Genomic DNA, 288358 nt, shown 5'->3' with positions numbered 1-288358 from the left:
CCCGACTAGGGCAAGCCTCGCCTAAGGCAAACCCCCTTCCCCCCAACTCTTGTCTACCGGAAGTCTCTAGGAAAAATTGTTTTAGTCTCTGCTCCCCACCTAAGAGTTGATTTGAAAGACCCGAGGTCGCTAGAGCACAACGGAGCCAGACAGGGACGCCCTGACTGCTGGGTGAATGTTGGTTCTACACCTCTTCCCAATCACCCAGACTCTATCCCTACCCAAAAAGTCCTAGCTGAAAGGCTCTCTGTTCTCCAACCCAGGAACAGGGCGAGGAGCGCCCAGGCCACTGGGAACGCGAGGGAGCCAAGCAGAGCAGACAAACTGCGGAGATCTTGGGTTCCCGCCACCCCTCCTGGGTCACTCGACACGGGCCTATCCAGAGGTCCCTAGGAAATAGGGTTTGGGTCCTGTCCCACTCGTTTCCACTCCCAGCGGCAGCGGCTTGGGCTGGAGGGCCCTGACGGCAGGCGTGGGAGGAGGTGGGCAGAGGCACAGGGCACAAAGAGTGGGGCACAGGGAGCGGGTAGTGGGGTGCTGGGCGCAGGAGAACCCAGCGGCGGCGCCTACCTTCGGCTGCCTGCAAGACGCTGACCTCCAGCCCCTTAAAGGTCTTGCTGGCGAGCTCCTCCAGCGCGCACAGCGGCGAGGTCTGCGAGAGGAGCGCGCGGCCCGCCAGGGGCAAGCCGCCCGGCGCGTGCTTGTCCGCGGCCGCCAGCAGGTGCGCCGCCCCGCACAGCGAGTAACTTCTCCGCACAGACGGCTTGTTGAGGATGTCCTCGATGCTGAACGGAGTCAGCGGCTTGTTGGAGTTGGCGGGAGGCGGCAGGTGATCCAGAGGGCTGCGCCGCCGCTCTTCCCCCGGCGCCGCCTTGCCATCCTCCTTGGAAGTCATCTCGGCCTCGTTTGGGGGCCCGGCCGGGGCGGCTCGGGCCGCGGGGACCCAGCCCGCGGGCAGCTCGGGCGCCGGGCGGCGCGAGTGGGCGGCAGCGGTGGGCGGGAAGGAGGCCGCGCCGGGCCCGGCTGGGCGCAGGGCCGATTAGCGCAGCGGCAGAGGCGAGCGGAGCCGCACGGGGCCCAGGGAGGAGGGCGCTGACGCGGGCGCCGCCGCCGCCGCCGGGGCTTCCAGCAATCCGGGGCCCAAGCCGGGGAGCGCCGCGCGGGGCTCCAGTTTCGCCAGCCCCGGTGCTATTTAAAGGTGTCAGGTGGCTCCGCGGCGGCTCCTGGCCCCGGGTCCTGGCGGCGGCAGTTGGAAAAGCCGAGGCGAGGGCGCTGATCCCGTACTGCGAGGGGAGGCGGAGAGATGGGGCAATTGACTATTGCTAACAAGTTAGCCTTGATCAAGGAGTAATCAATTATCTGCAACGGCACTTCTCTATTTCTCTCTCCTTTCTCCCTTTCTCCTCTCTCTTCTTTCTCTCTGTTCTCTCTCCTCCTGTTCTCTCTCTCCCTCCCTCTCTCTCTTCTCTCTTCTTTGCTCCCCCCGTCTCTCTCCTTCTCTCCCTCTCCCTCGCCCTCTCTTTCACTCTCTGTCTGTCCAATGCAGGCGGCTCTAAGTTGGGAAGCTCATTAATTAGCGGGCCGGGGGTAGGAGGAGCCGGCTGGAATTAGCCTGCCTAATGCGCCTGTCAGTCCGGGCGCTGCGCCGCACTCGGCCCGAGCTGTTTGTAAATTACATTAGCGGCGCCTTTATTGCACCCGAACCTCGGGCGACTCAAAAGCCGCCGCCCCCACCCCAAACTGCGAGCCTCGCTCCCGGCGCACCCGCCTCCCGCCGGCCTGGCTGCGATGGTAGCGCCGGCCCGGAGGTCTCAGGCTCTCCGACCCGGGATTTGGCGCCCGAGAAGGGCGGCGCGAGCCCAGCCGGAGAGGGACGCGGCCGCTGCGCGGGCCAGGTAAGACCAGGAGCCTGGGTGGTCCCCGCCGCCGCCCTGTGCGGACTTTGCCAAGCTGAGATCAAGGACCCAGCGTCCCTACCCCTCGACCCTCCTGTCGGTCACCCCGGGCCTTGGTCCATGCTCCTGAGGAGAGGGAATCTGCAGTTTCTAGGCTGGCCCGCGGGAGGTCCGTGCGGGTACTGCAGCCCTGGGTGAGGCGACACGGGACAGGGCTGGAGGACCCGAGGGGTTCCGGGAGGGGGTCAGCCGGAGGACTCAGTCTTCCCCAGCCGAGAGGCGGAGGGGGGTGTTATTGGTGGCTCCAGGCACCTCTCTCTCCCCCCGCCTGAGCCTGAAACGACCACCTTACCTCTTCTGGCAGTCTTGCACACTCCTTGGGTCACGGCTCTCCTGGTTGACTGGGGCCACGGGTCCGCCTGGTGACCAGTGCCCGACCCGGCAGCCGGGCCGGTTGCCTGGGCTAACGGGGCCGGCTCGGGGCCTCCCCGCTGAGCTCTGCCCAGGCCCCGGCCGGGGCCCCGCTGCCGGCCCCGCCCAGCCCAGCGCCGGGCTCCAGTACACCGCCCGACTCCAGCTGTTCCGGATGCGGGGCGGGGGCCGGGAGGGGGCCGGGCCACTGCTGGGGCTGCGCTCCCAGGAACCCGCAGGGAAGCCGGGTTCGAGTCCGACTGGGGGCTGGGAACCCTACGGGCCGATTCTGTGTACATCAGGCAAGCGTTTGTGCGCATCGGTATTTTAATGTGTTTACGTTTTTGAATATGTACATTTGTGTGGGGTTCGCAATGTGTATATTTGTGTAAACATATGTAACCTGTGGGTATTTAGGCGTGTTTGAACCCTACCTATGTCTTTCATTCCCCAGAGGCACCCAAAGGGGCTGTACCCCCAGGCTCTTTTTACTCTTGTTTCCCTCTCTTGGTTTGTATGGGGGCATTGGCCCCATCACCTAATTTTCCACAACTGCCCCTGAAAGAAGGAGGGGAGCAAGAGGGGGCTGGTGCCAAGGGAGCTGTTTCTCTCCCCACATACAGCCTCAGCCCTTTTCCTGGCTTTGTTTGTAAACTCCTGGGCAGGCAGTGTGGTCTGGCAGCCCTGCTTAGTCAAGACAAGGGCCCAGAGAAGCCAGTGCAGAGCACTGTGGCCCAGCCTAGAGGTTAGGATGGGGAGAATAGGACCTTTTGGGCTTCTTGGACCCCCTCATACTGCCCCAGAGAGGGAGGAAGCCAAGCTGGGCTGCGGGGCAGGGGATGGGTTCTCGCTCGGGATGCCTCCAGCTCCAGCGTAGGGGCCTCTGCACAGCAGAGATTGGTTTCTTTATCTCCTGTTTAGTGGTTTGTTGGGAACATGGCTTGCAGCTCCCCAGAGAAAAAGGGACAGTGTAGGGAGAATAGATTCCCGTTTGGGACCCCAGAGCCTGCCCTTGCCCTGCTTGGGAGTATTGAGAAGAGTTATTTACCCTCTTTCCTGTCTTTTCCTGCATTTGCAAGGAGGACAGGTGCTCAGAGACAGGAATGGTGAGAATGGGATTCTCAGTTCCCCCAGAGAGGCAGAATTGTCCTCAAAGCAGGCCTGTCTCTAGTGCATCAGCGCTGCTCTGAAGCCATGAGGTGGTGCTGGGCCCAGCAAGAGTGAAGTCAGAGTTGAGAGAGGTGGAGAGGGACCTGAGGGAGAAAGTGCCTGGGAGCCTGATGACCTCTGCTGGCTTGGAAACTTGGGGACCCGGAGGGGTCTGCTCTCTTCTCTCACTTCCTGCTCTCAGGATCCTGCCTCAGCCTCTGGCCCCCAGCCCTTTCCTGCCATAACCCCAAAAGCCCTGACCCAGAGCCTCAGGCAAGCCACATCCCCCATGCTAGAGAGGAGGTCTCTCCAGATCAGGGAACAGGAACTCTTGAGTCCCTATCCTGGAAGGAGCTCCATCCCATAACCCCCTGCCATTCTTCCTGTCTGCACCCATACTGGTCTGCAGGACAGGATCTTAAGGACAACCTTGCTGTTGTCCCTTTCCCAGTCCCTCAGGAACAGTGGAGTTCAGTGTTACTGTGAAGCTGCCAGGAAGGTGAGGAATGTGAATTGGGGAGCAGAGGGGCAGGAGCATAAAATTCCTTCAATGGGGCCCTGTTTCTGGGGATCTTTAGTCTTCGGCCACATCATGTCAAAGTGGACAGGACATTCCACAATCATCTGCTATATTACCTCTTATACCTACCATGGCCAAACCTCTTTTTCCTGCAGCCCAATTGGAAGGCTTTGTTTTTAGCCTAATTGGTTGGACTCCCAGCAAAACAGCTCCAACAGGCACAGCTGGGGGGTTCAGGGGGCATATGGTGCCACCCACCCATTTTGTTGTTTAGGGTCCCTTACTTCTATTGCCTCATCCAGGCTATGTTCAAAAACCAGGCTGACTGTCCCACAGACCTTTTCCCAACCCTGCAGTTTTCCCCCACTCCAGTCCCCAGTGTGTGGGCCGCTAGGATCTTCTGAACTCCTAGAAACCCAAATCTACTGGCTTCCCCTCCGGCAGGGCAGGGGGCTGTATCTTGGGTGTGCAGTCCGACTCACTCCCTCTCCTCCTAGAGAGGGAGATCCTTGAGGGCAGGGACCTTGATCTGGGGATTCCATCCACCCCAGATCTGTGCAGACAGGTGGATACCTGGTGCCCTCCCTGTACAGGTTGAATGAGTACATTTTGTTGATCGAATGGAATATAAATGATTATGTATTATGGAAGGGGTAGGCTTGGGCCTTGACTGTCCCCCCTCAGAGGAGTTCTGGAGATGATGAAAATTAGGGGAGTAATTCAGGGGCAGTGTTAGGAGGGAGGTGGGATGCCATTGCTCTCTAGGCACGATCCTGCCCAAGCCCCTTCCTGGGATCCAGTGCTGGGCTGGGAAGACACTCTGGGGTCTCCCACCCCCAGCCAGCTGAGCCAGTGTCATCTCCCATGAAGCTGGAAGCAGTTGGTCCCTGGAGCCGTCCGCACAGGGAATACTTGTCTTCAGAGCCTAGTCTATACTGTATCCTGACTCCCGAATTCCTGCTCACTGCCTCTGCTGCCAGGGTCCAGCCTTCTTCTGTCTTCAGCAGAAGGGGGAGGGCTTAGTCTCACAAAAATCTCTTTTCCCCCTAGTTTAGTGAATATTTCAGACAAAGAGGAGGGAAAGAGCATTGCATGAATTGCCAGGATAAGGGGACCCTGCAGACCTAAACAAAATGAGTTATTCCTTAGCATAAGAGCCTAATTCAAGTAAACCCCCAAATGCTCCATCAGCTTTAATCTAGATTGTGTTGGTAGCCCATTTGTTTCCAGATTATTTGTGTAAGCACCAGCAATGGCCCTCAGGCCAGAGCTCCCCTTAGAAAGAAAGGTTCTGACACTGCTTGAAAGGAATTAACTTGACCACCAATTGGGATCACTTTTGTCCCCCAGGGACCTGCTACTCTGACACTCCTTGTGGAATTCAGCGTGTTTCTTCTGCTATAGAAGTAGACTCCGATAGATGGCCTCCTGCCTCCCTGGCTGAACCAGGACTGCCCACTTGGTTTTTATATTCTGCCCTGGGCCACCGTCAGCAGTAACAACAACAATAACCAGGACAATAACCACCATAAGCCCTTACTGTGTACCTGGCTTTAGGCTAAGAGTTTTATTCATTTCATTTATTGCTCACAACCCTGTGAGGTAGGAGCTACTGCTATTACCCCAATTTTATATATAAGGGAAATGAGTCCCAGAGAAGTTAAGCAACCCATCCAAAGTCACACAGCCTGTTTTGGAGTAATTAGGATTTGAAGACTGGTTTTTCTGACTCTCAGTGTAATCCCAGAACCATGGGGGTTTTAACCAAAGCCCCCCCCCCCCAGGGCCCTCTGAATGGGCTTCCGGGGCTCTGCAGATCCCAGATATTATGTGTAAAATTGTGTGTGAGCCCAAGTGGACACATTTTTCCAGGGGCGATATTACATAACACATTGGATTCTTTAAAGGGGTTGGAGATCCAGAAAAGGTTAAGACCAGAAGCAGGCCAATAGGGGGAGGGGGAGGGAAGCTGCCTCCCTGTAGGCCTGGGGAGCAGGGAGCCAGCTGCTCCAAAATTCTGGCCAGGCTCCAAGCCTGCTTCTGGACCTGCCCTGCTGTCTGTGGCCACTGGCGCTCAGGACCTCGCCTGGCAGAGAGAGGTGGGGGCAGGGACTGTGGCTAGAGGACTGCTTTGGAGAGCACCCCCTCCTGCTTCTCCCCCACCCACTTCTTTGGTGAACTGAACTCCAGAGCCTGGTGAGACAGTGGCCCCACCACTTCTTCCAAGCACGTCAGCCCTGCATGGGGGGTGCCCTTTGGAAAGGGGCGGGGCAGAGACAGACCACTTAGTGATAAAGACAGGTAGAGACAGGAAGAGACATTTCCCGGGTAGTGCTCAGGACCCATGTGACCGTACTGTGCAGCCTCCAGAAGAACATCCCTCTTGTTTGGTCCCAAGCCTTTGCTCCCCTCAACCGGGGTCAGAAAGGTCTCTATCACGTCCCTTCTTCGTACCTTCTGCTCTGTTTCTAGTGCTCAGCTGTTTGGGGGAAACTTCCCTGGCCTGTTCAGTTCCTCTGTGCTCCTTAGCACACCCCCCTTGGAATCTGTCAGATTGTCAGGAATTTGCTGGTTTGTCTGTCTGTCCTTCTGCCCCTCTCTCCACCTGGCTGTGGATCTCCTATCCATGCCCGATGCCAGCCTGGCATATACCAAGGGCTCTTCATGCATTTGTCGAATAAATAAATGAATAATAAGAGACAAAAGAGAGAGCCAGGAAGGGACTTCATTCAGCCGAGGCTCCAGAGAGAGAACTAGGGGTGTGAGGGAAGGGTAGGTGCATTGTTTTGCCAGCTGTGTGCAGATGTGTGAGGCGCCCCTGCTGTTCATACCTCCAACACGCATAGAGGGGCACAGAGACCTCATTCTTTAATGCTTTTTGGCTATGGAGGGAGGAAGGAGGTCCTGGGTTCTGGACCCAGCTGTGGTGTGGCCTGATTCAGGAATGGACTTTCTTCTCTCTCTCTGTCTCTCTTTCTACAGGATTGAGCCCCCATCATGTTTTGGGCCCAGAAGCAGAGAGGAAGAACAGACAGAAGAAAGAGGGTGATGGGCAGGCAGGAGTGGCAGCAGACAGACACCCTCACCCCAGTAGATGAGGGACTGTGAAGAGGGTCAAGGATAAATGGGAGGAGTCTGTTTCTGTCCAAGTGGAGGTGGCATTTGAATTGAGCCTTAAAAAACCAGGAGCGTTTGGGCAGGTGCAGAAGCCAGGACCACTTTCCAGGCAGGAGTGACAGCCAAGAGGGAGGTCAGAAGCAGCAGCCCAGTGGGGGAGCCAGAGTGCCCCCTCTATTTCCTCCCTCTGTGGCCTGAGCAGCAAGCTGCTAGGGTGGGGGTGAAAGTCTTGCTCCCTTGTGCACCCCCAGTAGGTCTGCAGCCTGGGGCAGGGGCTGGTGGGCTGCTGGGATGGCTGCTGGGGGCTGCAGGGAGTTGGGAGGAGTTGGAGAGAGGCTGCACACACACACACACACACACACACACACACACACACACACACACATATCTCTTGCTACTCCTGGACCTACTGTGGGGGTTCCATTCTCCTTGCTACCCACAGAAGCTCCAAGAGTTGATACTCTCTTACTGACCTCGTTGGCCCAGGAACTCCTGGGTCTGAGCAAAGCCGCTAATGCTGGTCAGTGCCACGCTTTCCACACCAGTCTCACTGCCTGTGGCGTACCAGGCTGGCAGTGGGGCCTGGGCCAGGGCGAGGGGGCTACGAGAAGAAACGGAAGCCAGAAGCCAGGAAAGGCAGGGAGGCCCAGGAGCGGCCCAGGAAAGGCCTGAGTCAGGCTTCTCGGAATAAACTGCACGTGAATAATTCAGCAGCCGTGGGGGGGCTCATTGCATTAGGGCCGCCGCCAGCTCGGCCCCTTGCCTTCCCACTGAGGGGAGGGGGTCGCTAACGCGCTGGACGCGGGGAACCAGGTAAAGACCCCCTGCCTGCTCCTATCCTGGATTGGCCGGGGCCAAGTCCCAGAAGACTCCCGGGCCCCCGACCTCCTCTGCCACCCAAAGGTCAGAGGACCGCCTGAGGGGCCTCGCCGTTCCAGCTAAGCCGCTCTCAAACCCTGGGCAAGAGAACTCGGGCGGCTTCAAAGCAAGGCCAGAATAGGGGGCGCGGGGGGCAGGCCTGTGGAGAACCTAGCTGCCCCACCACACGGAAGAAAGTGGGCGACTAGGCTCTGAGCAAAGTGAAGAAGGCTGGCTCAGGCCTGTGCTCCGAACCTGGATGCCCGAGGCTCTCCAGCGGCCCAGGACTTTCCTTTCGATCCGAGCGAAGCTCCAGGAAAGCCCCAGGACCCTCCATTTGCTGTGGAACCTATGTTCCCTGGCCTTTGTCCCCGCCTTTCTCGGACCCCGGGATCCAGGTCCTGCCACGTCAGCTGCGGTGTGGCCAGGGCCCAGAGCTCTCGGAAATGGTGGGGGCGGAGCGGGGGGAGCCCCAAGCTACCGGGCCTGAGAGAGACCCTAAGTGCACAGCGCCAGCAGCCTTATTTCGTTTGAGCGAAACCGGCTCCCCTTGGTTATTCCACTTCCCAAATGTCCCTGGGCTCCTGATCTTGAGGGATCACATCCCATCAAACGTCCACCGACGCTTAATTCCTCCAGCTCTTTGCCACGCCCCTTCACTTCCATTAGGTCCACCCCACCCTCTCCGCAGCAGGCTCCCTACCCTTCCGTGCCGAACCTCGGGCCCAGACCCTCACCCTGGCTCCGCTGGCCCGCGTGGAGCCCGGGGCAGCGCGGGCAGGGCCCCCAGGCTGGTCTTCATTGCTGCTCCAGGCAGCCCGAACTGCAGCCCCGGTATGGGTGGCGGAAGGCAGCTCCCTTCCCTCCTGGCCCACTCTGCATCCCCACCAATCTTCTGCCCAGGCTTCCTCCTCCTCTTCCTCTTTCCTCTGCCCCTAGGTATTTCTTTCTCATTTTTTTTTTTTCATTAGGTAAGGTGTGTTCAGCCCCAGCCCCTGGGGGAGGCCTGGGCTTACTATGCCTCTCCCCAGTCCTCAGCTGAAACGCTGGGTTAACGGCCAAATTCCCATGCCTTCTGCAGCAGGGCCACCTGAGTGTCTTTGCAGAAGCAGGTGAGAGGGCTGATGGCACCATGACCTCAGACAACTCCACTCCAGGCCCGCTGTGTGATCTTGGGTAAGTCTCTTAACCTCTCTGAACTTTGATGGGGCAGAAGCCAGGAGATTTAGGGAGAGAGATGGGAAACTAAGCCTTTTAATTTGTTCGGGGAAAGGGGTTGCCTGCTTTGGGGTCTAGGGAGGAAGTGAGGTTTGGGAGAATTCTAGGTCTGGAATGGCCATTTATTTGAACAAGAATTTAGGAGCAGCTGGTAGCTGCTTTTACAGCTGATAAGGTGCCAGGTGTTAGAAACCTTCTCTCCAGTCCTCACCAGGTTTTGGTTTTACCAAAGAGGAAACTGAGGTTAAGATCACCACGAGCCTATCAGTGCCACAGGTGGGATTCCAACCCATATATCCAGTTCTAGGCACTCTTGAGTTTAAGCCACAGAGTCTGCGTTGTACTGGTGATTTGAGCCCTCCCAGGGCTGGCTGCAACCTAAGTGTGGAGGGGTTGGGCTGAATCTCCAAGTGTTCCTTTTGTTCTGTGCTGGGGAAGCTTTGAAATTCTTGTTTTTAGGTAAACGAATTTGGCGGCTCCCAGAGAAGGATGGAAATAAGACCCAGTGAGGGACTTTTGGCAGGTTATGGGACAGGCTCTGGAACAGGACAGGGAGGACAGCGGTTCTCCAAAACCGAGCCTGGGGAGGTGGGGTGGCAGGGCCAAGGTAGAAGCCATCGCTCCCCGAGTTTTCCTCCCGCGAGTCTATCCATCTGCTCATGAGTCTGTCTGTCCCAGGCACTACGTCCGCGGAAGTCCTGGACCGAGGGAGAGAAGGAGCGCCAGGGAGAAGGCACACGGCTAAGGGCAGAGGAATGGCCAGACGATCCCCCCCCCACTCTTTCACCCTCTCCAGGGGAGCCTCTCTGAGGTAGGGTCCTCCTAGCTGCAGAAGTGGGACTGGCTGTGGGGGAGCAGGGGAGGGCAGGCTGGAAGCTGGCGGCTGGGGATCCCTGGCTGGGCAAGAAAGGGCTGGAATCCGGCTCCCCCGCGACCCGTCCCGAGCTCCCGCTGCAGGGTCGCCCCGTGGCAGCCCCGACAGGCCGTGCGTCCCTCAGCACAAGTCCCATTATATTGTATTTATGTTTCACTTTATTGTTTTTTTTCCCTCTCTTATTGTCTCACTCTGGGGGAGGCAAAGGATATAATATATTCATCTTTATTATACCAAATCTGTGTGAAGCATTTAATAAAACGCTGTTTCCACACAGCCAGGGATATTAGTGTGAGCTTTTCTTAAGTTAATGCTCTGGTACTAAGGGCGCCTCCGCCACAGCGCCTGCTGCTGGCAGCCCGGGGGAAGCGCAGGCCCGGGCCGGGGGCACCCCGCGCCCACCCTGAGCGCCGGTGCCCTTCCCGCTCGAGCGCTCATCCTAGCGGTGGCTCGGTGACCTCTGGGGCCCCAGCCTGGGAGGAGGGCCTCGGAAGAGCCGAGTCCGAGCCCGCCCCACCCCCCCTCCGCCTCTCTAACCAGTGGGCCTTGGTTTGTGCGGGGGTGGGGGTGGCGGAAGGTACAAAAACACCGAGAGAGAAATCACTTTCCTCTCAGGGCTCTTTGTTGGGAGGCTCAAGAGGCCGTGGGGGTGGACAGGACTTTATGAATAGGAAGGAAAACAAGGATTTGTCGAGATGGGGTCTATGAGGGCCATAGAGAAACAGAGGCCTCAACAAAAGTGGTCCTAGGCAACAGAGACCCTCAAGCTGAATCCAGCCCAGGCTGGGGAGCAGAGTGCAGCTCCAGCTTGAGCAGAGCCCAGAAGGTTTCCGTGTTTCTGGGCTTCACCCGCTGGTGAAGGCAACTCAATGAAGTAGAGATCTCGGACTGTGGCAGTGGGCTGTCCTGTGGTTGTCCCTGTAGGTAGGCAAGCAGTCTTTGTAGTCCAATTTACAGCTAGCGCATTGAGACTCAGAGAGGTCAAGTGGCTTGTTTGAGGTGACCCAGCTGGCATGGAGCATCGTGGATCATACTGTCTTCAGACTCTGCTTCCTTCCCTTCCTCCTCCAGCCCTCCCACTCCCTACCTTCCCCCTCTCTCCCTTCCCCATCCTCCAGGGCTTTCCATGGCCTTACAAAGCTTTATATTTCTGCTTTCGACGTATGCACATACCTACCTGGGGATGCACATGAGAAGGAGAAACAGTCACATGAATTTCCATATCCAGGCTCACTGCCCAATGTCCTTTAGAGCCCACTGCCTAGGTTCTTTTAGGGCCCAGATTTGGGAACACCAGCCTTATTTAGGCCCTTGTACCAGTGCTGTGGGGGAAGGGTTGGGGACAAGGCCAGGCCAGAAGGGGGTGTTGTGCTGGAAAGGACTGGAGTGGGCAGGTGAGTCCCCCTGATAGGACTAATATTCTCCCATATTCTCAGTCCTCCTTTGCCCCCATCACCTCATCTTTGGGGCTGTGCCAGGTCACCCCACGTACTGTAGGTTGCTGGTGGAAGCTTGTGTGGAGGCTAAGTGTACTTGAGAAGTCTGACCGTTGCCACCTGGGACTGGCTGGGGGAGGAGGGTGCAGACTCACTGTGTGGCTGGGCTGGGACTAGAGGGAGACAAGCGAGGTGTCTGGGGCGCAGGATTGAAGGGGTGCTGGCTCTCAGTGTTGTGCGCTTCAGTTCTGTGCTTAGGCGGCTCATTTGCCTCACCCTAGTCCCAGCTCTGCTGTGTGGTCCCAGGGGTGGGGTCACTGCCGCAAATTGCTGAGCAGAGATGGGGTGACTTCAGCTTATCCTTGTGAATGGCTTTTCTGAAGGGTAGAAGCGGAAACAATGGAATAAGCTGCCTTGTGTGGGAGTGAGCTTCCCCCAACAGGTGAAGTATACAAGTAGTGCTTAGCACCTGCCCAGAAGGCTAATAGTCACCATTTTATTGTCATCATCATCATCATGTTTTACTGTCACTCCCTTCGTGCCGCGTAAGCGTAAGAGCTTTACCTCATTATCTCCTGTAACGCATTAACATGTGTTTTGGCCAAAGATGGGATATCAGAGTCTCTGACCTACTGGGTCCTTATCAGCTCTGAGAGTCTATTGTTGAGACAAAGGGCACTTCTGTTGATTCCGGTTGGTTCATTGCATTATAGTGATTATTTAAACTGGTCTCATGGCCTTTACTTATGGGTAAACTCTTGAAGGGCAAGGACTGTGTCTAACCTCATTTTGTTTTCCCAACCCTCTCCTCTGTCATGTCCCGCACAGAATGAGGCACATAGCACATGTGTAATAAATCCGTATTGAACAAACAAGAGTAAACGACCATCAAAAGCTGTCCGTATACCTGACCACATGTTCCCTGGGCTCTGACCAGCAAGGGCACGAGAGTGGCCGTTGGGAGAGCCGGTACCACTCTGCTGTCATTGTCCCCCTTTCCCCCCAGCTGAGCAGAATTCAGGCAAGCACTTACAGACCTTCCTGCCACGTCGTGTGCCCAGCCCTATTCTAGTCTGTGGGTGAGACAAGGGCCAGCCCAGCTCTGCCTGTGTAGGAAAAGCTCAAGTCTCACCCTGGACAAGCCTCAGGAGAAACCATTCAGGTGAGGGAGGAGGCCTCCAGGGGTTCAAACTCGGGAGAAGTCTGTGTGGCAGAACTGGGACTAGCGCTAGGCCTTGAAGGGTAGGAAGGATGGAGGAGAGTTTGGCAGGAAAAAATAGAGCATTCCAGGTCAGAGTGAGAAGGCAGACAGAGCAAAAGGGCAGAGAAGGACTGCTCACAATGGTTTCAGGGTGGGGAAGGCTGGCCTAGCCAGATAGAGCACCAGAGGAAGATAAGTGGGAAAAGACATTTGTGGAGTGCCTTGAATGTCCAGGCCCAAAGCCAGAGACCAGAAACTGGGATTCAGAAATCAGGGTGTAGAGCTCACAACCGAAGACCGAAGTCCAGAACCCAGCCTCATCCAAAGCCGTCCTCTCCGTGAGTATAAGATGCCGCCATGGGGTTCTAAACTCCAGGTACGTGAGCTTACTGGGTAACAAGATAGACTCTTCTGATCGGGTTGGTCCAGGAAACCCAAGACCTGGCATGAGCGCAGAGCTAGCCTGGGCCCACCTGAAGCCTGCCCCTCAGGACTGGCGTGAGCAGCTGTCCTGGGTCCTCCCAAATCAGAACCTGAAGTCTGGCATCATCTGCAACCCAGGTACCCTGAACTGGGGCAGAAGTCACCCACCACTATGCACCCTGCCCCCACTTCCTGTCCTTCCCTCCGCCCGCCAATACAGGTGGGATCTCGGCTTCTAGGCTGAACCCAGCTGGGCCAGGCCGCCGGAGGGTGGAGCCGCGGTGCCTGCGGTGGTGCCAGCCCAGCCAGCGTGTAGGCGTTGCTGTGCCGGCCTGTCACGGAGTGCAAGCCTGCCAAGGAGCCGGAGCGCTGTGCCGCGTGGAGGGTGTCAGGGGTGGTATTGTCGGCGCACAAATGCTCAACTTTATGTACTTTTAACTAGAGGTGTAACAGATGGCCCCGTTTCTGTCCAAGCCAGGGAGACTGGTGCCCATTCCGGCTGCAGCCAATCAATCCCGCCACTCTGGGGGGAGCTACAAGCTGGGCTGGGAGGCCTGGAGCCAGCAATCGCGCAAGGCTGTCTGCTCGGGCTGGCCCAGTGCTGCCTCTGCCAGCCGCTCAGCCATGGGCCCGGGGAGATAGGAGGGCAGGCAAGTGGCAGCCATGCCCGGCAGCCCAGTCAGAGGCCTGCCTGGGAGGGAGAGCCTGGACCCACCCGCCAGGACCCAAATGGCAATGAAGACATTCAAGTCCCCAACCTGCCCCACTTTGTCCTCATTCTCCCCTGGTCCCTGCTCAGTACCTAAACCCCAAATTTCTGGCTTTGAAATGCTCGAGATCCATAACCCTGTAGTGTCCTGTGTGGTGGACACCAGATGTTGCTCAGGACTGGGGATGAGTAGTGGTGCCTTGGGGAGAAATCATCACGAGACTGCTGAAGTCTTCAAGAAATACCCAAGACAGTGAGAGAAGGGGAGAAAACAGCAGGATCCAGGGCTCCCAGAGCAGGGAGAAAGTGAACTCATTGATTCGTATGTTCATACAGTCAGTCAACAAACAGTGAAAGCCTACTGTGTGCCACGTCCTTTACTGCATTTGTGCACTGGGGGCACAATGATGAATAGGACATAATTCCTGTCATTGAGACCTCTCAGGGGAAGACAGACAAATACATGGGTAATTGGTAACAGGGCTCATAAGCATCTCCACAAGGACCAGAAGCACAGAGCAGGAGCGTTTAACCCTGCCTGGGAGATCCTGGGAAGATTCCACAGGCGCTGGCTCTGAGCTGGGTGTTAAAAGACCAGTAAGAGTTTTCACTGGAGGTGAAGGCAGGGAAGCACGTTTGAGAGGGGAGGAATAGCACGTACAAAGACATAATAAGAAAGCGCATGGTGAAGGCAAGGATGTGGAAAGATGTGAGTATGACTGGGGTTTGTGACATGGGTGGAGAAGTAGAGTGGATGAGACTGGACAGGGGAGGGGGCCAGGCTGGTACGCGATCCCTGGCTCTGTTTCAGCAGACTGGCAACCTGACCTGCCAGATCTCTTCCCTCACTTTCTCCTCCTGTGGCCCTACTTCCCCTTACCCTGCACTTGGCGGGAATGAGGAAAGGAGGCAAGACCTGGCAGCGTGGGGGTAAGGCCCGAACTCAGGGAGGGGACCCTTGTCCTGGCTTCCCTCCTTTCCTGCTTTGAGCGCGGAAGCCATGAAGTAGGGGGCTGGCTCACCCCCACCACGTACCCCATGGATTTCTGAGTCTTCTAAAAATAGCCTTTCTGTAGGTTCCCTAGAGAAGACTTAGAATCTTATGCACTCGCTCATTCATTCATTCATGAAGAATAAGCATCAGCTGTGTTCAAGGCCCAGGCAGGATACTGAGGTAGACAGAGCATTCATTACACTGAACTGTGAGAAGCTCAAGTCCAGATGCAAGAGGAAGACAGGAATCTGGGCAGAGGTCCTTCCATTTGCAAGAAACAGAAATACACTTGAGTAATCCCAAGAAAAAGAAGGACCTTAGTATCGAAGTACATAGCTTGGCATTGCAACTGGGCCCAGAAGGCACGCAGACCCAAGGCAGCTCTGGGACCAACTTCCCTTTCAAGGTAAGGTCATAAGGCACTCCATAGGGTCTCTCTTTTCTTTGTGTGTGTCTCTACTCATTAATATTAATGCTTATTATTTTAGGGGGAGGAGGACTGATAGCTAACAAGTTCTAAACACATACCAAATGCCCACCACATTGGTTTCCACACTTATCTCAGTAAATTCTCTTAAGAACACTACGAGTTAGTGAATTTCATTACCCCATTTTACATGTGAGAACACCCAGGCTCAAGGAGTTTAGGTATCCTGCCCCAGGGTCAAGCCAGGAAGTGGAGGAGTCAGGACACTCACTCAGGGCAGCCTCCAGCGCCCCAGCTCATAACTGCTTCTGACCTCTGTGCGGCATCGAGAGCTTCCTGGATTCCCTCATAATTTCTCATAACCGTGACTTGCACTTGACCAGCCGGCCTCTCCGCATCTCTCTCTGCATCACCTCGGCTAACTGCTCTAGTCTCTCCATATTTCATAGTTTGAATTCCCAGGAGCAGAAATCGGATTGGCCCAGCTCATCTTTTAATGCCAGGCCACATCGTAAGCAGCTGCCCAGCCAAAGAGCTGGTGGGCTGCACGCAGTCACAGATCAGGGTCGTTGATACATTCAAGAGTAGAGATAAGATCTTCCTAGTTCTTATGTTCCATAGATGAGAGAAGCCATATGATAATTGTCTTTCTCTGCTTGACTTATTTCACTTAGCATTATCTCAGAAGGGGGAATGAAGCACGAGAGACTGTGGACTCTGAGAAACAAACTGAGGGCTTCAGAGGGGAGGGGTGTGGGGGAATGGGATAGGCTGGCGATGGGTAGTAAGGAGGGCACGTATTGCATGGTGCACTGGGTGTTATACGCAACTAATGAATCATCGAACTTTACATCAAAAACCAGGGATGTACTGTATGGTGACTAACATAATATAATAAAAAATATTTTTAAAAAAGTAGAGATAAGATCATACGAAGGGGAAAGTGCAAAGTGCTAGAAGAGAGGTGCAAGAAAAGGATGAGGGGAGGCTTCATGGAGGGAAGTTTGCAGTTTGGGTCTTGAAATAAGATGGAATTTGGGGAGCAGAGTTGGTAACAAGGATTTCCTGAAGAAAGGAAGAGCGTGAACACAGGTGTAGGATTGGGATAGCACGAGTCATGTTCAAGGACCACTGAGGAGTTCTGCTTATTAGGAGAGCGGGATGCCTGGGGTAGAGGCTGAAAGGCAGGACTTGAATGCCAACATGAATGTCAACTTAATTCAATAGGAGTCATGGAAGGTCTTTGAGCAGGAAAGGGATGTGAACTTTTGGTAGGATGACCCTACGCCCAGGGCAGTTCCAGTTTATGCCTTTGCTCCACTGTAATTATTCCTTTTTTTTAAAAAGATTTTATTCATTTATTTAGGAAGAGAGAGAGAGAGCATAGGCGCACACAAGTGGGGGAGGGGCAGAGGGAGAGAGAGTGGGAGAGAAAGAGCAGAGCCTGATGTCAGGCTCAGTCTCAGGATCCCGAGATCATGATCTGAGCCAAAATCAAGAGTCAGATGCCTAACCGACAGAGCCACCCAGGCACCCCTATTATTTTTATTCTTAAAGTTTATTATTATTATTATTACTTTACAGAGCCCCTTTTTACTGTCAAAAGCATCCAGATTTGAATTGTAAAGTACATGGTCACTCCAGCTTTAGAGGCTGTGGGCTATTACTCCGCTAGGATTGATGAGGGCGGGGCAGGCTGAGAGGTGGGCTGATGGAGGATAAGGATATTGCCCTAGTCTAGGCAAGGAAGGCCAGAACCAGGTGGGGCACAGAAGGTAGAACGCAAAGGAGTATGGGCAAGAGGCAAGGCTAATGCAGAAGTGGTTGGACCTGGCAGGTGAATGGATCTGGGGGGATGAGGGAGAGAGGGGGACGTCCAAGTGACTCCTAGGTGTTCAGCTTGATTTTTGGGAAGAATGGTGCAAGTCTAAAGGCAGGGCTTGTTGGGGCAAGGGGGTAGAGATGATTGTGGTTATGATGAGTTTGAGGTGTCCTGGGACATCTGCTCAGAGATGCTCAGCAGGAAGTTGGACATTCCAGACAGGAACTCAGAAGCTCTCAGTTAAGAATTCTTCCAAGGAGATGGCTCGTGGAAGCCAGGGGAGTGGTGAGCTTGCCAGAGACAGACAAAGGGCAGAGTAAGAGAAGACCGGAAGCTGAATCCTGGAAGATCTCTGTATTTGGGAAGTTGGAGGAGAGAGAGGAGTCAGAGGAGACTAAGAAAGAGTAGTTGGAAAGTTAGGAGGAAAACAAGGGAAGCCAGTGACCTAGAGATGATGAAAGTTTTTAGGGAGGGAATTAGCATTAAATCCTGCAGACTGATCAGTGAGGAGGACAGAGTCAATGGCCAGCAGGTTTGGCAATGCCGAGATTACAGGCAACTATAAGAGATGACAGGGTGGTCGGGGTGTTGCCTGAAGAGTGAATGGCAAAGAACTGGAGGCAATTAGAGTGATTCCTCATTCAAAAAGTTTGGGAGAGGAATGTCTGGCTGGCTCAGTTGGTTACACATCTGCCTTTGGCGCAGGTCATGATCTCAGGGTTCTGGGATCGAGTCCTGCATCAGGCAGGGAGCCTGCTTCTCCCTCTGCCTGCTGCTACCCCTGCTTGTGCGTGTGTTTCTCTCTCTCTCTCTCTCTCTGACAAATAAAAAAAAAATCTTTTTAAAAAAAAGTTTGGGAGAAAAAGGGAGAGAAAATAAGACGGACAAGATATAGGAGAAGATGCTCAATGGAGGAAGTTCTGGAAAATGCTGGAGAGATTGGGTCCTTGGTAAGGAGGAAAAACTCTTCTTCCTTGGGGATAGGCGGGAAGAAAATGGATAGGTAATAGGGAAATTCTGGGATGGACTGATGAGTTTGGGGACAGATGGAAAGAGGAACATTATTTGAGGATTGGACTCCATATTCTTGGTCAATTTAGAGTTGAAGTCTTCTAGAGGAAGTGTGAAGTGGTTGTGGAATTGTAACGACTCAGCTGTAGATGAGGAAAAGAGGGTTTTTATTTTTTAATGCATACTGGTGAAGCATGAGTTGAGGCAGCATAAATGGGCCAGTTTTTTCACCCGCTCCAGCATGCCCAGGAGTAGGAGCCAGAAAGTGGATGACAGTGTTGCTTAAGGCTGGAGATTGCTAGGCAGGATGGCAGGAAGCACATTGTTGAGATGGCTGATATGGAGCCAGGGTAGGAAGAGAAGAAGGAAAGCCAGAATGGGGGTGATGACTGGGAGAATGTGGAGGGCTTAAGGGACCAGAGAATGAGTCCATAGAAAGGAGGAAAAGAGTGAGACGAAGGATAGGAGGTAAGGATCAAAGAAGAGAATTGCAGATTCTGAACTTCTGGAGTTCCTAGGGGCGAGAGGTGGTCGTGCCAGTTAGTGGCTAGAGAGGTAAAAAAAACTGTCCAGCATGGCCTGGCTCAATACCTCCGAGGGACTGATGAGGCTGGGTGGGGTGCCTTGGAATTAAGCTGCTTCAGCATCCCCACTGGATTTCCTCAGGTTTGATTTTTTTTTTTAATTACACAAGTAGTTCATGTTCCTTTATTAAAAAAAAAAATCTGGGGATCCGATGCATGGCATTGTGGTTATAGTTACCAGTAGCATATTGTACACCTGAAAATTGCAAAGAGAGTAGATCTTAAATGTTCTCACCACAAAAAAGATACAGTAATTATGCCATATGACGGAGGGGTTAGCTAATGCTACAGTGGTAATCATATTGCAATATGTGTGTCCAATCAACACGTTGTACACCTTAAGCTTACACAATGTTATGTTTCAATTATATATCACTAGATCTGAAAAAAAGAACATGATCAAATGACTAAATGTATTTATCAAAATGATCAAATGATCGAAATTAAACTAAATAAAAATTGCCTATAATCCCACCCTTCAGATATTACTAAAGTTAACATATTGGTGAGTAGTCTTTCAGAACTTGATGAATATGTACTTAAAAAAAAACAAAATGGGGGATCACATAATGGTTTCTTAAATAACTTTTAAATTTGGAATAATCTTAAGATTTCTAGAAAACTTAACAAAGACAGTACAGCGCGTTTCCGTACGCCCCTTAGCAGGCTTCCCCCAATGGTAACATCCTACGTTCGCGGGGGACGTTTGTCAGAGCGAAGAAGCTGGCGCTGGCACATTATGATTCACTGAGCTCCAGACTTTATGTGGCTTTCACTGGTTTTCCCACGAATGTCCTTTTCTGACTTCAGGATCCCACCCAGGCCCCACATCACATTTACTGCACATACTGTTTTGCAGCCTGCTTGTTTTACTCAACATTATGTGTAAACACCTTCTGATGATGCTAAGCATTCTTCCACGCTGTTGTTTTAATGGCTGCGTGGTATTCTGCTGATGGCCGTGCCACTGCCAATCCCTACCATGGGGTGTGGATGTTTCCAACGTTTCACTCTTATAAACCGGGATGAGCCCCTTGAAGCTAAGCCGTCTGGACTCTCCTTGCTTATTTCCTACCGTACCTTCTGAATATGGCATTGCCAGGGCAAAGGGGGTTCCCCCTGTGGCTACGTCTTACCGGCTGGCCTCCTGCAAGGTCGTACCAGTTTACTCTCACACCAGCATCACTCAGGCTTTTTTTGTTTCTTAAAGTTTACAAGGAGGAGGGTTGTGGGTGCATAAGACCTTAAGAGGAGCTGTCTCTCATTTCCAGATCCGTCTCTCTACACTCAACTCTTCTAGGCAATGGGTCTGGTCCCGTGGGCCCTGAATGCAGCTAGCAGCTGGGGCAGGGGTGGGGTGTGGTCAGGCGATGGCCCCTGGGCTCTGGGGAGACCTCCTGTGCTGGGAGCTGGGGAGGGGGCCTGAGAGGCTGCCTAGGCTTTGTTCTTTTGCCAGGAGCTGAGCTGTCGGGGAGGGAAAGGATGAGGAGAGGCTGTAAGGGGAGAGGGAGCCCTCCTCTCCCCCCATGAAAGCTGAGAGGCAGGAGGGCAGCTCCCTGAGCCAGTCGGGGGGCAGCAGACCGATTGGGAAAAACGTAACCTCCTCGAGACGCATGCTCCAGTTCAAGCAGGAGGCATTAAGGATGAAATATCTCCCGAGCAACAATTCATCTCTAACTGGGAGGAGAGGGACTCGCTGACATTTAGCTGTGATCAGGGGCTGCACACGCCTGTCTCCGGAAGCCTAACAGGAGCGTAGCCGCCTGTGTGTGCGAGAGACTTTGTGTGTGTGTGTGTGTGTGTGTGTGTGTGTGTGTGTGTGTAACAGGGTGTGAGAGACCGTGTGCAACTCCAGTGAAGCAGTGGGCATATGGGTGACATGGTGTGAGAGCAATCGTGTGTGTAACAGGATATGAAGGATTATGTGGGACGGTGGCGGAGCTGTGTCTGCACACGTGACAGTTCACATGTGAGAATCTGCGTGTGATTGGGAGGACCCTTTAAGGGCACGTCAAAGGCATGTCTGTAATGGGGTTGGAGCCCATGTGAGCCAGGGGGTGAGTCTGAGGAGGTGCGGGGGACTGGGCAAGAGCATGCTAGGGCCTTGCACACCGCGGTACGTGTCACAGTGACAATCACCCTGAAACTGGCCTTGAGACATCATGAGATTGGGTATGAAGTATTAGATGTGACGCTGACCCCCCGACTAGGCTGGATCTCGGGCCTCTGCCAGCCCAAGAGGTGCCTTTGTGAGGATTAGAAAAAGGTACCCCTTCCTCCACAAAGACAGCCCCCCACTTGTGCAGAGTGCGATCTGCCTAGCTAGGTGAAGGTGCTGGGTGGGTTCCTTACTCTCCTTTCTTAAAAGTCCAGAGGAATTTTCTCTACCAGGGCACTTATTATTTCAATGTCTTTAACAATTTTGTGTCAGTATTGTGGACTCTCTCCCCTGCTAGGCGGTAAGCCCCATGGACGCTAGGACCACTTGTCTACGTCTGTCTTATTCCTGGCTGTAACACTAGCTCTGAGCCTAGTGTGCAGGTCACGATAGTTGCTCCACACACATTTGCTGGGTGACTAAATGAACGAGTAGGACAGATGCGGGTGCTCATCTGCGAGCGCGCGTGCGTGCAGGCGTGTGGACCTGAGCCAGGAGTTTGTGTATATCTGCTGGATGTGTGCATGCAAGTGAGGGTTGTTGGCATTCTCCAGAAGTTTCTTCTCTCCTGCTTCCTAAGCCCTCACCCCTAAATAGGCCGAATATTGTGGTGACCCAGAGACAGGAAGACCTTTGAGGAGAAGGCCAGCTCCAGGTCTGCACCATGTTTAGGCAGGGGTGGAGGGAAGGGCGGATTGGGCTTGTTGGGATGTAGACATGGTCTTCCTTTGCCTCCCTGAAGACAACAGAGTTCCGGAAATGGAAAGCCCTGGCCCAGTATTTTGAGGGATCCATGCAGGGGGTTAGAGAGATGAGGAGGGTCAAGGAGGCGGTCGATTTGGCAGGGAGGTTGGCAGAAGAGCAGAGAGAAAATGAGCTCTGAAGGCAAGAGGGGACAGAAAAGTGAAACTGCCAGAGGGCTGAACACGTTGGGGTACAGCAGGAGGCGAATGGCTCAGGACAAGGGCCTGGCCCTGCCCTTGCAGGGGTTAGGGCATGGAGGGTGGAAGGAGTCTAGAGTTGGCCAGAGTCCCAGGTGGCTATCAGCACAGCTAGCTTCACCGCTGCCCCTAACATCTGAAACTGTCCCCTTAGCTCCACTCACATTGGTATTTGGGGACCAAGGTGGGGACTTTCTCATCTGGGGAAGTGTGTTCAGAGAGTCCCTGAGGGAGACATGCCATATGTCAGAGTAGCCAGGGAGACCAAAGGCCAGTCCAACAGAAGAGGCCAAAGCTGTAGTTGTCCTTGTGTGACCTAAGCCTCAGTTTCCCTTCCAGATGAGGGGGAGGACCATACGCTCTGCCCGGTTTCCTCCAGCTCAGACTGTGCTAATGGGACTCTGACTACATAGCAAAATCTGAGGGCTGCTCTCACTTAGTGGCTGCCTCTGGCCTCCCTTTCGCAGCAGAGACTCAGACACGTCCTGAGGGTGCTCCGTCAGACCCTGGAGGCCCTCCCCTAGCCTACGGGGACCCTAACATTTCCCCTCCTTTCCTGCCCCCGCGCCCATCCTTCCAGAGTCAGGGAAGGCCGACAGCTTGCTGTTTGCTCTGGAATCTGACCTCGTGAGCTGGCAATCCCCTGCCTCCGGCCTCTGCCCTCTCTCCTAGGGCCCGCAGTGCTTCCTCCCTGGGCTGGTTTCCGGCCTGTGCAGAGACCGGCCTAGCAGGGAGAAGAGGCCAAAGATATTTTCTCTGCTTCTGGCCATAGGAGACCATCCCCTGCTTCTTTCAGGAGAGAGATCAGGATAGATTAGGGCTGAAGGGGTGGGGCCTGCTCTCCTCTGTCACCATCCTCCCGCAATTTTCAAAGCTGCCTGGCTCCATAGATGACTGGAACCAATCGCAGGCAATGTCCCTGTCAGGGCATAGCGGCACTCATCCATTACCTGCTGGAATGTTGCCCGCCGCCCTCTCCAGGGGACAGGCTCAGGCATTTGGTTGACCCTTGACAAGCTGGAGAGGCCAGTGGCACCTTTTCCTTATTCTCTTCTTGGTGACAACTGGGGACTCCTCAAGGATAAGAATCAAGTCTTATACATCTCTGTGTGTCCAAAGTACAGCTCAGTGCTCAGCACATGGCAGTTGCTCGATGAACAGGCAGAACAAATGAAAGCATGAGAGAGGGGAGAAGGGGGACTTTACCTCTTTTCTTAGGTGATGAAAACGGGGAGGAGGTTGTGTTTATTTTTTATTTTATTTAATAAATTTATTTCATACGTGAGGTGGGGGGAGGCGCGGAGGGAGAGGGAAAGCATCCCCTCTGATGAGTGCAGAGCTAAAGCAGGGCTCCATCTCATGACCCTGAGATCATGACCTGAGCTGAAACCAAGTCGCTCGTCCCACTGAGCCACCCAGGCGCCCCAGATGTTGTGTTTATTAACTGATATGTCTATGACCAGAGGATCCTCTTGTAGTGACAAGAGGAGGCTGCCTTTTTCCCTTGCACCTGGCCACTTCCCTGAGTCACTTTGCAATCCTTTGGCCCGGCGTTTGGGAGGAGGGTCACTATTAATGAGCATGTGGCTGTCCCCAATGTATAGGTAGACTTGCTCACATGTCGTGGAACCACCAACCCTGTCCTCTATGCAGATAGGCAGTAAATCAATCCCTTTTGCCTGGGGCAGAGCCTCCCACCAAGCATTGAGAAGGGGTCTGGCCTTGGAAAACAAGGATTCAGTCCCCCCCTTCCTACCTCACTCCCAGCCCTCTGGTAAATGTTATTCAGATCTAGGGATTGGAGGTCCATTGCTTCAGGGTAACATGATCAGATCGAGATGAACCCTGAGATCTAAACTCAATGCAGACACACATCCTTTCCTTCCTTGTGAACCATGTGTGACTGGATGGGTTAACTACTTACAGAAAACCTGGGTACCTGTGGATCCCTGGGAGGGTAAGAGGGTGACTGACGACCACAGCTGGAGCACTGGGGTAGGGAGAGATGAGAGCTCTTGCTGCCCCTGACCTGGCCACTGCCATCACTACCACCAGAGGGGCCTCCTCTCCCAAAATCTCACTGTCCAGGGAAGAGATATTAGATGGCCAGTGTCTCTCTCTCTACCACAAGATTTCCATAAAAGAGCAGTGTTCCCATTCTTTCTGGGGTCAACAGGGAAATATAGGAGGGCCATCATCTTATTGTAATCTCCACTGGACAAACCAAGGAGAGTCAAGAGCTTGTCCCCTCCCCTCAACCTTTTCTCCTTCCTCTTACACTTCAACGCACTAGATTTGTCTGTGGTAAGTCCTGCCAAAACATACCCTTTCCCAGCTTCCTCTGGGCTTGGGAGTCACCAAATCAGCCTTTAGGAACCAGCTATACAAAAGCAGCTTGTTTTCACTCAGCAAAAAATCCAAGAAAAGGTGTTGGCAGGGTGTTAGTCCCCTGAGAGAACACGGCAATGTCAAGCTCCCCAGGCCAAGCCAGGCAGATCTCTGTAACTAACGGCAGAATGCTCAATGCTAAGTGGCTATGAGCTAAAGATAAACCAAGGGTCCCAAACCCAGAGCATCCAAGCGGCAGAAAGGGATGGTAGATTTCAATGGACAGGTCAGGGTAGGCAGGAGTCCAGAATCCAAAAGGTCAAAGAAGGCAATTAAAACTTGATTCTGAGGCAAGAATGGTTGAGTGAGGGGGATGCAGACGTGCAAGGAGATACATGGGGTTATTTTGATCAGGCAAGAAATTGGGGGGACACTCAACGGTCTTCTAATCAGGACAGGGACAAGCTAGGGGTGATCTTAGAATGAAGTGAAGGAGATGTTGGAGATCCTAATACTTATAATGGTGATGGTAGAAGTGGTTGTGGCCGTGAGGCTGATAATGATAGTGATGGGACAGTCCTGGGAATAGCAGGATGGGGTGCTGAGTGGTCATGATGGTGGTAGTGATGACTGCTACTCTGGCGATAAAGGGAGTAAGCGGTAATGGTTGCTGTCATAGTGAAACGTGGTGATATTGAAACTAGCTGTGACAGAAGCAATAATTTTGGGGGTGATGATGGTATCACTGGGTGGTGGTAATAATAATTATGGTCACAAGTGAAGGTGGCTGTGACGATGGTAGAGATGTCCAACTGTCCAGATGCAGGACTTGGTGACAAGGATTACATTGGTTAATATGGACTCCTTTGTTTAGTATTGTTGTTCTTTTCTTAATCCCAACAAGTATATGAGATGAACCCCATCCTTCAGGAACATCTCATGGCCCTTGGCTTCTCTGAGCTAGGAGGGAGGACCCCTTCTCCTAATGTCTTGGTGATTATACCTGATTACAGGCCAAGTAGAGATAGGAGGGTAACCCACACTCCACTTTCCCTTCCCTTTCTCCATCTCCCTAGGGGTCTTCTTGTTTCCTAAAATAGCCCTTCTCCAGGGTCCAATATAGGAAACTAAGGTAGAGAGGGTTTTCCTTGTGGGTTGGAGCCAGAGCATAATGGGTATGCCAGACATCTGGCCACAAATGGGCTAACTGCCAAAAGGCCCTCTTTGTAGCAGTAGGAGCTCTGGTTACCGTAGCTGCCGTCCTTAGCTCAGGACTGGTCCTCAGTCCCTCACTGGCTCAACATCTGGCAGTTCCCTTGGACCTGGGCTGGCCAATCCTATCCCTACTAGCCAAACGTGGCTCCTGAGCACCTGAAATGCAGCTAGTCCAACTGAGATGGGAGTGTAAGATATACACTGGATTCGGAAACTTAGGATGATGAAAAGAACAGAAACTATCTCTTCAATAATTGTTTTATACTGATCGCATGCTGAAAAAATATTTTGGACATATTGGATGAGATAAAAGAGGTTATTAAAATTCACATCGCCTGTTTATTTTAATTTTTCTAAATGTGTCTATTAGAAAATTTTAAATAACACATGTAGTCCACATTATACTGTACGGTGCTTCCTGAGATCACTTGCTTTTCCTTTGTTCAGGGAAGCAAAAGGAAGGAGCCAAGGAAATTACAAAGTGACAGTGGGCTGAGCACATAACCAGTTTGTTTCTCTCTCCCATTAAGCCCAAGCAGAAGCGCTCCAGAGCAGGGATGGCAGCTGCACTCCACAGTGTCGGGCCCCCGCCTCCTCCTTTGTTCTTCCTCCAATCTTCAACACATGGCTTCTATCTTAAGCTCTCAGATGGTTGCTCCAGTTCCCATGTCCACTTTACACCCAATGAAAGGGGGAGTAGAGGATGTGGAGGGTCAGTTCCTTCTTTTTAAGGGCTGAGCCCAGAAGGTATAACGTGACTTCTGCTTGCATCTCATTGGCCAGAGTCTAGATACCTGGACACACCTAGCTGCAAGGGAGTCTGGGGAATGTAGTCCTAAACTGGGTGGCCAGGTTCCACTTAAGACTTTGGGGGTATGTTATTTTAAAAAGAGGGGGAGAATGGATATTGGGGGAGAACGAGCAGTCTCTGCTACACTCAGAGTGAGGTTATCCCCCCGGGGCTGACACATCCTATAGATCTGAGCATAGAGCCTTGGGCAGCGGGAGAGTAGACCAGATAACCTCCAAGAAAAGTCTGTTCCTTTTAAAGAAATGTCTTTAATAAAGGCAGCCCAAATCTCAGCATATTCCCGGATGTTCCTTGGTCAGAAAGGTTTTAGGAGGGGTGAAAGAGGACAGTTCAGGCAGGGAAAGGAGAGTGAATACCTATGTGTGGCCAAGGATGGTTATTTGAATTCTAAGCTCTCTTGCTTGGGACAGCGACTATGATTCCAATATTTTAGACATTTAAACTTAAGGTCCTCCCTGGTCATCTGAGGTAGGAACAATGGCTACAAACACTAACTAAAAAAATGGCTCTGTTTATTAAAAGCCTGCTTGCCTGCCTTCTTTCTTGCCACTGATGACCATTTCCACTTCAATCAGGTGCAAGGGCTGGCAGGGAGGTGGACCCAGTATGAGACCCGTACTTAAGGGAATGTTCTGACTGGGGAGTCAGAAAACGACCAAGGACGACTGTCTAAACAACCAAGGAGTGAGCACAGGCTGGATGGGACACTGGGCATGGCTTTGACTTTCTCTTTGATCCAGATCTTCTAAAAAAAAAAAAAAAAGAAAAGGAAGAAAGAAAGAAAGAAGAAAGAAAAAGAAGCTTAAGAAAAGTAAACTAGGTGTCCATGAAGGTGGGGTCTAGGTCTCTCACGGTCACACATGTATTCCCTACAGCAGGGCACGAAGTAGGCGTCTGATAAGCATTTGCTAAATGCATGAATGCTGGGATTGGGTTTACTATGGAGTTGGCTTTAGAGTTGCATATGAGGAGAGCCTGTGGGAGATTACTTGGGTTTTGAGGTTGGGGACCCCATAGCAGTCCCCTCACCCTGGACACATACCCCTCCTTCTCAGGGTGTCTCTGGACCTGCAATGCCATCTTTCACAAGATCTTCCTTCCATGACTGCTAAGCTGACCATTATGGGGAGCTGGGTGTGTTGAGCAGAGAGACTGGGCAAGTGGGGGCAGTTCCTAGGAGATGCCCTGTCTCAGAACCCACCCCCCTGGCAGACCCACCTTTGTTCTCGAACTGAGACGGGGCTTCTTTGCCTCCTCCACGCTGCCCCTTTCTCACTCAGCAAGGGTCAGATAAGGAAACCACAATCAGCTCTAGGAGAAGGCCTGGCCGGATGGAGGGGCCCAGACCCTGGACTTCCCCCTCCTCCCATACATCTTGGTGTCAAACACATTTTATTTCCTCACGTTTGGGGGCTCGGGGGCTTCCCCTCCAGGATTACTTCCTCCTCCGGCTTGTTTTCCAGCTGGAGACTCTAGGAGCCCCACGGCAGGGGGGCGGCTCCTCTGCTCTGGCCCTTGAGGCTTCAAAGGGCCCAGAGTGGAATGCCAGCTGGGGAGAATGCCTCCCCTCGGAGGAGGGGCCCAAGGTGTGGGGCTCTGGATGGGGTCCCCCACTCACTTTCAAATCCCCCTCACCGTTGGCTGAGGGGTTGTGTCTATGGGCAGAAAGTGACTTCAGAGGTCAGGAATGGGGGACTCCCTGCCACCCCCCCCCACCCGGGGCTCAGAGAAGGGCAGGAAATGCACCCCCCATGATGGATTAGGTGCCTAAGAGCCATGGAGAGCTCATGGCTGGGGAGACCTTCTCCCTTTTCATGGGGCTCGGATTTCACGATTTTGGGAGGGAGGAGGGGTGAAATAATTAGTAATTTGTGATTAAGTCTTTTCATGGATATTTTGTTTCTTTGTTCTGTGATGTCGCCCGGAGCCATTTAAAAAATGACTTAATGACAAAAAAAATAATTGCTCTTTGTAACTAATGACTGTGTCAGAACTTGGAAATCACCAAAGCCTCAGAAAGTAGAAACCGAGACACAGACCGGTTGGGGGTGCGGCTCTCTGAGGAATAGGATCAGCTGTCTAAAGTGGCCAGGGATCTAGTTGTACCTGGGCGGTCCTCTACCCTTCCCTGGAGCCAGCCGGCACCCCATGCCTACCCTCCGCCTGTAGGCTTCAGGCCTAGGTCCCCCTAGGAGCCTCTGCTCCTGGGTCAAGAAGACCAGTCAGAATGCCCGAGGCCAGCCTAGACTGTCCCTGCTGGCCTAACCTTGGAGAAGCTCCCTTCTGCATTGAATCCTCCCTGAGGGAGACTGCCCCTGAGGGGTGGGGGATGAAGGGGGAGGTGATGAAGGGGTAGCTGTGCCCTCTCCCCTTCACTCTCGCAGCCTGGATGGAGCCCCACAGTTGCCCTGGGATTCTGAACTCTCTGGGGTCTTGTCTATTGCTCTGTCTCCCCAGCTAGACTGGGCACTGCCTGGGGCAGAGAAAAAGCCTTTCCCTGCTGGTACTCCTGCCCTCCTCCGTGGCGTGAGTGTGTACTGCCCTATAGCTCCCCCTTGGGCTTGGGCCCTGCAGAGCTCCAGGCCCCCGGAGCAGGCATCTGCCAGGGCCTAGGCCTCAGGGTCTCAGCTCTGCCCTGGCTTGCTTCTGCCCCCCCCCCACCTCCCGCAGCCTCTGGGGAGTGGGTCGGGAGATGGGGAACTGCTTACACAGCAGATTTCGCTCCTGTTCCCTTCCCGGCCTCGCTCGGATCTCTCCCAGGGGGAAATGCTGGGGGGGAAAAACCCGTTCACTTGTGCCTTCTATTTGGTTTTCCTCTGGTTATTGTTTAAAATGCAGAGATTATGAGGTCAAACTCTCCCAGCCAATATTTTTCTAATGAAAAATGTAGTAAGGCACGACTGAGTAATCTAATCTATAAGTTAAGCGTTCCACACAGCAGCGATTTTCACCGACAGAACTTCAATAAATCTTGTTTTGAGAAAAATGATATGAGGCTGATGTTCTATTTTTGTCAATTTGAATGGACTCCCCTGCCCCCCAGTCCCCAGAAACACTGCATTGCACCCAGCCAATCTCCTTCCCTCCCCCAGAGCTGGCTGGATGAAAGGGGGGACAAGACGGATAGGGTGGGAGGCTGGAGTTCTGGTCCCGCCGGGCGTTGGAGTTCTGGGGTCAGAGGCGTTGGTTTTGGCCCACCTGGCTTCTGCGGCTCTCCTCCGGGGAAGGGGGCCGGTGGAGGGGACAGGGGTCCTGAAGGAGCGAGTAGTCAGTGGCCTAGGAGAATATGTCTTCCCTAGCCAGAGGGTCAGGGTTACCCAGGCGAGCCTGTCTCCCCCAGCTGTCCCAAGGCTGAGCGAAGAATGAGCAGCAGGCCGCACACCTTCCCTTAGCCCCCCCATAAGCCACTGATAGATTTGGCAGGAAAGCCCTCACCTCGGGCAGAATTCTTTAGCTTCGTCTTGAAGCGGCGGCTCTCCCTCAGTCTGACTTGTACGGAGTGGACAGAGCAGAATGTGGTGAACAGCTCCCACCGCCACCCAAGGGTGTGTGTGTGTGTGTGTGTGTGTGTACCTGTGTGCACCTGCATGGAGGGCTCTGGGAGGCAGTGCTCTCCTGACGGACATGTGGGTCATAAGCCTGTCATGGATGATGGCTTCCAGGGAAAAAATCAAGAAAGATATTTCGAGCCCAGGGAATATGTGGGAGGCCGGGAGAAAGGGTATGGAGGGGCTGTCTGGAGAAACTGGAGAAGCTGTAAGGGCAGCCAGAAAGGATTACGGCCCCTCATCAGACAGAAATCAATTAGGACAGATTTCAAAATGAGGAGCTCCTCCCCACCCCTCCCAACAATCCACGAGGGCGGATGTTCGCAGGCGGGAAGAACGCCAGCACAGACAAGGGTTTTTCTGGGTGGGCACCCAGCACCATTTAGGTTCAGAAGAGCCAGGAGCTCCCTCCATCTGAGATCTGCGGGCACGGGAAGCCAAGACAGAGGGAACTTGACTTCTCAGTGTCCAGGGGAGCCGGGAGAGAGGAAGAACGGCTGGCTCGGGGTTTGCCGACCAGGGGACTGAAGTTCTGACATCAGCAATGGCCGCGGCAGGCCTCAATTTTTTCACCTGTAAATGGGGAAAATAAGTCCAGTCCTACTTGCCAAATAGCAACGTTAGCAGATCAGATGAGAAGGTACGTGTGAACATGCTCTGCTTAGAGCACCGCGCGAAGTGAGCTACGTTTTTGTTTGTTTTCTTACGTAATCTCTACACCCAACGTGGGGCTTGAACTCACAACCCTGACGTCAAAAGTTGCATGTTCTTCTGACTGAGCCAGTCAAGTGCCTCAAAATGAGCTATTGATAGAATTGTTACTGCACGGGGCTTGGGGAGAAGCGCTGGGAACAACTCTGAAAGCCTTGTTGTTCGCTAGGTCAGGTTAAACTGAGTGTTGACGTGTGGCACCTGTCATGGCCTGTCTCTAGAGTCTGGGCTTCGAGATTTCCTCATGGAGCAGAGAGTTTTCATGCTGCCATCAGCTGCCTGTGTGTGCCAAGGATCACCCGTGTGGAGATGGTCCTGGGCAAGGCGTTAGGCTGGTGGGGAGGCACAGTCAGGACAGGGACCTGGGGGGCTGGGAAGAAGGCCCAGGACAAAAGGAATTGCTGGGGGGTGGGCGGTAGCCCCTTGTCTCTGTTGAATCAAGTCCAGGCACCGAGGGCCTGCCCCTTTGTCCCCAGGAGCTCACCATTGCAGGATCGTTCTGTGGCTCCCAGAAGCTTTCCAGGTGAGGAGGGAGTGGAGTTTTTTAAAGGCCGAATGTCAAACATTGACTCCAGGTCCTTTTTTGCCTTCTGACTCTTCATCCACCATTCCCTCCCATTCAGCTTCTCGCTGACTGTTCCTGAGAAGAGGCCGCTCAGGCCCAGGGCTGCCTGAACCAAGGAGAAGAGGCGAGGTGGTGCGGGACGGCTGAGGCTGGCCACAGTGGCAAGGAGCTGCCTGAACAACCACAGAACCCTGGAAACCCGCTTTCCAAGGAGAATGGCGGGTGAGGGAAGACAGGGCACAGACTTCTGCGTGACTAGGGTGGGGGATGAATGGAGAGCAAAGACTCCCCCTCAGTCTCTCTGTGCCTGGGGATGGGGGGAGGGCGGGGTACAGCAGCTGCCAAAAGGAAAGGGATCTGCCCCCAGGATGAGTTTGAGAGTTCCTGTGGCCTGACCCAGCCCTCCTCTTGCCCCTAGGAAGGCCCCAAGCCTCTGGCTGGAAGAGTCACCGATAGTTATAGCTGCATAGACCGTGTACTAGAAACCCTGGAAAACCAGGGGGTGGAAGGGAGAGAGGGGAGCTTGTGGACTTTATGGTAACTTACATCCCCTAAAAATCAGATTTTTCAAAGAATTTTCATCACACAAAGAACATTTTGGGGACGTAATGATAAGAAAAAAGTAGGATACAAAGCATTAGGTATAAAGTGATCCCATTTATGAAACAAAAATAAATCTATAAATTAAACAAAAAGACCAGAATAAAGCCAGCAGTATAGAGACAGTGGTGACTTCTGGTGTAAGAATATGTATGATTTAATTTTCTTTATACTTTCCTATAGTTTCCAAATTTCTCCCATCAACGTACATAATTCAGAAATGATGAAAAAGATTAAGAAGATAATTCTGGAGTCAAGCTGACACTCCAAAGGCAGACCCAGACCTTTTGCAGACCCCAAGCCCACTGTCTACTTCCCAGGTCTGTTTTGGTGATCCTGGGTGGGCCCCCTTTATGGCGGCCCATGGGGGAGGGGCGGAGGCTCAGCAGCTGGGAGTCAGCTGTGGCTGAAGGCAGTCCCGTGTCCAATGGGAGGCAGGGGGCTCATTTCCGAGCTGGACGGGGGCCAGGTTTTAAGGACCCAGGCTGCCAAGCAGCTACCTGAGTCACCAATGTCAACAGCTCCTCCTCAACCCCAGTCCCTCAAAAAGAGGGTAGAGGCCCCAGAGTCAGCCTCTATCCGAGGGTCTCCAGTCCCTACCCCAGTAACTGCTTCTGGCTTTCAGATACAGGACAGGCGGTGAAAGCAGCCTCATCCCTAGTTCTGAGATTCAGTGAGAACCTGGATTTATGGAGATACGTTCAGGCTTATATTCATCCCCTTCCCTCCTTCTATCCATTCCTGCTCCGGAACTCCCAAGGCCGGGGACTCTGTCAGGACAAGAGTGTGGCTGGTTAGAGCTGGGAGGGGGCCCCACAGGGTCAAGGAGTTTTGGACCAAGGAGTCTCAGTTAATCCCAGACTGAGGATTAGTAAAAATATAGCTAAGAAATTCTAGCCCACCTTCAAGTATTCAATTGTGTTAAAGACACACACACACACACACACACACACACACACACACACACACACACGGCTTTTTAGAACATTTATTCATGAGCACGTGTCAAAATTTTATTTCAAACTCACTAGAAGTGAAGAGACAGATAAGAGACCAGTTAAAAGATTACCTCTTGGTAGATGCATTTGGAGGAAAGAATGGGGTTAGAAGTATTGTTGAAATGGACATACAAAGATAGAGTCTGGATAAAACGAATCACGCCCTCACTGACAGTTGGCGAGGTAGATGGGAAACCGGTTTCTGAGAAGAAAAGGCTCTGTCCCCGGCATGTTTGGGATCCTTTTGTCTGACAGTTGGAAACACTGGCTTGGCTCCTGCTTTGGGGCTGGAGGCTCAAGCATGAAGCAATTGATACGGAAATTCTGGGTGCCTGTGCGCTCTCGCCTGTGCCAGGCGCCAAGGTGAGAGCAAGACAGTGGGCAGAAGTTGCAGGGAGGCTGAACTGTCTCCGTGCAAGGGAAAATGTCCTAACAAAAGGATCTGTCAAGGAAGTGCCTCCAGAAGTCCCGAGTTCCCTCGTGCTGGAGGGAAGCAAGGCGGCGGAGGAAGCAGGCAGCCTCTCGGCAGAGATACTTAGAGCTGTTTCCCAAGTGCGGAATCTGCACCTCTGGCGGGACGCCAGCTGATTTTCGATGGTGCATTGACCAGACGTTAGATCACACGGAATCCATAGTGTGAAAGTTATTTTCTTGTCCATTTCTTTCCTCCCCCCCCCATTGAATGTTAGGTTCACAGAACTGGATTAATCATATTTCTCAGTTCATGACCTAATGTCATTTTTGTCCTTGCGTGACCACTTTATTATATAGTTAGTATTTTTATTAGTTGTTTTAAAATCATATTATAAGCACCCCATGAATTTATCATCCAAAATAAAATCTAAGACCTTGACAATAACTAACAACTAAGCGAATGTTCCCCCATCCCATTCTCAGCCTCTGACCTGAAGCAACTGATGTCCCAAATCCCATATTCATCAACTCTTTGCTTTCCTATTAATATGGTTAATCAGGGGCGCCTGGGTTGGCACAGCGGTTAAGCGTCTGCCTTCGGCTCAGGGCGTGATCCCGGCGTTATGGGATCGAGCCCCACGTCAGGCTCTTCCGCTATGAGCCTGCTTCTTCCTCTCCCACTCCCCCTGCTTGTGTTCCCTCTCTCGCTGGCTGTCTCTATCTCTGTCGAATAAATAAATAAATTCTTAAAAAAATAGTTAATATAGTTTAATATAGTTGTACCTTTTTGTACACCTAAAAAGGTATTTTTTAAACTTTAACTTTTTAATTTTATTAAAAAATGGTATCAGGCTGTATGTAAATTTTTGGATGCACTATTTCACATAATATTCTATTGCTGAGTCATCTGTACTGTTGCAGGCCACTTAAATTCCTTTGTTTTGACTGCGGTGTAATAATCCACGGTGTGAGGATATCACAGTCTATTGTAAAGACATCACTTTCCTTACGCCTTGTCTTCACCAGTGTTATTCTCAAGAAGCAAATGTGGAAGCAACCCACGTGTCCATTGGCAGATAAACATAATGTAGTATATACAGTCAGTGGGAATATTATTCAGCCTTTAAAAGGAAGGAAATTCTGGGAGCACCTGGCTGCCTCAGTTGGAAAAGCGTGTGACTCTTGATCTTGGGGTTGGAGGTTCCAGCCCCACATTAAAAAAATAAAAAACTTAAAAAAAAATAAATAAGGGGCACCTGGGTAGCTTGGTCGGTTAGGCATCTGACTCTTGGGTTCGGCTCAGCTCTCAGAGGTGGGGTCTGCTTGAAGATTCTCACCCTCTGCCCGCCACCCCCTCTCCCCTGCTCCACGTGCACTCTCCTCACTCTCTCTAAAATAAATAAATAAATTAATTAATTAATTAATGGAAATTCTGACATATGCTATGACACGGATGAACCTTGAAGGAACTATGCTGAGTAAAAGAAGCCAGGCACAAAAAGACAAACACTGTGTGGTTCCACTTACATGAGGCACCGAGAGTAGCTCACTTCGTAGAGATGGAAAGCGGAAGGGTACTTGAATGGCTGGGGGGGGAGGGGAATGGGGAGTTAGTGTTTAATAGGGACAGAGTTTCAGTTCGGGAAGACGACAAGCATTTTGGAGATGGATGACTGTGATGGTTGTGAAACAATGTGAATAGAATTAATGCCACCGAACCGTGCACTTAAAAATGGTTAAAATGGTGACGTTTTATGTTATGAATATTTGACCGCAGTGAAAAGCTATATGCACTTTCATTGATGGGCATTTTGGATTGTTTGATTCTTCCAGTTTTATCAAAGAGAAAGTCTCAGTTTGGGGCTAGCGTATCTTTAACACCTCTTTAACGTGTATTTCTCTCCCTTCCCTTCTTGACAAAGAAAGAGGGGGCCACAGCCCAAGAGCTCTCTCAGCAGGCAGGGCTATCCTGCCAGGGCTGACTATCATCGTTTTAAATTTTACTTTTTTTTTTTTATAATTACTTCCCTTTTTTGGCAAGTGATGGTTGGTTTTATAGTTACTGTAGTGCTATAAAGTTTTTTTAATTAATTTATTTATTTATTTTTAAAGATTTTATTTATTTATTTGACAGAGATAGAGACAGCCAGCGAGAGAGGGAACACAAGCAGGGGGAGTGGGAGAGGAAGAAGCAGGCTCATAGCGGAGGAGCCTGATGTGGGGCTCGATCCCAGAACGCCGGGATCACGCCCTGAGCCGAAGGCAGACGCTCAATGACTGCACCACCCAGGCGCCCCAAGTTTTTTTTTTTAATAATAAGTAAAAATAGGAAGTTCTTCTAAAGAAAAATATGAAGTAAACAACATTATAGGTGATGTGTGGATACGGCGCGAGTGGCGAAGCTGGCACGGGTATGCCCCGCTTTTCAAACGTTCGCCTTCTGCCACTTCGTTTAGAAAAGACCTACATGAGTACCTGTTTTCACGAGCTGAAAGAAACCCAGAGGACTTTCACTATCACGAAGAAAGGAGAAATGCAAACATGGCGTTCAGAATTTGTTCTGCCGCAAGAGCCACTATAGAGGCGGGGGCACCTCGTGCGCCACAGCGGCCCCACCGCGCTCCTTCTCGGGGAACTGCACTCAGCACCTCCTGGCATCAAGCCTCCATAGCACGAATTGGGTCTGGGAACATCTGTGCTTTATCCTGATTTATCTTGTGCCCCGTTAGCAAGGTGTGTCCTAAGGTATCAGAAAAGTCGAAGAGAGGTTTTCTTAGGGTCTGGGAATACTCAAAACTTTTCCTGTGTAAATTAATGGCAATGGCTTCTTCTTTTTACACCATTTTGGCTTATGAAAGGTTTCATAGCAACGCTCTCTTTTGGGTAGAAGGGGAAACCCGTGCCTGCGTGCTGAAGCTTGGAAAACATGACTTTGGAGGTTGAACAGACTCTGGTTGAACACGTGACCTCTGCGGCCCTTTCAAGGTTAATGGTACCCGATATTCTGGATGTTTAGAAAGTACAGGGCATGGGAGATCAATAAGGGCTAGAATGGTCAGAGAAGGCTTTGTGTAAGAACTGGGACATGATCTTGGCCTTAAAGGATGAGTAAGATTCAAGTGAAAAAGAGGAAATGAGTTCTCCCAGGCAGAGAGAAGGGCATGAACAAAGACATGAAGGTGAGACTAATCGAGGTGTGTTTATGGGCTGCTGTGTTTGCTTGGTGGAAGCAAATATAGTGATAAAAAGTAAAGAAAATAGATTTGGATGGTAGTGGAGGCTAGATTGTCAAAGCCTGAAGAATGCAGGGAGAGGACTTTAGACTGTGAGGTAATAGGGAGCCATAGAAAATTCTTGAGCAGGTGTGTGACATGATGAAGAGAGCCGGAGCTTAAGCGGGTACCACCTGGGTTTTGGTGAAAGTTTTCTCTTTTTGTTCAGCCTGCCGAGACTGCTGATTAATCCAGTCATTCCTCAAATATTTATCCAAGCCCCCCCGTGTACCAGACACTGCCCTGTAGATTCGGTGATGCGCAAAAATGTATTCCTCGTTGTCCAGAGCTCTAATGGGCGAGCCAAACATTAATGAAATAATCACATAAATGCATGTAAAATTATAAGTGTAATAAGTAGTCAAGCAGGTGTTCCTGATGCTATGAGCGCATCTAGCAGCAGGGAAGGCTTAGCTGGTTTAGGAGTCGAGGCAAGGCTGTTCTCAGGCGGTGATGTCTGAGCAGCTATCGGGAGGATGAGAGGATGAGGAGTTAAACAGGTAAAGAGAAAAGCATTTCAGACAGAGCAGGAACACGCCCAAAGTCGCACGGCCTGCAGGAGGAGGTGTGGAGAGCCCCAGGAGCAGAAGGACCGTGAAGAAGGTCATCGTGGCTGAGTCTCAGGGAGGGCAGGGGAATGTGTGAGGAATGAGTTTCGGAGACCAGCTGAGGCCAGACTCTGCCAGAGCCCAGCAGGCTTGAGGAGAGGTTGGGGCCTTTATCCTTGAAGAAGAGGGCGCCATTGACATGATCACATCAGGGTCCTAAAAAAACAGACCAACAAAGAGAAACACCTCCAAACATGCTGGTACTTGTGAGGCCAGGCTGATTGTGAGTGGCTGTCTCTGAGGCTGCCCCAGAACCCTCCAGGCCCCTGGTGATTTCCGGGAAGCTTGTCTCAGGAACGCTGCAGGAGGCTGAGGCAGGCCTGGGGTGGTGGCGGAAGTAGCAAGGAGAGGGGGGATGACTAAGGATCAGACAGAAGAGAAGTCCAGGAGGAGGACCAAAGGGGGCTGGCATGATTGGGAGAGGGGGACATGGCCAGGACCCGTGAGTGGGTCCTGCAGGCTGTGGAGGAGAGAGGGTGGACTTTGGAGAAGGCTGGGCAAGGCAGGGAGCTGCGGCAGTGACCAAGTTTTCCCAGAAGAGGGCTCCACCCTGGGAAAATGGCTAAGTCTCAAGACTCCGATGGTTTCTGAGGTCCCCTAGGGAAAAGATAACCAAGGGTCAGGCTTTTGGGGAGCCATGCCATGCATGGTTGGAGGAAAGAGAGCCAGAGACAGTGGTTGGGGACAGGCCAGACGGTGATGGTTGAGCAAAGACACCAGGTGAGAAGCGAGAAGGGGACCCGGAAGAACACAGAGCCACAGTGACCAGGATTTATGCGTGGGGCCCGAGAGGCGGCCATAGAAAGTCTGGGTCATCAGCAAGCCTGGGAGGCTGTGGAGGCTTGGGCTTGCCAGTCCTCAGGGGGGCAGACAGAATCTGCGTATTTTGGTTTTGCTTTCTCCTAGATGTGAAAGGGCGTTGGAAGTGGTGGTAGAAGGTAGGTGAAAGCAGGGAGAATGTTGGCCAGAATGATGGAGTAGAAGTCTTCAGCTCCCCCCCCATAAACCCCCCTTTTCTTTCTAAACCTCCCTTGGCTGCAGAAAAATAAGGAAACTGAGGAGAAAATTCTCTCTAAAAGGAGCCGGACGGTGGGGGGGAGGAGAAGAGGAAATCTGAATGAGAACCCTATGATTCTCGTCAATATTTCTAAGAAGATGGGGAGCAAGGTAAGTTTGGAGACCTCAAGGTTCGTGCGCACACACATGCTTGCACACACAGACACACACACACACTCAGCCACCCACACTCACTCATGCACACTCACGCACATTCATACTCACACATACCCAACTCACACTCAAGTATAATCCCCTCCTCCCTCAACCCACGCACCCCACACATGGGAGAACCGCAAGCAGCTGTCACAACCATCTCTGATCACTGAGGGGGGTGTCATGAGCACGCACTAGCAGAAGTGAATGGCTCCATGGTGTGCGGTGTAAGTAAAGGATGTGAGTCAGAGAAGTGGCGTGCAGGTGGGCAGGGGTGGGGGATACCCCAAGATGGGATCTGTGATTCTGAGGGGATGAATGTAGTGGTGTGTGCACTCATTCATTTCTTTATTCATTCAGGCATTCACTCAACAAGGTTGCGGGGACCACCATGTTCCCCAAGCACTGTGTGTGATTAACAGTGAACCACACAGACACTATTCCTGCTCACAATCTAATGGGCTCCAGACAAGACAGGCCTTCGGGACACAGCTGGTAAATTCCAGCTGGTGGGGAGTGCCGTGTGCTATGGGAGCCAGGAAGAAGGGAGGTACCCAGAGAATTTCCAGCGAGTGGGGTCTGTACCTTAGTGAGTGAGTAGAGACGCCGGTCTTAGGTTCATCTCTAGCACGTGAGCTGCATGTCGGCAGATCGGGCTGTGTTTGGGCGGGCATGTGGATTGGGGGTGCTGGGGGTGCTCTATGCGTGTGGATGGGGCTATGTGTGTGCATGGGAAGGAGTGAGGTGTGTATTGTCAGAATTATCAGAGCAAACCAGCTCTTTATTACATGTATAATTTCCCTGCGTCCCATTGGGTCCCTCTGTGCAGGGGGAGCTGGAGTGAAACTAAACCAAACAGGGGATTTATTTTAGCAACTCTGAGGAGCTGTAGCAGAGCTTCGAGTGCTGCTGATGGATGGAGCTGGTAGGCAGGGCAGGGAAGGGGAGGGGTGTCCGTCCCCCCCCCCAATGAAGAGAGAATGCGGGAGTGGGGGGGATGATGAGGAAGGGGACGAGGGGGTCAGCCATCTGGGAGGGTGGGAGACGGGGGTTAGGGGGAGGCAGTATTGACTGGGCTGGGAATGGGGACCCATGCCCGGTGCCCGTCCTCAAGGATGGGGTCTGGGGGCAAACCCAAGCACGGGCAGCTCCCTGAAATAACCTGGTGCAAGAGAAGACAGGAGCACAGGGAGCCCAATCCACCCCAGTCCTGCTTGGAGGAGCGGTTCAGGCCTGAGAGCCTGGCTGCACAGCCTCCCCTCGTTTAGGGGTATTTTCTGCATCTTCTAGGTGGAAATCGACACGGAGAATTCATGGATAGAAGTCATCTCGACACTGAGTTCCAGTCTCAGCTTTGCAGGAGGACCGGGGGCAAGTTACTTCTCAGAGCGGTGTAGTAATTGGGGTAATATTTACCTTGTAGGGCTGTGACGATGACCACAGTAATACATAAAAACTCTGGCACCTCGTAAGTGCTCGACAAAGGCCGGCTTTTTATTAAAGGTGTTGGATGTGTCCAGAGAGCAGCAGCATCTACAGGCCAATCAGTGCACACCTCTCCCGCTCTTCGGGTTCAGTCCAGCCCCCTTCCTCCCCGGGCTCTGAGCCTGTGGGGCAGCCCCTTCTCCCTGCTTGGGGCTGGAGATATGTTTCTAAATAAGACTGTCCATTTCTCTGGCTGCCCCTTCAAGCATGTTTCTATCACTAGTTTCTTTTTTCTTCCCTCTTTGACTTAATTTTTCCCTGCTCAGCCAAGTAATCCATGTTCACTGCAAAAAGTAAGCGTAAAGAAGCAGGAAAAAGAAACCTTTAATCCCACCACCAGAAGCAATTATACGAACTGCTAATGTTTCTCAAAAGCTACTATATTATCAGGCATTACTTTAATTGCTTTGGATGCTTTATTTTATTTCATCCTCCAGATAACTCCGGGAAACTGTCCCCACCATTGTCCCCACTTAACCGGAAGGATCCACGGCACCGAAAGTAACTTGCCCCAGATCATACGGCTAGTAAGTGGTACAGGAAGGATGCAAACTCAGGCCAACTACACCTGCCTTCCAGTCTTTTCACTGTTCTGCTTTCTGAGGACTTTCCAGAGGCTTCCTGTAGCCACTGCTGTCTTAGTTGAGCTAGACCTCAAGCCTTCGCTTTACAAATGTTTACTACTCAGCTTCCCGATCCCTAGCAAAGTGCTGGGCTTTGCTGGAAGGCAGGAGGCGTGTCGAGACAAGCACTGCCAGGCCCAGCTTCCAGCAGCCCCTCAGGAGGAGGACCAGAGCCTAGTGCTCGGGGCCCAGTGATGCCGGAACGCAGGGAAAGCAGCAACAGATGCCTCCAGCAGGGCCTGGAGAGGAACCTCTCCTCGAGGACTCCCCCTCCGCTGAGCCGCCTCTAAGGCCCACTTCCCATCACAACACTCTGGCTCCCTCTGGGACATGGCCCGGAGGCCCAGGATCTCACGGCCCTGTGGGTTGCAGAAAACAGCCTCTCTCCCCTCCATCCAGCCAGTCCACTTGCCACCAGATGCATCATTCCAGCACACTCCACTATGTCCCCGGCCCGCTCCGAACCCAAGGTGCCCAGTTAAGTCCAAACTCCTCGGCGGGCATTCAGGGACGGTCTCTCTGATCTAATCCACTGCCTTTGTGGGCTCCTTCTCCTGCGCACCCATCACAGGAACACCCCAACTGGAAAAGGCCGCCTTTTCAACACCCTCTCCTTTACCTATCAGGGCCCCAGCTTTTTCTCAAATCCTGGAATAGATGCCTCTTCCTACAAAAATGCCTCTTCCAGGTTGCCCTCCCAGCTGCAGTGACGGCCAAGTGTACCTCTTCCTTCACATTGTGAGTTCTCATTACTCTCAAGGCCTGGTCTCGGGCTGCCTGCCGGCATCGTGACTCAGCGGAAGTATAACATGGTACACAGCCACATGCAGTCATCTTAAGTAAATTTGAGATTTCTTTCTCTCTCTCTCTCTCATTCTCACATGCACACACACACACACACACACACACACCCTCTATCAAGATAGAGCACATTTCTAGCACCCCAGAGTGATCTTTGTGCCCTTTTCCCCAGCACCCCCTAGTCTAACTTCTATCGTCTTCAGCCTAGATTGATTTTTGCTTGTTTTTGAACCTTAATAAGTAACCATATATACGTTCTTGCATACTTCAGTGTTCGTCTCTCTTCTTGCTTTGTAGTATTCCATCGCGCGGCTGTACCAACGTTTGCTTAGCCGTCTGATTGTGAATGGACATGTGGCTTGTCCCAGTTTGGGACTATTACAGACTCAGCTGCTGAGCTCTCTTGTACGTGACTTTTGCTGGGCGTAATCTTTCATTTTTCACGGGCATTCACCCAGGAGGAGATTTGCTAAGTTGTAGGAGAACCTTGGCTTTAGTGGCACTTCCAAGCAGTCGTCTAAAGTGACTGCCAGCTCACACTCCCGGAAATACACGTGAGCTCTGGTCACTCCAGTCCTGCCGGTCCCTTTAGTCTAGCCATTCCGACAGGTGTTACAGTTGTTTCTTTTAAATTCAAAATAATCATGTTTATCTATTGATCAGATGCGGCACTAGGGACAATTCTAGAAAGTAAGTATTCTATCTCCATTTTACAAGTGAGGCTCTGAGCAGCTTATAAGTTGAACAAGTTGCCATGGACGAGAAGTGGTACACGCGGATTACAAACGCACAGCTGTGACACCAAAGGCCCCGTTCGTCCAAATGCATCAGGCTGCCTCTCTCCTGCGACGGAGCGGAGATCAGGACCCTTATCTTAATCCTCTGGAGTGTTATGTAGTACCAAAGTAAGAGCTTAGTAAAGGGTTATTAAATCAAAGGAAGTGATGTCCACGAAGCAGACATCACAAAGGAGGGAGCTTCTGCATCAGAGAAGCCCCCTCTAGATGCTCTAAATTATAATAACTGAAGAGAGTTAGTTGGAATCTGGCAGGCTGCCCTTGGAATGAGGGAATCTGGTTCCTTGAGAAAGAATGGACGGATGGAGTGAAGGAAGGAAGGAAGGAGGGGAGGAGGGAAGGAGGGAAGGAAGGAAGGAAAGAAGGAAGAAAGGAAACAGAAGGTAGGTTATCCTACTACTTTTAATCAACTTGGGCCTCAGTTTCCTTATCTGTAAAATGGAGGTAATAATACTGTCTTGGCTAGTGAGAGACAAGAGGCAGTGCTTTGTCATTTGTTAATTGTCATTTTTTTTAAAGATTTTATTTTATTTTTTTTTAAGATTATTTATTTATTTATTTATTTATGTGACAGAGAGAGAGAGACAGCCAGCGAGAGAGGGAACACAAGCAGGGGGAGTGGGAGAGGAAGAAGCAGGCTCCCAGCGGGGGAGCCCGATGTGGGGCTCGATCCCATAACGCCGGGATCACGCCCTGAGCCGAAGGCAGACGCTTAACCGCTGTGCCACCCAGGCGCCCCATGTTAATTGTCATTTTTTAAACAGATAGAACCATAGCCATCATCTATGGAACTTTATAAAATATATGGATCCCAGAGGCTCAACCCTGAAGATAGAGATTAGCTTTTTTCAGGGTGGGACCTCGGCATGTACAATTTTCTTTCAAAGATTTTATGTTTATTTATTTATTTTTAAAGATTTTATTAATTTTTTTGACAGAGAGAGAGAGCACAAGCAGGGGGAGCGGCAGGCAGAGGGAGAGGGAGAACCAGACTCCCCACGAAGCAGGGATCCCGAAGTGGGTCTGGATCCCAGGACTCTGGGATCATGACCCGAGCCAAAGGCAGTCGCTTAACCAACTGAGCCACCCAGGCGCCCCAAGATTTTATTTTTAAGTAATCTCTACACCCAGCATGGGGCTCAAACTCAACCCTGATATCAAGAGTCACAGGCTCCGCCAACTGAGCCCCCAGGCGCCCCCTGGGCAGGTGTATTTTTTAAAGAGTTTCTAAAGGTGACTGCAAGGCTGAGCTGAGGGTGAGAACTGCTAGGGTAAAGACAGGTATGAGTATCATCACCATTAAAGTATTATCATCATCGTTGTTATCTTTCAGGATGGGGTGGAATGGGGAGACACCTTCCAGAGACGTCTTCTGCAAAGCATGGAGACCCACTGCGAATGCTTAGCTAAGGGCCACTGCCAGTATCTTTATGCCCTGTCCATCCTTGGCCTGGAGCCTCAGAGGCAGGTTGGTGAGTGGGCAAGTGCTTGTGCTCTGTGTGTGTGTGTGTGTGTGTGTGAGAGAGAGAGAGAGAGAGAGAGAGAGAGAGAGAGAGAGACTATGTGCCTGGAAAGGTGGTGAGAAGAAAAGAAATCGTGCATATTAAGAGGAAGGCACTGGGGCAGGAAGAACGAGCAGTCTAATTCCTGGGCTTAGACCTCTGGATGTTTATCCTCAAGAAACAAACAAAAGTGAACCCAGACTTGGCTCCTGGAGGAGCAGAGCTGTCTGTTACCCTGGTTTGGCCACAGCTAGGATCTGAGTCCATAGCAGCAGCCCTGCCTGCCCTGACCGCTGAGCTGGGGAGACCCTATGATCCAGCCTGAGAATCCAGCAGTCTACCCTCTTCTTTCTGTTAGCCCCCCTCATATCCGGGGCGACCCAGGATACTATCCATCCCTGAGTGGTCCGAGAGGGGACAGAGCAGGGCAAAGACCACCTCATGTCCCTCCTGCCCCACTGGCTTGCTCTCCGCCCAAGGCCAGGACGCCAAGTTCTGGGTCTCTTCCACTACCTAGACTCAAGAGGGAGGCCCTGGGGACCCTCTGGGTTAAGCTAGTGCCCCTTCATGTCCTGGGCTGGGAGGGAGGAGAGGTCCTGCTAGGGCTCAGGAAAGGATGTGGGAGAGAAAGAGGAAATAAAATAGAGGGCGGGATTAATGGAGTGGCTTCGGGAGCTAATAGCGCATTTACCAACATCTCCTCCTCCGACTCCCATCCAGGGGGAACCTGGCCACAGCCCCGACGCAGACTGGCCAGCTCCCAGTCCACCTCTTTGGGATCCCGGGGCTGCCAAGAGGCAGGAAGCCTCTCAGGGGAGGGAGAAAACCCCTCTTTTCTTACACCCCAACCTCTGGAGATGAAACCCCAGATCTCAGCCCCTCCTGTGAAGAGCAGAACCTTCCCCAGAGCTACCCAGCTTTGAAGTGGCTGGTGGGAGGTGCATCATTGGATGGCGTTTGGGGGGACTCCCCCCCAGCCATGGGGCCACAGCCCTGGCCATCTTCAACAGTTTCTTTCAGCCTGTCTGCATCCGTTGCCCTCCTTTCTCCCAGGCCTCCTTCCTAGAAGCTGACCTGGAGCTGGATTTCCAAATAAACAGTAACTAATTGGATTAGAAGCTGATAATATTGTTGACCTTTCTTAATGTCTGCTGGCTGTCTTTCCACCACACTGAGGCTTAATTGTATGGGGTGGGGGGGAGGGTGGGGGACTTCCAGGGGTGAAGTGTGACCCCTGTTAACCTCAGATAAAATGGGCTCAGCGTCTTCCCAACTGCCTGTCATCCCCCATGGAGCAGGAACACACACATGCTCCCACTGTCATCAAATAATTACACAGATGACACACACATGCATAGGCATGCATGCCGAGATGCACATACACCCAGAGGCACATGCGCGTCCTCACCCAAGCCACATATGGCACACACGTGACTTTGAGCACAGATCATGTATGTACACAAGTGACACTAGATGCTACGCACGCAGCATGACATAGAGGATGGACAAGTGTATGCACATACACAGAGCTACACACTTGCAAAATGCAAGCGCCAAAATACACATAGACAAACGTAATTACATACAGGACTCAAATGCTTAACAGGTGTACTCATGAATGCACACAGGTACATACGTGCACATGAAGACATGCACATACACACACGTATGATGCCCACGTAACCGAGCATGCGCGATACATTGCACATCCATACACATGCATACCATGCGCATACCTTTGCACACCGGGGGACATGAGAGCCCCTGCCCCCCCAATATCGGCAGTCCGGCCCACCCCACACCCCGTCTCTTTTATGATCTCTGCTGCTTCCACTTTCTATTTGTTCCCAGGTTCTCTGGCTGTATTTCTGTGATCCAGAGTTTTGGGTGTCTCGGAACTCTGGCTTGGGCTCTCTGAGTGTCTCCATCCCTCAGTATCTCTGGGGCCCTGTCTGCGTGGATCTCTCTCATCCCGGGATGCTGAAGTTGAAAAGGCTTGGCAGGTAGGGTGGTAGGGAGGGCATGAAAAGAGAGGAGATACGAAGGGGAGGGTGGAGGGGCAGAGAGGATGGAGAGGAGGGTCGGGGGAGAGGACCCGGAAAGAGGGGGCGGCGAGGGAAGGGGAGCGAGGGGCGGGGGAGGGGCGCCTGCCTGCGCACAGCAGATGTTGCCGCTCCTCGGATGGAGCTGTTAATGTAAGTGGAGTTTCTGCAATGGTAATTAGGAGGGCCCTCATTACCCTGGCGGAGCCGGCTGAGAGCCGATAAAGCCGAGGGGGAGAGGGGCCGACATCAGGGTAATGGGGGAGCAGGGCCATTGAGGAGCTGGAGCCGAGCCGGGACCGCTCCGCGCGCAGCTGGAGCCCGGCGAGAGGGCCGGGGGAGGGGGGCGCGGCCCGGGCCTGCAGCCCACGGAGGAGCCGGGTGAGAGCGGCGAGGGGTGCGGAGCCGCTGGGGCGGCGCGGGGGCTTCGTCCGTTCGCGCGGGAGAGGCTGCCTCTGACCATCTGCAAGAGGACAGCGTTGAGGCGGCTTCTGGTCGGCGTGCCCCTCCGTGCGGCCCAGGAGGGGACATCCACAGAGGCCTCTGCACCTCCATTCAGAGAGCCCCGGTGGCTGGACAGAGGTGGGGATGGAGGGTGGGGATATGGAAAGAGCACCCTTCTCCTCTAGTGTCCCCCCTCTCCTGCCCCTGTACCTGGGGATCTAGGACACTCATCCAGAGTGACCAAGACATGGACTCTAGAATAGAACAACAGCTAGCAGGAAAGTTAATGTCCAGATAGAAGGCTCCAGAATGTCAGGTCACAGACTCTGGAGGAGACCAACATTCAGGGAATAGAAGTAAAACAACATTCAGGGAAAAGCCCCAGCGCCCCCTCCTCCCCTCACAGGTTGTCTTTCCCTGCATCCCTCCCTCCCTTCCCTCCTCCCCTGCACCACCACCCTGAACCCTAGGGGAGGGCCCCAAAGCAATGAAGAAGCTGGAAGCCGAGTCCTCGGGACTCTGAGCACCTCGCTTCCCTTCAGTGTCTGCAGGAAGGGAAAAGGAGGCAGAGAGGACCGCGATGGCCAAAGACACCTGCAGCTCTGCTCCCCAGGCAGGAAACCAGAAGCCATCTCCAGAATGGGGGTCCAGGGTGGGGAGCCCACTTTGCTATTTACCCTCCTCACCCCCCTGGATATTCCAGGATGAGCCCCCAGTGCTTTACAGAGTAAAGAGCCAGCAAGCCCAGCCTTCTCAGCTGACTGAGAGCCATCTCTATAGGACATAGCAAGTCTCCTTCTCCTCCTGCTGCCCCTGCCCCTGGCCGGATGACCCTGGGAAGACTTCCGGGAAGCAAGGAAATCTGCTGCCAGGGCAGGGAGAGGGGAATTGTGAGGACTTCTGCAACCTGTCTCTCCATGGGAGGGCCCATCATACCCTCTTTGAATAGGGTCTATACACAGCCCCCGCCCCCCACCTGCAGCTGCTTTCAGAAGCCCAAGGTCATTGACTCCTGAAAGTCCGGTTTGCCAACTTCCAAGAACCACAGAAGCCCCTCCCTTATGGAAAGGATGGAACCGAGAGAGGGGCTTCTTTTCCTTCAGGCTTTGAGGAGGGTAAGGGAAGTCCTGCCGATGCTGACCCCAGAGGTAACCACATCTCCCAGATGACCGCAGACCTGTGTCTGGGAACAGCTCGGGCTGGGGGGGCGGGGATCCCAGATGCCCCTCCCCTCTTTAGCTGCGGTGGCAGAGCAGGGGTTAACGGGGAGAGGCTGCGAGGCTGGAGCAGGCGGTGGCTCCCGCCTCCTCCTCCCGCCCCCCCTCCCCCGAGTTGCTGACTCTTCCTTTTTGTTCGGGCTGACAGCGAGCACCTGGTGTGCTCGCGCTACAATATTGTTCCTGCCTCCCTCCCCCCAGGCCCCAGGCTCCCCTCTCTCCCCTCCCCATCCGCCGGCAGCCTTCCCCTCTGCCTCCTCTTCCCCTAGCCCCCTCCTGCCTGTGGCCTCCTAAGTGCCCCCCCACCCCCACCCCACAAGCACCGACCCTGCGGTGTCAATAAACACAACATATGCTGCCGTTAATGCGAGAGTCCTGCCCTCTCCTCCGTTCATCCCCTCAGCCCGCCCGCCCGCTGCGGTGGGTAGGGGGCCACGGAAAGAAAGGTCAAGTGGGAAACATTAACGACCCCTTTTTTTTTTTTAAATCAGCTCAGCCCCCACCCCCACCTCCAGCCTTGAGAGAGGGAAGGGAATTGGAAGGGCATGGATGGGATAAGGGTAGGTGTGTCGGAGACCCACGTTCTCCGCTTGTCCACGGAGCCTTCCCAATGGAAACAGGTGAGCTCCGTCATCCAACCCATACACGTCTTCAGCTCCAGAGGGGACAAGAGCGAGGGCCTATTGGCCCTCCTATGACAGCCGCTTGGCTGACATGTTTCTCCCCCACACCCCCCAGCCCTGGGGTAGAGGTGGTCATGTGGGTCCCATTCTTTTGCAAGGCCAGCAATCATCTCAGCTCCTGGGGACTTTGTGTCTAACCACCTGGACTATAAAAGACAAACCAGAGGCTTCTCCAAGTGGGGCTGGGCTTCAGAAAGCCCTTCTGAAAGGAGCCAAATACCTCAGATGGCTAAGGGAGTGGCCTGGCCTCAGTCTGCTCAACTAAATCACCAGTTCCAAGACAGCAGGGAATAATAAAGATAAAAATAATATAATAACAACAGCTAACATGTATTGAAGGCTTATTTATGTACCAGGCATTGTGCTAAGCACTTTACAGGCTTTATCTAATTTGTTCCCCGTAAGACCCCTATGGGGAAGTTACAACTGATATCCCCATTTTACAGCTGAGGAAAACAGGCTTAATAAGAATAGCTGGCATGCATTGAGTGCTCACTGCCTCCCAGGCCCTATGCTGAGTTCTCTACATACAATGGCAATGACCCTGTAAGATTAGCACCACCATTAGCGCTATTTTACAGAAGAGGAAACTGAGGCTCAGAGAGGTTCAGTAGCTTGCTCAAAGTCACACAGCCAGTGAGCAGAACTTGGCCAGGAATTCAGGTCTGTCTGACAGCAAAGCTTTTGATTTTAATCCCTATGCTTTCCTGACTCCTTTCTCTGTTATTCTCCTTCTCCAGTAGCCCCACGGCACACCCCTCCCCCCAAAACCTAGCCCCATGTTGTTGGACAGGTAGTAGGGCAAGGGGGAAAGGAAAGCCAGAGAGAGTGGCCAGAGCATGAGACAGAGTTGGACTCACATTCTCTGCCCCACTCTTTGCTTTTTCCTCTGTCACTCCTTGCTGTTGCTGGGCCAGTGTGCTCCCCGCCCCCCCAACCCCCACGCCCAGCCCCATTCTGAGGGTTCATTGTGGGCAGGCAAAACGCCCCTTTAGGCTCCCAGAGCACAAAGACATTGTGCTTGGCTCTGCAGCTCCTCACTTCTGAGACTCCAGTTGCTTTATTGATATTAACTTAACAGCCCCCCTCCACATCCCCACCCGCCCTGGCCCAGGCTGACGGGCAGAAATCTGCTGCCTGGGCACCACCCTGACCTCTCTTTTCCTCTTTCATTATCTGCTCTGGGCGCCAGGGAGCCAACACCAAAATTAAAACAATAACTAAGCCCGAAGTGGACCCAGCAGCCCCCACTCCCACCCCAAGGGAGGGAAAAAAGCCACAAAAACACCTGGAGAGGAGAATAATCAATGGGAGGGGAGGGGGTGACCCACTCCCATGCCAGGGCCCCCTTAACCCTTTATCCCCTGCACAATACCAGGACTCCCCCATTCCATCCCTCGCACCCCAAATCCTATAATGAGCAGCAGCTTTTGGCAGCTGCTCAGCCATTTGGTGCTCTGGGATTTGAACAAACAAACCTGGGACAGTGAAGTCCCCCACAGCCCATAGTCAGGGGTGAAGACCCACGGAGGACGCCAGTGCCGTCGCAGCGGGAAGTTCCTTCTCGGCAAATTCCTGGAGAACCGACTGATCACTTGATGATCTGTGCTGAGCGCTTTACGAAATGCCTTATTCGATCCTCACGAGCCCACGAAGTAGGTATTCTTGGTGTTTGCATTTTTCAGAGGAGGAAACTGAGGCGAAACAAGCTAAAGGACTTCATGTCAGCTAGTAAGCGGCAGAATTGTGCTTCAGCTCCCCCCGCACTGTTTTCACGGCCTACAGCTAACCATCTTGCTGAACTGTCAGCACCCATCTCTCCTGGTGTTACTGGTGTCTGATGAAACGAGGAGGCCCGGTTCAAGGATCTTCTGGCCCTCAGTCTCCCAAGCTATAGAATGGGCCTGCTGTGCCCTCTCCTCTCAGCTCAGAACAGTCTGAAAGGAAGAGATGGGCAGAAGCAGGGCCCAGTTCTAGCCCTGCTGAGGCCAGCAGAGGGGGCTGCTGTCGCTGAGGTCAAGCGGTGGGAGAGGGAAGGAAGCTGGGTGGTGGGCCTAGCCTGGAAAAGCAATGGTGTTGATTATCCTGTGGCAGTCAGCAGGTCTCCCCGCGCGGCCCCTCTGAACAGCTATGGGCAAGCAGCTCCAGAAGGGGGTGCCCTTCTAGGGGAAAGGGCAGAGTTAGTACCACCGAACTGCCCTAAGCCTGCTGGACTCTGCACAGAGGACCTCTCTCCCCAGCCTCCCCTTCTACCCTATGCCTCCTCAGCCCCACCTCAGAAGAGTGGATCTCAGCTACTCCATTGGCCTCACAGCCGGATTCCCGTGTTCTGAGCAGGCCCTGTCCCTGTTCCTACCCCAACCCACTCTCCAGCCTCTCAGAGTCTTCTAATCACCGCATTAGCTTGTCCCTTTTTACGCTAATTCTGCTGACACAAGAGTGGGACTTTTCCAAAGGCACTGTACTAGAAAACGGGAGGAAAGACTAGAAAAGCCAACACTTAGATTCCTGAGTTCAGGCCTTGTTCTAAGGGCTTTGCCTAGGATTTGCACAACAATCCTAAGAGGCAAGCACCCCTATTCTACAGACGGAGGAGAGAACCTGAGAACTCAGAAGCTGAAGCTGGTAAATGGCACAGCTCGGATCTGAATCTAGGCAGTCTGCCCTTATACAACACTGCTCTTTCCAGAATGAAAGGAAGGAAGGAAGGAACGAAGGAAGGGAGGGAGGGAGAAAGGGAGGAAGGAAGGAAGCAAGGAAGCAGGGAAATTAAAGTTTTCAAATTCTTTCAAATTCTTTATTCTCCGTTGGACTATAGGCTCCCTAAGGGTATTCTTACCCGTTATTTCATTCCTATAGGGTAAGGCAGAGTGGGACAGCCATAAATGTGCACCAAAGGAATTCTAAGATACCTAAAAGCCACAGAGGACTGTCTGTCACACCCCACGGGGACAGACAACATGACACTAGCCCTTGCCTCCACCTTGTCTGGCTAGAGTGCTAGTTCCAGCCTTGCTGACCCCTGGCCCAAGGTAGGTTCAGCTGACATGAAAGCCAGACTTGATGAGGTCCTCAGGCTTTTCCACAACTCTTCCCATCTTCTCATTGGTCTCCCTGGACCCTGTAGTTACTGACTGGGCCTTGGATTCTCAGCTGGCCCAAATAGCCCCCCCAAAGTCCTGCCACCACCTCCCTCCAAAGACCAGTCAACCTTCAAGTGGGCCCCTCACGACCCTGCCCTTTTAGGTGCCGGCTTCCCCAGCTCAGTTCTCTGCTCTGTTTTTTTTTTTTTAATGTTTTTTTATTATATTATGTTAGTCACCATACAGTACATCCCCGGTTTCCGATGTAAGGCTCGATGATGCATTAGTTGCGTATAACACCCAGTGCACCATGCAATATGTGCCCTCCTTACTACCCACCACCAGTCCATCCCATTCCCCCACCCCCCTCCCCTCTGAGGCCCTCAGTTTGTTTCTCAGAGTCCATAGTCTCTCATGCTTCATTCCCCCTTCTGATTACCCCCCCTTTCTTTATCCCTTTCTTCTCCTACTGATCTTCCTAGTTCTCATGTTCCATAAATGAGAGAAACCATATGATAATTGTCTTTCTCTGCTTGACTTATTTCACTTATCTGCTCTGCCTGTTAACTGGAAGCTTATCTGCGGTTAGGGCTGGCCCTGCCTTTCAGAAGCTCCACTCCCTCACCTCGCAGCCTGAGGACAGATGCTCCAGACCCAGGAGACCCTTGGCTGCACACCTGCCCTCTGCCCACAGCTGACCAAAGACGTTCCTTGGCCACCCTTCCCACATAAGCCCTCTATTGCTCTGTTCCTGACATGAGAGTTTCCTCCAAATCCCCACACTGCCTCCCGTGACCCACTTAGAATCCTAACTCTCCAGACTTAAAATAGAAAACACTCAACACAAGCTTTTACACTTCCCGCTACCAGCTCCCCGCTGAATAAAGGTTGCAGTCTTTAGCAAAAACAAAATAACCACCTACTACTACTAAAAGTTGCCCACCAATTCAGAGTGGGTGGCTGGCTCTTCATTTGCTCAGCTTTTCCCCACCCACTTCCCCACCCGTCCCCAGGCTCCCCCAGGCTGTATAAGAGCGTGTGGGTCTCCTGGTGTTGGCCATGGATGTGGCAGTTGGCTGTGAACAGTGTGGACTGTGTGTTTTCCCTTCCTTGGGAAAAACTCCAAAGTGACTGTTTTTGCCCTGGGCTCATCTGGAATCTGGGGCATCGATCCGGGCCCATTGATAGCTGATTGTTTTCACATGTGACTCTGTGGCATTCCTCTAATCTCCATCCTTCTGCTCAGTTTGCATGACAAGAAGCAGCCTCAGTGGGGAGAGGTCGCTCACCTCTGACCAGGATATAATTGGAAAAAGAAGGTCATTGCTGCCTTTGCTTCTGGGGCAGATCAGCTTCGTTCCATTTGTGTCATGAGCTCTCGCCGGCACACACTTTCAGTGACATGGAGACAATGGCCGTGCCCAACAATGGAGCCCACAGAGATGTGCTCAACACGGCACAAACACACCATGGGGACCCACACTCGCTCTCACCAGGACAGGCGTGTACGACAACATGCACACAATAGGTGCTCTCAATAAACACTGAGAACACCAAAGACACACAGGACAACGCGTGTGACATCTATATTCCGAGGACACACAAAGAGATGCACCAAACAACGCTTACCCGAAGGCGCAGGTCCCCAGTGACATATGCTTAGCGAGACACGCACAGACGTCTCCACGAGGGCAAACAGCCCAGGCTAGGCTACCACACCCAACAGAAAAAATGTTCAGTAGTAATACCTTTCTCCAGCCTGCGCCCATGTAGCAATATGCCAGAATTGCCTGGGGTGCTTTACAAAATGCATATTTCCAGGAACCCCTGCCAGCCCCTACACACTTCTTACAATATGAGTACACGTGGGCAGTCAGTTTATGTTGAAAATCTCCCTCAAGTAATTCTGATATGCTCCCGGGTTGAGAACCATTGAACTGACACCACCAATCTCCCCTTTACTTGGTGGCAGAATTTGCTGGCAGGGGTGATGGACTGTATTTTATTTTCTCATTCAGTTTGGGAAAGGTCAGGCAGGAGCTGAGAAAAGGATCTGTGTGCAAGAGATTAGGGGGTCAGACAATGGCCAGGAACCGAAAGAGTTAAAACCGGGCATTGATCCCCCTGGCGACCTTGGCTGGCCTCCTTAGGCCGTTAGCGCCCCGCAGCACACGGAGAAGGACCCCTCGCGCTGGGACTGTCCCGGAGACTCGCCTGCGCCCCGCCGCCAGGATGCGATGACCCAAATCTCACACCGTCTCCGAAGCCGCGTCTGACGCAGCCCCAGGCCCGGTGATCCAGTCCCTGGGGGCACTTTCCCGTCCAGGGTCCCAGGGTGCCATGCTCAACACTATGAAAGCCTGAAGGTTGCCTCTATTGGGGGCGGGAGCAGGGGGCGAGATGCCCTACCCCCACCCCTATCACGCGAGGAGGTCTCGGGAGAGGGCAGAGGACACCGCGCAGGGACCCGGCATCAGAGACGATAGGTCACTTGAGTCCCTGCTTGGAGGCGCATAGATCCGCCGGGACAGCACGGGGTCGCGCCGCCCCCTGGCGGCTCAATAGCAGAGTTGAGGCCACAGGGGCGGGCGGCTGCGGGGTCTGGTTGCTCTGGGACAGGTTCCTCCTTCCCAGCGTTGGGGAGTGGAGGGGAAGGGAAGGGTGTTGAAGAGAGGCCCCCCGAAGACTGTCCCGTCTTTTCCTTTCCGCTCTCCCTCTGTCCCTTTCTCCTTTTTGTCTCTATTTCTCCTCCCCGCATCTCTCCCACTTTTTCTGCCCGCCCCTCTCCCCTGTCCTCACTCCCTCTCCTACCTCCCCTTCCCTTCTCTCGTCCTCAGCCCACCCCCTCCGGCCCCCGCGGGGCAGCGCCTCGGTGCGCCCGCTTGGCAGTTAGCCCATTAGATCTCGTACTATTGATCCGCTTCTGAGCCGAAGCTGACAGCCCCCCCCTTCCCGGTCTCCCCATGTCCCCATTCCCGGCGGTCCCCCTCCCCACCATCTCCAGGCAGTCCTGGCCTGCGCCTCCCCCCACCCCCCACGCGGGCCGCGCCGAAGTCTCGCCCTCACGAAGGACAAGAACAAATGTAATTAAAGCGACTGGCGAGGGGGGTGCGCCCCTACCAGCACCGGCGCGAGCCTGGGTCCCAGCGGCCCGCCCTCTGCCGCCACCTCCCTCCCCCCCCGCCCCCACGCTCCCCCCGCCCCCGCCCCGGAGCGGGAGCATTTGGGTTGAGCTGCGCCTGTCCTATAAATCCACATATAATTCTCGCCTTTCCTGTTCAGCTAAGGAAAATAAACGTGTAAGGCTGTTTCTGGGAGCCCAGCTCAGGGACCGCTCTAAATTCTGCTCTTATTGAGTCCGGGCTGGAAATCATTCAGCTCGGCGGCGCGCCACCCTCCCCCCAGCCGCCCGCGCCCGCGCCCGCCGCGCACACGCACGCGCGCACACGCGAGGCAGGAGCCGGGTATATAAATATCTCCAGCTCTCCCCATAGCCGGGCAGATTTATTCCGCTGCCAAGCCTGCAGAAAATTGACTTGTTCATGGAGGCGGCTATTGACACATCACCGGGGGGAGGGTTAGGGGAGAAAGCAGTGGAGCCGGCGCCCCTCCATTATACGTTAATGTAATCAGCAGTGTGCGAAATGACTGCGCGGAAAATAGCATCACTGACATTTATATTAGAGGATATTGATGGCAGGAGCTGTGACCGCATCACTCTGCCTCCCGTTTCCACGGATTGACACAGGAGCCTCTTGTTGGCTCCATCCACGCTCGCCTCCCCTCCCCCTCTCCCCTCCCGCCCTCTCTCCCTCTCTCCACCCACTCTGTGTTTCCAGCTCTCCCCCTCTGCTCGCCTCACCCCCACCCTCCCTATTTACTCTTCCAGTCACTCGTTTTCTAAAAAATTCCTGAGCACCTGCTGGGTGCCAGGACAAGGGTCTCTCCTGCCTGCTTCTGTCTAGGTTTCTCCCACCTTGCCCTTGCCCTCTGGCTCCCTCCTCCCTAGCTCTGGCTCCCCCCTCCCCTTTCCTTGGCTGGGTGGCTGGACCGCTGCTGTCACAGCAGATAGATAATTGAAAAATGGGCCTCACCTTTGCAGCCAGCAGGAGTGGTTCAGGCGGTTACTGCCAGGGTTACCTACTCCATCTCAGGCCCAGGCTCCAAAAGAGATTCTGAGGAAATTGGATTTTACATGGATGTTTTATTCGGGCAGAGGCTTTAGTGTATATAAATACAGGCGAGGAGGCCTTGGCAGCAAGGATGAGTGAGGCGAGACCATCCTGCCTGGGGCCCGTTGGCTCAGGGGAGGCAGGCGGGCCATGTGCTCAGCTCTGGGTCCCAGATCTGGACATCAGTGCATTTCCCCCTCATCATCTGGGACTAAAAGAGGTTAATGCCTCTGAACAGCTCCTCAAAAGCTGTCTTGGGAATAAAAAAGTGCGTGATAGTTGTGGATTGTTGGCAGGACTGTACGCTGAGAAAAGAAGGAAATACGCCAGAGAAGTTCGAGGACTGATGCAATAAATATTTATTGAACCTTAACTTGTGAGGGTTTGTATTTGGGGCACAGGTGTAAGTTAGACATGACTGCTGCTTTCAAGGACTGTTGGGAGAATGACAACCTGGGCTTTCAGGTTAGGGGCAAGGAAAGGGAAGGTGAGAAAGTGGGGGCTGAGATCATTTCTCTAGGACCTGATCGTCCAGGGAGGTTGGAGGAAGAAGCAGAAGGGAAGTTGATCAGGTTGGGGGAGATGAGGGTCCTACCAAACCTTCAGTCTCTCCCTCCTGGGCCTGGTAAGGAGAGAGCCTCCAGGGAACAGTTAGATCATCATGGCCACCAAGTCTATAGGCAAGTTCACATCCAAGGTGTTGCAGTGAATCCTGGTGAAACTCTCTGAAGCCTAGGATGATGGGTTATACAAGGATCAAGGTAAGGCCTTCCAGAGAGGCCAGGTACAAGGTGTGAAGAGGGTCTGAATAAGGAACACTTTGGGGGAGGTCTCAATGAAAGGCACATGGACAAGTGAAGAGTACCAGAAGACCAGGGAGGTGGGATTTGGGTATCAGAAGGAGGGAGTAGGTGCTTGGGAGCCTAGGATAAGGAATCCCATGTTTGGATGCCCCCGTCCTCATAGAAAGGACTTCATTTTAGTCATGGGCAGGGGCTTTTCTGTGCCTTGTCTGATATCTAGTTAGAGTCTATGTAGCTGACAGCTTTATTTCTTGGAAGGAGAGCTTCTCATGAGCCATCCCATGACCGCGGGACTGGTGTTAAGGTGGGTAACCACACTTAGGGTGCTTACTGAAGGGGCTCCTTCTGAGCTCAGAGCAGAGACAACAGCCGCCTTATTCTAGCCACATCCTTGAAAGCTGGACCAGTACTCTCCCGGATTCCAAAGCCCCCTTGTCCTCTGCCGCATTGTTATACCGTTACATCATCAGCCTGCAGGAGCAGGACAGGTGCTGGGTAGGTCATGGCCATCCCTCCAGCTGCCCCATACACACATCTCAGGCAATCCCAGATGGCATTTGGGTGCTCCAATCCAGCTGGAGGATGGGAGTCTTCTGGGGTAACTGGATCCCTGCCTGACCTCCATCAGCATCTTCCCTCTCTCTTAAAGACAGCCCAGTGGGGAGGGAGACCATTCCCAGCTATCAGGGCATCGGGCCACTCCCACTTGCCCTAATTACCTTTGCCTCCTCCTCACTTCTGCTCTCAGAGATCCACAGGAATTTATATCCTCATTCTTTGCCCCCCCCCACCTGTTCCTGGAATTATCTTCCCTTCCTTGTGACTCATTTTACATATGGACTCTGAGATTCCGATCTCACTCCCAGTCTAGGACTCCTGGAATAGGTTGTCAATGAGAACATGAGTGTGTGTGTGCACGCATGTGTGTGCCTGTGTTCACGTGGGCATTGCATGCCTGGAGCACAGGGGACACCATTCATGAAACAGAACTTGGTGCCACCCTGCCTTTTAAATTGGAAAATTGACATCAGAAAAAGGAGGAAGGAAGGAAGGAAGGAAGGAAGGAAGGAAGGAAGGAAGGAAGGAAGGAAGGAAGGACAGCCAGGGAAGTGACTTCCCACAGTAGGAAGGATGCCTCTCACTCTTCCAGCCCTCCCTTCAAGGTGGAATTCTGGAAAGTCATTCTTCCAGGATCACCTGCCCAGTAAGCCAGCAGAGAGGACCGAGGGAAATGGAGGGGTTGAAGGCACTAGAAACAGAGCCATGTAAGGCTCAATCATTTGTTGTGATTCAGAGCCTGTTCACTCCCTCTCCCTACAGGAGAAGCCACCTAGAGGTAGGGCTCCTAAAGGAATGGACCTTTTAAAGATAGAAAGCCTGGGGCGCCTGGCCGACTCCATCCGGTGAGCATGTGACTCTTGATCTCAGGGCCGTGAGTTCAAGCCCCACACTGGCGTAGAGCTTACCTTAAAAAGAAAGAAAACGAAGATAGAAAGCCTGTTTTCTGCGGGGCAAAGGAAGCCATTAGGAGCTGGGAGTTGGAAGCCTGACTGGGGAAGCCAGGCCTCAGAGAAGAGCATTTCCAGCCTTAGCAACAAAGCCGATGGTCGCTGTGTGACTGTGGTAAGTCACCTACCTAACCTCTCCGAGATTCAGATCCCTCCTCTGTAAAACGAAAACATTAAGTTATTTTTCAGCTCTAATTTCTGTGATTCTTTTTTTAATTAAGTTTTATTTTAATTGCAGTATAGTTAACATACAGTGTTATATTAGTTTCAGGTGTACAATATAGTGACTCCACAACTCCATCCATCACCCGGTGCTCTCAGGACAAGTGCCCGCCTTAATCCCCATCAGCTGTTTCACCCATCCCCCACACCTCCCCCTGGTAACCATCCCTGTGTTCTCTATTAAACGTCTGTTTCTTGATTTGTCTCTCTCTCTCTCTTTTGTGTGTCCCTTTGCTCATTTGTTTTGTTTTCTTAAGTTCCACATAGGAGTGAAGTCCTATGGTATTTGTCTTGCTCTGACTGACTGATCTCCCTTAGTGTTATACTCGCCAGCTCTATCCATGTTGTTGCAAATGACAAGATTTCATTCTTTTCTACGGCCAATTTCTGTGATTCTAAAGTGGTGAACGAATATGTTCAGAGAGCCCAACTTGGGATGAAAGAAGGAATTTCAGGGTTGAAGATCTGGAGTCTTCCAAAAAGGATGAAGAAAGGTAATCATGGGGCCAGCGGGGCCTGCCATTGCTCTGAGGACTCTTGGAGGTGGGGAATGTGCTGGGCCCAGGGCGAGCACAGAGTAGGGGAGCTGCCGAGCCTTGGGGCAGAGAGAAGGCAGTGCCCCTGAAATTGTCTCACGCTCGGAGTCTCTGCTCAGAATCTAGCTCACATGGCCCAGAGATCCTAGGGAGAAAATCCCAGTGGCCGGGAAGCTGTTGGTCAATCCAAAAGACAGGAAATCTGTGCACATTTATGTTCCGGAAGGGGTGTTTGAAGAGGGCCATTGCTTGGTGTCTCCAGAGTTTTTTAGCAAAGTTTTCTAGTTCAGAAATGTTAGCATCCCGTTGGCTATTAGGACGCAGAGGGGATCAGGACACCGCTCGTGGCACAGTACGGTGATTGCAGCAGCAGGACCTCCTCAACACTTGACTCAGGAGCGGGGGACACAGTGTGAAGCAGCTGGGGGGAAGGCAGCGTGGGGGGGATACCGTCGGTAATGGAGACAGCACCCCCCTCCCATCCTGACTCTGAAGAAACAAGGCAGGTGACCAGGGAAGCCTTGCAGCAGAAAGCTGCCTTGGAGGATAAACCTCAGAGGGAAAAGACTAGAAGCTCAGGGCACAGGCAGCTAGAAGCCAACGGGCAAGGGAGGAGAGGGGAGGAGAAGGGAGGGAAGATATCCCTTTCCACGGATGTGCCTTGGCCCCCGCCCAGGCAAAGAGGGGCAGATTTTCTGTCTTGTCCCCAAGCCCCTGCATCTGCCACCTTGTTTACCTCGTGCCTATTTATAGTTGCGGGCTCCGAGCCTGGCATGGGACTCTGCGATTTATATGACTATAAACCTCCAAAGGGCACCGAGAGCTGGCAGGGCGTGGATAGAGACAGGGGCAGGCCTCCCAAGGTCAAAATGGCCACCCTCCCACCCCTGCTGACCTTGTACCCCATAAGGCCAAGCTCAGGCAAAGAAGAGATGAACAGGAAACCACAATTACCTCTTTGTCCCCTCCTACCCTGAGCTTGCCCAGGGTAAGATTTGGGACAAATTAGACAGGACCTGATTCATTTTGTTTTGATTTCCCTTTGGGATAGGGTAGGGAGGCTCAGTGCGGGAGGGTGGATCTCTTCAGGGAGTATTTGAATTTGGAGAGAGTGGGTAAACCCAGAAAGGGGGTCTGCAGCGCAGCTCCCACCGGCTCATCCACTTAGCAGGAGGGAAACACAGTCATACCTGGAGCGCTCCTGGCCCCTGCTTGTCTTCTGGGATGCCTTTGGAAGCCTGAGCTGGCACACCTCTCAGTTAGGACAGAGTATGCTGGTGGCCCAGTCCCTGGGCCACCAACCACCATGGGATTCTGCTAGAGCCTAGCTCATCGCCCAAATCCTTCCCTTTGGAGGCACCCTCCTCTGGCAGGCCCTCTACTTCGTGGTCCTCTCTGTGGCCTCTTGCCTTCCAGTCCCCCACGTGTTCTCACCCCACTTCTCCCTCAAAAGTACCCCACACTGTGCCTGCTGTCCCTGTTCCTTCTGCTGACTCTCCCAGCCTCCTGTTGTGAACTTCTCCCCAACCCCTCTGCTCTGGTTCCCACCCCATGATTTCTCACATGAGCATTAAGGCTGGACATAGCTCAGTTGTGTGTGTGTGTGTGTGTGTGTGTGTGTGTGTGTGTGTATGTGTGTGTGTGTGGTTAAGAATGTGCTGGGTAGGTGGACCGAGTCACAAGTCACAGGCCAAATGGGTGTGAACATGAAGGAGAAGAGAAACCCAGAATGACCTTCTCCTTGACTGTTTTGTTATTTCTCCTTAGTCTCTAGTTTGCTGGACTAAACTTAAGGGCTAGCAGAGAGGAAGTGTCTCTCTTAGAGCCAGGGTGACCCAGTGGCCATTTCTGACCCTCCTTTGGCCCTCCCCTCCCCATCACCATCATGGGCCTTAGCCCCCTCAGGAGTGGACTAAATGTGGTGGGGAACAGGCAGAGCCTGGTTCAGAGGTTGCCCAGCTGGGGCCAGTCCTCTAGTGGGGAGAGCAGCACTGGAGGTCATTGAATTATCAGTCCACATAGACTTCTGCCTGGGCTTGGTTTTGGCCCCAGAGAGGGATTAGGCTCTGGGTAAAGTAATACTCCAGGGGAAAGAGGAGGTCCCAGGGAGATGGGCCCATTCTCAGGCTCATTCCCCCCTATCCTAGCCCAGCCCACAGGGGTGGAGAGGCAACTGAGGGAGCCAAATCAAAATCTTTTCCTTCTCTGGGGAGGGGAGACAGGAAACGGAGAAGATTCCAGAGTCCAGAGAGTCCCTTTCAGTCACTTACTTGTCTGCTTTTTACCTAGTGCCTTCTACAGAATGAGGGTGGGGGTCTGGCAGACATAGGTCAGGTGTGAGGATGGGGTCCGAGGGGAGGGTGGAGTGCAGGGGAGAGGAGCCAGGAGGACCTGCGCAGGGCTGGGAGGACAGAGCTTGCCCTCTTGCCCTCCCCCAGAGGGAGGCAGCAGAGGACCATGGGAATTGCCCCATCTGGCAACTGGCAGCTCAGTTCCCTTTGTGCCCACTGGCCACCGTGGAGCCCATATCGAGGGACTCACCCGGTTTGGTTTCTCCGCATCCAGCCCCTCTCCCTCTGCTGGAGAGAGAAGGGGCAAGTCGGCCTGTTCTTGACTTGGCCCCCACAAGCCCCTCTCTTCATTCCTAAGCAGAGGTTCCTCTCCTTCGTGTCTGGAGCTTAGAAAACATACTTTAGTTCATTCCTCCATCTCCTTATATTCCTCACCCTCAACCTCCCCAGTTCCCTATCTCCCATGTCCCCTTGGCGCCATGACCAGCCCCGAGTCACCACCTCGAAGAGGCCCATTCTGTCTGGGGAGCTGCTCTGTACCTGCTGGGCCATGACCATGACAAGTAGACATTATCTGCATCTGATTCCCAATCTTCCCTGGGAAGTTTTGAATGAGAGTCGAGCCCCATACTCCTGATGTCTCTTTTCTCCTGCCCACTTACCTGGGTATGAGGACCAGATCTGGACCTGGGGATGCTCAGGAAGACAGTCCTCATGCTGTAGGTCAGGCTGGCATGGGGGCAGCAGCTACGTGGAGGAAATCTGAGATGTGGCCTTGAGCAAGAGGAAAAACCAAGGCCTCCAAGCCTAGACATCCCCTCCCTGCTAGCATGGCACCTCCATGGTCCCTCAGCCTGGCCGGAAATCAAGCAGTGGTGGGGTGGCGGGGAGCAGAGGCAGGAGGGGAAAGTGGAGGGGAGGGGAGGGCACTGGTCAAGGAACTAACACCTCAGTTGCTGGCAGCTCAAAGTTAGGAAACTAGAAGGAAACCAGAAGCTTCAAAGTTAAACCCTGGGCAGAGAGGACGTCACCTGCAGGGCCACCTGGGCACGGGGTGGAGGGAGCTAGGGACAGAATGGCCTTAATTTAAGGATGATCTTATCCAAAAGGAAGGTAAGGGGAAATAGGTCTTTCGAGAAGAAGAGGGCCAAGGAGTTACTGTGAATCCGTGTTGGGGTGTGAGTGGCTGAGAGAACTGAAGACCTGAACCCTGGGAAACAGAGCTGGGATCCTGACAGAAGGGAGCCCACAGGTTAGCGACCTGTACAGCTAGAGAGAGGCAGCACTGGGGAGTGGCGGGATGGCGTTTGTCTCTCTTATCCCATCTCCTGCTATTGGTGTCAAGAAGCCTGGCATTCAGAGCATCTAATAAGATATAAGGCAGCAGGCACCTTACCGGTCATCTAGCCTGGAACCCATTTCACAGATAGGAAAGAGAGGCTCACTGGGAGAAGGGCGGCCCTGGGTCCCAGGCTGTACGACCGACCACTTGGCCATCCACCAGCCTAGTTCTCAGATCCCACATTAGCCTCATCATAGGGAACTCCAGGCTGACCTGTCCGCCCCGTAGATTTATTCCCTCATTAAGTTCCCCCTCCTCCATCTGCCCTGTTGCTGCCCTATGTTTAGATCCTTCCAGATCTTCCTGCCTGAGGAGCCCTGGTTGGAAAACCTTCCCTTCGTTTCCTATTCCAGACTGGGGTTTCTTAGGGGCTCCCTTTGCAACTTGAGATGTCACTGTCTTTCTATTAAAGTGTCTCTCCCATTCTGCCTCTCCCTCTTTTTCTCTTCTCCAAGTGCCCCCCCCCGCCCCTCCTCTAGATAGAGCCCCTGAACTGCCAAGATGAATCTCTCAAGCTTCTGGTTCTGGCCTGTTCCTGGTAATTGAGCTGTGCTCCCAAGTAGTGGTGGGGAGGGAGGCAGTGTGGCCTGGGGTCTGGTCCCCCTCCCCCTGGCTTACCCACCCCACTGTGATCCAGCCAAGGGCTGAGGAGGGGGAGGTGGTGGTGCTTCCTCCTCTCAGCCTGCCTTCTCCAACTCTCTGTCTCCCCGGCCTCCCCTCCCTGCTTCATCTCCGGCACAAATCACATGGTGACAGCCCCATCCAACCTTTGGGGAAGGGTTTGTAAATGTGTCTTCCTTAGCTCTGATCTCCAAATTGTTCCTTTTATTGCATTTGTCACGGTGAAGATTAAAGTCCCTGGGTGGCCTGCACCACAAATCACAGTGTGCGCTCGGAAGCCGCTGCAGGTTGGGAACTGATGGAGGGTCTGGGCCCTGCACACACTGCCGTCCGTGGTGTGGACTTGTACCTGGGAACAGGAGATGGGCCCCTGCTGTTGTTCTTCTGAGTTGTGAGCCCTCCTGAGAGCACAGTTTGGCATCTCTTCCTCCAGGCTGTCTTCCAGGCTCGCTCCGCCCATTCCCATAGAGACATCACTACCTACATCAGCCTCGCCTGTTTCTTCCACTAGACGAGAGGGAAAGCTGTGTTCACATCACAGATTTTCAAGGTACGCCTCTGTATCTCTGGCCATATCAATGTCGAGATCTCATCCTGGAAATACTCTGAGTGGGTCAAGGGCAACTCAGGCCCAAAGCCCCCAAGGACCCCACAGCCAGGACCCAGGAAAACAGCTGATGATACCTTGCCCAGCACCTCCAGACCCTGACATTCATTCTCATCCTGCCACACAACTGGGTGCAGAAGGGGCACAGCTGAGACAGAGGAGACACAGCTGAGGGACCAAGAGGACAAAAGCTGCCTTGTGCACATGCACAGAAAAACAGTTCCTTTCCTACCCCCTTATGAGGTAGGCTTCCTGCCTGTCCCTCATGCACATTCATAACATTCAAATTTATGCCGTAATCTCCGCCGCTCCATATGTATGAGCCTTTGATGGGTGTTTGGGTTTATGGGATGCGCCCAGCCCTCCGTTCCCTCACCCGCCCACCGCCTCCAACCACTGCAAAGACGCTCGTACATAATTGACATCGGCAGATTCTTTCATTATACAAGATTTAGCATCTGCTCGGGGATTGCTCGCTCCTCACTCACTATAGATGACTTTTCCCCGAGTTTCCTATTATCAATTCAAATTAGCCCCATTTCCCCGCCCGACCAGTGCAGCGTTTACACTTGACAGTGAGGAAACAGCCAGGCTGTAATGGGCTCCTCAATTATTTAGACCCAGTTAGGCCAGGACCCAGAAGGCCTCAACAAGGGGGTATGCTGACGTGGGGTCATCACAGAGGGGAGCATAGGGTCTCCACCATTTGGTCTGTTTGGCTTCCTCACGGCTCTGCACCCTCATTTTCCACCCTGGGGAGCCCTCCCTCTCCATCTGGGTCTCTAAGGGGTGGGACAGTCACTTGCTGCCCCCACCCTCAGCAGCAGCTCCTCTCCCTTGTGCCCCCTATCCCCCCATCTTGTCTTTGCTCCATATGAATATCAGGGGGCCAGCAGCAGAAACCAAAGAAGAGGTCATTGGCACCAGCCCAGCTGGCCCCCTCCCTTTAAGATGTCTCTCTATCTTGAAGTGCACCTCTGTGAAGATTCAAGGTAGAAGGCTAGGATTTTAGAGATAAGGGCAGAGGAAGAGACAGACATCAGTGAAAGAGCTGAGAATCATGCTATGTAGCCCTAGGAAGAGAGAGAAACCCAGACCCAGAAACAAGACACACGAGAGCTTGAGGGAGCTGGGAGAGATGCTGTTGGGGTGCGGGAGAAGTCCCAGGGAAGAGAAAGGCTTGGGTGAGGCCCTTTCTCAGACCAAACTGGCTGTACAGAACTGTAATTAGGTCAGTGCTGCCCACCCGCTGGTCTGACTAGTCCAGGCCCAGCCTCTTGTAGTAACTCTTGGGCCCAATGGCTATTCAGGAGTCATGGGCTCCCCAGAGCCCCCTAAACGGCCCACATACAGGGCAGAACCTCCAAGTCAGCATGGCGGGCCTGGACCCTCATTCCAGTCAACCCACAGCCATCTCAAGCAGGGCTCCTCCTGCTCCCCTCCTGTGCCTCCCTTCCCCCTCCCTTTCCTCGCTTGCGCCCAGCCCCTCCCCTTCCCCAGCCCAGATCAGTTTGCAAGGGCAGTGATGGGGGAGGCAGCAGGCCGGGATCTGAGAGGCTTTGGGATTAGAGGTGTCTTTCCCATGCTCGCCTTCTCCAGAATCAAAGAATTCCTCCGTCTGATTGGATTTACCCTAAGTCACAGGCGTGTGGGACCTTCTTTCCCTCAGCAACAGCTGGAAACAGCCCTAAATATGATTAATTAACGTTGTAAAAAGCCCCGGACACAATTAAGATTTATGTGTGCTTGTGCGTTCGTGTGTGTGTGTGTGTGTGTGTGTGTGTGTGTGTGTGTGTGTGTGTTGGTAGGGGACAGGAGTCCGGGGAGACGGGTGGATTACCAACTACCTACAGGGCCCTCCAGGGGAGTGGAGTGATATTTCCTCAGAGACATTCTTTGGATATCCTTCCCAGGCAGGGGTCATTTTCTCCTGCCTCCAGCTTTGGAGCCCTTTAGCCCCTTCCTCTGTCCCAGGGGCGCTGGGCGATGTTCTGCTCTCTCTTCCCGGATGAGGCAAGGGGCTGCTGTTCTGGGGCGGGGGCCACATCTCTTTTCCCTTCAACATAAGAAGAGTGTTCTCTCCCAAGCCTCAGTTCCTTTCGCTGGGTCATTCTAGGGATCAGGGACATATGCACGATCCCCCAACGTAACTGCACAGACACAAGCCCAAAGGGACATAAAATAGGAACCTCAGAGGAATCCGAATAAACAAGCCACCAGCCAAGCTTCCTGCCCTTGGAGATGTCTCACTTTCACCCTCAAAGACTCATGTCTCCAAGACAGGACAGAGGTCATCTCTTTGGACTCCCCCCTGCATCTCTAAGATGACAAAACCTCACTCGAGGGGCCCTCTCCTGACGCCTGTGTGATCTGGGTGGTCATTCCCTACGGTGTGGACATCCCAGCTTTGATAAAACGCTTGTGGTGATCGATGTTATTTATAATTCTGAAAGGAAAGGGACGGGAACACAGTTCCAAACAGCAAATTATCTGAAAATCGGTGTTTAGGAATCTTTGAAAGAGCACTGGATTTTAATTTATTTATTGCAACCGATCCATCTACTTCTGTTTTGCTGAAAGGACCAAACCCAAGAAGAGGTTACCTAGGTTCTAGCACTGATGACCAAGGACAGAATGGACCCGAAGGAGCAGGGAAGAGCTCCAGATTCTACATCCCCTGTCAGGATCATCCTAGTGTCAGTAGCCTGAGTGGCTAAGGCCTCTTCTGCTTTACGGCTCAGTCCCCAGGAAGGCTGAGGACTGCCTGGGTGATCCTTGGGAGAGGGTCATCATACATCCTGATGGAGTCCGTAACAAACATGACCTTAAACCACTAGGATTGGAGTTCAACTTCCTAATATCAAGGCCAAGGAGTGTGTGGAACTCCTTGTCAGTTTCCTGCCCAGGAGAGGCTTATTGTGGGGATCAAAAGTAGGAGGGGCATTCCAGAGGCCCCAGGTGCATGTGTGTTGACTCTACCATATGGGTCAACCGTGCAGAGCACCCCCCACCCCATTTCCAATGACATCCTTTGGACGTTACAGAGTACCACTACCAGGGAGAGGGAATGAGACAGCGTAAGCAGCAGACCTGGGTCCCCGTGAGTGAACAAGGAGGCGGCGGCAGAGGGGAGGGAGACTGGTGAGAGGTGGACAGGGAAGCAAGCTGGGGCTGGGCAGCTCCTCTGTGAGCGTCCTCACGCTTTCTCACAGACGCTCTGCTTTTTGGTGGCTGATACAGGTGTATGCACAGTGACCCTGTGCGTCTTTATAGGTCAGTGTGTCTCTGTACATGTTGTATCTCTGCTCTCTGTCCATACTTGGTGACCCCAGGGATAGGTGTGTCACCGGAAAGATCGAGAAACTAGGGGATTACCCAAGAGAACAAATCAGGGCAACCCAAGTCCTTGCTGAGCACAGTGTTTAAAACAAGCAAACAAACAGGAAATGGGATGCCTTTAGGAGGGACAAGTGCTTTCGAGGCGCAGTCACAGACCCCACCACTCCCTATTGCATTTCGGTGGGTGCTTCCCATTTACAGGATCTGCCTGGCGCTGACGTTTTGAGCCTGTCACCTGTTGCAGGAGAAGGCGATATGCTACTATTTGCCCATGAATTGGCTCCTGAATAATTAGTTTCCTTCAGAGACAAAGGCTAGGGACTGGCCACCAGATTCTCTGGAACGGCAAGGGTACTGGGGACTTTTTTGTTTCCTTCAGAGTCAGTAACACCTGAACTGAGGGAAAGAAAACAACCCCGTCCTTCTATGAGGCAGAGGAACAGGATCATACAGATGATACTGGAATCCAGCCTGCCTCTGTGGGACTTAGAACTTTGCCCACTGCCTCTTCCCTTTACCAAGTCAGCTCTGAGATGAGGCTGCGATATGTGAGGTAGGGGGTGAATCAACACAGAGACCCCGAGGGACTCACTCATTTACTGATTGGTGTGTCCTGGACATGGGCCTCTGCCAGAGGACGGAGGGGGCTTGGTCTGATGGGAGGGCCCATTCTGTGGCCTCACAGACAGACCACCCCCTTCCTGTTCAGCATCTTACAGCCACCCTACCCCACCGTCCGTCTTCCTGGGAGAAAGGGAGACTTCGGGGTCCCAAGGAAGGTAGACTCTAACGTGTTCGTGAAGCTTAGGAGAGTTAGCTGGGCACGTGTGGGGCTTGGTGTGGGCTTGGAGATAGGGCTTGCTTAGTCCCTGCTTTACCCTTGCAGTCAGCTTTCCAGAACTCTCAGTGGACCTAGTAGGGTCGGGCTGCTGAGGGCAACCATTTTGTGATTAGGTCTGTCCCTGGGATTCCCCCTTTCAGGCAGCAGCTAATGGAGTAGAGATCCTGACTACAGCCTTTTGACTTCCAAAGAAGCCTAGAATAGAGATGCGAAGGGAATAAAGGGTGCCTCCGAGGGAATGTAAGAGTGCTGATATTTTATAGTCATCATTTAATGAATGTTTATTTTATGCCAGGAGGTGCGCTGGGTATTTTACATACTGTATCTCATTAACAGTTACAACCATCCTGTGAGGTAGATGGGACTACCTCCCACTGCTCAAAGGAGATTGAGGGTCCAGGTTAAAAACTAGTCCAAAGCCACAGAGCTATTAAGTGGTCAGTCTGGCTCTTTCTATTCAGGGGCACTGCCTCCTTCAGTAAATCAATATAAAACCCGAGGTCAGTGGGGGCGCCTGAGTGGCTCAGTCCGTTGAGTGTCAGACTCTTGATTTCAGTTCAGGTCACAGTCTCAGGGTCGTGAGATGGAGCCCAGCATTCCGCTCCAGGCTCAGCTGGGAGTCTGCTTGAGATCTTTCTCCCTCTCCCTCTGCGCCTCCCTGCCCCCTTACACTCTCTCCCTCTTGCTCAAATAAATAAATAAATCTTAAAAAAAAAAAAAAAACCCAAACCAAAACCAAAACAGAACCTGAGGTCAGTAGGCAAGGTGGGGGTAGGGCAGGTTACCAGATTCAGCAAATAAAAATGCAGGATGCCCAGTTACATTTGAATTTCAGATAAACAACAAATTTCGTTTAAGCTTATCCTATGCAACATTTGGGACATACTTACACTAAGAAGCTCTGTGTTGTCTACCTGAAATTCAAATTTAATCGGGCATCCTGCATTTTATCTGGCAACTCTAGGGTGGGGCCCAGCCCTGCCCCATTTCCCCCAGAAAGCCCTGAGGGCAACAGGCCTCCAGTAAAAGGTGGTGTGAGCTCAACAGACTGCTCAGACAGCCCTGACAGCCGTCATCTCTCCCCCTGACTCGCTGATGCCTCCAAGAGTGGGGCAAGGCGTGGGGCATGGGGATCTGCCTGCGCCCCCCCCCACTCTGGATCACACCCATTCAGCTCTCCGTAGGGATGGGTCCTTCTTCATCCGGGCACTGGGCTGCTCAACAGGCAGTGGCAGCAGAGACCGCTTGCGGGGGGCGGGGGGCGCCCAGCACAGCAGAGGTCCCTAAAAAAAAAAAAAAAAAAAAGGAAAAACGTCAAAAATTTGAGATGTCAAAAAGCATCAAAGCAGTTATCAGGGGAAGAGTCAAAACTTCTGACATTTCCTGTAGGGTGTAGCTGAATTGTAGAGCGGGGTGGGGGCGGGGGCCAACGCCAGAACCCGCTCAAGGGCTCCGACCTCTGCGCGGCGGGCCTAACGCTGGGCCGGCTGGGAGCCGCTCCGCCTCGCCCGCCCGGGTCCCGAGCCCCGCCGTCGCCCCGCGTCGCCCCGCGTCGCCCCGCGTCGCGTCAGGCCGGGGCCGGGGCCGGCCGAGCGCCCGCGCGCCTCCGCGCTCCCGCCGCTCGCAGGCTGAGCCCCGCGCGGCTCGGGCCCAGGCTCCGGCGCCGGCTCCAGCGCGCGCTCAGGCGTCCGCGTCCGGGCTCGCGTCGCCACTGCCGGCGCGGCCGGCTCGCTCGGGGCGTCTCCCTACCGAAGAATTATGTCGCAGAAAGCCGCCGCCACCATCTTGAACTGGCAGTGAACTTTGCTTTCTACATATAAATACAGATAGCAATCACACCCCAATCAGCGCCGAGGCTTCAGGGCATCATCTCAGCAACTCTAACTTTCCCATTACGATAATGTGATTTTCAGTCTATAATATCACCAGCCATGAATAAAGCAACTGGCTCTTTCCGTCTCTCTCCTCCCTCCCCCCCCTTCCTGCCTCTCTGCCACCCTCCTCAGCCTCCTCTCTTTTCCTCCCTCACTCCCTCCTCTTCTGTCTCCGCAACCTCTCCCGGTATCCATCTCCATCCCCATCTCTGCATCTCAGAGCATCTCGGCCTTCTTCTCCCGACCTCCCTCCTCCTCCCCCTCCCCCGGGACTCACATTCCCTAAATACTAATGACAGGGATTTGCAGTGCCCCGGGCTCAGTTCAGGTCTGCTCCCCAGTCCGCCATCATCTGCCTTTGCCTGAAGGTGAGGAACTCTGTGGGCTTGGAGGTGGTGGGAGCCGCCTGCAAGGCTTTGGGTGGGGGGGGGCGGTAAGAAGATGGGGGGGGAGCTAGGAATTGGCTCCTTCCCTCCTTTCTCCCTCTTCTCTTAGGTACCTGGATGGCTCTGTAAGGATTCCTCCCAGGAGCCAATGCCGGAGACTCTGGAACTAAGGGATCCAGCCTGGATTGCTGAAAACCGCCTACTTAGGGGAGGGTCCTGGAGGCTCTGGTTTTCTGGATATTGGGGTCCCAAACCCCACCAGATTCCAAGTGCCAGACTATTGTGAGTGGATAGAGCTGTTGAGAGGGTGCTCCGGAGAGGCCTGGCAGAAAGGAGGAACTGGCCCAGCCTTCTAGGGTCACTTCTGAGCACACTAGGCCCTAAACTTGGTAAAACTATCCAGACTGGAGGTGTCTTTGCCAGGACATGGTTTTAGATAAAAGCTCACAGGGGCACTTGGGTGGTTCTGTTGGTTAAGCATCTGCCTTTGGCTCGGGTCATGGTCCTGGGATCCTGGGATCCTGGGATCGAGTTCCGGTCCACCTCCCTGCTCAGTGGGAAGTCTTCTTCTCCGTAGGCCTACCACTCTGCGTGCTTGTGCACGCTCTCTCTGTCAAATAAATAACATCTTTTTTTTTTTTTTTTTAAGATAAAAGCTCACAGACAGCCTTTATCAAGGTGTCAGCCACCTTGTCAGAGCTCCTGAAAAGACCCCTTGCTTTCATGGACACTCTCTGGGGTGCTAGTGGTGCTGGTGGGGGGGATTGTCTGTGCCTCTAGTCATTCATTTATCTAATCCTCTGGGTTTGTATTCCAGTTCTTTCACCTGCTAGTTTTGGGACCATGGACAATGCTCTTAACTTCTCTAAACCTCAGTGTTCTCATTTATAAAATGGGAATACTAAAAGTACCTGTCTAGTGAATAAAATAATGCATATAAAGTGCTTAACACAGTGCTTGGCACATTGTTAAATGTTCAGTAAATGTTAGCTATTATTACAGTTAGCAAATATTGAATAATCACCTGTTATATGTGTTAAGCAGTATGCCATGGAGGTTAAGAGCGTGTGGTTTTCGAGTCAGACTGTCTGAATTTGAATCCTAGCTTAGCCACTTACCAGCATTGTGACCTTGGAAAAGTCACTTAGCCTCACTCGCAAGTCAGTTTCCTCATCTGTAACAGGAATAATAATGTCCCTATTTCATAGGGTTGTTGTGAGAGTTACTCAGTCTGATCTGGTGTTTGGCCAGTGCCGACATATGGTGAGGACTCTAGGAATATCAGCAAGCAGGGGTCTGGCAGGGCAAATCCAGCCATACACGAGGCAAACACTGCTCTGAGTGTCCCAGAGACCACATTTTGTCTGCGGGCTATTCTCTGGGCCCCTGACTTTTTCTGTTGCTCTAGACGGCTGATGGCCTTGACCTTCCACTTCTGTGAGGATGAGGGCTTGCTTCAATTTTCGCTGGCTGTAAGAATTGCAACTTTTTAGCTGCTGTGCTGCCTGGGATGGGACTAGGATTCCTGCCTAGTCCCTAACTTGGGCAATGGTGGGAGGAGAAGGTGGCTTTTGTTGTTTTGTTTTGTTTTAAAGATTTTATTTATTTATTTGACAGAGCACAAGCAGGGGGAGCAGCAGACAGAGGGAGAAGCAGGCTCCCTGCCGAGCAGGGAGGCCGATGGAAGACTCAATCCCAGGACCTTGAGATCATGACCTGAGCTGAAGGCAGACACTTAACCGAGCCACCCAGGCGCCACGAGAAGGTGACTCTTGAATGCACTCTCTTAGGCAAGGGTTCCAAGGTCCAGAAGGCAACTCTTTTTTTTTTTTTTAAGATTTATTTGGGGGGGGAGGGGCGGAGGGAGAGGGAGATAAGCAGACTCCCCACAGAGCAGGGGCCCTGGCAGGGCTTAATCCCAGGACACTGAGATCGTGACCTGAGCTGAAATCAAGTCACACATTTAGTTGACTGAGCCACCCAGGTGCCCCCAGAAGGCAACTCTGGACTGTTCTCCCTTAGGCACGGGTGACAAATTAGAATCAGACATTTGCATTCTGTCCATTTCTGCATTTCTAAGTATTTATAGGTCTGTTTGCTTGCTTGCTTTTAGTTTTTCTTCATTTCTCTCTGAAGGATCCTTTGGCAGCGTTCCGGCCTGATCTCAGATGAAAGAGAGGAAAGATGACTCCACTCACTTTGGTTGGGCAATGAAGGGGTACCAGGGGTTATGGTGGTCAGAGCTCCCAGTTCTGGAGCCTGGAGGGGCAGACCCAAGGGAGGAACCTCCGGGCACAGTGTCAGGAGAGTGGCTTTTTTGGGTCTCTGCTCCTACCTGGCCTCTCTGCTTGACTGCAGGAGGAAGGAAGCTACCCTTAAAATCCAGAGCAGAGGGGGGCCGGCTGGCTCAGTTGGGAGAGCATGCAGCTCTTAATCTCAGGGTTGTGAGCTCAAGCCCCATATTGGGCATGGAGCCTACTTAAAAAAAAACCAAGCAATTAAATAAACAAAATCCAGAGTATGACCTAAAGCGTGCTTCATGAAGTGCCTTAGCCAAGGGAACCAAACAGTCTGTAAAAACCCCACGTACACCTTGGAGTCTGGTCTCTTGCCTACTCACTGTACTCCTCAAAGACAACTAAGACAGGGCCGTGCCTTACGGATGATCACAGTCGGTGTGGGAGACAGGCATGGAAACGAGGGAACAGAAGGCACGACGACGAGAGCCAACACAGTAGACATTAGCTACAGGGTGCAGCGGGGGCAAGAAGAGAGCGGTAGTCAGGTGGTACTTCCTAAAGGGGCTGGTGCTTCAGCTAAATTGTAAATGTGGGCAGAATGGGAGGGGAAGAGAAGAGTCTTTAAGGCAGGGGGAATGGCATGTGCAAAAGCCTTGAGGTGTCCAGCAGCCTGGCACGCCTGGAGAACTGAAGCACGGAGGGGGGGTCACTTCGAGGGACGCCAGCGGAAGGGGACAGATAGTAAAGGGCTGTGCAAAGTTGACTTCTCTCCTGAAGGGCTTTAGCAGTGGAGTGATTCGCATTTCCAAAAAATAGCTCTGAGGATGAAGAAGTGGGGGAAGGGTGCAGCCTAAAACACTGGAGGTGGGAGGGGTGGGGATCTGGCGCGGTGTGGGGATCCCAAGGAGCCAGGCAGGAGTGCACCTGAGGGGAAACGACAGGAGTTTGTAGCTGACTGGGTGCGGGAATAAGGGAGAGACCTCGTGGCTGCCAGTTCAATGGCTGGCTGCCAGTTCTTGCCTGCGTGGGTGGTTGGAAGTGACCGAGACAGGGAATGCGGGGGGTGGGGTGGGGTGGGGAGGAATAGGTTTGGGTGGAAAGTACAAAATGTTGAGTACGTGATCGGGACGCGTACTTGGGAGGCGCTGTCTAGAGCACATCTCAGTGCAGATATGCAGGCGGCTGAGAGACCGTTAAGAACTTTATCGTCACACATTTGGAAATTAAGGTGTCTGGCAGGAAGCTGAAAATAGCTTGTGGAGTTCAAGAAAGAAGTCTTGTCAGGGTACATGGATTGGAGAGTCACCAGCTTCTGGATGATAATTAAGGCCATGGGAAGGAGGTCAGTTACTTGGGAAGGACGAGTGAGGGGAGAAGGGGGTAAGAGCAGAGACTCAGGGAGCAACAGCACTCGGGTGGTTTTCAACCTTGGCAACACATTTGGATCAGGAAAGGAGCTTGAAAATACCCGTGTCGGGGCCCCACCCCAGACAAACAGTCTGAATCTCTGTCAGTAAGCTCTAAAAGGTCCTCAGGCTGAGACCCCATGACTCAGAGGGAAGGCAGAGGAACAGGGCTAGCAAAGGAGACGGAGAAGGAACGTTCAGGAAGATAGGAAGAGTTTCAAGGAGGGAGAGTTCCAAAGCATCAAATAGAGCAGGGTCCTCACAGTTAACCCCTACCCAGTACTCCTGCTGCGTCGGGGGCTCGACAGGGACTCCCTGAATCCTGGAGACCCTGTGATGCGGGTCCTATAATCGGTATTTTAATGATAAGGAAACTGAGGCACAGGGATGTTAAGGAGTTGCCCAAAATCACGCAGCTGGTAAGCAGAAACCAGGATTCAAGCGCAGGCAGGCCACTGCTGGGTCTGCTCCTAACTGCTATGCGAGGCCAGCTCTCCTGCAGTGGCCGAGGGAGGTGTTTTTAGCACAGAGCTGGTTGGTATCATCTCCCAAGGAGCCTGCTCTCCTTCTCCTCTTCTCCTTTCTCTGTTTTCCATCTCTTTCCCTTTTTCCTCTCAGCCTAGGTCACTAAGAGTTGCGCCTCACCCCCATGGCCTTTTCCGGCTGACGGTCCCAGGTGGGGCTGGTTCTCCTCCTTCCCTTTTGCTGAGACAACACGGTCTGCCCCTTATCAGGTGGTCCCAACTGCGGGGCACGTGGCCAATAGCCTCTTCACGCACCAGGCCGAGCTGAGCAACTTTCTAAGCGGGTAGTCAGGCTAAGGCAGAAGGATCCGATCCTCCTGGAAATTCAGTCTTCTGGGAAGTACGTGCAGAGATAGACCTTGAGAAGGAAGGAGACTGGAATCCACATTCACGTGGAGGGGATGTGAGCATAATCAGACCTTGGGGATATCCCCTCCCTGTTAGCATTACCAGGGGTCTTCAAAAACATCCTGTAAGGGCCACCTCTGGAACAACTGGACCGGAATCTCTGGGGGCCCAGTGGGATTAAAAGCTCTGCAGGTGATTCTAAAGTGTAGCCCGGGTTGAGAACCACAACCTCAAGAAAAGATTTCTGGGTAAGTATAAAAAGGCCCTGCTTCTAACCTTAGTTTGGTTACTTCTGGGTGGTCTTGGGAAGTCCGTTGGACCTCTTTGAGCCTCAGTATTCTTTTATCTGTAAAATAGGGGTAGTAATCTCGGCCCTGCCTCTTTATGTAAGTGGTTAGGGTGCTCAGGCAGACTATGAGATGGGCTGTATTTTGTTAATCGTGGAGGACACTGTATGAAAGTGAGGTGGGATTAACCTGTGCAGACCCTAAAATACAAATAAGCATACGTGTTCATTTGGGACAGGGGGGTACACTTGAGTAAACAGACACACGCACACGCGCACACACACGCCAGACAGCTGCAGGTTGGATTCTGAAAGCAGAGCTGTGGTTTTCTAGACATGGCCTTTTATGTTTTTAGCCTTCAGAATATGCCATTAAAATATGGAGAGAGGATCTGGTGTGTGCGTGTGTGCGCGCGCGTGTGTTTAAATGATTGCTAAAGTGCAGCATCATTTGAGTCTGCCTGTCAGCCTATCAGAAACGTCATCTATAACCTTCACTGTTTGCAGTTTAATCTCCCCTGCCTCCCCACGGGCCCTGTTCTGACATTTTAAACCCCATAAATGACAGTAGTGCTCTAAGCCATTTTGAAAAAAGCCAAGCATTTGGAAAAAACACACATAGAGACATACCCCTAAATTCCCTTTCCCCTGAACACATGCTCACTCACGCTCATAAGTGGAATCACACACATGCTCACATCCCCGTACTGGCTGATTTGGGAGAAGGCACAGATACAGCCACCGTTAGTGCGCATGCGTGATGGCAGGACACGGGCGGAGGAGGGCACGGGTGTGTGTCTGATGGCCGTGCACCCATTCCAGTGGACACACAGCAGACCTACCTTTCTGCTGCCGTCCTCAAGTCCCATCCATTCTTCAGCTCCGTGGCCTTGAAAGCCAGGGAAGAATCCAGGGTCCTTAAAAGGCTGGTTCGGAGAGCAATGGGATGACATGGAAGGCTGAGGGGCCCCAAATCTTGGAGTCTAGTGTCAGGCAAAGATGTATATTAATAGGCTGAAGATCTCCAGTCTTGGAAAGCCCAGGGGAAGGGGATTACTAAGCAAACTGCACCCCACCTTATCAGCAAGCAGAAGGCTTACCACACTGGGGGACTAGAATGGAAAAGAAAACCCAGAGATACTTACGAAAAGGATGCGCACGAGTGTGGAAGATGCTGACGGTGCGCTCCATAGAGGCAGGTCCCTGTCAGCCCCTGGCTGGATCCCTCAGGCCTGGCACGGGGGCTACAACATACCAGAGGCTCATAAATGCCTGTTTAATGAATGACTGAAAGAATGTGTAAGGAGCACCTTGGTGGCTCGGTTGGTTAAGCAACCGACTCTTGATTTCGGCTCAGGTCATAATCTCAGGGTCCTGGGATGGAGCCCCGTGTTGGGCTCCATGCTCAGCAGGAGTCTGCTTCAGGATTCTCTCCCTCTCTCTAAAATAAATAAGTAAATCTTAAAAAAAAAAAAACGTGTAAGCTCTAGAATGAGTAAGTGGTGAGGGGAGAGAGAGAGAGAGGGTGTGTGTGTGTGTGTGTGTGTGTGTGTGTGTGTGATGGGGATGGGAGATTGGCTAGTTAAGGATAGTTTCTTAGAAAAGATGACTTCTAATCTAGAACTGGGAGAGAGAGGCGCACATCACATCTGATATCCTTTTGTTCCAGGGTAAGTGGCTGACTTTTCTTGCTTTGGACTCTGACTTTGCAGCAAGATCTCTCTACTCAAAGATAAGACAGACTTCCAAATGAAGTGGGAAATGGTAGGAGTGGTGAAGTAGGATTACCTTTGTGCAGTCCTGGGGCATTTTCCTGAGCTGGTGGACTTTTCTCCTTATGTGCAAAGCGTATGTACCAGCAGAGGATAGGGACTCCGGGCAGCCCTGCTTGCTGCTGAGGGGCTCTGTGGATTCTTTGTGGCAGGCCTGGTTCCTGTGGCTCGCCCTCCCTCCACCTCAAGTTGTCATGTACTTTAAGGAACTGGTTTCTATGGCAACCAATTAGTGTCAGAAAGTGAGGCCTGTGATGTCAGAATGGGGGGTAGGGTGAGAAACTTCCATCTCCCACATCCCTGGCTCCTCGCTCTGTGCCTGCAGCTTTACAGGGAAAGCTCTAGAAGAGATGCAGGACATGCACTCCTGAGAAGCACGCATTCTGGGTTAGGGCCCAGGAGTAGGGACAGGGTAGAAGATCTGATTCACCTGGCAGTGTCCCTACCTGCCACACAACCCCAAAATGCTGACAAGGCTGGGGGCCCAGTAGTGAGACAGGGTGGGCGTACTTAGAAGGGTAACAATTATCTGAGACCATTGCTTGTGCTCCCCCCTATTCCCTAGAAGAGGGATCCTAGGCTTTCTTTATTTGGGGGGAGGGGCTGTAAACAAGGCCCAGAAAGAAGGAAGTCTTGGTGCAAAGAAGACGAGACCCTGTTCTCAGGCCTCATTTGAGACCTGTTGTTATTCCCCAAGGATGGATGTTTTTGTCTATGGGAGGAAAGTACATGCTTTAAATAAAAGGGTAGGGAGCCCAGCTAGAAATACATCCAGAGAATGTAGGAGAGATATCCAGTGGGCACTTAGCTCCTGCTTCTAGGGGCAAAGAATGAGATATGGGTAACAGAACCCTGGCAGTTTGAACCCCTAGATAGATCCTTGGGACCATGGCTGGTCTTCCTGAGGAACAGTCTGGACAATCTGGGAAGGTCATTCCAATCAGAAGACAAAAAGGCAGAGTGCAAAGAACCTTGTCCTTAAGAGAAAAAAGAAGGCTGGGTGTTTGTTCACTGGATTTCCTGGCCAAAGTATGCTGACCCCATCATGCCAGCTAGGCAAGCTTGCTGTAACAGTGGTGATGATGGTGGTGATGGTGATGATGGTGATGATGGTGGTGATGGTGGTGGTGATGATGGTGATGGCGGTGATGATGGTGTTGATGATGGCGGTGATGATGGTGGCGATGATGATGATGGTGATGATGGTGATGATGGTGATGATGGTGGTAGTGATGATGATGATAATGGTGATGATGGTAGTGATGATGATGGTGATGGCGGTGATGATGGTGTTGATGATGGCGGTGATGATGGTGGCGGTGATGATGGTGGCGATGATGATGATGGTGATGATGGTGGTGGTGATGATGATGATAATGGTGATGATGGTGGTGATGATGATGGTGATGGCGGTGCTGATGGTGTTGATGATGGCGGTGATGATGGTGGTGATGATGATGATGGTGGTGATGGTGATGATGATGATAGGCAGCAACAGCTACATAGCCCTTTACTAAACCCCTTTGTCCTACCAGCCCCACGGGTAGGTAGGCAGGACTTGTCTGCAGGTTGGGTCTGGAAGCTGACTTCGGGATGGTGTCCATGGTGCTAGAACTTTACTGGGGAGTGCTCTTGGGATTACCACTAGTGCAAGAGAAGGAACTGGAAAGAAGCAGGACTGGACAGAGGGAGAAATTGGGTGGTGCTGTAGTCTCCAAAAAGGCTTTTGCCCATGTCAAGGGGGGCTCGGAGGCAGGGATGGCCCTTCTGAAGTGTCCCGAGGTACAGAGAGGTGGCTGGGCCTTCATGTGCCCATGGTGACAAGGCAGTGGATGCAGGCTGCCCAGGGAAAGGCATGGCCTTCAGTGAGACAGCTCTCTTCAGCAGAGAAAAATCCAAGGAAGTCTGACAGGGCAAGGTGTTGGTGGGAGACCCTCCCTCAGCACTGAGGGAAGCACGGGACTGCACCACAGCCCCCCCACAGCAGCTATTACGACTCTCCTTTTGAAGCTGAAGTTCAGAGAGGTGTGATAACGTCATGCAGCTAGCATATAGGCGGGGTCAGACTGTAGTTTCAGCATCGTAGACTTAGTCTTCGCTTCACAGAGAAGGGCTTTCGGCGTAAAACTTGCCCAGAGCGACTTCACGAGTCAATCATCGGAGAACCCTCTCCTTGGGCTCCATGGAGGATAGGCAGTTGGAGCTGGGGTGCCGTATGGGGGGGCTGGAAGCGGAGCTCAGTGCACCCAACCCCGGGGCAGACAGAGTCAGGGTGCAGAAACCCTGTGCCAGGCCTCCGAGGACCGCTCAGCTCTGCCGCGAGGTCCGGAGAGCCTCCTCCTCCCCCTCTGGAAAGTGGCAACTGTGGCCTTAATCCCCCTCAGCTCAGGCCACAGAGCCGGCTGGTCTGGGCTGCGAGAGAAACTTTCCTGACAGATGTATCGGATTGACCAAAAGATGATGGGCTTTGAGGAGATTATTCTGCTCGCTTGATGCCTGGCCCTTGAGCCTGCAAGAAATGGAATCTCTGAGGGTCTCCCTGGGGGCTTCTGAAAGGGGGCAGAGTAGTCAGCAGGGTCCAGCAATGGTCAGCCTCCCTGGCCAGCCCCAGGGCAACCAGCTGCCTCCGCCTCCAGAAAGCTTAGCTGACGATGTTTGCTGAGGGATTGCCAGAGGGGAAGGAGAGAGTGGGCAAGGTGACAGAGGTGAGAGATACTGAGGTAGCGACCCAGAGAACAGGGAGGGGGCTGACTCTTCAGAACTAGCCATTCCCACAGAGAGAAACAGCAGGAAGGAAGTCCCCAGCCTGGGCTTGTTTGCAGGCTGCTGGGCTGGGCCATCCAGGGCCTATTAAGGATTTCGGAGGTCATTGAAGAGTGTTGTGTAGAGTTGTGGTGGGGTTGGGGTGGGAGCCATGATGGTGAGCGTGGGAAGCAGAGTGAAGGGAATCCACGCCCCTCCCTCACCTTTCACATTGGAATTGCTGAGTCCACGGGCTGGGAGTGACAATGGTCTTGCTCTTGCTTCTCCCAACTCTCCCTGCCTGGGAGGTGGAGAAAGAGCCTGAACCACCATGGCGGGAGGACCCAAAGGTGCAAGAGACAAAGGGACAGGAACCCGATGGCAGCTCCGGAGTGTCTGCTAGAGAGACTCACGAGGATTTGCCAGGCCCTACCCAGTCCCTCCTTTGCCCTGAGGGTAGTGGACACGTGGCCCAAGCTCCTTCCTGCCCTTTTCTGGGAGGCAAGAGTGAGCGGCGCCAGCTTCTGTCCAGAAGACTCTGACCCGAGATTGATTGCTGGGTATTTTTTAACTTGGCCAACTTGCCCCTCCCCACGCACAAATTTCCCTTCATGACCTCGTGACTCCTCCATTAGGTCTCCTTTCTTCTTGCTTTAAGAAAAAGCCAGGCGGGGAGGGCTGGGGACCAGGGAGGGAGGCGAGGCGGCGGGCGAGGCTGAGCCAATCGCGGGTCTGCAAGGTGCAAAGCAATCAGCGGAGCGGCTGGTGAGCGGGGTCACTCAGTAGTGTGCACATCAGGGTGAAATCCTTTCAGCTCTTCTCCAAACCCCTAGTGAAAGACAATCAGGCTCGCTGTCACCGAGCTAATTCTGTCTATATAAAAGCAGTAATGAAATTCACGGCAGGATTACCCTCTCCATCCAATGGGCCAGCGTCGTGGTGACATATCTCTCTTATTGCCCGAATGTAACACACCATCTAATTTACGTCGTGTAGCGAGCAGGAATGAAATGTTCATAAAGAATTGCTGCATCTCGTCACCTTAACTGCGGCCCGGGGCTCTGAGGCATCTGTCAGGGAGAGGAGCAGGAGGAGGGCGGGAGGGCGGGGCTCAGGGAGCAGCAGCCGGGGGCAGGCGTTCTGGGGGGTTGTTGTTTCTTAATAGGGTGAAGTGGAGGCAGAGGGAGGTAGGGGCTGGGGGTGGGGGAGGCTAGGGAGAAGAGCGGGGGAGGGGGCATGGAGGGCTTTGGGAGGCAAGGATAAATAAGGGTAGGATGAAGTGGTCTGTAGGGAGTGTTTGGAGGTCTGTGGAAGTGTGGGGAGCCGGAGAATCTGAGAGTATGTTTGGGTTTGGGTGAGTTTGGGAGGATGAATGAGTGCCTCAGTGGCAAGGGGCTTGCTTGGGAAAATGACCTTCTAGGTGCCTCCCAGATACTGTGGGGTGTCTCGTCATAGTCTCTCTCATTTTCTGGAAGTAGAAATCTGTCTACCTCCGAAGGCTATCAGAACTAAACTCTTGGGTGGAAAAGCGAGGAGAGCTTTTCTAGAAGTGAGCAAGGAGCAGACAGATGCGAGGAGCAAGTTTTACAGACCTAGGGGTTACCCATGGTTCCTCTGTCCCCTCATCTGCTGCTGTAGGACCCACGTCAGGGAGCCCCGTCACCTCCACCTCAAGCAAGCAGTGTTTTCCTCCCCTGCCCTTCCTCTCTCCATCACCTCAGTCCAAGGCCACTGCCATCTGTTGCCTGGCTGACTCAACCCACCCCCCACCCCTATCCGCCCGACTGCAGTCGCGACACATGTCGCCTTGCCCCCTCAGCTGGGCCCAGTGGTGGTCCTGTCACTACTGCCGTCCCTCAGCTTGAAACCCTGTTATGGTGTCCCCTTGCTCTTAAGATGAAGCCTGGAACCCATGACTCCAAGTTCTTTGCTCCACACTCTGAGTTGCAAGGCACGCTCCAGCCATATTGGCCTTTTCCTGTTGTCCGAATGTGCCGCGTTCTAACCAGCCACTTGGAAGATTCCTGCCGGGGGCAGCCTCCCCACCCCAGCGTGGCCTTAACCCCCCCTCGCTCTTCAGGGGTCAGCCGGAATGTTGCATCCCGGAGGAAGCCCTCTGTGCCTGTCCAGACTTAGTTAGCTCTTTCCTCCTTGACACGCTTTCTCAGACTCATTTACTTCCTCTTGCAGCACAGGTCGGGCGCTGTTGTAAGATCCTGGTTTTTGTACGACTATTTGATTACAATCTGTATTCTCCCCCTGGACTCTGAGCTCCATGCGGGCAGGGACCGTGTCTATTCTGCCCACCATTATATCTCAAACACCTGGAACAGTACTGGGGACATGGTAGCTGCTCAATAAATATTTGTTGAATGAGGAAACAAGGGGCTTTCACAACCATTACAGGGATAGAAACCCTGCTCCTGGGGCGCCTGGGTGGCTCAATCCGTTAAGCGTCTGCCTTCAGCTCAGGTTGTGATCTCGGGGTCCAGGGATTGATCCCCGCGTCAGGCTCTCTTCTCAGCAGTGAGTCTGCTTCTCTATCTCCCTCTGTGATCTCTCTCGCTTTTGCTCTCTCTCAAATAAATAAATAAATAAATAAAATCTTAGAAAGAAAGAAAGCGAAAGAAAGAAAGAAAGAAACCCTGCTCCATCCTTCTTTCACTGAGTCAGCAAACATCTACTGAATGCCTCCTGTGGGCCAGACATTGTCACAGGCCCTGTGCCACATGCTGAACAAGTGAAGACACAGCCCCTTCCCCTGAGGAGCTCACAGTCAGGGGAGGGAGGCAGACAAACCAGTCAGATCACCCTGGTGCTAAAACTCTCCTGTGAAAGTCGCCTATGAGAAGTGGCTCATCTGGGGCGGTATAAAATTCTCCCAAACTTCCCCCAGACACAGCTCGGCCACCAGTGGGGTGGAAGAACAGCAGAAGAGACTTTATTAAAGGGGCATGATTGGAATTCTTTTACCAGTGCTAATAAGAAGCATTTACTGGGAATCAACTGTGTGCCAAGCACCTCTTCTCATGTAATCCTCACAATACCTGTGACACCTAGGTGTTATTATCCCTGTTTTATAGATGAGGAAACTGAAGCCAATTGAGTTAATTTTTTTAAAGATTTTATTTATTTATTTATTTGAGAGAGAGCACGCATGATAGAGACAGCACAAGCAGGGTGGAGGGGGAGAGGGAGAGGGAGAAGCAGACTCCCCACTGAGCAAGGAGCCCAATGTGGGACTCGATCCCAGGGCCCTGGGATCATGACCTGACCTGAAGGCAGACACATTTAACTGCTTACCTGACTGAGCCACCCACGTGCCCTGAAGCCAACTGAGTTTAAATAGCTCGTCCCAAAAAGGTCACACACTTGGCACATATGGATGCTCAGTCAATATTTATTGAGTGAATTAATGAATGAACAGATACTAATCAGTAAAAGAGGAATCAAACCTAGGCTTTCTGGCTCCAAAGCCCCTGGTCTTTCTACTATTTATTTCAGGCAACTATTTTTGGACTCTCAGGGTCTGGTATGTGCTGGAGAAATAAACTGAAGTTGGACTCTAGACCCCTGCTTCCCCCTGACCCAGACCTTAGCCTGTCCGCCCATAGCCTGCCCACAGACATGTGACACCTCACTCAGGTTCCAGGTCTGGCCAGCAGGGAGACTCGGTTTGGAAAAGACCAGACGTGAATCTCTCTGGGGAGATGCCCATAAAGCGACCCCTTCCCAGTCCTGCCCTGTCCTTCCTCTAACACCCCAGGCTTGTGTTAGCTTATTAAGAAGTCTGGGAAGGTCTTTGTGGGAGCTGCGGCATTATTCCTGTGTGTATAGAATCAACCGTGGCTTGTAATATGTCCCTTTTGACTAAGCTATGTGATCCTTTCTCATGAATTCAGAGATATTGACTCACTAGGTGATATGTATCTTTGTGTACGTGTGATGCGTGGGTGTGCGCTCATGGAGGTATACAAGTGGGTCAGTGACCCTGTTCTTTCACTAGCTCTCATATGTCCCGTGATGTCTCCTTTCCAAGTATGTAGACCCCTGAGCCTGCACCCTGAAGTTCCCTCCCCATAGACGACTTTGGCTGTATGTCTCTGTAGCTGACTTTTCCTCTTGCTTCTGTCCTCCACCGTAGAAAGTACGTAACCGTCCAGCTAATGCTGGCGAGCCGCGGAGTGGGATTGTGTGCCGTGGGCTTCCTCTTATTTTGAGGAAGTTCTGCTCCCTGGCAGTGGGTAATGTTTTCTTTCTCGAAGAGCTAATGCTTAGATGTATCATCAAGGAGAAAATATATGCCTGGCACACAGTAATCTCTCAATTCATGTCAGATATTAACATTATTATAGCTCATTTGTCCTCCCTGACCAGAGGTCGTCCCTCCTTCTTTCCACAGCCCTCCTAGGGCTGGAAGTTCAAATATCCCTATCCGCTCCTGCCAGGGAGCTGTGTGAGGCTTGGTGCACTTACAAGGATCTCCTGGGTTTAGAGGGCTCCAGGCCATTGTCATCTATATCTCTCAGTAGGACAAAAATCTCACACACCCCTGGCAAGTTGGAGTCACTCATATTTTTTAAAGTCTCCATAAAAGAAGTCTCCAGAGTCTCTTTAGACATTGTATCCAAAACCTTAAACTTCTAAGACACAAATTGTTTCCTGAACCCATTCTTCTGCAGCTGACACCTTTTCTCCTGGGCAGCACCTGAGGCCAGACCCCCTGGCCAGTGCCCTCCAGAGAAGAGCAGTTTCAGCCATGACGCCTGATACTCCTAACCCCTTCCCTTCGGCCCAGGTGGCTTAGCCTCCTAGCTAGTGATCAGTTTCGTGGCTCTGCCGGAGCTGACATTCTAAACCAGATGAACTTCTTCAGGTGACTCAAGATATCATTGAAGTTGGATGGACAGAAAGTAGGGCCAGGGCAGGGGAAGAATGAGAAGGGGAGAACACAGCAACCATCACACAGAATCCGGATGCTCCAGACATTATCTGTCCTTAAACTGGCATCGGGCTTTCCTTTCATGGTCTGTGAAAATCCAGGGCTCTGTGCCTAGGGGTGTGTAAAGTTTTGTTTGACTGTTTTTGGACAGGCAAGAAGGGGGAGGAAGATTCTGTGAAACAGATAAACTAGATGAGGTTGGTGATGGATTAAAAAGTGGAATCCACCCCTGCCAATGTGTTCATTTGATTTCCACGTTTTCCTACCCCCTTTATTCCCACTCCTCTTTCCCCTTCCCCAGACTGACATAAACGATACCCTGCGGTCTATTTCAGCTGCAACCCTATATGCCCAGGGAAGCCTGAGCTCCCCAGCTGCTGGCCAACTCTGATCCCCGAATCCCAGGGGGACCAGCTGGTCAGAGTTCTCGGGGATGGCAGACCCCAAGTACAAATCTGGCTTCTGCTACCAACAGACTAATCATGGCCAGGTTACCAGACTTCTCCGTGCACTGGCCCTGATATTAGCCACCTGCTTCCCTTGCACACGCACACCTCCCCCCCCCCACCAGATGGTAGTAGGAAACACCCTGAATTTCTTGAAACACTATTCTAGAAATTCACCTTTTCATTTCGCATTATAATTACCCAATCAGAATATAGTCCTCACGAGGATTAGCTTGATCTTGGGTGGGCCGGTCCCCTTCACTGTTGGCCTGGACAGCTGTGTAGTCATCGGCCGGCAGGAGAGAGAGGGTGAGTCAGTGCAGCTCGGCCCTGCTGCTGAGTACATGGCCCATCATGATAACGGCAAAGGTAATTTTCCAGCCTCCTGGCTTGTCTGAGGGCTTTGTGAGTACCCCAGATACCACATGGTTTAAAACTGTATGAGTGGAAAGCAACAGAGAGGATCCAACCTGCTTGGTGTTCAGTGTGATAGCGAGGGGATATCTAACATGTAGATAACACGGAGAGACCCTCAAAATGGAGACTAATTGTTGACTTGAAGAAACAGGTATAAATTCTGTTGAGTATGGCTCAGCTCCCTTGCTCTCCTGGCCCCCCTCAAACCAGAGACTCGGTTTGGTGGTCATTACCTGCTCAGTGTCATTAAACTCTCTGGTAATCTGCAGGGATAAGTAATTATACTGCAGTTAGTGGTTGTTCACTAAGTAAACCCTTGGTGTACTTACCATGTAAGTCAACAGTATTTACAGGATATTTTTTCTGCCTGTAACTCAAAGCCTTACCGAAACAAATTGGAATTGCCTTCTGGAGGCCGTTGTTATAAATTACAGACCCAACATCTGTCCACATCTGCAGTGTCTAGACAGCCTGTCTCAGCTACAAGAGAGGAGAGAGATGAACAGGAGAAGGCGAGGGAGACGTGAGGAGTGGCAGGGGGAAATCTCAGATTTGCACAATTTTTCTCTTCTGAGGTTTCCCGAGATGAATCTCGTGCTGACTTCTGGAATGGACCTGACTCTTCAGCAGCCTAACGCCAAGCTCTGGAGAGTTCGGGACCCGGTCATCACCCTTGGATGTGTTGGCGACGCAGCTACTTCCGTTGGGCCACCTCTCTGCCCTGACAAGCTCTCAGAGGTCACAGCGGGGCCTGGTAGATGGAGTTACAAATACAGAGACTGACGACGGCCAGGCCAGATAGGGAGAGTTGGCTGCGTCCCCCCGTTCCTTACATCCCCTCTCCTGCTCCCTGACTCTTACCCCCACCTGGCTTTTTAGGGCAAGGCATTCATTTGCCTGCCTTTCCTGTGGTCCCTCTCCTGCACCCACGATAAGGAGCCTGCCCGTCAGCTGAGTGATTGTATTTTTTTACAGTTCCTAGCACAAACCTTCTCATTTATATGTAAAGCAGCCATTAGTCATAGCTCCGTTCCCACACACTGCCTGATGTACAATCACATTTTGCAGCGGATGAATCTTTCCACACAGCTGCTCTGCTATGAATAATCCGTCTCCAGGCCCATAAATCAGAAAAAAATCATGCACCTCGTTCGCCTGATCCTTACACAAAGTCATATATTTTACATGAGGACGAGCTAAATATTCATGAGTCTTAAAGGCTGTTTTCATAGGCACTTGTTGGGGTTGTTTTCTACTGTTGGGGGATACCAAGGTTGTATTTAGGAGAACCAGGGTTTTTGGAGAGGAGAGAGGAAGAGGAGGTGGGACAGTGTGTGTCTGTGTGTGTGTGTGTGTGTGTGTGTGAGAGAGAGAGAGATTGATTGAGATTCCAAGCTTCTCTCTTAGTCTAGGCGTCATGTGGGACAAAGGAAGCTCATGTGAGGTCTTAAAAACATGATAAATACTTGTCTACTGAGCTTCCATCCTGCTCAGAGCCATGGTTATTGCCTCCCTGACCTTCAAGGTCATTTCATGAACCTTTGCCTTCTGACCCAAGCCGCGGTGTTTTGGGCCCTTCTCTGTGTAGGCAAGTGGCCGGGAGCCCCACCTGGATCTGATAAAAGCAGAGTTTGGGGTGAAGGAGGGGAGACGGCGGGAAGGAACAGATGTAAAGGAAACCACTCGGTGCTAACAAAGCCTCTGTCCTACACACACTTCGGGCCTCTAGCGGCTTCCTGCTAATTTGTTTAAACCCCATTTTCATTCCAGAGAGCCCTTAAGGTAGCTTTCCTCACCCTCCGGTGTATCCCCCCTCCCCCCCATCTATCTCCTTCCACTCACGCCCTTCACCTCTCAGGCCCTGATCACTGCGCTCTGCTCTGTGTGAGGCTTCTGCTCAGATGCCCACGTGCTGTGCGAGGAATACCCCCCGCACAGCTCCTCCAACTCTCTCTGTCCCCCAAATGCAAAATGTGACCCCTCCAAGAACCACCTTCCCTTAAAAAAGGAGTTCCGTGATTTGCCCCTCCCCCATCCCATCTTCCCTAGCCAACCCACTCATCATACCAACCCCTCTGCTGGCAGGTGCTTTTTCATTTTTTTCTGGCATTCGCTCGGCATATGTGGGTTCAGTGGCGCTGTCTGACTCATTAATGCCGCGGTCTGCGGTGGGGACGGCAAATGTGTCCTCCCTCCCCTTGGAAGGGCAAAAGATTCTTCTTCCTGGGTTTCCCTGAAAAGATTAAGAACATATTTCTTGATAGAGATTTCTAGTTATGGAAACACAAGGAAGCCCTCAGACCCTTTTAGCCTTCGGTAGATAGTGATAATGACTGGGTCCCAGGAGCTGTTCTCAGGTGAAGAACTGTCTCAAAACTACAGCAGTAACTCCGTGGGGGAAGATCACTTCTTTATTTAACAGATGGGCAAATTGAGGCCCAACTCTGGCAAATTACTTTCTCAAAGTCAAATCAAGAGGAGAGGACAGGAAGCTACAATTACATCCCAGGTAACTTTTGTGATTTTGATGCAAGGCGCGCCAAGCTTTTCCCACCACCCACCAACAGCCAGAGGCCAAGGATCAAAGACTTTCCCCATTTCTCTAAGTTCTTTGAGAACTAAGTTCTCTCTGCTGCCTCTTGTTCCACCTGCCCTCAACCAACTCTTGCTAACGTTCGGAAAGAATTGAGTAAAACACCCGCCAGAGAGGGGGAAAAAGTCCAAACAATCACAGATGGCAGTCTCGCAAATTTAATTTAAAATCATTCTTTATTATCCAAAATATTAAAATTAAAGCTATAATGCCCAAAGGAAAACACAGATTAAAACCCCCTATGTTTCACTGCCTCTTCCTCAGGGGGTCCCAAAAACACTGAGTAAGAATGCTTTGAAAAGAAAGCAGGAGTGCAGGAGCAAAGAGCCAGCTGCAGATCACGGAGCCAAACACTCGGTGACTGACCCAATCAGCTTCCCTTAAAGCCAAACACCAACTGTTTCATATGCAATTAACGATTGCCCTGGCAAATGCAAGCGCACCGAGTCATCACAGGCGTCCTCGAATGAGAAGACACACAGCAGTCACAGGTAGCTCGGCCCTGGTATCTACATAATGATATTACCAGGCTAATCTAGGCTCAAAGATTTAATTCTGCAAAACACCATGCACTAAATATTTATATTCATAAAAGGGCCAAGGGGAAAAATGCCCATGTGCTGCCTCTAGGCTCCCCATTTGTCTAGAATCTAGGATCATTTACTGTATGGTTGGGGGTCAAGAGCATCAGTCAAGTGTCAGTAGAATCCCTGTGTTTCTGGCCCCCAACTTCACCTTTTGGAAGGGGATCATTGCTAGACTGGGTATTTAGAGGTACCTAAGAGAATGCAAAGCTCCTTCCTTCTCCGGAGATGCCAAAGCTGAAAAGGAGAGCTCCTCAAATGTCAGAGCTGAGAAGGGGCCGTAATGGATGAGACTGTCTGTTCCCCATTCTCTGGCACAGAAAATCAAAGTCCAGAGAGGGACCAGGGACTGGTAGCCTCATTGTTTACACATTTCAAATTCTCAGTTGTAGATACCATTCCAATTCTTTTTTTTTTTTTTTTAAGATTCTATTTTTTTATTTGAGAGACAGAGAGATCACGAGCAGGGGGAAGGGGCCGAGGGAGAGAGAGAAGCAGATTCCGTGCTGAGCAAGGAGCCCGATGTGGGGACTTGATGCGGAACTCAATCCCAGGACCCTGGGATCGTGACCTGAGCTGAAGGCAGATACTTAACCAACTGAGCCACCCAGGCGCCCAATACCATTCCAATTCTTGATGCCGCCATACTTGAACTATAACGTTGAAGAAGGACTCTTCGAATAATCATAAATAAACCCTGCTGATGGCCTTTTGGATTTGTCTCTGTTTCCTCCTAATTCTGAGCCATAGCCCTTACTCAAATGTTCTCATTGCAGCGCCTCCAGCAGATACGGCAGAGGACCTAACCCCGCTTAGCCTGGCCCCACCCCTCATGGGATTGCCAGGATCATTTCTGCGTCTCTCCTGGAGACGGTTCTCCTCTCCCCGCTGACACCTCAAACCCAGTTCTTTCAATCCAGCCCCCTCTGCCCTTTCTCTCTCGTTGGCAGAAAATGCAAATGACGGAGACTGCCTATTCCCTGTGCACACCATGACTTGGAGCCTTCAGCAACTTTTCCAGGGCTCTGCGTATTATAATCAAGATGGGATCAGCTAATAAAAATTACATTGGTTACAATCCAAAAAGATTAACCAGCCTTAAGGGTTTCATGGCTATGCATTACACTTTTCAATTTTCCTACAATTAAGCTAACAACAAATAATATTGACAAATAAACTGCCAGATCTGCTAGCTGAAGCCCTGCCATGGGAAGCAAGGTTGTTCTCAAGTCCAGCCATTGCCTGCTTGCAAAGTCCAGCCTGTGAGTTCCAGCCTGCTGGGACATCGGCACTCAAGTAGCGTGGGTGGAGGGGTGATGGGGAATGGGCGCTGGCTGGGCTCCTGAAAGACAGTAAAAAAGATGATAATCTTGACTTTTGCTCAGCTGCCACCTATGGAGAATTTTCCTGGTTTCACTGATTTCTTGACCTCCTGCTCGAGAAAATCCAGGAGGTCTACATTCTCATGAGGCAGAACGATATCAACACATTAACTAATTTGGAATCACAAATCCAGGGCCTAAAATAAATTAGACCTAGCACTAATAAAATTGGGGGCGGGGGTAGTTTAGACCAAGACTGTCAGTGGGAAAGCTCTCCCACACACATGCTGATGGAGGTCTGTGGAGCCCAGACTTCTCCCTGCCTGGCTGCCCTGGCACTCGTGAGGGCAGGAGGCTTGCAAGATATTTGGGGACCTGTCTGTTCCAGTTCTATTACTCAATGTCAGAGAAGAAGACCGTAGGAGGAAAAGCTGGCACAGAAGGACTGCATTGAAGGAGAATTTACCATGTGCCAGGCTCTGGGTTAAGTGCTTCCACTTGGTAATTTACTTAATCCTCACCACCTGTGAAGTAGACCCCATTATCTATCCCCATTTTACAGTTGAAGAAACTTCAAGAAGTTAAATAATAGCTCCAGGGATTGGACCCAGGTTTTGGTTCTAGAGCCTGTGCAGTTAACCACAAAACCAATGAAAACTACCAAATGGTTATGAGTACCAAAAAAGTGTCCTTCTCCAGCGGGATCTAAATTCTGATCTAAGCTAGAGACAGGACATCTAGCCTCAGAGTTAGGCTCATTTTGATACTATGTTTGATCTTCATCAGAATCAACAAACATCAGACAAGAACCCAGGATTCTGGGCCCATGGGAGAGTGAGGGACAGTCCTGTGATGACCGGAGAACAAGCTTTAGCTAAATCTTCTGGGAAGCTTGCTAAAATGCAGGTTCGTGATCCCCACCCAACCTTCTTGATCAGAGTCTCTGAATATGGCTCTCGTGAATAGCTCTCCAGGCGATTATGCATCCAAACCAGGGAAACTGTCGGTATAAACTGTGAACACTGGCCTCCAGCAGTTTCTAATCAGACCCAAACCCCTTGCCGTGGCATCCAGGCCACCAGGCTGGCCCGAGGCGGCCCTTACCTCCCCTCTCCCTGGTCTCTCCATGTATGTCTTTCATACTTGCCAGCTGTGTTCTCCTGTCTTCCTTCTAATTCACCCCGGTCCTCGCCCTCATCTATGCCTTCCCCTCCACACCTCACCTGGAGTTTTACCCACCTGGGCCTAGTATGGCCTCTTTCTCTCCTCTCTCTCTCCCTTTTTAATGTAATTTTTATTTAAGTGTAATATACATACAGAAAAGTGCACAAAATAATAAGGTTACAGCTCAATGAATTTTTTCAAAGTGAATATACCCGTGTAGCCAGCATGAAGTCTCTCTTTTTTTTAAACACAAATTTGACTCTAAATAGCACTGAAGAGTAATTTAAGTCTTAATCTCTTAAAGGGACAGCAAAAAAAAAAAAAGGGAAATTCCACTATATAGCACTGCTTAAAGACCTCTCCTTGTAGAAGCTTCTCTCCACCAAAATCTTTCTCCCTTCTTCCCTTCTGTTCTTTCCTTTTACAGATACTCATTGGCACCTACCACATCAGGTGCCAGGCAGGTAATGCTGAACAAGATACACAGAGTCCTGCTTTTGGGGCGCTGGCTTACAGTCTCACGGGGGAGACAAATGAAACACAAGTAAGCAAACTAATTCTCAATTATGATGACTTCTCTGAAGGGACTAACTGTCCATGAGGAGGACAGGTCAGCAGAGAACAGCTTAAGGGAACTTTTGTCTGCAGGCTTCTGTGAACTTACCCTTTTCTTTTCCAAATCGTTAAGTATTTGGGGAGGGAACACTGTGAAATGATATATCCTTTTGACATATCTCCACTATTCTTTGAGCACTTCCTTGTGTTCTGGCATGAAATGTTCTGGGCTTATCTTGTATTTTCCTTGTCCCACCCCTGGAAGCAGTCATTTCTCCAAGGAGTATTGATTTCTTTTAGTGGAGGATGGCATTTGGAAGCTGAGATCTGGATGCTACATGTACTCATTGTTATTGGGTATTGCTGCTCCAAGGCCCTCTGAGTAGACAGAGCTAGAGAATGAATGTATGTATATATGTAGCCATTCTTCCGTCACTGATGCTAGCTTCGTCTTCCACATAGATGCCCTTAGTGCACCACTTGGGCTCCAGCACCCCATGTCAGACTATCTCTCATCATAAACATCAACCTTGTTCTGCCCTATGTAATGGTCTTAAGACTAAATTGCTCAGGAAGGAGAAGGTGCCAGGAAATCGAGCCCATCTTGATTGTACTGTATATGCAAATTATGTGAAATTTAGACTTACTAGTTGCTAACATTTATTGAGTACATATTATTGCCAGGTAACGTTCTAAGGACTTTCTATGAATGCTCAGAACAGCCCAACGAGATAGGAACTATTGTGGTCCCCATTTTACTGACTGAGGCATGGAGAGGTCAAGTAAGTTGCCCAAAGTCACACAGTTACCAATGAGATACAGCAGGACTGTTTTATTGGACCTCAGAATGTCCTTAAAAACAGTCAGATATCCTGTGTCCTCTGAAGCATTCTCCTGCCTTGGAGCACAAATATTGCTAAATGTCCTCTAGGGAACAAAATTGCCCCCAGTTGAGAACCACTGGTCTAGAACAGCATTCATCGAATCTAAGAAAAGCTACTTTTTGATTGTGCTACTGAATGAAAGAAAGGGGATAGCAAAAACCAGGAAAGCAGGAAATGCAAAAATCTCATTTATGTGGCAAAGATTGCTAGTCACCTATTTCAACATCCATCAGAAGGAGACTTCCTTAATCTCTCTCCTCCAGCTCTATACCAAACCTGATTCTGTGCCCATAGTCTCCTTTCTTTCTGTCACAGGAAGCTAATCCCTCCATCCCAATGTTATTCTGTCTTATTTGCTCAGGAGCTGGCTCCATCATTATCCCTTCTCTTTGTCTTTTACCTTCAACCTTTCTCTCTAACCTTTCTACTTTCTTTTTTTTTTTTAAAGATTTTATTTATTTATTTGACAGAGATAGGGACAGCCAGCGAGAGAGGGAACACAAGCAGGGGGAGTGGGAGAGGAAGAAGCAGGCTCCCAGCAGAGAAGTCTGATGCGGGGCTCGATCCCAGAACGCCGGGACCATGCCCTGAGCCGAAGGCAGACGGTTAACGACTGCGCCACCCAGGCGCCCCACTAATGGATACTTTCCATCAGCATTTAAATATGCTCAAGTCTCACTTCTTTTTTATTCCCTAAGTTTTTATTTTATTTTATTTATTTTAGAGAGAGAGGGTGGGTGTGCACATGAGCAAGTGGGTGGGGGCAGCGGGAGAGAGAGAGAGAATCTTAAGCAAGTTCCATGTTCTATGTGCCAAAATCAAGGATCAAATGCCTAACTGACTGAGCCACCCAGGTGCCCCTTTTAGTCCCTAAGTTTTTATTTTGGGAAATTTTAAACCTTCAGGAAAGTTGCAAGAAGAGTACAGCGAAAATCCATAACCCTTCACCTAGGTCCACAAATTACTTTTTGCCACATTTGCTTTAGTTCTCTCCCTCCCTCCCTTCTTCTCTCTCTCTCTCTCTCTCTACACACACACACACTTCTTTTTTCCCTAAACCATTTGAGATTTAGTTGCAGACATCATAACATTTCATCCTGAATACTTTAGCATATAGCCTACGGACCGGGACATGTTCCGATTTTCTGATTCTCACAATAAAATTCTCACACCCAGGAAATTTAACACCGATATAATACTATTATCTAATATACAGCCTATATTCCGTTTTCCCTGATCGTCCCACTGGTGTCTTGCCCAGCTGCTTTCTCTCTTGTGTGTCAGTGTCTGCGTGTGTGTTGTTCGAAGGTCCAATCAGGGACCAATCACTGCGTTTAGTTGTCATACCTCTTTGGTTTCCTTTGAACTAAAGTCTCCCTTCCTTTAAATAAAACAATGAACGCTTTCTCTAGACCCTCAACTTCTACCTCTAACCATTGTGCTGTCTCTTCGCTCCTTCCTTTGAGAGCCGCTCGGCTCACTGCAGCCTGGTATCGGCCTCCCACCAAGATCCACACTCGCTGGTTTTTCCTCCTGCCTCTCTAGTCACTTCTTGGGCTCTTTGGCCAGCTCCTCTTCTGCTCATCTGCAAATCTCAAGGTTCTTCAGGAATCTGTCCTCGACCTGCTGCTCTACAGGCTTACAGTTGCCCTGGGTGATATCATCCTTTCGGGGCTGGGGGATGGGAGGGGTATATGCTTCACCGGTGTTAGCTGAAGATCCCTACCGGCAGCCCAGGCCTCTCTCTCCAGGTTCAGTCCCAAATACTCAGCTGCCTCCTCAACATCCGAATCCATGTGTCAGTCTTCCAGGGACCTTAAAGCAATATGTACAAAAAAGAACTGATTATCCTCCTACCCCCTGTTCCTTCTATTGTGTTCCTTGTCTCAAATAATGGCACTTCTCATTCATCCTGTTTCCTGGGCCAGATACCTAGAAGTCATCTTTGACACATCCCTTTGACATCATCCGTGACATATCCGATCAATCACCAAGTCCTACAGATTCTGTCTCCGCAATATCTCTGGAATCTATTTACTTCTTTCTGTTCTCATCATCTCCCTCATCAGACCTCCATCATCTCTCCCAGGAAGATTTGAGAAACTTCATAATCCTTTTCCCAGCCTCCAGCCATAAATGATTTTCTAAACATACAAATCTGACCATGCTGCAGCCCTGCTTAAAATTTTGTCAGTAGTTTCTTACAGCCCTCAGGATAAAGTCCAGATTCCTTAATGTGACCTATAAACTGGGGTGAAAGTCAAGATATTTTATAGCTGGTAGGGCATAGGTAACGACCTCAGTTTGAAAGGATGTCAGCTGGTTCACCTGAGTAGAATATGCTGGCTGAACAATGGCTTGCCTAGAGAGCCTGGTGCTATTGTCCTTGGCAGTCTCATCTAGTGCCACTCTTCCCCCAAAGTCACCTGGCCTTGCTTTGGTTCTCAGAATGCACTGTCAAAAATGCAGTTACCTTTGCCTGGAACATTTTCTCGTGGCCCCACCACAATCCCACCCCATCCCCACTCCTCAGAACTGCTGTGAAGGGGACTGATTGCTCTGTCTAGATAAGAATGACCTAGGACTGTGACAGTGCTAACAGTTGTGGAGGGAACCACCACTGGATCACTCTTAATAGTGACTCCTTTCACTTAAGTGCGAGAATATAGAACCCCAATGGGGTCAACAAACTCAGAAGTCACTGACTATTGGCCTTTTATGAGAACAAGGAAATGAGGGGAAGGGGGAAGTTCTTTAGCCCACAACTAAAACAGTGTCTCTCCTGCCAACTGAAATACAAAATAATCTTTCCCACCTCCACTGGAGGTCTTGACCCTAGGGTTAAGCCTATCAGATATCAAATAGTTGGTGGGGTTTTAATCAGTTAATCATTTTGCTTCCAGTCAACCTTGAGCTTTGATTGGCTGTCCTTGGAAAACAGAGGGTTTGGGGGTGGGAGGAGAAGTAATTCTAGAGTTTTGAAGACAAGTTAGGCCTGCAGGGGAACTCTCCGTAGCCAGAGGTCACCAAGAAGGCACTAGGTATCTACATTCCAAGACAGTGCTCTCAAATCTGGCTACAGATTAGAACCACCTGGGGACCTTTACAATTACCATTGCCAAGGTACTTGGGGAGTAGAGCTTCGACATTAATATTTGTTATAAAGTCCCTCAGCAGGTGGGGTGCCTGGGTGGCTCACTTGGTTAAAGGGCTGACTCTTGATTTCAGCTCAGGTCTTTTTTTTTTTTTTTAAAGATTTAATTAATTAATTAATTAATTACTTTGAGAGAAAGAGCATGCATGAACGAGTGAGGGGAGAAGAAGTCGGGGAGAGAGAGGGAGAGAATCTCCAGCAGACTCTGCGCTGAGCTTGGTGCATGACATGGGGCTCTATCTCACGACCCTAAGATCATGACCTGAGCCGAAACCAAGAGTCAGAGGCTTAATCAACTGAGCCACCCAGGCACCCCTCAGCATAGGTCTTAACTCAGGGTTATGAGTTCAAGCCCTGCATTGGGCTCCACACTGGGTGTGCAGCCTACTTATAAGTAAGTAAGTAAGTAAATAAATAAATAAATAAAGCCCCTCAGCTGAGATCAAGAGTCAAACACTCAACTTAGCCACTCAGGCATCCCACCTGTCAAATGACTCTTAAGTTCAATCAGGGCTCAGACCCCCATTGGGTATAGTAGAAGGGAACGCCATGGAATGAGAAAAAAAGTGAAGGCACATATGGACTATTTCTGGCTCCAGTCTGCTATGTGTTACAATCACACATTATGGGGATTAAGATTAGAAGAGCAAAGCAGTGTGCTTAAAGAAGGGCATAACCCTTGTGGGCTTGCTTGCTTGCTTGCTTTCTCTCTCTCTCTTTTTTTTCTTTCTTTCTTTTTTTTTTTTTAAGAGAAGGAGCATGAGGGGGTAGGAGGGGCAGAGGGAGAGGGAGAGAAAGAATCTTAAGTAGGCTCCACACCCAGCACGGAGACAACACAGGGCTCAATCTCATGACCTTGAGATCATGACCTGAGCCAAAATCAAGAGGCAATCCCCCTTGTGGGCTTTCTTAAAGAAGGTAAAATGTATAGACTGGCAAAAAAAAAAAAAAAAAAAAGTGGAAAGCTGGATAATGCCAAGTGTGGTGGAATAGTGTGGTGGAACTATAGACTGTTCTGGTCTTTCTGTACTTCAGTTTGGCACTACATGTCCAATTAAGTGTCCTTAATAGCTTATGAACCAGCAAGTATGACCTTAGATATGTATTACCAAAGATACTCTTACCCAGGGATATGTAGGAGGCTGATTGCTGCAGTATTATCAGGGTGATTGGGAATTGTGGACTTTGCTGGGAGAGTGGGTAGGTAAAACATGGGGCATACACATCATCAAGCTATTATGCAGCATTTAGAAGCAACGGGTTAGATGCACACATAACAACACGAATGGGTCTTAAAACCTTAGGCACTGGGTGAAAAAGTATGAAACAGAATGGGATATACAAAAACAATATTACACATATAATATATAATGAGATATATAAATAATATTTAATGAATTAAAATTGTAGCACATGAATAACCATTTTGCAAGAACCATACAAACAAAAAGGTAAAAATTGTCTATGGGGGAAGGGAAAAGGGAACATGCCATGTATGGAAAGAGAGTGATTAACTAGAAAACTATATATATATTTTTAAGTAGGCTCCAAACCCGTTGTGAGCTTGAACTCACAACCCTGAGATCAAGACCTGAGCCGGTACCAAGAGTTTGGTGTTTAACCGACTGAGCCACCCAGGAGACCCTAGATAACTTTTTTTTTCTTTTTTTTAAGATTTAAGTCAGACCTTGAACGATGAACAGGAGAGAAGGAGAAGGGGAAGACTTCTAGAAGTCAGAAATCAATATTACAGGCTAAGGCCGGGAGACAGGAGTATGCTGAGCAGGTGTGTAGGAGAAACCTCTGATTGGAGCAGAGGGCCCTATCAATGCAAAGTGGGAAGTAAGGTTGGAAAGCAGACTGGATAAGATTGTGAAGCTCTAGAGAGCCAGATAAAAGAATTCAACCAAAGATAACGGAGATAAGAGAGCCAAGCAAGGATTGAGCAGGGAAAAATTGTGATGCAAGTGAAGTCTAAAAGACAGTATCAGCTGTGCCTTGGTGGCTCAGTTGGTTCAATATCTGCCTTCTGCTCAGGTCATGATCCCAGGGTCCTGGGATGGAGCCTCGCATCTGGCTCTCTACTCAGCAGGGAGCCTGCTTCTCCCTCTCCCTCTGTCTACCACTCTGCCTACTTGTGCTCTCTCTCTGTCAAATAAATAAACTCTTTAAAAAAGAAATAAAAGACAGTATCAGAGGAGGTGGAATGAGAGCCTGGAGTCAGAGAACTGGATTGGAGGTAAATATAGGGAAATAGGCAAAAAAGATGGTGATAGTCCGGAACAGACTTGCATTGGAGGTAGAGGCTGGAAGAGACATTTTGATAGATTACTGGCTGAATACAGACACTAATAGACAAGGATGAGTCAAAGAGTACTCTGAGGTCTTAAACCAGAAGGCTGGGGAAGAAATTAAGTCTAGTAGAAGTTGTGATTTCTCATATTGGAAATCCAATTTTTTGGTAAAATGAAGTTTTGAAAGGTTCTGATGATTCAGTGTTCTCCTTGAGCAATTGCACCATAAACAGGCTCATAAGTGCATCCATTTTAGAGTTGGCAGAGGTCTTTGTTTTCCAGATGAGGTCCAGAGGACCAGAGAGGTTCAGTTAATTTCCCAGTCAACCAATTCATCGGAGAAAGGATGGGCTAGAACCAGACTTCTTAATCCAGTCCAATGAACTTTCCTAAACTATGTTGGATATAAGAAGTTTCAAAATCAAGGCAGTTTATACTTGGATTTCTCAGTTTGACCGACCATAAGTGGTCAGTTTTCAAAAAAGAGGATTTACCCTTTCTGTACCCAGTTCCTGCCAGCTCACTTTCAATCCATATGCATATGAACTGTCTAGCTGGTTGTGCTTTCAAACAAGAATTCCTTGGGTTTGTTTTACTAATCCTTATCTCTACATGGCTGGACAAAGTGAGGACTGTCACTGACTGCCGGCCTCATCCAGCAGTGTTTTCATACTCCTTTATGGATAACAAAGTCAAATGAATGACTTCTCAACAGAATAGAATCTTAGGGTTTAAAAGATCCTACTCTCCCACTCAAACTGAAACCCTCTAGACATTACTGACAGATAGTCATCTTGCCTCTATATCTTTTCAGGAATGGGGTGGTCCATTCCTTTGTCAGTATAGCTCTGATCACTAGCTCTGAATCTGAGTCCTATGCCACTGAACTGTGGTTCAGTGAAAATAGCACAGTCCTTGGAGTCAAGCAGACCTGGGTTAGAATTCTGCCAATGTTCCTACTTCTTATGTTCCATAGATGAGCGAAACCATATGATAATTGTCTTTCTCTGCTTGACTTATCTCGCTTAGCATTATCTCTTCCAGTCCCGTCCATGTTGCTGCAAATGTGAAATTGTTCTTTTTGATGGCTGAGTAATATTCCATTGTATATATGAACCACATCTTAATCCAGTCATCTGTTGGAGGGCATCTTGGCTCCTTCCACAATTTGGCTATTGTGGACAATGCTGCTATGAACATTGGGGTGCATATGGCCCTTCTCTTCACTACGTCTGTATCTTTGGGGTAAATACCCAGTAGTGCAATTGCTGGATCATAGGGTACCTCAATTTTTACCTTTTTAAGGGAGGGCTTTAGAGGGGAGGGGTTGGGGGATCGGGATAGGCTGGTGATGGGTATTAAGGAGGGCACGTATTGCATGGTGCACTGAGTGTTATACGCAACTAATGAATCATGGAACTTTACATCAAAAACTTGGGATGTACTGTATGGTGACTAACATAATAAAAATTATTATTAAAAAATAAAAAAGAATTCTGCCAATGTAATTTGCTCTATGACTTGCACAAATTATTTATTTTCTATCAGTCTCTTCTGTAAATTAGGGATAATGCCTATTTTACAGAGTTATGATGAATATTAGAGATTATTATGCATATTAGGGATTATGTAAAATTTTTAAAAAGATCTTATTCATTTATTTGAGAAAGAGGGAGAGAGAGAGAGCACAAGCAGGATGGAAGGCAGAGGGAGAAGCAGGTTCTCTGCTGAGCAGGGGCTTGATCCCAGGACCCCAGGATGATGACCTGAGCTGAAGGCAGATGCTTAAGTGACTGAGCCACCCAGGCACCCCATATTAGAGATTATGAATATAAAATTCCTAGTACATGCCTGGCACAACGAGCTAATAAAGCAATAGCTGTTATTGTCATATACTATCTACATATGCTTTTCAATATTTTCAAACACTTTAATTTAGTTGTCATGTTGTTCCTAAGTGCTCTTTTTTTTAGAGTAAGCATCTACCAATATTTTCTCCTGTGGTCATCCTGGCCTTGGCTATGCTCCAACATACCATGTTTGTAGGACATGGTGACCATAACTGAACAAAGTATTCCAGGTGTGGTCTAACTGCTTCAAAACAAAGACCATAAGCCTCTATTCCCCAGACACTACTCTTCAAGCTGCCTAGAACTCCTTTAGCATATTTGGCAACGTGTCACATACTGCCTTAGTCCTATGAAAACTTCCAGGTAGTTTTCATGTGTATGAATTTGAAATCTTCTCCATTTTGCACTTGTGTAGAACTTTTTTTTAATTCAAGAATAAAACCTTTTTATTAAGTGAAAGCCTATTATGCATTAGGTATGCTGAGTTCTGTGGACATAGAGATGACTAGAACAAAGTATCAACACACTAGAAATATGAGCTCCACGAGATTGGGTCTATCATGTTCACCAATGAATCCCCATTTCTCAGGATGATGTCTGGACACAGTTATGTGCTTACTGTTCGTTGAACAGATGAATAAAATAGTTTACAATGGAAATTTTTCCTGTAAGTGAAAAAGCATTTCCCTAATTCACTTATTTTATCAATTTGGATATTCTGTACTAGCCATCACTTTTAGCCCAACCCTGGTGTTGAGAGAGTAAGGGAGACCCAATCTCCAAAATAAAATCCTGCTGTCCCTTTCAAGGCCAAACTAAATACTTACGAGCTTTATTTGCTGGATGGCCATTATATCCAACCATTGAAGGCCTTTTGGAAGCACTTTTTGCCCCTTAATGCAACGCTTCCGTCCCACGGTTAACAGGCCATGCCTTCTGAGCCCTAAACACCCAAGAATTTCCGGAGGTGAGTTCTCTCTGGCCCTGACTTCTTGTGGGGGTAGAGTAAGATCCTCAGGAGCAGTGTGGCGTGATAGGTTAGAAGGACCTTGAAATTCTGCATTGGTCAGATGCTGCCGGGACGTCTGAGTCCTCTCACAGTTTTTTCCAGTATTTGGGCTACAGGTGAGGCAATGGTCGCCATCTTGATATTAAATGCCAGGCAGGCAGCCACTAGCGTCGCTCGGTAACCACGGAGACACCCGTGCCCCCTCCCGTTTCCCATCCGTAGAGGCTATAAACTACGATTCCCATCAGCCGATTTCCTCTACTCGATGGCGAGTTGTCTGTATTTAGCTTTCGGCCACCGCGACCATGCCGCAGCGAACCGCGGGAATTGCGGTTCGCGTCGAGACCTCACTTTTTGCCGCGGGAAACTCCAGCACTACAAATCCCGTGAGCCAGCGGGCTCACGCATGTGCACGGAACAGCGGGTCCTCCCTGGCCCCCTGCTGGTGCCTGAGGTAAGAGAGGGCGGGGGGAAGGAAGAGGAGGCGGATCCGGGCGCTGCGTTGGCTGCGGCCTGGCACCAAGGGGGCGGCCCCGGTGGAGTGCAGACCCAGTGGCCCCCGGTGATTATGGACCCAGCCGAGGCGGTGCTGCAGGAAAAAGCGCTCAAGTTTATGGTGAGGAAAAGGCGCAGGCCGGGAGCGGTGGAGGCGGTGGCGTTGGCGACGTCGCTGAGGCTCGGGCCTGGGCCGCCTGCCCGCCGGAGGAGGGGGCAGCGGGATCCTGGGCCGAGGCCGGCGGCGGGGGCAGCTGAAGGGACGGGACGGGAGCTCTAGGGAGGAGGGGAGGGGTGGCTTGCGGAGAGGACCCGGGGGTGGGGGCAACAGCTCCGCCATCTTGTGGATGAGAGGCCAAGTGACAGCGGGAGCTTAATCGGGGAGGGGGCTCTGGGCGGCGCGCGGGGCCCTGGAGGGAAAGGGGCGTGGGGACAGTTACTGAAGAGCGGAGGAAGCCCAGAGGAGAGACGCCGTGAGGTTGCTGGCAGGGCCTTCTCGGTGTCAGGGTTACGGGTAAGGCCCAGCAGAGGAGGTGCGTTCAGGAGTGGGGAAGGGGAACGCGGGAGAGTGGAAGGAGAGATCTAGGGTGGGGGGCAAGGAGGGAACGGGCAAGGCGGGATGCAGATGGATCTAAGGGGTGAAGGAGAGAAAGCCAGGGCAGGTGGGAGACTTGTAGTTCTGTAGAATGTGGGGGTGGGGTGGGAGGAGGGGAGATAGCCTTTGCCTTCAGGGTACAATCCCAGTTTGGCTAAACTAATGTTGGACAAGACAAACTCTGAAAAGGAAGAGGTCTTACTTAGGAGGATCAGGGTTAGGGATGGAGACCTAGGACTATGGTGATAGTCTCTAGGGAAGGAACGGGGTGTTGATGGTGAGCCAGAATTACAGATGTCAGAAAAAGGGCTACATACTCTGCTTTGAAAGGAGAGGCTAAATATTGTAGCGAGGACGAAGTGGTAAAAAGCAAGAGGATCCATCAGGGAAACATGGGTACAGGAGATTGGGGAAAAAATATCTAATAGGGTAAAACAAAACAGTGCTAAATTGTAAAGAAAGTAAAATATGGGTCCTGGTGCTATATCACTTTCTGAGAAAGGAAAGGCCATGGAGATTGCAATCATAAGACTCCTAAGAAGTGATGAGATCAGTGGAGAAATTCAGGCGATAAAGGGGAGATCTAACTAGTGGGGAATAGGAGATGTCAGAATTGGTGGTTACTTACCAGTTTTAGGTTGAAGCACAGTATGAACTTGGATTGGAATTTGTTGGGTATATTTAAATCCTTTGGAGCCTGGTTCTTTAACTTTGTATCTGCTTTTCTTTTGCTATGCTTGTTTGGCAAATTTGTATAGGCTGATATTTGATGCTTTTAATCTGATGTTTCTTGTATATCTTAGGTGTAAAACCAGGCTTTGTGGTTACAGCTAAAGAATGGTGGAATGCATAGACTGCTATTTTAACAGGTGGCCTTGGGGATATTGATATTATTTGCAGTGGAGTCTTGCTTTTTCAGAAGTAATTGTAACTAGTCACTGCAAATCTCATTTCTTTGATGGTTGTTATTTTGTTTTTGTCTGAAATACCAAAACAAGTCTAAATAAACATGGACACTATCCTGGTTGAAATTTGGCTTTAAACTGCCCCATTTATAAGAATACATCTTCAGAGACTGGTCAAATTTACTAAAACTTTATTTTGTATTAGTGCTTTCAAAAACACCTAACTAAACTTTGAATATATCACTAATAAAATCCCATTAGGCCTGAAGAAGTTTCTTGAGTTTCTGCCAATGTTGAAATTTTTTTGGACTCTAGAAGTAAGTGGAAGTTGCTTGATATTTTACATTATTTTACATTGAATAATCTCTATGCTAAATAACCTGTATGCCAGCTTCTAGATTTAAGTCAGAAAATTGGCAGCTGCTTATTTTTGTTTTTCTACTTAGAGGTTGACTGAGTCCTAATCTTGACACTTATGTCAGATTTATGGAATAATGTGATTTATAGATCATAAAGAGACATTATGAGATCATCTTCTTTACTCTCTATTAGACCTCAGCCTAGGAGCATTCTCAACTACTTGATCTCCACTTTGTACTAGTGAGTTAATGTTTCGATAATGGTCTCCTGATTGAGTTAAAGTGGACCTGGAGAGGCCATGTAGTAGTTTGCAGCTTTTAGGGCACCACACATTATTAAATGTTGAGTCACCTTCCATAGGGAGAAGCCAATTTTTTCTTTAATTTTAGTAACTTTCATTTTTGACCTTGCCTGCTATTTTGGCTACTGCTCGAGAAAAAGGCCAACTGGAAGAGGGTCACCAAGAAGGACACCTTAATAACTGAAGCAGAGAACGGAGAGTTAGAGATTTCATATTTTTCAGCTCAGTCACAGTCTTATTATGAATCTGAGTAAGTTACAAACTTGCCTTTGGTCCCATGTACCCTGCTAACATATGTCTTTACTCAGTTTTGAGATGGGAAGATATTTGTGCTTGCACCAAGTAATTAGTGCACAGTACACATGGAGGAATGATCCTTTTAATCCAACTGAGATTTTTGTATAGTGTTTGGCTTTGTTTTGGCCTTACTCCTTTCCTCAATTGTGAATTGTGAATGGCAGTTTTTTTATGGATGCCCTGATATCCATGGTTTAAGAAAATGCAAAATTTATTTAAAATGCCAGTATGAAATAGATACTGTCTTTCATGAATTTTGCTTATTACAACATTAATGTAGTGCTTTGATTAGGAATTTTATAATAAAATCTTATTAACAAGACTGCTAATTCATAGTTGACCATAGTTCACACACAGTCTAGAGTTAAAATTTACCCTTGGATACTTAGTGAAAAATAGTTTAAGCAGAATGTCTAACTTCTAGAAACAAATGATTTTAAAGCAGTAGTTCACATTAAGTAACCTGTATGCTAATATCTCATTTAGCTCTAGCAGGTCCTCACGCACCTTCCTAACTAATATTTCCTTGGTCAACAAAATTGCAATGCGGAAAAGATAAATGGGACCTGGAAAAGGATCTGAGACGAGACATGAAAGTGATTGAGGGAATGTAGGCACCATTTTATAAGCAGATATTAAAAAAATATAAATGGGGGATAGAAAGATGAGTTGAGGGATGAATTTGAAGTTTATTTTTAAAAATGAACAGGGTAAACCAGTCCCAGAATAATAGATCTGGGGAAACATTTGAAACTTGGATGAAATAATTTAGGGCATATAAAATACTTTTTTATAGAATTGATAAGTGAAATAGTATAAAAGGTAACTTGCAGTGTAACAGACCACCCCACAATTTAGTGGCTTAAACAATTTATTATTTCTCTTAAATTTGTGGTTGATTGATGGTGTTGGCAAGGTGCGGCATAGCTGGAATGTTCAAAATGGCCACATCACATAGCTGACCACTGGCTGAGAGTTCAGTTAGCTCTAAAGGCCTTCAGTCCTCCTTTATGTGGGCGCGCTGTTCTCCACATGGCCTTTGGATTTACTTAAGCTGGGTGCCTGGATTCTAAGAAGGAGCATTCTAAGAGCTAGGAAATAGAAGGCATTCAGCCAGTTCTCTTATGTCCTTGGATTGGAAGTCTGAGAATGTCACTCTTGGTCAAAGAGAGTAAGGCCAGGCCAGAGTCAGAGGGAGGGGAAATAATCTCTACCTGTAGAGAAGAAGAATGACATGCACAAACAGAGAGGGAAATTGCTGGAGACCATGCCTTTTGAGACTGGCTACCAGGGATGCTATTGTAGTTGGATGTTCATGCTAAAAATACAAATGGGATTACTAAATTTGTGAATAACAACACTGGGCTTACTTTGGAAGCATCTCTTTTTTGAGGTTAACTTCTTAAGAAACTAACATGATCTCCTGCATGACTTGCCTTAATAATGTCACTGCAGAGATAATACTGGGTGAATTAATATGATTCAGTAACTTTTCTTATTTGCTTGAGAAGTGTATGTATCTAAAAGCAAGAATTTGCATTTTAAAGTAAATACTCAGATTTTTCACTGAGATGGACTTTTCTTTGAGTCAGTGAGATTGATTACCAGCTGGTTGGGTGAACATTTGAAACTAGTTCTTAGTTTAAGTTGTCAGAGTTTCTATGTATCTTTTACATGTTCTCAATTTAAATTAGTCTTCAGTTTCTTTTCTGGATATTCTTATATTGGTATTAAGGTATGAAATTATGAATTAGTGATAATTCTTTGTGCTAATTTTTAATTTATGTTTGTAATAGGTGTACATATTATTAGAAGTGAATTATTAGATGTAGAGAAAATTCTACTTTGAATGATTGTCAAATTTTTTATTGCTAAATTAGAAAATGAACTTTTAAAAAAAGATCACTTATTAGTGTATATTATTTGTATAGTGTTTAAATCCTGAAAGAAAGGAAGCAGATGAGGATTTTTTTTTCGCTTGCTAAAGGGAGGTAGGACATGTAAGGTCTTGATCATGTATAGAAAAAATTATTTTATGGTAAATGGCATTACAATAAAAAAGAGAATGAAGAAAGAAAAAAAATCTTTGTGCTATTGAAGTATTTAAAAATCCCATCTACTTTTTTTTTTTTTAAAGATTTTAGTTTATTTATTTGAGAGAGAGAGAGCGTGCACACAAACGCATGAGACCACAAATGGGGCGAGGGGCAAAAGGAAAGGGGGAAGCAAGCTCCCCTATGAGCAAGGAGTCTGACTGAGCAAGGAGCCTGGTGGGGGGGCTCTATCCCAGAACCCTGGGATCATGACCTGAGCTGAAGGCAGACACTTAACTGACTGAGCCACCCAGGTGCCCCAAATCCCATCTACTTTCTAGCAATATTTTAATATAGCATGGGAAGTGCTTTCTAAGTGTGTATAATAATTCATTGAGGATGAAGTAGAAAATATTTGCCAATGTTTAACAAGTCCGTCACTATAAAGAAACTACTGCTTTCCCTAGTAGTCAATCCAGCATCTGTAAATTGGAAGTAGAGGAGGGAAAAGGTATGGGAAAGTTGCACTGGATCTTACCGTTTTGACTAGTATTCCACAAGATTCACCTTGTACTTTAGGAATCTCTGGATTATTCCCTTTACTTTCCCAAAGCCTAACTGAGACAGAGCTAGAACATTTTACAGAAGGCTCAGAGATAACAAGCGGAATAAATACTGAGAGTAACGTTGACTTAAGACTGTGATTTGTTCTCTGGGACACTACCATCATAGTTCTTGGATTGCCTTCATATGTGGCCAGGGTGGGAGTGGGAAGCAAGGGAGCAAAAGCCACAGAGCCTGGAGAGGATTCCTTCCTCCCTAAGATGAACCTTCTGAATTGGAATTTCCTTCTAAGGTCTTACTCCTTCCTGATTTGGCTCTCCCTTCAGGATATACTTCGCTTCTTACTCCCAAGCTTGTGATCTTACCTGACCTGACTCTGTCAATAATGGGATAATCACAGGAGTGGGAGAGTTGTGTTTTTTTAATTTTTGTTTTTTAAAATATAGTTAGCCATAAGTAGCTAACAGCTATCAATTATTTAGTGTTTACTATGTGCTACTAAATTCTTTTTGTTTGTCTCTCTCTCTCTCTTTTTTTAATCTCTATACCCAGTGTGGGCATGACCCCGATCTCATGACCCCGAGATCAAGCGTTGCATGTTTTATGACTGAGCCAGGCTGGTGCCCCTAAATCCTTTACATATATTATTTCATTTAATCCTTCCGAGAGTAGATTCAGTACTGTTGTTATTCCCATTTTCAGGTGAGGAGACTGATTCCAGAGAGAATAAGTAACTTGTACAAAGTCACTCTGTTAGCAAGGAGCCTGACATCAAACCCATGCAGTCTGACCCAGTACCCTGACTTACATTATATTTAATCCTTGAAGAGCAGAGAAACAATGGAATATGATGGCATATTTCTTTGCTAGTCACATGATGGCTAGAGTGGAAGAGTTACTGTCCAGATTTACATGTAGATTTTCTAATCTTTTGAATTATTGAGGAAATGGAATAAGACTTTATAGTTGTCACAGTATCATTGTATCAGTCAGCTATTGCTGACTAATAAAACCCACAAAATATCATGGCATACAATGATAGACATTTATTCTCAGGAGTGTGTGGATTTGCTAAGTATTGGATGGTATAGACTGGGCTTAGGTGGGTGACTCTGGACTTGGCTGCTCACTGAGAACTGTTACATATGATATTCTGGGACTCAGACTAAAGAAATAGTGACTTATCAGGCTAAGCTCTTACAGCTACAGCAAAGGCACAAGAGAGCAAGTCCAGTCATTCAGATACCTTTCAGTCATTGGGTCCTGTCACACCTGCCAGTATTCCATTAACCAAAGCAAGTCACATGGGTGTGCCCAGAGTCAAAGGGCAGGGAAGTATACTCTGCCCATAGAAGGCGTGGGGGAGGGAGTAACTTGTATGATAATGTACTATAGTAACAATTGTCTATAATGTAATTTAGTATACTTGATTTATAGAAGAATGATGAAGGGCTTACTGTGACGGCTATTATGCTTTCATTCCGCTTATTGTTGTGCTGTCCTGACTAGCACTTTCTCACTTTGGTTACTGAAAAACACCCTTGGGTTGGATACTTTTAGAATCACTATTTAATATAGCAGGTATCTTTGCATCATGTTATTAAAAAAAAAAAAGGCATAAAGAAGCAGTTAGATCCTTGACATTAATCCACAGTGATGCCTTGGAAAGTTCATCAGTATTACAAGCTATTCTTCTGTCCTTGGGAAGGATAAAGTTGATGTCATTCCAATGGCATTTGTAACAGAATTTGAACTATAACAGAATTTGAATCAAGGTCATACGTAATGCTCTAACAACTCCCTTGGTAGCAGGTTTAGAGCTCTTAAATCCCTTCTCTGCACCTAAATTTGAGGCTGCAAAAATATGGTACTGATATTTTCAGATGTCTGGGGGACGTTCAGGCTTTCACTGGAAAGTCATGGAAACAGACATCCAGGAATTACAGCACGTGGATAATACTTTTGGAACACAGATGCGCAAATCCTTGTACTCGGGAACTAACACATTAACACTAAGCTATTAGTGGTTATTTGTGAATTGTTGGGTTATGGGTAATATTTCAAAATATTTAACGGCATCTGAAAATGTGCTAGTAAACACACACAAAAGCATTACTTAGGTGATTTTTCTTTTCTTTGGCTTCTTTAATGTTTTCTAGATTTTCTACAGTGAATATTGTTTTTCGTCAGAAAAACTTAAATTTAGTATATTGAGTGTATATATTTAAAAAATTAGTACCCCAAATGAAGACCCACATTTAATCATGGACTGCAGTATACCCAAACTAATTTTCTTAACTGGAACATGGGCCATTGTTAGTCTAACCTGCTTGAAAAGGTTCTCTTTTTTTCCCCTTCTCAGTTCATTTTAAATTGTGAATTGCCATGTGTAATGTGTTAATTGATCAATTACACCATTAAACTCCTATATGTATCCAAGATTTTCATTGGGAATTTAGAACTGTATGTTCCTAAATTGCTGGAGCACTGCATTTTCCTTTTAAATAGTACTTGGCAAAATCAGTGGGTTGACGACTGAAAATGAGGCCATGATAGTTGGCATGAATGTGATTTGATAAAAATGTGAACATAAACTGAGTTGCAAAACATCGTGTTACATGTGGAGGGAGATGGTTATGGGGGCAGGAGGGGATGAAGATACAAAATTAAATAAAACTCTGTCTCCTCTAGAACTTCATGATCTATCGAGAAGATAGGAATTTATAGTATTTCTTAAGGCACAGTAAGTGCCAAAATAGAGGCACAAAGTGCTATAGAAGTTAACAGAAGGGAAATCAGTTCTAAGTGGAGAGATCTTTGGATGCTTTGTGGGAGAAGAAAGCTTCATATTGGAATTTGTAGAATAGATAGGTTTTGATAGACTTGTTTTTGAGGTGGGCAGTTCCAAGAAGAGGGAGTTGTTTGGGTAAAGGCCAGAAAATCAAGAGATGGGCAGGCACGGGTTGAGTAGATAGATATGACTTGAACATAAGGTGCATAGCAGACAAGAAAGAAAAGGACTGAGGACTGGGGAGTTTGGACTGAACCCAGTTTGTATTGAAAAATAATATTCTAGTGTACTTTGTGAATGTACCTGTCTTTGTAAGCTTTTTAGAGAAGTAATTATACAAAAAGTGTACAAATCATGAGTATATAGCTCATTAAAATTTTACCTAATGATCACTTCTGTGTAAGTATTATCTAATACCTATAGGTTAGTTTTACTTTTATTTGTATTTAACCTCATATATATGGAATCATTCCAGTATATATACTTCAGTTTCTGGCTGCTTTTGTCCCACATTGTTTGTAAGATGATATATTCACATTGTTTTTTTGGGTGTAATATGTTCATTCTCTTTGCTGTGTGGTGTTCCACAAGTGTGAATATACTTCATATTTTTAGCCATTCTATTGTTGATGGACATTTGGGTTATTTCCAGTTTTCGGCTACTGTGAATTGTGCTGTTATGAATAATCTTGTATGTGTCTCTGCTTGAACGTATGTACATATCTGTTGGGTGTATATCTAGGAGTAGGATTACTAGGTCATCGAGTATGAGGATGTTTAGCTTTAATAGGTACGATGAAACTGTTTTCCATCTTGCGCTTCCTACAGCAGCGTATGAGAGTTCCAGTTGCTGTTGCTGCATGTTCTTGTAATGTTCACTTGATGTTGTCTGTCTTTTTTAGTTTAGCCAGACTAGTAGATGAATGGTACTCTCTCACTGCTTTAATTTGCGTTTCCTTAGTGACCATTGTAATCAAGCACCTTTTTAGGTTTATTGGCCATTTATTTATTTGTTTGTTTGAGAGAGAGAGGGGTGGGGTGGAGGGAGGGAGAGGGAGAGAGAATCCTAAGCATGCTCTGCACCCGGACATGGGGCTCCATCTTAAAACCCTGAGATCATGACCTGTATTAGCTCTTTAAATATATTCTATTGTGAAGTGTCAATTTAAGCCTTGGTCATCTTTTTTAAATTGGATTGTCTGCTTTTTTTTTTAAATTGATTTGTTCCTTATATTCTGAAAAATACAAATCTTTCATCGAGGATATGGTGTCTTTTTAGGAACAGAATGTTTTGTTTCAGACTTTTTCATTTGAGGGATCAGGAAAAATTTCACAAGGTTTTGTACTACTTAAATAGTATTCACAGGATTAGCAGGGCTTTTTTTTTTTTTTTTACATATCAATAGCTTAAAAAGAATGATTGCAATTAGCACCATCACTTTATAAAAGAAAGAAAGAGCTCCTAATGCCACAAAAGTAGCAAGGATATAATCTCAGAATAAAGGAAACTCTTTGGGGTAGGCAGAGTAATCATCCCCTGCCCCACCAATCCCAAGTGTCTGTGAATATGTTAAATTACATGAGGAATTAAGATAACAGATGGAATTAAGGTTGCTAATCAGCTGACTTTAAAATAGGGAGGTTATCTGGATTATTTGTGTTGGACCCAGTGTTAATCACAAGGGACCCTAAATGTGTAAGAGGAAGGCAGAAGAAACTAACAGTCTTTCTCCAGAGAAAATAGTTACACGTAATTGGAGTGTGTATGCTGTTATGCGTGCGCGCACACACACGCACACACACACACACACAGACATTTAATATCAGTATCTTTATGTTTAGTGTTTGGTAACCACCAGTGCAGCAATCCTTTCTCTTTCTCTTAACATTTTATTTTGAATTAATCTCAGAATTACAGAAGAGTTTCAGGTAAAACACAAATGATATTTTTTCCTGAATTGTTTGAGTGTAAGTTGTCATGTCACTAAATGCTCCAATGTGTATTTTCTATAAATCGAGGTCATTCTACATAATAGTAATACAACCGTCAAAATTCAGAAATTAACATACAGTACAATTACATATATAACCCCAGACCCCATTCAAACTTTTCCAGTTGTTCAGTAATGTTCTTTATAGCAAAAGGATCCAATCCAGAATCGCATATCAAATTTAGTTGTCATGTCTCTTTAGTCTCCGTCAGTGTAGAACAATAGTTCATTAGTTTTTCTTCGACTCTCATGACTGTCCTCAATTTGGGTTTATCTGAGTTTTCCTCATGATTGGATCCAGGTTATCTATTTTTGGCAGAAATACCACAGAAGCGATGCTGTAGTTTTACTCCTTGCTTCCTATCAGGTGACACATGATTTTTGTCTTACAATTTTGTTCACTTGATTAAGGTGGCATCTGGCAGTTTCTTCTTTAAAATATGTTTTTCTTGGGGCTCCTGGGTGGCTCAGTTGTTAAGCGTCTGCCTTTGGCTCAGGGCGTGATCCCAGGGTCCTGGGATTGAGCCCCGCATCGGGCTCCCCGCTCCACTGGGAGCCTGCTTCTTCCTCTCCCACTCCCCCTGCTTGTGTTCCCTCTCTCGCTGGCTGTCTCTATCTCTGTTGAATAAATAAATAAAATCTTTAAAAATAAATAACTAAAATACGTTTTTCTCTTTGTAATAAATATTTTATGGAAAGGTACTTTGAAACCAGGTGACTATCCTATTCTTCATCAGATTTTCAGTCTATTATAATGGAATAGGCTTATGAATTCCTGTTTTATTTGATGGGTTATAATCCAATACTGTCATTTATTTTGATGCTTAAATTGTTCCATATTTGGGCAGTGCTCTCAAGCTGCTTTGTCTTTTTGATGTCATTCTTTGAGCATTTTCTTATTTTCTGGTATAAGAAGATACTCTTGTATTTAAAAGGGCTCATTTTGTATCCCCCCCCACTGCCGCCCCCAGCACTGGAATCACTGATTTCTCTTGTGTGTTTTTTGTTTGTTTGTTTGTTTTTTAAGTAGAGAATGATATTTAGAAGTCAAGATCTGGGTGTTAGGTGTGCTTATTGCTGTTGGGGTGTCACTGTTCCCAGGTCCTCTTACGGGACAGAGGTAGGGAATATATGTATGTGTAAAAATGCACACATGCATTTATATCACCATTTTAATTTTATCTACATATTTATTTAAAGCCATGAGTTCACACTGATATCTCCAGTTCTAGTCTAACACCACAGGGTTCATTCATTAATTTCCTTTCCATAATTATTACTCCCTTTTCTGACAGTCACTTGATTCTCATTATCCTCAATGTATTTTATTACTCACCTTCCTTGTATGTGACCAGTCTCTCCTGTTGCTGCTGTTCCTGACCTCTACCACATGGATGCCATCCTCACCTTAATCAGGCTCCAAAATCCCATATCAGGCTGCTGCCCCTGCTCCCTGTTTGAACATCTTTCTCACTTCAGGATCTGATACCTTGCACTAGTTGTTCTTCTCAGTCCATTTGGACTCCAGCACCCTGTGCAGGACTGCCAAGGCTGCCATATTCCTGTATGGACATCCTTTTTATCCTGCTAGGGCTCTGACCTCCTGCAGTAGATCACTGCTGATTCTACCACCCCATCTTGTGTAGACACCTATTTTCCTTGGCTCTAACTGAACTGAATACACATTTTTTCTCTTGCAAAACTCAAACCCTGTACCTGTTAAACAACAACTCTCCATTTCCCTCTCCCCCCAGCCTCTGACAACCACCATTCTGCTTTGTTTCAGTGAATTTGACTACTCTAGATACCTCATAAGTGGAATCATATAGTATTTGTCTTTTTGTGAGTGGCTTATTTTTCTTAGCACAATGTCCTCAAGCTTCATCCATGTTGTAGAATGTGTCAGAATTTCCTTCCTTTTTGAGGCTGAATAATAGTCCATCATATTTAAACATCACATTTTATCCATTAATCTCTTGCCACACTTGGGATCCTTCCACCTTTTGGCAGTTGTGAATAATGCTATAAACACGAGTCTACAGATATCTCTTTAAGACCCTGACAAGCTTTATTGTTTTACCTTTTACAATTAGATCTACACTCCATCTGGAATTAATTAATTAATGTTTGGTGTGAGGTGGAGGACAGAATTCAGTTTTTGTTTTTTAAATCCAGTTGATCCAGTGACATTTGTTGAAAAGATGATTCTTTCTCTGTTGCATTGCAGGGGCACTTTTGCCATATACCACCTGTTTATATATATGTGTGGGCCTATTTTTAGGACTCTGTTCTGTTCCATTGTTCTGTTTATTCTTGTGCCAATATCATACTTTCTTAATTAATGTATTTTTATACCAGTTCTTGATGTCATATAGTATATGTCCTTCAGCTGCCCACCCCCCTCAAGATTGCATTGGCTGTTCTTGGCCCTTTGCATTTCCATATATTTTGGAATCTGCTTGTTAATGTCCACAAAACATGCTGCTATGGTTTTTATTGGCATTGTGTTAAATTTCTATATAAGTTTGGGTAGAATTGAGATCGTAACACTATTGAGTTCTACAATCCATGAAAATGGTGTGTCTTTCCATTTATTTGTGTCTTTAATTTCTCTGTGTAGAGGTCTTTGTACATTTTTTGTTAGATTTATTCCTAGTTATTTGTTGCTTTTAGATGCTGGGTTTTTTTAGATGGTATTTTTAAAATTTAATTCTCTATTTGTTGCTGATAGTGCAAAGGTTTTTAATCTGAGGTCCATAGTCCCCATTCAACATATAAACTCGTGCAAGTACTTTTTTCTGAAGGGTTGTAATTCACATCTGAATCTGATTCCCACTGAGGGCACTAACAACAAAGATTAAAGACCATTGTAGTGGTTTCACTTAGAGTGGATTGGACTAGGGAGGAGGGAATAGATAGAGGCAGAGGCCACTTAAAGGTTGTATAATAGTCCAGGCAAGAAGCCATGTAGGCTTGAGCCAGAGTGGTAAGTATGGAAAGAAGGAAAGACATTTAAGGAATATTCTTGAGATAGAATGAGTAAGGTTTGCCTAGAGTAGAATAGGAGAAGTAAAGAAAAAGAGAGAAGAATAAAAAAGTTGTTAGGCATGATCCGGGGCAATTAGATAAAGGGAACGTTGTCATAGTATAGGGAAATGAGCATTTGGTGGGTAAAGATGTTGGAAGAGTCCCTAATTTTAACAAGGAGACTAAATTTAAGATATGTTCGTATAGATAAAAATGGGCATAATGATATAATATTTGGGATTTGCCTTGGAATTTGGAAGGTGGAAAGCTGAGTGATAGGAATTAATTATATACTATTCCATACTTTTCTGTGTATGTAAAAGTATCCATAATAACAGGTTAAAAGAGAAAGCTTTATCCACATAGAGAGTGAGCCAAATTGAAGTTCTTTGGCCCACTCAGCTCTGCTTCCTATGTGATGGAAAGATCACGATTCTTCTAAAATGTTTTTGGTTTTTGAGTAATTTCATGATCACTGTCTCATACTGGCGACACTGTTTTATCAAGATAAGCCAGATAAGGAAGCACAAAGCTACAGAGTGAGGTAGGCTAAGTGCTTGGATCTGGCTAGGAGTTAAGGGGAGGAAATTTAGCTAGGCAGATGGAACATGGCATCTGTTGGCAACTCAACCAGATTTGTGGACTCAGGGAAGTTTAGCAATGGCAGGATATTCTTTTTTTTTTTTTTAATATTTTATTTATTTATCTCACACCATACACAAAGATAAACTCCAAATGGATGAAAGACCTCGATGTGAGACAGGAATCCATCAAAATCCTAGAGGAGAGCATAGGCAGCAACCTCTACGACATCGGCCACAGCAACCTTTTTCATGACACATCTCCAAAGGCAAGAGAAACAAAAGATAAAATGAACTTGTGGGACTTCATCAAGATAAAAAGCTTCTGCACAGCCAAGGAAACAGTAAAAAAAAACTAAGAGGCAGCCCATGGAATGGGAGAATATATTTGCAAATGACACTACAGATAAAAGACTGGTATCCAAGATCTACAAAGAACTTCTCAAACTCAATACACAAGAAACAAATAAACAAATCATAAAATGGGCAGAAGATATGAACAGACACTTTTCCAGTGAAGACATACAAATGGCTAACAGACAAAGAAAAATGTTCAAAATCATTAGCCATCAGGGAAATTCAAATCAAAACCACACGAGATACCACCTTACGCCAGTTAGAATGGCAAAAATTGACAAGGCAGGAAACAGCAATTGCTTGAGAGGATGTGGAGAAAGGGGATCCCTCCTACATTGTTGGTGGGAATGCAAGTTGGTACAGCCACTCTGGAAAACAGTGTGGAGGTCCCTTAAAAAGTTAAAAATTGAGCTACCCTATGATCCAGCCATTGCACTACTGGGTATCTACCCCAAAGATACAGACGTAGTGAAGAGAAGGGCCATATGCACCCCAATGTTCATAGCAGCATTGTCCACAATAGCTAAATCGTGGGAGGAACTGAGATGCCCTTCAACAGATGACTGGATTAAGAAGTTGTGGTCCATATATACAATAGAATATTACTCAGCTATTAGAAAGAACGATTTTTCAATATTTGCTGCAACATGGATGGCACTGGAGGAGATAATGCTAAGTGAAATAAGTCAAGCAGAGAAAGACAATTATATGATTTCTCTCATCTATGGAACATAAGAACTAGGAAGATCGGTAGGAGAAGAAAGGGATAAAGAAAGGGGGGGTAATCAGAAGGGGGAATGAAGCGTGAGAGACTATGGACTCTGAGAAACAAACTGAGGGCTTCGGAGGGGAGGGGGGTGGGGGAATGGGATAGGCTGGTGATGGGTAGTAAGGAGGGCACGTATTGCATGGTGCACTGGGTGTTATACGCAACTAATGCATCATCGAACTTTACATCAAAAACCAGAGATGTACTGTATGGTGACTAACATAATATAATAAAAAAATATTATTTAAAAAAAAGATTTTATTTATTTGCGAGAGAGACAGAGAGAGCACAAGCAGGGGAAGAGGCAGAGGGAGAGGGAGAAGCATACTCCCTGCTGAGCTGGGAGCCTCACGTGGGGCTTGATCCCGGGACCTGGAGATCATGACCTGAGCCGAAGGCAGATGCTTAGCCATCTGAACCATCCAGGCACCCCAGGGCACGATATTCTTTCACGGGGAGAATAGTGACAAGGAATCTGGGTGCAGATATTCTGGGGAGTTAGGCAGACAGCATCAGTAAGTACTGAAAACAGGTAGCAAGGACCCTGATTAAAGTTTGGGATCAAAAGTCAAACTGGAATACCCAGCAAGGAACTAAAGAATTCATTCATTCAGTTCATTTATTCATTCAACCTGTAGTCGTTACTGCCTGCTGCAATTGTCCTATACTTTACCATGCATAAGAATTATTTGGAGAGAATGTTAAAATACAGTGCAGATTCTCAGGTCCTCTCCCTCCACTTTTAACTTGGTAGATTCAAGAATTTGCATGTTTAACAAGCATCTCAGTGTTTCTGATAGAGATATTTCTCAGATTAGGTTTGACAAAATGTCTAGTCCACTGCGTCCTGGCCAGTGTACCAATAAAGAGGGAGTAGGGGAATATTGTGGCTAGCACCAAAATAAAAGGTGAAGCCTTGTACGTGGGGAACATAGCAGGAAGGAACTGAGCTAACAAATCAAGAGTGAAGGCATGTGGTAATCATTTTGTAATACAATATGTGTATATTAAGTCAACATATTGTAAACCTTAAACTTGCACAGTTTTATATGCCAGTTATATCTTAATAAAGCTGGTAGGGGGGAAGAGTGAGGTCATAATGACACAAACCTCATGGCAGAGGCTTAGAATCTCTTTGAATTCTAATGGATTAGTAGGTTTCTTTCTCTTTCTTTTCTTTTTTTTTAAAAAGATTTTATTTATTTATTTGACAGAGAGAGAGACAGCCAGCGAGAGAGGGAACACAAGCAGGGGGAGTGGGAGAGGGAGAAGCAGGCTTCCAGTGGAGGAGCCTGATGTGGGCTCGATCCCAGAATGCCAGGATCACACCCTGAGCGGAAGGCAGACGCTTAAAGACTGAGCCACCCAGTCGCCCCTGTACCATTTTTTTTAAATTGAAGAATAGTTGACATACAATATTATTAGTTTCAGGTGTACAACATAGTGATTTGATATTTACATAATACAGTGTGGTTATCACAATAAATCTGATTGCAGTCTGTCACAATACAAAGTTGTTACGGTATTAGTGACTTTATTTCCTATGCTGTACATTACATTCCTTTGCCTTTTTTATTTTATAACTGGAAGATTGTACCTCTTAATCCCCCTCCCCTACTGCATCTGTGACTGTCCCATTTTGCATTCCCACAGCAAGGTATGAAAGTTCTGGTTGCTCACTGTTTTTTATTTTAGCCATTTAGATAGGTGTATAGTAATATATTATTGTGGTTTTAATTTGCATTTTCCTGGTGAAAGCTTCAGTTCTTGATGACTTTATCTGTTGGGATCAAACACAAAAGATAATCATCAAAAGAATCAGAGAAATAGTCATCAGAATATGCCTTAAATTTAGCATTCTATGAAAGATATTCTGTGAATAGTTAAATTCACAGTTTGTGCAATTCACTGTTTGTGCAAATAAATATTCATGGTTTTAATTAAGAATGGGGTACTCTGAAACCTATCTGTAAAGTCTCAAGTAAACTCTGTGACAGTGAGAAAGAGAGAACATTTTTTCCTGTTGGCCTTTGGTCTTATATAGAACACTTGGAGGGTTTTAATAAACTGAGGAGATAAGCAAGTGAAAAATAAAAATACCTGGTCAACCTATAATTTTTAAAAATAAAGCAAAATAAGCGAGAAACACTTGTGGTCATCATGATCAGTATTCACTGATATCATACTGGTAACATAGGTCAGTGGTATGAGTTTGAACAACTTGCTTATTCAGGGAAATAATTTAGATAAAGGAAAAAAGGATATTCCCTTGAGTAATGATATTTGACCCTCTCCAGCTTCTTCTCCCTTTTTTATAAATCATCCCAAGCGGCGGTCTGTATTATAAGAAGCAAACCAAATGATTGCTAATTAAATGTTTAGTGTTTATTTTAGTTGGTTATTAGTTTGAGGTCAGATTTGTTTAATGAATAAATATGGAAGAGTTATGGGTTTTTTTACATTTTGGACAAATGCTTGATGATCATTGGTATGTTATTCTATTTCATGAGGCTGGAATGTAATTTCCTTATTTTTAATGACTGTAGAAGTTTAGTTATTGGCTCTTTGTTTTGATGTTGTTAGGCATGTGAGTACTTTCTTTGTTACCAAGTCCTCAGTTAGGAAATAGCTTCCTGATTATAACTTATTTTCCTGGGAAAATATAGTCCACTTCAAAGCAGTTTCCAGTAATATATTGCCGCAGAAATAGACTGTCAAGTAGTGACTCCAGTGTAATTTAGAAAAGGTGACTTAAGTAGAAGAACATTGATGCATCTGTTTTTCAAATTGCAGTTAATTATAACAACAGCTTATAAGATCTACTTCATTCCGTCTTGGACTTTTGCCTAAGTTTACAAATTTTATATGAGATTTGAGTTAAGAATGAACAGGTTTTTTAAGATTTATTATTTTATTTTATTTTGTTTTATTTATTTATTTTGAGAGAGAGAGCACACACATGCATGGGTTAGGAAGAGGCAGAGGGAGAGGGAGAATCTTAAGCAGACTCCATGCCCAGTGGGGAGCCTGCCAGAGTCTCAATCTCATGACCCTAAAATCATGACCTGATCAGAAATCAAGAGCTGGATTCTTAACTAAATGAGCCACCCAGGCTCCCCTATCTATCACCTATCTATCTATCTATCTATCTATCTATCTATCTATCTATCTATCTATCAGAGAGCACGCACATTTTGGGGGGGCAGAGGAGGAGGGAGAGAGAGAATCTCAAGTAGACTCCCTGCTGAGCACAGAGACCAATGTGGGGCTCGATCCCACGACCCTGAGATCATGACCTGAGCTGAAATCAGGAGTTGGACGCCCAACCGAGCTACCTATGCATCTCAAGAATGACAATTTAAAAGTTAGCCAAGTGAATTAATCAGAAAGAATCCTGCTTATCAAATCATACTTGTAAAGGTTTTTCACACTCTCCAGTGATAGCCAGGCTTTTTGAAAATCAGAATGCTTATTGCTTCAGTTGTTATTAGAGTTTGAGAACAGAAACTCTGTGCATAGGTATGTGTCGGAAAACTATGTGGTAGTGTTCTGAATATCCCTTTACCCAACACCTTTAGCTGACACATACTACTGCATCAATAAACTCTATGGTCCTTGTTATGTTCATATGTGGTCATGTTAAAAAGTGTTTCGTAAGTATTTTTAAATGTGTTTTACCAATATTTATGGGAAAATATTCATAATCTTTGAAAGTGTTCATGTTAAAAAGAATTGGAAATGATGTTTATTTCATTTGGACCTGTTTCTCTTTCAATGTATCATTCAAGTGTAGGCATAGTATAAGGATTCATACTTACAGGATCGACTGAGACTTTGATTTAAATATATTATAAATTATACATGGAAGGCTGCATAAGATGCTACATATTTTTTTTTCAAAGCTTCTTTAAATGGTTCTGTTAAGTGTAGGAATGTTCTGATGATTATCTTTTTAATTAAAATGAGAAATCTTTGTTTAAAGTGGCATTCTTTTTTTACGGCCTGTTACAGTCTCTGTAACAATCATTTCTTAAGTCTGAACGTTTTATTTCCAGGAATCCATTTATATAAAACTATGTTTAGACTTAATTAAGGAACGATTCTTACAAAGCTTGTAAATAGCCAGGAAAAAAGGGACCGAAAATTAAACTGACATTCACATTTAACAAAATGATTGTTACAAGGTATGTAATAAGCTATAAAAATACAATAAATCCCTTTTTATAAGAGTTCATATTTTTTGATCCTTGTTTTCAAGGGTATTTAAGGAAAATATCAAAGCTCTGCAACGTGACATCTGTTTTGCTGAATGGATTAGTGATAACTTCTTTTGTCTATAATTGACAGTACAGGAGTTCTACCTGTTTTCTTAGTGGGTTTTCTTTGAAATACCTTGTAATCAGTTTAGATGTAAATTTTACATTGTGCTATAGTGGAAACAAGACATGGTTCCCATTTCACACTACTTTCTAGAAGTCGTAAAACATGGGGCAAGTTGCTTAACTTCTCTGAATCTCATTTACCTCATCTGGAAAGCAGAGATGATAATATTCTTCCTACTTCAAAGAGCTGTTGTGAAGACGAACTTAAGCTATAGGTAGTGAAAATATTTTGGAAATTCTATAGAACTGTGAACATCCAAGCTATGATTCTTTATCTCTTTGACCTCGAGTGTTGGTTGTAATAGTAGTCATAAAATAACCAGCAGTAATAATGACAGCAGACACTTAAAGCTCAGTATGTACCATGCCGGATTCTAGGTACTTGACATACATAAACTCATTTGATCCTCTCACCTTATTAGGTATGTATTGTTATTATCCCTGATTTACAAATGTGAGGTACAGAGAGGTTAAGTTACTTTCTCAAGATCATACAGTTGGAGGAATATGGTTTTGAAGAGGAGTAAGGATGGTATCAATCTTTTTTCAAATCTATAGAAAAATAGTGAGAAAAGCATAATGATCACTCATATACTCTTCTCCTGGATTGCCCAGTTGTTAACATTTTGCCACATTGGGTTTTTTCTCTATATATAGCTGTACTTTTATTTTTACATCATTTGAGAATTGCAGACATCTTGATATTTCACCTTCCGCATATATTCCTAAGAATAAGAGCATCATGTTTCATAACCACAGTGCAGGATCTCGCTCAGAAAATCTAACAGCGATAACATTTTATTATTCAATATATGGTTCATATTCATATTTCCCTGATTGTCCCAGTAATGTCCTTCATAGCTGCTTCTTCTAAACTCTGGGTTGTTGTTGTTGTTTTTTTTTTTGTGGGATCCAATCATGTTATATATAATTATGTTTCTTTAGTCTCCTTTAATTTCAACAGTTCCCTAGTCTTTTTTTTTGCCCCCATGGAATTGACATTTTTGAAGAGTCCAGGCTACTTTTATAGAATGTCTCTCATTTGAATTTGTCTGATTATTTCTTCATGATTAGATTCAGGTTAAAAAAAGTTTGGCAGGAATACATGTTGTGATTTCTTTCTCAGTGCATTCCATGAGAAGGTACGTCATGTCAATTTGCTCCTTTATTGGTGATAACTAAGTTTGATCATTTTATTAAGGTTGTATTTACCAAATTTTTCCATGGTTAAGGTATATTTGTAATTAATAAGTGCCTAGTGGGGTGAAATTTGGATACTGTAAATATCTTGTTTGCCAGCATTATTTCTCCCAATAGTTTTAGCATCCATTGATGATGTTTCTGTGGTAGTTGTAAAATTAGCCCATTTATTTTTATGCTGTTCCAAATCATTTTTTCTTTCTGTGTGACTGAAATGGTGACTGTTTCATATTTGGGGAAGATATTGTGTAGACTTCATCATTTTTACTCTCTTTTTTGTTTTTGAACTTAGACTAATTAAAATGTACATTATACATTCTAATTTGCAAGTTACGTGTTTTATAATTTTTATCTTTAATGGAAAAGTCTAAAACTACATAAAGAATTAGGGCTTATGGTAGTAAAAACTGCATCAGAATTTCCTGGAGGGTTTGTATTTTCCATTCAGTAGGCCTGGGGTGGAGCCTGAAGATTTGCATTTCTAGTTTCCAGATGCTGCTGCTGTTGTGGTGCCATAGGTTGAGTACCATGATGGCTTGTATAGGCCAATCAAGCCAGTGTTTTGCTTATGATAATTTGGGTTTCTTTTCTATTTGTTAGGTTTTTCTGGTAGACGTGAGAGTAGTGTGGATATAGAATAGTGGAATAGGTTGAGGTTTGTATTAGTTGATTTTTTGGTTTCAGATTTCTATTTAAATTCTAGGGTAATATTGGTTTCAGGAGGAAGTTTGTATTAGTTAATTTTTTTTTTAAAGATTTTATTTGAGAGAGAGAGAGAGAGTGTGCGTGTGCGCGCACAAGCGGGGAAGGGGCAGAGGGAGAAGCAGATGCTTCGTTGAGCAGGGAGCTCTATGTGGGACTTGATCTCACAACCCTGGAATCATGATTTGAGCCGAAGGCAGATGTTTAACCGACTGAGCCACCCAGGCGCCCTGTATTAGTTAATTTTGATAAATGTTGGGAAAGTTGTGGGAATTGGCTTCTATTGGCTATAATTGGCTACTACTATTATTGAATAGGATCTCATTAACCTGGCTAATCCTGACTTGACCGTGTTATAATGAAAATGGCTATAGGCTATTTAAAAACTTAGTGCGGCATTTATATTTCTGTATTTCACTTAATGAAACACTGATCCCTTAGTTTTGACTGAATTAGATGTCTGTAGTGGTCTGTTTGGGCTTTCAGTTCTTAAGTGATCTGTGCATAACTTTTAGCAATTTGGTTCTGTTAAGTCTGTGTAATTAGTAAAGCAAGTGGAATATTTGTTATGTGATAGAGATATTTTCGCTTTTACAGAATTTGGTCAGTTACCTCTCCTCCCTTTCTTCCCACATTAGAAGTACTCTAAACATCAGAGAGAAAAGGATGACCTTAATATTTGCTTCCCAGACTAAATCCCAGCTTTGAAGCAGATATTTCCTTCCGAATAACAAGTTTAATTTCACGCCCTGATTAGTGCTAGTACGTGCAGGTGGATATTTATTTTATGCAGCTCATCTGATCTCCTTTTGCAAATTACTTGCCAGTCAGCAGAGCTATAATTTCTTATGAGTAGTTGGTGGTAAATTATAGTTCTCATTAGTAAGTTTTGTGTGTGTGTTTTTTTTTTAAGTATGTATTTATGAAGTGAGAGTGGGAATCAGTCACCATATTTTGGCCAGACTAGGATTTGACTAATAGCTTTTTTCAAGGGCTCAGGGATTGATGAATTTGGACTAACAGTTCCAATTAATTATGTAAAGCAGTAGGAAAGAGTGAGATCTTGTTTTCAATTAATGCCAAAATCTACTCAGGACCTAGAAAGAATGTTGCTTGGTGGAAAAGACTAAAGAATAGGTTATCTTTCTTACTGAGAAATGGAATCTATTGTGGTTAAAATTTGAATGTTTAGAGAGGCTTAAAAAAGATTTTGAAATAGGACATTACTGAACTGAATTTTTAATTGTTTAATTGAAGCCACGAAGTTTTAATTTAAATTTTTATTACTTTCTTTATGTTTTTTGAGTAGGTTCCACACCAAACATGGGGCTTGAACTCACGAACCTGAGGTCAAGAGTTGCATGTTCTTCCCCCTGAGCCAGCCAGGTGCTCCCCAATTTTTTTGTTTTTATTTTTAAAAATTTAATTTAGTTTTTTAAAAATTTATTTTAAAGTGAGACTAATTTTTGTTGTACTTGGATTAAGAGAAAAAAGAGCAATGAATCAGAAGAAGGCAAAATTCTATTTCCTTAATAAGTGGGTCAGTTATTTGCCTTAACTAAAATGTCACCAAATTCTTGTGGGGTCATAGACTTTAAGAGTCTGAAGGTATCATCTAATCAAAGATTTCATAACCTTTTTATTTATAGACCTCACAAAAAAATCTTTTGTATGTCCTGAGATACTCTCCCCAGATATGCACATGCACATATGTTCTGTACACAATTTTAAGAGGTTCAGGGATTGATGAATCCCGTGCCTGGATCCTCGATTAAGAACCCCTGATCGAGCCTTATTTTAATGTTATTATATAATGTATTTTAATGAAAAACCTTTTGTGGTTGATAATTATTTCAATATAACTAGTTTTGACTGTTTTAATAAGAGTATGACTATCAGATCAGAGCTTTATCATAAAATGTCATTTTGAGAAGCTAATGAAATGTTGAATATGTTATTTGGTAGTGTTAGGAAAAATGGTACAGAAATGACTTGGCTGGTGGTTATCAAAAATCCTACGGGAACGTCCTGTTCTTAATTTTCTCATTCCCCTAGCCACCCAGGCAAGCAGCCATAATTTATCCCTGTCTGTGTTGATGGAATTTTACTTGTCAGGGATATATGGAGAGACACACTTAAAGCCTTTGATTGCTAGCCTATTTCCAGGATCTTTCTATTTTTATCAGTTTTATTAATGAAATATAATATGACCAAGCAAATGCCCAGCAAGGGCAGTGTACCCCAGTGAGTGCACTTTACATCTAAGAGCATTTGGAATACACTTTCCTGTCAAGGTCAACCTTAAACACTGTCAGCATGTTCAGTTATTTATACTCTACAGTCCTGAGAGGCCTGGGAAACATTTATCATTTTCTCTTTTTCTTCATTCTCTTAAGGTATCAACATTGGGAATGCTGTCCACCTCGTTAGCTCATTCAAGAAGCTGTGGCTTGTGATCATTTTAGATCACTTTGGGTTAAGACCTTATTTGGATCAGAAAGTATGGCTCCTTCCTTTTAAAAACTAGCAGACTGAGACCCAAAGAGGTCATATGACTTGCCCCAAGTTAACAGTTGGTGACAGCCTGGATTAGAGCTCTCATTTCCCTAATCCAAACCTAGTTGGTGCTCTTTTGACTTGTTTTGCTTGTTTGTGTTTCTTCCACTGGACGTGATTATGATTGATAGGTGAATTGAAGGGTGTGTGTGTGTGTGTGTGTGTGTGTGTGTGTGTTAGTGCTTCTTTGATTTAAGAAAGCCTTTTCTATAGTCATGAGCATAATCTCATATTTTCTACTAGAAGCTTTATAGTTTTGCCTTGTATATTTAGAACTTTAGTCTCTCTGGAATTGATTTTTGTGTTTGATGTGAGGAAGGGATTCCATTTCGCTTTTTTCCATATGGATTTCCAAAGCGCCATGTATTGGAAGAATATGTTTTCTGCACTGATCTGCAGTGCTCCCTCCATCATAATTCGTGTCCTTACATGCATTGCTTTGTTTTTGGACTCATTATTCTGTTCTCTTGTTCTCTTTATCTGCCCCTGTGTCAGTACCATACAGCCTTATTCATGATAAGGCTTATAATAAGCCATGATATGTGGTAGTTAAATTCTCATACCTTGTGTTTCTTCAAGAGAGTCTTGGCTATTCATGGCTTTTTATACCTTCATAAATATTTTACAGATAACATGTCAAGTTCAGCAACAACAACAACATCAAGGCAAGTAGTAATAAACCCACTGGGATTTGAGTTAATTATTGATGGAAGCCAAAATATGGAGTTATTTTAAAAATATATATTTTTGGATATGTGAAACATGCAATACAGTACAGAATTCAAAAAGTAGAAAGGATATATAGCAAAAAGTCTTTCCTACCCATCTTATCATTCAGTTTCTCTCCTCAGAGGCCACCACTTTTTCTCATGTCTTATTATTTTGCTAGATTTTGTAAGTAGTTTCTCTAGGACTCTCTAGGAGACACCTACAGTGGGTTAAATACTAAATTTTGAGAACCTTTGGCTAGGGAAAATAGCTTTTTTTTTTAAAATGTTAATAGCAATGATGAAAGAGCATTTTGTTTGTTGAGTTAGATCATTTGATAAGCATTTGACCGTTAGCTAAATATGCTAGAGTTTCTTAGCCCTTAGTCCTGGGCCCTCTTCCATTTCCTGTCACGGTTTCTTCCTGGGTGATTTCATTTGTTTCCTTGGCTTTCCACAGTTTCAGTTACCTGAGGTCAGTTTCTCCTTCTAACATATTGCCAGAAGGTCAGTAGTAGCCCAGCAATACCTCAAAATGCCTACATTATTCACCTCACTTCATCTCATCTCATACTCATTTTGTCATCTTACATCATCACAGGAAGGGTGAGTACAGTACAAGAAGATGTTTTGAAAGAGAACACAGTCACACAACTGTTATTATAGTGTATTGTTATAATTGTTCTATTATTAGTTATTGTTAACCTCTTACTATGCCTAATTTATAAACAAAACTTCATCAAAGGTATGTATGGATAGGAGAAAGCCTAGTATAGATAGGGTTTCAGGCATGCAGTGAAGGTCTTGGAATGTTTTCACTGTGGCTAAGGGGGACTACTGTACCATTTGTGCTGATGACTCCTGCTGTGCCTGTGATCTCCAACTCATCTTTTTACTCTGACCCCTAGGTTTATATATTTAACTTACTATCCACTTGAATGTTGTATAATGATTTCAAACTTAATATATAAAAAATAGAAATCTTGACTTTTTTTTTTTTTTTTTGCTAGTCCATTTATCACCATTTACCCAGTTATGAAGCCCCAAACCTAGGATCACCCTTCACTCCTCATTTTTCTTTTCTCTAATATCCAATCCCTCATTACATTTTATCTGTTTTACTTACAAAATATATTTCAAAATCTTCCACTTCTCTCTGCATCTACTACCATCAACTTACTATAGGTTATTATTGCTTTTTTTTTTATTTTTAAGATTTTATTTGTAAGTAATTCCTACACCCAACATGGGGCTCAAACTCACAACCCTGAGATCAGGAGTCGAATGCTCTACTGACTGAGCCAGCCAGGCACCATTGCTTTTAATTTATAATACTTTTCTAACTATTACAATCATTAAATCCAGTTTCCATAAGCAGTCATAGTGATCTTTCAAAAATCTAACTGTAAAACTTTTCATTGTCTTTCCTTTGCACTTAGGCCACGCATGATAAGACTTTGACTTTTGTTCTGCCAGGCAGATCTGGTCCTTTCCTACCTACCTTTTTCACTATTCTAGTTACACTGGCCTTTTGCCAAACATAAGGCTTAATAAATATTAACATATTCTCGGGGCGCCTGGGTGGCTCATTCGGTTAAGCGTCTGCCTTCAGCTCAGGTCATGATCCCAGGGTCCTGGGATTGAGTCTGACGTCAGGCTCTCTGCCCAGCTGGGGAGTGTGCTTCTCTCTCCCTCTGCTCCTCCCCACCCCCATTTGAGCGCGCGCACGCACTCGCTCTCTCTCAAATAAATACATAAAATTTTCAAAAAAAAAAAAAAAAAGAAAGAAAGAAAAGAAACTCCATGAGGGTCAAGTTTTATTTGTTTTGCTCTCCAATATATCTCAGTGCATGGCACATGATAGGCAGAAAATAAATATTTATGAAGTGATTTACCTTCCATATTTTTCATCTTGTAAAATGGGGGTAATGGTAAATAGCCCATCCTACCTCATGAAGTCTATTTCTATTGTAAATATCTTAATAATGTTTCAGCTTTGATGTCCCATATGATAACTTTTGATAAATGAGCTTTCTTTTGCTTTTTTTCAAAAGACATTAGAACAAATTTGAGAAAGTAAAAATTTAAAAATCCTGTCGCCCTACATGACTACTTTTTAAACTTCCATTTATTTGTTTTTTTAAAAAACACCTGTAGCTATTAATATACTATCTAACACTTTTCTAATTTTTCTGTCCCTAGCAGCTTCCAAACATTTTTCAAGTGATCACATCAGGAGAACACATTAATTTTATACTTTTGAAGTCATGTGGGTAATTCAGAGGGGTATTTTGATGCTTGTGTGAAAAGAGATAAATATAAATGGTTCTATATCATATTTAGAAATTTTACTCTTATTAAAGTTTTGTTTTTTAATTTTATTTATTTATTTGGGGTGGGGAGAGAGAGAATGTGCACGTAAGTGAGAGCACACAAGAGCAGGGGGAGGGAGAAGCAGACTCCCCACCCAGCAGGGAGCCTGATGCAGGGCTCGATCCCAGCACACTGGGATCACAACCTGAGCTGAAGGCAGCCGTTCAACAAACTGAGCCACCTGGGTGCTCCTTGATTATTAAAGTTTTTATGAGCATTTTGCCTGAAGAACTTTCCTGAAACTAGTCTGTATATAACCAGCATTTCTTGATATGGCATACAATCCGATTTGTATTTTAAAACAACTTGTAGGGGGTGCCTGGGTGGCTCAGATGGTTAAGTGGCTGCCTTTGGCTCCGGTCATGACCTCAAGGTCCTGAGATCGAGCCCAGCCTTGGCTCCCTGCTCAGTGGGGAGTCTGCTTCTCTCTCTCTCCCTCTGCTGCTACCCCCTTCTTGTGCTCTCTCACTGGTATGCCCTTTCTCTCAAATAAATAAAATCTTTTTAAAAAACCCAAAAAACTTGTAGAAGTTACTATTTATCCTATGTGGCAACTATAGCTCCTGCCATGATTAAAATATTACAACACTTGAGGAATTAGGTTAGGTTTGGAAAATCATTAAATTGAAGCCCTTGGAACATATTTTTGGATTAGAAGTATATGCAAGTGGGAGGACTACTTTTTTGAAATTTATTATTTTAGAATGTATAAAGAGACTACCCTTTGGAACTAGAGACTGTCTAATCATTTGGAACATCTAGTCTTTGGAACTAGAGACCTAATTTACTAGCAAATGGAATTTATAATACTGAAACATAGTGCTGTCCACATATAATTGTCCCTGAGTCAATTGTTATGACTAATACCAAATGGAGAATTACCTTTGTTTCTTAGCATGATTTCAGCCCTCCTAGTTCAGGCATCACAAAGTACTCCTTCTTGTTCACCAGGTGTAAGTTGGAGCTGATTTAGAGACTGTATAAAAATGGCAAGGTTGGCATGTGCCTTAATTTGCTAAATTCTTTTAAAAATAAATCCAAGGCCTCCTAACCAGAAAATAATTTTGAGTACCCATCCTAAGTATTTTTTTTTCAAGATTTTATTTATTTATTTGACACAGAGAGAGACAGCCAGTGAGAGAGGGAACACAAGCAGGGGGAGTGGGAGAGGAAGAGGCAGGCTCACAGTGGAGCAGGGAGCCCCATGCAGGGCTGGATCCCAGGACCCTGGGATCATGCCCTGAGCCAAAGGCAGACGCTTAAGGACTGAGCTACCCAGGCGCCCCCCATCCTAAGTATTTTTATTTGATTTGTTACGTTACAAATTGCAAATTGTATGCATGCATTACTATCATTAGCTACTATATCAAGGCACAGTAAATACACTTACAGCAGGGTATATACATTATATATACTTTATGAATATAAATTATGAATAGTGTATATACATGCATATAAATAATATACATAAATTCATATTTTAGATAGTTGCTTTGATATTGTCTTTGGCTCATTTTCTTCATCTGTGGCTAGTAGAGTATTTTTACCTCGTAAAGTGACTAATGATAAAGGCTTCTGCAAGGAATTAGAGAAGCACTACTTGACAGTTTATTTAAAACTAGACTATGTTCTTAAATCCTAGGCACACTACAGTTTTTTGCAGTATGCTAAAAGAGAATGAATGGGAGTTGGGGGGTGCTCTTGCCAGCCCCTTTGTATTATGGACTCCCAGTCTTCCTTTGGATCACTTGGTTCACAAGTGGCATTTGGCCATCTAACATCAGATCAAATGAGGAACCGGTGTCAATCTATATATAAAAATCAGAAAACATTAATTTCTTTTTAAACTAAATTAATTTGATTGAAAGTCTACTCCCCTCCCCCCCATTCCAAAGGATCATCTTGCCTACCCCCTGGCATGTGCACACCTCACTTTGGAAAACAACTGGCCTGACTGGCCTAATTGTGGCAGAATTGAGTTGTCTTTTGTCACATTCTCTTCAAATTTCATACATCATTGAAAGGCACTTGAATGAGAAAACTAATCCTTAGAACAAGCATCACCAGTGTAATGCAAACTTCTTATACTGTATAGTATGTCCTTCTAAGACGAACTGTATGCCAAGGAATTTGTACCTAGGTCTTCCTTCATAACAAGGCTTTAGTAACTAAAGATTTTTTGGAATATGGACTTTGTTTAGCTGGACAAAGGGAGATATTTTCATCTCAATTCTGTTTCGAAGAACTTTAGAAGTCACTGCTTTGTATCTTGGAGCATGGGAGTACATATAGATCTCTTACACATACATGAAATTCTTACGCTTTTGTACTTTTTACAACAGGCAGCTGGCCTGGCTTGTGGATTCGACTTTGCTTCTAATAAGGGACACTGGTTTATTCCTGAGATAAGAACTTTTGTCTGTTTTAATTTAGACTCAGTTATCTAGTATCAAAGGTAACGGTAAAAGCAGGTTCTTCTAATCTCCTCTCTACAAAGCGCATAGAGATCACAGACTTAGTTATGAGTAAAACAAAAGCAAACTACCTCTTACTTTAGGAGCAGAGAGGAGAAATAAGGAAGGCCCTTGCCCAGCCAAAGTAAGGGTTAAAATTCTTACCACTCTTGACAGGGTATAACACATTCCTGAGAAGAGTGGTAGGGGCTTGTCCCAGTAGCCTGTAAGTCCCCATGGAGTACATGGCTAGACATGTCAGATCAGGGCAGGAATAGCAATTCCACCAGTGAGTTCCAGCAGGTGTAACAGCAGTAGCACAGATCTGCATGCATGTCAGCTCACAGAAGACTGCCTTGGAGATGAAGCCAGAGGCTTTCTTTTAAGGGATATTCTGGGTGAGTCATAGCTTTTACCAAGAATGCCAGGCCACACATGCACAAATAATTCACTGATCCCGTCAGAGTGCATCACAAAAATCCAGTTTTGAGACACATGATTCAAACAGCTTTAGCACCTAAATTCACATTATTGCAGTATAATCTTTCTTACAGCTACTACCTACTGGCTTCAGCTAATTTACAAGTCATTGCAAAGTAGTACTTCCTTAGGGGAGTGTAGGCTTTACAAAGGAGGATTTTCTTGAAGTTCCTTACCAAGATAACAAAATAAAGAAAGAAGAAAGCAAGGTTGAAGAGAGATGGGGTTTCATATATGATTTTAGGCCAGTTTGCTGGTTTAATTTTCTTATGAGGGTCTAGCCAGTTCGCCAGTAGATTGGAATCTCTTTTGTGGTAGCCGCTCTCCTTTTTTCAGCACCTTCTGTGCTGTTGCTACCCCCTTCTCAGCCTCTCCTGTAACCACCCTATTGCTCCAGTGGCTTTGTTTTCATTATCATTGTCTTGGAGTGCTAAAGGAAACATCTTGAGCCAGTCATTTTTGCTGTTAACATTTGCAGACTCATCCCCTATAGTCCTTGAAAAAAAGGTTAAAAACCAAACTGTTAAATTGTTACTTCAGAGTTTGAATAATGAGTGGATTTTTTTCTTTGAAAAATGAACTTAAGAAAATGATTGTCCTATGAAAGACTAAGTTTTCTTTTGGTCTTCAGGTTTGGTTAGATAAATCATATTTTTCAGATCATTGCAAACTACAAAATTTGTTAAATCATCTCAGCTGTGATTAACGTTAAAATGCGTCTTGTTACATCAATATGTGAAAAATAGTTCTATCCTGTAAAAATACTATAATATTATAAATAATCTTTTATGTGCCTATAGGGAACTAAAGGGGAATTTAGTAACATTTGCATATTTTCTCCTTAAATAGTAATATTTCCATGTTTTGTTTGTAAGTAATAAATATGTATATATATTCATGGATATTTATGCTGTGGGAGAAAAATTTTTACTGTATCTTTGTTACCTGACCAAAGGGCTAAAAGATCTGAACGTAATGATTTAAGCTATTAAATTAAGATAACCTTTTGCATATACAGAGTCTTGGTATAGCAAATACTGGTACAACAAAGGGTTATAACAATTGAGTTTTTTAAAAACACACCTTTATGTCCCAACATGATGGTCCTAGTAATGGAGATGGTGGCCCAGTAGCCAAAATACTTTAAAAATTTTATGCTGTTGTTTTGAATAATAAATGCTTTTCTTTGATCTCTTCTATGAATGTGAGTTTTATAAATACTCAATTCATACTATAAAAGAATTTGAACTTGTATAAACTTCTGCAGGATTCTACTATCATGGAAAACCTTCAATAAAAGGTAAAGACTTTTAAGTGTAGTTTTCATAGTACAAAGTCTGCTGCTCCAAGCTGTTGTATTCATAATAAGTGATGTTGGATTACCACAGCAAAGCGTGTGGTGTAAACTGTCTTCATTCTTGATCATTCTACTTGGGACAGGTATTAAAGGACACTTTCCCACAGCTCATAATCATGATGGTATTGCTGTTTTTTGTGGAAGTCTGTACAAAAATCAGTCACTACTAACAGCAGTCTTTAGATTTCAGCAAATATCAGGGTTTTTAATGTTGTTTGTTTTTGTATGATGAAAGTCCCTTTCAAAATAACTCTTTCCTCAAAAGATTTTTAAATTGGGTATTATTTAAATAAAATTCTTATAAATTCTATTATTTACTTTCTTCATGGGGAAATCTAGTGTCCTTAAGATTACAGTCCTAAAATAAAGTTGTCACATATTGGAGAAAAGGCAGAATAATTGTGTTGTTATGGCAACTCAAATGGGGAAAATGAAAACAGCACAGATAAGCTGCATCCTGTTGTCATAGCAACCATAGTTGTGAAAATGATTAAAGCTGGTCTAGAAAGGATGTATTGCAGCATTAGTCCGTTGGAAGTAAATAGTGTAAGAAAAGACAGCGAGAATTGGTTTTGGACAAAAGTTAAATCCCTTTGGTGCCACAAGTTGCTAGTACCACTGCATGTAGATAGATACTTGTCCTTTCTAATCATATTTCAACTCTGTTTTATTGCCTTGGATCATAATGATGGTATGAAGGAAGATAAATGCAATAACTCTATGAAAAGCTTGTGAATAAAGATTTTTTGGTAGCAAATTTAGAAGTTGAAGTCAAAATTTTGTTCCTGAAAATGGCTTTGAACAGTAGAATGTTTTCCTTTTCTCCTGTTTCCTTTTTCCCCCATTTCTCACCCAATGCTTTATTTCCATTTTTTTCCATAACCCCTTTCCGTATCGTTTTAGTCTTGTGTTGAACTGTGACATAAACACCTAAGTCTTGGCAGTTTGTAAAGCATCAAGTGTAGCATTATGATTGTAGATGAACAGATGGGTCTCATGATAAATGATAAATATCCTGTAGGTGTGGAGAAATTTATTTTAGCTACATCTTTCAAACTTTCTCTGTAATCAAAGCTTCTTAATTGTTATTTTAAATGCCATTATTTCTTTCCTAACGTCTAGTTGCCCACCATAGCAAAATATTTCATCCTGGTGGAGTGGAGACATGTTAGGAATAAACCTGAGGAAAGCCGTGCTCTTTGTTCAGCATCTGGCTGCCCGCACAGGTTCTTGTGGTAATGGAATCGGCATCTCTGTATTAGAGTATCGATCTGCTGCTTGGTAGGTACTGTGTAAAAGAAGTAGCTCAGGAACAATGTATTGAAGTGGTTTAAGAGCAGTTTATGTTACAAATGAGGTGGAGGAAGATGGAGTTCTGCAAGACTGGACACATGCTATAAATACCCGTAAAACTAAGAGGCTTATCTCAAATCTGCGGTGTCGAAATTCCCATATTTTTGTCCACATTTAATTGCAAATTGTCGAATACTACCTAAGCCTAGTACATTAATGCCGTTACCGTTTGCCCTTTTGTAGAGGTTTTTATAGGTAATGTTCTTGTGTTGTGGCGTGAACATAAGTCAGTTATGAGAGATAATTTTGACTGACCATAAGTAATCTATTGAATATTTTTGGTCACAATCCAAATATTAATGTTAATTTGCTTAAATATTAGTTTTCATAAATAAGCTCTTCACTTTAAGCATTGCCCAATTTTGCCTGACTAACCAAAATCTGTTCCTTCATATAGGCATAGGGAAGAAAGCTCTTTTTATTTTATTTTATTGATTGATTTTAAGATTTTATTTATTCATTTAAGGGAGAGAGACAGAGAGAGCACAAGCAGGGGGAGAGGCAGAGGGAGAGGGAGAAGCAGAATTCCTGCTGAGCTGGGAGCCTGGCGCTCCCGCAGGACTCAATCCCAGGACCCTGAGATCATGACCTGAGCCCAAGACAGATACTTAACCGACTGAGCCATCCAGGTGCCCCAAGACACCTCTTTTTAAAAAGCAGAAAAAAATGTTAGGAAAGAAGAAGAGAGCTAGAGGGTTTTTTTGTTTGTTTTGAAAGATTTGTAAAATACTCATCCCTTTTTGCTGTTATTTAATGGTAGTAGGTCATATATGACTCATGCGACTTAGATCAGACAACTTCAGCTATTAAATGGCTCAAATATGCAGCAAACCCTTAAAGGAGTTTGAAAACGAAAGTGGACCACAAATGTACACATGCATTTGACTCTCCCTTTCTCCTAATTTATCTTGGAACAGACATTTTTAAAGGTTACTTTGTAAATATGTAAAAATGTTTTCCACTAAAATCTGATGCACTGAGTTTTAGATGGGTGTCTAAAAGTGGGCAGTACCATCAGGTTATGCATTTGAGATTTACTAGTTTGCATCTTGGCTTGTGATAAATTGGATTGTAAGATCAGGTACTTTATTTTCCTGGAAGAAAAAAAAATTATTAGGTATATTCATCACTTCCCATTTCACAATTTCTTGTCACATTTCACTTGCTTCAGAAATATTCATTTTGGATCCTTCTTGTGAATATGTAATTCTTAATACTGATGTCCTGAGAGAAAGGAGAAGAATTTCTGATCTAACCTAAATAATAACCACACCATCACAGAAAATGTCCTCATAACATATCAAGCAATCAAATAGCCAATAAACCTATTCTCCTGCTGAATTCCATAAACTGGATGGGGAGGGTAGATAATGTTCATTTTTGTTACTTATCAGGGAATATGACACTTGATCTTTGAAATGGTTATTTATTTTCATATATTGTAGCTGCCAATCAGCCAGCCATTTGCAAATGGTGGTGTAAACACAGTGCTGAAAACACGTTTCTTCTCTGCTGGTCTGTGGTGCCTAGGAAGTCAGAGGTAATATGGTTCCATTTATTTATGTAGGCATTTACTCTGTTTCTAATGAGCAAGTAATTTTCGTTTCTCTACTCCTACACAAAAGTTAAATTAAGGAGTACCCAAGAGGGCTGGGATACTTGGTTTGCAGTCGTTGAAATACTATTTGATATCCAGGGACCCTTTTCATGAGCAGAGTTTCCCTCTCAGCTAAGAAGAAAGCTCCAGATAGATCTCCTTTTGAACTCATTGTTACAGCAAACACATCTGTAGAGAGGGGGATAATCTAGAAGTGTGAGGTTTTGTCTCCTCTCCCCTGACCTCCCAATCAAAGGATTTTACTTTGTGGTTTCTTTTGCTCTTTTTCCTGTGAAGCGAGGGACAAGAGCTCTGATTGTTCATATGGCAGCCAGCCTGCCTTAATATGTGGATTATTAACATGGCACTGGCATATGTTGAGTCATAGCAACTCCTGTGAACAAATATGTAAATCCATACCGAAAGGAAGTGGTTACAAAGGCTTTTCTTCAAGATGGCAGACTGCTTCAACTTCTCTTTACTTCTTTAGTTACAGCCAAGCCTTTTCTTTTCCCATCCCCTACCTTCCTCTCCCCTATTCTTCCTTCCTTCTCTCTCAGAAATATATAAGCCTAATCCTTCCAGTGAGCACTGCAGTCATTTGAAATTTGTGTATAAGCCAACTCCACATCATCAAAAATTGCTGTTAACCCCATGATTCCTAGGCCTCAGTTGATGGCCTTGTTACTTCAAATAATAATATTTAATGCAGTACATTCTAGGGCAAAAAAATAATTTGGACAGTCTCAAGAGTTTATTGCAATGGGATTTAACTTGAATTTAATTCAATGAAATTCCAGTGTAACCAAATAATTTCTTTGTGGCATGATTTAAAAGGTCCTTAAGTACAGGTATAGGAGATTGAGTTTGTAAAACCTAACCTGAGATAATTGCAGTTTTACTCTTACTGAGTAAATGAGCACTACAAAAATATAGGAATTCTCCTTACTTAGCATAAGGTGATTTTTAATAATGTAGCAAAGAAAATGTAAGTGAACATCCTTACTTTTTGTTCTGTTATGGGGAGAATAAAGATACCACCTGGCTGCGTGCATAAATTTGTTTACTAAGTTGGTTGATTTCCTGTAGATGGGTATTAAAAATGACTTTTTCAGTACAGAAAACATGTGGCATCTAGGTATTACGATACCCTGCTGACTGCTAATGTTGAATATTTTATGTGATTTTTTTAAAAAACAAAATTGTTCTTATTTTCAAGTTCAACAGTCTCACAGTAAGATTAGCTATAGACCAAATATTTAGAATTTGTTATATTGATACAAATGAGAGAAAAACAGAACACAAATATTTGATAATTAAGAAAACCAGAATGTCAGTGTTAGAAAAATTTGGTTATAGTCTTGTACTCTGGAGTTCTCTCAAGCCAGTGACTTTTAAGATCTTTTGTTTACTGAAACAGACTAGTGACAATGTTTTTATAGGAAGTTATGAAAAGAAGTCTATGTATTAATTTGCTTTGGGTCATTCTAGTCTCTCTGGTAAATTCATAATTAGGAAGGCCTTTTAAAGACAATGTTCTAGTCTCACAGGTACACAGCTACTCCATATCTGGTAAATCTAAATTCATATGTGAGGAGGTTATGGTTTTTTTAAAGCATATTATTTACACAATTCACTGGAATGGCTCCTTTGGAAGTAGGGTGACTCTCTTATGTAATTATGTACTTAGTAACCTTGTGCTACACAGCAGTAGAAATTCAAGTAAGAATAATTTACTGCTTATGCATAGTTATTAGAATTTTAAAGCATTTGTTTGTTCAAAATTCTAGTTTATCAGTGTTATATTTGACTAATTGCATACTTAATAGATAATGAATAAAATTTATTTTAGAAAGCAGCCAAAATTCTAGTTATTGGAGTGTTATTTGATTAATTATATATTAATAAATAATAATGAATAAAATTTATGTTAGAAAGCATCCAAGTTTGAATTTTAACAGTTCTAAATAAGCATCAGGAGCTACTTTCTTACCTCCCCCTTCACCTTACTGTTTAAAGGGATTTTGAACCCTTTAGTCCAGATTTTGTGGTGGAAGTAATAATTCCTAAGAAAAACCTGTATTAAAAAAAAAAGAAATCCATATTAGAAGTGTTGTAGATGGACTTAATTCACAGAATCATGGAATTTTATTGCTGCAGGGTATTGTCAGAAATATTTTAATCTACTCCATTTTACCAGCAGAGAAGCTGAGGTGCATAGAAATTAAGCGAATCAAGAACTTAAAATTTGTTTGAGGATAAGTCTGCACCAGAACCTGATGTCTTATCTCCTGGGTTAGTGTCACATCTCCTCTCAGTTTTCATGATAATTCAACAGTTCATGTTACCAGGAATTTCTTGAAACTTATGTGTACAGCAGTGGGCTAGGCATCCAGAGATTATAAAAATAGTATGAGTTTATATGCTGTAACAATAATGATACCAAACAAGTAGTATTTTACATTTTAATTCTAATTTATTTAGTGTTTTCCAGTGTTTACAAATATTAACATAGTGGCTAAACCTATTCACTAGATTATAATCTTCTTAAAGGCAGGACTGGTTTCGTTCTCATAAAGTTAATCCAGTTTCATTTTGGAAGGCTTAAATTAAAAAAATTTTTCAAGCGTTGATGTCATTGTTGGATTTAGTAGCATCCCATGGTGTTTACTCTGGGGATAATACTCATTTTAGAATTGTATTTCTGTCTTTATCAAGTACTTTTGGTTTCAAGTAACAGATTGTATCATTCCCCCCTTGAGCAAGAAGGGGCAACTATTTTAGGGTACAGAGATAACTCACGGAACTGAAGGGGAAAGTGTGCAGTCAGGTACCACAAAGACAGAGAGCCAGGCATTAGAACACCTTTAGGAATCTGGGTAGCCATACTTGCATTCCTGGGGTAAATCCCATTTAGTCATGATGTGCAAACTTTTTATATGTTGCTAGATTTTTTTTGCAGGTGTTTTGTGTAGGATTTTTACCTGTATGTTCATAAGGAGTATTAGTCTGTAATCTCTATTCTGCTATTGAGTTCATTCATTTAGTTTTGGAATTTCGGTTATTTTCAGTTCCTGGATTTCCATTTGGTTCAATGGTGTATCTATTATTTCTTTGCTGAGACTTCCTATCTTTATATTTCTTTTAAGAGTGTTTGCCCTTAGTGTTGGAACATTTTTATACTAGCTGAAGTCTTTGTCTCTAAAGGTAATTCCAACATTTGTGTCAGTTTTGAATTGGCATCTGTTGATGTAAATTGAGATTTTCCCTCTTTTCTTCTTCTTCTCCTCCTCCTCCTCCATCTCCTCCTCCTCCTCCATCTCCTCCTCCTCCTCCTCTTCCTCCTCCTCCTCCTCCTCCTCCTCCTCCTCCTCCTCCTCCTCCTCCTCCTTCTGCTGCTGCTGCTTCTTCTTCTTCTTCTTCTTCTTCTTCTTCTTCTTCTTCTTCTTCTTCTTCTTCTTCTTCTTCTTCTTCTCCTTCTTCTTCTTCACCAAGTAATTTTGGAGTTACAGCCTGGACATTTTTTAATATTATAAGACTCTGAATTTTGTTAAATCCTATCGAAAATGTAGATGTTTTTGTTTTATCAGACAACCCAGTTGAATTCACCCTACAAGTTTAAACAGCCTTCTGTGGGGGTGTGATTTCAAAGTGTATTTCATTTTTAAAGCCTTTGCAGCACTATTGAAATCTCTTCTATGTGTATCTTAGTCAGTGGCCAGTCTGCGATCTGGATGATAGTCTATCATGTAGTTCAGTTCTCAAAGTCTGTAGCTTGCTGCTTTGGGTCATACCCACATATGGTAAATTTGTGGGTGAGCACGGGAGTTCATGAACCACTTTATGGGCTTGCTTTCCTGAGCTGCTTCCTCTCCATGATCTCCCCAGTACTGTCTAGTTCCCTAAGACTCCCTGTTTCAGGGAGTCCAGCCAGAGAGCTGGAGCCTTATTTAACCTGCTTTGCAACCTGAATATGTCACTGTATCTGGGGCTAGGTGATAGGAGGATGAAGAGGTAAAAGAAGCAGTGAGGTTTCACTTCAGCCTTTTAGGATTACAGCTCCTCTGATCAAAGAGAGTTTCCTTACTTCAGAGTTTTAGACTCCCGTGAGCTCCTTCTTCTACAGTGGCTTTTTTTTTTAAAGACTTTATTTATTTATTTGACAGAGATAGAGACAGCCAGCGAGAGAGGGAACACAAGCAGGGGGAGTGGGAGAGGAAGAAGCAGGCTCCCAGCGGAGGAGCCTGATGTGGGGCTCGATCCCATAACGCCAGGATCACGCCCTGAGCTGAAGGCAGACGCTTAACCACTGTGCCACCCAGGCGCCCCCTACAGTGGCTTTCATCATGTGATTGCTTGGTGGTAGTAGAAAGAACTTTAAAGAAAGATGGAAGTTTTCCACCATTTTCTCTGAGTATTAGATACACCTTTACACTCCTTGGGCCAAAACTAGAGGGCTTCTCCTGGATCTATCTTTGCCTACACCGATGTCTACTTTTGGGTTTCACAATGTAGTCTAGGCTGGTGGTTATTAGAGGAATTAAAAAAAAAAAAAGTAAATTCATTGTTGGTTTGGTGTGTATTGAAGTCTTCTTCCCCAGTCTGCCTACTGCTGTTTACTTTTTAGAGTCCTTAAGTACCTATTACCATGTATGCATTCGGTCTATTCAGTGGGAGATAGAGAAGGGAGTGTGCTTATTCCATTTTAACTGGAACCAGAATCTAGAGAAGGGAGTGTGCTTATTCCATTTTAACTGGAACCAGAATCCCTTTCAGTTATCTTTTTGATACTGTTTTATAGCTAGTAAATAATATACTCTGTGCAAGTTCAGTCCTTTGAAATTTGTTGATACTTGCTTCATGGTCCACCTTAAGTTCTATTTTGTAACAAGCGTGCTTAGAAACAACTACAGTTGTTGGATACAGTGTTCTAGAAAAGTCTTTAGGTCCAAGTTCATTAATTGTGCTCTTCAATTCTTTTTTGCTTATTCTATCCAGTAGCTGAGGGAGGGGTGTTAAAACCTCAAACTATGTTTGTGGATTTGTGTATTGTCCCTTTAGTTTTGTGTATTTTGCTTGTTATATTTTGAAGTTTTGTTAATAGTACAGATACTTCTAAGACTCTTGATTAATTGGTTTCTTTATCATTATGAAATGGTTCTCTTTATTCCTGTTAATATTCCTTGTTCAGAAGTGTACTTTGAGGGGCGCCTGGGTGGCACAGCGGTTAAGCGGCTGCCTTCGGCTCAGGGCGTGATCCCGGCATAATGGGATCGAGCCCCACATCAGGCTCCTCTGCTGGGAGCCTGCTTCTTCCTCTCCCACTCCCCCTGCTTGTGTTCCCTCTCTCGCTGGCTGTCTCGATCTCTGTCGAATAAATAAATAAAATCTTTAAAAAAAAAAAAAGTGTACTTTGATGTTAGTAAAGCCATTTCAGCTTCCTTATGATAACCTTTTGTGATATCCTTTTCAAGTTTTTACTTTTATCTATATATTAATTTATAGTTGTGTCCTTTTAATTTAGTCTGTCAGTGTTTGGACTTGCACTGTCCAGTAGAAATATGTTAGCCACAGATCCTAACGAGGTATATAACTTACAAATTTCATATAGCCACATCAAAAAAGTAAAAAGAAACCATTGAAATTTTCATAGTGCTTTTTATTTAACCCAGTATATTTTACGTTAACATGTAATCAATATAAGGTTATTAAGATATTTTTTCTTTTTTTATTATTGAGTCTTCAAAATCTCACGTGATTTTACGGTAAAGCACATCTCAGTTTGGAGTAGCCACCATTCAGATGCTCAGTGGCCACATGTGACTAGTAGTCACTATTTGAAAAATGGTGATTTAAACCAGTTATAACTAATGTAGTTATTAGTATGACTAAGACCATTTTTGTATTTGTTTCTGTTTGTCCCAACTGTTCTTTTTACTTTTTTTTTTTTAGAGACTCATTTATTTATTTATTTATTTGACACAGAGAGAGAGACAGCCAAGGAGAGAGGGAACACAAGCAGGGGGTGTGGGAGAGGAAGAAGCAGGCTCCCAGAGGGGGAGCTCAATCCCAGAACTTTGGGATTAGGCCCTGAGCCAAAGGCAGACGCTTAACGACTGAGGCACCCAGGCGTCCCTCTTTTTACCTTTTGATTTAAATTTTCCTGCCCTTTTTTGGATTAGTTTTTTGTTTTTGTTTTAGTATTCCATTTTATCTCCTCTATTGGCTTATTAAATAAGTACCTTTGTTTCGTTTTGTTCTAGTGGTCACTCTAGAGACTATAATATGCATTTTAAAATACAGTTTGCCCTTGAACAACAAGGCTATGGGAGCTGACACCCCTCCCTGCACAGTTGAAAATACATGTATAACTTTTGACTTCCCCAGAACTTAACTAATAACCTACTATTGACTGGAAGCTTTACCAATGACATAAACATTCGATTAACACATATTTTGCATGTTAGATGTATTATATATTGTATTCTTTCAATAAAGTAAGCTAGAGAAAAGAAAATTTTATTAAAATCAAAAGAGAAAATATATTTATAGTACTATATTATATTTATCAAAAAAAGTCTGCATATAAGTTGACCCACACAATTCAAACCTGTGTTCAAGGATCAGCTTATTAATTGAGGTGAAATTCACATGACATAAAATTAACCACTTCAAAGTGAACAGTTTAGTGTCATTTAGTACACTTGAAGTTTTGTGTAATCACTACCTCTATCTAGTTCCAGAACATTTCTGTCACTCCAGGTAAAATTTTTTTTTTTTTTTTAAGATTTTATTTATTTATTTGACAGAGATAGAAACAGCCAGCGAGAGAGGGAACACAAGCAGGGGGAGTGGGAGAGGAAGAAGCAGGCTCATAGCGGAGGAGCCTGATGTGGGGCCCGATCCCATAACGCCGGGATCACGCCCTGAGCCGAAGGCAGACGCCCAACCGCTGTGCCACCCAGGCGCCCCCCAGGTAAAATTTCTTAGCCATCAAGCAATTTTCTCCATTCCCTCCTTTCAGGCCCTGGCAATTACCAATCTATATTCACCTATTTGGGGTATTTCATGTATACAGATCATACAGTGGGATCCTTTATGTCTGGCTTTTTCACGTAGCAGAATATTTTTGAGGGTTAGCCATGTTGTAGCATATATCAGTACTTCATTCCTTTCTAGGGCCGAATAATATTCCATGGCATGAATATACCACAATGTGGTTTTGTTTTTGTTTTAAAGATTTTATTTATTTATATTAGAGAGTGTGAGCAAGCAGAGGGAAGAGGAGAGGGGGAGGGAACGAGAATCTGAAGCAGACTCCTCACTGAGCACAGAGCCCAGCATGGGGCTCAGTCCCAGGACTGCAAGATCATGACCTGAGCTGAAACCAAGAGTTGGACTCTCAATCGACTGAGCCACCCAGGGGCTCCTGTACCACGATTTGTTTATCTCTTCATTTGTTGGTAAACATTTAGGCTGTTTCTACCGTTTGGTTCTTGTGAATAAGGTTGGTAAGAACATGTGTACATATATTTATTTGGCTACCTGTTTTCAGTTCTTTTGAGAATATACTCAGTAGTGGAGTTGCTAGAAGTGGTCACATGGTAATTCTTTGTTGACCTTTTTGAGGAATTGCCAAGCTATTTTCTATAGTGGCTGACTTTTTTTATACTCCCCCTAGCAATGATGGTTCCAGCTTCTCTACATCCTTACCACAACTTGTTATTTTCTGTGTGTGTGTGGTTTTGTTTTTTGGGGGTTTTGTTTTGTTTTTTCATTATTGTGGCTTCAAAAGCTTTTGAGACTGGATAGGACTTTGATGATAAAACACCTTTCAGTCCAACTGCATCTCCAGGCATGTGTCTCTTCTGAAGTATCTGGATGGCTCTGGTGTTTTTGTTTTTGTTTTTGTTTTTTTTTATTGCCATCTTAGTGGGTATGAAGGGCACCTCATGTGGTTTTGGTTTTCATTTCTGTAATGACTAATGATGTTGAGCACCTCTTTTATGTGCTTGTTCATTTATGTATCTTTGGAGAAATACCTATTCAAGTCCTTTGTCCATTTTTGAATTGGGCTGTCTTTTTTAAAAGATTTATTTTATTAGAGAGAGAGAAAGAGAGAGCATGGTGGGGGGAGGGCAGAGGGAGAGGGAGAGAGAGAGAGAGAGAATTTCCAGCAGACTCCGTGCTGAGCACAGAGCCTGACATGGGGCTCAATCTTAAGACCCTGAGTTCATGACCTGAGCCAAGATCAAGAGTCAGTCGCTTAAATGACTGAGTCACCCAGGCACCCTGAATTGGGTTGTCTTTTGTTGTTGAGTTGTAAAAATTCTTTATATATTTTTGATACTAGACCCTTATCAGATACATGATTTACAAAACAATATGTATCTTTAACTTACTACACACTCCCTTGAGATAATATTTTACTTCTCATATATTTCCATTTTCTCCTCCTATTCTTAGTTATTTCATGTTTTGTTTCCAAATATATTATGAATATCATAATTCATTGTTATTGTTATTTAAATTGTTTATTTTTAAAATAAATTCTAAAACGAGAAGGATTTTAAAAATATTTACTCACAAAGTAAAATATTAACTCACATATTTAATATTTCTGGCACTTTTCCTATATTTAAAAATTTTTTTAAAGATTTTATTTAAATATTTGAGAGAGAGCAAGTGCACATGCACATACATAAATGGGGGATAGGGGGCTGAAGGAGAGGGAGAAGCAGACTCCCTACTGAGCAGGGAGCCAAATGTGGAGTTTGATTCCAGGACCCTGAGATTATGATCTGAGCCGAAGGCAGACACTTAATATTTAGATATCTGAAGCTTGGGGCGCCTGGGTGGCACAGCGGTTAAGCGCCTGCCTTAGGCTCAGGGCGTGATCCCGGCGTTACGGGATCGAGCCCCACATCAGGCTCCTCTGCTGTGAGCCTGCTTCTTCCTCTCCCATTCCCCCTGCTTGTATTCCCTCTCTCTCTGGCTGTCTCTATCTCTGTCAAATAAATAAAATCTTTAAAAAAAAAAAATAGATATCTGAAGCTTTTTTGTGTATAATCCACTCTTCAGTACTCTGCCTCACCAATTCTTGTCTCTTTGGCCTCCCCACATTCTGTTCTGTATTTCCTCAATAAGTAGTCCTATTTTGCTCTGCTTGGATTCCCCTTTTCTTGTGCCATGGACTGGAAAATACCTTGGGGTGTAACACTTAGGACGCTTATGAAGGTCACCTCATTTATTTTCTGTCTTTTAGGGATTACAGTCTGGCACTGCTCATTGTCCGGTGTCTTCACATATTTTGTCCAGTTTTCTTGTCCATGATGGGAGGCCAGTTCTGATATAAGCTACTCCCTTATGGTGGAAGCTGAAGTCTAATGTACTTTTACTATGAGTTGTATTTTATTTAAATTTAATGTACTGGAAGTCCTTACTTTACATTGTTCTGATATGCACAAATTTCAATTACTGCAGTTAAATAACACCAGTCCCCCGAAACATAGCTTAAATTTCAGTTTTCAGTATATTAACTGTAATTTTTGTAAAGTGCAAACTTTATTGCTGGCTCTCCAGTGCACAGGTAACTATGGGTAAAACAGATGCACATCTTGATCAGCCACTTCTTCCAAAGTCTGTTGGTAATTAGTCACTGCAGATCTGTTATTAAATTTATGCACAGACAATGTGAAATGTAGTTGTGTTGTATGCTCTCCCAGTGTTAAATCCGCGAGATATTTTACAAAAATGGATACTCAAAGAGGCAGTTGGCCAAGAAGATGAAACAAAGTAACAAAAAGTCATAATAATTTTAATTGAAATTTGAGTTGAAGGTAAATGGAATTGTAGCATAAATAGCTGACCATCAAAATGTTGATACTGACACCATCTGATAGACTGAATATGCAGCCAGAGGAACTTAGTGAAGGTGAACTTACTAACCTAAATGAGGAGAGTGGTGTGACAAAAAAGATGAAAATGTCCCAGAGGAAAAACTTCACATTAAATACAAAAAAATTTTACATTAAAGAAACTCTTAGGGATATTTCACGTCATTGAAAGTGGAAAGGAAAAAGCTAATCAAACCTAGAGTGACAGTGTGCCAAGGCATAGAAATGGTGTTTGCTTTGCATGTTTGTAGAGATTCTTTTTTTTTTTTTTTTAAAGATTTTATTTATTTATTTGACAGAGACAGCCAGCGAGAGAGGGAACACAAGCAGGGGGAGTGGGAGAGGAAGAAGCAGGCTCCCAGCGGAGGAGCCTGATGTGGGGCTCAATCCCATAATGCCAGGATCACGCCCTGAGCCGAAGGCAGACGCTTAACGACTGCGCCACTCAGGCGCCCCACGTGTTTGTAGAGATTCTTAACTCTGTGGCCTTTTCATCAGGTTTTGAAAATTGTTAGTATCTCCTTAAGGGTTGCTTTTGTCCTATTTCCTTTATTTTTTTTTCTTCTAGGAGTCCAAATATACATATGTTTACTTCTCAGTGTGTAACTTATATGTCTTACAGTCTTCTCAGTATTTTTCTATCCTTATCTCTGTTTCAATCCAGTGATTTTCTGCTGACTTATCTTTTGTTCACTAATTCTCACTTGCTTTGTTTCTAATCTGCTCTTAATCCAGTCTAAGGAATTCTTAAATTCAACTGTTGTATTTTTAAAATTACTTTCCATGTTATATATTTTCTGTTATAGATTTCAGTTTTCTGATGGAACACTTCATTTTTTCATCTTGAATATCTTTTCTGAGAGAGAGTGCATGAGTTGCGGGGAGGGGTGGAGGGAGAGGGAGAGAGAGAGTCTTAAGCAGGCTCCACACCCAGCACAGAGCTTGGCACAGGGCTTGATCTCCTGAGATCAATACCTGAGCTGAAATCAGTCGGATGCTTAACCAAATAAGCCACCCAGGCGCCCCTCATCTTGAGTATCGTAAACGTGGTTATTTTAAAGCCTGTATTTAGGAATTCCAATACTTATCACTTTTGAGCGTTTTACAAAAATTGTATTAAAATGTACATAACATAAAATTTATCATCTTAATCATTTTTATGTATACAGTTCAGTAGTTTTACATTCATGTGGTTGTGTGACTAGTCTCCCGAACTTTTTCATCTTGTGAAACTCAAGACACATTAAACAACTCCCCAATCCTCTCTCCCTTCCAGCCACTGGCAACCAGCATTCTTTCCAAATTTGATTACTCTTGATATCTCATATGAGTGGAAACATAAAGTATTTTCTTTTTTCTGACTGGCTTATTTCACTTAACTTAATGTTCTTAAGGTTCATCCATATTGTAGAACATGTCAGAATTTCCTTTTTAAGATTGAAAGTATTGCATTATATGTGTATGCCACATTGTATTTATTCATTCATCTATTGGTAGACACCTGGGTATTTCCACCTTTTGGCTATTTGGGTCTGTTTTTATTGTTTTATTTCTGGGTTTTTTGGGGGGATGACATCTGATCCCTTTTCTTTGAATTCTTGGTAATTTGTATTGAATGCTAAATATATAAAAAAATAAAAATGGTGGAGACTCTAGATGATAGCTTCATTCAGAGGGTTTAATATTCTTTTCATGGACTTTGGTTTCATTGAGGCTGCTTTATTTCTGGTGCCTTTCCATGGTGTCAAATGAAAGCCTAACTTTTTTTTTTTTTTAACCAGGGCATCTTGTCCTTGATGGGCTCTTTATGCCAGTTTTTGGCACCTTAGCACCATGAGATTGCTGAAGTATGCTAAAATTTGGTTTTTCAAATCTGACTCTTTGCAAGCAAAACATAGGACCAAACGTCAGCAAATGTTCAGGGAGAAATTGTATATAGAATGTCAGGTTCACTACAGTACATTTCCCTTCTGCCTAAAATTTTGGCTCCTAAAATCTTGGCTGCATTAGTTGTTCTCTGATGCCTTCAAATAGCTTTATGTATTTTATTCAGCTTTTATGGTTGTTTTTTTCTGCATAAAATTTAGTCTGATAAAATTAATGCACCATAGCTGATGCAAAATTCCAGTATTATTTTCATTAATTAAAATTTCATATTATTTTAAAAATATTCTCAAGCTTACAGAAGAGTTGCAAGGAAAATGCAAGTAACATTTTTCCATAAATCATTAGAGAGTAAGGTACAGACATGACTTTTCATCACTCCTGAATTCTTTGATTTGTATTTTCTACAAACAAGGGCATTCTCCTACATAACCTGTTAATAGCCATCAAAATAAGGAAATTAATATTGTTACGTGACCACCAACTCATCTACAGACCCTATTCAGGTTTTTCTAGCAATCCCAATAAATGTCCTTTATAGCAAAAGGATCTAGTTCAGAATCACATGTTGTGTTTAGTTGTCATATCCCTTCAGTCTCGTCTGGGATAGTTCTTCAGTCTTTCTTTGACTTTGATGACATTGATATTTTTGAGGATTATAGGCCAGTTATTTTGTAGATTGCTTTTCAATTTGGGTTTGTCTGACGTTTTCTTATGATTAGATACAGGTTATCTATCTTTAGCACAATATCATAGAGGTGATGCTGTGTTGTTCTTACTGTATTCTTTCAGATGACATACGATTTTAGTTTATTTCATTATTGGTGATATTAATGCTGATCACTTGCTTACAATGTCAGCCAGGTTTTTCCACTGTAAAGTTACGGTTTTCTCATTTGTAATAAGTATTTATGTGGGGAGATATTTTGAGACTATTAAAATATCATGCTCCTCATCAAACTTTCAGTTTATTTTCTCTATTACTAATAGAGTAATGGGTTCTATTTTACTTAGTGGCTTATTGTATTTGTTATCTTTTGCTGCATACCAAGTATCACAAATTTAGTGGCTAATAATAACATTCAACTCACATTTATTATCTTGCAGTTTCTTTGGGTCAGGAGTCTGGGCATGGCTGACCTGGGTCCTCTCCTGCAACATCTCTCATAAGGCTGTAATCAAGGCGTTGGCCGGGGCTGAGGTCTCATTTGAAGACTTGATTGAGGAAAAATCCACTTCCAAGCTTACATGTTTTTTTGGCAGAGTTTCTTTCTTCAAGGGTTACTGGACTGAGAGCCTCAATTCCTAGCTGGCTGTTGGCTGGAGGCCACCCTCAGTTCCTTGCCACACGGACTACTTGCTTCATTAAAATATCCACACCAAGAAGGCAATAGTGTCTGTTAGCAAGATGGAAGTTACAGTTTTATGTAATTTAGAAGGTATTAGGCTGTCCCACACTCAAGGGGATGGGATTATACAAGGATTATGAATGCTATGAGGTGGGAATTATTGGGGGCCATGTTAGAGTTTGCCTACCACAGTTATAATCCATTATTGTCATTATGTCTTTGGATGTTCAATTTGTCCCAAATTTAGCCTGTGAGAGCCTTTCATGCTGGTCCCTGTGTCATCTTGCCATGACTCCATCATCCTTTGAGTACCAGAAGAACATGTTCTATGCTCATCTTAAACTTTTCCCTGCCCAAGTGCTGGAATCAGCCATTGTTCTAAGCAGCTTAGAGACAGAGATTTAGGATCATTAAATGTATTCATTGCTGTTAGCTTGTTACTTTTAGTGGGCCTTCTCAGTTGATAGAGCTGGGGGTGTGTTTTTGTGTACAGGTATCCCCTGCTTTATACCACTTTGCTTTGACAAAAGACCTGCACTAGTACCTGTTTTCACTCTCCAAAGGAAATCTGAAGGGGATTTTCACTTTTATGGAAAAAAAGGAGAAGAGTGAAGATAGCATTCAGGATTTGTTTTGTAGTCACCTGTTGTAGAGGCAGCATGCATCCTGAGCAGTGAGAGTGGCACCGCCAAGCTCCTCTGAGAACCATACTCAGCACCTCAGCATCCAGTCTCCATAGCTTGAACTGTGTCTGTGAACATCTGTGCTTTATCTCCCATTTATTTTGTGTGTCTGTTAGCAAGATGGGTCCTAAGGTATCAGAAAATCTTGAGAGCTTATTTTTTGGGTCTGCCAACACTAAAAAATGTTTCCTATAAATTATTGGCAATTCCTTCCTTGCTTTATGCCATTTTGAACTTTGAAAGGTTTTATAGGAACACTGTACTTTACTCTCTCTTTTTTTAAAGATTTATTTATCTATTTCAGAGAGAGCTTGTGCACATGTGCGTACTAGTGGGGGGAGTGGCAGCAGGAGGGAATCTTCAGGCAGACTCCCTGCTGAGTGGGGAGCTTGACATAGGGCTCCCCACGACCCATGATCATGACCTGAGCTGAAACCAAGAGTTGGATGCTTAACCAACTGAGCCACCCAGGCACCCCAGGAACACTCTACTTTTGGATGGCAAGGGAAACCCATATGTGGGTACGCATACACATATATCATTTACCTAGAAATTTCTGTATGTATTGTAAGCTTTGAGGTCACAATAATATCTTCAATTCTAGTTCAGTAGCATAGCATTCATTCAATTTTTCTTCCTTTTTGTATTTGTAACTCTTTTTTGATTAGGAGAAATCTTACTCTTATTATCCTCAGTATTTGATCTGTCCCCTTATTTGATTCATCCTCCTCTATAACTCATCTCCCGTTGCTGGTGGAGGGCTCTTCATTCCCTACACCATACTCAGTGCAGATGCTTTCCTTTGGTATCCTACTATTTGCATTGGGCTCCTCTCCACTGGGTCTAAAACACTGTGTTGGGCCATTGCCCCTCCACCCTGCTGATCCCACTGGGTCTGAAACTCAGTGCTAGGCCAGTATCCATCCCTTCACTCTCAACGAATGTCTTCTGCTCAGTTTGGGAACCCTAGCTCCCTTGCCCCCTGTACTGCCCTGCCCCATCAGATTCCTCATCATACTGCTCACTGCCATTCTGGTCCCCCATGTGGAAGCCTTCCTCATTCCACTAGGGCTATAGTACCCCAGGCCACCCTCTCGTGCAGATTTTTTTCCCTCACGCAGCTTGGGCTCTGAAACTCTATGCCAGGCCTCTTTCCGCTCAGGGACGCCTTTCTCATACCTCTTGGACTCAAAAGCCTGTATTGGGCCACTACAACCACTTCTACCACTCAGCTTGATGCCTAGTTAGCCTGTACTCACTTAATGGCTATCGAATTGAATTTTTAAGTAGGAAAGGAGACAAGAGAAGAATCAAATTTTATTAAAAAAAAAAAAAAACCTCACTAGCATTTTTACAGCAAATGCTTTTAACCTAGCCCATTACAACTTATACAGAAATCAATGATTCCCATATCTATATAATCCTTACAGGTTTATATCCAAGCTTTCATGCCAAATTTTTACTCACATACCAGAGGTGTATTATGTCATATTAATGATTTCTGATCTTATCTAGTTCACTTTCCTCCCAGTATGTCTGTCAGTGCTACCACCATCCTTCTAGTCATTCAAGTTTGAAAACTCATAGTTATTTCTGACTCATCCTCCTTCTTTCCTTATAGTTAGTTGTTAAGTCCTGTTAAGTCCTTTTTAAGTGCCATTTTTATGGGGCAGTGTCCTAGGTATCCAGAATATCTAGTTTTGAATCTCATCTTTACTGCTTGCTAGGTGCCTATCAATTTTTTAAAATTTATTTAACCTCTTTGGATCTTACTTACCTTGCTAGATCATTTTTCAGGTGAGTAAGATAATTGTAGTAAGAGCTTTATCCAATACCATTCTAGTAAGACTTTCTAGTCTGGTAAGATTAGTCTTAGTAAAGTAACCATTATTATTTTATCAGTATTCTTACCTGTTCCGTAAGTAAAAATTGCTTCCTCCTTTTTGGTATGTAGCTCTCAGTGATCTCTCACCATTAAGCTCACATTTATTGAGTATCTACTTTGACCAGATACTGGAGATAAAAAAAGATAAGATATGACTCATATCTCTGAGGAATACAGTCTGGTAGGGGGACAAGTATGTAATTAATTTACATACAGTAGTAAGTGCTACAATAAAATTAAAACCTGTATCTGAACTTTTCTAAATTTTAAACTTATATAGCAGCTATTATCAAATACAATTTAGTATGTTGTATTTTCCTTACAGTTACTGTTTGTGTTGGTTAATTTATCTCCCTAAGAAAGAGTACTTGAGAACAGGTCTTTGTAGTGGTGAGTCTTTGGGTTTACGGGAGACAAACACATTGGGGTCTTACTTCTGTTACTGCCATGTAGTCACTGTAACTCTTCTGAACTTGAGTTTACTCTACTGTTAAAGTGAAAATATTAATAACTCTTTAACAGGGGATGTAATCATTAAATGAAATAATGTATTTAAAGGATCTAGCACAGCTTATGCCTGATAAATTTTGGTTCTCCTCTCCTTGTGCTCCATGTGTATCCATTCTGGTAAAGAACAATAAGTATTTGATTGATGGATAAATTTATTGATTCTATGGTCTGCAGTTCATAATGGCTTCCCAGAACATTTTGAAATACAAGTGACATTCACGGAAGCCTTAGTAATGACATCACTTTACTTTTTTTTTCTTTTGTACTCTTAATTTTACCACAACCTTGTACAGTAAGGCTAGGCAGACATGATTGTCCTATGTGACAGGTGGGAGTTTCATTTTTGAAGTGATTGAACTAAATTGGGATTCTTAAGAGGCAATCTTTGAATTTGTAGGTAGAGCCTGAATATATTACATGGCCTGTGGAATACTGTAGTTCTCTTGGACTGACTTTTTAGTTGATATAGTAGTGAAAAGGGAATTCTTCTATTCCATCGCTTAAGGATACACAAACTCTCAATGCAGCAATCTTTTTATTGTTGATTATTATAGCTTCTATTACTCCTAGAAGTTGACCAACAGGGACCTGAGTTAGGAGATTTTGTCATTCAGCTTTCATGTAGTAAATGTTGAGGCCAGCCCTTTGCCTGCAGGGCTCTCTATCAGTGAAGAGCAACTGTGACTTTTCTCCTGGCCGCCAAGTAGGGGGAGGAGTCAAGGTTTTCACAGTTCTCTGTGAAAATGAATTTGTGCTGTTGAACCTGAAGGGCACGAGATAGTATATTTTTCTTGAAGCACTGGAGGCCCTTTGTTGCAACATTTCAATCTCTTTCTGATTCTTCCACGTAGTAGAAAACATGTTCAAGCAGTTTTTTAAAATGCTGTGTCTGCTTCTCAAAAGCTGGTAAACTTATTCAATTGGATAACAAACTTCAGTTGTAATAAATTATTATAGTCTTCAACTTTCTTTGATTTTGCAAAGTAGAGTTAGTTGGAGTGAGGTCAAGTGGGAAATGAGCTGACAAGACAGATATGTGCTGTATAGATAGGATGAAGGCACGTGTGTGATCCCAACTTTGTTGTAGCTTTTGAGATTGCATAGGAGAAATATTTAAGGACTAGGCTATTTACAAATCCTTTAACAGTTAATAGAAGTTAAGTATTTAAACGTGAGACTATAGTTGCTAGATTGCAATTTAGTTTAGAACTAAAAATTAAAAATTTTTTAAGTGTAGAGAGAAAATCTTAGAAATTTAAATATTTTGGGGCGCCTGGGTGGCACAGCGGTTAAGCGTCTGCCTTCGGCTCAGGGCGTGATCCCAGCATTATGGGATCGAGCCCCACATCAGGCTCCTCTGCTATGAGCCTGCTTCTTCCTCTCCCACTTCCCCTGCTTGTGTTCCCTCTCTCGCTGGCTGTCTCTATCTCTGTCAAATAAATAAATAATCTTAAAAAAAAAAAGAAATTTAAATATTTTGCAGCCTAAACTTTAAGTAGAAAACTGTTTGTGTTTTTCAGGTTTTTAAAGGTAAGTTTTTAAAGGGGATTATATATTAAACATGGGAGGACAGAAAAAGTCGTAGATCTTTGTCAGAAATTGACGAATCAGGATGTCCCTGAAATATATAGAATATATAAGAATAGTAACCAAAATGACACTCCTTTCCACCCTGTTACTTCTTGCACAAATTTCTTTTGATTTTCCCCTTCCTTTAGAAAATGCTCCTAAATGTGTAGAAGGGAAAGAGGTAGAGTAGAAGTTACAGCCTATTTCATTACTTTTGCGATTATATTTTTTTCCTCAATGTTTTTTAGTGGCATTTACCGGTATGGGTAAGATTAATTGTTACAATACAAACCAATTTGAAAATTGTTTTTTAAATTGAGCTATAATATATAAAATCTTATGATAATGTACAGATCTGACTATATGCAAGTGCAGTTTTCTATACCCACACCAATTGTCTTGTAATAATCGAAAATGCATCCTCTGAGTGGTGTTTGCAAGTTAATGCTATTTTAGAAATCATACCAGTATATCTAGTGGCTTTGCTGGGTGTTTGTGGCTCATTATTGATTATAATTTTATTTTGAAATTTTAGTTTAAGTGGATGGGGTGAGTCCTTTCAAGTTCTTAGGAGTTTTGGTGGAAGATAGGAATGAATGAGTAAGGAAGAGCATTAAAGTGACTAATAGTAAAGAAAGTCATAGTAATTAATAAGGACATGCTGCAACAATAACACAGGATCTAATACAGAATGAAGGAGATGAAACATTGCAAAGAGGAATGCCTTAAAAACTTACCAGGGAGTGTTCACAAATACAAACAAATATGCATGTTTAATTAAAAGGAAGAGATCGTGCAGGTGGCTTCAGTATAGCTAAAAGTGCATGAGCCATCTACCTCTTCTGAAGGGAAGGGGAGAAATGAAGCTGTCTTCCAGTGCCTGCTGCTGTTTTTTCTACCATTCCCTTTTTCCTCTTCTGTGTTTTCATTCTTTTTTTAAATTTATTTTCACTTCTTCTCACTCTCCTACTTTTCTGAAATTCAGTCCCACCTTCAGAATGAGACTTTCTTCTGCCTGGCATCCACAGAACTTTAACCAACTGCTTAATATATGCAGTGTCTCTCATTAACCATGAGAGAAACTCACTAACAATAAGTTGTTGTTGTTGTTTTTACATTAACAATTTTAAATATAGAAGAATTTAAGTTTGAGAGAAGGTCACTAGAATGGATTTTTGTTTCTTGTTCATTGTTCTATCCCTCATCCGGAGAACAGTACAAGGAAAATGCTAAATAAATACTTGTTAAATGAATGACTAAAAACATTAGACTTAGACATTTTTTAACATCATTTACTTATAAAAATTATTTTAGCAAAGAACTTGATGCTTCCAATGTAGAGCAGTAATAGGAGAACCATGATTCTTAAGGAAAAACTTTTTTGTCCTGCTCTCCCTTATTCTCTTCTCCCTGTTGCCTTCTGCCAACATTTGAATCTCTCTTCCTGAGAACTACTGGATAAGACTGAAATTAGTATAAATAGTTCTAAGGAGAGTTGAAGTAAATGAGAGATGTACATTGGCAGGGTGAAAGGGAGAAGGAAATTACAAGTTCACAGGATGGGACTCACATGGGTATTTGAACAAAACGTCAAGTTAGTTATTAGCTAGAGCACCAGGGCCCATTGGAAGGACAGAGGAGGTGAGTTAGTGTAGGCAGTTGGGAAAGATCAAATCAATAGAGTGCTTGGATTTCATTCAATAGATAAAGGGAACCATTATGAATTATTGGTGAGAGTGACATGATAGTGAGGTGAATTATTCTTTTTAGCTGCTGTTCATAAAATGGATTATAGCTTGAGGTGAAGAAATATTGGAAACAGTGAACAAAGTTAGGAGACTGTTGTAGTAGTTCAAAGCAGTGTAGCTGTTGCGATTGCTGTGTTATCCAGTGATGTCTTTAGCAAATACCCTTCTTTGAAGTCTGATGTCTCTGCATGACCTAGGGAGGGATGGAGGCAGGAAGAAGAGTTCTGCACTTAAGAAGCAATAGCCCAGCATTCCAGTTCCTACTTCTCTACATTCTAAATTCATGATCATGAATAAAAACTTTGATTTTTCCTTGGGCATTAGTCACCTTAACTGTAAACAAGGAAATAATGACCTCAAAGCAGGATCTAGACCAGATCAATTTTTTTGGAGTCCTTTGTAGCACTATTCTTATCTCAGTTATAGAGATGTGACCAATGAATACCATATTTTGTTTCCTAATACTAATTCCTGTAACTAGAATATTTTAAGAATAAAAAAAGTCCCACGATGATATTTAATAAAGACTTAAAATTTAAAGTTTAATATTATATGTATTGACTGCTATATTTTAAAATATGTATTGCTGTTTTTATATGTGCTATGATCAGGTATTTAGTTTTTTTTAGTACTATTAGATTTTTGATGGACCAAACCTCAGCCTGGGATACATTTAGAGAAACTTGAAGAATGTAAAAATTCTTCTAAAAGATACAGTGTTTTATAAGACTATAGGAGCAATAACACTAATACTGTTTAATTAGTGTTACTAGAAATCATCATTTCTACCCTTTTTTCCTACTGAATACATTATATGTATATTTATACTCACACATACCTTTTTATTTAGAAGATTTTAATACCAGCAACTTTTTTGTGTTCTCTTTTTCTCTTTCTCTTTTTCTGTCCTTGTCTCTCTTTCTTTGTTGTTGTTTTCCCTTCTGTTTGGGTTGTCCTCCCCCCACCCCACCCCCCAATCCATCTGGAAAGATGGAAGAGGCAGCTGCTATGGTAACTGTGCATTTTGGTTAATGAATAGCAGACTAACAAGATACATAAAACATATGCAAACTGTGCAGAGTTGGCTGTTGTCAAAGCTGTGGGGGTATAATACTTCCTCTTTTCCTTCTCCCCACCTTCTAAAAAAAAAAACAATTTTCCTGTTGTATTTTGTTTCCTGATTTACCATTCCTAATAATGAAATTACCGTGAAGTGTTCTTTTTCTGTTTAGTCTGTAAAGTATTTCACCCTGTGGTGAATTTATGGGAGATGAGTTGAGGTGCACAGAGGAAAAGAATTGATTAGTTGGATTAAGAAGTAGATTTCCTTTAGACTCATTCATAAAAGAACAGAGACAAAATTTTTTACTAAATATTTGGGTTTTTTGACCTATAACCTCTTTCTTTCACCTTGACTTTTGACCACTAGTGCCCCTTTCAAGGTTCTCTCCGGGGTTAGAAATAGTTAAGTAGTATGTTTCTTGAATATGTTTCTATCATAAAGGCCAGCTGCAACTGGAATATTGCATTCAGCCAAGCCTTGAAAATTCCTGTAATCTGTGCCATCCTGTCTCATACTGTCCCATCTCATAGTTGTCCTCTCTCTGCAGTGCTCTATGCCCAGGTCTCTGTGGCTGGGCTGCTCCAGCCTGGCGGACAGCATGCCTTCGCTGCGATGCCTGTATAACCCAGGGACTGGCGCACTCACAGCTTTCCAGGTACTTTCTCTGTCTCTGTGGGTTATTTGCGGGCATTAGTGTGCGTGTCTAATTCATTAGTGTGTCCTCCTTCTTTCCTATGCTTTACTTATGTTCACGTTCTCTCCTTCGTATTGCCTGTATTTCACATCACTCAGTACTCTTTTAATGATTCATTTTTAATGTAGACCCAGACTGATTCACTCTTAAGACATTTTTATTACTGTGATTGGTTTGCCAGAATTGACATAGCACAACTTGACTGTTGGTTTTCATATCTAGTACAAGTATGATAGTGAATTTTAAAGTAATTTCAACAAATAGCATTTACTATGTAACGTTTGCTCTGGACCTAGATAAAGCCAATTAATATAATTAATCAATTAATTATAACCAGTTGCCTGAATACCTTCTTGTGTTTTTCTTAGGATTATTAAAAATAAAAAGGGCTCTAATTCAGAGTGTCTCCTGGTTACTATACTCCTCTATATATTTTGGGGTAAAATCTGCATTTATTTATCTCTTAATTAACAGGTCTAGTTTCAAGGTGGAAGGGCCTTTTAAGACCTTGAGTACAATATTCAGCTTGAAACAGTCCAGCTGGTCTTGCATGAACTGACAGATTCTTGTTCCCTTTAGCCTTTCTTAGAGGCTATTAGGACAATTCTAGGTTGTGAGAGAAATCTATAGAGAGAATGGAACATTTGTAGAGAAAAATATAAGAAAGAGCTTGATGCCCATAGCTTACAGATTAAGATACTATATATAGTGATTTTCTTGGCAGAAATGTTATCTGTCCACCTCAGGTATTTGCAGTTTGTGTTTAGCATTTGATAGTAATATACAAGTTAGCTTTTTGTTTGTTTTTAACCTATGTAGTTCATATTCTGTTTAGAGAATTTCAAATGCAAGCTGTAAGCAAGCATCAGGATGCTTATGACTATAGTCTTAGTTAAAACAGAGGAAGTTAAGTATTCTACATTCCTGAACTGTGCTAACAATTGCTGGTCCTTAATGATACTATATTAGTGGTGATAATGCTAGATATTTCTATTTGTCCTTTGTAAGACATAATATTAAACTTCCTTTGCTTGTCTTAGGAGATATAATATATGAAAGTGTGTAGGCTCTAACATTAGTTAAATCAGGGCTTACATACTGTCTTTGTCACTAGTATGATCCTGAGCAAGTCATTTCACTCTCATCCTTATGTTCCTCATCCGTACATGGGGACTACAATAAAGGCATGCAGTAAAATGGCTGCTGTTATCATCTTCATCGTCATTAATATTATTGCTGTTGTTGTTAAAGAATATTGCTATCTTGATAGTATCAATTTATTTCAAATATTTAAATTTTTGCTAGATGTCATATTGATAAAGTTTCTGCTCTCAAGGAACTCATGGACTAACCTATGGGTTTTTCATCTTTTTGGGTTGTAATAAGTTGAGTCAAACTACATAGTCTAAGAGAACAGTCACTGCAAGACTGCCCTCGTTTCAGATGCAAATTGCAAGTGTAGGAACCCCCATGACCACATTCATGTTTGATAATTCAGTAGAAAAGACTCACAGAACTCACTGAAAGCTATTATACTTACAGTTTATTACAGGGTGAGAACACAGGTTAAAATTATCTAAAAAAACAAAGAGACAATGGGCAGATTCTCGAGGGGACCAGATATAGAACTTCCTGTCATCATCTCCCCATGGATTCATGATCTGGCCACAGTATATGACAATACACACAGGGTATTGCCAGCTAGGGAAGTTTACCCAAGTCTTTGGTGTCTAGAGTTTTTTGGGGGCCCAATTACAAACTGCCTGCATGGCTGACTGTTAGTATCTAGCCCCTTCTGTAGGTCACATTAATGCTTTCAGTCTCCATTTCCTCTCAGGATTGGAACTGATAAAGTATGGCTCAAAGCCTCCACTATAAATCATATTTTTCCAGTGGCCAAAATCCTCAGGCAAAGAAAGACCCTCCTCTTAGGTAAGAAGTTCCAGAGGCCTAGATACCACCTCCCAGTAGCCAAGGCAGAAGCCAGACCTGTCTTTGGGTAAGGTTAGTTCTTCACTACACAGAGGTCTGGACTCCTTTGAGAATTTGAAGGGAACTATTGATCTTAGAAAAATGCATATGACACTTAGGCAAAATTTTATTTAATAGTTATATGTATAATTATTATATTTCTATTAAATTACATGATTCCCAGAGTCTGAACTCCCAAACTGAAAAATCCTATGAGAGAAATGTGCAGGGAGCCATAAGAATATATAAATGAGGAACCTGATGTAATCCAAAGGTGAGGGTAAGGAAGATCAGGTAATAAATGTTTGAGTTAAGGTCTTGAGGATGAGTAGGAATTAACTAGGCAAAAGGGAGGAGGGGGAAATGTTTCAGGCCTAAGGAAGAGGCAATGCAAAGACTCTGGGGACAGGTGGAGCTTGGTGCATTTAAGGACTCTACTGAAAAAAGACTATTATTTTAGAGAAGGAGGAGAATGGAGCTAGGAAAGACTGGGAAGCTTGATCAGGCAGGATTTGTGGGCCATCTTAGCCTTGATGCTAAGAAGAGCAGTAAGCTGTTGACCTGATCAGATTTGCATTTATTTTTTATTATTATTTATAAAGATTTATGTATTTATTTGAGAGAGAGCATGCGCATGAGTGGGGGTGGGAGGGGCAGAGGGAGAGGGAGAAGCAGACTCCCCCATGATGCGGAGCTCCATCCCAGGACCCTGACATCTGACGTGAGCAGAAGGTAGACTCTTTTTTTTTTTAAAGATTTTATTTATTTATGTGACAGAGAGACAGCCAGCGAGAGAGGGAACACAGCAGGGGAGTGGGAGAGGAAGAAGCAGGCTCCCAGTGGAGGAGCCCGATGTGGGACTCGATCCCGGAATACCGGGATCACGCCCTGAGCCAAAGGCAGACGCTCAATGACTGTGCTACCCAGGCGCCCCCAGAAGGTAGACTCTTAACCAACTGAGCCACCCAGCCACCCCCATATTTGCAGTTAGATGTATTACTTCTAGCTATTCTAAGGATAATTTCAGTAATTGAAGAGAGAGATAGTGGCAGTTTGGTTTTGGTCTTGGTACTCCTTTGCATTCTTAAAAATTACTGAGGACACCAAAGTGCTTTTATTTATGTGGGTTGTATCTACTGATATTTACTATTGGAAATTAGAACTGAGGAAAAATTTAAGTATTTATTTATTACTTCATTTAAAGTAACTGTAATAAACCCATGCTGGGGCATCTGGGTGGCTCAGTTGGTTAAGTGTCTGCCTTCTGCACGGGTGGTGATCCCAGGGTCTTGGGATCAAGTCCCGCATCAGACTCCTTGCTCTATGGGGAGCCTGCTTTTCTCTCTGCCTATGCCTTTCTCTTTCTCTCTGTGTCTTTCATGAATAAATGAATAAAATCTTTAAAAAGCCCCATTACATGCTAGTACAAATAAAATATTTTATGAAAAATAACCTTTATAAAAAAATCAATTAAGACTGGCATTGTATTACATTTTTTACAAATCTCTTTAATGTCTGGATTAATAAAAGACAGCTGGATTCTCATTTCAGTTTCTGCATTCAGTCTGTTGTGATGTGGTATTTTGAATAGATGAAGAATATCCAACCACACAGATATATAGTTTAAAAAGAGAGAGATACTTTAATACCCTTTTCAGTTAGTTGTAATTTCTTAAAGATTAGTTGCAGTATAGAATCTGAAACTATATCAATAAACTTTTTGTGCTCTGTTACATTAAAATGCATTGGTCTCAATCTTTTCAACAGATCATGCTGGAACAATTGGACATCTATGTGCAAAATAGTGAACCTCAACTGTTACATAGCACCATATACAAAAATTAACTCAGATTGGATGATAGGCCTACACATGAGCTAAAATTACAAAACTAATAGGAAAAAATGAGGGAGAAAAAGATCGTTGTGACTTTGGGTTTGGCACACCACAGTGAGATACTGCTGCATTACTACCACGTGCTTCTTCTCACCCTGGGATGTAGGAATTAGGAATTTGGTAGACCCTAGGTAGTTAAAACATCCTAGCTTAATATGAGAAATGTGCTAGAAAATTCCTTGAAAGCAGAAGCAATCTCTTACATTTATCAGTTGACCTACACAGTGTCTGTAGAGTGCTTTTTAGTATTTGGGGCCCAGTAAATACTAATGATTTGAACTATATTAGATCACTGGTAAAGATAATCATATGCAATTAAAAATTGTACCAGTTAAAATTATCTGACCTGGACACCAAGATACTAAAAATATTCAAATTTTCATTTCATTCGGTCTAAAGCAATCTTAAATTTCAGGTCAGTAGGAAAGAATTCTGAAATTTTGCTGTCACTGTCGGGACTTTCTCTGTTTGGTCTTAATAAAAAAATCAGCCAATATCTATTTGGAAAAATATTTTTGAGTCTCCTTATAAGTTACTACTTCTCAGATATATTTGGAGGAAAGTTGATTTAGAGATTTTGGAAAAATCAGGAATAAATCAGGAATAAATTGTGTATGGGCCTTGAAGTATATTGCAGGAGTGAAATTGTGTTGCATAGGCAGAAAAGAGGTACTTAAGAAACATTTTAGAAAAGCAGACCAAAGGCTATTTTATAGTGTAGTGGTTATGAGCTTGGGCCCTGATGCCAGACTGCTTGAGATTTGAGCCCGGTTCTGTCTGGGTATGACCTTGGACAAGTACTTGACCTCTCTCTACCTCAGTTTTTTTTTTTTTTTTTAAAGATTTTATTTATTTATTTGACAGAGAGAGACAGCCAGCGAGAGAGGGAACACAAGCAGGAGTGGGAGAGGAAGAAGCAGGCTTCCCAGTGGAGCAGGGAGCCCGATGTGGGGCTCGATCCCAGAACCCTGGGATCACGCCCTGAGCCGAAGGCAGACGCTTAATGACTGAGCTACCCAGGCGCCCCTCTACCTCAGTTTGTTTATCATTAAAATGGGGATGATAATAGTAACTAGCTCATTGAGTTGTTAAACAAGTTAAGTTTATAACAGTGTCTGGAAGGTGAATGGGTTTTATATTAGCAGAAAAATGCACAGAGGATAGATTTGGAGGCTTTCAGCAAATACTGCTTTTCACCTTGGTATAAAACAATATGCTATTAAATTCTTATTTTTTTCATTCCTCGTGGCCCAATTTTGTATCATAGGGAAGCCTACTTATGGTTCAGGTATTGATGAGAAAATTTTGCTTTTCTCAATATTATTATGGGTATTCATAGTTTATTTTTCTCATCATTTTGTCATATGTAGCAAAAATGGAAGAAATGGGCTTATATTCTGGTTTTATTCTATTAATTCAATAATTTGTTCTGTCAGGTACAGTGTGCATAGGTGCTCAATATTACGGGCTGACTAAATTTACAGATACAGGACTTAAATCTATTCTTTCCTGTTCCCACTACTAGAATTAACAACAACCTTAGTACATTTACATCTTTCTAGTTTGGCTGTTATTTTATTTACCTATTTAGATTTTTGTTAATGTAAAATTTACACACATAGAAATACACAGATCTGAAGTGTACTCTCAGATGAGTTTGACAAATCTATACATTTACGTAACCTCATTCTCAAGATACAGAACATTTTCATGATCTGAGAAAGTTCCTTTTTACCCCCTTCCAATTAGTATTCATCCCCACTATGCAATGACTGTTCTGATTTGCCACCAAAGATTAGTTTTTGCCTATTCTTCAACTTCATACAGATAAAATTCATATAGCATACATTCTTTTGTCTTTTTTGTTTTGATCTATATGTTTTTGAGATTTGTCCATTTAGTTATGTTTATCAGTAATTTATTTTTATTGCTGAATATGTTCTGTTGTATTACTGTGCCGCAATTTGTTTATCCGTCTATTAGTAGACATTTGGCTTGCTTCCATTTTTTTGACTATGAATAAAGCTACTATATACAGTTTGTATAAGTCTTTTTGTGGACATCTGTTTTTATTTCTCTTGGTAAATGCCTAAGAATGGAATTGCTGGGTCATAAAGTATATTTTTAACTTTAAAAGTGACAGTCAAATGGAAATAGTCAAGTGTCCATCAACTGATGAATGGATAAAGAAGATGTGGTATATATATATATATATATATATACACACAATGGAATATTACTCAACCATAAAAAGAATAAAATCTTACCATTTGCAGCAACATGGATGGAGCAAGAGAATATTATGCTAAGCAAAATAAGTCCGAGAAAGACAAATACATAAGATTTCACTCATTTGGAATTTAAGAAACAGAACAAACGAGCAAAGGCAAAGAGAGAGTGGCAAGCCAAGAAACAGACTTTAACTGTAGAGAACAAACTGGTTACCATAGGGGAGTTGGGGGTGGTGGGTGAAATAGGTGATGGGGATTAAGGGGGACACTTGCTGTGATGATCACTGGGTGTTGTATGGAAGTGTTGAATCACTATATTGTACACCTGAAACTAATATTACACTGTATGTTAACTAACTGGAATTAAAATAAAAACTTAAAGAAAAGAGACAGTCAAGTAGTTCTTCAAAGTGGTTATCCCAGAAGCAATACTCATTTTAGTAATATTGCCAAATGTGGTAATAGCTTCATGGTATTTTTTTTCCTTGAAATTATTGCATTCCTTTAGTAAGTTTGAAGTACCTTCAAAGTCAAAGTTCTATGACAATAGAAAAAGAAGAGCCTTGGAATCATTATTGAATTTGTTGGGTTCTCATCAGTAACTCAGATGGAAATGGCAACATTGGGATGGTTTGATTATTAAGATTTCACACCATACGTTTTAAGCTAGTGACAGAAAAGATGCTGAGAATATTGTTTAAATAGATTCTATGAGGACATAGTTAATTTGAACATACTTTCATTTTCATCATTCCGTTGGTTTGTCCTGGAAAATATATGGGTGATTAAGAGGATTTCTGTTGATTAACAGTGGATGTATTTTGTGGAATCATTTGCTCATCCTCAGCAAGTGGTGATCTTATTGTCTATGATATTAAATGAGAATGAGCAGTAGAAAGAAGTGCTTAAAAATAGCTGAGTAATTAAGATTCTTTATTTTCTTTAGACATTGAAAGAAAAGAAATTCTAACAGTAAGGCTATAACTAGATTTATATGACCTTAGAATATTTTAGGTGTCAAGTATAGCTATAGTATTTTAGGGAAATCTTGAGCTAAATGAACCCTGTAATATTTTAATATTACCAAGGGTCCCTTGTCAAAGGTTGAAATTGTTGGAGGTTGACTTTAGGAGAGAGAGTGTATTTTATTGTTTAAAAATATTTAGAGGTCTACTAAATCTTACCATCTGCTAAGTGGAATGTTAAAATGGAACAGTACTAGGAAAATTAAGGATTATTCAGAGTGTACGTATGTATGGAAGTCTTCATTTTACATTTGAAGTTTTAGAGTAATATGGCTTATCATACTGACTATAAACTAACATTCAAATCTTATCAGAAAACAATATCATTAAAGAAAATTTTCCGGGGCGCCTGGGTAGCACAGCGGTTAAGCATCTGCCTTCGGCTCAGGGCATGATCCCAGCGTTCTGGGTTCGAGCCCCACATCAGGCTCCTCCACTAAGAGCCTGCTTCTTCCTCTCCCACTCCCCCTGCTTGTGTTCCCTCTCACGCTGGCTGGCTGTCTCTCTCTGTCAAATAAATAAATAAAATCTTTAAAAAAAAAAAAAAAAAGAAAATTTTCCCATGACAAAAATGCTTACCAAGCCTAGGTGATATGTGCCCCCCCATTGTATATGAATAATCTCTGTACAGCATAATTTCTGTATAATAAAAAAATTCAGTTCTTTTTTTGTGCATATGTTGGCATTTGACCTAAGTTTATCCCAGCTATACAGCCTTTACATTAGTTCACATATAGGGGCAAATAAAATATGTTTTTATTATTTATTATTTTTTAAAAAGATTTTATTTATTTGTCAGAGAGAGTGAGAGCACAAGCAGGGGGAGTGGCAGGGAGAGGGAGAAGCAGGCTCCCCGCTGAGCAGGGAGCCGGATGCAGGACTCGATCCCAGGACCTGAGATCATGACCTGAGCCAAAGGCAGACGCTTCACCAACTGAGCCACCTAGGCATCCCAAAAAAATGTTTTTATTTTGTGTGTGTGTGTGTGGGGGGTACACACAGATTTTCCCCTTCTTCTAAAACTAATTTATTTGGTTATTATTACTATTTGGTAAATATATAAACAAGAAAGTATCACCCATAATCCTTGTACTTTAAGATAATCATCATGTTAGTTTCCTTTAGTCTGGAATGACATCCATTTGTGCATGCATGTACACACACAGGCATGTCTGGGCAAATGTAGTATAGTTTTAAAATACTTTCTATTCATGGGGCGCCTGGGTGGCTCAGTCGTTAAGTGTCTGCCTTCAGCTCAGGTCACGATCCTGGGGTCCTGGGATTGAGCCCCGCATCGGGCTCCCTGCTCAGCGCGAAGCCTGCTTCTTCCTCTCTTACTCCCCCTGCTTGTGTTCCCTCTCTCGCTGGCTGTCTCTCTCTCTGTCAAATAAATAAATAAAATCTTTAAAAAAAAATAAAGTACTTTCTATTCCATTTAAGTATAAAATGATATACAAATTAAAATTTTAGTATTGTAGAAAATACTCAAAGAAGAAATATTTTAAGTGTCCTCCTAGATATTATCACTTTATTGAAACTAATACTTTTGAATTTTAACTATGTCCTGTTCTTGTCCAAATTCTACATTCATCACTCGGTTTCATTGATTTCTGTCACTCTTTATCGCCTGGCAGTTGCTTACATGTTTGAAAATTGAACATAGTTTGAACTTGGTTTACCATTCATGTAATGAATTCTTAGCCATTTCAGATTTACAGTTCTCCAAAGGTACTGTGTTCTTATGTGTCTGTGTCTTTGCAAATTCTGTTTTCCCTACCTGGAGAACCCTACAAAAAATACCTATCCTCCCTAGCCCCTACCTCCCACACTTATCTACCTAGCTACTTAATAGTCTCCGTGATTCAACTCAAGTAGTTTTACCTCGGAATAAAGGTCCTTGCTGATCTTTTCACCCTCCCCCTTAACGTCATCAGAGCATCTGTACCCTGGGCATGCAATAGATACCTCTGTCATAGCACTGATACGCTATTTCAGTTGTTCCCTCACTAGACTTGAGTTTTTTGAGAGTAGGACGATGTTTTGTTCATTTTATATTTCCACTGTCAAGTACAGTGTTTGATACAAAGTATGTACTTTATGAATTTTTGCTAAACAAATGAATGGACGTAAATAATTTGAAGAAAACCATTGACATATATAGAGTGGGAGGAGAGAAAGCATCAGATTGCTGATGATACCTATATATACACACACAACTGGTGTGTGTTCAGAAAGAAGTCATGATAATTAAACATTTCAAAGACCACAGTGCATTTACATGGAAAAAATGAAAACATGCTGAATCTGATTTATGGGCAGTCCTCAAATTTTATGTATTTGGCTTTCATACAGCTCACACTATGATGATCCCCTCTGAATTAAATTTTGTGTGCTGAATTTGGACTCTTGTTGATGAACAAATGCACATTTCAAGCTATTAAATAGTGGCACTGCCAGCCAGTTAACAGTTCAGTTTCAATGATGTCAACATCTTTATCTTCACAGCAGTGTGTGTTTGTGCAATTATTTGACTATTTTATTGCATTTTACCCTTATTCTATGAAAGAACAGACACTGGGAAAATTAAAATGATGATAGTAGTGATAAACAACAGTCTAGAGAAAAGATGGAATTCATTAAGCATACTGAAAAGTGACCCTTTAGGCTTGATTAGGCACAAAATTAGAGTACATGTGCAAAATTTTGGAAATATATTGTTGAAGGTAATTTTTTTTTAAGATTTTGTTTGAGAGAGATAGAGATAACAACAGAGATAGATATCGAGAGAGAGCAGGAGCAGGGAGGAGCGGGAGAAGCAGGCTCCCCACTGAGCAGGGATCGCAGGACTCTGGGATCATGACCTGAGCCGAAGGCAAACGCTTAACCGACTGAGCCACCCAGGTGCCCCTGACGATCATTTCTTAAAAAAGAAAGTGTAATTATAGATTTAAAAAAGCATTTTAGCTAACATTGGAAATTTTTGTTCTGCTTCTACCCTTTCAGCGTTATACACATTTCACTAAGAAAAGGAGAGATGAACTGAATTTTCTGCATTTTACCTTGTCCTGGAAGTAGTTTTTCTTAGAGGAATCATTAGGACCGATTTGTCTTTCAAGATACCCACTTGGGTTATTTAAATACACTAATTATTTCAAGTTTTATAATAATAGATTCCTCCATTGCTGAGTATTTTGACATGCCCGTGATGCTGGTAAAGTTCATTTACAGGCTCATGTGCATCATCATCTCAGACAATCAGATTTCCTTAAAAATTTTTTCCTACTTATTCTTTTTTATAAATTTTTATTTTATTTATTTTTTATTTTTTATTTATTTGAGAGGGAGAGCATGAGCAGGGGAGAGGGGTAGTGGGAGAAGCCGACTCCCTGACCTGATGCGGGGCTCCATCTCAGGTCGTTCTGAAAAGTTAAGCTCTTCACTCTGTGAAGAGGGCTTAGCTTTCGTTTATGTTCAGTAATGTTGGATTTTCCCTAATTGCTTTAAATTCAACATGACCCCTAATGGCCAGAGGGAGAGTACCAGTGCCCCAAGGGGCCTGGGGTTGCCCCAGGGTAGGAAGCGCAGACTGGAAGAATGGAATTGGTGAAAACTGTAAGGGTGATGGGAGCCTCTGTGGATGCACTGTCCTTACCAGAGAAATTCTCGCTGTGGGCAGGTAAGACTAACCTGTATCTTCTGAGGTACTTATTACTTTCTTTGTATTCCAAGATTACCTTCTTGTTACTCCCATCTTGTGCTGAGTAGAGGCCAGGGCATCATAGGAGTTCTTTTGTGCTATTCAGGAGTCATTGTTGGTTGTTTTGTGACTGCCACAGCCATTTGTACCTTCTGTCACTAGTGTTCTGCTTTATGTGGTAGGTAGTGCTTTATTGTCTTGCTGTCCTTCCTTGTGTTAGTTTCTAGACTTGGTATTTTATGTGGACTGTCAAGATGTGCAGTCTTGGTAGATAGGCAGCATTTAGGAAACTTCTTGGTCATTTTTCATAAAAAGGGAAACCCAGGTTATTTATGACAGCCTCATTGGGGAAAAAAATTTTCATTTGTTTAGCTGCATAGGCCTCTAAGAATTGTAATACTTTACTGTTGGGAGGTGATACCCATGAGTTTTGTTTTTCCTGGGAGGGATGTTGAGTAGCTTTGAGCTTTTCTGTATTCTCTGGCCCAGTCCTCTGGAGACCAAGTCTATTATATTTTGAAATAGTTATTTGGGTCTAAGATGTAGTACATCATTATGAAACGGTGTGTTGCGGTGTACCTTCCCCTGCTGGGTCATCTGTCATCTGCCTTTTAAAGTTCTCAGGTGTACCATTCAAATCCTCAAGACCTTTGTTGCAAACCTAGTATCTGTGTCTTGTTATGAATTAAACCGGAATTCTGTGCCCTGTAAAATTGACATTAAGAAAGAGTATATGCATTTTCGTCTATGATCCTTTAGCAAAAAGTTCAAATCTTAGCCTGATATGGTCTGATTTTTTTTGAGTTGGAGGTCATAAACAGGAAAGAGAGTAGAGGGTGAGTATTCATTTTGTGTTTGCATGTTTCGGACACACACACACACAAATATATATAGCGCACTACTTCAGACTAGTAAATACAAAGCTTTTGTATAGCATGTAAAGTTTTATATTTGAAAGAAAGCACATGATTATTTTCACTAAAATATAGCTGCTGCTGTTCATTGCAGTTTCTACCCTTTGCATGAGCCATGTTTTTAGGTGAGTGCCCGTTTCTTCACTGGTATTAAAACATAAGGGAAATTTCTAGTCTAATATTTGTGTATTTCCCCCCGATTTTTAAATTGGCAGGCCATTAATTTTTTTAAGCATTTCAGTTGCAGTGTAGTGCAGTCCTTTGGGGGGAATTGGTAAAATGAGGATAAAATGGGTACAGGATTCCAACAGCTTGAAAATAATGCAATATTTGACCAAAATCTCTTTTGTGTTCCCTGCTCTGGTTCTATTCCAGTGGTCCTGGAAATGTGCCTATGGACTATTTACGGTGAGATTATAAAACCGAATCATGATTTTGGTGAATAGAAGCCAGAGCATGTGGCTCCAGCACCCCAGCTGGCAGTAAGCTCTCCCTAGGTTTATGAATGTAGTTAGATGGCCCCCAACTGTTTACAAGACAGCAGAGGTGAGGTCTTTGATTGACAAGTCAGAAATGCATTATATCATTCTCTCTGCCAGTCTCTGGTTCATGCTGTTAAAAATGTCAGCCTCCAAGTTTGAATGGCAGCCTGAGGGCCTTAGAAGCTTTTTGTTTTCTGAGATGGAAACACAAATTGGATGTGTGCCTGAGCGCTTCATCCTGGGCTGTAATTTCATCTTTTAGCTAAGAACCACAAGGTACACGAGCAAAGCACCCTGTAAACAATAATACTGTGGAAAAAAAAATAAACAAGGTCGTGTTTCTGGTACGTTGATCCGATGGTGTCCTGACCTCTATCACGTTGAACATCTCCACTCTGATTGCTGTTCCCTTTGGCATTACAATGAGAGAAAGAGAGACTGACATAGGAGGAAAAGATTTAAAGTTGCAGTGTCGTTGCACATTCCTTGTATTGGCTATGAAATATTGAACTGTCAGAATGTGACACTTAGTTTTTTAAGCAACCTTTCTTGTTTGAGGTGTTTGCAGTTCATTCCTTTCTTCCCCATTTGTCTGCTCTCATTGATAGGGTTGGAGGTAGTTGCCTTAAATGCATGAGAAGGGACAATGTTAAAGAGAAGTGGTGCTGATGGAGCCAAATAAACTTAACACCGGAACATAAGTGCAGGCTGTGAGGCATGGGCAAAAGGAGACTGAAGTTGGGTTAGTTCGTTAATCGGGGGTTTATAGGAACACTCTATCGTAAGGAAGAATCAGTTTAGGTCTCTGCTCTGCTTCTGTGGCGGGTGGCGGTTGGGAAAGCAGTGGTGGGTAGAGAGAAGAGATGGACTAACACTGCGTTAAACTGATAGCCTACTATATAGATAGCCTCCTATATAACAGTATTGTCAGTCACATCAAAATTAACCTAGCTATGTTATTTATTGCTCTAATTATCCAGTGTCTTTGGGAAGTGGCTCATTATGAAAGACTTAAAATTTTAGCAAGAAAAAGAACTTTTTTTAATGTGCAAAATTCATATTTATAGTAAGGTTGATGAATAGGTCATATGAAGGGACCAATGTGTTTGTATTAGTACAACTTAGTGGCATATGAATAGAAAATCTTTGTTGAAAAAGCCAAACCGTAGATTCTTGGTAAACATTTTCTAGTAGTAGAATGTGTTTTCTGTTGCTCTTTGTTTTCAGTTGCAATATATGTTAAAACAACAAATATTTTATATTTTTAAGATTTTCCTTCCTAAGAAAACGCCACTATCGATAGATGTGTGCTATTATCTTAATTCCTTTTGGGGGCATAGGCCTTACCAGTAAAGTTTTAAGTGAGAATGACCTTTTGTAATTCTTCTGGAGAATGAAAAAGTAGAAGTTTGTGTTGAAAGTACTTGAATTAATACTATTGATGGTTGTTGCTGTTTTAACACTATTGATGTTTTTAAAGGACAGCTGTTTAGTTTAGCTCTCTCTCTTTGCAAATGTGAGAGGCAGGAAAGCTATTCTCTATCACAAATACGAAGTGAAATGCACTGAAAAAATGGTGGTAATCATTTTTGACATTTTTAAAATTCCCTCCTTTGAGGTCATGCCGGAAAGAGAAGAGATAATTTTTTTAAAATAATGCCCTGCTCCCTTGTACCCAGAATTATGTCCTCACTTAACAAAACACAGTACAAGACCAAAGGGAGGAATATTGAGAATTAGTTACTGTTGTTTTAAGTATTGCTCTCTATTTTTAAAGCATAAATATTGATGTAGATTTGCATTAAGGGACAAGAACCCCGAGAACCCATTGTCTTGACTCAGTTGGGGCGGGGGAGTTCAAAAATCATTGTCTGATTTCTTGAGGATGAATAAAAACAAACCATTCTTTTCAATCTTGGAAGAATAAGAGGTGTGTAAGTGCTTATCAAAGAAATAAGGTTATAAATATGTACATTTATGAAATCAACTAAATCTTAACATAGAGAAACTGTACAAAATTTCTTCTTCTCTTGGTATATTATTAATGCATCAGTTACTGTGAAAATGCCTGAGCCCACGGGCTTTTATACAGCCACACCTCCATAATAATGATTAGCTTTATTACCTAAAGTCCAGGCTTGCCTTAAGAGCAAAAATCAGTGTATTCATAGAACCTTAGAATTTCAGCATTGGGAGGGATATAGAAATCCATTTGGTTGCAGATAGGAATCCTTTATGAAATGTTTGGCAGGGGGTCATATAATCTCTGCTTGATCTCTGCCCAGCCTCACTTGTTGAGGCATCTTGTTTTCTTTTTCACTGTTGATTCTGTAAGAAAGTGTTCTCTCAAGAAAGAGTCAAACTTTTTGTTCATTTAGTGATTAGAATTCTGCCTTTCCGAGTAATAATAGAGTAATTGTTCTCATGTTTATATATTTATATGTTTGAGGATAGCTATCATGTTGCTTTGTTTTCTGTTCTCAGGGTGAATATTCCTGGTTCTTCAAAGAGTATTTCTTTGGAAAATACCAGTATTCATTCTTGCCATTTTTATAACCTCTTATTTTGGTGGAGGGCGTTATCATTCTGGTTGTCCTTCCTTGTGAGTGCATTCCACCTTGACAGTGTCCTCATTACAATGTGGCATGCATAACTAGAGGCAGTCTGCAAAAGTGTGTAGTAGCGTAGTGTACAGGGAAACATCTTGTTTTGAGCATAATTTGGATTATGTAATTTAATTACTGCAGCCTAAAACTGAAATCCTTCTAGGTGTAGGGGATAGAAAACTCTCTAGGAACTTAGCTTGGGTTTGTTTCCTCACCTTTTCTTTGAAGCCAGAAAAGCATATGTAAGCACTTTGAAAAATGACATAATGTGGTGGCATATCTGGTACAGGTATTTTAAACGTAGCTTCAGTTCCTGAAGATGGCGAACATCTGCTTAGAGGTATTGTAGAGCTCCACAATGCACTAATTGAATTACTCTTTTCTGGAGTTGCCGACTGCACTAATTGAATTAGAATCTGCGTGTGTGTGTGTGTGTGTGTGTGTGTGTGTGTGTGTATAACTGAAATAATTCCAGCCTTACCGGGAGAGACCGTGGGAGATATGACTGATGGCGTGTACTGTGCTGCTATCTAATGGCAGCCTATGGAACTACTGTGTGGTCTCCAGGGAAGAGAGAATGCAGTGTTCTGATCCGCTGTGACCTCAGTCTAACCCCGTGCAGTTTAGTTCAAAAGGTCTCAGGGTGTATTTTTGTAATTCTAAATCTAAGAAGAAAGGTGATTAATTTCTCCATTAAAAATTAAAATAGGTTTTATTAGACACAAAATTTTTAAAGAAGTATTAAGTTGTAAATATTCAACTGAATTTTAAAATTTCTAACCCCTAATATAATGGGTGAAAACAAATCCAAATGTACTGAGTTAATGGATCGTGTTCTTTCTTATTTTGCCTTTCATATGACACAAATGTAAAAAAGAATTACTTTTTCGTAATGTCTTAGCATCACAGAAAGGAAGAATGTTATAGTGTTTGGGTTCTTAAATGAAATTTCTTTGTGGTTGTTAAAATACTGAGATCAGGCAGCTGAAGAGTATTAACAAATTTTGCTGTACATGAGTATGCTTTGTTAAATTTTTAAAATTGTTACAGGAAAAACATTTTAATTATAGCAGCATCAGCGCCAAGTTCTACAAATCTCTGTTGCTCTAGTTAGTCATTTAAAATTTAAGTTTACCGCAAATTTGGGCAAGTGTGAAATTCTCAGAAGTGAAGTAGGTAATTCTCTTCCTTTTCTAAAAAAAGAATCTGTTAGTTACAATTTAATGCTTTTGGTAAAACATCGTGAAAGTACAATTTTGTACAACGTTAATAGCAAACACACTGAGGAGAACTCAGCATGAATTGCTGTTTTGATTCAGTTTGAGCATTCTAACTTGTAAAATAGCCCTTCACAGAAAAATCCGTATGTGTAATCACTTGATTTATAGAGTGTGTATGCATGCGTGTGATACCACTTCATGAACAGAGAAGTGCTGTCAGTCACCTTTCTGAGCATTTAAAATGATCTTTTAACTTTGTTGTATGAAAGAAACATAAGGTATTACAAAAGTTTTAATCTCTTCTGTATAATCTTTATTATTAAAATAAAGTATAAGTTTGAAATAATCTAGTATTTTGTAGGCAAGTTTGTTTTTTATTGTAAGATTGAACTACTTAGGTTTTGTTTAAATAAATGGCTCTGATGAAAATGACTGAAATACCCAATATGCACTTTATATCGGCTTTAAGGGCATTTTTACTGTTTTAGAAAATGCATTTTTACATCATATAGATCTAAAGCTTTATAAACAACATTGCCATTCACAACTAACCACAATTCCATTTAATTCATAGGTAGAGTACCTTCTGTGTGCCAGGGACTTTACAAAGTATTGGGCATAAATTAAGAGTCAGACCCTGTCCTCAAGGAGCTTATAGTTATTTATTAGACATTTATTGAGAACCTATGTACCAGGCACTGTGCGTATAATTTGGGGAGACTAGTGTGAATCACCATTTGTTTAATGTATTTTTCCCATTCGTTGAGCTAGAGGTCTGGCTTACTAGCAGTCTTAAGGAAGCAGTATACTGATGTTCATAACTCATCTCAGCAAAAAGATTGATGTGTATATTTCAGACTAGTCTGCCTCTTAAATGGCTTTCCCTTTCCTTTAGACACCTTCTAAGGGGGCAGTATTGTTTTTGGTAGTTTTAGGTGTAGCTTAAAAAGGAATGGGTAACGTTTGTTACAGTGCCTCCTGCTGGTAGATAATAGATTTTCAATCCTTGTCTCCAGAATTGGTAGTGCCCACTTGTGGTTTGGTAGTTAGGTCAGGGCTTCTTCTAAGGCTGTAAATGGGAAAGAGTCCATTGCATACAAGGTATAAAATGCTTCTTTAAACAGTCTATTTCTAGCACCTAAATTGTCCTGGGACCAGCCCTTGATATAAAAATTCATAGAAACCCGTTTTTCACAGAGTGTGGTAACTCCTTGCCATAGTGCTGTAGTGTTAAAATTCACATTGGCCAGGTTGTTCTGTAAATTAAACACTGACAGCTACCCTCAGGGGAACAGCCAATGTATTTATGATGATGTGCTGATTACACAAAATACACTGCAAGCAGAAAACAGCTGCAGAGAACAAACCTCTTAAAAAGAATACAATTACAAATAGCACCCTCAGTATTTCTAGTGGTGAGTGTAGAATACAGCATGCTAATGCAGGTTTCTTACTTAGTCTGCCTGAAAACAAAAAATCCGAAGGAGATAAGTTAAATTATGGTTGATTGTACATGTGGTGTCGACATAGCAGTAAACAAATTTTGTTTCTGAAGAGCATAGGTACAAGAGTACAAATGGCAGGTGCATAGTAGTCTCTTCCCCCACCCCTCCTTTTTGCTAGTAGGTTTTATTACTGCTTTTCTCATATACAGTAGGGCATGGCCTTGTGATAAGGATTCTGGACATTTGAAGGATATTACATACACAATGAGTTGGGCAGGGGAGTATCTAAATTGTGTTTTTAAAAATCCAGTAGAAACTTGGTATGCTGGGGTTTAGTTATCAACATTTTGTTTGAAGATACAGCTCTGTCTTTTCATTGTTATTAGTAGCTTTGAAGATGTTTACCTTTGGAATTAATAAAAGGAGTCATGTCTTTGTATCTATGGTAAGGTCTTTCTGATTTCTTAGATTTTTTTTTTTTTTTAAATGCGGTGTTTGGGGACACTGGAATGGTTGGGTGATTGCATATTTTTAGGAGAATCAACTTTAAGGTATGTCCCCTTTCATCCCCTTTTGCGTGTTCCTGGTCACATGCAGACAGGTAAGAAGATAAAAAATGTTAATTATCCTTGTTTGAGATTGTGTTACAGTTTAGGGTTAGTATTTATCAAATATTTCAGCTGCTGAGCATGGTAGCTTCTGTTTAAATCAGTAGAAAATATGTTGATCTTCCAAGACATAAATTTACTCAAGCCAACTCTGAGGTATAGCAAGGGGGACTTAGTGATTGGAAACAGTTCACTTCACCCGCCTGAAACTAAGAATCAACTTTTCAGTGTATGGATCACTGGTATGTAATAATCGACTATTATTGGTCTGTCTGTTGGTCTCTTTTTAAATCAGTTTGGAACCTCCTGGAGTTATTTTCTTGCTCTGCTGACATCAATCCCATGTGGCAGAGGAGTTGTATATAACTGGTTTGGTTTAATCAATAGAATAATTGATAAACCAGATAAGATTTAAACTGATTATAGCCCCAACAGAATTCTCCAGAGGCCTTGGACTCTCTTAATTTTGACATGTGTGTTGTGTACCCTGAGGATGAAGTGCAGTTTGAATTATCTGTTTTTATTTGCTTAATGACGGGGAGGGTGTTAAAGTCAAATGTTTAATTAACCCAGCAATGGGCTGCGTTGTCACTTACACACAGCTGATTGAGATATCTCATGGAGAATACTGAATAGGAATGATAATGTGGCACTGGGACGGAAGATTGCTTTTTCAATCCATTTGCTGGGTCACTGCTTTGAATGTCTTATTGGATGAAAGGCATTCAGCCTGGAGAAAAAATTCAGCATTTAAGTACATTTTGTTCTCTTCTCCCCCTCCAGCCCCCTCCCTGCCCAGAAGTTAACTAAAACAGATATGTTCTAGGTTTAATAAGCCATTCATGTACTAGTAAGAGATCAGGGTAGTCAGTAGCCTGAAGCTACATAATTTCCCGTGGAAACGGAAAAATCCTACTAGCCTCCAAGGTATTCTAAATGTGAGCTCTTTTGTCCCTCACATGCCTTGTTCCTTGCCATTATTGTGTAGTTGTCTTTGGTTACTTGTCTCTTGCCTCTTTCTGTTGCGTTTGCTTGATATGCAGCTACTCTAAGTCCACAGGCAGACCTTTTCCCCTACAGAAGCATATACTGTTGTTCATTTTTACCGTTTCATGCTGTTGGCTTCTATTTGGTTGTATTTCTGATCAAATATTATAGTGAGATTGTTGAACTATTTAGAAAGATGAAAATGTGAAGCATAGAGATTCTTGTTCTTTTGCTCCTTCTATTATAGAAACAGTCGGTTCCTGGTATATTTCATTTTGTAGAGAGGCAGTTTGCTTTCTGTATGGACTAAAAAACTAGGCCAGGAAAGATTCTAATAGCCCACACCATAAAAAATGCAGTCCAGGCAATTGGAGTTTTAATGACTTGCTGCCCTGACTAGCCTTATAATCAAATGTAAAATTCTTTGGAGGCCTATTGAGCAAAACTTTAAAAAAAATTTTATCATGACTTTCCTTTTGTGTGGTTCTTACGTTTCTTCCTTCTATCCCCTAAAGATCTAAACCAGGAATTTACTAATTTTTTTTCTTTGCTTTAGTCATTTGTATTCCAGAGAGCACAATAGGGAGAAGGATACAAGATTGATTTTTTTTTTTATGTGTGTCCTCTTGAAAGCATAGTGTGGGGCATGACTACTTGGAGGTTGGGGGGGTGCGGATTTACAAAGCAATAGAAGCATGCAGCTAGTTTTCAGGCGCAGGTTGGACTTCTGCAGGTCAGGGCAGACCAGATGAGTAGCTTATCTTGAGGGACGCAAGTAATAGACCAAATATAGAGCAGCTATTTCAGGAATCATGTAGGTCATTTAATTATCCATTATGATTGAGTGGCTAATGCTCTTTTGGCAATTACATGACCTCTGTTATTCTTGAAACCTTTCCAGGCCCTCGTGGGTCGAATGACCCACCAGTCAGTGCTTGCAGACTTCATTCCACTCAGAAGGAAAAGATGCTGGGAACTACTGGCATTTAGAAATGGCTATGCTTAATCTTTACCGACCACTACCCAGAATATCTTTTGTATAGCAGTCAGTGATAGGCAACTGGTTTTGAAGTCAACTATTCCTTCATTGTCTTCATTGCAAGAGCAAGAGGTACATTGGTTTCCATACGAAGGAATTGTGGCAAAACAAACTTTAATACCAAAGTTGGCTATTACGGTATTCACAGGTTCTGTGCTGCAAGAGCAAGTACTATGGTATTAAAACTAATGTTTGATCTCTGTCAAACCAGTCATCCATTACAAAACTCTGAAGTTAGTAAAGCAGTTTTTTCATTGATAATGTAACAACATGCTATTGATGGTACTAATAACAGATTTTTAAAAATCATTGATTGTAATTAATTTTAATTAATTAAATTAGCCAATTTAAATTTGCTAATCATTATAATAATTTTTATGATTTTAGCATGATTATTTAAATAAAAAGGTCACTTTAAAATTGAGATGCTGATCCAAGATTGAATAATTCTGGAACACATTTGGATTAATGTTTCTCATTTGTTTTTTCTTTAGTCAACAAAGCATATTTCCAAAGAAAACTTTACTTCTGCTAAATGATAGTGAAACTTACTTTTTTTTTTGAAGATTTTATTTATTTATTTGACAGAGAGAGACAGCCAGCGAGAGAGGGAACACAAGCAGGGGAAGTGGGAGAGGAAGAAGCAGGCTCATAGCAGAGGAGCCTGATGTGGGGCTCGATCCCATAACGCCGGGATCACCCCTGAGCCGAAGGCAGACACTTAACAACTGTGCCACCCAGGCGCCCCTGAAACTTATTTTTTAAGTTTATAGTGACTTACAGTCACTTATAGTGACTTTTCAAGTAATTCTGAGAAAAGGAAATATAGATTTCTTGTGATTCTTTAGATTAAGAACAGTTATAGTGTGGAAAGGAATGACAAATTATTTGTAGGATTTGTCAGGCATGCATAAACAAAATTCTGTATACTTAGCAAAATGGAAGATTTAACATATATAACCATTCTCTAGCATTCCAATAATTTAAGACCGTAGGCTTAAGAGAAATAATTTTGTTAGAATAACATACAAACATATCCTTTAAGTAGAAACCATTTGTGTTGTTATAGAAAACAAATCTTCTATTGGAGAAAAAGAAAACTATTTTTAAATTTGTTATACATCAAAGAGCATTGTTAAAGCAACTACAAAAACCTACAAGGTTGTTTATTCCTGGGGCAGTAAAATTAGCCATCTTTCCAAGTGAATTTGTTAAACTACTCCTGGTAGAACTCCCAAGTTAATCTGTTTTGGTTTTATTTTCATTTTGTTGTTTGGTAATGTTAACAAATGAAAAATTGAAGATGTGAATTGGTGTTTATGACCTTTGACCCTCCAGAAATAGAAGCCCCCTCACTTAAACTTTAAATCCTTCAGTCCAGTACTACCTTGGTATCTGGCTACATAGAGGCTATGAGAATGCATTCAGTGTAAATTATATTAGCTGTTTTCTGTTGAAAAACATATTTTCTGTTATTGTAGTTTTTTAAGCTTCTGTAATGGAGATGAGCAGAAAATGGGAAAGCCAAATTTACAGTAAAAGCAAAAGTTACAGCTTAAACTAAAGTATCCTGAATAAGGAGTATAGTTAGTCTTTTTGACATTTTAAGAAGACAGCAAGGGATATAAAGCAAAGTGTGATTTTTGAATTCTTATTGATACGTTGCTGTTCTTTCAGCCATATCCTTCAAGGCCTATGTTGGACCATGTTTTTCTACCCTTGGGAACCAAAAGTCTATATTAAAGTCTATACAAGAGGAGATGATATTTGTAATTTTAAAGACCTGAAAATTCATGAAGACTTAGTATAATTAGTGGAAAAGTCCAGAGGATAATAAGCCCACAAAATAGTAATTTTTTTAATAATAAGAAAAAAAGGAGAGTGATTAGACAAGGTACAGTTCACAATTGAAATACACACCTAAACACAAATCTTAACCTGGTCCAATATGGTTTTCAGAAATTTGCTTATTTATGTAGCATGATTTCATTTTTACTCCACAATGGGTAGATATTGGGGATATTATAGTTTATCAACTTTAAAGGAGCCTTTAATATTTTTCATGACATTGTTGAATTGTAATAAAATGGGAACACCAAAACAGGGAAGATATCCAAGGTGACGAAAGTCATTTAGCAGAAAAAAATCAGGAACAACGATGACAGAAATAACTAATCTGCAGAGAGAAAGGATTTTGGCATACATCCTAAGGGGTTCTATAGTTCTCAACCCCATTTTGAGAAATCAAAAAGATCTACAGAATGCAGATGTCTTTGAGTTACAAAAATAACCAGATGTCCTTATTAGTAGAAGCAAATGTTTGCCTTTTAATTCACACAACTATATGCAGAGGATCTCTGGATGAAATATTGTCTAAATAGGGCAGGAAAGAAAATTGTGGCATGACAGGCTCTGTCCTAAACACCTAATCATAAAGGCAATATCTTGAAAAGGAAAACAAAAAACATTCTTTAAGATTCATTAGATTTAAAGGGAAGAGAGGCAAATTAAGCTAGTTACACTCTTGTTCGCTTACTAGGTGAGTTTGGTTTTTTATTAACTTGTGTCTTTAAATCCCAAATCTCCCTGGTGAATTTTTGTTTATTTTAGCATGCTTGTTTAGCTACTTTGTGCATTGTCAGTTGTATTTTCAACAGTGAAAGCATATGCATGAAACTCCTTTTTTATCCAGAATGAGTGGTAGTCCCTTAGTTCTCTCAAGAAAAGCAATCTACAGTAGTATATAAATGCCCACTAGCAAGCCTCTTGGGATTTTTAAAATACTAAGCCGCATTGTTACAAATAGATGTGGTTTGGTGACCTCACTGGAGGTAATTTTTTTAATTTTAATTAATTAAATTAAATTAATTAATTTTAATTTTTTAATTCACTGGAATAAAATGTAAAAAAAATCTACTTGAAAGGACAAGGTATGAAGTTTTTTGTTTTTAAATCAAGCCTTTCAAATAAAAAATCTTTAGAGTTTAAATAGACTTCTGATGTGGAGCATATTAACGTGATTACAAACTCTTTCATATACTCACAGTCATTCCTAAGTTGATGTTCAAACCTTTGATTTAAGTCACAAAGCTGAATGTGTTCAAACACTGTGTGATATCTCTCCTATTCATAAAACAGGAAACTTTTTTAGCTTTTCTTTTTTTTTTTATCCCCATACGTATTGACAGAAATTTGTCCTTCTCCTATAGCTATACTTGTAATGGTGAAGTATTAAACTGCTGTATTACGCTGTATTCTATAACTTGAAAGTTAACAAAGGCATGTTTGCTGCTCCTTCATGCCCTTGCCTTGTCACTCCCTGGTGCAGCTCCGTCTCCTCCATCCTTCTTATCAGAGTATCTCAGTGGTTAGTTGAGCTTGTTTATCTTAAAAGAGCAGGAGGCAGGCTTTTAGGAAGTAAGCTACATGTTCCAGTGTAACAGGCACCAATGCTGTTTGACTTGAAAAACATTTGATCTCTTACATTAACAGCCCGTGTCACTGTAATAGAGGCTACAGCTGGGCTGTTGTTCAGTTTTCTGTTGTTTTAGCTTTGAAATAACTGTTAGTGCTGCTCCAAAATCTCCGTGTTTAAAATTGTATATTGGCTGTCCCCCCAGGACTCGTAAGTAAACAAGGTGATATGTGTGGCCAGAGGGAGCATATTTTGTTAGCTTTGTTTTAAATAAGAACCTTCCCTATCTAAAGGTGGTTTTTGTCTGATCCCTGATGGTGTGCTGCATGACTTTGTTTGTGTAAATTTGTAGATGTAGTAATATTTCGAAGCAGATTTTTATTACTAATGTGTAAGCTCAATAACTATTAATTATGGACTTTCTTTTTTTTCCCCTCAAATAACGAAGTACTTAGTTTTCTCACGAAGCTTAACTTCAGATCTCCTGAACAGTTTCCCGAAGTAGAGCAGTTTGTATAGCAGCTGTTGAAAATGGGCAAGCAAGAATTTAAAGGATATGTTTGTTAGACTTAAATATTACTTAGCTTTATTTTAAAATATTCAGTTATTGGTAGTTTCTGTGCCAGGAATATTTTGACAGTTGGAATCAAAGTAGCAGTATTTAAAGAACCGAAAAGAAAATTTGTAAAAGCGGGTTGCTGTTTCCTTCCTTTTTTAGAGTATCTCTTATTTTAATAGTGATAGAATGGCAGCTTATTATAGTGGTGGTGGAATGACAGCAGTTTTACTCCTTTCTTTCTTCCTTTCTCTATTTATTTTTAAGAACCTAGTTTGTTTTCCTATTCTAATTGTTTTCTGATACGATATAATACTACCAAGCCACCCAGCACTTTCTTTGAATTTAACCTAAAACATATACATCAGCCAGCACAAGTATAATTGGTTGAAAGGCAGCCATCTATCTGGGGAGTTCTTCTAAATACCGAATGTGTCATGTGCTTTGACATGACATATTTGTAATATCTCTGAATACAGAAAGCACTTTCTGTAGGTGTTAAAGCAGTAGTGTGTTTTAAGAATGTGTGCAGTGCAAATTCTGGCTTGTGAGGTAATGACAAGTGTTTGACTGCATAGACAATATATTTTTCCCCCTGAGGTCCCCACACACCTAGTTTCCCTCAAGCTCATCATCTCTGTCAGGTTAATCAATAGGCACCGTATGGCAGAGGGTCAGTAATCAGTGTCATCGTGCCTTTAAATCGTGTTGAAAATTTGCTTAAAGCCTGGGCCAATTAACATCGAGATGATGAATGGATGGGAAGATGGGAAGAGCCTGACGCTCAGGGGCTTTGTGAGGAGGAGATGCTCAGCTGTTGAGCAGCAGACACCAGCGAATAAAATCAGCCATTCATGTGAGCTCAGTCCACCCACTCTTAATGATAATGTCAATCTAGCAAAATATATACACATTGGAGTTGTCACGAGTTCATAAATCAAAGGAGTTTGTCAAAGGCATTCAGATTAACGAGGCAGTAGCAATAACAAGTCAAATTTGCATAGAGAATTGCTTGAATCTCAGTAAATTATGATCCTGTTTTTCATTTGATTATTTGCTAATGTCTCAAGAGGGAGAATGATTATATTAGCATGCAAAATCTACTCCAGAAGTAGAAATCTGAAGTATAGAAGACCAGCACACTATGACAATTAATCAGTTTCTGCATACTAGCATAAATGCACAAGGCCCAGAAATGAACTTCTTTTTTATTATTATTTCTCCTTGCTACTGATCCAAATGGTTCAGCTTGACAGAGACTTTATATTGCTTTAACAGTGTTCTGAATTGTGCCTCCAGGCAAGACATAGTTATGCAGCTATAACCAACCTATCCATCTGCCAACCAGATTGGAATTCTCCTATCCAAGGCTTCCATTAACCCCCACTGACAGCTCCAAACAGGATTAAGAATTTGGAAGCATAAAAAATAGTTGTTCTTTGCAAATATACACAATCCCTTTGCATTTTGAGAAAGGCTGCATCTGTAGCGTTTTATAATTAGTGTCGGACAGTGTAGCAGGAGAAAAAATCTAGTAGGTGTTTTTTTGTTTGTTTGTTTACTTCTGTCATAGGAGGTAAGGCAGTACTGATGGAAGTCCTGTGTGTTTGGTCATCTGAGAGTGCTTTCCATTATATCTGGTTCCTAGCACTGTGCTCGGATTGGTATATTGCTAGAAAATACCACTTCTTGAAAGCTTTAACTGGTAGATCTTGTTGAAGTTAGCAGGATAGGGAGGCTTTGATGTGGTTGTGGTTTAATCGAGTATGTCAAATGATAAACGTGCTAGGGAAGCAGTGTGCATGGAAACACGCCAGAGAATATTATCTTATGAGGACATTTCAGGTCCTCCCTAAAACTGGTCCTTGAATAGGATTCTTCAGCTTCTGAACTTAAATGACCTATTTTTTTCCCCATTGTATCCTAGAAGGATTAATTAGAATTTGTTTAGGTACACACAGAGTATTTTATTTATGTCACCTTTCACTGAAGAGTTTAAATGACTTTTATCCATGTAGTTAAATTACCATTAACCTTGGAAATGAATAATTATTCCTGTTTTTGAGAATTGCAAATCATATATATTGGAGACTATAATTAGCTCCAAATGATATAATAAGTTAATGGAAAAAATAGTAATTCAATTACTAATTTACCAGTCATGTCTACTGTATGATGTTTGCAACTAACTATTAGAAATTGGTCTCTAGATTTTTTTTTCTTCATGTGGTTGTCATTCTACATGATGATGATCAAATGACTCCACTTTTTAAATGTGTTCAAAGTCAGAGTTATAATTCACCACCATTTGCCCACTTCACTATTTAGTTATTAATAGTTCACTATTTATATTATTTAATGTAACTTTCCTGGTTACAGAATCCTTTGAATTTTCTCAATGAGGAATGTAGCATAGGTGGAAAATGTTACTTCTAGTGTTGGAGCTGATTATTTTATTTATAACAGATGTCTTTTCAGACCGGCTCAGGCTCTGTTGCACCATCCAACCTTGAGCAAGATGCTTATTCAAAGATTATGATAAGTCATTATGAGTGGCTTGACTTTTCATCACTGTGTAAATTAGTTTAGTTTTTCATTTGATTATATAATCAACTCTTGATTATCCATGTCATCAGGAGTTGGGTGTTCAAATAGATAACTGAAAACAGTAAATAAGCCACTTACTAGGTCATGGAGAATATTGCCCTAGCCATAAACCTGCTGTGTGCTATCATCAAAATCTGTCTACTTCTTGTTTTAGATACCAAAACAAAAAAACAAGAACAAAAAACCCAGCTCTGAAGAATCAGGAATGCTTTGCTTACCTACAGAAGAACTTTTCTTCCTTAATCAAAGGTTGGCAAACTTTAACTGTAAAGGACCAGACAATAAACATTTGAGGTTTTGTGGGCCATAGGATCTCTGTCGTGATTACTCACCTTTGCCATTGTAGTATGCAGGTTGCCACAGATAAAAGGCAAATGAGTGAAGATGGCTAAGTTTCATTAAAACATTATTTGCAAAAACTCTATTTGGCGCAGGAGCTTACTAACTCTAAATTGTCATACTGGCATTATAAGTGATGGGGTAGTAGGACTGTAGTTGGGCTATCACTTTGAACGTTTTCTGCTTTGAAAACCTTTTTTAAAGCTAGCTGGACAGTGTGAGTGTAGGGCTTCAATTATTTATTAAGCACTTATCCATATATTATGTAATGTGTTGTGAAGTGGAGGGAGCCACAAAGACTTTACCCAAAAAGCTTTCAGTGTTACTGGGTAGTTGAGAGTAACATGCAAACATTTATCTAATTAAGTGCTAAATTGTGTAGGGCAAGATAAAAATGTTAAGGAATTTCCAGTAGAGAAAGGTGGAATAGTTGTATGGTTTCTTAGAGAATACGACATTTTGAAATTCATTTCGAGACTGGGTGGGACTTAAATGATTAAAATTTTTTCTTGTGTTTATAACTGTTGAGTGAATGGCACTAAAATTAAGGATCCTTCCAGCCTGAAAATGTTGAGATCATATCCCATGTTTATAAGACTATGAAGAGACTTGCTTAACTAAGGCAGAAAATGTTTGCTGATGGAAATAACTTGATGTAATGTAGCAGAAAATTCTGGAAGGTCTTGGAGTCCAGGCCTAGAACTTCATATTTGATTTCATAGAAAGAAAGGGTCATGAAAAGTTTTTGAGGGAAAAAGACCACCATGACATTAGTGGTATTTAAGAAATATTAATCTGGCAATAGCATTCAACCGAACAAACACTTAAAAACTCATATATTCTCAAACTTTGTACTGAGCTACTGGAAAATGAAGATGAAAAAGAAACTGGCCCCGCCCAGAAGGATTTTACAGTGCTGGGTAGGAGTGGGAAGCTTGTTCATAGAGAGATATAGAGAGATATAAAGCATAAGTGTCAAAATAGAAATAAAGTGCTAATTCAGAGCAATCAGTTCCAGCTGGGGGTTAGTGGGGCGCAAGTAGGGGGAGGAAAGGATATGCATAGGCTTCTCAGTGAAGGTATCATTTTAGTTGACTTTTTTTTTTTTTTTAAGATTTTATTTATTTATTTGACAGAGAGAGACAGCCAGCGAGAGAGGGAACACAAGCAGGGGGAGTGGGAGAGGAAGAAGCAGGCTCCTAGCAAAGGAGCCGGACGTGGGGCTCGATCCCAGAACGTCGGGATCACGCCCTGAGCTGAAGGCAGACGCTTAACGACTGCGCCACCCAGGCGCCCCCATTTTAGTTGACTCTTGAATCAGGATTGAAATGATGAAGAGATCAGGAAAGGAGTATTTTTTTTTTTTAAAGATTTATTTATTTATTAGAGAAAGAGAACCAGTGAGCAGGGGTAGGGGCAGAGGGAGAGAGAGAACCTGAAGCAGACTCCTTGCCGAGGACAGAGCCTGACATGGGACCCAGTCTCACAACCCTTAGATCACCACCTGAGCCGAAACCGAGTCAGATGCTTAGCCGACTGAGCCACCCAGGGAATAGAATTAGCAAAAGCACAGGGATGAGACGGTGCTTTTCATGCTTTGGAGAATGATAAAATAATGTCATGTAAGTGGTTCCAGAGATGGATGGAAAAGTAAAATGACCAGATAGTGGATGCTATACTGAGAAGTTTGGACTTAATCCTGTAGGTGACAGCTATAAAAGGGTTTCGGGCAGGGTATGGGGTAGGGTGAGGTAAATGTCTTTTTAGAACATGGTTCTGACTGTAGTGTATAGAGTGGATCAGATACGGATTTAGGCAAGGGGTCAGAAGGCTATCTCAATAGTAATAGCACTGGTAATAGGTGTTGGTGGTCTAGACTAGAGTAGAGGTTATGGAAATACAAACCGAGGGTTGGATCTCTTAAAATAGATGTTTGAAAGGAAAATTGGTTAGATACATTCTAAGAAAAATGGGGGGGGCAGGATGATTAAAAATTGGCCAAGAATTTAAGTTTGGGATGGAAAGAAAAGTTGGGAGGGAAGAAGGTGACCTAGGATGGGTAAGAATGGTAAAAAAGTGCTTTAAATTTGGATATGTTGATTTTGAGACAGTTTATTTAAATCTATCATCGGAACTTTCTTTGAGGTTATTTCTTTGTCTTTTTTACTCGTCCCCAGGTTACTCCTGGAAACATTTTATCCAGAATACATCCCTGAGATCTAATGCACAAGCTTTAGCATTATTTCACTTTATTGACTTTTTCCTATTCAAATGTTACTATGTCTATAGGTGTTACAACCCAAATGCTTCCAGTTTGAAGTTATAATTCAAAAATTGTCAGCCAGACTTTTATTCTGCCTTTTTAAATTCTAAAGTAGTAAATGCTGGGCTAAAAGAGAAATACCTGAGTTAATATGAAAGGTAACAAATTATGTAGTATCTTTTTCAGATATATTTTAATATGAAGCTACTATTTATATCATATTGTTACTCCAGGACTACAAATGCATTCTGCAAATGTATATACTATAATGAAATGTTCAATCTGAGTGTTGCAAATGAGTTGTTCCAAGCAGTCAGCTTTTTCTAATTGGCTCAGGGTTATGTGGTAGAATATAACTTTTATTATTTATATTTAAGGGAATTTCCCCCCAAAATTTATTTTTCCATTTTATAAGATATTTTCTTCTAGGTTTCATCTGCTTTACTTGTTAATTCTTATTTTTACAGAATTTCAGATTTACAGAACAGTTTAAAGAATAGTGCAAAGAATCCCCTTATACTCTTCACACAGATTCTCCATATGTTAACATGTTACCACATTTGCTTTATCCTTATTTGTACGTACATATGTATGCTCACATCCATTTACATATTTTTTCTGAACCATTTGCAAGTTACAGACATAATGTCCTTTTACCAACATAAGTATTTCTTTGTATGTTTCCTAAAAACAAGGACATTCTTTTAATAATTACAATACAAATTATCAAAATGAGGAAATTGAATGTATAAACAAATGGTGGTACATCCATATAGTGATACAACTTGTCAATAAAAAGGAAAGGAGTACTGGGGCGCCTGGATGGCTCTGTCAGTTAAGCATCTAACTCTTGATTTCAGCCCAGGTCACGATCTCAGGGTCATGAGATCAAGCCCCACATCAGGCTCTGCGCTTGGTGCGGAGTCTGTCCGTCTCCCTTTTCCACTTGCACACTGCTCTCTCGCTCTCTTTAAAATAATAAAATATTGGGGGCGCCTGGGTGGCACAGCAGTTAAGCGTCTGCCTTCGGCTCAGGGTGTGATCCCGGCGTTGTGGGATCGAGCCCCACATCGGGCTCCTCCGCTGTGAGCCTGCTTCTTCCTCTCCCACTCCCCCTGCTTGTGTTCCCTCTCTCTCTGGCTGTCTCTATCTCTGTCGAATAAATAAATAAAATCTTAAAAAAAAAAAAATAATAAAATATTTTTTTAAAAAAGGAAATGACTACTGATATATGCAACAACACAAATGAATCTTCGATGTATTAAGCTAGGTGGAAAAAGACTTAAAAAATTATATACTATATGATTCCATTTTGTGACATTTTGGAAAAGACAAAATTATTGAGAAAAAAATCTGTGATTATGAGAGAAAGGGATTGACTGTAAAGGGGCAATGCAAGAGAATTTGGGAAATGATGAACTGCTTTACATCTTGATTATGGTGGCAGTTACGTAACTATGCTTTTTGCCAAAACTCATATAATTGTACACCAAAACAAGTGAATTTTTCTATATGCAAATTTTTAAAAGTGGGGGAAACAATCAGGAAATTAACATCGATACAATGTTATTAGCTCATCTATAGAACTTATTCAATTTTCCCAATTGTTCTAATAATGTCCTTTATACCATTATGTCATGATGAGCACCCAGTAGTTACCCATCAAAATCAAATGAAATTGAGGATCAGGAGGAAGAAAATTGTGGGTATGGGCTAGAGAGGCACTACTCATCCTGTTAGGTGCAGATCACTATTTTTCACTATATAATTCTGTACAGAGAAGTTTACCATCAATTTTGCTTTAACCCCCCCAAAATAATCTCAGATCACAGATTGCATTCAGTTGTCATGTCTCTTTAGTTTCCTTTCCCCTGAAACAGATCCTTAGTCTTTGTTTCATGACTCTGACATTTTTTGTTAAGTACAGACTAGTAATTTTTTAGAATATTCCTCAATTTGGGTTAGTCTAATGTTTTCTTATGATCAGATTGAGATTATGTGTTTTTGGCAAGGTTACCTCAGAAGTAATAATGTGTTCTTCTCAGTACATCATATCAAGAGACATAATTTTTTTTTTTGGTTTTTTTGTTTTCTTTAAGATTTTTTAAATTTATTTGAGAGATAGAGTAAGTGATCACAAGCAGGGGGGAAGAGTAGAGAGAGAAGCAGACTCCCCACTGAGCAGGGAGCCCAATGCGGGACTCCATCCTAGGATCCCAGGATCATGACCTGAGCCGAAGGCAGATGCTTAACCAGCAGAGCCACCGAGGCACCCAAGAGGCGCGTAATGTTAAGGTGGTGTCTGTCAGATCTCTCTACTGTGAGGTTATTGTTTTTCCTTTTGTAATTATTAAATATCTCATGGAGATGTATTTTAAGTTATGTAACTATCCTGTTATTTGTCTTACTTTCACCCACTAATTTGTGGCATGAGTCTTGCTTGTATCAAGTGATTACCCTTAAATAGAACTTACTGGATATAATTTAGCTTGATGACCCAGGCAGTTATGAACATTGCTTATTGGGATGCATCATAGAAAAAGATAAGAGGGATAACTGTGCTGCTGAGCTCTCCTGGGTGATGTTGGAGAGCACAAAGGCTTTGAGAAGCCTGGAGGTGACCACTTAGGTATACATGGGTGTTTTTTCATTTCCCTCCACCCTCAAGACTGTGAGCTATTCATCTCCTATTTGCTGGCATCTCCTCTTCACTATTAGAAGGGTACCTTACTCCTTGCTCCTGATACCATGACTGTTTAATGTCCCTTCCTCTATTTTATGGTAACAACAGAGTCAAATTTAGTGATACCCATGCAACAGTTCCTCATCTAAATCAGATAAAATAGAGGATCAGGAGGAAGAACATTGTGGATATGGGCTAGATGCTGCTTATTCTGTTATGTTCACATTACTATTTTATAGTTTACCGTCAATTTGGTTTCACCCCAATCACCTGTGGAGTAAAAATGTGATTTAAAATAACTTCACTATTATAAACTTCTACCAAAAAGTAACTAGGCTTCCAAGTTTATTATGATGACGTTTTAACAAAACATAATGTTGAAATGTAGGACTTCACATTGAATTAAACAAATTTGGATTATAAATGGTATTTTATTTAAAGGAGGGTGGAACTTCATGGTCCAGGGTATAGTTACTTGCAAATTTAAGTTTGTAATTGAATATTGGCTTAAGTTTGTATTACATAAAACACTTAATTTTAGCATTTAAAACATTGATTTGTACTTTATTTTTCTTAAAAGTTAAATATACAAGTTGGTTTTATGGGTTTAATGTTGACCTTTCCCTCCTTCTGTTTATCTTAAAGTAGCATATATTGCTAGTTTCCTCATTTGAAATGCTTTACAGTCATTAATTCACTGTGTGTCTAATTTTTTTTTGTAGATAGACTACATTATTTTTTTCTGAAATGGGGAGAAAACCCAGTTAGAACTCTGAAGTTATTGAGTCTCTGTGCCTTGCTTGTAGCATAGCACATTTTTTTCTTCTTTGTCTTAATTTTAGGGACCATTATTTTATAGTGGTCATCACAAATGTCAAATATCAAGTTAAATCTCATAAGAGATTTCTGCCCCAAAGGAACACCTTATAGTACTGGCTTGTTAACCAACTACAGGCAATGCACAAGGCACACAGATGTTAGCCACAGAGGTACAAGGGCCTTAAAATGACACTATATACATGCTGCTTATCCTTAAATATCTTTTAAAATATAATAATATTTGATAGAAACCACAAAAGATAATATAAGTTTAAAATAGTTACAATCCTATACTAATAATCTCATAGTTGTATGAAAATTTTCAGATAAACACATGTTAGAAATAACTTCTGCATCTAAAACTAAAGTAGTTCCCTAGTTAGAAGGTGATGAATAGGGGTGCCTGGGTGGCGCAGTCGTTAAGCGTCTGCCTTCAGCTCAGGGCGTGATCCCAGCGTTCTGGGATCGAGCCCCACATCAGGCTCCTCCACTGGGAGCCTGCTTCTTCCTCTCCCACTCCCCCTGCTTGTGTTCCCTCTCTCACTGGCTGTCTCTCTCTGTCAAATAAATAAATAAAAATCTTTTTTTTTTTTAAAAAGAATGTGATGAATATATGTAGTGTAATGAGTATATCAAAATTTTTTATACTTGCAAATTAAAAAATATTAACACAACGAATGTAGTTGTAGAAAATAGAACCCAAATAATTCGTATTCGTATTTTCTGTATTTTGCCTTGCAGGTAGTGACTTACATGTGTTGATTACCAAATTTTTTTTCCAATTATTTTATATTGTGGTAAAATACATATAACATAAAATTTATCATCTTAACCATTTTTTATGTGTAAGTTCAGTGGTATTAAATACATTCATAATATTTTGCAACCATCACCCCCCCCATCCGTCTTCATAACTTTCCATCTTGTAAAACTGAAACTCCATTAAACAATAATTCCCCATTCCCCCACTTCTCCTAGCCCCTGGCAACCACTATTCAGCTTTCTGTATGATTTTGACTACTCTAAGTATCTCATATAAGTGGATTCATATAGTAATTATCTTTTTGTGACTGGCTTATTTCACCTAGCAAAATGTCCTCAAGGTTCATCCATGTTGTAATATGTACCAGAATTTCCTTCCTTTTTAAAGATTTTTTTTTTTTTTTTTTATTTGACAGAGATAGAGACAGCCAGCGAGAGAGGGAACACAAGCAGGGGGAGTGGGAGAGGAAGAAGCAGGCTCATAGCAGAAGAGCCTGATGTGGGGCTCGATCCCGTAACGCCGGGATCACGCCCTGAACCGAAGGCAGACGCTCAACCGCCGTGCCACCCAGGAGCCCCAGAATTTCCTTCCTTTTTAAGGCTGAATACTATTCCATCGATGTATTACACCCCATTTTATTTATTGCTTCATCAGTCATTAGACGCTTGGGTTGCTTCCACATTTAAGCTATTGTAGTTAATGCTGCTGTGAACACAGGTGTACACATATTTCTTGAGACTCTGCTTTCAGTTCTTTTTAGTGTATATCCAGAAGTGGAATTGTTGGATCATATGATAATTCTGTTCTTAATTTTTGGGGAACCACCATACTGTTTTCCACAGCAGCTGTATCCTTTTACATTCCCACTGACAGTGCATAAGAGTTCTAGTTTCTCAACATCCTTGTCAAAATGTATTTCGGTTTTTGTTGTTTTTGATAGAACCTTCTTAATGAATGTGATGTGGTACCGCCGTGTAGTTTTGGTTTACATTCCCGAAATGATTAGTGATGTTGAACGTCTTTTCATGTGCCTGTTGGCCAGTTGTATATCTTCTTTAGGGAAATGTCTATCCAAGTCCTTTGTGCATTTTTGAATTGGGTTGTTTGGGGGTTTTTGTTTGTTTAGTTTTACAATTTCTCTATATATTCTGGATTTTTTTTTTTTTAAGATTTACTTATTTTAGAGTGTGCACGCGTGCGCACGTGAATGGGGGAGAGGGGCAGAGAGAGGGAGAGAAAGAGAATCCTAAAGTAGACTCCCTGCTGAGCACGGAGGCCACTGCGGGGCTCCTCCCAGGACCCCAATATCATGACCTGAGCTGAAATCAAGAGTCAGCTGCTTAACTGACTGAGCCACTTGGGTGCCGCCCCTATATATTCTGAATATTAATCCTTTATTGCAAAATACATGATTTGCAAATATTTTCTCCCATCCCATGGATTGCTGTTTTATTACTCTGTTGATATTTAGGATTCTGAATTCGCTTTCAATTGGATTGTTGTTTTTTTCCCCTCTTCTTAATCTTTTAAGGACCCCATTGACATTTATGGTCTTCTAGCTGCTGTTTGAGGTGATAGTGGCAAGAATGGACTCTAGTCTTAAACCACTGATGACATGATGTTGCTTTGAGTGAAGTACTGTTATTTTTAATAAAAGAAAATCAAATCTGAGAAGAGGAAGAAGAGAAAAAACTATTTATTTTAGGATCCAGACTTTGAGAATTTCTCGTGACCAAACATTTACTATAGTTTAAAACTAATTATTTAAAAGAGAAGGTAATAATCATGGTCTAAGTCATTACCAGCTGAGTATAAACTGGAGCTGTCTTGTGTCCAGTGTCAATCTGCATTTTCAGAGAGCAATAAACTAGATTTCTAATGACCATGGTCTGCTGGGCAGTGCTTAAATATAGATGAAATACTTTCCACCTAGGTCCCTACTTACATTTATTTATATACATGGGCATATGTTTTCCTTTACCTAAGTGTATGTCTGTATGTATATAAATCTTCAAAGGAATATATGCATAAATATACATGGTATTCTGGCTTACAGAATTAGAAATGTAATTCAGTTTACTCCCACAGAATAAGATTGAAGATAATGAGAACTGAATTAAAGCTTACTTTCTTTCACAGAATTCCTCAGAGAGAGAAGACTGTAATAATGGCGAACCCCCTAGGAAGATAATACCAGAGAAGAATTCACTTAGACAGGTATGAAATTCAGTCTGTCTTAAAATAAAAAGCTACCAACAACAAAACAAAAGACAGGAAACCCTCAATTTGCCATTCGTTAAGCACTGGAGCTTAAATTAACAGTACTCTGAAGTTGAGGTGGCTGTAGCCATCGGTTTTGATCAGGTAACATTGTTTTCCCAATCATTTAAAAATATCCTAGGTTTACAAGTACAGGACAGGTCGATTGCTTACGTTTAGTGAAAACGACATCAAAAAAAAGTTTTCTGGGTCAGAAAAAATAACTTGAAATGCTTCTAAAGTGCAGATAGTAGAATAGTTGGCTTTAAACCTTATTTTCCTTTTGAGATTCTTAATACATTTTTAAAAAATTAACAGTCAAACGGGATCTGCTTCTAGTGAAGTTAGCTCCTTTTAGTCTGAGCAGTGTTTGTTTGCCTTTTCTAGAAGTAAAGACCATTATTGATGATAACGTTAAAAAAGTTTTTCTCTTCACTGTACCCCACTTCCCAAAAGTAACACATTTTACTTTGAAAGTTAATTCCATGGTGCTCTCTTTTTTAAAATTAAAATGTTCAAAAATATTTGCTTGAAAAATTTGCTCTTCTCACTGCCTGCCGCAACCTCTAACATCTTCTGTCTCTCACTAGCAACAAAAACAAGTTCTTACAGTGTTGCCAGAGAATAGGTATACCACCTCTTCACTTTTAATATAAAGTTGAATAAGATGAGCACTAGCAATAGAAAAAATAATTTCAATTTACTTACACTTACGGCATTATTCTTAGGAAAAGAGAAAAGAGGTCTAGTATTTGTTGAGTGCCCACCACAAACCTGCTGTTCGTTTCATTCCGTCCTCACAGTCACCTACGGAGTTGGTAGATAGGGCCTCCGATTTATAGATGAAGAAAATGGAGACTTAAGGAGGTTGGATGACTTCCTTATTAGCTCATCAGTGATTTAAAACCCAGATCTCAGTGTTGCTCAAGCGTTTCTACTTCCGCCTTCAGATTCCAGTTCGTAGTACAGTGTTAGTGTAGGGAGAAAGTACTTGAAACTGTGATATACTCATTTTTTAATTTACTATATGGTAAAAATTGGGGGATGGGCACTTTCCCTTTTTGATAAAAATAATTGTTTAGTAAGTAGAACTGAATCCATTCAGGAAGCTTTTGTTAAAAACCTGAATGATGAGTAATTGATACTGTGCAGTTACAACTTTAACTATTTGGATACAAACACCTGATATATAAATCTAAATAAATAGAAGAGTATTGAGTAAGATAAATTTAGAGGTGGAAAGACTCTGCCCACTATACAGAAACAACTGTCAGAAAACAATGACACGACAAAAAGTTTTGGCAACTTTATTTAAGCTAACAAACGAATTTTCACTCTGCAAAGTTATAAATTAATTTTAATAGGCTGATCCAGATGGTCCATTTGGAAAATGGATAGGCTGATCTGTTGAAAATTAAACTAAATTTATCTCTCTCATACTTCAAACTGAAGCAAGAGAGAGAATCGTGCCTATTAAGTCCAGCACATACAGATGGACCAGCAGGTCACACATGGGACTAATCTGATTCATTTTAAAAATAAATGCATACATTATTGAATCATTTTCTACTTGCAAGATCCGTTGTGTGCAGTATTTGAAAGAGATATGCTGTGGCTTTTTCATTGCTTTTTAGGTTCGCTTCACCCTCTCCACTTTGATATAACAACCGTTTTGTTTTTGTTTTTGTCTTTCCTCCTACTGCTTCAAAATGATTTTTCTAATATCTGTCATTCAGTGTTGAGATCCAAGCTCTAGAGATTAATTAGGTCATGAGGCTTTTTCCCCTCCTCTCTTTGTAAAGGGTTTTATCTCTATTCTCTTTATGAAGAGCATGAACTCAGTGTTCTTGGAAAGAGAAATGGCCTTTAGAAACGGGGAAGTAGGAGATCCTCCTGGGGCCCTCCGAATCTTTTGGCTTCTGGGTGTTTTAACAGCCCCATGAATGCAGATTTGTAAATTTATTGCAGTGCCATCTGGTTTTTTGCTCGAACCAGATTACTGTTGGCTTGTGTCTGTCTATTGTGGTGGTCACTCCCTAGGAGCTTGCCCTCTCAATCTTAGGGAAGAGTGATGAATAGCAGGGGTCAATAGAAGCGGGTCACAGGGCAGCTGTCCAGGACTGCCCTGAACTTGATTACCCCACTGCTGATTTTTTTAATGTAGGACATAATATATAAGCTGTTTAAACTCCCTCTTTTCTCTGTTGCATGACAATAATGAAGTGCCATTTGCTCCCTTCCCCCTCCCACTTTAGTCAAGTTATACAGATAAAAAGATGTCAAGGCTGCCTTTTACCTAGTGTTGATGTAAGTAGGATTTGCATCATGTAGGCCAATCCCTTGAGATTCTTTTGCAGATATTTCTAATGGGATTTCAGGAACTCTTTCACTATTGATTTTAAAATGCTCAGTTACATTCTAGCAAGTTTAATATTGTTTTAAACTGATTTTATAGTTTATGTATATTGTTGTAAAGTACAGTTCATAGGTGATGATAGACTATGATCACTGTGTGGTAACTTTGAGTTATTTAATCATTGGAGGAGCTGAAAGAAGGGTCCATTTAAAGGATAATGAGGGAATATCATAAACAACTTTAAACCACAGTTTTGGCAACTTAGATGAAATGGACAAATTCCTTGAAAAATATAACTTACTGAAACCAATGCAAGGTGAAACAAATTTGAATAACCTTAGATGTCTCAACGAAATCACATTATCAAAAGGCCCCAAAATGGTTTCACTGGTGAATTCTATCAAACATTTAAGAAATAAATAACTCAGTCTTGTACAAACTCAGAAACTAGAGAAGGAAAGAGCACTTCCTGACTATTATGAAGCCACCGAAACCGTAATTCCAAAACCTGACAAAGACATTAGCAGAAAAAGAAAATACTGAAGGAGAAAGTCGGGAGATGCTATCCTCTGTGCCACCAAGCCATCTTGTATACCTGTTTGTCCATTTAATTTCTGATATCGGAAGGCAGGAGACTTGGTGGGGAAAGAAGCAGTGTATCCTTTTAAGTTTCTGAATTTGGGACCAATCTTCTTACCTCTTTGCATTAAGTAAAGTGTGAACTTTTGTTTAAAGAATGTACACAGTGGCTGCAATTTTCTTTCTACTTTTGTTCCTAAAATGTGAAGCCAAGGAAACCATAGCAACTGTTTTTCAGAGCTTTTATTCATATCTGCAAACAAGGGCAAAGGCCTGGGAGGATACACGAAAGTACTCATTACTTTTTGAAAATGTAGCCTTACAACATGCAACTCCTTCTTTGCTTCACTTTGGTGCTAATAGGATCTGTCAGCCCTGCCTTTCTCTGTAATTGAGTAAATTGTGACCTCTGTCTAATCCTTCCCCCATCCCCCATTCCCTTTGTGTATGTGTCCACTTACCATCCTGAGAACGTGGGCAGTGATAAATAAAGCATTGAGTAGAGCTCTCTCAACTCTTTGAAAGCAGCATGATGCCAGCCCTCTAGTTATATTTCTTTAAGTGTTTACGTTTTTCTGTATTCTTTCTCTTGTGTAGCTGGAACCCTGGGGATGCAAAGCCATGAGAGAGGCCAAGAAGCTAACAAAGTAGCTGTCTCCCTTGTTAGCTTGTTCCTTTATTCTTTAAAAACAAGATAAAAACCATCTGGCTCAGGGCACTACATTTTCCTCCCCCATGCACCTCTATAGATGGAGACTTCACCTGCAGTGAGGGTTTACATTGATTAGGGAGGGAGCAGTAATTCAAGCTTCCATCCTCTTCAAGGATACTTTGCAGTCTTTAAAGGTGCTGACCCACTGAGTTAAACTGTCAAGGGAGGATAAAAAAGTATCTTCATCCCAGGAGGTAACAGCTGCCAGGTTTTCAACACCTTGCACGCTGCTGGAAAAATGTCACAATTGTCAGCTGAAAGAAAAATGACTCTGTTGTCATCTTCTGTTAATGACTGGGCCTTATAAAGGGAACTACATAAGTCTTTTAGAAGGAATAAGTAGATGTTTTCCTTTCCTACCCCCATGCCCCTAAATTCCTATGTTCTAAACATTACCTTAGAGTAGATCCATAAAAAACAGCAGTGAAGAACTTAAAATTAAACAGCCCCATGTAAGCATGGCTGTCTGATCGGCATAGCTCCTTTATACAGTTGGATGAGGAGGAGGAAAAAGCACATCACTGACACAGAAATGACATTATAGTGTGTATTAACAAAACAACAACAACAACAAAAAGTCATTCATAAGCCAGTGAACTGAGAGAAAACATACTGTATTTCTGCTCTTTGGAGGACAATTTGTTTTCAAGCAGCATCCAGATGGGTAAATACCACGACATTTCTTTTTTCAAGAGAGCCACTTCTTTTCTTCCTTTAGAGAAAAAAAAAACAAACAAAATAAAACTCAGTGAATTTACTTCCTTTAATAGCACTATAATGTTTGTATATGATGGCATTCCCTTCTTTCTGATTTGATTGATGAGGGGAAAAGGTTTAATGAAGTCCCTGATATTAGCCAGGCAAGGGTTTTTTTTTTTTGCTATTTGTTTTAGGTTAGTCATTTTAATTGTATTGAGTAATTAGAAGGTACACACAGCCAGGGGAGCTTTGTTCTGATAATTGCTCAAGAAAACCCATTCCCTATCTGCCGTTGCTTTGTGTTAAGACATTTCTCCCTCTAGTGGCAATAGTAAGCACTTTGACTTGGCAGTAGGCAAGGTGTAATTGCAGTATGACAAACTATGCTTAAGGGACTATCTTGTAAATACTTTAGTTTGGGTTTTGGCATTATTTCATTATATATGTGTGTGTGTTTTCCCTATGAAACTTCCTACCTCTCTTCTCCCCCCCCCCCCCGCCCCAAAGTGTTTTGGGCTTTGGATGGAAAAAAATTGCCTGAGATGTTTATTAAAAAAAAAAAAAAATCACAGTGCATCCTGGGTAATGTTTTGCAGCTTGACTTAATTTTAGTCATCTGTTTTAATTACCTATTTATAAAAATGCTTTTGCATTTGTAGACATTATTTAATACTTTGGAAGAAGCACCTCATTTGAAATAAATAAATAAATTGTACTTATTTTAAATAGTCCATGTAAAAGACCTTAAAGGTAATTAATGTAGGTCTCTTAAGTAAGACAGAAGTGATCTTTCCAAGTCTGATGAAGTGATTTGTTTATTTAACTTCCCACTTCGGCTGAATCCTTCAGAGTCTAATAACTTTTTTAAAAAAACATGGTTTGGCAATTTGTGTCTAGCTACAAAAACCCTTCTTCAAAAAGAAGCAATTTAATAACCAGCTTTCTTAAAATTACTTTGAGGAAGAAAGACTGTATAGGGGGTTGGTATTTTGTTTTATTTTTATTTCAGTGTAATCATTCTTTGATAAATTGTGTAATCACTGACTTAGTAGAAAAAATATTATTGAACTCCTGGGTTGCAATGACCATAAAATAGTGTATTTTCATATAGAGACTTGAGATATTGTGAATAAATTATAAAGGAAACAGCTTATATGCTGGTCGAAGTCCATATGGACCCAATTCATTTTGTGTTCAGTGCTTAATGTGGATGTACCATTTTATGAAAAACAAAAAGATTGGTGGGGGGGAAGCCTATTGTGCCCTTTTGTATGAGCCTTTTAAAAATCTGCCCTAAGAGTAACTTGGAATGAGATCAGATACAGCTCTGCATCCATTGAACGAGATTGGGAAGCATCAGTGTGGCATTTTTAAAGCCCAGTTCCAGCTTCCCTAGATGTCGCCTTGTAGTTTGCTTTTTCTATCCCATATTCTTGCTGCGGACTTGATTTGATGTTACCATATATCTGAAGGTCCCTGTCTCCCCCCCCTTCCTGCCCCCCAATCACTAGCCATTTTCATTATACTATATCTTGTTTTGCTATAGGGCTGCTGAACAGATTTCTTAAGCAGCTTTTTGCAAGGTTAAAAGAATGCAGCTTGGTAACAAGTTTGTGTCATTTTAAATATATACCTTCTAGTAAATAAGGAGAAGTCTGGCAATCAATCCCTTTTAGTGTGTTATATGTTTCACCTGACAACTAAACCTTCTATTGATTAGCCATTACTTTGTTAGATAATCCTATGTCATTGAATCCATTGTAAAAAATTAAACTCTTTAAAATGTTTTACCCTAGCAGCACTGTGAAAATTGAAAACTTGTTCAGAATTACAGCCTGCTTTCACAAAGAAGGTAGTTTTCAGCAAGGCATCTTACTGGTTTATGCTTATGTGCTTTATATGCAATATAAAAACGTATTAAAGTACTCCAACGCAAAACTCTCTGCTTCTGGTTCAGCAATGTAAGCTACCTTTTCGAATGTTGCATGGGAACAGAGCCTATCTTGTCAGTGGCAATTATAGTCACTAGTTTAATTTTAGCCTGGAAGGAGTCTTATAATCGTAAAATATTGAATGTAAAATACTGAGTTTTTTAAAAAGCATTTTTATTCCAGAGTGATCTTAGGAATGTGACAAGTTTTACTTTACTAATTTATGTGAATTCCTTGGGGGGTAAGCAAGATCATATACCCATTATACAGATGGGATGTCTAGAAAATAAAAGCTTTGGTATATCCTTACCCTGGAAACTCTTGCAGGTCTCAAACTGGTTTCCTTAATCTATCTAATATTCCCTCGCATGTGTTATACTCATTTCTGAGGGAAAAGGAATTTTGGAGGGAAACAGATTAGTTTTCTAACCTGCCATGACTATTTTTTCCCCAGAAAATAGCATAATATTTTTGTTAATTAACTAGACAAACCTTTAGTTCTTTTTCCCCAAAAATATTAACTGTATGTATACCTTTATATTTTTATTGAGGTTTATTTTTCATACAGTGAACTGCATATACATTAATTGTATAAGTCAATGAATTTATAGGTCTGTCTGCCTCTGTAGCCACACCCTCATCAAGCTGTAGAACATTTTCATTACCCAAGAAAGTCTCCTTGGTCTCCTTCCCAGCCAATTTTTCCCATTGTCGGTGAATCAAACATTGATCAACTTACTAATAGGTTAGTTCCACCTTTTTTAAAAGTTCTTGTAATAGAATCATAGATTTTTGGGGTCTGACTTTCAGTGTAATGTTTATGAGATCCGTCTATATTGCTGTATCAGTAGTGTATTCTCTTTTATTGTATATTCTGTTGAATAAATATACTGTAGTTTGTTTTCCATTCTTTTGATGGACACCTAAGCTATTTGTATTTTTATAAATGTTGCTATGGATGTTCTTATATAAAGGTTTTTTGGTGAGCATGTGTTGAATACTTTTTGATGTGCTTATTAGCTATTGAGGTATTGTCTTTTGTGAAGTATCTGTTTAAATTTTTTGCCATTAAAAAAATTACATAGTCTGTCTTATTGAGTTCTAGAACTCAACTGTATTGAGTTCTAGATACTGGTTCTTTGTGAGATAAGTGTTCTGAGTATTTTCTCACCAACTGTGGCTTGCCTATTTATTCACAGTGTGTTTTGATGAGAAGTTTCTAATTTTTGAATGAAGCCCAGTCTGTCAGTCCTTTCCTCATGGATGTACAGATATTCTAGGTTTTCTTCTAGAGGGTTTGTAACTTTTAGCCTTTACCCTTAAATCTGTGATCCATCTCAAATTAATTCTTATGTGTGCTTTTCATTGTTTTCCCCATTCTTTTTATTCAGTTGTTTTGACTTTTCAGTTGAAAAGACTTTCCCCCATTGAACATTGAATTACATGAGTGCGTTTGTCAAAAATCAGTTGGCTGTACAAGTGTGGTCTGTTTCTGAACCTCCTGGAGAAGAGGCTGCTGCTGGATGCAGAGCAAAGGGCAACAGCAGCTGAGGCCCTGACCCAACCCCTTCTTCAAATCCACCCAGAAGACAAGCTCAAGTCCTCTTTATTTTTAGAAGTGTGTATCAGTAGTGTATTCTCTTTTATCGTTTGTAAATAATGCACCAAGTACCACACTGTCTTGATCATTGTAGCTTTAGTAAGTCTTGAAATCAAGTAGTGTGAGTCTTTAATATTCTTAATTTTAATATTGTTTTGGCTTCATAGATACTTTGCATTTCTATATAAGTTTTAGAATTATTAGCAATTTCTTTTAAGAAGTCTGCAGGGTTTTGATTTGGATTTTACATATATTATATATATTTTTTTTGGGGGGGGATATACACATACACACATACACACACATACCTACACACACACACACGTATATTCATTTGGGTAGAATTAACCTCTCAATAATATTGAATCTTCCAGTCTGTAAACATGGTATATATCTCCATTTAATTTTGTCTTTTTAAATTTTTCTAAGCAGTGTTTCTTAGTTTTCAGTGTACATTTCTTACACAGATTTATTCCTAACTATTTAATGTTTTTCAATGCTATTGTAAATATTTTCATTTGATTTTTGACTCTTGACCTTGTTTCCTGTCATTTGTGAATAAAGACAATTTTATTTTTTCTTTTCCAAGTTATTTGCCTTTTGTTTCCTTTTTTTGCTTTATTTCAATGGCAACGGCCTCCAATGTAATGTTGAATAGGTGCGATAAGAGAACATCTTTGCCTTGTTCCCAGTCTCAGAGGGACTGTATTTGGTCTTTCACCACTAAGTATGATGTTAGTTGAAATTTTTTTAGATGTCCTTTATGGGATTAAGAAAGTTCCCTTTTATTTCTGGCTTGCTGAGATTTTGTTTTATTGCTGTTATTGTCATTATGAATGAGTGTTTAATTTTGTCAAATGCTCCCCTCCACACTTAATTCTGTTAATATGGTGAATTACATTAATTGACTTTATTAAGAATTTTCGTATCTGTGTTCATGGGAGATATTGGTCTGTAGTTTTCTTTCTTTCTTTTTCTTTCTCTCTCTCTTCCCCCCCTTCCCTCCCCTCCCCCCTTCCCTCCCCACCCCCTCCGTTCCCTCCCCTCCCCTTTTCTCCCCTTCCTCCCTTCCTTCCTTCCTTCCTTCCAGCTCCACACACAGCATGGAGCCCAGTGCAGGGTTTGAACTCACAACCCTGAGATCTAGACCTGAGCTGAGGTCTAAGAGTAGAACACTTAACCAGCTGAGCCACCCAGGCACCCCTGTAGTTTTCTTTCTAATTTCTTTGTCAGATTTTGGTGTCAGGGTTATGCTGCCCTCATAAAATGAGATGAGAAGTTTTCCCCTCCTCCTCTATTTTCTAAAAGTGTTTGTGTATGGTCCTGGTGTTATTTCTTCCCTAATATTTAATGGAATTCACCAGTGAAACCATCTGGGCTAGAGGTTTTCTTTTGGGGGAAGATTTTGTTTTTTAATCTATGTGGAATCATTTTCACTTACCATTTCAATTTCTTTAATAGACACAGAGCTGTTCAGGTTTTTTCTTTCTTGTGTCAGTTTTAGTAATTTGTGTCTTTCAAGAAATGTGCCCTATTTTTTTTCAACAGATTGTAAACTGTTCGTACTTTTTATTTTAATACTCAGATTATTCTATATTGGACTGATGAGAGCCCCTTTACGTTGACATCTGTGCCCCTCTGACATATATCCATCATTTCCTGTGTCTCTCCAGGTTCATCTAGTATTTTCCCTGCCCAATCCTGGAATCAGCCATTTCTCCAGAGAGCTATGGTTCCTTTCAGTGTAAAATGCTATTTAGAAGCCAAGATTTAAACATTAACTTATATTTTACATCTATATTGATATATTTTGAAAACCATGAATTTATATTGGTACCTGCAATTCTAATTCAGTACCACAGAGTTTGTTCTAGATCTCTCCCTTTTGATATTTATAATTCTCCTATAGTAAGAAAAATCTGGTTTGAGATTTTTTTTTTCCTTTCAGCACTTTAAACATGTTGTTTCTTGTCTTCTAGCCTTCGTTGTTTATGGTGAAACTTTCTACGTCTGCCTTTATTTATAATGTTGGCTCCCATATATGGGGCATGCCTTTTTTCTTAGGCTCTTTCAAGGTTTTTGTCTTTGTTACTGGTTTTCAGCAGTTTTGACTGTTTGTGCCTAGTTCTTGTTATCTTTGTATTTAATCTCCCTAGAGTTTGCTAATCTCAGATCAGTAAACCAATCGTTTTCACCAAATTTGAGAACTATTTGATCACTATTTTTATAACTTTTTTTGTGCCCCATTCTCACTTCTCTTCTGGGTTTCCAGTTTGCACATATGTTAGATCATTAACACTTACCCCACAGATAACTGAGCCTCTGTTCATTTTTTTTCTTTTACTCTATCCTTCAGTTTAGATCATTTTAGTTGATCTATCTTTAGTTCATTGATCTTTTCTTCTGCCATCTCCAGTCTGCTTTTAAGCCCATCCAGTAAATTTTTAATTTCAGATAATATACTTTCCAATTGTAGAATATATCTGGTTCATTTTAGGTTTTCATTTTTCTGGTGAAAATTTCCATCTGTTTATCCATTATGACTGTATCTTTCATTTAAGATGTTGAATATATTTATTATAGCTTCTGTAAGGCCTTTATATGCTGATTCCCATATTAGAACATCTCAGAGCCATTTTCTATTGGTTCTTTTTTCTCTTGATTATGGGTTCCGTTTATCTGCTGCATCTTATCTCTAGCAATTTTTGATTATGCAGTGGACATTATAAATTACTCATTGCAGAGACTCTGGATTCTTTTATCTTCTACTGATCTGCTGATTAACTTACTGACTGATGACTTCACAGAGTGTTGGTTTACATTTGTTAGGGCAGGTTATGTTTTGATTTTTCCCCTGGTCCTAAGGTAGAGCCTTTACTCCTAAGACTTACTGTTTACTCTCAAGGCAGGGTCATTCCAGGTTTTCAGTGAAAGTTTGAGATGCCTATTAAGTTCCTCTAATTTAGTGGGAATCAGATTCTAAATTCTGTCTCCCCTCATGGGCAACAGCTGCAATCCCTGCTCCAGTCTTTCAGTCTTATATTATTTTCCACTGAAATCATTATAGTCTCCCATTCATGTATATAGTTTGGTGATTAGCCATGGATTAGAGGAGAATCGAGCCTCCCCTATGGGTCTATTTTCTATGATTTCTCTTCTCAATCTCCAGCCACTATGGCAGCCCTGAACTCCATCCTTTGGCATATCAAGCCAATAAACTGGTTTCTAATTGAATTTTAGTCACCCTGCATCAAGTAGATTGGTGAGTACCCTCAGGGAAAAAGCACATAAATATGGATGTTACCCTGTGTGTTTCTCCTCTTTCAAGGTCAGTCTACTCCTTCCCCCAGTTTCTTACTACTTTAGGTCATTCTCCAGTGCCTTCAAGTAGTTATTATTAAAATTTTTCCCCATGGTTTATAATTTTTATCTTATGAGAGCTAATCCCATGTAAGCATCTCTGGCATTATTAGAACTTGAACTCTTTGGCTTACATTTTTTATGTTATTCAGTATATACCAATTATTTCATAAATGTCTTTTAAAAACATAGTAAGTTTCATTTAAAAACTTTTATGTTGTCTATACATGAATAATAAATGTTTGTGATATTAGTAGTTGCAAAAGAAGTGCTGAACCCTGAGCCAGAAGATACATGCACCAATAGCTGCTATACACCAAAGTCAGATGATCCAATTTATTCCTTTAAAATATGTTTTGGGGATGCCTGGGTGGCTCAGTTGGTTAAACATCTGCCTTCGACTCAGGTCATGATCCCGGAGTCCTGGTATCAGGTCCCACATCGGGCTCCCTGCTCAGTCTGCTTCTCCCTCTGTCTGCTGCTCTCCCTGCTTGTGCGCTCTGTCTCTCTGACAAATAAATAAATAAATAAAATCTTTAAGATGTGTTTTGAAATAATTTCAACTTAAATTATATAAGAATAAAACAGTTAAGTGGATATAAGTTTTTAAAAGTTTAATTTGTCTAGGGGCGCCTGGGTGGCACAGCGGTTGAGCGTCTGCCTTCAGCTCAGGGCGTGATCCTGGCGTTATGGGATCGAGCCCCACATCAGGCTCTTCCGCTATGAGCCTGCTTCTTCCTCTCCCACTCCCCCTGCTTGTGTTCCCTCTCTCACTGGCTGTCTCTATCTCTGTCGAATAAATAAATAAAATCTTTAAAAATAAATAAATAAATAAATAAATAAATAAATAAATAAATAAAAGTTTAATTTGTCTAAATGGAAAAATATTTTTTCTCCATTTTCTTTAATTTTTTTATCTACATCTTTCCAAAGAATGATAATTGACCAAAAACTGAATAGTTTAAAATATCTATGAATCCGTTGCTGACATAAATAAGTAAATAGGAGAAATCATAGCTTTTCCTCACAGAAAAAAAAAAAAATCCATTTAGTAAACGTGGAAGGAAAGAGGGAAACTTAAAAATCACCATCAGAACACCACAGGAAAAATTACCATAGGCAAGATCCACTAATGGATGCTAAAATTAGCAGTCAAAAGTTGAAAGAGAAACCAAGTATTTGCATCATCTCAGAATATTTCCCCCAATATATTTTGTAATTCCTAAAGGAAAAATAACAAACTTATAATGGAAAATCTTGGCAGACACGACCATAGGCAAATGATAAAGGTTAACATCACTAGAAATACTTAATAACATGCCTCCTGACTTGATGCATTGAGAAGGGTACATCACCTTTGTGGTATGCTTCCCAATAATGTATAACCTCCATCTGATCATGAGAAAACATGACACAAAGCCAAATTGAGAGACATTATATAGACTAATCAGTACTCTTCAGAAGTGTCATAGTTCTAAAAGACAAGACTGAGAAATTGTCACAGATTAGAGGAAACTAAAGAGACATGATAACTAAATTTAGTGTGGCGTCTTCGGTTAGATCCTGAACAGAAAAAGGGTATTAGTGGGAAACTTGGTGAAACTCAAAAGAAATTCTTTATATTGTACCAAGTTAATTACTTCGTTTTTTTTTTTAAAGATTTTATTTTATTTATTTGACAGAGACAGCCAGCGAGAGAGGGAATACAAGCGGGGAGTGGGAGAGGAAGAAGCAGGCTCCTAGTGGAGGAGCCTGATGTGGGGCTTGATCCCAGAACGCCGGGATCACACCCTGAGCCGAAGGCAGACGCTTAATGACTGCGCCACCCAGGCGCCCCTAATTACTTAGTTTTGATAAGTGTTCTGTGGTTACGTAAGTCATTAACATAAGGGGAAGCTGGGGGGAAGGGTATACAGAAACTCATTTTGCAACTACTCTGTAATCTAGAATTTTAAAAAATGGATTCTTTCCTATTGTTGGTTATAAGACATGGCTTATATCTTAAGATTTTTTCTTTAATTCCAAAACATATAGTTCTCCAATATAGTAGCTCTCAAAGAGTGTTCCTAAACCAATAGCATTAACATCAAATAGGGACTTGTTATAAAAGCAAATTCTCAGAAGCTGGGGGGGTGGGACCTAACAATTTGTGTGTTTGGGTTCTGTTGTTGTTTCTTTTTTAAGATTTTATTTATTTATTTTATTTCAGAAAGAGTGGATGGGGGGAGGGGCAGAGGCAGAGAGAATCCCTAGCAGACTTCATGCCAAGCACAGAGCCTGATGCGGGGCACCATCCCTGACCCCGAGATCATGACCCCAGCCGAAATCAAGAGTTGGTTGCCCAACTGACTGAGCCACCCAGGCACTCCAACGATCTGTGTTTTAACAAGCCCTCCTAAATGATTCTGATGCATGCTAAAGTTTGAGAAACGTGATTTATACCATCAGTGAAAACTTAAAAATATTGTTTTACTATATTGGCCAATTATTAATGTTTGCTTACTGTAAAATATAACCTGATTTTTTAAATTGTGGTAAAATGCATGTAACATAACATTTACCATCTTAACCATTTTTAAATGTACAGTTCAGTGGATTAAATACATTCATGTTGTTGTATAACTGTCACCACCATCCATCCCCAAAACTCTTCATTTTGTAAAACCTAACCTTATACTCATTAAACAATAACACCCTATTTCTTCTCCCAGCTCTGGCAACCATCATTCTACTTTCTGTCTCTCTGATTTTGCCTCCTCTAAGTATTTCATATAAGTGGAATCATATAGTATTTATCTTTTTGTGACTGGCTTATTTCACCTACCATAATGTCCTCAAGGTTCATCCATATCATAGTATATGTCGGAATTTCCTTCCTTTTTAAGGCTGAATACTATTCCAGTTGTTGTATATGCCACATTTTGTGTGTCCCTCCATCTGTCAGTGGACACTTGGGTTGCTTCCATGTTTTGGCAATTGTGAATGACGCTGCTAGGAACATGGATATACAAATATCTTTTCAAGGTTCTGCTTTCATTTCTTTTGGGTATATACCCAGAAGTGGCATTGTTGGTTCATATGGTAATTCCAATTTTAATTTTTTTGAGGAACCACCACCATGCTGTTTTCCACAGCAGTGTATACTTATACATTCCCACCAGCAGTGCACAGTGGTTCCAGTTTCTCCACATCCTTGCCAACACTAGTTGTTTTCTGTTTTTTAATAGTAACCATCTTAGGCTATGAAGTGGTATCTCATGGTGGATTTGATTTGCATTTCTGAAATGATTAGTGATGTTGAGCATCTTGTCATGTGCTTGTTGGCCATTTGTATATCTTCTTTGGATAAACGGCTTTTCAAGTCCTTTGCACATTTTTGAGTAGCACCCCCACCTTCCACACATACAATGAGACCACTGCTGCTTACATACTTGTTCATGAGCTCATCATTGGCTCTTGTGGGCTCTCACTTTCTTTACTTCCATCTGCCTACCTTTTTCCAGTTCCCATAAATCTGGAACTTATACATAAGTCTATTCATGTGTTGATTTTGAGAATAGGACAGAATTTGAAAACTGTATGTGACCGCATTTTAATATTTAAACATATTTCCAAAAAATTCTCTTTACAGACTTATAACAGCTGTGCCAGACTCTGCTTAAACCAAGAAACAGTATGTCTAGCAAGCACTGCTATGAAGACTGAAAATTGTGTGGCCAAAGTAAGTAATAGTACTCATCAATATTACTATACCGCATCATAACAATGCTTTATCTATAAACATCTTCACTCAGTATTGCTATTAAAGATTATCACAGGATTTTATATTTAAAAAGGAATATAGCAGGCATCTTTTCCAAAGCAGACTGCAAGTTGGAGTCTCCATCTCTTCAGTTGCAAAAGAAGTTTTTGGTTATGCATTCTGGTCGCACTTCGTCTAATTCACATTTGTTACTTGACATTAGTTATGGATTACTACAAATAAGTAAGATTTGTGAAAGAAAATATAAAATTATTTTTATAAGGTTGTTCATGGGTTTTAAATGTAATTAAGTATAGAGTAACCATTGTAAGGATTGTGAAGTATGCAATAGAAAATCCAATTATTATATCGCTATTATTATTTATTGAGTGGTCAATGATAGAAATATTGCTTTTGGTGATTTTGATCTGAGTGGACCGGTATGTTTTATCATGCATATGAGCTACCTTTTCTCATGTGTAAAACATGTGCATTTCTATAGATACAAAAGTAATCACATATTAGAGACTTTATGGTCGAATAATTGTATTAACTATGGCTCTAATCTTCCAAGTATCTCTAATTACATAGGAACTTTGACCTAAATTTAGATAACAGCAATTTTGATTATTCCAGGAGTAAGTAAATTTCCAGTATGGGCTCTGTTTCTAGAATTTTACCTTACATATATGCAAAATTATTGCCTTAATAACTGTTCAGGGTTTTGTCACTGTTAGAACATTCCCAACTTTAACACTTTAGTTTAGTCTATTTTACTATACACTAAGGCTCACAGTTACTTACTGTTATTATTGGAGTCGGAGCTGGTAATCAGGTAGTCTTCATCCTTTGCTACAAAAAATCAAAGGACAGCAACATTTTTTATTATTTTTATTCTATTTCTTAAAACATGCTGTAGTCACTAGACCTAACTTAATCAACTGAAAGTATATCACACAAACTATAACCATTAGAAATGATCCATATAAGAAATGTCAATTTATTTAAAATTATAATTTAAAAAGAGTTAGTTAAGTGTCTCTTAGAGTGTCTTAGTAATTTACTGTAAAATATGAAAAAATTAAATTACATATTTATTTTTTCAGTCATTTAGTCACAACCAGCAAGTGCTAATCGACCCTATTTTGTATCTAGCATTCGTACATTGAAATGTGGGATCAATTATTTGGGCCTTTAAAAATAATCTTTCTCCTTTTGGCCACGTTGCTCAGTTTCATCACAAGTGGGTGACTTCTGGCTAAACAAGGTAAAATCTTAGCATGAGCACCGATCCAAGGACAGGGTGACAATTTTAATGAGTTTCATTGAGAGCTGGCCAAGTGAGCATCTGTTCCTTTTGTTTTCTCCATACTTTGTAAGCCAGGATCTCTAAGCTGTAGAGTCATGTTGGTGTGTGTCTGTATGATGTGTTTTGTTTTGTTTTTCTCCCACCCTCTACTTCAGTGGTGCATGGTTAGAAATCTTCTGGCATCTGGCACAATGGCATAATTTCTTTTATGCTCTTGGGTGAGGAAATAAGTTTGCTTGTTGCTGCTCATCTGTCTGTTTCCTTTGCTCCCAGATGGTGACCCTCTTATCCCATTCTTGCTTATTTTAATATTATTCTGACACCTATATCCTTTCATCATCTCCTTCAATACCCTAATTTAATAATGATTTCTGTCGTTTCCTGTTGGAACCCATCTAACTTTCTGCTTACTTTCATTGGCCCACATCCTGGCTTCTGGTTCATTGCTTCAGATTTGAGCCATATAATCAGTTGGTCAATGGCAAATAAAAACATGTAGCTAAAAAAATTTCTTTCTTTTAACAGCCTCTAGTGAGGAACCAATAACATGAGAATAGAGAACAAGTTTTTCCTTTTCTATTTACATGTGTTATATGTATCTCATGATTCTGTGCTGTTTCTACTGGCCTCATTTATTTCTTGACCTTTGAAAGGTAATGACTTGCCATCATTTTTGTAGGTTTGCAAGCTTGTCCTTGTTTCCTGCTCTTTACCTTTAGCCCTTAACTGAGTAGTTTCATCTGCTATGCTTGATATGCCTGCAGTAGCTTTTCACTTGGTACAAGTGTCTGTTGTTGATTCAGATTGTACTCCAAAGTGGCCTTGAATGTCCAGCCATCTCCATGTGAGAACAACTATAATATATTTGTATCAACATTTTTGTCCTCTAGTTCAAAGGAGCTAATTCAGAGTGACTTTGGTTTGGTGGAGACAATCATTATTATTATTGACTATTGTTTATTATGAGTTTTAGAGAAGACATTAATACCAGTCATTCCCTGAAAAACAGCAAAGTTGTTACGTTCAGACCTTATAGTACATAGTATGTGACTTGTCTTTGCGAGAAATACTTTACCATAAATGTTTTATAATAGGTCTATGAAGAGGGACCAATTTGTACTCTTTAGAATATAAGAAAACAAAGTGGTAAGACAAACTATAGCCACTCTAGGTTAATAATAATCTTCTGAATCTCTGACTTGAAGAATGAGACCTAAGAAAAGATTTAAAAATAAAAATGAAGGATGAGTCGTTTTATCAGCGTAACTTAGTCCAAGTAATATTTGGAGGCATTGAGATGTCTTTTATTTTCGTCCAAAGCCTTCCTTCTTACTAATTATAATTATAGCTCTTAGTTCATGAGATTTGTTTGGAGCGTGACGAGCTCTGTATTTATTGTAGCTTTAAATGGACAGTCATTATTGACTGCCAACTTAGTCTTTAAAATCAATAATCACATTGTACCTAATTGTCAACCTTCATGATGGTTTTTAATTGGTAAAGAAAACTAACTAGAAAAATGAAGAGCATTAATTTTTTATGTTCTCTTTTTGCTGACTTTATTTCAATCTTACCGAAAATTTTGGTTTCAGGTTTTTCCTAATTTATGTTTTACACGTGCATGCACAGAATTAAAATTAAGTTGTTTGAACACATCTACCTAGATTCCTGCCCAGGTAGGAGAAGTTCTGCCTCTTTATCTTTAGAAAATAAACCTGTTCGGTAGTCCTTTGTAGATGTTCTGTATTGTGGTTGTTTGTTGTTATTGTTTTTTACTTGAGACTAATAATCTGTTTGCAACTGACTGAGACAGAAAAATGTGATGTTCCTTTCCACTCACTCCAGATTTTGATAGAAGACTTGTTTTATTTATTTCCAAAATTATATCCGCAGGAAACAAGCTGTTTAAATTCAGATTATGCTGAAGCAAAATGGTCCTGGTATGAGAAGCAACGTGCTGTTTTACGAGCACAGAGTCCCTTTTCTCATAACTGATTGATAGTAAATATTTTCCTGAAGAATTATTGCCAACCATGAACAGTGCAACTGTTTCACTTTTTTTCCGTGCTACTTGCTGTACCAGCCATTGTCGGTAATTAAGATCTACAATTCACAATGCAGACGTTTGCACTTCCTCTGGGTCTGCGCTATTTATAAGGCATTTCAGCTGTTCAGAGTTTCTTTTGAGTTTTAAACTACATGTTAACAGGCTCCTTTAATATACTGTTCCACAAGTAGCCTGTCAGATGGGCCATTCTTTGCACAGGCCTCTCTGTTGGGCCTAAACATTAGCTTTGTGGAGAACATGTTAAGATTTCGAGGCCGATGAGGTTGGAAAAACTCTGGAATGTAACATTTTACACACTAGCGTATTGCTATTTCAAAAAAGGCAGGAATAATGTTCAGAAGTACTGTTTTTTTCTTTCATTTTCAAATGTTCATATGATTTTAATGAGTGTCAATGGGAGTTTTAGAGAAGTTCTGAGAAATACTAGTAAAGTGACTTTTCCTAGCTCACTTTGAGGTAATAATCAAGGACCATTGTTATAAACAAGAGTTTGTGTGTTTGTCAGCTTAAGGATTGCAAGAACACATAACCTTCTAGATGTGCATGATATTTAGGAATACAGACATGGGACACCAAATGGATCAGATTGACTGCACATTTGTTGTATAATCATCTTCAGGAACCCTAAGTAGCATATGCTACTGGAGAGGGAAGTGTGAACAGAAATCCTGGTCCGTATTAATTTGGTAAAATTTAAAATCATTTTCAACCATTTCAAGAGAATTAATTTCAAAAGAAAAAAAGAGAAGTCCAGACCCCAGTGAGAATCTTCATGAATTGTGCCCTTGAGTGAGAGAACTGCTTACACATTCTCCTTACTACCTGCACACATTGCTAAACATACAGGAGAAAGAAACAAGAAGCAGAAAGCTGTCAACAAAATATGTGTAAAACTTTGCCACGAGTGGGGATCAGACTGGCTGTTTGAAGCCTGAAGTCAGCTGCGTTGATTCTGCATGTTGGCCGCCAGCACCTTCCAGCAGGGCAGATCTGCAGAGAAAGGCAGACACGGGTTTCCATGCTGATTCTTGATGGGCCCTTGAATATAGACAGAGCTTCAAACAAAGCCTTTCCAAGGCAGTTTTATTTGCCAGAACCTGAAACTTTCTGTAGTTCTTTTGAACTACAGTGTTTTTGTAAACTTTTTTTCCTCAGTGAACTCTTTATGAACCTTTTTTTAAAGATAGCAGCAGTGGTTCAACTGTTGGGAACCACTGATATATTTGACTGAGGCACTTCAAGATGCTTGAACCTATTCACATTTCTATCTAGCCAGGGAGCTAATAAGATTAAGTTTGTCTTTGTGGATAGGTCCAGATTAGCAGGAGATGATGAGCCCAGTCAGTGTTTTCCTCCGTGAAAAAGGAAAGGTTGGGAGAGAGAGGGGTGAAGGAAGAAAGTTCTTCATCAAGAATTGACTGCAGTATTGCCTGCTGATGCATGTCGGATCACCCGCATCGAGAGATCACATGGCTTCTCCAAAAGTCAAACGATCAATTCGCCTCGTTTTGGCTCTGTACTTAATGCACAAACAGTGCGATCTGCGGGGCTGTAATTGCATTGTTAGGGCCAAGGAACAAGCCTGTGCCTTTTCAGCAGACAGCTGGCAGGGAGAGAGGCATGTTGTTAGGAAAGAGAGAGGCAAGGCAAATAAAATTACTGCTAACGCTCAGAGATCGGCAGGAGTCCTACTTGCCTAATCTTACCGGTGGGAGCAAGCGGCTGTTGTAATCCAATTATAGCAGCATAAGCAATTTGTTAGACACTCCGCATAATGTAACAATTTCCCAATAAACTCTGACTTGTAATAACGTCGGCAAGAGTCCGCATAAATCTGCCCGAATGGTGGGGGCTGGAGCGTTCGGCTGGGGGCTTGTAATTGGCGCCATCAGCACGTTTTGCGGAGTGCAGTATGGTGCAGTCTTTTAGTGCAGGAATTTTAAGGAGAAAAGCATGGCACACGTTTCTTAGAAAAAGAAAAGTGGCCATTAAAAGGGGAACAGCAAGAAGGGCATACTCTTGCCTTCACATTACCTAGGAATCTTAGTGTAGAAAGAAAACAGGAGGAAGCCATGTTTCCTTCAATACTTAAGGGGGGAGGGGGAAGAGTATGTGGACTAAATTTCTTTATTTAAAAAGCGTCAGTTTCTATTATTTATACCTTCCTTCTCCAGCCCCCCAAAATGCTGTTCAGGCAGCATTTAGCTAACATTTTACAAACTGCTCATAGCCAAACAAGACTAGAAATGGCCAAGTTCAAATCTGTTTTCTTCTAGAGTTTAGCATTTTCTTTACAACAGGAAAATATATTTTCTTTGTGCCCAGAATAAATCTTTTAAAGATATTAGCTCATGGACTATCAAACCTTTCTGTAGAGTTCTGCCTTCCACTTTAAGAAACCGTCTCTTACCGAAGGGTTGAAAACCTAGCTTGTCTGCTTAGCTGGCTTCACTACATTGCTTATTTTCTTTTCCACAATATATTGTGAATATCTATGATACTAGGACCAGTAATCTTTCTTGTTGAATGTTTACATTGTACAAGAATACAGTTTTTCTTATTTAAAACTATACCTGTATGATCATTACAGGAATAATTTTGATTCCTAAGTCATAAAATGCCTGTTTGGGAAAAATATTTGTTGTTGTGTGGAGCAGAATAGAACTTCCATTATTTGTTGATCGATTAGCATTTGTAGGCACAGAATAGAGTTTATTTATACAAGGTATAGGAGGTGAGGAGTGCTCATAGATTTGTGTTAATAGACAGATTTTCATGCTACTGAGTGTGTATTAAATGTTATCTACTTATGCCAGCCCAACTCTTCATTGTTGTTATTTGTGTCAAAACAAAGCTTCTGAAATAAGAACAGGATTATTCAAAATACCATGTTGCTGTGGGTATTATTACAATAAATATTTACTTTCAGTATAAACGTTTCCTTCTACTGAAGCAAATGCTGCCTTGTTTGACTGGAGCTACATCAATAAACTGCAGTGCCTCTAATAAAGCCACTCAGTGTCTGGGTTTAACTAATGGCTGATTTTCATGGCTTTGACAGTGAGCTGTGTGCGTTATTTTCTCCTGATATTGTAAAAATAATGAGAGCAAATTAGAACAATCAGTTTACACAGATAGCTCCTGATTGGAGGCGATGGGCAATATGGCAGCAGGTAATCCATCTTCGGGCTCCTGTCACATTAACTTCAGCAGTGTGAAAAGATCAGGTGGGGTAAGCAGGGATCCTGCCCAATCAGAACACTGAAATTAATGAGAAGAGCATTGTTCTGTGATCAACCTTTTAATTAGCAAGATTGGAAACGCAGGGAGTGTTGAAGGCAGCACCACAGCTGCACGATGCCAGGCACAATTCCTGAAAGGGGAAAGAAAGAAAAAAAAAATCTGTGCATTTTACGTCATACTTTTCTTGCTGTGTGCAGGCATTATGTTTCCATTCGCGAGCTGGTTTACAGACTTTACTGCCTACTCTCCAAAGTAGTGTCACAAATATGGTTGATGTATTAGTGATCTATAGGCTGTAATTCTGTCAGGTGTCATTTAGGGTTTTGATTACCAGTATACTTTCTTTGGCATTGCACATTGGGTTTTAATTTTTAATTTTTTTTTAATCAAGTAAGCAAAGAGATTGAATTTTAAGAACATCTGTCTTGTCGACCTCCCACCAACCCCTCCAGTTTATAGTTTTTCTTGTAAGTAGCGTGAGAGTTTCCTGGTTTGGAGCACTTTTGTCACTTTGCGTTATTTAAAAGAGGAGTAAAGTCCAGGTAGTAAGCTATGGCATATTTAAATTGTGTTCCTTTCCTGATTCTGTTTATTAGGAAAATCACTGTTTCTTCCCCTCCCCCGCCTTTGACTTCTCAGTGTTGAGGGCTGTGTTATTTCAATTTATATAATTGAGAATTGAACATCAATGAAGTATGGTGTTTATAGAAGGAAGGGGGGGAGAAATCTATGCAGTGACTGAGACTAAAGGCTGATTCATCCATTTAAAGTTCAGATATACTAAAATTGAAACCTTGTTAATTATCCCTGTAATATTGGAAAATGTGGTATAAAGCTATGGAAGATATCAATGAGCCAGATTTTCTCTGCCAAATCAGTGCCTGTTTTCTAGGCCTACTCTGACAGGCTTTAGCTTTGGGAAAGGTATGAGGTTTTCAGTATTTTAATCTTTACACCGTAAGTTTAGTTGCTTACTGTAAAAGCAAGAATATAATGTATGCTATGTAAACGAGTCCAGTTACCCTCCAAAGACATATAAAATAAGTTGGTGGTTTTTTATATTAACAATTAATTGATGTAGGCATTTATTTAAAGTACTAATACACAGGGGCGCCTGGGCTGCTCAGTTTGTTAAGTGTCTGCCTTCAGCTCAGGTCATGATCCCAGGGTCCTGGGATTGAGCCCCAAGTCAAGGTTCCTGCTCAGCAGGGGAGTCTGTTTATCCCTCTCCCCCTGCTTGTGCTCTCTCACTCACTCGTGGCTCTCTCAAATAAATAAAATCTTTTTTAAAAAAGTTAAAAAACAAAGTACTAACACATAAAAACCAGTTATCAGGTACCCATCTGAGTACAGAATTAACAGTAAAGAGCCTGTAGTATGAAATATTGAGGTTAGGTGTAAGGTGATCTTTTCTCGTCATAGTTAATAGAATTTTTTTCATATTTTTTCATTATATGTGTAACTAATGGAGATTCTAGCCTTGCAGCCCTAAGATGCTATATTTATAGAAGGTAAGTCCCTGATATTATACCCTTATGCAAAACCCATAGAATAAAGGCACTTCACTTTCCTGTAGTACCCATCTTCCACCCCTTTGGCCCCAAAATCTTTAGTATACGTTTTCGAATTCTTTCAGAAACCTGATTTTTTATTTTGTTTTGTTTTTTGATTGATAGCTTTTCCTGAAAATATTCATATTCAGTATTTTAGGATCAGTGACTTAATACGAAATAGTCTCTAGGACTCCCCCCACACACACACACACTCTAAGAGAATGGTGCTACTGTGCGTTTTAATATTTTAAAGTCCACTTGTAGAATTTTGCATGATACTTTTCTACATTCCTTACTCTGGAAGAGAGATTTTTATACTCACAGCTTTTATGGATTTTTGTGGCTGTTCATTTTCCTCTCTCCTAGTTTGAGAGTTTCAGAAGCCTGGGCTCATAAGCTCTCCATGGATACATTCTTAGTCATATGGTGTAAATAGATCGCTTACAAAGCTTGTGTAACTTGAGCTCTCCTTTTTAACCTTTCAGTACCCATGAGCTCAGGATCCATACATGTAAAATCTTATTCTTGTGTCATGACTCCAGCTTGTAAGGCAAATGAGCTATGAATTTAAATGGCTATTCTACTCTATACCAACTTTCTATAAAATAAAATTGGTGTTTTTCCTTTTTTTCATATCATTGTGGATTTCCATCTGACCTAGTGATCTTGCCAATATTTGTTCTTATTGTTAGAGTTCTTTTCTGGTAAGATTTGCTCTTCAAGATCAGTGTTAAATAAACGTCTCCTTTTTGAGGGCATCTTTTTTTTTGTTTATGTTAGTAATTACAGAATGTCTAACTGGCTGAATGACCAAGAAACACGTTTTTTTTTTTTGATGTTTTTTTATTATATTATGTTAGTCACCATACAGTACATCCCTGGTTCAAGAAACTCCTTTTTATTTCCTAACAGAGCTAGAATTACCAAGTTACCTTAAATTCTACTAATCCCAAATCTCATGAGTAGAGTTCACTTTAGAGAAATTTTCATTAGTCTAGTCCTTTGGAGCTCACCTAATATACCTTTAGTTAAAGTTCTTATGTATGCAACCAATTGAGTCTCTGATGCTACTATAATCCTTTCTAAGTTCCCCATCCCCCCTGATTTTTAAGGATATATTCCTATATAAAGAATTGGAAGGGGCGCCTGGGCGGCTCAGTCAGTTAAGCATCAGCTTTCGGCTCAGGTCATGCATGATCCTGGGGTCCTGGGATCAAGCCCTGCATTGCAGCTCCCTGCCTAGTGGGTAGTCTGCTTCTCCTCTGCCCACCCCCTCATGCATGCTCTCTCACTTTCTCTCTCTCAAATAAAGAAAATCTTAAAAAAAAAAAAAAAAAAGAATTGGAAAATGGCCATTTTTTACTCATGTATCTTCAGGATGGAAGATCTTATCTTTTTTTTCTCTTCCACTTTGTACTCCTCAAGAGTTTGAGGAGGAGAGAGAATATGTTAATATTTATTAAGCCCTATGCTTAGGCACTATAGTGCTAGCTGTGTTATTTATTTAATTATTTATTTATTTATTTATTTATTTATTTATTTATTTATTTATTTATTTATTTTAAGAGTTTATTTATTTGAAAAAGAGCGAGAGAGCACAAGCCGGAGGAGTGGCAGAGGGAGAGGGAGAAGCAGGGTCCCTCTCAGTAGGGAGCCTGAGTCAGGGCTCCATTCCAGGACCCTGGGTTCATGACCTGAGCCGAAGGCAGATGCTTAACCAGTTGAGCCACCCAGGCACCCCAAGAATATGTTAATATTTTTTAAGCTCTATGTTTAGGCACTATAGTGCTAGCTGTGTTATCTGTTTCAAACCTTATGTGAACCTGGTAAGATGGATGCATAGCCCCTATTTTATAGATAAGGAACCTGAAACTTAGAGAAGTTAAGCCTTTTCCCAAGTTTTCACATCCCTAAGTTGTAGGGTCAAGTTTTGAACTCTGATCTCTCTGACTTCAGAGTCCTTCTATACTACACCAGGTTGCCTTTCAAATAGTATTTGGAGGCCCTATATATCTCGCCTACCATTATACTTCCTTCACACTACAAAGCACCTATAGCTTTTCTCCATTTGATTTCTGTAACACTTTGACATCTAGCAAATGTTATTTCTTCATCTCCCCTGTCTCCTCTATTGCTTGTAAGATATGTTGTTCTGACTGAACTGAGCCAAATAGTGTATTCAGAAAACTTAACTATCTCTATTCTAGGCTACCTAGTCAGTAATGCTACTATGTAACTTTAAATGCTTACTCAATAATGATCACTTACCTTATAAACATAGGTCTTTAAAGTATCTAAGATGACCGCATGGCTCCATGCTCCATTGTTCTACATATAAAATGAGTCCAATACAGCCAGCTCAAGGTGGTGACTCACACCTTCCTAATTGTTTTAGAAGTTGTTCTGGAATACAGATCTCATCCTACTGTCTGTGTCAGGATTTACATTGTAAGTATATATTGGCAGTTCTTTTATACCAAAAATTTATTTTTCCTAATTTTTCCTAATTATGCTTGGTTATTAATTTTGTCAATTAAAAAAATACCCCTTAAGGCTTCCAAGCTCAGGCTGTGATTACACTTCAGTAAATATTTTTATATTTGTTTGCATGCTTCTAGATAGATTGGTGATTGCAAAGACATGGTAAGGATATCAGAATTAATAGTTGGACCTTAAAATCCTTATTTCAGAGAAAAGTGAAGAAGCTTAGGAGAGGAATGAGTCGTTATAATGAAACAGGTTCACTGAAAGCAAATGAAAACAAAAAGCAAACATGACTATTAGCATGTACACACACATAGAATCTCCCTGCATGTTCTCTAATGGAAAGAACAGAAGTTTTTGGTAGTTATGATTGCATAAATTTCATGCTCAGACTTATATGTAAGAAGTACTTGCTCATTTGGAGCACTAAGACCATGACAAACAGGAATGTTGAAATTTCTAGAGGAGTGAACTAAATGTAATTATTTTATATGTCAGACATCATTTCTTTAGCTTTATATACATTTTCTTGGAATATCTAATAGCATAAGGAATTTAATTGTAAAGTTTTGTTTTGTTTTTTCAACCTGAGAGCAAGCCAAAAGGGAAATATACAGAGAAAATCGTGTTTAAAAAGAGATGGTTCCTACAGTGTTAACTATGGAGTGTGTAGCGTGACTCTGTAATGGAATATCATGGCAGGGGGTATAATACTGTAAATAAGATGAATATGCCACTTGTGGATTAATGGGCAACCTAAAGAGTGGCTTTATTTACATCTATGTGTGAGGTTCTTTTTCATTTTGTGTATTTTGTTATTCTTGTGATTGGAGTGCTTAGAAACCTGACAGTTTTATTAGGGGACTTAAAAAAAAAATCAGTTTCCTTGAATCTTGCTTTATGTGTTTTTTGGTAGGATTAATATAGTGTCATTTTAGGCTTTACAATTGATAGGTTGAAGAAGTTTTTTTGTTAACTTTTTCTCTGGGTGATGTTTAAGGAAGAGGTGGATTCTGAAATTAAGTCCAAGAAATATAGGTATCATTTATATTTTGTTATGAACACTAAGGAGCAGATACAGGCAGCACATACATCTACATTGCAGTAGATTCCATTTGCGGTGATAACAGTTTTGTGAATGTAGGATGTTTTTGAAAGATTTGGATACTGAATAATGTAAACGATTACATCTAGACTGGGACACTTACAGGAACCATTATCTCAACATTATAACCTGAAAACATGCAATAAGGGTAAATTCTAAGTGAGGGCCTTTTATAACTATTTTTTTGGTATGCACTTTAGGTTGCTGTGGATCGCCAATTAATACTATTATTTAGTGCTCTTAAAACTTCAGTAGTTTGAGACTTAGATTGTTATTTACTCCCTGCTTCCCCTCAGTTGAAAATGTGTAAAACAGGTTCTTTATAAAAAGCAAATGGTATGCAAAAGTAAATTGCCTTCATCGTAGAGTTTGAATGGAACTAATGTTCACTTGCAGAAAGTCGATTCTCAAATTCTATTTGCTGAGTCTAATTGACTTCTAAACAAAAAAAAAAAATTTGTAAAACATATTTTTTAAAGTATTAAGATTGTGTTACCAAATTTGAGAGCCTTTTGCACCATTATTTATTGAATGTTTAGAATGTGCCAATTGCTGTGTTAGGGGTATTACACTCTCACTTAAATCCTCACAACAGTCTCATGAAGCATACAACCCCATTTTGCATACAAAGAAATTAGAACTCAGAGAGATCAACTAACTTGTCCAAGTTATGTTGCAGAACTAGAATTTGAACCCAGACCAGCCCCATAGCCATGTACTTTCAACCACTGTGGTTTGTGAATTTTAGTACATAGAAATTAGGGTGGATGTGTGTGCGGGGGTGGGGGGGGGTGTTAATCTAAAAATGTTCTCTGTGATGCCTATTAAATGTTAGCAATTTACTAACAAGTAGCCAGGATTTGGAAAACACAGAAGTATGCAAATTGGTTGTATAAAATTATGATATAGTAATACATTTTAGGTTTGTAATCTTCTCTTGCGCTTATAGTGTTTTTCCTTTTCAGCATTCCACATGAGATGATAAAATTAAAAATACCTCAATTAGCACCCACAAAAAAGTAAAACTGTTAATTGAACCTTGTAGTCTCCTCTTGCTGTCTGTTAGGTTTTTCTTTGCAGGCTTTGATTGTGTGTAATAAAACTGTTGCTTAATTAATGCCCGGGTTCTGAAGCCTTTGAATGCCACAGAAGAGAGTGAAGTGGAGAAACCAAGAGGCAGCATCAAATAGCTTTTCTGTCATGTTAATTTAGATCTGTCGTACAGGGCTCCCAACAGATACTAGGTGAATTGAAAGAGAAGCAATGGTGAATCCTGTCTCAGCAAGAACACAAGCCATGACTGAGTCTCTGAGTAGGCTAATGAAGAACTGTTTTCAGACAATATTTCACCCCTAGTTTGAGCTGCCGTTGGAATGAACGTGGCTGTGTTCATGTGACCAGCAGATGTGATGCAAAACCAAACTAAATGGTGACGTGGCATCATGGCTTTGTGTTACATACAGGAAAGGTCCAGACTGATGTCCATTGTGTACTGTCATTGGCAGAAAGGTGCTTGTGTGTAACCAGAGCATGAGAGAGAACATCCTACTGACTTGTATTCATTTCTATTTAGAATGCTGAAAAGCAAAATGGTGAAAATCCTCCTTGGAAATTGGTAAAGTCTCCTTTAATTATGGGCACATTTTTTTGAGGAATCCATAGCTTGAAAAGGAAAAAAAAAAAAAGGTTGATAGGAAATATTTGTTTCATATTATCACTAAAAAAAATTGTTTCTTAATTTTAGAATGTAGAGTAATGAATAATACGTAACAGTCTTCACTAAAATGAATTTACTTTTAAGGTGACTCTACATTCTCTTCTTTTTCATTCTTTCATCCTCCCTCCTTTATTCAAGGAACTTATTTATTAGCTGGCTTTATATTTGTATTTTAACAAGAAAGTTGAAAAGCAGTGATTCTCTCAGGGCGGGGAAGATTTGAAATCCAATAATGACAAATGACGTCCCTTTCATTTCTGGCTGCATTCCCAGATGGTCATGTGTATCATAATCATTGAACTTTTAGAGCCTGCTCACATTCTGTCTGGATTGCGTAGGATTACAACATCATATCTAAATTATACTTTCTGGCGATATTTAAAAGTGAAATAGACATTGCTAAGTGGAAGCACTGATAATCATAATTTCCAGTGGTTAAGGTGTCAGTGAAGGAGGGAGTTTACAAGCATGGGAAAAGAGTACAGGCTTCAGTTTGAATAGGTCTCTATTGTCCAGGGGGTTATTTAATGCTAATAAATACTTGTTGTAGAATAGATGGAACTAGGTTAAGTGTTTACAGCCAAACCTTTCTCTTCTTCATTGAAGAGCAAGTTTCTCCTAACACTGACCTACTTTGCTCTTACACGGTACTATAGATACAACGGTTATGCAGCCATGAAGAGAAAAATAAATGAAGACCAGAAGAATTTTTTAGTAGGAAGTGCTTGGTAGTATGTTTCTTTGTTGGTAAGACATAATGTTGCCACAAATCATGAATAAATATTCTGAATTTCCTAATATTATAGCAGTTATAACCATTTTTAAGCCTCCTTTCTAAGTAGATATTTCTCTCCTGGCTTTCTGTATTGTGAACTTTACAAAACTGGCTTAGGCAGCCTATTAATTATTCATATCATAGCAACAATTAAAGCAAATTAAAAATAAAAATCGCCATATTGCATTTAACCGTGGGCAGCGCCAAACTGTGTCAGCTCTGGAAGGGCCTGTGGTATTTCCTAAGTTAAAAGTGCTAGAGGGAGCTCTAACCTTGTTCAGAGTTGTGGCATATGGGAACAATTGTCTGTATGTGGCCATAGGGTCGCAAGTGAAGATAGAGGCTAAGGCTGTTAGGTGGCAAAAATTTAAATCTTTATTAGAACTCCCTGTTTCCTTTATATTAGAAAATAAGGGTTAGGAATGTCTATATGCAATCAAACAGGACTTTATTCACCGTTATCCCTCTTTCTATGAATATAATAATCTCCTTCTAATACAATATCCAGGAGAACCTGAATTTGGCTAAGTGGATTTTCACAAAGTGAACACACCTGAGTAATCACTGAGTTTGTTTGTTTGTTTGTTTATTTTTTAAGAAAAAGAAAGAAGGAAAGAAAAAGAACATTACCAGAAGCCCATTCCTGTCCTCTTTGTCACTCCCCTCCCAAGGGTAACATTATCCTCACTTCTAACATCGTTCCATTAATTTTGCCTGTTTTAAAACCTCGTATAAATAGAATCATACAACACATATTCTTTACTGTCTGACTTATTTCACTCAACATAATGTTTTTGAGAGTCACATTGCATATAGTTGTAATTTTTTAATTTTCATTTATGTGTCATGTTTCCTTACATAAATATACCAAATTTATCCATTTTGCTGTAGATGAACATTTGGGTTGCCTTCAGATTTTGTTATCTACAAAAAAGTTGTTGGTAAATATGAATAAATACATGTATCCTGTTGGGTATGTATCTAGAAGGGGAATTGCAATTTCCAAACTGGAAATTGGTATAAATACCAATTTATTCTCCTGACAGTAGTGAATGAAGGTTATGTTGTTCCTTTTCCCCAATAACCAACACTTGATTCTTGGCTTTTTCATTGTAGCATTCTTACGGTGTATAGCAGAATCACGTTGCAGGTTTCATTTTTTTGTTTTTTTAAATTGTGGTTGAAAAACATAAAATTTACCGTCTTAACCATTTTTTTTAAAAGATTTTATTTATTTGAGAGAGAGAGCAAGAGAGAGCACAAGCAGGATGGAGAGGGAGAAGCAGGCTCCCTGCTGAGCAGGGGTGGAGAGGGAGAAGCAGGCTCCCTGCTGAGCAGGGATCCTAACGCAGGGCTCAACTCTGGGATTGTGACCTGAGCCGACTGAGCCACCAGGCGCCCCAACCATCTTAGCCATTTTTAAGTGTTCAGTTCAGTACTGTTAATTATATGCACACTGTCATGTTGTGTTTTTTTTCATTTAAATTTCCCTTAAAAGTTAAAATTGAGCCTCTTTTTATATGTTGATTGACCATTTAGATGTGAAGTGCCTGTTCAGGTTTTCTGCTCATTTGTCTACTGAGTTTTAGATATTTTTCTTAATGATTTATAAGAGTTCTTTATAAATTCTGGGTACAAAAATCTTTGTTTGATGTATGTGTTGCAAATATTTTCTCCTGTTCTGTGCCTTGTCTTTGCACTTTTGTTAATGATATCAGAGGTTCTTAATTTTAATATAGTCAACTTTATCAGTGTTTGCCATGTTTAGTTAGCATTTTTACATTCTACTTAAATCTGTGCCTACCCCGCTCTCATGAAGATATTCTGTTTTCTTCTAAAATTTTTATTGTTTTACCTTTTACATTTGGATGTACAATCCATTTGATTTTTGTGTTTTGGTATTAGGTAGAAGTAAGAGTTCCTTTTTGTTGTTATGTGATAATTACTTGACCCAGCACTATTTATTAAAATGTGTATTTCCCTCTATACTGCACTGTTTCCTTTGTCATAAATTACAAGACCATATATGTATAGGTCCTTTTTTTTAAAGAAAGATTTTATTTATTTGTCAGAGAGAGAGAGGGGCAAGCAGAGGGAGAAGCAGGCTCCCCGCTGAGCAAGGAGCCCTGTACGGGACTTGATCCGAGGACCCTGGGATCATGACCTGAGCCAAAAGCAGGTGCTTAACCACTGAGCCACCCAGGCGACCCTATGTAAAGGTCTTTGTCAAATCTTGAACTCTGAGAGTAAGCCCTTCAGCTTTGTTGTTATTCTTCAATATTACCTTGATGTTTATTGGCCATTTGCACTTCCATATACATTTTAGAATCAGCTTGTCAATATTTACCCTCTGTTTGCATCACCTAGTATAGCCCTTACACACAGAAGGTCTTTAATATATTTATTTAAATGAGATAACTCAGTACAACCAAAAATTCCCAAAGTTGTAGTTTCCTCTGATTTCACCCAGAGCTTTTGAGCCTGGCTCTACTGGGCTGCGCTTACAATTGAATCACATCTTAAATTTTCGTTTTTTCCTCACAGTTCTGTCCCCGATCATATCAACTAATGGTGGCCAGACAATTTAGCATATTTTAAAATATTCCAATTCATAATTTCCCTTCCTAGGGAATGTGATAGGAGTTGCAGTTAAAACTTTAGCTTCAAAGTTTGGTGGGCAGATCCTGATGCAGCCTGAATTGCCTAGACTGCTTTTATGTACTAGCAAACAATAACAGCTACCTTTATTGAGTGTTTATGTGCCACACCCTATGCTTAGCAGTTACATAATCTCGTTACTCCTTTTAACAACCCTGGGAAGTAGGTGATAGTATTTGTTCCCCTTTGCAGGTGAAAACACTTGAGGCTTTAACCTCAGCTGGGTAACCAGCTCGTTCAAGCCTTTGTACATAGTTTGTACATTGCCGACGCAAGGCTTGGACAAGGCTTTTCTAACACTACCTTTAAAACAGTAAGTTGTTTTACTTAGTCCTTAAGTAGTACCCAGGCTCCTTGTTGTTATCCCTAAGAATGTATCTACCAAAATGTCTTGATTCTGTCTTTTTCCCAGCCTCACCCCATATTGTCACTGCTACTCTCTCGGTCCATGTCCATTCTGATACCAGCCCACTCTTGCAGCCTTCCTTGATTTATAATGTTGGCCTGTTAGATTGTTCACCATCGAAAAATACTATCACCATGGAAGATGTGCTACAAATTCTGTTTGTAATTTCCAGTGAAACTTAATCTTTCAAATGGAAAGTAAGGCTCAGTTCTTTTCCATATTCATTTTTTATTACAGCAGCTAATATGCCACCTTGACCTTGAGGACGCTTGATGGCCTTTGGAATCTGAAAGAAAAAGGTCTCTAAGATACAGCAAGCTGTGGGCTATAATGCTGAACATTAAGCTGATAGAGAACAGCCATCTGAGCACGAGCACTATACCCTTGATAAAGCATTAAGAAGATCCCAGTAGGTTTTTCATATCTATTTGCAGACTCTTCATGTAGCCCTACTATTTTGATTTGGCCCTAAATAAGACAAGTTGGTGTATTAAACTGATGCAATTTTTTGCTAATGCATGAAGGGGTTTTTAATAGAGAGATACATTCATTTATTGACATTTTTCTAGAGAACCATTCCTTAAATACTGGGAACCATGGAGAGAGGTGGATGGAGGAAATGAGAGTAAATACGAAAGAAATAAGTTATATTAAGACACAGAAAACTTCCAAGATGACATTATTAGGCCTTCAGTCTTTAGTGTCAGCCCTAAGAAAGGTTATCACTTTTAAAGTGTTAATTTCTTAATTATGGAATATTTTAGCATTTAGAAAAGTGAGAGAATAATAATGTTACCTGTGTACCTGTCACTCAGAATGATAGCATTTCTTTACATTAAAAATTCAACCATTTTAGAAAAGGTTGACTTATTCTTCGGATTCTGGAATATAATGCTTGTCCAAATAATATTAGGAAAATATTTCTCTTTTCACTTGAGGGGCACACTTAAATTCTAGTATGTTAGTTTTTTTTGTTTTTGTTTTTGTTTTTTTAAGATTTTATTTATTTATTTGACAGAGACAGCCAGCGAGAGAGGGAACACAAGCAGGGGGAGTGGGAGAGGAAGAAGCAGGCTCCTAGCGGAGGAGCCTGATGTGGGGCTCAATCCCAGCATGCCGGGATCGTGCCCTGAGGCGAAGGCAGACGCTTAACGACTGCACCACCCAGGCGCCCCTCTAGTATGTTAGTTTTTAAGTAAGAAAATATGAAGAATGAACCTCTATTTTTAAATTTATTTACTCAGCTCTATTTTAATTTCCCATGGAACTGAATCATATAGACTCAAAATACAAAAGCCTGACTGAGCCTCAGATTAGCCCATCCACCCACTCATTTTACAGGTGTGGTCCCATGACAGTAGAAACTTAACCCGTGATTACATAGCATTAGTGATAGGGCTGGTCCATCATGCTGTTCACTTTGCTGTGGGCCTGTTTATGTCTGTCAACTATAAGAAAACTTTTCATAATGGTTTGTTTCCAGAGTATCAATGTTCAGTATGTATTCCTTAAACAGAAACTAAAAATAGAGTAACTTCAGAACATTTGATACAGAAAAATTTCATGAGAAAAAGTTGGTACCCTTGAGTTACATGTTTATAGTGTTCCATGTGAGCTTAAGCTGCACCCAGCTGAAGTCAAAAAGTTGGGTAGTAAACCAGGAAATATCTTTATAGAAACCATTTCGTGCTTTAAGAAGGGCCAAGTTCTGCAAAGAAAGGATATGATTTCTGTTTCTAAATCAAGTACAAAAACATTATGAAGTAACTGTCTTCTTGATTTTCATTTCTTACTGATTTCATTTTCATCTCCCACCTCTACCCGCAACAAATACACACACAAAATCCCTGGAGGAAGTTTGTCCTGTTCTGAAAAAAAATATTGTGACCCTCTTTCCTCAGAAACATCAAAAATGTACATTCTCTGGCCCACAAAAATCCCATAAAAATAGTGCCCTTGGGGTGGAAGTTAAATAACCTTGAAACAAAATCACACAGGAATAGTTTTTCTGCCAGTTTTTTTTGTTTTGTTTTGTTGTGTTTTGTTTTGTTTTTTTGGAAGGCGGGGAGAGGGGGCAGAGGGAAAGGGAAGAAGAGAATCCTAAGCAGGCTCCACGTCCAGCACAGAGCCCGATACTGGGCTCAGTCTCACGACCCTGAAATCATGACCTCGGCCGTTAAGAGTTGGTCGCTTAACCGACTGAGCCACCCAGATGCCCCTTTCTGCCAGTTTTTGAGAGGTAGGAGGGTGCGTGCGGATGACAGCTGGAATTTCAGTCTAGTTTCAGCGCCAGCTCTGTCTTTGCTGATCATTAAAACAAAGTACAAAGTCTGAAGGAAGCAAAATGTGCTCCGTACACAGGATGTTAGCTCTTTCTTAGAAACCGGTAAAGTGGATTTTAGAAATTAGAGTAATGCATTGAGAGTCTTGTTACCATTCTAATAATTTCCTTATTGCTCTTCCCTCACTAAATTGGAGTGTTATGGGAATGTTTTGGCAATTGCTCTGAAAGATTAAAAATGAAAAAATATCAAGGTGCACATGTCTTTTATTTCATATTGTAGAACTTATTTCAAGGTCTTACCTTTTGCTCTTCTCTTTCTCTCCATTAAATTTAATGAAAACATCAACCTAATGGCAATCACCATTCCTTTTGGAACTTCAGTCTTACTTTGAGTCTTGGGTTTTTACACAGCAGTATTTTACGTATTTTACTACACAAAAACATTGAAACGAAACTTAGAAAACAAAGGATTAAAGATTGTCACGTTGGAGTACTTATGGACAAAGTGTCATTGTACTGATTGTCCCATCCTTGTTGGTGAGACAGGGGGACTCCAAATATGTTTTACTGTTGTACTCCCCAAAAGCAGTATCTACTCTTTCAATTAGTTTGGATTAAAAATTCAGTTTACCAAATATTTTTGAGCTGCTGTTACATAGATATAAAGGGCTTACGTCAAAATTTCTGTCCTTTGGAGTTTAAAATCTAGTGTGAAAGTGAAGATTTCTGGACATAAAATGTTTGTAAAAGGGAAGAAGATTGTATTTGATAAAGCATTAAGCTAATTACAATCAGCAACTAAGTGTATTACAGTCCTCTCTAGTTATTGAAAACATAATAACAGCCCATGTCCTTACTATGTACCAGGTACTCTTCTAAATGTCTTTACATGTATTATTTTATTTTTAATCCTAACATTAACCCCTCCAGGTAAGTACTAAAAGAATCACCTTTTTACAAATGAGGAAATTAAGGCACAGATTGATTAAGTAATTTACCTAAGATCACACATTGAGTAAATGGTAGAGCTGGGATAGAATCAGTGCCAAATTATGATGTCATTTTTTATGATATTCCATTGCATAAACATAAATTCCTTCCAAATGACATTTGAACTAGCTTCAGTGTGGCACTTGTGGTCTTGGTGCTCATGTAAAACACTTTCGGCTGTGGAAAATGTATTTATCCATCTGTACAAAGCAGTCCTGGTCTTTTACATTTAGTCTTAGTCATTGACCTGGAGTTTTAGTGTCATTAAAAAGAGGAAGGGCCAAAATTTCATTTTAGAAAAACTGTTCACTTTACATAACAACGGCATTTTGAAATTTAGTCTGAACTCAACTAACTTATGTGAATCTGAGCAAGTTATTTTGATCACTTCTGCTAAAAAACAGATGCTGCATCCAAACTAAGCTGCTCCTGGATAAATTAAGAAAACAATTACCCAAGTATTCCAGAGAGAAATGTCTTTAGTCCCTTGATGCTCCAAGGGTTATTAAAGTTTTACCTGCAGATAACCAAGACTTCCAGAAGTTACAAGTCATTTACTTCACTCACTGCAGCTAAGAGAGGCCTGTGCTGCTGCCTCATAGGATTATTTCTTGCTGCATTTAACATGCATTAACAAGCATTTGGAAAGAGTTGAATTTCTTCTGGAAAGCTGAGTTGGCTTCTTAAGATCCTATCCCCCCCCAAAAAAAACCTTGTATTTTCCTAATCCAGGTTTTAGATATACCTTCTCAAAGGCTTTCTTCAAGAGCAAGTTTTACCAACTCATTGAGACCTTTTTATTGGACACAAAAATGTAAGGATTAGAGCACAAAGAGGAGGAGGGTGGTTTTTTTTTCTTTCCTTTTTAAAAGCTGGCTATGTTTTTCCCATGTACTTTTTAATTGTGCTGTAAGTGTGTCTCTGTTTTCCTCTGGCAGCCAATGCTTCCATCATTCCCTGTTATTTATGGTAGAACTTAACTTTCTAATGCTAAAATAAAGGGAGGATGTAAGGGGGAAGTTGGGGAGAAGACTCTTGTTTTAAACTTTCTCCATCACAGAAATTATATTTTGGTAATATTAACATTATTTAACATTCAGATGAGCAACCTCTATCTGAGGAAGTTTACAGAAAGAGCAACCAGATTCCAGACAATTAAACTTTATTACTCTGCCTGAAATGTTAAGTAGTGGTTTAGGAAAATGGTTTTTCATCTCCTCTCCCTCTTGATGTTTATTGTTTATTGTGTGGGAGAGGACCTGTTTGTCAAGCGAGCATATGGCAGGTGAACTTGGGAATGCTAAGGCCCTTTTGCATTTGGTTACATTAATTCTTGTCCCCCTCATCTCTCTCCCTCCCTACTTACATCCCCATCTCTTCCCTAGCCCCTCATCTTTCTCCCCCTTCCCATCTCTCCCTACCCCTGCTTATCTCTCCCAGATCTTTTAGGTCCCTCACCTACCCCCTCCCAAGTGCCCAACTCCCTCCTCTCCCCCATCCCCAGGCACTTTTGTCATTCCTTGCCCTTCTCTCCTATCCTTCCTCTCCCCCTTCTCTCACACCCTTCTCTCTTCCCCCCCTTCCCTTTCCTCCAACCCTCTCCCCTCCTGTCTCCTTTTTCCTCCTCTTCCTCCTCTTCTCTCTCCTCTTCTCCACAGTCACAGCGATCTGTAATTCTGTGTCCTCCAGGATCAGATCTTGACTTCTCTGAGGCATGGCAAAGAAGATAAATTTTGCCTGCTCTGATTTATTTGACGTTACAGACAAAAAAAAGTCCTCTAGATGGCACAGAAACATCCTCTTCCCCTATACATCCAATAATTGACTAGTATATATTTTTTAAAGACCAGAAAGTTACATACCCATCAAAATGTAAATATTCTTTATTTGTTGATTGTGGAAATTATGGGCAATTTTTATGTTCTTTATGCATCTATGTTTTTCATACTGTCTGAAGTGTGTCTATTACAAATGCTGTTTTTTAAAAACAAATCAATCTTTCTCTGCTTGACCCCACTAGGTCCTTATTTAATGAAAAGAAAAACAAAACAAAATGAAGAATCAGATTTGACCCTCTAGCAAGTATGAATTTGGTTTGCTATTTTGATGTTTAGTTTTCCGAATCCTTTTAACTTTCAAAACTGTGGCCCCTTGGACTGTGGCATGAAGCCTTCAGCTATCAGCACTATCCTAGCACATAACGGGTGTTAAATACAGTCTCACAAGTTAGGCTTAACTCTAATCCTACAAGACCTCTTCTGCTTTTCTCTGCCTCCCCAAAATTTAGTTCATATTTTGTTTTTCACAATCTTCTATATTATGAGGGTGGTCAATGTGACAGACTTGGAGATTTGTACATAGATTTGTTTTCAGCACTGTTACCAGTTTCAGAGGTTAGAGGGAACTGATACCGTGAACAGTCATTCTTTTTTTGTTATGCCTCATTATTGGACCTTGTTTACTGCCGTTGGTACTGTTGGTTATAAAAGGCATAAAATTCATGCCATACTAGGTTGTGATACCAACTCTGTTACGGTTACATGTTAAAATCCCAAGTTCAGATTCAAGTTTGACCAAAAGAAAAACTTCCAGACTATTTCCTTCTCATTGGCTAGCTAAGGTATGGAAGGTGAACATAAAAGTAGACGGACTGTTCAAGACAGAGTTACACATTTCCTAGCTATAGTGTGCTCATTTAAGAAAGGGTTAAATGGTGTAATTCGCAAATGGTTTTCTAGCTGCAGGGGTTTTTGAAAAGAGATCTAGGAATTATGCAGTTAATTGAATTCTTCAGGCATGGACTGAACGGTCATTGAAAACATGTGAGTGAGCAAAATTCTCTTGCTTTGCTCCTGGATATAGTTCATACAGTGTCTTGGAAGTCCTGAATTCTTTTTTCTTTTTAAGAATTTTATGCCTATTTATGCAGGTTGGACATTTTATACGATAAACATGACATTTTAAAGGAGTTTACATAGTGTATCTGTTCTCTTGCCTCGCCTTTCTCCCTGTTGGGTTTGTTTCTTTTGTTTTTTCGTTTTCTTCTTATTTCCTCACTTCCCCAAGTCTGCGTTACTGGTGCTTTTTCCTATTTTTCCCCATCTTGTGAGCAAAGTTTTAACAGTACGTAGGAAGTTAACTGCCTGGAGTCTTTTAAATATAAGTAACACGCAACCAGTAATAAGCTGTCGGTTGTTTTTTTGCTGCCTGCAAAGAAACATAAACACAGCGCTCATTTCTGGCAGGTTTTTACTGTCAGAGTTTCTCCTATTATATTTATCTTACAATTTGCCAGGGGGTGAAGTTATTAAGTTTTAGCAGCAGCCATCGATCAAGTTCACAAGTTAACACGATAAAGGCTCTGTGCCGCTCCGATCCGGGGAAATGATGATCCTCACTCGGTAATTAACTAAATGAGAAAGTTAAATCTTACTTGAGAGCTGGGAGAGATGAAAGAGAGGTGTTTGTCAGTTTCTCAGTGGAAATTAGAAGCAGTTTTCTGCAATTCCCTAAGCTGCTGCTCTGTCATATTTTACATAAGCTCTGGGAAAACGTCTTGTAATTAGTGCTGTCATGGAGGATTTTTTTTTTTGCTGAAGGATGTTGGAATAATTCATTAGATTATCAAGAAAGGCTTGTGTCCTGAAATGATTAGCACAGTGAAATTTAAACCATTAACGATAACAAGTTTAGAGCTTGCTGCAGTGCAGAGGCACCCGGGGTATGTCTGTGCCTATTTCAATCATTTCTTATAATTAAACATTATGTCCTTTTTTCCCCCCATCACTAAGACCCATCCAAAAATCCTTTTAAGGTGGCACTGCCTATATCAGTGGGTTTACCAGCCTTGGAGGTGTGTGTAGTTAGTAGCTATAATAATGCAGCAGTAAATTAAACTGCTGTGAGTTTCTTGGTTTAGAACAAAAGAAACTATTGCCCTGGAAGCTATGAAGTTGCATGAGGGAACCCACTACAGAAAGGAGAGCCCCAGTTTTGAAACCTAACAGTGTTAAGTGACTGTCTTATCTCTTTAACTACCCCAGAAACCTGGAAATAGTCAAAATGGCTTTGTTTTAATTTTGGTGAATTTTTTATATGGGTTTTCCTATAATTAGGAAATAAAAAAAAAAAAGGTTGGCAAGTGTCTAGTCTTTATTTTTTATTTTTTATTTTTTTTAAAGATTTTATTTATTTATTTGACAGAGATAGAGACAGCCAGCGAGAGAGGGAACACAAGCAGGGGGAGTGGGAGAGGAAGAGCAGACTCCCAGCAGAGGAGCTTGATGTGGGGCTCGATCCCACAACGCCGGGATCACGCCCTGAGCCAAAGGCAGGCGCTTAACCTCTGTGTCACCCAGGTGCCCTAGTCTTTATTTTTTTTAATAATTATTTTTTATTATGTTATGTTAATCACCATACAGTACATCCTTAGTTTTTGATGTAGTGTTCCATGATTCATTATTTGTGTATAACACCCAGTGCTCCATTCATAGTGTCCAGTCTTTAAATAATCATATATACTGGGATATTTGTGAGTTCGTTTCTAGTGAGTTTTATTTGAAAGAATTGAAGTGATTGCAGGCTTTTTCTTGTTGGTTATTAGAAACCAGTCAGATTCATAATGTAAACTTTCCTTCTGCTGACAAATCTGCCCCTTCCTGTCTTCCATGTTCACTAATCAGATCTGACATATTTATGAGTTCACCTAATATGTAATCATATTTAGTAGAAGCTGTTAAAATATTAATATAATAATCCCACCGAGAAATGTGATGTTTACTTCTGTTGAAATGAATGTCCCATTCTATATGTAGAGCCTCCATTTTCTTTTCATTTGCACTCTCAGTCTACCCTCCCCACCCCCTCAAAAGAGAATGGGATAATGGACTACTTCTTTGGTCTCTGAAAGTTATAAAGGTTTTTTAACTGAAAATTAGAACAATGAAAGCTGTGATCCCACTTTTGAATGCTCATTACCGCTCATTCTGCAAGTTCAATTTATGGCCAGATCTTTTCAGTTTCTCTTGAAATCCCCAGTTAAATAAAAGATACCCAAATGCCAATGGGCCCTAACCCTTCTGGGTTCCTTTTTTGTTTCTGTCTTAGCTCTTTGGGAGCTCTAGAGCTGTTCTGAATCTCCCTGCCATCACCATGTCCCCATGCCGCTGTGTGCTTACTTATCTCTTTTGGTCCTAACCAAAATGCAGACAATACCATTTCCTTTTAATTTGGCCAGGACAGTGTTGAACTTCCACAAGAGATATTTTTACAAAGAAATCAATGAAAAACAGTAAGAAAAAACTTTAAAGTCAGTGGTTTTGGATTTTTATTGAACTAAAACCTGGCAACAGCTAATAGAGAGTATAGTATAGACCTTTAAAAAATCCTCCCTTTTCCCCTTCAAGCTCTTGAGTGTTTTACCTTGTTTCTTCTGGCCACAGGAACAAGAACCCTGGTTCTGTCCCCTTCCCTTCCAGGTTAATAACCAGATTAAATATTTGAAGGATCAGCTCTATTGAAGAAATAAATTATTATCCTGAAATAAATGTGTATTATCACCCAAACCTAGAATTCTCAACGCGTCCTCCTTCCCTTCATGAGGATAAAATATCTTTCTTCCAAATACTTCCTAATCCGCCTCTTCTAGTCTTGGCCATGACCACCTCTTGCTTGGATTATTTTATCAGCGGCTAATTGGTCTTCCTCTGTTCTTGCAACTTGCTCTTGTTATCCCCTCACCATTCTCTACATGGCAGCTAGTATAAATATTTCTAAAGGATAAGTCAAATGATGTCATACTTGACTCCTTCAGAACCTGTAAAGGGGTTCTTCTTTACACTTAGGATGAAATACAAACTCCTTACCGTAGCCCAGAAAACTTTTGTGATCTGGCCCCAGGCCACCTCACTAACCTCATTTCCTGGCATTCACTCTGCCCCAGCCATACTAGCCTTTCTATCTTTTACTTGAACATACCTTTGACTCCTTCATGTCCGGGGGCCTATTCCCAGATCTTCACAAGACTGACCCTCATTATTAAGATCTCAGCTCCAGTGTTAACTCCTTCTCCGTCATTTCATGACCACCTCAGTTACAGTAGGCTGTACTATTCCCTCCCTTTTTTATGCTACCTTATTTCATTTTTTTGACAATATTTATTGGTTTCTGAAGTTAACGTATTTATTATATATTCTCCCTCCACTCCTCCTTAGAGAAGGTAAAGAAACTGTGGTGCCACAATTTCTCTCGCACCTAGAAAAGTGCTCAGAGGAGTAACTCAATAAATGGTTGTTGGCTGATTGATAACTCTAAGGTTCCAGCCTTAGTCAAAATTCTTGTCCTATCCCTCCTAGACTACAGCCTTATCCCCAGTACAACCCTTGCCCATTTTGTTCTCAGACTCATTCATCATCTTAATCATTATATCCCCTTTCCCCTACTATGGGTTTCAGTGCCTGAGTCTTTCCTCAAAACCCTTTTTAAAAAGTTTTCTTTTAATCATCCAGTGTTCATCACAGCAAGTGCACTCCTTAATCCCCATTAACTATTTCAAGCCCCCCTTCTCAAAGCCCTTCTTAAGGCCAAACAGAATCCTTCAATATCATTTGCCTCTCTCTAGTCATAAATATTATTCTATCTAGCCCGTGCATCCCCAGTTCCAAATGGTGTCCTATGTCTGGAACATTTTTCTTTCTCTACTTACCACACCCTTCCCTGTGGTTAAAGCACAGGGTTAAAGCACAGGTTTTATTGCCAGCTAGAAACACCTATCATCTCACCATCAAGTTCAGCCAGTCCATGCTGCGTCTTCCAACCTATACACAATACCGTTAGCAAAGTGAGCACACTTGATATTGCAGTGGTGGTGGTTAGGCTAGTTGATGTCTGTATTTTTCCCTCCTGGCCCAGCTTCAAAGAAATTCATGGTAATTTTGAAAGTAGTGCTTGTAATATGTTTTCAGGGGTGGGAGGCGGGAAATGTTAGCCTTTAGCCTTTGAGGACTAAGCTGAGGACAGTCATATAAATACTTAAGTCCTTTCATTTTATGTGCCTGTCACCTGACAGCTTCTTCCTTTCTTTCTTTTGGAGCTAACTGTTCATTTTAAACAGAAAAGCAGAAGAAGAGCCGTGCAGGGGTGGCAGAAAGTTAGTGTTACCATTAAACTGAGGTTGTTTGTCAGCTTTCCTAGACATTTGAACTGTGGTGGTTGAGTCATCAAGCTTTTGTGGGAAAGCCAAATCAATTCTATTGCCACCAGTAACCATTACCCTTTCTCCCATATACTCTAATATACAACCTTTTGATTTTTTAATAATTGAACTTTTCACTGTGCCCTTGTGGATTTTCAAAGGTTCTCAAATTGAAATTTTGCTTCTTTTACTTCAGCCATTAGTAGAAAAATCTGTTTGGGAGAATGATAGAAGAGGCTTGATATCGAAGACCTTTATCTTCTGAGCTCTCTATAAATGTAGTATCTTAGTTACAAATGAAATTAATATCGCAGTGACATTTATCCTTAGGAATATTCTAGCCCTAGAAGTTTCAATTTTATTAAAATATAATTTACATACAATAAAATACACCCATTTTAAGTATACAGTTTGGCGAATTTTGGCAAATGTATATACAGCTGTGTAACAGTCAAACTGTAGAACATGTTTATTGCCCCAGAAACTTCCCTTGCACCCTTAGTCAGTCAGTCCCATCCCCACATCCAGCCCCAGTCAGCCACTGATCTGTTTTTATCATTATAAATTCAATTTGTTGTTCCTAGAGTTTCATATAAGTAGAGTCATAAAGTATGAGTTTTGGTACCTGACTTCCTTTGTTCAGCATGTGCTTGAGATTCATACGTGTGATTTTGTGTATCTGTGGTTCATTCCTTTTATTGCTGAGTACTATTCCATTTTACAGATAGATCTCGATTTGCTTATCAGCTCTTTTTTTTCCTTATCAACTCTTGGTGGACTTTGAGATTTTTTTCAGCTTGGGACTGTTATGAATAAAACAGCTATGAACATGTAGGTACAAGTCTCTGTGTAAAAATGTTTTCATTTTGTAGAGGAGGTAAATGCCTAGGAATGGAATTGCTGGGTCATATGATAAATATGTGTTCAGTTTTATAAGAAACTGCTCCCTGTGTTCTAAAGTAGTTGTATCTTTTTTTTTTTTTTAAGATTTTATTTATTTATTCGACAGAGATAGAGACAGCCAGCGAGAGAGGGAACACAAGCAGGGGGAGTGGGAGAGGAAGAAGCAGGCTCCCAGCGGAGGAGCCTGATGTGGGGCTCGATCCCATAACGCCGGGATCACGCCCTGAGCCGAAGGCAGACGCTCAACCGCTGTGCCACCCAGGCGCCCCAAAGTAGTTGTATCTTTAACCATTACTGCCAGCAATGTATGAGAGACCCAGTTGCTCCTCATCCTTGCCAATACATGATATGTTCAGTCTTTTTCATTTAAGCCATTCTTAAGTGTGTAGTACTATCTCATTGTAATTTTAGTTTGCATTTCCATAGTGACTAATGATGTTGAACATCTTTCCGTGGGCTTCTTGGCCATCCATGATTCTTTTCTTGTAAAATGTCTATTCTAGTCTTTAGCTCATTAAAAAAAAAAAAAAAACTAGGGTTATTTGTTTTCTTATTATCAAGATCTAGGGGTTCTTTATATATTCTGGATACAAGTCCTTTGTCAAATGTATATATTGCAAATGTTTTCTCCCAGTTTGTGTTTTGTATTTTTATTTTAACTGTTTCTTTTAGAAATCAGAAGTTTAAAATTTTGCCACATGTTAATTTATCTATTTTTTCCTTGGAAAAAAAAAGTCTGTGCTCTTGTGCCCTGTGTATGAAATGTTTGCCTGTCTCAGGAGTACCAAGATTTTCTCCTATGCTTGCTGCTAGACATTCTGTTTTAGCTGCTACACATAAGTCCAGAATCCACCTAAATTAATTTTTGTACATGGTTGAAAGTAAAGAACAAAGTCCATTGTTTCTGTGGGTATCCAGATGTTTCAGCATCATCTTTTGAAAAGATTATTTTTTCCTTATTGGATTATCTTGGCACCTTTCTCAAAAATCAGCTGGCCGTATGTAAGTCTTTTTGTGAAGTCTGTATTCTGTTTCATTGATCTACATGTTTGTCCTTACACCAAAGTCATTCTATCTTGGTTACTATAGCTTTATTCTTAAATCTTGAAATTCAGTGGTGTGAGTCTTCCATCTTTGTTTTTATTTTGCAAGATTGCTAACTTTTAGGTCCTTTGCCTTTCCATTTAAATTCAGATTTTAGAATCTGCTTGTTAGTTTGCTTGCTGGAATTCCATTGCTACTGCTTTGGCTCTTATCAATGGATCAATTGGAAAGCATGAACATCTTAACCATATTGAGTCCCATTTGTGAACATAGTATCTCTCTCCATTTATTTAGGTCTTTTAAAATTTCCCTCAGCACTGTTTTATTGTTTTCAGTTTTACAGGTATTAAAACATATGTTTTTAAGTTTATTCCCATGTATTACATTTTTTTAAATGCTACTGTAAATTGTATAGGCAGACAGTTTTAAAAAGTATATATATATTTTTTTAAATGAAATAAGTAAAGTGCTTACCCTTGGTGGGGCTAGTGACCCAACAAAAGGAGCACAAGGCAGGGTTTATAAGGCTGATGGTCATCTGTTTCTTGATCTAGGTGCTAGTTATATTCTGAAAATTCATCAAGTTATACACTTGAGATTATGCACTTTTATGTGCATTCTACTGCAATGAAAATATTAAAATAGAAAAATATATATTACAGAGTGAGAAAGAAGGGTGTATTTTCAAAAGGAGAGGAAAAGTCCAACTCCAGCAGTGTCAGAAGTTCATTAAGAGTGTTGATTTATTGAGCATTTTACTGTGTGCCAGGTGGTGAGCTAAGCATGCTTTTCTTAGATTATTCTATTTGCTCCTCAGAAAAACCCAGTGGAATATATCCTATAATTTGGCAGATGAGGGAAACAGAGACTCAGGGAAAAAAAAAATCAAGTTGTTTATGCCATGACACACAGCTAGTAAATTGAGGAGCTAGAATTTGAAACCAGGTCTTTGTATTGTAGGACCAAAGCTCTTAATACAGCGTTGTGTAGTGGTTAAGAGTAAGTAACTCATTCGAAGTGATGATGGATCTGAGGTGTGTGTCTTTCTACCTCACAAAAAAATACTCTGTTTTGGGGGTGGTAACTAAAATGCAATACCAGCTGGAGTAGCCTAGACAGGTGGTGAATTCATGAACTCTCAGTTTATACTTCATTTCTAACAGCCAAATGTTTAGGTGCCATTTATGATTTGATCATTGGAAATATAAGAAAGTCCTGGGGAGGCTGGGTGGCTCATTTGGCTGGGCGTCTGCCTTCGGCTCGGGTCATGATCTCAGGCTCCTGGGATCAAGCTCTGTATCAGGCTCTCTGCTCAGCAGGGAGTCTGCTTCTCCCTCTCCTTCTCCCCCTGTGATCTTTCTCACTCTTGTTTTCTCTCAAATAAATAAAATCTTTTTAAAAAAATTATATATATATATCTGTCCTGACTGAACTTTAGCTCCTGCAGTGGGATAATCAAACTTGAAATCCTTAGGCATTTTTATCTGTTACTAGTCTGATAACTACTGATCAAAGCATGACTCCCTGTGATTATAGAAACATCTGGTTTGTTGAAGGTTATAAATAGAATCATTTCATTAACATGCTGATTATTGTTCTCTGTTACTGGCATTTCTGGAAAACAATACCCTGGGTAACATCCAACTTCAGTCCATTTCTACCTTTTAAAGACAAAAGGACAAATTTATAAAAGATGATAGAGTGGGAGGTTTGGGTTGTTGAGATGAGAAGTGGCATTTGGTCAAGCTTGTACACCCACCCATTCATTGGCTCACTAAATCTTACTCCATATTTCACAAGTTTTCCTTTTCTGAAATGCAAACAAATAACCTACACAAAAGGCAGCTCCAAAGTCCCCCAAGGCCTGTGTCCAACAAGGTTCTTATTAATCATTTTTAGTCTGTATCATAGACAACATGGCATTTATGTTAGAAAACATCCACCTCCATACACCAGGGCTTGCTTCTTATAGGTGTCAGCTTTTTCTGTGTAAGCAGAACAGCTAATGCCATTCTTGAAAATATACTTTCAAATGTGTATCTGGAATCATTTGTAAAGAAGCCTATATGCAGGATTTAACATTTAGAAATTAAGCCAGCCTATGCTTTCAATAGCAGAAGTTGATTATCCAAATTTGATAGTTTTGTGGCATGTTCAGTATATCCAGGCAGGTATGAACTCCATGGTAACATTGGCCTCCCTGCCAAATTGGGATTGCCTCAGGCAAATATGCCGAAGATTATCAAATTACTTTGAAAAGTACCCAGTTGTACCACTTTTTTTTTTTTTTTAAGATTTTATTTATTTATTTGACAGAGACAGAGACAGCCAGCGAGAGAGGGAACACAAGCAGGGGGAGTGGGAGAGGAAGAAGCAGGCTCATAGCAGAAGAGCCTGATGTGGGGCTCGATCCCGGAACGCCGGGATCACGCCCTGAGCCGAAGGCAGACGCTTAACCGCTGTGCCACCCAGGCGCCCCCCAGTTGTACCACTTTTTGATTATCCTCTAAGGAAAGCCAACTTTTTTCAGAGTAGTAAAAATTTCAGTTGATTTCTGAGTCTTCTCTTGGTGTCCCCACCTTCAAACTTGCGTATGATCCTTGTCTTCTTTTTTTTTTTCCCTCATACCCCATATCCAGTCTGTCAGCAAATTCAGTTTGTTCTGCCTTCAAAATATACATTGAGTCCCAATTATTTCTTACCACCTCTACAGCTACCACACAAGTCCAAAAGATTGTTCTCTTCCATGGACTGCTGTGAAGTAGTCTCTAATTAGTCTCCTATTTCCATTCATGTCCCCTACAGTCTATTCACACAGCAGTGATCCTTTTAGAAGGTGTCAGATCATGTTACTCTCAGGCTTCTAGGTGATTCTCCATGTGACCTCTCACTCTGCATAGCTTCCTATCTGCCCAACTTCCCTCTCCAGCAGGGTAGCCTGAATCTCTTACGTGGTGGCTCAAGGCTCTAAGAAGAATTAAGCAGAAGCTGCCTGGACTCAGGAGTCCTAGAATGTCACTTTTTCTATATTCTGTTAGCCAAAGCCCAGATTCAAGGGCTAGGATAAACTCTACCTTTTCATGGGAGGAATGGCATTCATGTTCAGGGAGGGATGGATGTGTTTCAAGCCATCATTGGAGATTAGCTACCACCACCTAAATGACCTGGATGATCTGGCTTGGACTACTCCAACTTCTCCTTGTTCACTTGTTTCAAACCACCCTGGGCCTCCTGCCTGTTCCTTGAACATGCCAGATAGACTGCCACCCAGGACTTTTGCCCTCAGATTCTCTTTGCCCTAGTCTTTTCTTCCCCCACCATGTAACATAATGTCTAGTTCCCTCATTTCCATCATGTCTGTTTAAATGTCATATGTTTAGTGAAACTATCTTTGACCCCTCAGACTTAAATAATTATATTAGTTTTTGGTGTTTTTTTTAATTGCTACATAACAAATTATCAGGTTAAAATAGCACCCATTCATCAGCTCACCATTTTCTAGGTCAGAATTCTGGCACAGCATGGCTGTGGGGGTCCTCTGCTGCTAGTCTCGCAAGGCTGAAATGAAGATGCTGACCAGGCCGAGTTCACATCTGGAGGCTCTGAGGGAAAATCTTCTTCTCAGATCATTGTTGCCAGAATTCAGTTCCTTGCCTTTGTAGGACTGAGGTCTCCATTTCCTTACTGGCTGTCATCTGGGAGCTCTGTCAGCTCCCAGAGGCTGACCACATCCTTTTCCGTGTGGTCCGCCTTCTTCAGCAACCAACTGGAGCAAACTCTCTGCTTTTAAAAGACTCACTTGATAGGTCAGACCCATCGCGGTAATCTCCCTATCTTAAGGTCTGCTGATTTGGCACCTTATCAAAACAGTAGCTATGTGTGTGTTTGAATAGCTGAGAGAAGATATGTGTACACCAGGGGCCAAGAATCTTGGGGGCAACCGTCTTAGAATTTTGCCTACTACAATAACACCTATGCTTTTTCTATCCCCTTTTCTTAATAGCACTATTCACATTATATTTTCTATTTGTTTGTTTATGGTTTTGTCTTGCTGTACACACTACAGTATAAGTGCCTGATGATAGAGACCGATATTTTTGTTCAGTGTTGTATCCGTAGCACCTAGGACAGTGTTTGATACATTGTATGTGCTCAGTTGACATTTACTGAATGAACTAATTAATAAAAAGATTTTATGGCATGTAATTTTGATTTCTTTTTTAGAAGGAAAAGGAGCATATAAATGTTATAGTTAAGCTTTATCTCCAAAGGTACTAGAGTCTCAAATTATTCATCAGCCTTTCTTTGCATGGAAGGTTTCTTATTTGACTATTAAAAAATAAGTTGTGAGTAAGTAATTGTATAAATGTCCAGTAACTTGTGTATACAAGAAAAAGCAAATTAGCTTTTTCGCTTGTTAGTAATAAAAACTTAACATACTTTCAGCTTTCAGTTTTCATCTGTAGATCTCCAAATAATATCTTCCTGTGAATTTTTAGGAATGGATGCCCAGTTGTCCAGCATTATTCCTGATTTACCAACTTACTGTGGTCTTTGTGTGGTTTTCCATGTAATTGCTGTTCACAAATATCCAATTACTAATGAGTAACAGAGTGAGCTCCATCATATAGACGTAACATAGCATTCCGGATCAGAAAAGTATCTCTTTCCCTCATTTTCAGTACTTACTGTTTTATGTTTCTTTTAATCCACTCTTTCTGCAGACAAAACTTGCCAATGGCACTTCCAGTATGATTGTGCCCAAGCAACGAAAACTCTCAGCAAGCTATGAGAAGGAAAAGGAACTGTGTGTCAAATATTTTGAGCAGTGGTCAGAGTCCGATCAAGTGGAATTTGTGGAACATCTTATATCCCAAATGTGTCATTACCAACATGGGCACATAAACTCATATCTTAAACCTATGTTGCAGAGGGATTTCATAACTGCTCTGCCAGGTACGTCTACGGGTATTTGTGGGCCATTAATTTGCCTGGAAGATATGTTACAATGGTAATGGAACTGGATCTTCATCTCTCTTTTTAAAAGTCTTTGTTGGCTTGATTTTTATAAACTGAGTCCTTTAATCGTACCTTCTTGGGGTATAAATACCCAAAGTCACACCCTGGAAATAGAGACTCCTCTTTCCCCTGTCTTCTGTGTATCTCATGCCCTTCTAGTCATCCTGTTCTTACCCATTCAGAGATGCAAATAAAATATTTTCTGAGGTGTTACCTCAATAATGTGTCTTAGTTTTTAAGATATGCTAACTTAGGTACTTGGATTTGGGTTTCTATGGGAATTTATCATCAGAATATTTAAATTATAGGACTGAATAGGAAACATTTTTGAGTATTTTAGAAAGAGAAGTACCTCAGGAGTCTTATGACATTAAATATGTAAACTCCCAGCTTTGCAGTCTCACTTTCTCAGTAAGCAAATAGCTTTTATAAACTATATACATATATGTTTAAATACATGCACACACACTTAAAATATTTTTTGGGGGGGTGGGAGGATGATGTAGTTTTACTGAATGCTCGATGCTTATCCTAGGACACCCTATGTAGACATCAGTATTTGGGGCAAATGGGTTGTCCTCTTTGTTAAAAGTTTATTTTAGAAGAAAATACAGTGCAGGGGCACCTCTGTGGCTCAGTCAGGTTAAGCGTTTGATTTTTTATTTTGGTTCAGGTCATGACCTCAGGGTCAGGAGATCAGGCCCTACCTTGGGCTCGATTCTCTCTTTCCCTCTGTCCCTCCCCCATGCTGGCTTGCTAGCACTCTCTCACTCTGAGAAAAAAATAAAAAAAAGAAGAAGAAGAAAATAGAATACAAAAGATGAATCTATAAAATATCATACCTTGTTTTTATTTTTTTTCAGTTTCCTGATTATAGAAGTTATAGGAAATTTAGGAAATTCAAAACAGTTTAAAATATAAAAATATGAGATTTCCCAGAACCCCACCATTCAGAGAGAGGTGCTAATATACTATTAATATTTTGGCCTTACTGTTTAACTAATAGCTAATATGCTATTAATACTTGGCCTTACTATTTTTTCTAGCTGTGTATATTTCCTTTTAAAGTTGGGATCGTAAGTGTTTGTAACATTTCTTCTTACTATAGTCTCTTAATGTATTTTCCTAAGTGTTCTTTTAAAACATAATTACTTATAGTATTACATATTCTTTACGATGGCCAAAGCACGTATTATTTAACCCCTTTTTTGAACATTTAGGTAGTTTAAAATGTTTTTCCTATGATAAACTTTGCTATGGTGGACATTCTTATTCACTAATCTTTTGGGCATCCTAGGAAAAAATAACAGAAGTGGGATTCCTTTATTAAAGAATTATGGACATTTTCAAGGCTTTTAATACTTGTGCCAAACTATCCTCTATGAAAAATATACCAACTCTCCGCAAAACTGTGTATTACTACTTTGCTTAATCTTTGCCAATTATTTTTTAAATTTGTTTTTCCAAAATTGGAATTTAAATCACCCTTTAGAACAAAAGAAATACCTATGTATAGCTTAGAAATAACCATTTGTAGCTATATTTTTTGTTAAATAGAATAGACTTCTGGCCCCTCTTCACTCATTGGATTTTGTTTTAGCCATAGGCAAACAGTTTTCATTGTGTGAACAATCTGTGTGTACCTCATTACTGTGCTCTCCCCAGTTATCAAGACATGCTACTATCTCAAGCATACACCACTAAGAATTGAACAGGAGTTGATTAGACCTGTGTATCCTTTGCCTAATCCTGATCCCTGGTGTGTATTTGCTGACCACTTTATAAGATATTAAATCATCAGTCTAATGTTTTATGGCCATTTTAACTTCTAAACCTACACCATCTGGCTACATTTAGTAAACCAAACTACTTCAAAAAATGCCTGTAATCCATTAATGTAATGGGTTTGTTTGGAGTGTTAGGTGAAATTACTTCCAAAGACTTATTGTAGGGACATAGTGAAAGATCAGGAACAATTTGATGATAACCATTAAAAACAGAGGAATGGATTTTGGAAACTTCTGATGGCATAGAAAGTTTCAGTTTAAACATGCAGGAATTGTATCATCACTGTTTTTTGCATGAAGGACTAATTATTATATCTTTAATTGGCTCATAGTCATTTCCCTTTAATAAGAATTAGGTGATGGATGCCTCCATCTGCTTATGCTTAAATATGAACATGTGATAACAGCCAAACAAAATCCATTTAATGCTTTCTTTTCCAGATCTGCTGAAAAATGTGACTGATATCCATACATTCTAATCCATAATTAGAATAATGTTTAAGCACATTTGGATTGTTGCTAATGGCGTCCAAGTGTGTCTTTGTGTGATTCAAGGAAAAGGCACAAAATGAAATGTGGTGTTCTCTTTCCTATTTGTTAAGTTTGTGCCTCAAGGAGTCAGAGTATGGAGGCATCCTTTTGCACTATTTAAGTCTTTAGCAAACCTCTGATATGTAACCTGAAAGAGAAATAACTTTGAATGTGTTTGTCTCACTTGTGAATGAGAACGGCAGCCAAAAGCTTTATTAGTATGATCATCATATACCTCTGAGGCCTCAGTACAGATTTGGGTGGTAGAGTATTTTAATTGGGAAGCCCATCCAGTTTAGGCAGCCCAAGAGCTACTTCCACTGTTTTCCTCTGTACATCCTACAGAATGGTCTCTGAAATGGTAAGCAAGTTATTTATTGGTCTGGGTTTTGTTTTCTTCTTTTCCTTTTCTTTCTTTTCTTTTCTTTTCTTTTCTTTTCTTTTCTTTTCTTTTCTTTCTTTCTTTTTTTTTTTTTTTTTTTTGTCAACTGCCATTTAGGTTTTGTGGCAGCAACTACTATCAAATATAGTTTTTTTAAACATCTGAAATTAAACTCATACTTGAACTTAAACATACCTCTCTGTCTTTCCTCTTGGGATATCTCTATACCAATCTGTATTTCTTTCTTCTTTCCTTTCTGCATGCCCAAAATTCTATAACCCAGCACATTCTGACTTAGTGCCTCTCCCCCAGTACATTTAAAGGATATTTCTTTTACTGAACAGCTTTGGAACTGCAGCAGTAATAGAAACAGAATGAGAAATGGACCTAATATAGAGATTTGGGGGGGTCTGAATCACAGACTTTGAGATGCCATCCATAGAACATCCCCTAGTGCTGAAATCCATATAGATAGATGTGAATCGTTTTCTGGAATCCTTTTTATTTTTAATGTCTTGGGGGGTTTGCTAGTTGTTAGCTTTAACTTCCTTATCTAAAGGAAGATGGAAAATATTGTTCATTTCTATAACCTTATGGAAAAATTATTGACACTCATTTTACCCAAGTTTCTGTTTGAAAAAGAAACTGGACCACACTAGGGACAATGATGTGCCTTCAGAGCAGAATAAATGCTGTTCTGTTTTCAAGGACCTTTTGTAAAAAATCATTCACCACCTATATTCTTCTTCTTTGCCTCCACCCCCCACCAACAGCTCGGGGTTTGGATCACATTGCTGAGAACATTCTGTCATACCTGGATGCCAAATCACTATGTGCTGCTGAACTTGTATGTAAGGAATGGTACCGAGTGACATCTGATGGCATGTTATGGAAGAAGCTCATTGAGAGAATGGTCAGGACAGATTCTCTGTGGAGAGGCCTGGCAGAACGAAGAGGGTGGTGAGCCTTTTAACTTTCCTACTGTTATTGATGAGCTTCAGGACCTGGCCATTCAGAATTATTGGAATAACACTGGGAACAGTGAGACTGCTTATCATTTAATATAATGATTTAGCTGGTTTATAGCACAAAATGTAAAATAGTTATACATGTATTAGCTGTTTTTCTTCTGGCCAATCACTGATAAATGACATAATAGTGTGTTAATACTGCTTTGCAAAAAAATTATTAAAAACTGACTTCTGGGGCGCCTGGGTGGCGCAGTCGTTAAGCGCCTGCCTTCGGCTCAGGGTGTGATCCCAGAGTCCTGGGATCGAGCCCCATATCACGCTCCTCCGCTGGGAGCCTGCTTCCTCTCCCACTCCCCCTGCTTGTGTTCCCTCTCTCGCTGGTGTCTCTCTCTGTCAAATAAATAAAAATCTTTAAAAAAAAAAAAACTGACTTCTGTTTAGGGGCGCCTGGGTGGCTCAGTCGTTAAGTGTCTGCCTTCGGGTCAGGGCGTGATCCCAGCGTTATGGGATCGAGCCCTGCATCAGGCTCCTCTGCTGGGAGACTGGTTCTTCCTCTCCCACTCCCCTTGCTTATGTTCCCTCTCTCGCTGCCTGTCTCTCTCTCTCTCTCTGTCAAATAAATAAAATCTTTTAAAAAATAAATAAAAAATAAAAATAAAAACTGACTTCTGTTTAGAGTGTTCTATTCTCTGGGCAGAAACTAGTGTCCTGACAAAGGGCTGATAGGCAGTTTGTAAGACAGATGACTTTAAATCACACAGAAGCCATCAGATGCCTGAAACAATCCTGAACAAAGAAGTTTTTTCTCCTTCAGAAAATTTCTTGTCTTTAATCCATGCCTGTGGTGTTTTCTCACCTTTGTAATCAAAATTATTTTTACACTCAACTAGAATAAGAACTCTAGGTATCAGAAAGAGTGAAATGTGGGATCTAGTGTATATCACTGTTTTCTTCATAAGACCCATATTTTCTCAAGATTGTACTGCTTAATCCCAAATTCCTTAAGGCATTATGTATAGGTAGCAGCCTAAGAGACTTCACTGATTCTGTTGTTCTTTTAACACAAGCGCATCATTTCATTAGAACTTGTGGAAGATGCCTTCTATATGTACTTTCCTCTCAGAGGATGTCGCTAGAATGTCACTATAAGAAAGGTGTGAATATTTCATAAGTAAAATAAAGGTGACATATTAAGTATTTTAGCTGATGGATATGCACCAGCAGGCATATATGTGCTCAGGGATATCCTGAGCAATTAATTTTATCAATTATTTATCTTGGACCATAAAGAGATACAAAACAGTTAAGAAAAGAGGATCAGCTTTTCTTAGCAATTTTCATTAAAATATAGCTGGCTTCTTTTTCTTTTCTTTTTCATTTTTTTTTTTGCATCTTTGAAATTCATTAATATATAATAAACATAATGACCTCTAAGTATTATACCAAATGCTTCAAGAAATTTCTGTCATTTCTATTGGGAAGACTTTAAAATTTCTCTCAAATTCATTTAAAGGAAGCAAATGCCAGGCAATTCTTTGGCTATATAAAAATGAATAAATGAAAGCATAGTGTTGTTCTTCCCAAATATGTTTTTCTTATTCTCACTTACTTCACTATATAGAAAAATTGAAACCTTTCATAACTTAATTCATACTTTGGAAATAAACTCTTTATAGTATAAAAAAGCAAAAAAGTATATAGTTGTATGGGATTCAAAGTCCCGCATTTTGCTAAACATGTCAGGACCAGCCTTAGATATAGAGCAGTTGCTGACATGGGAAAATTTTAGGGTACTAGGAATATTCCACTTCCCCCTCAGGGGAAAAAAAGAAGAGAAAATTTAAAAAAAAGAAAAGAAACTCTCCTCCAAATTGGAACTCCTTGCCTGAAATCTCCATTACAGAGATTCACTCCCATAGTGATAAAGGTTTTCTTCCCTGTTAAAATACACTTTGCTCCCATTTAGACTGTAAATAACAGTAGACCTTTATCAGACATTAGGAGTTTACTGATACTTTTTTTTGAAGGCAAGAAGAAGAAATAGATGGGCAGATTTGGGCAGATGCATGTGAAAATGCCAAAGATAAGCATAGGCTCCACAGTTTTGCTTGGGGGTGGCAGTAAATAGCAAGATCGGTTATGTTAGTTACAAAGAAAGAAAACAAACAAGATAATTGAAAGGATGGCCTTTTGGCCTTTTAAAGGGGTGTTGTGAAGGGATGGCTGAGGAATAATCTAGGATCTAGTATTAATTCTCACTCTTAACCCCTGTCTATTCAGTTATCACTCTTTTACCTATCTTTTCAACCACAGGAACCCATTCCTGTTCTTTTGAGTATCCTTTGGAGTTCAGACCATATTCCTTTGTCTTTGGCCACATTTGTCATCTTGGCTTGATAGAGCCCTGTGAAATTACAAATATTTGTCCACCCCATGAAGACCTTTTCTAATATACCCTTGACTTCTCTGGCTGCTTCTATTTTTAAATGTTGTCTTTCTTCTTGTGTTAGTGTCCTCACCTACTTTTAAAAAAATTTAATCTATGATCACTTTCTCATCTTCTTTCAGATTGTTTTACTAAGCCTACTGTGTCAATAAAGTCTTTCTGTCATACCTTTCCCCAAATGCTGGCTTTGAAAGTTTCTTCCATTTTCTCCAACCAAAAATAAATAAGTATATCTAGTTCTCCAATGAAAATTTGGGTTTAACTTCTACTCCACCGTTGTATTTTGTATCTAGGTGAATTTGACAGTTCATGACATGAACTCTGTCATTTTCTGTCTTGAATAATACTGAATGTGCTCTCTCTGCTCAGTAATGGTAACTCTTAAAAGTATAATAAAAGATCACTTGGGGAAGTCCATTTTCTTAATCAGCAGATCACATTTTATGATAACATTCTAAATTTAATATTTGGCATTTATCATGTACTCACATTCTGAAAGGTACTAGGCATTTCACATAGAAGTGGTCCCTGTTGTGAGAGAGCTTCCATCATAAAAGGTTTTGACTTATACCACAGATGTAGACTGAAAAACCAGTTTTCAACAACTAGCCACCCTTTTTTTGTAGCACCTTTAACTTTAAAGAAATTTGGATACTTCAGCATGGCATGAAAAATACATTGGGGTAAAAAATGAGATCAGAGGCTTATATGGTTTCTCTTTTCTTAGGATTTAGAGATAGTTTCGTTATATATGAAGAAAATCCTGGGGTGCCTGTATTCAGTTGGCAGAGATTAAAAGGAGACAGGAATCTGTGAGGGATGGTGGGCCCTGGGAGACAATAAAGTAATTAAGAGTGTAGGCTCTGAAGTCAGCCTTACATTCAAATTCCAGGTCTGCTCGCTGGCTATGTGACCTTGAACAGGTTACCTAATCTCCCTGACATTTGATTTCTTTATCTGCAAAATAAATGTAGTGATTCTCACCTCATGAAAGGATGTTGGAATTGAAATTATTAAGTTATATTATTAACCAGATTTAAAATTTCTTCATTCAAAATCTGTTGTTTGCTTGCAGTGTGTTTATAGAATAAGATTGCTCAGAGACGTATACTTGAAACCTAGAATTATTTCATAATGTGTCTTCTTTGCCCTTTATATTAGTGTATCATGTTTCTTGCTCCTATTAGCCCCTTTTTAAAAACTATTATTTTAGCTTCTCCAGTGTAGATTTCCCTTCCTGTATTAACACAGCAGTGAAAGCCAGTTACCTTCCTGATAGGAAATTTTCTCAACTAATTTTCAAGGTGTATAATAGGAAGAGGGCAGGGGAGAAGCGCTCCTGGAGACATTGAACAATTAATTATATTGTAATGGAGCTATAGAGGGAGGAGTGGATGACTGGCCCAGAGAAAACATGATTTCTCTGGTGCCAGGATTACACTCAGAGGCATTTCTGCCTATCTCCACTTTGCAAGGCACGGTGCCAGTGAGAACAGCAGTTAGTACACCCATAGTGGGGTTTACTAGCTTCCACACCGTGTTTGGTGGGTTCTTAACTTCAGGATGAGGAATTAAATTTTTTACCCAGCAGGAAGTGATTGCCATTTACTGATTTTTTTTTGTAGCAAAGATCTAGCTTGGGATATGAGTATTCCAGAGATGTGCTGTCATAAGGAAGGAGATGCTAACAAATGTTGCTCACTGGAATCAAGGAAAGGCAGTAAAATGCATGGATGTATGTGTGTAGCCAGGAACACACCTGTGAAAGAATGTCATGCCTTAGACTTGACAGCACCGTGCTCTTAGGCATTTTCATCTTCTTCTATACCTGCTGCTGGACACTCCTGTGTTCCCTTTGTTTTCTGTCGAAATGAACTGAATTACTCCTTTTAAAGCATAGCTGTACCGATCACAAGCAGCCTGGGTGCCTGAGCTGCCACCCCACGTTACCCCATATAAATGCATAAATGAAGACTAGAAAAAATGAACTCCATGACAGAGGCGTTCTCACTGCCCACGATGCTAGACTGACACTGGCACAGCTTTACTCAGTGGGGGAAAAAAACAAAAACAGAAAACCATGGGGCATGTGCCCAGTTCAGAGATAGTAGTTATCATCACCAACAAAATTTTCAAAAGATAAGACCAATGAATCTATATGTTGCAGAGGTCTGAAAGGCCAGTTGATAAATTCTGATTATACATAGTCTGTTTGTTGACCTTATAACATTATACTCTGATGGCTACACTGGAGGTCATCATATTGACAATCAGTGTTGACTCAGAAAGTTATTCCTTGACATGGGACTCCTAAAATCGGGCTTAACTTCATGCCTTTCCAGGCTAGTTATAGAGATTATATAGAATGGTAGCTGTGAAAACACTTTGAAGAAATATGAAGCTCCTTGTAAATGTATAATGTTATGATTTTTATTGGGAAATATTTGTTGTTTTTTAGGGGACAGTATTTATTCAAAAATAAACCTCCTGATGGGAATGCTCCTCCCAACTCTTTTTATAGAGCACTTTATCCTAAAATTATACAAGACATTGAGGTAAGAATCTATGTATGTATATTTGAATATTTGCCAAATACTAGAGAATCATCAGCATTCTTCAATAACAGCATTATTACAGCAAACCCATATAGGTTTATTAATGTGGGTTAAAAATAAATTTCTTTTAAGTAAATAGGGTAGGTAAAATATAGTAAATTGCCAGGTGAAAAAATTTAAAGCTTTTAAAATTGTTTACTGCTAGATAAATGAGAGAGAAGATGATATCTTCGTGCAATAGCAGTGAGACTGTTAAAGTTGCACTTATAATCTGATATTCAGACATCTTCTGAATTGAGCCTCTCTGGAAGTTCACTAGTAAAATGGCCACCACATATGTGTGAGGACCACTGAGCACATAACTTTATATAGTTCATAGCTTGCCCTGTGTTGCCCTCTTTCCACCCGTTTATCATTTAATTGGATGAGTTATGTGCAGGAGAACTCTAGAAAATAAGCCTTTAGTCACTTTGCAAATGGAAAAATGTTATGCAGTTTTAAACAGTGGCTTTTTAAAAGCATTTTTAGTTTGCCTTAAGGTCTATGTATTTAATAGAGTGAAGCATTGAGCATTTGTCATTGGTTGCCATGAAAGTCAGGTAAGAATTTAGTCCTGGTCCTTTCCTAATTACTTCCTCTTTACCGTTCCTTCACCTCAGACCATAGAATCTAATTGGAGATGTGGAAGACATAGTTTACAGAGAATCCACTGCCGAAGTGAAACAAGCAAAGGAGTTTACTGTTTACAGTATGATGATCAAAAGATAGTAAGCGGCCTTCGAGACAACACAATCAAGGTGAGGTCTGTTTAGTTATGAGAAGGTAGCTGAATGAACAAGGGTGTCCACATTAACAAGGCAGTCCAAGCATCATCTTTAAGCATTATTTCCAGAAAGTGAATGAGAGTTTTAGGTTGTTTTCCAGTCCCAAAGCCAGACTCATTTCCTTAAAGGACAGTTACCTGCTTCCTGCCGGAAGCATGTACAAATCGATAGTCCTAGGGTTAAATTCTCTTCTGAAAGTGCACTGAATGTGCTATTGCTCCTTTGGGCCCCACATAATTATAGGCTACCCTGTTCCTTAATGAGAAGGATAAAGTCTGCATTAGTATTGAAGCCACATATGTATAGTGCTCAGCTATGCCTATAGAAAGAAGGCATTCCACATTGCTCTGGGCTTTGATTCTTTTGGGGACTCAAACACATAATAGAGCCAACAAGTCTCAGCAGCACCCCACTATCACATTGATCAAAAGAATCTTGTTTGCCATCCTAGATCTGGGATAAAAGCACGTTGGAATGCAAGCGAATTCTCACAGGCCACACGGGTTCTGTCCTGTGTCTCCAGTATGATGAGAGGGTGATCATAACTGGATCATCGGATTCCACGGTCAGGTAGAAAATTACAAATAATCTTTCTAACTCTGGAAAATCAGATCTGCTCCGTTCTTTGTCATAGATAGTAATTTTGTATATAGCTGCATGAACACAGTTCTGAAACTTCATAACTAAAGAAGAATAAACCATTAGCTCTCCACATCATTGTGTCCACCTAGAAACCTTGATTTAGGGGCACCTGGGTGGCTCAGTCGTTGGGCATCTGCCTTCAGCTCAGGGTGTGATCCTGGCGTTCTGGGATCGAGCCCCACATCGGGCTCCTCCAATGGGAGCCTGCTTCTTCCTCTCCCACTCCCCCTGCTTGTGTTCCCTCTCTTACTGGCTGTTTCTTTCTCTGTCAAATAAATAAATAAAATCTCAAAAAAAGTAAAAAAAAAAAGAAACCTTGATTTAGGAATGATTAAGGCAAGTTTACATTTTTGAACACTGAAGAAACTACATACTCTGTTTTAATTTGGGGGAATCATCCATTATAGAAACTTGGTAAACCTTGCATTCTTTACAAAAACCAGCTCACAGAGGAATGATGTGAATGGAATAAAGCCTCCTTTCAGGTGGTTTTAACTGTGGTATAGACATGCATTATCTCCCTTAAAATGTGTACAGGTGAGCAGTGCTCTCTCTTTGCCAGCCCCTCCCCTGCTATCCCTGCAGTTTTTAATTGCAAGCTTTACTCAGGGAGGGGCCTTCAATTTCCAGAGGCGTTAGTGATTTGATGACACAGCCATTATGCTGCTGGAGTCCAGTGTAGCTTGAGTTCTGGGTACCAGCAGCACTGCTGGAAACCTCTGTTAGGAGTTTTGCCTTAAGCTAAAGGGTTTAGCAAACATAATGCATCAAAAGTAACTTTAAAAAAAAAATAGAAAAAAAGGCAGTTAACTGCATTGTTAGATTCTCTGAAGTTAAATGTTTACCATTAGAAATTATCCTCTGTGAATAGAAAAGGCTGTTCCTGTTTCTTGTGTTTTGACTTAAAGGCACAGCAAACACAGTTCTTATAGTTATCGACTTTTAACATTTATTGATGCTGTGGAGTGCCTCAAGGAAGCTAAAACATTGTAGAGACTAACATCATTTATAGGATAAGGGACAAAATTATTTTCTAAAAGATGGGCTTAAATTGGAAAGGGAAGTACAGTGTGTTTTGAAAATCCAAGTAAATATACAAAAATAGAGTAATCAAAGTTAAATATACCATCACACAGAATTCTCAAGCTATCCAAGTGTCCCACACTCTGCTGCTGTAAGTCCCCATTTACAATGGGATGGCTATTCTTGATCTCTGCCCCCATTCAAGGCACAGAAATAGGGCCTTAGACTTAGAGTGTAGTTCATCTTGTGCCTGGCCTGTATGGTGAGATCGAAGATCCAGGGTTATTAGGCTCAAATCCATAGTACTAAGTCAGTCTGTTACAGAAGCTTCTTGGCCTGCGTCAGTTCTATTTACTGAGGGCTACCCGTGGGACACCAATGCTACTGTTATTGGTCAGATTCCTACTTTAAAATGTATCTCATTAAAGGTATCAGATTGAATGTCAGAAGTTTTATAATAATCTTGAAGTCTGGGCCCAGTTAGGTGATGGTGGTTGCATCCTCATTCCTACTCCCCATAACTCACCTAGATTTCAAGTAGTGTGTCTTAAGGATTTCACATTGGCAACACCCTCTCCCTTGCTTTTCCTGCTCTCCTAGTCCAACCCTCTATCTACTTCCCCATGGTCCATCAGAACTCTTCACCTCAGCTCAGCCTCAAAGCTGCTAGAGAGTAAAGTGTAATACTGATTATGAAAATGGGGTGGGATGGGTGGGGAATGTGGTACTCAAACAGGATTATAAGCAGGAGCACCATCAAAACCTCAGATAACCTTTTTAATGTTGTTTGTTCCAGGGTGTGGGATGTAAATACAGGTGAAATGCTAAACACGTTGATTCATCATTGTGAAGCAGTTCTGCACTTGCGTTTCAATAATGGCATGATGGTGACGTGCTCCAAAGACCGTTCCATTGCTGTATGGGATATGGCCTCCCCAACTGACATCACCCTCCGGAGGGTGCTAGTCGGACATCGAGCTGCTGTCAATGTTGTAGACTTCGATGACAAGTACATCGTTTCTGCATCTGGAGATAGGACTATAAAGGTAATGAGGCATTTTCAGTAAGTCCCCAACTGAGAGTAAGGAAGTTCATGTGAAAATCCGATCAAAGGAAATTTCATATTTAAACGTCAGTGTAGAGTAATTTAATATTTAATTCAAACACTAGTCTATGTGTAAAAAGGCAACAAGTGAGACAAGCCATGTGAAAATCTTGGTTAGGTATCTTATTCCTGTAAATAATGGTGAGGATGAGAAGGGCAGGGGTAAATTTAGCTTCAAGAAAATCTGTCTGCAAACCAGATTAACCCCATAAGAGTAAATCAATTTGAGGAATTCTCCTGTGATAGCAGCCAGCAATAAATTAGTCTTTTGTTATTGGGAATTAAACTTGTCCTTTTTTTTCCCCTCTCCTTGATTTGGTTTGGTTTGAGAAATTGACTTCCCCCTAATGGCTCAGTGCTATTTTCTGCTTCCCCAAGACTCCAGTTGCCATAGATCTTACAAGTAAAAGCACCAAATCAACTGCCAGATGCTATTTCTGTTTCAGGTATGGAACACAAGTACTTGTGAATTTGTAAGGACCTTAAATGGACACAAACGCGGCATTGCCTGTTTGCAGTACAGAGACAGGCTGGTCGTGAGTGGCTCGTCTGACAACACTATCAGGTGAGCAGCAGGTGCTCTTACCCGGAAGGGATCACTGTTACCCTGTCATTCATTGTAAGCACACAGATCAAACAGATCTTCGAGTGTGTTATGTTTATAATAAAATGTTTTTTCTTTTCCTTTTTTTTTAAAAGATTTTTAAGTAATCTCTACCCCCATCATGGGGCTCCAACTTACAACCCCGAGATCAAGAGTCATACGCTCCTCCGACTGAGCCAGCCAGGCTTCCCAAATGTTTTTCCTTTCTGTAGCTTCTTATAGGTCAAAAGTTTGCCAAAAAAAAAAAAAAAGAAAGAAAGAAAAAGAAAAGAAAAGTTTGCCCCAAGCAGAAAGAAAGCACAGCAAAGCCTTTTGTTGATGTGTTTCCTTCCTGTAATAGTTTCATTACCAGATAGACCTGTTTTAAAGGTACTGCTTGAATGAGGAAGTGGACAAGAGTGATAAGTAGGTGGAGGTTGAAGGCCCTCCTCTTTAAATTCCTCCTGTGTACAGTTGAAAAGTGCTAATAAATAGCCAACGGCCTTTTCTCTCCACCAGTGTTCTTAAAAAAAAGAAAGAAAGAAAGAAAGATTTGTTTCCCTACTAGAAATTGTGCACTTTTGTTTTCTTCACATTACATAATTATCCAGGCAGTTACCAGTCTTTGAAATCATGGAGAACCCACAGATTGAAGTACTTTTCGGTGTTTTCCCTTCACAAAGATGAATGACGGAGATATGAATAGAATTTGGAAGATTTATCAATCCTTTCCCTTCCTTCAAAAAGTACTAAGAGGATGAAAAGGCCACTTAATAAACAACCGATCTATTATTATATATAAGGAAATTGTCATTTCATTTGGATTGGTCTGAAAGCATGCAGTTTTTAAGATTTTATTTTTTTAAGTAATCTCTGTACCCAACATGGGGCTCACAAACTCACAACCCTGAGATCAAGGGTCTCAAGCTCTTCTGACTGAGCCAGCCACCCATTTTTTTAAGTTAGTATATAAACATTTTTGAGAACTTGCTTTTTGTTTCCATTATAGAGAAAGATTGTCCTGCACAGTGGGTGAAAACAGAGTGTCCTTAGTAACAGAGGTGGACATGCTTTGTGAGGGCAGGATATAACTGGCACTCTGCTTCTCGTTCTTATTGGTGATATCAGGAAGCATTACTTTTCTTGGCTTGGTCATTTCCTTCACAGGCAACTGGGTACATTGAATTCATCCTTTTTATACCTTGGAGACCCTGGTTACAGATTATATAAAGCATTGTGCTTTGAAAATATATACTTCATTTGAACTTCAATCATATATTTTTCTGCCTGAGTATACAGCAGAAAGGAAATAAGTTACATTGAAGGCAATACATTCTTGTATGAATGTTGATTGATTTTATTTTTGTGGATTTTTTGAAGACATGCGAAGTATATTATTATAACATGCCAAGCTTTGAAAAGAATACATGAAAATTCACTTGACTCAATTTTCTCTTCCAGATTATGGGATATAGAATGTGGTGCGTGTTTACGAGTATTAGAAGGCCATGAGGAACTGGTGCGCTGTATTCGATTTGATAACAAGAGGATAGTCAGTGGGGCCTATGATGGGTGAGTTTGCTAGCAGGGTTTAAAAAAAAGTGTACATCTTGATCCCTCCTCCCTGAGGATGTTAAATACAGTATTTCCCTGACTCTAAAAGATTATGGATTTCACAGAAAGGATCTGATACAATATTTCTTGTGTCTAATCTATGTGTTCACCTCTCCTTTGTTTACTTTTCTACAATGTTCTTCCCAATCATTTATTTGCACTTGTTTGCTCATGATTTTCATTAACATTTTAGTTATTTGGTTATACCTTTGTCTGTTTTACCCTATAAAGCAAAGAACTGGGAAAACCCAGTATATAAGGATATGTGTGTAAAATAATGACTTATTAATAAAACAGAAATATTGGAGGCAGTATTTTTGGGGCATAGTGTGGTAGGCTCTTGAATTTGGATCTCTCTGAGTAATTCCTGAAAGTGTAGCTTTCTTGTCTTCACTTCTCCTAGCATTTCAGTGACAACAAGTTTAGTAATCTTTATTTTCTTTGGTCTAATTTCCAGTGGTTTTAAAATCCATTCATATTGTGAATGAATCCCGTGTCTAGGGCTGCTAAACACATAGTAAACTCGTACAAAAGTGTACAAATGGGGAGTGGAAGACTGTAATTCACATACTGACAGCTTTTTAAACATCAGAAACTACAACATTACCTTAATTTAGGAGCTAGCTGTAGTAATGAAGACAGCTCCCGCAGCAGGAATAGACCACTTCCTCGACTTTGAGCCAGCCATCACTGTTCTACCAGTGGGAAATTGTTCAGGGTGTGAGGACATTCCAGCTATGTTATATTTTCTCATTGCCCTGGTTTTGATCGGTTCCCACCTTTCTTGGATTTTGTCTGTTACTTACTTTGAGGAGACGTGACCCTATGTTTGATTTTTAGAAGAGCTAAACTTCTCTTATTTAAATCAAAATATGAGAATGTGCTTATATAAACTCCATAGTTCTTCAGTGGGCTCCAGGCCTCTGGTACATGTTACCTGGGCCATTCTTAGAATTGACCAGAAAGAAGTGACCTCTTATATCATTAAGAGGTCTAATGTATCAGATGTCTTCCTGGTCCCAAAGTGTGGTGTAACTTTACCATTCACTATCTTCAGCTTGGTTAAAGCTAACCTATTTCTCGTTTTTAGGTTAAACCTGTACATTTTCCCCTGTTAAGACCAATAACCTCTACCCAAGAATGAATGCAAGAACCAAGTCTCCAAAACAAAAAAGTTTTTATATATTCCTGTGAGCTGCATTTATCATATAAATCACATTCACCATACATATTTATTGCCATGACATTTTGCTATTCTTGTGGTCCCTTAATTTTGCTTTTAATTAAGGTTTTTGTCCCCTTTTTGATCTTTAGAAAAATTAAAGTGTGGGATCTTGTAGCTGCTCTGGACCCCCGTGCTCCTGCAGGGACTCTCTGTCTACGGACCCTTGTGGTAAGAGCCTCATTGTTAAGAGGGGGTTAGGGAACAGGAAGGAGAAGAAATTAAACATTGATGTGCTGTGGAATACAGATCTGGATGTGGTAGTTAGAAGCTCACAAAACCTACTACTAAGTGGAAAGGCAACCAATACATGACAATAAAATATGTTTATATAGCGCCTTTCATCCAAAAGTGCTTTAGAGACTATATATGGAGAGGAACGTGGCAGCTGTTTAACAGCTGCACAGCAACTCTACACCATGGTTTAGTACAGGAAGTGAATAAGAATTCTGTATCCACCAGAAACGGTAGGGGGTACTTAGGGAAAGAGAACATAATTACTCAAATTGGAACCTGTCCAGAAGCTGAGGACCTGCACACCTGTGCCTGCAAAAAGTGCCGTGGGAGTGTGTGTGAGCCCCCGGTCAGCCCCTACCCAGCTCTGCAGCCTATCCAAGGCTTGCTGCCTCCAGCACCGTGAATCCCGGCTCTTTTATTCCTCATATACCCCCTTGCCGTGAACATCTTGACATTTGAGGAAAGAAGTGACTCAAAAGGAGGAAAGTCACCTTTGAAAGCACTAAATTCTTTATCATGGTGTTCACCAAACGCCCGGATGAGAAAATGGCCTAAGGTTAAAAGCTGCTGCCATTCGAAAAAGAAGATGAGGTGGGGCACCAGGGAGCACAACTCAGGAAAAAGATGAGAGCTAGCATTTGAAGCCCAGTGCTCTGAATCCTAACTCTCAACATTTGGTGGTCTCTGCTCCAAGAGAAGAGAGAGAGAGGTGGGGGGAGAGAGAGAGAGAGATTTCTTTGTCTTCCTTGTTGAATTTAAAGCTCATTCTTGCAACACCAGACCTGCTTTACCTGCATGTTTCACACATGATTTTTAAAATGTGTACTTTCATTCATTTACAATTAATCTAAGTGAGGTATAATTTAAATGCAGCAAAATCTACCCTTTTTCAGTGTATTTATTCTGAATTTTGCAGTGTGTAAACACCTCAATCGAGATCTAGAACATTTCCATCACCCCAAAAATGATGCCCTTCGTACCAGTCCCCTCTTCCCCCACCCCTAGCAACTATTCATCTGATTTCTTCCCAATGCTTTTGCTATCTTATGAATGTCCTATAAAGTAAATCATATAGTGTGTAGCTTTTTGCATTTGGCTTTTTTCACTTCAGTTGAGATTCATTCATGTTGTTGCCTGCGTTCATACTTTGTTCTTTTGTATTGCTGAGTAGTATTCCATTGTGTGGGTGAGCCAGTTTGTTTATTTGCTCACCAGTTGAAGGACATTTGGAATGCTTCCAGTTTGGGGTGATGCTGAAAACATCCCCTTAACAGATTTTTGTGTATACATATTGTTTTCCTTCCTCTTAGGTAAATACCTAGGAGTGCAATTTCTGGATCCTATGATAAGTGTGTGTTTAAATTTAAAAGAAACTACCCAGCCATTTCCCAAAGTGGCATTTTGGGAGTTCACAAATGCAAACCATTGTCCCATTTTTCCATTTCCCACATCCTTGATAGCACTCGGCATTGTCAGTTTTTAAGAAGCATAGCCATCTGGGTGGGTGTGTAGTGGTTGTAGTTTTAATTTGCATTTCTGTGATAATTAATGGTATAGAACATCTTTTTATTTGCTTTTCTTTTATGAAATGTCTGTTCAAATCTTGTCCTCATTTATTTATTGAGTTGTCTTAATAAGTTTTAAAAACCGACTTATTGAGATAAAATCGACATACAATATAGAGGACATATTCAAAGTGTACAACTCAATAAATTTTGATATGTGTATATACCAGTGAAACCATCTACTTCAACCAAGATAATGAACATATCTTCATGCCCACTCTGTAATCTCTCCTTCCCATCCCACCCCCTTCCTGCTACTCCAGTCCCCAGGCAGCCTATTGATCTGCTTTCTGTCAATATTGATTAGGTTGCATTTTCTAGGTTTTATAAATGGAATCATACAGTACGTCATTTACTCTTTTTTTGTCTGTCTCTTTTCACTAAGCATAATTATTTTGAGATTCAACCATGTTGTTGATTTATATCAGTAGTTCATTTCTTTTTAAAAAATGCTGAGCAGGTACTCCATTGAATGGTTATACCATAATTTATCCTTTTGCCAGTTGATGAAAATTTGGGTTGTTTCCAATTTGGGGCTATTATGAATAAAGTTTTTATAAACGTTTGTGTACAATAAGATGAACATATGCTTTCATTTCTCTGGGGTAGTTCATAGGAGCAGAATAGTAAAGTCATATGTTAAGTGTATTATGTTTCATATTCTTAGAAACTGCCAAACTGTTTTCCAAAGCAGTTGTATCATGTGATAGTGCATGAGAGTTCCAGTTACTCCATGTCCTCAGTAATACTTACTACAGTCTCTTTGAGTCATTCTAGTAGTATGTCATGGCATCTCATTGTGATTTTAGTCTGCGTATACCTAATGTTAATAATGTTCAGCATCTTCTCATGCGTTTATTTGCCATCTGTGTATCTACTTTGGTGAAGTATCTGTTTGAATCTTTTGCTAATTTTTTTTAATTGGCTGTGTTTCTTATTGAGTTTTAAGATTTCTTCTACATATTCAGGATAATACAAGTCCTTTTTAAGATAGGTGATTCACAAATATATTCTCCCAGTCCATGTTTTGTTTTTCATTCTTTAAAGAGTACCTTTTGGAAATTCTTCATTTTTGTTAAGTCCCGTGTATCAACTTTTTCAATTACGGATTGTGTCATTTTACAGTTATATCTAAAAAAAAATCTTTACCTAATCCAAAGTTGCAAAGATCTTCCCCTGTATTTTCTTCTAGAATTTTTATAGTTTTAGGCTTTACATTTTGGTCTATGACTCATTTTGAGTCCATTTTTATAGATGGTACAGGTATGGATCAAAGTTCATATGGGTATCCAATTATTCCAGCACTGTTTATTCAAAAGATTCTCCTTTTTCCTCAGAATTACCTTTGCAGCTTTGTCAAAAATCAATTGACTATATTATGTGGGTCTACTTTTGGACCTATTCAGTTCCATTGATCTTTTTGTCTGTCATGATGCCAGTATCATACTTTCTTGGTTACTGCAGCTTTTTATTAACTCTTGAAGTGTAAGTCCTTCAACTTTGTTCCTTTTCAAAGTTTTTTGAGTCCTTTGAATTTTCATGTGAATTTTAGAATCTTTTGCCACTTTTAACAACCAAAAAAAAAAAAAAAAGATGAGATTTTTCCCTGGGATTGTGATGGCTCTAGATAAGTTTGGAGAGAATTAACTTCTTAACAACACTGTCTTCTGGTCCATGAACATAGTATCTCTCTCCATTTGTTTAGGTCTTTAAATTTCTCAACAATGTTTTGTAGCTTTCAGTGTAAAGGTCTGACACATCTTTTTTCATATTTATCCCTGAGTATTTCATATTTTTAGTGCTATTGTAAATGGTATTTTAATTTTGGGGGTATTTAAAATTCTCAATTTCTGAATTGTGCATTACAAACATATAGAAATACTGTTACTTCTTTTGCAATGTGTGTACCTTTCATTTCTCTTTCTTGTTTTATTGTACTAAGACCTTCCGTACAATGTTCAAAAGAATTGGTTAGATTGGATGTCCTTATCTTGGGGAAAAGACAATTGGTCTTTCACCATTTTGTATATACATATATAGAGATATATGTTAGCTGTAGGTTTTTTGTTGGTACCCATTATCGGGGATTAGGAAGTTTCTCTGCGTTCCTAGATTGCTGAGAGTTTTTATTAGGAATGGATTTTGTTAACTGCTCTTATGTGCATCCAGATGTTAAACCCAATTTTATATCACTATGGATCCCATGAACATTAAAAGGATAGTAATCAAGGAATACTATGAACAACTCTATGCTCCCAAATTTGATAACCTAGATGAAATGGATCAGTTCCTTGAAAGATATAATCTTCTACAACTCACATAGGAAGAAATAGACAATCTGAATGGGCCAATACCTATTAAAAAAATTGAATCAGTAACTAATAACTTTACAAAACGGAAAGCACCAGGCCCAGATGGGTTCACTGGTGAATTCTACCAAACGTTTAAGGAAGAAATTATACCAATTCTTCAGAATCTTTTACAGAAGATATAAACAGAGTGAATACTTCCTAAATGAGGCCAGCATTACCCTCATACCAAAAGCAAACAGAGGTATTACAAGAGAAGTACAGATCAGTATGTCTCATGAACACAGGTGCTAATCTATGAGCTCATTTACTTCTTGTAAAGAATGTAAAATGGTGCAACCTCTATGGAAAGCAGTTTGGGGTTTCTCAAAATATTAAAGATAGAGTTACCATAGGATCCAGCACCCTCACTTCTGAGTATATATCCAAGAGAATTGAAAGAAGGATCTCAAAGTGGTATTTGCGTACCCATATTCCTATCAATGTTATTCACAGTAGCCAAGAGGTGGAAGCAACCCAAGTGTTCATCAACAGATGAATGAATGAACAAAATGTGGTATATATGTACAATAGACTATTACTCAGCCTTAAGAGGAAAGGAAATATGGTCACATGCTCCAACTTGAGGATAATACTTGAGGACATTACTTTAAGTGAAATAAGCCAGTCACAAAAGACAAATACTCTATTATTCCACTTACGTGAAGTATCTACAGTGGTCAAACCCAGAAAATAAAATGGTTGTTGCCAGAGGTTGGGGGAGAGAGAAATAGGGAGCTGTTGTTCAGTGGGTATAGAATTTTAGTTTTGCAAGATGAAAAAGTTCTGGAGATTGTACAAGTGTGAATGTACTTAACACTGAACTGTACATTTAACAGTGGATAAGATGGTAAATTTTATGTGGTTTTTACCATAATACAAATTAAAACATTTTTAAAAATAAGGTAATAGGCAAACACAATTATGAGTTTATTAGGTAGGATTTTTTGGTAATATTTTAAACACTTCGCTTAAAATCTAAGTGTAGTTTTGTCACCGTCCTTATATTTAGTGATTTCACAATAAAGAAAATTTCCATACATATTTAAAAAGTAGCAATATGCCAGGAAAATGAAGTAATTCTTTAAAAAATTCTCATCGAAATATTAGCTTATTGAATCCAACAATGTATAATACATATATGTATGTGTGTGTATGTGTATGTGTGTAGACACACACACACACCATGACCAAGTGGTATTTATTCCTGATATACAGAACTGGTTTAATATTCAAAAATTCAACTGTTTAATCCATCACAAAAAGCTAAAGAAGAAAAATCACATTGTTATATCAGTACATGCAGAAAAGGCATTTGGCAAAATCCAATGTCCATTCATGGTAAAAATTCTTAACGAGATAGGCATAGTGGGGGAACTTCCTCAACTTCAGAAAGAAAAATACAAATGGAAACTCCAGTAACATCCCAAAATGTCTAAAATTAAAGAGTGATAGTATCAGTTTGTTGGTGAAGATGTGGAGCAACTGGAACTCTGATGCATTGCTGGTGGGAATATAAATTGGCACAACTTTTATAAAACTGAAAAGAATTAAAACTGTTTCCCTGTACATGCTAAAGCTAACCATGTACCTACTCTGTGGCCCTGCAGCTCTACTAGGTGAAATGAGAGCATATGTCCTTCAAAAAACATGGACATAAATGTTGCTCATAGCAGCTTTATTAAGTAGCCAAAACTACAGTCAACCCATATGTCCACCACAGGAGAAAAGATAAAATGTAGTGTGTTCATACAATGGAATGGCAACCAGTAATTTTAGAAAAGAATGTTGCATGCAGTAACGAAGAGGCATCTTGCACTATTGAGTAAGAGAAACCAGGCACAAAAGAATACATGCTCTGTGAGTGTATTTATATGAAATTCCGGAACAGAAAAAATGAATTGATGAAAACATTGGGGTGAAGGTAGTATTGAGAAATAAGGAGCATGAGAGCACTTTCCAGGATGATAGAAATATTCCACATGGTCATCAAGGTGGTAGTTACTGCTAGTGTGCACTAGAGCAGGCTTGTTGTACCTGCTGGTGAGAGACAGTTGTCAAATTTTCATGAGTTTTACAAGCTGGTTGACCTCACATGGATAGTTTGAAATTAGCCACTGTAGGAATTTATACACCATAAAAATATGTGAATGCTTTTACAAATTGGGGAGAATTAGTTGATAAACATTTACCAGCACACCTCGTGTTCCTGCTCATCAATCCCTGGCCTCTGATTGTAGAAGAATCCAACAGATACAGAAAGAAGATAAAGCCAGGGAGGTACTGAGGAATGTTCTCATTCGGCCTAAACCAAGGAGAGTTAGCAGTGAGAAACTACCATATTCTTTGACATGTCTCAGTTCTAGTGAATATAACTTCGATTGTACAAAAATCAGCTGCCCAGTATTTGACTTTTTCCATTCTGCCTTTAACCCAAATTGCTTTTTCTCTGTGTTCTTGAAATAGCTAAATATTAGAGGTTATCATCATACACATAGTCTTTCCATAGACTTCTTTTGACATGTTGCTGAATTTGTGTCCTTTCGATTTTGAGTAGTTCAAAAGTTTTTATTTCTGCTGCTTTAGGAGCATTCTGGAAGAGTTTTCCGACTCCAGTTTGATGAATTCCAGATTGTCAGTAGTTCACATGATGACACAATCCTCATCTGGGACTTCCTAAACGATCCAGCTGCCCAAGCTGAACCCCCCCGCTCCCCTTCTCGAACATACACCTATATCTCCAGATAAATAATCATACAGTGACCTCATACTTGCCCAGGTATGAAAAAGAATTGTGTACATAGCACTGTGGGTAGGAGATGGAATATTGGCTGTTGCTAGCTCATGGAGCCTTCTCATACCCTTTATCTCTCCAAATTCCTGTAAAGCAGGTGAAGCAACAACATGAGACAGGGCTGGGGCTGCACACTGAACACTGTCTTTCATCAAGGTAGCTAGCCTCAGTTCTAGATGATTCTTGATCTAGATTTAGATGATCCTTGTGTAGTAGAATGAATAATTTCTGTCCCAATTATCTAATAGGATTGTTAAGAAAATAAAATGAGATTTGGATCGGTTTCAAAAGTAAGAGTTAGCCATAAGGCCCGTGACTTTGTAGTTCTCAAATCAAACCAGTTCCTATAACAGAGACCCTTTAAACCAAGTAAATAATGTGTGAATAGGAAATTTCTTGACATCTCTTGGCTGACTTCTCACGGCTCTGCCTTGTCCATGTCATTGGATTATGAATCATGGCTTTTTTATCCTCCTCCCCACTCCCCACCTCCGAAAAGACCTTGAAAGTAGCTCTGGAGTTGTGACAACTCCGTGTATTCTCCCACTCAAGTCTCCAGCCTCCCTCTGAGGCAGGAGAACATCCTACGTTTCGTCTTTATCTATGTGATGGTATATTCAGATCACGCCAGTGTCAAGCAGTTCAGAGCCATTAATTAGGTTATCATTGGGTTGGGGAAGATGCACTGCTGGGGAATGTTGCTGTCATTGTGATTTCTTATTTCCCACACTTACCTTGGTTCTATAGCAGAAGTACCGATTTAGTACCCTTTTCTGCACATCTTTTTGTAGTGGTTCTAAGTGGGGGGATCTGTGCCCTGCTGGACTCACTTCAGTGCTCACTGTTCTCACGGAGGACACACTATTTCCCATCCCTCAGCCAGGTCGCACAGGCAGGCTCAGGTGAGAATCCTAGATGTGTGCCCCAGGGCAAGCAACTTCCAGAGCCTTGGTTTCTTTATTAGTAAGATGGGTTGCAATCCCTACCTCGCAGAGCTGGTATTGATTGTATTGAAATGTCATATGTAAAATTCTTAGTGCTCAGCACAGTGCCTAGCACAGAACAAACCCTCAGTAAAAAGTGGTCATTGTTAGTCATACTGTAATCGTCATGTACCTATCCCCTCCTTTTGCCAGAATTTTCTCTTCATTAGATTATTATGGCATTTTGCCATTTTTAATCTTCCTGGCTCTCTGATTGTTTATGTCTCCTTTCTCCTCTCACCCCTGAAACATAGACAGCCCCTAAGAGTGTGTGTTGGACTTTTTTTCCTTATCAAAGCTTCCTGTTGGGCTGCTTTTTCTCTTCCCGAGGCCTCAGCTCTCGTCTCAATGTAGACGACCCTCAAATTTGTATCTCTGGTCCCAACCTGTCTCTTAATCTCCAGGCCACATTACCAACCACCACCTACATACACATCTGTCCTTGAAGTTACGAGGAGTGTGTCTGGTGCACAGTTCTAACAGTCAGACTTTCCCCTCACCTACTCTGCCAGGGCCCTCCAGCCAAGTGGCCAGACAGCTTCACCCAGCTGCCCCACTTCTGCTGGTGGCACAACTGTGCTTCTGGCCACTCAGGGCCAGAACCTCACCATTACAGGGAGCAGGTGAGATCTTGATGATATACCCACCACAGTCACTCTTAATCTCAAGGCGTCAGAGCCACTCTGTACGAGTGCTGCGGCCCGGAGCATGTCCGAGAGCCCCACCATGTCCCCAGGCAGGCTGTGTAGCCCTTGACAGAAGCTCCTGCTTGGCATGGGCAGAGAGCAGGTGTTAGGAAGGACCTCTGAGCCTTTCTCCCAATTGACAGCTAAGTTAATATTCTTCTCCTCTTAGAGCAAGTGAGAAATGCAGGGGAAGGGACTAATGACTCTGTGCTCTGTTTTCACACAGGACTCATTAAAGTTGCGGTATTTAACATATCTGCCAATACCAGGATGAGCAACAACAGTAACAATCAAACTACTGCCCACTCCCCGGACTAGCCGAGGAACGGGGCTTTGAGACTCCTGTTGGGACACAGTTGGTCTGCAGTCGACCCAGGATGGTCTACTCAGCACAGCTGACTGCTTCCGTGCTGCTATCAGAAGATGTCTTTTATCTTTTGTGAATGATTGGAACTTTTAAACCTTACCTCCCCTCCCCTCCTTTCCTCTCCGCACCTGTTTTTCCTCATTTGGTTCCAGACAAAGATGACTTATAAATATATTTAGCGTTTTTGCCAGAATTTCTCTTGCTTTGCCATTAAGCAGAAGAACTAGTTTCCCTATATAGCCTTCTGGGAGACCAACTTCTAGGGGACAGGGGGTACAGCTTCAAGCCAGACAGCACCCAGTTTCTCCCTGTGAACTCCAGGAATGCCCAGCACCTGGCAGGATCAGCCCAGCCCCACTGTGCTTAGAAGACAGCTGTCTATATGGCCTTTGGGGCAAGAAAGAAAGAAAACAAAAATACACACTGGAAGACCTGAGCCTCTTTCCTCTCATCTCTTTCTGTTTCTGTCCCTCTTCTCCTTTCCCCTACTCTCCTTCAACCTGTTTCTCTGCGGCACCTGAGAAGAAAGTATGAAAAGAGGTTCTCAGTTAACATGAGGCAAATCAGCGAGAAAATGCCAGCCACACTTGGAAGAGCTAAATGCTGTTCGGTGAAAATTTCAAACCCAGGCTTTTGCTGCAAGTGACCCTGTGTGGCAGCAGTGGGTACTTAGAAGGTACTCTCATCATATTTGCAACTCTTCTCTCTCTCCTTCTAACAACACCCCCCCCTCCAAAAAAGGTGGGGGCGGGGACAGAAATTGCCTGGGCTCCGTCAATGGCCGCATCTTTTCTGGACTCAGCAGTCTCCTCGATTCCATGTAGAGTGTGGAAAGGAGTTGCTGATTGCATTTCCTCTCATTAACAATTAGATGTGTAATAAAAAGCATTGTACTTCATCTTAAATCGCTGGTAAGGCTCAGCCTAAAGAAAGGTTTGAAATGGCCAGAGCCAGTCGCAGGCTGCATTCTGCATAATGGTTCACATCTCTGATTTGCTCATCAGGGTGTGTGGGCACCCAGCACCTGTGTCTTTGCCAAGACCACGATCAGAGTAGCTGAAGAGGTAGTCAGAGGTACAAGTGGATTTCTTTCTCATTTAGAACAGTAAATATCATCTCTCAGAAAGCAAGCTAATCATCTCAACCCTGCACTGCGGAACCTTCCTCCTGCTTTTCCCAAACCCAGTGTTTACAAAAGGGCAAAGCTGCCAGAAAGAGGATCGCGTGAAGTTCGGCACACAGGGTTTACTAATGGGGCAGAAACTGCCGTCTCTTTCCTTTTCTTCCTCCTCCGGCCTTATCTAACTCTTCACTCCCCACAGCCAATGAAAGTTCTCTGAAGTTGGTAAGCAACATAAACAAATGGACCTCAGCAAGGGCCAGGCCAACCTGGCCACTTAAAAGGCAGCCGTATGAGTGTTGGGCAGGGCGCATGCGCCACCCCAACTTGGGAACACAGGGAATACTACCAGCATGTGCCCAGCTTGTTTCCTAGGGGAGGCCCAGGGGCTGCACCAGCCCTCTGTGTGGTGTGGGCACACCCATCACAGGTCCAAGGCCACGCTGCAGTCTCTAATTTCCCTTGGAAGCTGAGCAGTCGCCTGTTATTTCTGTTCCGAAGCAAAGCAGTTGAGTCAAAGAAAGCCCCTTTTTAACCAGCTGCTGTAAAAACATCAGAATGGAATCCAGTTACAAATGACCTCAAAGCCAGACCACCTTTAGTTCAGCAAGGGGGAGAGGGAGAGAAAGCCGTCTTGCCCTTCCCTTCTGACCTGAGGGAATGTTTTTGTTATGTATTGAGAGGCAAGTTATGCATATACATTTTTCTTTTCCGGCTTCAGGAGTGCTTCTAAGCTTTTGGTTCCAGGTTATATTCAGAAACTATTTCCCAGTGTAATATGTCATTGCCTGGGAAATAGTTTCTGAGTATTAATTAATTAATTAATTAATTAATTCCCTTCCCAACCACCCAAATGCTACAGAGAAATGTTTTCTATTTAGCTGTCATCAGAGTTCCTTGTCTCTTGTGTTGACTATTTTTGGCTTTTTGATTGGTTAAGGATTTTGCTACAGGTGAGACAGAGGGCCATCACCTGAGTAACAACACAGGTCAGGCATTAAAGAGGCATGGATTGCGAGCTGTTTGAAAATATTGTCCAATAGCCATAACTTTACTAGCCCTTCTGTTATATGCTGCTATTTAAAAGTGGGAGCTGTTGAATATTCATTGGTGCCCGGGGTTTTGCTCTCCCATCTAGTTTCAGTTGAAGGTAGATTATTTCTCAGATTGTTTTGGAGCTTGTCCATTACATCATAAATAAGATCAAGGGTGGACCCTGCAGTCTGGAGCCGTTAGCTCCATCAAGCATGTTCTCCAGTTGTCCTTTGCTGCTGATGGAAATGGGAATGAAGTTAAGTGGTCTGAAAAACTGAGTCAGTCGCATTTCTCAGCTCTGGGGGTCATTTACCAGTTCATTGTAGAAGAAATAATCAGGTAAGTAGAAGTTCATTTCCAGAGAAGGTAAACCCCACTTACCATCTCTGCATGATTTCGGTGGGAATTGATTATCACTAATCCCCAACTGGGCTGGAATAAATGTAAAGTTTGACCTTTTTAAAAAAGAAAAGAGAAACAAAGAAAGTCTCAATACATTGAAAGGAATGGTAGAAAAAGAGCCGAGGGAGTCTCTTGGCTCTGAAATGGCATGTCTCCATTGTAGATTAGTCTCTTCTCACTAAAATTCGGTGTGCCCCTGAAAGAGGTGTTTCTTAAAGATGGGAGGGAGCCCCTTCAAAGGTGGGCACACAAGGAGCGTGTGCATGCACCCGCGCCTGCCCCCGGGAGCTCTCTGGGCACGCGGGAGCTCTCCAGTCACACCGGGGCTGTTTGGACACAGCCAGCATGCCTCCTGCACGTGTGTGTGTTTTCACTGCTGAGAACATCCTTTTCCTTTCTTATGTGCAGCTTGAAAGTGGACATGAATTGTGAATGGAGGCCTTTTACACTTTTCCCTTGGCAAAATTTTTTCTGGTGACTCTTCACCAGAAACTTCAGAGACAGGACTCTCTGGAACTGTATTGACAAGTAATAAAGTCTGGCCCTCATAACTTGTTTCTGAACTGGAAAAAAAAACCCTGGGACCCCTAAATCATTCTGTTTTCTGCTTGAGTAAGAAAAATCCTTTCTATTTTTCTTTCGTAAAGTCATAAGCTGAAGAGAAGAAAATATGCACTCTTCTCGTCTGCCGTCTCCTGGTACCCATTGGTGGGAACAGCTGTGGTTGGTCTACTCCTTACTTAGCACTTGATTGTATGTGGAAACCAAGGGCTTGGGATGGAGGGGGGGGTGGGGATTTTGGAAATAGGGTGGTTTTTTTCTTTTCTAGAAGTAGATTAGATACCTTGGTCTTGTTGACCTTTTTGGCATCTTCCATTTATGTTAGATGATAATACGTTCCTGCCTGAAGTGCGAGGAGTCCAACCCAGGATAGTGTAGGCATGAGAGCCCAGGCTGCAGGCTTAATTCAGGAGGAATCCAAAGGTACTTCCTGGTGGGAAAAGAGATGCTTAGATACCCACCACCTGTGACCATCTCGCTCTTTGATGATCAGGTTTACCATATGACTTTAATCCACATTTGTGATCTTCCCAGTTGGATGAGCTGAACAGACTTTCCAAGAGCTGGAGAACATGAAAGGGTGCCCTTGCTTCTCCTTGCCTTCCTCTTTTCCCTCCTAGAGTAGCTCTCACTTGTAACCAGCACACCCAAAGCCTGCAGGCTGAGTTCATCTCCCTGGGCTTCAGCCACATAGCTGATCACTGGCAGACCAGAGCTCCTTACTTTACCATTGGCTCAGCATAATCAGTGCCAGAAAGATAGCCATCTCTTGGGTACTAAAGCTGATTTTTGCTTCTGCTGTTTTTATCTGTGGTTCATTTGTGACTTTAGAATACTTGGAACTGAGGAAGGAAACCAAAAGAGCACAATTATGGCTGCCTGATTTCCCATGGAACTTAATGCATTGGTATCTGGAAACCTCTTCTGTTGGAAGTTGTGTACCTATGATCTAAAATTTCCTGGAGGCATATGACCTCTGAAACATGTGCTCTCCAGCCCACCCCGCTCTCTCAGCTGGTGGTTGGCTGTGTGTGTATTTAAGGATCAGTGTGGTAAATGGCATTATAAAGTGTCCCTTTCCCTCTATCCCTTTCTCTTCTTGGACACTGAAGGAAAAGACCAACAAGGAGGGTTAGACCTTTGGGTACCAATGAAACTAACACCTTCCCAAATCAGTGATCACCCAGGCCCACCCAGACTGTTGTGAGGAATGTTTGCTGGACTCCAGCTATGGGGCAGGCCTGGCAACAAGTGTGAGCCTCCCTGAGAGCTTTCAGTTGGCTCAGCCCTCTGTTCTCTAGACTCTTTTAAGTACTGACTGCTTTGACTTCTGTGGTTATGTTATCGTGATGTGTAGTCAAGGTACCAATATGTTCACAACCTAGGATCATGGTAAAATAGTGTGTTCTGGTTTGTTTTTTTTTTTTAACTGTTCAGAAAAAAGTAACTTAAATTACAAATATAAGATTAAAGTGAGTTTTCTAAGTGTCTTGTCTCTTTGCCCCAACATCAAGAGGACAGTGAGTTTCAATCTATAAATTGAGGGAGTGCACAGATACCTTTTAAGATAATCTGACATGAGAAAACATTTAGAGAAGTCAGGGCCAAATGGTGTGAAAAAATATGGGGCCCCTGGAAGACAATTAATGTTCCATGTTGAATTAAATCAAAGCCAAAGTGATGTCTAATTTGGGAACTGGTCACTATATAGCCTCAGCCTGTCACAACCCAGCCAGAGCCCAGAACTTAGATTTTCCTCTGCCACCTCAGTGACTGAGAAGATGGGTTACCCCTGCTTCCCATTTGATCAGTTTCTGGAAAGGTGAGCTCACATTCAGGAGCAATTTCCATGGAAACTCCAACAAGCTACAAAAATGAAGGGAGCAGTGCACCTGGCTGACTCAGTAGGTAGAGCCTACGACTCCTGATCTCCGGGTTTTAAGTTGGAGCCTCGTGTTGGGTGTAGAGATTAGTTAAAAAAATAAAATCCCACCCCCTTCCCTCCTTAAACCAAACCTTGGCCAAACCTTGGAAGATGGGTACAAGGTTATAGGCATAGCCAGACCCCCCACCACTCCCTCTTGTTTTCCATCTGTGGGCTTTTAGTGGTAGTGTTCCTCCCTGCTTGACCAGACTCCTTGGATCTGTCACCCTGTGGTCTCAGTGCCTGCCATACCTGGACTGACACTGTGGTCATGGGTGCTCTCTCAGACTGTGAGATGACAAGGTCCCAGTGCAGAACTACCCTGCTAGAACTGAAGGCACATCAGACCCTCAGGCACATCTGGCATTTTGCTAGTGGGGAACCTGAGTAGCAAGACAGCTGGCCTCACATTGCCTGAGATCACACTAGAGTCTCCACCCTAACAACTAAGGACGGAGAGGGAGGAGTCAGCAGAGACCACCCAGGCCACTGGCATCTACTCAGTTGTCACTTACCAGCTAGGCTCCTGAGCCCAGAATTGAGCAGAGGCTGGGCCTGGGTTTTATGGGTCTCTCCTTCAAGCTGATGTGTAGGATGTGCCCTTGGAAGACTCAGCCTTGTAGTCACTGTGTCCTAAAGCGAGGCTGGCCTGGAATCCCTCTCCCCTTGAAACCTAGAGCTGCACCACCATCGGCAATGACGAAGGGAGGAGACCTCTCTTCTTCCTGATTGGCTCTTGCCAATTAAGAGCATTTTATTAGACTGCTAATTAAAGGTACTTCGTTAGCAGTGGGAGAGGCCAGGTGGGTGCCTGGTGAGATGGAGCCGAAGCCAGGAGAAATTGTTTTCCTCCCCCCATGGAAGCAGAGCCTCTCAGGGAGCCCTGTCAGTCCCCCAACTTTCCTGCTGCGCCTGCCACACCCCTTGCTTTCAATTAGCAGCTCTGAGGGGAATGAGGTTATTACCAAGCCCAGGTGGAGAGCCCTCCCCTGCCTAAGTACACATGAGGCCCCCGGGGACTGCCCCAGTCCAGCTGCCAGTCTGTCCCTGCACCTTGTTTGGAGTGACCCAGGGAAGGAGAGGCTAGGCCACCCAAGGGTTTGTGTTTGTTCTCCCCACTGAGGAATGGCCCACCGGTCCCCATCACTGAGACTATTGTTTGGTGAACAGGATGACCAGTCAGTTGATCACATGGTGTGAATCCCCATGCCCCCTTCCCCTCACCAAGGCTCACTGTGCTATTAGGAAGTACAGTCTTCCTTCCCATCCCTTTGCAGGAGCTGAGCCCACGTAGACCCAGAGTGGGCCCGAGAGGAGGAGGGGCTGACGGGTGTACAATCCCAGCCCCAAAAGACCCTGAAAGGACTCAAGTCCTGAGCTCATCACACATGGAGGCACTTCCTCTGCATGGTCCACATGAGCCCAGGCAAGTCCCTTTCCTCCAGCAAGAGAGGAGGGCCTGGCTATGACTTAGCATAGGGGGCTGGCGTGCAGGGTCAGAGTTAGCCCCTTTCCAGAACCCTCCCTGTCCCATCCTGCTGCCCTCCTCACCCCCTCACTTAACTGTAGAATTAGCACCAGCCCAGACTGGGAGGGCAGATTTATGGCTAAGCTTGCCTCCCTCCATTTAACCCGAGGCCGGCCCAGGCTCCAGACACTAAATTAGATTTTTGACAATTAGAGAGACTAATGGGCACATAGTCATCCCCAGAGCCAGATATCCAGCAAGGCCGTCTTTTAATATCCACCACTGCCCAGCCAGCTCCTCCTGGCCGCCCTCTCTTCCCAGATGGGCGTTTCTCTCCCGTGCCCTGTACCTCTCTGCCGGGGCTCTGCGTGCACTACTGAGGTTCCTCTGGTTTCTTCTCCCTGATTTTCTCCCCCCCCCCCACCTTCCCCTGCCCCTTGCCCAGTCCCAGCTCTGTCCTAGGGCTCTGCCTCTCCTCACCCTTGGGTCACTTCTCCACCTCCACCTACACCAGGACCCATCCCTCTAATCTTCCCATCTGCTCCCAGCAGACTGCAAGCCCTTTGAGGGCAGGGGTTTGTGCCCTGTCCATATCCTATATGCTCAGCCACCAGTGGGTTCTCAGTAAACATTTCCTGAACCTGCCTCTCGTCCTCTTCCCCCTGAGCCCTTGGACTTCCAAGGCCGCCCACCTGCCCTCCCGGCCCCAGGCCCAGCCCTGGCTCTGGCCTGGCTCTGCTCCAGCTGGGCTGGATCCCCCTTCCCTGACTCCCCTCAGCTCTGGCCAGTCTTGGGCTGGGCGGGTAATGAGATTGCAGTAAGTGGTGTTGGGGGGGGAAGCTGCTCACATTCACTCAGGCAGACTCATAGCTCTGTCAGGCTGATTGGTCCTGAGTGGAGGCGCAAACGGCCCCCCACGGACATGGTGAGATTGGTTATAAAATTACAAGCATTTGTTCTGCTGTCAGTGGCCTTCCCTCCCTCCCCTCTGCCTGCCTGCCTGGGCTCCCCGCCCTCCCCTCCCCCAGCTCACTCTCCCCTGGGGTCAGCCCACACACCCTGAGGGACCCTGGCCAGGGGCCACCACAGGAGACAGAGCCAGGAGACAGGCTGTCGAGCTCCCCATCAAGGCAGGCCTTCATGCCTTGGCCCTAGGATGGTTACAGCTCAGGCTGGTCTCAGAGTGACCTGACCCTGTGCTCAGTGTTTCCTATTCCCTGAGGGTAAGTGAGGGTGGGGGCCCAGGGCAAACAGGTCTTGGAATCCAGATGCCGGCCCAAGTAGAAGGTGTCCTGAGCCCAGGCCTCGCAGACAGCCAGTGACCACAACTTTTGAGGTGGCCCTGGGCAGGTGGAGGGGTGTGGAGCTACCCAGGGTACTCTTCTCTTCATGTGGCCAGTCCCCCTTGTCCTGTACCCTGACCCCAGATAAGGACAAATCAGGCCTCAGGATAGTACCCCCGCCCTAGTCCCTGACACCTGGGCCAGACCTGAAAGCTAGTATGGCCCACCAGATCCCCCACTACGGTTACTCTATACAAGCTGAATCCCCATGGCCTGCCCCCTGCACTCATCCTCTAGGGCCAAGGGTTGATGGCCATGGGTCCCTCTGGCCTTTGCAGGGGCCCTATTACCCACAAGCTGGTATGCCCTGAAATCCTATTTTGTGCTCTGGTGATACTCTCACAGAGATACCCACTCCTCACTGGCTCTGCTCCCTTGCCTGCCACACACCAGCCCAGTCCCCCTCATGCTGGCCTCTTGGCCTCCTTCCACCCTCAATCCTCCAAGACCCCAGCCCCTGGCCCTTGCCTGGCCCTTCAGCCCCAGCCTCAATCTCTGCCTGTCTGTCTGTCACTGTCCTGTCAGGAGGCACCAGGACATCCTGTACCCAGCTGGGGGCTGCTGCTGAGAGGACAGTTCCCCAGCTCGAAGTAGGCAGCTTTTGGGGGCAGCATGTCCTGGCTGCTGCACTACAAGGTGCCTTCCTGCCATCCGTCATTCATTCTCAGCCTGGAATGTATTTGCTGTAATTACATCTTTAATTAGGGTGGTGACGGCTCATTGTTCACCAACAATGATGGATCAGATCCTCCTGCTTGCCATCCTCCCTCTGTCCAGCACCCTCCAGGTCAGCTCTCCCCCGACTCTGGGGTTGGGAAGAATATGAGAACCTGCTCTTACCTCACTGAGGCCCAGAGCAGCCATGAGTTCCACCCCAATAGTGATTATGTCCTTTTAGACCCCTGGGGACTCCCAAGGGACTGGTTAGACCCTGATACTGCCACTCAGGGCTCCCTACAAAAAGGCAAGGCCACCAGATATCTCCTTGGTCCAAATTGGCCAGGTTGGGGGGCGGGGGCTATATTGCACATCTCCACCCCCAGGCTGGGCCCTGGGCCACACATTCTTCATCCACAGGGCTGACAAGCAAAGAAAGCCTTCCAGCTCTAAGCTGTGGGTTATATGGGTGGGCAGTCCTATCTCCAAGCTCTCCTGTGCATTAACCAGGGTCTCCAACCAAGGCCTCCACTGCCACAAGCTTACACTAACCCAGGCGATAGGTCCAGGCCCACGTCCGCACATGGTGGATGCTCAATGACTAAGTGAATGAACACCAGTGAGTGAGCAGAGATGTGTCCTGGGAGGGCGGGTCTTAGAGCTCCTCATTACATGCCATGGACTGGTTGGAACCCAGGCTTTGCAGAGGGGCCAGGATAGGCAGTTAAGGCCCAGGACCCTTGAGGAGGACTTGCAGGGAATAAGAATGCCAATCTGGGTTAAAATTCCAGCCTGGCACCTACTGGCTCTGTGACATTGGGTGAGTTCCCTACCTATGTCTCAGTTTACTCATTTATAAAATGGAGATGAGAGCAGTGCCCTATTTCATAAGATGGCTGCAGATTCACTCAGCTACTGCACATACAGTAGAGTACAGGCTAAGGTGGTAGCAGCTGCGGGGAAAGGTGGCAGCTGAGCCGCTGCAGAGAACCCATCTCTACTGTGGCTGGCTAATGGCACTAGGAGCTAGGAGGTAGCCGCCATCTTGGTTTGAGGAAGGCCTTGCCCACTGCAGGCACTGATGGGCACAGTGGGGAGAGCGGCAGGGCCGTGATAAGGCTGGTGTAAGATGCGCAGGACATGCGTGCTGATAGGAATCGACTGACCACCTTTCTCAACTGCCGGGGCTCTTCCCCAGTGTGGTCTGAATCTGGTCAGAGTAGGAGCCCTGGTGAGAGGCCACCATGCCCTGGCCTCATACAGAGGGAGGAGCTGGGAGGGAGAGCCTGGGGGCCCAGCAGGGGAGCCTAGCCTACCTTATCTTTAAGGGTGCTGAACTTCAGGAAGGGGGGACAGGTGGAGGGGAGACAGGTGTAGTCTACCCTCTGCCCCTTCTACCTTCCAGCTCTAAAATTCTATGACTTCCCTCCTTCCATGGGGCCTTGTCATCTTCCACAGAGCCTCCCTACTCCAAGGGGTGGCTCCCTGTGCAGTCCCTCTTCCCCAGTGACCCTCTCCACCCAGCAGGGAACCCCCTCCCCAGGGTAACTCCAAGGCCCAGGCTGGAAAGATGAGCCGTACCTAGCGGTAAGTATGCGCAACATTACATATGTATATTGGAGAGTAAATAACCCCAAAAAGCGCCTTGTAAATAGACTCCGAGTTTATCCTTTATTAATGAGGCACCGAGTGCCCTGCTGTTTTAGAGCAGTGAGACTTTCATAATATCAAAACCTAAATTACACTTGTGTCTCTCATCCCAGGGACGAGCATCTTTAGGCTCTGTTTGCAGAGTGAGTAAGCAGGGATCCCTCCCTGCCTGCCTGGGATTTGTTGGCACCTTTCTCCTGGCCGGAGGGAGAGTGGAGGATGTGCGCCCGCACCCAAGTCCCCAGAGAGCTCTGTGTCTAAGGCTTCAGGGTGCAGGGGGTGAGGGCCGCCTGGGATGCTGGCCTTCATTCCGTGTACAGAGTTTACAAGATCAAGGGGTAGCCCCAGGCTCTGGGGTTTGGAGGCATGGGATGGGGGCAGTGGACACTTACTTGCACACTCTGTGACCGAGTTACTCCCTCTCAGCTTCAGTTAACCCATGTGTAAAATAGGGATAGTATCTTCCTCATAGGATGGTTGTGAGGAGTCAGTTAATGAGTCAGAAGTGGGGGTCAGTGCGTAGTAGGTGCTTGGTAAATGTGCTATGATGGTGATAATGCAGACAACAATTAGCTCCCCTCTTTGGAAGAGGACACCAGTGCCTTCTCTTCATTTCCTGGATCAGACCATGTGTGGAGCCAGAGAGCTCCAGCCCCATCCTGACACCAAGGTCCTGTGCTGAGAGGGCATTACCAGGGCCCACCTCACCCCCAGCATGATCAAGATGTGACCTGCCAGTGCCCCCCACTCAACCCTGAGCTCAGCCAGGGCCAGGAGCCTGCACCCTCTTGGCCCCCATGATTGCGTAGGTCAAAGGCCCCTCTCAGGCCCCTTGGGGATTGTGCCCACCAGACCCCAGGCCTGGGCCAAGCCAGGCTAGGTCGGCAGGTGGATAGGCAGGCACCGTGTGGGCACGATTTACAGCCTGGCCGGCCAGGCTCCTGGTGCTCCGGTGGGTGTCATGTCGAATCTGTCCCATTATATGGACAGTTGAGTTTAATAGTCATTGTGTGCTTGCTCAGAGCCCAGCAAACATCGCGGGGCGACACCCCCTCCATGCGAGCCGCCCGCTCCCCAGCCACACGGCCCATCCGTACAGTAAATTAAAAATATGAATCACTTCTCCCCACTGCCTCCCCAAACGCTCATCTTGTCAGCCTCTATGTTGCCTTCATTTGTATTACCTTAATTTAATGTTAATTATGGTCTTCATTTACAAGGAACAAGCAAGCCCTGCTCTGTCAGGGGACCTTGCCCCCACCCCCTCCCCCTCAGCCCAGGAGGGAGAAGCTGGGGGAGAAGGGGAATTTGGGGGGCTACCAAGGAGTGAGGAAAGGAGTTGGGGGGGTGGGCAGGAGATGAGATCTGTGCCATTTGTGGCTGGTGGCCACTCAGGGAGGGACCAGGGAGACTCCCCACCTCCACATACCCTATTTTCCATCATTTATTCATTCAACGGTTACTTATTGAGCACCTAATATGTGCCACACAACTAGGGACCAGAATGATTGGGGAGGGAGATGTCTCCGTCCCTGGTGAGGGCTAGTGGAGTCCCCTACACCATCCTGAAGTGAATTTGCCAGAAGGCAGCACCAGGAGCACATCATCCATGCCCCGGCTGGGCTGGTACCTGAGTCAGTCCAGAGGGCACAGGATAGGGGCAAGAGAGCTCTCCCTTCCAAGCGCCCCTCTTGGCTACCAGTGTCATGCCTATGCCAAACTGCTTCACACCCAGTCCAGACAGGAAGTTCTTTCTGGAGTCTTTCCTGAGTCCCTCTTGCTGCAAATCAACCTAGGCTCAGAGCCTGAGTAGGGCCAGGAGTAGAAGGGTGACTCCCAGGCTACACTGTCTCTGGAGGGTTGGGAGGAAGGCATCTTGGGGACCACCACCCATCATCCCACCATCCACCATCCCACCATCCCACCACCAAACACCACCTCCACCACCCCATGACCCCACCACTCAGCCCTGCAGACTTGCCCAAAGTCCTTGTGTCTGAGAGGCCATGTGGCTGTCCCTGCGCTCTCACACTGCCCAAAGAACACAGTCACACAAGCCTGTAGAGCCTGCAAGGGGCTCGATAAATGTTGGTGGCTGATGTCACACGTGTGCACACAGGGAGCTGGCAGAAGGCCACCTGCACTCAAGCTGCCATTAACCATGAACCAGCCCCTCCCCCAGCACGCGTCTCCTCGACTAGGAAGAGGGTCTCCAGCTGGGAATAGCTGCTTGACAGATGAGGCTGTTCTGAGTGTGTCTGCATTTGTGTCCGTCTCTGGGGAGCTTTGATCCACACACACGGGCGTGTGTCCCCCAGGTTCAGCGTGCCCCCTCGGGTTCCATGTGCCTGTCAATATGTGCAAGAGCTTGTGTCCAGCAGGCCCACGCGCATGTGTGCGCGCCTGTGCTCATACACACGACACTCACCCCACCCCCCCGCCCCGCCTGTCAGCAGCGCTGATGACATTGGCGCAGAGGAAAGTGATGACAAATGCCCGTTATCAGCGAACGAGGCCGATGACAAATGGGCGGGCGCCCGAGCAGCCCCATTACGCTGTAATAACAGAAGATGGATGGCCTGGCGCCCCCCCAACCCCCACCCCTACCCCCTGCGCCGGTAACGGGAGCCGATCCGGCTCCGCCCGCCCTGGAGGGAGCCGAGCTGCCCACCGGGCCGCCAATCACGGCGGGGCCGAGACGTCCAGGCCCAGGAGCCAGGAGCCCACGCGGCCGCCCGCAGCGGAGGAACAAAGCGGTGAGCTCAGCGGGAGCGCTGGGCGCACTGGGCGGCAGGCCTGCCCGCGGCCAGGACACGCAGCTGTGCACACACATGGCCTGCACACGTGCCAGCCGCCTGTGTCCTTGCACAGTTCACCTGCAGCTCCTGTCCAGGCACAACCCCCACCTCACGGGACCACAGACACGTGTTTTTGTGCCATGCATGAGCATACATCTGCCACCCAGATCTAGGTACACACCCACCAACATAAATCTATGCACACAGAGGATGCATACCCATGCACCTGCGATTAGTACACATCGCTACAGAAACAACACCTATGTCCGTGCACATGTATGCTCCCAGCATGCCCGTACATGCACGGAGATGGAAGTATGTATACACATAAGCAGAAATGCTTGTTTGCGGATACAGCCCGACACAGCTCTGCACACATAATTCAGGGCTTCCAAACACACATACACACACACACACACACACACACACACACACACACACAGCCGTATCAACAAATATTCACTGAGCCCCTACGTGTCAGCCAGGTACTGCGGAGTTACAATGATGAATATGACACCATCCCTGTCTTCCAGAATTTTAAGTCTACTAGAAGGAGCAGACAAATGGCTATGATTGAAGGCAGAAGATGATTTGTGCTTTGACCCAAGTACCTAGTTGTGATGTAAGATTTCCAAAAGAAAAATCAGAAAAGTCTTCCTGGAGGAGGTGGCTAAAGGAAGAATAAATTCTCAAAAGGAACTGAATTCTGTTTTTAAAAAAAAAGGTATGAAAATGGGAACCTGGAGGGAGTGTTTGGGGCCAAGGGGTCTTAGGGACAAGGAGTCCAAGGGGCCAAGAGTCCAGGCAAATGGTACTGGGTGAGTGTGGTGGGAATGAGACTTATCACATAGATTAGGGCCAGAATGATGGAGTTGAAAAGAGGCTGGAGGCTAGAGGGCCAGTGAGGAGGCTGGGGCAGGTCCACATTAACGAAATTTTTTATAATTTTATAATAAAGAGTCTGAATTTTCATTTGGCCATGGGCCCTGAGAATTAGGTAGGCAGTCCTGGAGCCAGGGATCTCTCGGGTTTCCAAGCCGATCGAGTAACACAGTATAAGGAGCAGGTTTGGTGTGTTAGAGTCTGGATATGGATTGAGGGGTTGAGGCGATGGGTGAAGACTTAGTGTCTCTACCCCAGAGGGGGAGTCAGTGCCTTGCGTATGTATCTGCTCGTGCTTGCTTCTCCGCAGGGAATCCATTCACTACCACACATCGCAGACAGACCTATTCTATCCCTTTGCTAGAATATAAGCTCCCCAGTGCTGCCCCTGTCTCCCCAGGGCATGGCACACAGTTGCCACTCAATACCTGTTTGTCGAAGGAATAAGTGATAATGTGAATGAATGAGCACACACGAGTCCACACATGTACACACACTGGGCATCCAGTCCCCCAACATGAGGGGTACATGCAGCCCAAATATGTTCCCCTATCCCATTGTCACCACCCTATACTCTGGGTCGTTCTGTTACCCTGTGTCTACTTTGGCAAAAGAACACCCTTGCTTCAGTGGTCTCTTCATTGGGTGTCTCCTCTGCAGACAAAGCAGGGCAGGAGTTCAGGATGAGCTGATGGGGGAGGACCCTGGGTGACAGGCTAGGGAGAGGCTATGATTTGGAGCCAGAGGACCTGAATTCAAGTCTCAGCTCCTCCCTCTGCTGACTATGCCTCTGAGCTTCAACTTCATCCACCAAATGGGACTACAAGGTGTAAAAGCATTTATACAATCACCTTGATGCCCACAGAGATTATTAGGGGAGATCTAATCTGTGAGGTCAGGTATTGAGAGAGTTGCTTCCTTCCTCTCAACTCTGGGGTTCCTGGGGTGTCAAAGATAGACTGGGGACCCGGAGGATGACCCAGTGACCTCAAAGAGGGGGAAGGGAGTTGCTAGCCTGGGAGGAAAAGGCTTTGTTTGGTCCACTATCAATAGGAACCAGATGACCTAAGGGTTGAGATTCAGGTCCCTCCCTGCCTCCCCCAACCCACCTACAAGCAGGGACACTGGCCAAATATTAGGTGCCCCCAGACTAAAGTAAACACTCTGACTTTGGGTAACTTGGGACGAGGGGAGGCAGAGGACACCTCCAAAGATATGGGCCAGGGGAGCGAGCTAGATGGAGGAGGTGGAGGGGATTGGGGGGGCACCATGGTTCCTCCCTATTTCTCTCCCAGGACGTCCTGCCTTCTGCCCAACAGGAACTGACCTGCTAACTTCAGCTCCCCAACATGTGACTTTCTCCTGTCTACAGAATGTGGGCTGTGGGAACAATTCCCAGGACTGGGGCACCTGTCTCCCTCACTGTCATGGGACCCACTTTGGGTCTCTGCAATGTGTTCTGGTTCCTCCTCCCCCTCTCCTAGTTTAGCTGTGTTAACCGTCACCTTTCAGACCTATCAAGAGGCCCTTAGGGAAACCCCCAGCAAGGAGACTGCAGTGAGAGGCACCAGGATTAGAAAGAAAATGCCGGCTAATGGGCCTCGTCCCTCCTCCCTTACCAGTTCACTTTTTCTGTAGCGTTATTGACCCGTCATTAGTTATCCGTCCAAGGTCGCTGGGCCTGGCCCAGCTATAAATCTTGGCGGCTGGAGCAGGGCTCCAGGCAGAGCAATGGTTCCTGGGATGCAGTGGAGGGCTCAGCCCCCAGTGCTGCCGGGAGAGTCACAGATTGCCCAAGCCCTGGGAGGGCTTCAGCTGAGAGGCTAGGCCCCTCTTCATACCCACCCCCGCCACCACCGCCCTCCCACTCCACTCTTCCCTTCCATTTGCTTCTCCAGTGCCACCTCTTACTCCATCACTCACTCTTTTCTCCTCTCCCCAACTTTTTCTGTTTTTTTTTTTTTCCCAAGCCCAGAGTACAACCAGAGTACAAGGTTGGGGAGGGAATGGAGATGGGGGCGGGGGGCATTGTGGGGAGGTACTGGTCTAACTGGTACCCTCTTACAGAGTCGTCTCACCCCACCTGGTCTCCCAGTTTAGAACTTCCAGGAGCAAGGACAGAACTCACCCAGGGGGAAACTGAGGCAGAGAAGCTGGACCAGAGGTGAGTCTGGGGAAAGGGTCCCACCCGATCGATTCAGCATCATGGTCACCATTCCTGCCGGGTGACGGGGAGGATCTACCCACCCAAGGAGAGGCGCTAGGCCACATCCCCAGTGGCCGCCTCCGAAGAAGGAGCGAGGGGCCGCGTAGGGGCAGCACATTCTGAACCCTTCCAGCCCTATCCTCCTCCTTCCTTTCCCCAATCCCAGAGAAGCTCCCTGGGAGCATTCTCAGGGTACCTGGAACCCTTTCTGCCTCCGGCCTTCGCGCACCGCCGGGCTTCTTCGCGGGTCCTCTTCGTTGGTCCTCGCGCGCCCTCTGCTGGCCCATTCTGGGAAGCGCGGCCGTCGGCCTCAATACCTGCCCCGTCCCCGCCCTGTACACCTGGTAGCAGCCGCCCAGCCCACCCCAAGGCTTCTGGCAGGATACGCACTTGCGGCGACGCCCCTGTCCTTGAAGATGACCCCTGGAGCATTTCTTGTCTCTCCACCCCCCTGAGTCGGAATAGCCGCTCCCATTCCAGATCCCAGAGAAGGCTGATTGTTCCTACGGGGTGAAGGGAGTGAGGTCCAGAAAAACAGAACTTAAAGCATAGAGAAGAGAGAGATTTCCAGGCTCCGGAGGCGCGTTTGTGGTCGAGTCTGTACTTCACTGTAGAGACTGTGAAGCTGCGTGGTTGCGTACTACAGACTGGGCAGCAAGTCAGCCTTCTCTAAGGCATCTTCCTGGAGCCCTCCTCCTTCACTTGGTCCTGCAGCTTCCATAGGCACTTGGGTGGGGAAGGGTCATAGAGGCCCTCAAGGTGGGGGTGGGGAACCTTGGCTCTCAGAATCTCTGAGGTGGGGGCTGCAGTCCTTTGCTGCTGAGGTGAGAAGCTGGAGCTGCCCCGAGCTCCAGGACTGTTCTCTGTCAGGGAGAGGAAGGGCATGGCCTCTAGGGTCCTCTCTCCTGGGGTCAGACACTAAGGGTCCTGGGCTCTCTCCCCATTAGGCAGCTTGGGGGGAAGAGGGACAGGCCAGGGGGGTGATTCCTTTCCAGTAGGTGTGTGGCCTGGCAGGTAGGTAGGGTGACCTGACCAGAGGCCCTTGTCAAAGTGCTCCCATGCATCACTGAGTCCAAGGTCACAGGGATGAGAGAAGATTCCTCAGGGGAAGTCTGGAGTTGGGGGAAGTGGAGAGGGAGTCTCAGGCCAGGCTGGGCATCCATCAGTCCCTGTGTGGAGCCCATGTGAGATCAAGTCAGGCATGCATGGGGCTGACAGGGAGGAGTTGGGTGTGTGCAGGGACATGGGTAGGGGCCATCTATCAGGCATGTATAAAGATATATGTGACCTATAGAGCCAGGACCCCTGCTCCCAGCAGGGTTGGAGCTTAGAGTCTGTGCCCCCCACACCACTAATTCCCTAATGGAGGTTAGAGGTCAGGGGTCCCATCTCAGGGCAAGTAGGCTTTTGCTGATTCAAAACCCCAGGTTTTGGGTCCAGGGACCATGTCCTCTGACATCAATATTAGGAACCCTCCACAGACCGACAACTTAGGTCTCTTTGCTTTAGGTACATGGGAGAAGGGGAGAGAGAGGTTAGAAAGAAAGCCCTGTGAGATCTGGCTAGAGAGGAGCCAGGGAAACCAGCTGGGCTTTCTGGGTCACAGAGATCAAAGCTAAACCCCAGCTCTGTTCCTCACGTGCTGTGTGACTTAGCACAAGTGAATGCCTCTCTGGGCCTCACTTTCCTCATCTGCAAAATGAGGCTAATACAACAATCCATGAGGCTATTGGGAAGGTTACAGAATATAATCCATATGCAGGCCTAGGTTAGAAGTGGACTGGCCGGCCTTAATAAACACTGCTAAAATCTTGCTAAAATAAACCAGAAATGTGGTGCCCCTAACCTGGGTCTCCTCACTGGAGACCCTTGCCATAACTTGCAAAATGTCAACTGGTCTTCTCCAACCTATAGAGAAGCTAGTGCCTTCCAGTAGGAATCAAAAATATCTTCTTCCAGCACCCACTCAGGCTCCCTGCATAAATATTTTGTAAAACTCTGGTTTGGGGTAGGGAAGGAATGTCTGGTTTGCAAGTATACGGAATTATCAGCCTGCCTCTCTCTACATCCTAGAAGGCTCTGCCTGAGCCAATTCCATAGAAGTTCCTCCTGTCAAGGACCCTTTCCTGTGAGAGGTGAACCCCTGTTCCTCATAACTCGGGGGTCCAGGCTCCACCTGGCAGGAGTCACAGATTGAAATGCTTATAAGGGCTGGGTCCCAGATAAAACATTAGGGAGCAGTGGGAACTTCGGCAGCTGGGGAGCAGCTCCAGTCAATTGCTGCCCAGTGGGAATATGGGGGAAGGGAAACGGCATTAGGATAGAGCCCTAGACTTCTTCCAGCTTCAGCTCCTCCTTCCCATCATAGAAGCCTCCTAAGGCACCCTTCCCCTAAGTCTGTGTATTAGCTTTCTATCGCTGCAGAACAAATCACCACAAATTCAGCCCCTAAAACAAAATCCAGTCATTATCTCGTTCTTTAGGCTGAAGTCCAGGAAGGCTCAGCTGAATTCTCTGCTTACACTCCCACAAGGCTGAAATCAAGGTGTTGGGTGGGCTGGGTTCTCACCTGGAAGCTCTGGGGGAAATCGGCTTCTTTGCTCCTTCTCACTGGCAGAATTCAGTTCCTTGTGGTTGTAAGACTGAGGTCCCTGTTTCCTTGCTGGCTGTCAGCTGGAGGCAACTCTCAGCTCCTCCAGAACTCTCCCTGGTCCTTGCACGCGGCCCCCTCCATCTTCAGAGCCAGCAAAGGCATGTTGACTCCTCCGCATGCTTCGAATCTGACTGCCCCTCGGCTACTAGCCAGAGAAAACTCTGCTTTTAATGGGCTCACAGGATTAGACTCGGCCCACCCAGATCAGCTCCCTTTTGCCATGTAAGGTAACATAACTGTGGGAATAATACCTCATCATAGTTAAAGGCTCCAGCCACACTCAAGAGAGAGGGTAAAGGTCACTGAGGGTCTTCCTTTGAATCCTGCCCACCACACCCAGCCTCCAGAGGGCTGTGAAAGCATCCCTCTCTCCTAGTCCCACCCCCCCCCAACTTCTGTGAGACCCTGGCTGGGCCAGTCACCTCCCACCTCTGGTCCTCAGTTTCCTCATCTGTACCATAGGGCAAGAGCTGGGTATAGTCTAAATCCCTCCCAGTTTCACGTACTAATTGTGATTCAAGAAGCAGAGAATTCTGCCCCTTTGGACTGTGGGGCCCCACTGAGAAAAGCAGGCCTGCATCAGCCTCCCAGCACCCTCGCTGCAGGCCTCGGGAAAGGGCCTCACCAAGGAAGAGCAGTAGCTGGGGCAATCCCATGGCCTAGCCAACGTACCCAGTGTCAGAGGTCAGCCACCCAGCTGGCCTAGGCTTTAGAGAAGCGGAGGTGCCACTTCTGCTGGCCAGAGCCCATGGGCACCTGTGGGCCCCACAGAGGAGGCCAGGGCCCCACTGGAGTCTGTCCAGGGCAAGGTGGCCTGCACCTCATCAGCAGGGCTGTGGGGCAAAGACCAGGTCAGGCGGGCAGTGAACCCTCCTCCTAGCCCAGCTCCTCCACTGGAACTAGCCTTCAAAGTCCATCTCCCGAATCCATCCTGTCTGCCCCCAGTCTGGGCCTCTGGGTCTCCAAAGGGCCTTCTCAGACTTTTCCTGCCCCTCCCTCCTAACCCTAGCTCGGCAGGGGAACCAGAGCCTCACACTCTGGACCCTCTGGGCTGTTCCTGCCCGGGAACCGGCAGGGGGCCCCTGGAGCCCCTCATCCGGGAGCCCCAATCACCCTGAATCCCGCCCCCCCCACTACCTCCCTACGGTAACGGAGTTCTCCCTGGCTCCCCTCCAGCCCTCCCCAGGCTCCACGTTCTTTTCTAAACACAAGCTCCCCTTCAGGGCTCCCACCAAGGCCTGGCCAAGGGGCTGGAAGGAGACCCTCCCCAACTCCAGCCAAGCGCGGGAGCTGGGTAAGAGGCGGGGAAATGAATATTAATTTATCATGATTAGGCAAATCCGGCAGGGAGAGCCGATTCCGGAGGAGGCTAAAAAGATGAATTTCAGCAATAAAATTAAATAAGGACGGACGGGCAGCCCCTCCTCCCTCCCGCTTTGCTGATCTCTCTCTTTCTTACAATTTATGAGGCCAATTATGAAGATGAGGTTGGAAGTTCCTGGAACTTCACTAAATGCAAACGGCGGTCCCTGCTGTTCCCATCAAATTAATTAACCGCGCGCTATTGATGGTCGCTCAAGGCTGACGCAGGCGGCCCGCCCTGCGGCCGCCTCCACGGACACGGGGACCCAGAGTCCAGAGCGAGCTCCGCCACCTTCTGCCGTCCCTGCCCAGCGCTAAAGGGGACTCCAGGAACTGCCTTTGCGGCCCCCAGGCCCTGCCCGAGCCCTTGACAACACAGGGGCATGCCCACAGAGGTCCGGATCAGTGCGCACACAGACACGTATGTGGGGCTGCCCACACATACTGATACAAAATCCTGAACGCGCAGCACACCAGCACACGCCCAGCACACGCCCGGAATGCGCATTAGACACACAGGCAAATGAACCTGCAGCTGAACAGACAAGCACAGTGACAGCTCAGCTGAGGGACCGGAGCCCGGTGGGTGAGGGTGTCTTGCTGTGGCAGGACCACTGTGTCTAGGGTCGTGGGCCTGCTTAGTCAGGGCCAGGCCAGAGTCCTGCAGAGCCACGGGCCAGGTGAGGTTCCACAGCCACTCAAGCAGCGAGTGGCGGCCCCCTTACCTGGTTCAACTGGATTCGGGAGATGTCCTCCATGGTGTCCTCAGAGCCCTCCCCTGCACCCCTTCAACCCCTGGGTCGTCTCCCCGCTGCCCACATCCCTTGGCTGGTGGCCCCCTTTCTCTGTCTTCAAAATCGGAAACATCACATCGCTCTGACCTTCCTCCTGTTGTCATATCTCTCTGTGTCGGTTCTCCACTTTTCAGGATTCATAATTAGATTGGGTCCACAGGATCATCTCATCTCAAAATCCTTAACCTTAATCACATCTACCATGTCTTTTGCCAAGCAAGGTCACACATTCACAGGTTCTAAGGATTAGGATGTGGACATCTTTGGGGGACCATTATTCTGCTTACCATTCATGCAGTCTGTCCAGGGACAACTCTGGCTCAGGGATAGAGTGATGATGGCCAGGCTTGGGGAAGAAAGCAGGCTTGTGGGCCCTTCTCCTCCTCCTCAGGACCATGTGGTGACTGGGTGGTAGTTTGGGGGTACTCAGTTGCTAGACAGGATGCCAGTTCCTACCAGGTCTCCAAAATTCAGTCTCCCTTTCCAGCAGAATGGGGCACTGGGCTGCAAGCTGGCCCAGAAACCAAGTCCAGACTCCGAAGTACCTGGAGAAACTTCCAACACACTCTTGGCTTAGTTCGGACTTGGAGAACCACCCCAAACTGGGCAGGCTTTCTCAAGATAGAAATCCCTCTATCAGCTCTTCTCCTGGGCTCCTGTGTCGGATTGAGCAGCCAAAAGGATACCACCTCCAGCATGGGTCTCTCTGGAAGGTATGGGCATGCTCCCTTTCTATCCGATTTCCTGTTGTCCTAGACAGGAGGTGGGACCAGGAGTTTACATGCTTTGAAGGTAATATCTGGAATTCTGAATCTCTTGGGAGGAGGGGGAGGTGCCAGGAATGGGGTCAGGTCCCTGTTTTCAGACACAGAAGTTAGCACTATCCTTCTCTGTGGTTCTGGGGACTTCCTGTGTGTGGGAAGGGGTTAATTGGCCCAGTTACCCCATGACCCACTGGTTCCTTCTTGTAACCCTGGAGGCCCTATTCCTCTGGGCCTGGAGAGGCTGCTGAGCAGGCCAGGGCCCCGAAGTGGGAAGCAAAAGGAGAAGAGACGCACTGCCACAATCGGACCTGGACACTCCAGGCTTTGGGTTTCTGCCAACTCTGACCCTTGCTGGGAATGACGGCAGACACTGGGGATCCAGTCCAGAGTAGAACTGACAGAGCTTGTGAGCAGGGGCCAAAAGCAGCCTTGGGGGCCCGGAACTTGCCCAGCTTATTCATTCCAGGCCCCAGTCAGCCACACTTCCCTGGGAGTAGAAGCTCTGAGGAACTCACCCCTCACAGAGGCTTCTGGGCCTTTGATGTGACTGTCTCTGGTTGGTACTAGGCTGTGTAAGGGGCCTCCAGACTCCACAAGCTTTGGATTCCTTCCCTGGCATGACCCATGCAGGTGGGGCCCCACATTTGGGACTTCAGGGTTCTGAACTAGGGTCCCTACTAGGAGGCTGCCAGGAGACCCTGACTAAACATCAGGCCAACGAAGGCCACCTTTGGGACTCTTGTTACTGACAGAGAGGCAGGACTCAGCACCTGGCCCCCAGCCCTGCCTCCCAGCCGTCAGGCCTCCTCAGGCTCCTCCAACACGGCCACCTTCTCCTGCCGGTGCCCATTGTTCTTCATAGTTGGTATGCCCAAATCTTCTTCCCCACCCTCCACTCCCCTCACCAAGTTCTCCATCCTGCAAGGTCCAACCTCCAAGCACCATCCCGGTCCTGCCAGCTGGACTTGCTCCTATCTGCTCTCTCAAACTAAGCCCCTTAGCCTGCCTCCCAGTCCTCTGAGTCTGGCCTCCTCCTGACTCGGCAGAAGCATCCTCTCTAAAGCACGTTCTTTAGTTGTCCCCAGAGAGACAGGCAATTTCCTTGCCAGCCTGCCCCTCCCCTGCTCCAGGCAACCTTCTCTGACTGCCTCAGCACTGTTGGCGGCACACAAGTCACCATTTAGTTGTTCCTAATGAGTCTTGTCACCTCTGTTTATGTCCCGATAGCCTGTTC

At 43.4% G+C, this 288358-nt stretch overlaps 3 protein-coding genes across 20 annotated transcripts in view; 2 read left to right on the top strand and 1 right to left on the bottom strand.

Moving 5' to 3' along the window:
* LBX1 (ladybird homeobox 1) overlaps positions 1-2427 on the bottom strand; it is a 4133-nt gene extending 1706 nt beyond the window's left edge. Inside the window, exons 1-2 of one of the 2 annotated variants that reach the window (XM_045802910.2) lie at positions 2248-2427; positions 571-1283 (exon numbers count right to left, since the gene is read on the bottom strand). In XM_045802910.2, coding sequence (XP_045658866.1) covers positions 571-895 — 325 coding nt within the window. In that variant the 5' untranslated portion in view covers positions 896-1283; positions 2248-2427. Of the gene's footprint in view, positions 1-570; positions 1607-2247 lie in introns of those variants that run through there. The other variant, XM_045802911.2, reaches the window with a different exon arrangement.
* Positions 2428-35164: 32737 nt separating this feature from the next.
* Positions 35165-47075, top strand: LOC123795884 (uncharacterized). Of its 6 annotated transcripts, none has more exons than XM_087862773.1 (9): positions 35165-35923; positions 36380-37756; positions 37860-37985; positions 39321-39401; positions 39953-40042; positions 41237-41344; positions 43070-43204; positions 45090-45241; positions 46267-47075. In XM_087862773.1, the coding sequence occupies exons 3-9, from the start codon at positions 37947-37949 to the stop codon at positions 46430-46432; spliced, it is 771 nt and encodes a 256-aa protein (XP_087718899.1). In that variant the 5' UTR covers positions 35165-35923; positions 36380-37756; positions 37860-37946; the 3' UTR covers positions 46433-47075. The 6 variants fall into 6 exon arrangements, 4 of the variants coding, with proteins under 4 accessions (XP_087718899.1, XP_087718902.1, XP_087718901.1 ...); XM_087862776.1 differs by adding an exon at positions 38391-38955 and having other exon boundaries at positions 35165-37756; XM_087862775.1 differs by lacking the exon at positions 36380-37756.
* A 53167-nt stretch (positions 47076-100242) lies between these two features.
* BTRC (beta-transducin repeat containing E3 ubiquitin protein ligase) lies at positions 100243-270099 on the top strand. 12 transcript variants are annotated; one of them, XM_045802914.2, is made up of 15 exons: positions 100243-100397; positions 155142-155249; positions 190992-191069; positions 205980-206069; positions 240546-240777; positions 244314-244500; positions 249416-249512; positions 250172-250309; positions 250788-250906; positions 252798-253047; positions 253553-253671; positions 255151-255261; positions 256618-256696; positions 263262-263454; positions 265365-270099. In XM_045802914.2, exons 1-14 carry the CDS (start codon positions 100350-100352, stop codon positions 263421-263423), a joined length of 1818 nt encoding a protein of 605 aa, XP_045658870.1. In that variant the 5' UTR covers positions 100243-100349; the 3' UTR covers positions 263424-263454; positions 265365-270099. The 12 variants fall into 12 exon arrangements, with proteins under 12 accessions (XP_045658870.1, XP_045658872.1, XP_045658871.1 ...); XM_087862768.1 differs by lacking the exon at positions 100243-100397 and adding an exon at positions 100682-100809; XM_045802920.2 differs by lacking the exons at positions 100243-100397; positions 155142-155249 and adding exons at positions 178654-179032; positions 182140-182234.
* Positions 270100-288358: the final 18259 nt, after the last annotated feature.

Source organism: Ursus americanus, chromosome 6 (genome assembly GCF_024610735.1).
Source record: "Ursus americanus isolate L20-20 chromosome 6, mUrsAme1.1.p, whole genome shotgun sequence".
Classification (NCBI taxonomy): Eukaryota; Metazoa; Chordata; class Mammalia; order Carnivora; family Ursidae; genus Ursus; species Ursus americanus.
The sequence above is the reverse complement of the archived record's forward strand: the minus strand, read 5'-3'. Positions and strand labels throughout refer to the sequence as shown.

Coding starts and splice junctions, on each gene's coding strand:
- LOC123795884 (XM_087862775.1), top strand. CDS start 37,947: ATGATTCTCGTCAATATTTCTAAGAAGATGGGGAGCAAG. Junction 39,402..39,952: donor GCTTTGCAGGAGGACCGGGG/GCAAGTTACTTC, acceptor TTCATCCTCCAG/ATAACTCCGGGAAACTGTCC. Junction 45,242..46,266: donor AAGTTGAAAAGGCTTGGCAG/GTAGGGTGGTAG, acceptor GCTTCCCTTCAG/TGTCTGCAGGAAGGGAAAAG.
- BTRC (XM_045802914.2), top strand. CDS start 100,350: ATGGACCCAGCCGAGGCGGTGCTGCAGGAAAAAGCGCTCAAGTTTATG. Junction 155,250..190,991: donor GCGCACTCACAGCTTTCCAG/GTACTTTCTCTG, acceptor TTTCTTTCACAG/AATTCCTCAGAGAGAGAAGA. Junction 244,501..249,415: donor CTGGCAGAACGAAGAGGGTG/GTGAGCCTTTTA, acceptor GTTGTTTTTTAG/GGGACAGTATTTATTCAAAA.